Raw genomic sequence first — 288,358 nt, 5'->3', positions numbered from 1 at the left:
GCCACACACCTTTGTGGTGGCAGCTAAAGCGAATGCATTGTCCTCCTGAGCTCAGCGAGACTCTTCCTTCTGTTCCAGCAAGAGCTTGGCAGAGCCCCAAAGAGCAGTGAAAGCGCTAGGGGCGGGGGTGCAGAGGACAGGCCCCCGAGAAAGGAAGCATTTAGGCCAGGACTTTAAAAATGTGTAGGATTGTGACAGCCTGGGGACGGCATTGAGGATGGGAAGGGGTTCCAGGAGGATGGAACAGCCAACAAAGATTTAGAAATGAAAAGGTACAGAGTGGGCTTGGATAAAAGAGTACGGTTCTTGGTCAGATACTCGCTAGAGAGAGAACATTGCCACGGAATCGACCCTGAAAAACAGGGGAGAGTCAAGACCCTGGACGGCCCAAAGACTCAGACCACGGGCTGGCTTCGGTCAGCATGATGTGGTCTGAGCCAAGCACGGGAGCTTTGGAGGCCGTTACGTTGTCCAGGCCGCAGGCGGAAGGTGAGGGTGAGAGCAGTGTAGCCAGGAACAGGGATAGATGGCAGAGCTACAGGATCTATCAGGGGAAGCATCCGGAGTGAGAGCACCCTGAAAGAAACACGTCCAGACCAGGAGTGATATTTGCCAGGGGGTGGTCCCCGGAGTAGAGGACCCGGGTGATGCAGTCTGCTTTCCATCAAAACTTTTATCGGGGGGGCGCCTGGGTGGCTCAGTGGGTTAAGCGACTGACTTCGGCTCAGGTCATGATCTCATGGTTGGTGATTTCGAGCCCCGTGTTGGGCTCTGTGCTGACAGCTCGGGGCCTGGAGCCCGCTTTGGATTCTGTGTCTCCCTCTCTCTCTGCCCCTCTCCAGCTCACATTCTGTCACTCTGTCTCTCTCAAAAATAAATAATAAAAACATTTAAAAAAAAACCCTTTTATTAGCAAGTTAGATGTCACCACTGTGTCTCTCATAATAGCTATAGTCTTGTGCTCAGTAAGGGACGATTGTTATTAACCACATGGAAAGGAACACTGGGTATTGACTTGCTCTGCCCATGGGAAGCATCACAGTGAGGACTTCACGTTTTCTCTCTTGAATTCATATTCTTTCTCTTCAAATCGAACAGGTGTCTACGCACACACACTAAGCTGCTGAGAAATGTTTCATACTGTGGAACATCTTGGTGCTCAAACCACATCTGATCAATACTTCCATTTTATGCAACTTTTTTTTTGGCATATTTTGCAACACCATTTTGCCTGGAAGCAGGGAGATTTGCAAATGAATGTTCCAAACAGTCGTCCAAACTGAGCGTTTGGATCATCTCATGTTTGAATATAAACAAATAACCTGAGTTGAATGAGCTGAATCTCGACGCTCCCAAATATTCAGACATTTGTCACTGTAAGGTCCAGGTGTTCATGTATTTTTACCTGGCGTACGAAACAGATATCTGGTATTATGATGACCCGGGCTCAGAACTGGGTCGCGGTTTAGGTCCTGAGCTGGGTGCTCCCTGCCGCATCCCTTCTCGTGATGCCTGCCTTTCCTGCGCTGTGCTGTTCCAGAAGAGCACACACGCTCTCTCCCAGAGAGGTCTTCATCCGAATGCCAGCAAGGCGGTGAAAACACCTTCCTTCCCCGGGACCACGGGGTCCGCTGCCACGTCTGGGACTGGGAAGGAGAGCTGAAGGACCCAGCCTTATGTTCAAAGCAGAAGATCAACGAGCTCGTTCTCGCAAATTAAGGATAAATGAAAGGAGGGCGAAAACAAAGCAGGGGGAAAGAGGGAAATGAGGAGACAAGGAGAAAAGAAGGAGAGGGGTGCAGAATCTGTCCGCTCTGTGCTGCAAAGAACTGGGGAAACACATACCCTGTCCCGGCTGTTTGCGGGAATAAAGCAATCACGTGTGTATATCACAGTAGTAATTAAAACCTCTCAGTCAGATGCTATAGAGAGATTAGTTGTCACATTGTGTTAAAGGAATCCTTGCCTTATTCCCTAGAAGGGGACGGACTGCCTGCCGTCCTGTCATCTGTTCCTGTGCTAGAGTAACCCTCAGCCAGAATGCCTCCCTGGCAGATTCTGTGTGCAGAGCCTTTGCAGTGGGGAGGGTTCTGTCTGCTAAAGAAGAGAAAAAATGGGCCTCATCTAGGTGCCCAGCGACCCCAACCTTGAGCCCCAACAGCCGTGCAGTTGACTTCGGCTAAGACCCTACAAGCTACTTAGAGACACTCACTTTTCCAGTCTTCCTTTTCAAGAAGGTGAGGCAGAAAGTTCAAGAGGTGACCAGGAAGGACACGCAATGGGGCGACGGGGTGACATCGCAGGAGACACTGCGTCCGGGACTCCGGACCCTGGGCTTCCAGCCCTCCGCTCTGCCAGGCGCTGTGAGACCTCGGCGGAGTCCCTTCACTTCCCGGGCTACAAATGGGACCCAACGGTTCCAAGCCAGCTCTAGTTCCATTCTTCTAACTGAGCAGAATCGATTGTGTGGTCGCTAAGTTGTGAGAAGAGCAGTGAGGTCCTTGGACAGGTGCTCGTTGCCAAATAACCGGTTGCTTCCTTCGATATTCTGTCGGCCCAACAAAAAAGAAAGCCCAGCCAAACCGGCTTTTGGACTGATCTGATTGCTTTTTTGGCTGAATTTATGAGCCAAATAGTTGGTCACTACAGAATGCACACGGACTGCCTGAATCATCTCCCTGGCGCCTGTCCTAATCGTGCACATCTTCCACCTGGGGTGATTCTTTAACATTCATTGCGAGCACATCCTCCGTGTATCGTATTCATACAGTGCCTTTATCGGAAAGCCGACCGGGGGGCAAGAAACTTGCCTGCAGTACCATTAAGAGAGTAAAAAGACAGCTCACACAATGGGAGAACATGTTTGCGAATCATGTATCTGATAAGGGGTTTCTATCTGAAATATAGGTGAGGAACTTGAACAACTCAGCAATCAGAAGGCAAGTAATCTAAGTTTAAAAATGGGCAGAGCGTCTAAATGGAGATTACTCCAAAGACAGACACATGAAAACGTGCCTTAAACATCGGGAGCTGCCAGGGAAATGCACATATCAAAACCACAAGGAATTACCTTTACGTCCCCTCGGATGGCTATAATCAAAAAGACAGACACTAGCAAGACTCGATGAGGACATGGAGAATAAGGACCCGGAGGACTGGAGCCCTTGGACACTGCTGCAGGGGTGGGAAATGCTGTGGTTGCTTTGGAAGATACTCCAGCAACACCCCAAAAGGTCCAACAGGGTTACCCTATGACCCAGTGACTTCTGCTCCTTGCTATATTTCCGTTAGAAATAAGAACATATGTCCACATACAGACAGGTGCAGGCATGTCCACAGCATTATGATTCATAATATGCAAAAAGTGCAAACAGTCCACGTGTGCACCAGTAATGAATGGATAAAGAGAATGGGGCGTATCCATGCAATGGATATTATTCAGTAATAAAAAGGAATAAAGTACTGATACATGCTGCAGCACAGATGATCCTTCAAAGTCCTATGCTGAGCAAAAGGTGCCAGACATAAAAGGGCATATATTGTATGACTCCATATATGTGAAATGTCCAGAACAGGCAAGTTCATAGAGGCAGGGAGTAGACTAGTGGGTGCCTGTGGCTGGGAGGCAGGAACGGGGGACGGAGGAGTGGCTGCTGGAGGGCATGGGTCTTTGAGGAGCAGCGATGAAAATGCTTAAAAATGGATCGTAAGGGCGCCTGGGTGGCTCGGTAGGTTAAGCGTCCGACTTGGGCTCGGGTCACGATCTCATGATTCGTGGATTCGAGCCCCACATCAGGTCCTGTGCCGACAGCACGGAGACTGATTGGGATTCTCCCCCTCCCTCTCTCTCTACCCCTGTCCTGCTTGTGCTCTCTCTCTCTCTCTCTCTCTCTCTCTCAATACAAATCAATAAACTTTAAAGAATAAATAAATACATATCTACAATGGATTGTAGCAATGGTCGTACAACTCTGTGAGTACACTGAAAACCATTGCACTATACATTTTAAATCAGTGAATTGTGTGGTATGTTTATTTCAATAAAGCTGCTTTTTAAAAAAAAAAAAAAGGGGCGCCTGGGTGGCGCAGTCGGTTAAGCGTCCGACTTCAGCCAGGTCACGATCTCGCGGTCCGTGAGTTCGAGCCCCGCGTCAGGCTCTGGGCTGATGGCTCGGAGCCTGGAGCCTGTTTCCGATTCTGTGTCTCCCTCTCTCTCTGCCCTTCCCCCGTTCATGCTCTGTCTCTCTCTGTCCCAAAAATAAATAAAAAACGTTGAAAAAAAAATTTAAAAAAAAAAAAAAAAAAAAAAAAAAAGAAAATTGTTCTCTTTACCTTCTCATGCCTCAGAACCTCACCCAGCACCTTGCCCCTCAAAAATGCTAATCTGTACAAATTGGATTGATGATGACAATAACAATAAAAATCCTACTTCCTTTAGGTTCGAACTTCGCTTCCAGGAAGTGGCTACCCTGTAGGAGAAAAATAAAAAGTTGAGTCCAACCGCTGAGGTGTTAGGGGCACATGACATGAAGAGTCTCCATCTACACAGTTCGGTACAAATCCCACAACCCTGTGGTGATGCAGGCTGGCTCAGCGTGCATACTTCATGGTGGGAAGGTGGACTGTGGTGTCCCTCCAGGATCAGTGGTTTTCTTGACCCTTCACTGTCCTCCTGCCAACTCATCACCTGTAAAACTGACTTCCCCGTAATTCAAGGTGTGATCCTAACACATGTTCAGAAACTAGATCCCATCTGGTGACTAGATGTGATTAGACTCCATAGCTACAAATTATGGCTGGGGGCGGGGGCCGGCGGCGAGGGAAGAGGGCTAATGGTTCCAAACCATCTGGTTTTCCTTTCTTCCTCAGGAATCAAGCTTCAGAGGGCTGCCTAGCAGCTAGGTGTAGCCATAGGATTAAGTTCCGGCCAGTGGAAGGGAAGTGATATATGCCACTTCCGGGGAACCTTAAAAAGATTGGGCATATGCTGTCCTGCCCCTCCTTTTTAAAATTCTGTTTGAGACAGGTGAGCCCTGGAACAAACATCTTTGCCCACAGAGAAATGACAGCTTTTAAGGGGGCATTGCTATCTATCTCATTTCTATCTAATTGAAGCCAGTGGGCTTTTTGGGTCTCTTGGTTGTAACAACTCAGACCGTACTCTAACTAGCAGAATTAGAATAATAAATGTGCACATGACCGATGAGTAAACCGAATGCTAGTTTGTCATTCCCGCTATCGTATGCCTCCCCAAATGGGAATATATAATTCATTCCACCAAGCATCCTCTTCTGATTGAATAGCATGGGAAACTGAATCAGAAGCTCTGTTATCAGACACATTAGGACTGGTAGTTGTTTGTTAATCTAAATGAGTTGGTTAAAGTGGGAGATCATTTTAAATGATACAAACGTGTATTAAACACTGTATTTTAATATATATGGAATACTTCCTGGAAGTCTCCTAAAAAGAAAAGGGTGGGCTCTTCATCATGAGGCTGGAGGGTTGGAGCTCCAGGAGCTATATTGAACCATGAGGATACGGTCACTTTCCAAGGACAGTGGAGCAGAAAACTGAAAGGAGCCTGGATCTCCAGCAATCTCTTGAAATTATCGTTGGAATCTGGACTGCTCGTCCCCAGACTTCTGTTCCATGAATGATACTGTGGGCATCAGTCTACACGTTTTATGGAAGGAATGGAAAGTATTGGTCAACCCCATACGTCGATTAAGGGGTAATCAATTAAGAGCATTTACAAAGTAATCAGAGTCTGGAATGGGCAGAGGTTTAGAACAAAGCTACATAGACATCTTTACAAGACACATCATTTGAGTTAAAGAAAGGCATTAGTGACTTTATCCCATGGCGAGTATATCTCTTTTGTGACTAGAACCACTGGCTGTATCATTTCTTAATTCCTCTGGTGGTACTAAAAATTGTTGACAATTTTTAAATTTCCAATCCCCGTTTTTTAAGGTACTCAAAGTCCAATGTAAACTAGGAGGTAATGTACAATAAAATGGAAGAATTTGAAGTTGAACTAGTTTTTTTAGTCTCAAATAATTCTGGGGACATTTCCCATATACTGGCTATAGCCGTAGCCTTGGTTTCATCAGCCAATACCCAGAACTGGCTGAAATAGAGTTACTGCAAAAGAATATGCCATCGACTCTGCTTGCCCACGGTCATTGCCAAAGTGGAGTGTATGTAGCTTACACAGGGCCACGTTGGAAGGGATCTGAAGTGCATTATCAGACCCCCGCATTACTTTTCAAGGAAAATTCCACCCGAGCTACTCTGGGACATCGTATAGAATCATTTTGAAAGATGTGCCAGGAAAGGTGAGCAAATGATTAAATAGCTAAATGAGTGCTTATCTGTATTATCCTTTAAAATAATTTAAAATAAGAAATGAAACTGAAGTCATGGAAATAATACAATTATTATGAAGTAAAATAGTCTCTATTATTTACTCGTATCCCTTCGTAAACTCAGAAGATCCTTACCAAGGGCTTCTGATTTACTATATTAAGAGCAGGATGTGGCCGTGACCACTACCTGACCACCGGAGGTTGGTGTCCCCTTTCCGTGGTTTACATTTGTTGCCGGGAAGTGGCTCCCAGCCGGGACTCTGTGCCCCAGCTCCCGTGCATCTGATGGACCGGTCCCAGCCCATGCGATGTAAGTGATGTGTTACTTCCAAGCCAAGGTTGTTAATATCCAGAGTGCCTTCTCCATTTCTCTTTCCTTCCACGTTGATTTTGGACACTCACTTGAAGGTGGTGGCATCACAGGATGCAAAGAGCCTGAGTCCCCAGGTCACCACTTGGAAAACCTCCCAACAAGAACTACCCAACCGGGAACACTGGGATGGATTTTTCATGTTGTTACCTCACTGAGTTTTGGGGGTGTTTTGCCACAGCAATTAAACTGCCTTGACTAATAGTGAATACATAGGATTGGGAATTAGAAAATCCTCCTTCATAGAGGCAACCAGTCCCCTTATTATGATCTTATTCTATTGTTATGTAACTTGGTTAGAAGACGTTGGGGATTTGTGAGAACTTCTCATGGGGATTCTTTTTTGCTTTTTAAATAATTTTTTTTTAAGTTTATTATTTATTTTGGAAAGAGAGAGAGAGAGAACATAAAAGGGGGGGGGGGGACAGAAGATCCGAAGCAGGCTCTGCGCTAACAGCACAAAGCTCGATGCAGGGCTTGAACCCACAAACTGTGAGATCATGACCTGAGCCAAAGTCAGACTCTCCGCTGACTGAGCCACCCGGGCGCCCCTCCCTGGAGGTTCTAAGAACCTTTGTCACACAACACACTCTCACCAAAGATGAGAACAACCCCAAATTAAGTGCATTTTGGCAAGCATTTCGTGCATATATTTGCAATGAACGTCTCTTATAGGCAATCGCCTGGTGGACTGAGTGGTATATTGGGAAAGAGAGCCAATGAGACCATGGTGCCCATAACCGTCTTTACTAAGAACGCTCCGCAAGGTCTGGAAAATTTAGTGCCGATGGTTTGGGTATCCAGGCCTTCGGATACGTCTGATCCATAAAAAGCTGCCACCAGGCCGAGTGTGACACGGTTCACAGCCCCAGAAGCAGTGGAGGTCCAGCAGTCAAGGAACGTGGACTGAGAGTTGGGTGCCTGGAATACAGGCGCCACCTGTCATGCCCGCCTCTCTCTGGAATTTCTGACGGTCTTGAACCCCCACAGATTCGTGACCTGGAACAAAAGTTTCACAGAACCTTCACCAAGACCACATGCAACTCAGGAAAGTATTTCCTGTTCTATTTCCTTTTATAAAAGGCTGATGGGAAGCCAATAAACTATTTTCACAACCCACTAAGGAACTGGAACTCTCAGTTTCAAAACTGTCCCGTCTCATCTGTTACCCCTCTGCCTTCAAGCACCCTCTCCCGTTGTGATTTCTCCTTAAAGAAAGCCTGCACTTAAGAAGGTCATATTCATTTCCCTCCTAGTGAGAATTTGCGTCCAATTTTTACTTTCACAGGAAATACTTGAATCTTTAGCCTCAGAGCGGAGAGAAATCCCTGATCTCTCTCTCTCTCTCTCTTTTTAATGGCTGAGTTGACAGATAAGTCCAGAAAGGCTAAGTTCTTGGCAAAGCTGGTTGCAGAGTGGGGATCAGAACCCAGGGTCTCGCGATCTGGGGTCCTTCCTTAGTGATTACTCGGCCGCTTCTCTGAACGACCCACTGTGCCCTCTCGTAATCAGCTTTAAGATTAACAAGATGTGAGGTGAGAATTTGGTGGAGACAGGGTATCGAGTATCTAGAAGACCCTCAAACCGCACGGACGTATGCATGTATGAATGTACGCCTGCCGGCATTTTTGATGATCGAATAAGATATTTCATTTACGAGAATCAATTCCTTCCTATAGTTCTCTGGATTTAGGTTGTGGTGGTGTCAAAATAAAAACAACATAAAATTTACCATCTTAACCATTGTTGAGTGCACGGTTCAGTGCTGTTAGTTATATTTATGCTGCTGTGCAGTCTTCACTACCATATATCTGCAGAACGCTTTGTATCTTACAAAACTGAAACTTTGTACCTGGTAAACGATAACTCTGAATCCCTCCCCCCTCCCCTCAGTCCCAGGCAGCCACCCTCTGCTTTCTGTCTCTACCTCAAATTGCATTTGCAGGTGACTTTCTACATCCAGGCCACCCAGCCACAGCCGTGGAGCCGGCTGGCAGGCTAGCCGAGGTGGGGGGGGGGGGTGTTCCGCGGAGATGCGCACAGCCTTCCCATTAAATGTCACGTCTGAGCTCAGCAGGTGGCGCAGTCCGACGTCAGTTGCCACTGAAGCAGCTTCTGAGATGATGAGAACCGTTAACCTAGGAAAAGCCAGAGCCGGTGTGGAAGGTAGGAGAGGACAGCGAGCAGGCAGACGCTGATGTGACCACGGAAGCCGCGTCTCTGCGGACAGGCAGAGGCAGACACCGTGACTGACAGCAATAAAGACAGAGCAGCTGGCACGCCATTAATAATCACGGGCTCCCGGGAATTCATCCCCCCCCCCCCACCACAGACGAGGACAAACAGTGCAGGCTGTCATCAGCGTGTGCTAGGAACACCCTTCAGTCACCCTGGAGGCGTGACTTCATGCCCCTCACCTTTTCAACTTGCTTTTCTAGGTGCCTGTGACATTTATTTCCTGACCTCAGGGTGACATCTCATAAAAGCAAAATTATCCCAACCCCGCACTTTCTAAGCCATCGGGCTTAATCCATGTAAATCATTACTGTAAATGACAACGGCTGTCATGGGCAGAGCCTGATGTTGTCCCACCTCTCCTATTTGTCCCAAGCAAAATTTGTTTCTTTTCTATCACGCGCTTAATCTCCTTTGTTAATGGTAAACTCACCTGAAGACAATGCAAGGAATCGACAAAGTCATTCTAGGAGCCAGAGAGAGCGGGGACAATGGTGAATACAAAGGGAGAAAAGACAGCCCGGGAAGTGGAATCATCAGCATAATAGTACTTGTAACAAAGGCTACATTTAAGCACTAATAAATGGCCAGGTGGATGTCTCCACCCAAGGAACCAACATGAAATATACAAGAAAAAAAAAAACCCAAAACCCAACAACAACAGGGTATCCTTCTCAGCACGTCTCACCAAGAAGAAACTCTCAAAGTGGCCAGTTCACAGAAGCAACAACCTCTTTCTTGAGGAGCCTCTCGGGGCATGAACTGCCAGTTGCACCAACTAAGCAAGCCCGCTGCTGGATACAAAGAATCTGGAAACAGGAGCGAGGCATTCAGGCGCCTGCTCTCAGGAGCAGTAAACTTTGAAAAAGGCATAAACTGTCTGGCCCTTTTTTTTTTTTTTTTCACTTTGGCAAAAATGTATATAATCCACCAGCCCCGCCCTTCCTCACAGGAGTTGAGGACAAAATGAAACACTGTAAATAACATTGCCTGAAACATAGGTAGTAAAGGCAAAGTATATCTATGTGGGTGCCCATACATGTACGTAGTCACATGTGGCATGCACGCACGTGCACACGCACACACACACACACACACAGGCAAAGCGTTTTTATTAGTTTCGTTATTAAGAATTCTTCCACAGGGCTTATGGGAACCTCCGTCCGCCCTTCTGCCCCAGGGATATTCACTATAATGCTAGGAAATAAATGCAAGTCGCAGCAAGTCCAATGCTGTTTGTAGGACGTCGAGGCCACTGGAGCGAAGGACGATGCATGAGGAAGGTAACCACTTCGCAAGGCATGCATTAGGGTGGGTATTTCTGAATCGGCAAAGTTATACAGAAAGGTTGTTCTGAAACATGCAATGTGTGCTGTAAATTCCCAGAGTCCAGCAGAGGGTCCCGGAATCACGTTTGACACAGCCACAGCGAAAAATGCCTCGTCGCTTGCCTGGGTGGTGGGGGCCAGGCGGTCTCGAGCAGTTGGCTGATTCTTCTGGATTTAAATATTTGAGATTACAAAGTGGGTCTAAGCTTCTGAAGGGATCATGAGCTCCATTTTTCTCTTAGGCTCTTAGCGAAGAAGCCCCCTTCAGAGACTGGAGCAGGTGCTGGGATGGGAGAAAGGAAGATGGTTTTAAAATTTAAGGTTTAAAAAACGATAAACGAGAAATAAGTGGCATAGAAAGAATTTAGAAAAGTAAATACCAGGAATCTCTTATAGTTGCCTGTAGAAGACAAATGGGAAATTTACCATTCGCTTAAATTGTTCTGTACCCTAAGTTTTTCCACTTGAGTCATTTAGGGAACAGGTGTTATGCCCAGAATTTGTGACCCCCAAAGACCACCAGGGAGCCAAAACCAATGCAAAAGCAAAGAGCCTTTATTCAAGCTAGCTCGAGCTCAATCCCCTACCTGCACCGACGCAGCGGTGAGATGCCGGAGAGAGAAAGCGAGTTTCAAAAGCACAAAGGTTTTATAGGGATCTAGGGGCAGTTGGCGGGGTAATGGTCGTGGCCTTAGCCGATTGGCTGGGGAAGGGTCAGGGTCCCGTTGTGCAGGTCATGGCCTTAGCCGATTGGCTGGGGAAGGGTCAGAGTCCCATTGCGCAGGTTGCCGGGCATGGTTTGAACCGGAAGTTTGAACGGGTGAGCGGGAAGTTACTCAAGGGGAGGAGGCGTGGTCTGAGGTTTGAACAGGAATTTCTGTGGTTTTCCCGGAAAGGGGGCCATGTTGGGGACGTAGTCACTCAAGATGGAGGACACAGAACAAAGTGGAGTCGGCCGGCCTAGGTCCGCTCTTTCACAGGGTTATGCAAGATGTCACGAAGGAAGACACAAGGTCATTGAGGAGGAGGGACTCTTAGTTGCAAGCCGAACAGGTGATAAGCCTTCCCAGGGTTCCCAGTAAGCAATGATTTACGGAGGAGAAATAATCTAGAGCAAGAGGTAGATTGGGCCTATATTTGTGCTACAGACCCACCGAATTCAGTAAAATGTAAGTATCCAATTACTCAGTCAATATTTATTGGATAATAAACTTTGTGAAGTTCTCTGCGAGGCAGTTGTGAGACTCAGATATGAATTTAACTCAGTCCTCATGCTCCTGTAACTTACACCCCCCACCCCCCCCATATCAATAACAGAATTTTGTAGGTCTTTAGAGATTACAAAGTTGTTCCTGATCTATTGGACCCCGGACATCTATATCTAACTGCCTATTCTGCATCGACATTAGATATATATTAGGCATCACTGTCTTCACATATCCAAAATTAAACTGCTTACGTTTCCCCCAAAAAGCGTTCCACTTTAGTCTTCCACATCTTCGTTAATGACAACTTTGCCCTTCTGATTGGTCAGGTCAAAACCTTGGAGTCATTCTTGACTCCCTTCTTATTAGCAACATAAGCAATTCCTATTGGGTTTACCTTCAAAATCTATGCAGATTCTGACCTCCATTGTTACCATGTTGGTACAGACCACGATCCTCTCTCACCTGAACAACTACATAGTCTCCATGCTTCACTCTTAAGCTTATGTGATCTATTCTCAACAGCTAGCTTGAGTAGACAGAGTGCTTCCTTTAAAAAGTAAGCCAAATCATGCCCCTCTTCTGCTTGATCCCCTCCAATGGCTTCCATTTTGCTCAGAGTAAAAGCCTAATCCTTTGATTGTCCCCTTTTCTCCTTCCTGTATCCTCATTTACCCTCTTTCCTTTGCTTCCAGGACCATGTCTCTGTTCCAGATACACAGATCTTGCTACTCTTCAAACACACTAGAAATATTCCTGTCCCAGGCCCTTTGCACTCCCTTCTCTCCATGCCTTAAACGTGCTCCCCTAGGTATCTGCACAATTTCCCCTATGGCTTCACGTGCTTCCTCAAATCTCATTCTATTTAAAATTTCAACCTGCAACCCTTACTCTGCTTTGTTTTTTTCCATAGCTCTTATCATCTTCCAACATGGTATGTAATTTACATATTTGTTAAGTTTGCTATTTATTATTTTCTGCTCCCTAGTAGAATGGAAGCACCATGAGTCCTGAGACTTTTTGTCTGTTTTGCTCATTGAGATATCCAGGCACCCGACACATAGGACGGACTCCAAAAATGGTCACAGAATACACTCTGTATGAGTGACCATACTTCATTGAGAGCTTCCTTTCACATGGACATCTTATAATTCTCACTACAAGCTACAAGAAAGGTCATGTTATCATCCATGATTTACAAATAAGAGAACTCAATGTTAGAGAGGCTGAGTCCTCAGCTCTACGCCATTAGACGCTAGGGCCTATCCTCTTGGCCATTATGATAGAGTTGGGTTGGGACACAGGATGCTGGGACAGCATGCTAAAAAGGACTAGATTGTAATCTTGCCTCCATCCTCTCACAGGCCTTTCTTCCCTCTGTGTGTGTGTGTGTGTGTGTCTTCTCTTCTTATAAGGACACCAGTCACTAGATTCAAGGCCCGCCCTCATGCACTATGACCCCCTCTCACCTGGTTGCATCTGCAAAGACCCCATTTTGAGGTTCTGAGTAGACATGAATCTTGGAGGGACGCTATTCAACCCACTCAGAATGCCTTGACACAAAATCCTACGTCTCAGGGTTGGATCAACCTCATAAAAACATTTCATCAACTTCTCATCACGTACTTGAACCTTTCCTACAGCATCGCCATCAAAACTTGGTCTGTTCTCTATTGGATTATTTCTAGGAGCAGGGTGGCAAACTGCCCTGTGTTGGCCATAAAGCTCTATTAGCGATCTGTTTACATAATTCTGTCTATGCCAAATAGACAGAAGAATGGCCCACCAAATATGTGCCCATCCCAATTTCTGGAAATTAGGAATATATATGGCAAAAAGGACTTTGCAGAAGTGATTATGTTTAAAATAAGCTTTAGGAATCATCTCTCTTGGCACAGGGAGATTGTACTTGATTAGGCAGCAGGGCACAGCCTAATAATCACCAAGGTACTTTTCTGTCAGCATCAGGGGGACCACAGAATGGTCAGAGAGATGTAACATTGTTGGCTTTACAGATGGAAGAAGGCAGCCATGAGCCAAGAAATGCAGCTGTCCTCTTGAAGCTGGAAAAGGCAAGGAAATAGATTCTCCCCTGGAGCCTCCAGAAGGAACCCGGGCCTGTCAACACCTCAATTTTAGTCCAGTGGCCGATGAAACTATAAGATAATAAACTTGTATTGCTTAAGCCACTAGGTTCGGGGTAATTTGTTACAGCAGCAATAGAAGACTGATACAGAGGGGGAACCAACATTCCTACAACTTCCTCCGTCGGCTCTAGATGTGCTTCCAGAGGAACCAAAACACCTCTGCTTCTTCCTTCCCTGTGGCAGATATTCAGCTATCTGAAGACACATCTCAAATCCACCCTAAATCTTTAGTTTGCTAGTTGAATAGTGTCCGCGTTTCCTCGTATGACAATTTGCAGACCCCCTCATCGTTGTATCTACTCTATCGTTGTATCTACTCTATATTCTTGCGCTCACCCTCACCCAAAAACAGTTGGTGCCTTGACCACACACTGTATTCCAGCACAGAATACAGCCTCTAAAAATGCTCTACTGAGGGTTGCTGGAGGGGAGGTGGGTGGGGGGATGGGTTAAATGGGCGATGGGTGTTCAGGAGGGCACTTGTTGGGATGAGCACTGCGTGTCATACGTAACAGATGAGTCACCGGGTTCTACTCCTGAAGCCGAGACCACACTGTATGTTAACTGATTTGAATTTAAAAACAATTTTTTTTATGTTTATTTATATTTGAGAGAGAGAGAGAGAAACAGAGCAGGAGTGGGGGAGGGGCAGAGAGAGAGGGAGACACAGAACCGAAGCAGGCTCCAGGCTCCGAGCTCTCAGCACAGAGCCCGACACGGGGCTCGAACCCACGAACCACCGGATGATAACCTGAGCCGAAGTTGGGCGCTTAACCAACTGAGCCACCCAGGCGCCCCGTAACTAATTTGAACTTAAATTTTAAAAAAACCATTAAAATCTTATATAAGACATAAAAATAAATACAAAGAAAAATGTTCTAGAGTACTGAGGGCTCTCCCAGAGCACAGCCCTCACCACCTGGCCCAGCCCCGCACGGTGGTATAAACAGCCCCACATGGTTTGGTGGGAGCCTGACTGTTGGGAGGGTGAGAAGAATGGACCTTTGCAATCAAACTCTACATGCTCCAAATTTCAGACCCGAGTTTGAACTCTGACATTTCCACTTTCTGGCTACATGGTCTCCCAAAAATTAATTAGCTTTTCGGTGTCTTGGTTTTGTAACTCAGGTATAAAAAATAAATATATATATTTTTTTATTAAATAAATAAATAAATAAATAAATACAATGTGAAATAAATAAATAAAAGGAGATAATACGATTGAAAATACTTTGCAGAAGGAAGGCAGTAAAATACGTCGGTTTCCTTTTTTTGCCGAGACCTGAACATTGTATTTCCATCCATGCAGATCAAGTTTGAATTAGCTTTTGGGGTAACAATATCATATTCCAGGCTCATGGTCAAGAAGTTTACAATCCCCTAAAAGCCTTCATTCTTTTTAAGGCTATGCCTGGCGAGCCACCTTTATCCTATGTTATTTTTATCTTGCGAGGTGTGCTTTTTTGGGGATTCGCATTCTCTCACTCAGCATATTAGTTAGCATGCCAAGTTCAAACCATATATGTTTGTTAAATGCATCGTTAAATGCCTGCAGCAGGGCCCTAAGAAGAAAGGAGACGAGCCTGTTTTGTTACCACTAGTCCTTCATACTTTTATACCTGATCTACGGCCTCACTTCTTTCTTGTCCGAGTACCCACAAGCCAGCTTTTCAAAGACCACTGATTCCAGGATTCCTCAAAAATTACTGCGGTCTTGAGGCGCCTGAGTGGCGCAGTCGGTTAAGCGTCCGACTTCAGCCAGGTCACGATCTCGCGGTCCGTGAGTTCGAGCCCCGCGTCAGGCTCTGGGCTGATGGCTCGGAGCCTGGAGCCTGTTTCCGATTCTGTGTCTCCCTCTCTCTCTGTCCCTCCCCCGTTCATGCTCTGTCTCGCTCTGTCCCAAAAATAAATAAAAAACGTTGAAAAAAAAAAATTACTGCGGTCTTTCCAGCCCACGCTCGTGTGCACATTCTCTGCACTCTGAGAACACACGGTTCCTCCCACGAGACTCGCTCGCGTGTAGAGCTTAGTTTCTCCTTTGTCACCTCCAGCGTCTCCAGGGCTAAAATCCTCTCCCATCCATGCTGATGTTGACCTTCAGATCTTCCCCATCGTACAAGTCTTCTTAAAAAAGTATAGAACCGGGGCGCCTGGGTGGCGCAGTCGGTTAAGCGTCCGACTTCAGCCAGGTCACGATCTCGCAGTCCGTGAGTTTGAGCCCCGCGTCAGGCTCTGGGCTGATGGCTCGGAGCCTGGAGCCTGTTTCCGATTCTGTGTCTCCCTCTCTCTCTGCCCCTCCCCCGTTCATGCTCTGTCTCTCTCTGTCCCAAAAAAAAAAAAAAAAAGTTGAAAAAAAAATTAAAAAAAAAAAAAGTATAGAACCTAAATAGGTCTCGAGGAGTTCTGCTTTCTCTGTGACCTGTGACCATTTCAATATTGACCTTCAGCAGAGGAACATCAGCAGAGGAACATCATTTCCTTGCTGGTTTTTCTTGCTCAAAATCTAAATGGAAAAAGCAAAACTCTTTCTAGGGACGCCTGGGTGGCTCAGTCACGCGTCCGACTGCAGCTCAGGTCGTGATCTCACGGTTTGTGGGTGCGAGCCCCGAGTCGGGCTCTGTGCTGACAGCTCAGAGCCTGGAGCCTGCTTCGGATTCTGTGTCTCCGTCTCTCTCTGTCCCTCCCCTGCTCACACTCTCTCTCTCAAAAAAAAAAAAAAAAATTTAAAAAATTAAAAAAATTTTTTTACTTAAAAAATTGTTTTAAATCCATCTTTCATCATCTGATGCCTTTTGCTTTACTTGCAAATTGCCTCTCTTGCCCCCGGGGGCCAATAGCACGGCGTTCTGTCCACCGTGGCTTCTAAGCGCTTATCCCTGGGCCTCATTTATGTCTGAACTTGCAGATACGTTCCCTGAGGACCAGTCAGTGTTTCCTAACATCCTTTTCCTCTTTTCTTCTATCTGAGAATTTTTTTTTTTAAACTTCTGTGTAAATGAATCTTCTGCCTTCTGTCTTAGTCTTTGGAACTTTTTCCTATCTTTTCTCTGAGCTTCTGTGTTCGGGATTCCCCAAGTACAAAGTCTAACTCTTCCCTACTCCCTTGGGTGCCGTGAACAGTTAAGTGCCCACAATTTGGAGCATGTAGAGTCAAGACTGGTCCTAGCTCTTCAGACATGACCTTGGCCTAACACCTCCCCACTCCCCACCACCTAGGTAACAAGGCAACCTGCTCCCTTCCCACAGAAAGGGCTCTCCATCGCTCCAGAGGGAAGACAGACCCTGGGGGGTGGAAAGCCCAAAAGTGATGCTCCCTCGCCCTTTGCTCTTATAGAGTTCTTTCTTTGAAGCTCAGGGGAGAATATTCCCTGGTCAAAAGCCATGGTCCTCTTCTTTCTCCTCTGCACTTCCTTTAGCTCGGATGCCACCTGCAACAAAACTGAGGAGCCACGAAACCACGGCCAAGATGCTTCGTCTGGAAGCAGACAGACACGAGTTCAAATCCCAGCCACTGCAGCCTTAACTTTCTCATCTGTAAAACGCAGTGAATAACAGAACTTGCCACCAAGGAACAGTAGGAGAATTAATTGAGAGAATGCCTGGAAACCACTTAGCTCGGTGTCTAGAAAATAACGCTGGCGATTAATGTGCGCTGTTATCTTTCACTGGGAACACGTCCCTCCCGTGTAAAGACTCCAGCTCGTGTCTGGCAATTCGGCCAACCTCCACGTCAGGTCAAGCCTCCACGAGGCCCCGGGCAGCCCATGAGAAAACGTTCAGCCGTTAACGTGACAACGGAAGGAAACAAAGAAAGGAACAGACCAGAACGTGGTAGATTCTGTGGTCCGTTTACAGACGTGGCCTCCAATGAAAGCTGAGCCTGTAAGACCTGAAGGCCAGAACTCCACTTGGCTTTCTCCATGGAACTCGTAGTTAAGCCATCCAAAACACTCAGCGATTCAGTTATTGACTCAACTGCCCAGGGGCTCCTGGGGTAATATATTGCAGATCCTGGTGGGAAAGGTCCCAGGAGAGCTGGCACGCACGGAGGGGAGGGGACGGCGGGGGGTGTTTTCTGTTTTCTAAATCTCAGCACGCGGGCAGACTCGAGACAAGAGTCCGGTCGAGGAGGACAGCAAACACAGCTTCCCTTTGTCCATCTGTCAGAACTGGCACCAAGTCCTTGGCAACCTTTTGGGACCGTCTGTGCCTGGGGCTGGGTTAACTTGGCCCCGTCCATTTAAGAATGTTTGATTTGATTGCACAGCAAAATGCTTTTGAAAAGCTGCGCTATTATCCCTGAAATAGAAAAATTAAAAAAATTTGAAAAGCACCTTTGAAGTCAGCCGTCCAGATGAAACCTGTGACATCAGAGCGATGGCAGATAAGGAGGGGGTGCAGAACAAGGCAGCCATTGACCGCGGGGCAGGCCAGGCCGATGCCACACTTTACACCCCACCAATATAAGTCAAAGATGAAAGATGTTCTGGGCAGCTCGCCTGACCCCTGTGCCTCTGTTATCTCCAGTTGATTGCACAGTGTTTCACTCTGAACAATTCCTCACTGTCTACCTGGTGCAGGTGAATCTTAGCAGAACGGGGGCTTGGGCGGCTTGGCCGGGTTACGGGCATGCCATGCATAGCACAGGGGGCCAGAGGAGGGCTTGCTCGAATCAAGCACCGTCTTTATTACTCCTCTTATCCTCTGGATGCTGGGGACAGGGCAGCTAAGTGCAAATCGAGGGCAGCAAAGAAAGCCCAGGGCGCGTGTTGGTGACAGACAGGCAGCCCCCTCTCGGCCGATAGGACATCAGAGACTGAGCACGAGCCCCAGCCTCCACCCCCTGCGTGTTTACGCACGACGTCCCAGAACCACGTTAGAGCATGACGGATCTGTACAGACCTGGATGGGGTTCTGGCGTCTCTTAACATATGGCAACTACCCACTGAAAAAGTTCCCCTGCTAAGGACTGTCCGTCAGTTCTCAAACTTGAGCTGCGTCAGACTCAGCTGGGGCACATGTTAAAACACCGATTGCTGGGCCCAGCCCAGAGCATCTGGGTCAGTGAATTTGCGTCCCTAACAAGTTCCCAGGTGCTGCTGGTGCTGTGGATCCAGGGCCCATACCTCGAGGACCGCTGATGTTTGTGGTAAATATCAGCCCGATGTTCAATACGACCATGACGAATGAGAGTCACTTATTAGTACCCTCCAACGGAAGTCAGGTGCTACACTAAGGGCCGGGGGCACCAAAATGAGTAACAGACTGTAGCTGAATAGCTCAGTCCACTCCAAGCTCTCTCTAGAACCACATGGGATCAAAGAAAGCCTGCTGTTAAATACCTCCTACATTGAATCTCCTTTGCCAATAGAGTATTCGGGGAATCAGCAAGGTGGGTTTGCAATGTTAACAAAAGTAAAGGTACCTTGCGGGCGTCATCAAGAAGAGGTGGAACATGCGGTTTAGGAGGACAAGTTGGCAGAAAAATGGCTTACTCTTTAAAAAAAATAGCATCTGGGGACAGAGGAAGCAGGGGGCTGCATACCTAGAAGATATGCTGCAGAAAGAAAACCCGTGAGACTGAGGGCGAGGCCGTGTGGGCAAAGCTGAAAGCACAGAGAGAAAGGAGAGTCCTTGTCAATGACACCGTTAGGCGGGAGAAATGGAGAATTCTGATTCCATCTTCCGCTGGAGTCTGGCTTAGGCACCCACGGAAGAGAAGAGTCTCTGGGACTTGCAGGCCTTCCTCACTGGCGTCATTTTCCCCTTCTCTTACTGTCTCAGATACTCCACACATCCCTAGGGCTGCTCTCAGGTATCTAGGGCAGTTGAGGCAGGAGAGAAAATCCACTCTCAAAGAGCCAGCGACTTGGCTGCTTGCCGTCTTCCTTGCCTGCACTGGCCTCCACTCATTCATCAAGAAACGGCCTTGAGCAGCTCCTGTGTTCCCAGCAATGCGCTGGGCTTGGGGGTTGGGGGCGGTGGGCGAGCTCTGCATTCACACGCGTGGGACATCACGTGAAGTTCTGTCTTCAGGGAACTTAAAGAAGACAAGAGAGCGCTCTTAAGAAGTTATTTGCCACTGAGTGACAACTTCAAAAGAGCTGTAAGAGACACTGCAAGGTATAAATGGCTAAATGTCCTGTGAGAAATTCAGCGATGGACAGTCCAGCTGCAGAAGACAGGACAGTCTTCACAGAAGCAAGAGGGAAACTCAGAGTGAAGCATGAGGAGATATCTATTATACATTGGGGAGGATAAGAAGATGGTGAAGAAAGAAAGAGGGGGAGGAAAGAAATAAGGGAGGGAGGGAAGGAGGGAGAGAGGAAGGAAGGAAGGAAAGAAGGAAGCAAAGAAGGTAGGAAGGAAGGAAAGAAGGAGGAAGGAAGAGAGGGAGGGAGGAAGGAAGGGGGGAGAGGGAGGGAAGAAGAGAGGAAGAGAGGAAGGAAGGAAGGAGAGGGAGAGAGGGAGGAAGAGAGGGAGGGAGGAAGGAAGGAAAGGGAGGGAGGGAGGAAGGAAGGAAGGGGAAGGAGGGAGGAAGGAAGGGGGGAGAGAGGAAAGATGGAAGGAAGGAAGGAAGGATGGAAGGAAGGAGGAGAGGACAGAGGGAGGGAGGAAAGAAGGAAGGAAGAAGAAAGGAAGGAAGGAAGGAGGAGAGGACAGAGGGAGGGAGGAAAGAAGGAAGGAGGAAGGAAAGGAAGGAAGGAAGGAAGGAAGGAAGGAAGGAGGAAGGAAGGAAGAAAGGAAGGAAGGAAGGAAGGAAGGAAGAGAGGACAGAGGGAGGGAGGAAAGAAGGAAGGAAGAAGAAAGGAAGGAGGAAGGAAGGAAGGAAGGAAGGAAGGACAGAGGGAGGAAAGAAGGAAGGAAGAAGAAAGGAACGAAGGAAGGAAGGAGGAGAGGACAGAGGGAGGGAGGAAAGAATGAAGGAAGAAGAAAAGAAGGAGGAAGGAAGGAAGGAAGGAAGGAAGGAAGGAAGGAGGAAGGAAGGAAGAAAGGAAGGAAGGAAGGAAGGAAGGAAGGAAGGAAGGAAGAAGGAAGGAAGAAGGAAGGAAGGAAGGAAGGAAGGAAGGAAGGAAGGAAGAAGGAAGGAAGGAAGAAAGGAAGGAAGGAAGGAAGGAAGGAAGGAAGGAAGGAAGGAGGAAAGAAAGAAGGAAGGAAGGGAGGGGAGGAAGGAGGGAAGGAAGAAGTGATAATGTATGTAGTATATTGGGGCGCAGTACATAGCTGATCTTGGTTGAGTCAGAGGGTCTGAACCGCATAGGACATGATGAGAACACACCGAATAAGCACTGAAGGCTGTCCTAAGGAATTCTGACGATGATTTTCCAGATAACGGGAAATCAATCATGCATTTCATTCATCCATTTCCCTAATCCGCACTCATGGAACGCATACTGTGTGTGGGCCAAGAACAGGGCTCAACCTCAGGCTCAGAGATCAGGAAGACCGATCCTTGCACTTTACGCATTCACTGTCCAGTAGGGAGACTCCGTGGAGTTGGATGGCAACACAAAGCAGCAAATGCGACAAAGGGAGTTTGAACGAGGACAGTGGAGACCAAAGGGGGAAGCAGTGGGCTCTCCTTGGGGACACGTAGAAGAAACGTCACAAAGCTGAACTCCTTGAACTGGGACTTGAAAACGGGTAGACAGCAGGAACAAAGGCAGCGAAAGCCCTGCTCGTTGTTCTCTCTGGTCCCCCAAGGCTGCCTCCCACTTCTCCTCTCTGCCACCGATCACGTGTCACCAGCAAATGACGGAGTAACGAAAGGAGGAAAGGTAGGAGGCAGGAAGGGAGAGAAGGGCAGCCAAGGCTACAGGAGGGGAAGACGGCGGAAGGATATTTAGAAGGGGTGACAGAGGGTCTGCAGAACCTCACGATGTGCACATGATGGTTCTAGAATGAGTGTGCATGCGTGCCCAGCATCGCAGCTCTCAGGTAACATCAGAAAGACATTCTTCCAGAAGACGGTAGATTTCCTTCTTCTTTCCAAGCACACTGTGTGTGACTGAACACCTCCTTGGTTCTCTCTCTACTCAGGGACAGATGTCCCCCAGTCAGAAGAGACACTAGTTGATTGGTCTTTGCTCTGGCTTGAGGGACACCAAAAGTCCCCTCATCCACGCTGCCCTCACCCTCCCAGGCTGGGGTGCTCCCCTCGGGCCTGGCTTCACAATCCCAAACAACAGTCACTCACAGGTCAGGGAAAGATCAGGGCTCGTGGTTTCCACGGGGCCACAGGTAAAAGGCGCATACGTCAGCCCAGAAGCTCTGTCAGCCTTCCTCCTCGGCACATTCGCCAGTGTCCACAAGGCAAAGGGAATGAGCTTTAAAACGCGAGTCCATGAGAAAACGTGTCTTGCTGTGAAAGCCAACTTGGGACCACCCTGCTCGTGAGTAATGAGAAGACTAATTTTTTTCAAAGTCACTAACGTCTCAATGCCCCGCAAACGATCTGTCTGAATAGATCATTTCTCTGAAAAGAAAACTTTCAACGGCCAGAAGATCAAAGGAGTGATTCCAGCTCAGAAGTAGATTTCAACTTTCTTCCCTCGCTGGTGCGTTCCACGAAGCATCACTCGGCAGTCTCTTACCACCCGCTCCCCACCCCCTCGCTTCCCCCAAGTGTATAATTCCACCTAAGAGATGAACTGCCCTGGCCTGGGACTTTGAATGAAGGTGACTCGGGGGTTACGTGGCCGAAGCACCCTCCACAAGCCATTTTTCCCGTCATTCCGTTTCTGCCTATTGGCGAGGAGGACCCCCAACATGGCTGCTCCTGCGGTTCTGTGGTTGGATTCCAGGTCACCGCCGTGCCCTGTGTAATTTAGGAACCCCTTTGATTATGCAGGTGAATAGCCCCACTTGTTTCCCCAGCAGATGTTTGGTTGAAGTTCCTTCCCTGTGATTAGGATTTGCTCGGGTCAAAACCAGAGTAACTTGAGAAAGCTGGTGTGGGACTGAAGGGCAGGATGGAGGCCGCAAGATGAATTTTTGAACCCTCCAGACTGCATTTTTGACTATCCAATCCCTGAACCAACCTTATTATTAAGTGTAATTACCAGCCCCAGGCATGAGCTACAGGTCCCCTACTGCAGGTGCCACCAAGTTTAACGCTACTTTTTAATGCCAGTTGGGGGTTAGGAATCACTGGGTGGTCATTGCATCAGGGAGGCTCCAGATGCCAAAAGACCTACTACGATCCTGAAGAATGTAAAACATCCATTATTAGGACCGTGACAGTAGACCCCGCCCCCACTTCGGAATACTAAAGATGTGCTGAACGCAACACATTCTGTCCAATATTCATTACAGGAAAGTAACGAAGGCTCCCCCTCACCAAACATAAAACCCGTATCGGCTCCAGACTGGGGAATTCCGTGGTCCTCTCTGGAGGTAGAAGCGGGTGTTGGTTTAGGATGAGTAGGCCTCATTGCATATCAACCACACTCGTCGGATAAATTGTTGGCAATAGGCCACTCTTTCAATGGAAGTGTGAAAAGTCTACAAATTTCGGCAGTAGCACATTTTCCCTCAGTAATGCACCTCAGATTTTTCCTTGGAAGCATTCAAAGGGCAGGGGAGAGTGAGAATTTGTGCATGGCGGGGGTGGCGGGGGCGGTTGGGGGTTGGTGGTGAAAAGAATGCAAGGAGCCTGAGAGTGTAGGCTGAGCCAGCACTCCACAAGCAAGACATTTCCTTGAAGATTCATATTTTAGCTTGAACATTCATGGGGCTGTTAGAGCCTACTTCGTATCTGCGTTCCACCTCAAACAATGACTTGTGTCACCGGTAACCCTATAACTGATGCCCTGGAGGGTCTGCTGTGTTTGTCCTGGAGGCAAATGTGTGTCCCCCAGAGGACCGGCATGCCAGCTGAGAAGTATGGTCACAACGGACACAATGTCTTGCTCGGGAGACAGGCCGCCAGCTCCGTTCTTACTCAGTGAGAGAGACCAGCTCAGAAAAGTTTGACGTATGGAGACCACCGTCCCCTAACAGATATCTTAGGTGGTCTTAGGTGTTTTGAGTCTTGGTCACAGATCACCTAGCCCCATTTTGACTGCCCGGAGGTCCAGATGTAAGAAAGTGGTGTTATCCCTTTATCTCGTTATATCAACCAGAGATTCAAAGGTTCCAGAGGGTACTGAGAAGTTCTGAAGTGTGTGTGTGTGTGTGTGTGTGTGTGTGCACGCACCTGCACGTGTATGCACGCATCCTAAATATGAAATCTGTCACAGCCGTGAACTGGTGGACCACATGGTGAGAAATCAGCCCAGCACTTGGAGGAACTATGAACCCTGAGCCGAGCAGGGAAGCAATGAGGCCTGGGTAACCAAGGAGGAATGGAGAGCGCCATCTAGAGGCGGGAAATGGCAGTTGGAACATCAAGCTGGGGAGAATGAGGGGGACGAAAGGAGGGTCAACGATCATCTTCCAGGGGCGCCTGATTGGCTCAGTTGGTTGAGTGTCCCACTCTTGATATCAGCTCAGGTCATGATTTCACAGATCATGGGGTGGAGCCCCGCATGGGGCACTGCACTAGTGGCCCGGAGCCTGCCTGGGATTCTCTGTCTCCCTCTGCCCCTCCCCTGCTCACACTCACTCCCTGCCTCAAAATAAATAAATAAGCATTTGTAAAATATATATGTATTTTTTTTTCCAGACTGTTGCAGAGATTGTGCACAGAGTATAGGCAATGAGGGCGCAACCTCCCAAGGAGAAGTTATAACAAAAGAACGTGGGGAAATTTCGGAAAAATTGTATCTCCCGAGTACGTACGAAGTCCAGCGTTGGACTAAGCACCTGGAGAGCCATTATAGGGCCCAACAACCCTAGGAGGTAGATACGATTCTTAATCCCATTTTTTGAGATAAAGCAACCAAGATTTAAGACAAATTAGCTCATTAGCCAAGATTATCCTCCTTCCTTTTTTCTTCCTTCCTTCCTTTCTTCCTTCTCTCCTTCCTCCTTTTCTTTACCTTTCAGGCATCAGTCACTGTCAGAGGCACAAGACAGAACGAAAGAGACAAAGTCTCCAGCCCCTTTAAAAGCTCACATTCTGGCGGGGGGATACCATAGTTTTGTACAGAATATAATACAAAGAGGATAATGCCGGGTAAGGAGAGCTATGGATAATAAGTAAGCCTGGGACAGGACTCAGAAGCGATGGTGCTGTGCTGGTAAAGGGGTCTCTTTATTACAGGTGCTCAGAGGTGGCCTCTCCGGTGAGTGGAATTTGAGCAGAGACCTGAATGAAGGGCGGGAGGGAGCCATTCAGATGTCTTTGGAAAGAGGTTCCTGGACAAGGAGAACAAAGACAAAAATGTGCTTGTGAGTCTCAGGAAGACGGGGAAGGCTGTTGTCCCTGGAGCGGAGGACAAGAGGGACGCGGATAGGAAGTGAGGTTGGAGAGTAGCCAGGGCACGTATGCATGGGGGTCTCCTATGCCCTGGTAAGGACCTTGGCATTCAAGCGCGATGAGACTGCCTCGGGTTGCTGGGGCAGAGAAGACTGAAAATCATCAAGAGTGGAAGGCAGTGGGGGTGGCTGGTGCTGGTGGGTCAAGTGGAAAGCTGTGCAGTAGTCAAGGCGTGGGCCCCGAGGGGGTCATGATGGAGGTAGTGAGAACTGGCCAGAGGCGGGTTATATCTGAAGGTGAGGCCAATCGGATTGGGCTTTAGGATACGAGGCAATCCAGATTTAAACTGAGGCGGGGTAGCGCCTGCCACCCCCCCCCCCCCCAGCCGCTACCATAGACCGGGTCTGAGGGCATCACCCCCTCAGTTCTGCGTGTGTTCCAAGTACCCCGTGCTCTCTGCTGCCCCCCAGCGGTTACAGGCAGCCCCCGACTCTTTCTGGCCCTTGCCGTGAGCCATGTGCACACCAAGGGCTCATGAAGAAAATGTCACCCTATGGACCTCAGTTCCTTCATCTATTAAATGTCAGGGCTGGGATATTTATCCTCTAAGCTCGCTTTCACTTCTTATTTTCTATGATCTGTGTTATATTTCCCTATAATGTAGGGGGAAAAACCCGGTAAGATTATGGATATCCATGAATTGTTTTTCCTACAGGAGTAGATTTTTTAAGACGTTGCCTAGACAGTTCTTAAGCCCCCCCTTCTATTGCACAGAAAGAATCAAGATGTTCCAGAATTGTTGCATCTTGTGGCAATGTTGGGATTAAAATTACGCATTACTTATTTAATGAAATTGTTCATTACAACCATACAAACCCAGCCCTTTAGAAAACAGTTTGGTGGTTTCTCTGAGAGCTAGACCCAGAATGATCATATGACACAGAGTTCCTCCCTGAGGTATACATGGTGAAGAATTGAAAGCAGGAACCTGAGCAGAACTTTTACACAAATATTCACAGAAGCGCTATTCACAATCGCCAAAAGTTGGAAGAATCCAAATGTCCATCAGGGGATGAATGGATAAACCAAATGGGGCTGAAACATCCAATGGAATATTCCTCGGCCATAAAAAAGGTATCAAGTGCTGATAGGCGCTACAACACGGATAAGCCTCAACGACGTTATGCTAAGTGAAAGAAGGCAGTCACACAAGGTCACACATTGGATGATTCCACTTATGTGGAATATCCCAAATAGATCATCTGTAGACACAGAGAGGAGATTGGTGGTTGCCAAGGACCGAGGGAAGGTGGAAATGGGAAGCCATGCATAATAGATACTTGATTTTCGGAGTGCCTGGGCGGCCCAGTCGGTTCAGAGTCCCAACTCTTTATCTCACCCACCTGGTCGTGGGATTGAGTGCTGCCAGCACAGAGCCTGCTTGCGATTGCCTCTCTCCCTTCTCTCTGCCTCTCCCCTGCTCGTTCTCTCTCTCTCTCTCTCAATAAATGAATAAATAAATAAATAAACTTTAAAGAAAGGGTACTGGATTCTCTTTCCAGGTGATGAAAACGTTTCAGAACTGCACAGAGAGGCTGGTGTGGCCCAGCAGCGTGAACGCACCCGAGGCGGCTGAACTGTGCAATTTAAAAATCATTCATTCTATGTTGCGTGAATTTCACCTCCATAAAAATAAATAAATCAGTGCCTTAGTCTCGGGAGCCCCCTTTCAAGGGCCCGGTCGCGAGCGGCTACCGTGTTGGGCAACACGGCCAGAGAACGTTTCCCCCACGGCAGGAAGTTCTGCGAGACTAATTTAGACACAGCACTAATTTAGACACGGCAAGGTTTCCGAGGCTCTTGCGGGGAGATTCCTTCGCCCCCCGGCTCTTTACAGCAGCTCCAAGCGCATCACCGTGTGTCCAGACGCCCACCAGAGGGCAGTCATGTACCCAGAAAGCCGCGTGTAAGGATGGAAATCTACTTTGAGCCTCCGGAACTGAATCAGTGGTCACACAAGTACCTGAAAACCAAACACTGATAAGACGGGTGCCCTGCGAACTCTTCCACTGTCACTTGTCAAATTGTTCATAACGGGGGGGGGGGGGGATTTTCCTCCTTGATCGTGTGGCGTCTCGGCCCAACGTGAATTTGGTGAGCTTAAGCGGACGCTCTGATGCCCGTGAAAGAAACGAGATGGGCACTACACACTTAAGTGCAGAGGTAACAGGCACACGCGTAAAGCAGAGGGACGCGGACATGTCCAGATATCAGTGGAAAAGCTGAAGTCCTGTGGATAGAAGTTGGCCACCGGTAAATACTCAGGGTAACCAGAACGCTGTCCTTGGGGAGCATTTCAGAGTGATAACCCTCGAACTAAGGCAGCAAGCCATTGGTGAGCAAGTCGTCCGCTTCCAGGGTAGGAACCCGGCGAAGAATACAAGGAAAACATCTTCAAACCATCGTCCCTTCTGGGACCTCGGCCAGTGTGAGCATTTATATTCTGCTGTTTTGCGGGTTCATATGCATCATCCCACAAAGCAGTTGTAATCAGGGAGTCGAGCAGGGTCAGCGCAGGGCTCCGCTGGCTGTCATTTTGCAAATCTAAATGTGGAAAACCCGTTTGGCAACTTTACACGTTACATAGCATACACAGAATAGCAGAGGACGGGGCTCATCGAGTGCGTCTGCCGCGTGGCGCTTTCCTGAATTTGGAAATGTTTGGGGTTAAAAATACAAAGTCTCGGTTTATATTTGCGATCATTACCTGAGATGACATAGAGTTGGACGCTTACCCGACTGAGCCACCCATTCTCCGAGGGGAAGAGCTGTTTCCGTAAGCCCCTCAGGACCGGGGTGTAGATGTTTATAGTGTTGATTGTTGCTCATGTGGTCACAGAGGGCGGGATCTGCTCCTCCCCTTGCTACCCTCTCTCCCTGTATCTGAGATTGATTTATCAAAATCGGAACATTCCCTCCTAATTGTCCACTCTCCTGATAAGGTGGACAAGGCCAGGCTTTGGCCTTGGGTTAATGGCTGCCAGGGGTATTGCAAAGAGAGAAAAAATTACTAGACCTTGTTCAGTGGAATAGTTTTAAGTGAGGTATCTTGAATTTGTCCTTTTATCTAGTGCCTTATAATCTGTATATTTTTATATGTATACAATGTTATATTTACACACTTACGTTGCTGGTATACCTTTTCTTCAGGTCCCTGACACTCAAGGCTGAAACGTCATTTAAATTCCAAAGGGCCGGGGCACCTGGGTGGCTCAGTTGGTTCAGCATCTGCCGTCGGATCAGGTCATGATCTCACAGCTCGTAAGTTTGAGCCCCACTTCAGGCTCTCTGCTGTCATCATGGAGCCTGCTTCAGATGCTCTGCCTCCCTCTCCCTTTGCCCCTCCCCTGCTTGTGCTCTCTCTCTCCCTCCCTCAAAAATAAACATTTTAATTTTTTTTAACATTTATTTATTTTTGAGAGACAGAGCACGAGCAGGGGAGGGGCAAGGAGAGAGGGAGACACAGAATCCGAAGCAGGCTCCAGGCTCTGAGCTGTTAGCACCGAACCCAACGCAGGGCTCGAACCCACAAACCGTGAGATCATGACCTGAGCCAAAGTCGGACGCATAACTGACTGAGCTCCCCAGGTCCCCTCACAACTTTGTTCAAAGAACTGGTGGGTGCCCTGAGAGCCTGAGTTCACATTCTCCTGGAAGGCCACGGCCAGTAATGACTAGGGCAGGAATTTGGAAGCCTAGCCCCTTGCCTTGAGGTGGGACAAATTCTAACAAATAAGTTAATCCCTGGGGCTTCTTAGGGTGGGGGCAGGGGCCGAGGCCTCACCTGAGAGGACACCCTGGCTCAGCTTCTTCCTTCCCTGCCTTATTTCCCGCCCCCTCTCCATCACTCAACCCCCCACCTGCCATCCCGCCTTACTGACTTCTCCAGGGACCACTTCCTTCATAAATCCCCGGCCACAGACCCTCACCTCCGGGTCGGCTTCTGGGGAACCTGACCCGCCACGCTACCAAGAACCCCACTTAACTTTGCTTATGTCAGGATTTCACTTACTTATGCATTCATTCAACCATCCTTTACTGAGTTCCTATTAGGTACCAGCACGTCCTAAACGGACTTGACCATGGATGACTGACCGTTGGCTGGTTTGTCCCACCAAGCGTGAGCAGGAGGGTTTTCTCTCTCATGTCACATCTGTCAGATTTCTGGGAAACTAGAATGCCAAGGAGCCCGCTTCGAGAAGTGCTCACCCTCAGAACTGGATTTTGCACCCATGATTCTCCCCCTCAAACCGCACCGTGGGGCGCATTTCCCTGTGTCCACATTATAACTGCTCCCAGGACACCGCGCCCTAAGTAGGAGCTCACACCGTCGTAGTAGGAGATGCTCTGGACACGGGGTCAGAGGCTCTGAGTTCTCACTCATCCTTATGAAGTGAGGGAGAGCAGGACAGAGCAACCTGGTGCTGAAGATGGGACCTAGGTAAACATGGGTAGGACTAGCGTCAATTTTGTGGGATGACCACAATTTTGGCCATCTGGCCATTCTGGGAAAGATTTTCAAATGAGTGTTGGGCAGGGGCACCTGGGTGGCTCAGTCGGTTAAGCGTCCAACTTCAGCTCAGGTCATGATCTCACTGTTCCTGGGTTCGAGCCCTGCATCGAGATCTGTGCTAACAGCCCAGAGCCCGGAGCCTGCTTCAGATTCTGTGTCTCCCTCTCTCTCTCTCTGTTCCTCCCCAACTTACACACACACTCTCTCTCTCTCTCTCAAAAATACATAAATATTTAAAAAATAAAATAAAATAAAATTTATATTAAAACAAGAGGGTTGGGTACTAAGGTCTCCCAAGAAGCCCATAGTTCATTCCCAGATGCAGTGTAATCTGTCCCCAAACATCCCTGGGAAGCAGAAAGCATTTTAGAAGCTCACAGTGTTATTTGTAAAGGTACATCTGCCCGGTATCGACACATTGGATCGACTCCTATAACTCAGCCATCAGTCCTGACGGTTGGCACCACAGGGAAAAATGACCCAGATGTTTTCAGGTTGGACAGATGGGTTGAAAAGAGTCTGCAAGTGGGAGTTCAGGCAGGTGACGTGCTTTCTGCCCCCACCTTTTATCTGCCCACCGTCCTCAAGCATCCTTCGCAAACACCCAACGTGATGGGATTGTGCGAAGACAGGGTCTGTCGAAAACCAAGCTTGGGCAGCGAGGGGCAGAGGAGAGAGGCCTGCTGGCTGCTTCTAGGGTAGATGCAATGTCCACAGTGCCCCGTGCTGCTTCCAGACATTTGGACTCTGTGTGCTCCATTAAGTAAGATGCTAAACAAAACAAAACAAAAAACACAAAACACCTGTTTCTAATTCTCCTAATCGAGAGGACTAAGAAGAAGGAGGTGATTGGAGTCATAGGAATAGTGATGTATGTGTGCGTATCCACATTCTGGTCACATCCTCAAAGGTAAGAAGGTAAATGGAGGAGAATGAAGACGGGGAACAGGTCTTTGGATGTGGTCACGGGCCCCCGGTGGATAGCAGCTTCAGCAAAGTCGAAACCTAACTTCTGGGTCCAGGAGTGTAGGATGATTGTGTGTAAGGCCCCAAAGGATGCCAAATGGGGCAAAAAGTGATCAGCATCAAACGAAGTGTGCAGACGATCAGAGCCTCAGGGATCCAGGACAGGAAGAGGGCGGGAGCAGGAACAGGTATAGGAAGGGCAGGTCTGTGGCTGTCTATGCAGAAAAATCAAGGCTTGCGGTGGGCCCGCGATTAAGTTGGAGTTTGGTTGCAGGTTTAAAAAACCTTATCCCAGAATGTTGCCTGCCTCACTCATCCGTGAGATCAAACCCTCCAAAATTCTAGCCTTGACTCTTTTTAGCGACAGAGCCTGGAACTGTCCTGTAGACACTTTCGAGACCTGCACCGCAACCCATCAGAAGGGCCTGTTGCTAACTCTCCGATGGCCTCATCTCCTGTCCATCCCATAATGCCTTGCACTCGCCTATGACCCTTCCTCAAAGGTAGTTTTATTTCTTGGGATTAAACTTGAAAGAAAGGAGCTGTAGAATTGAAGATGCTGAATGTATCTTTCACTTCATCAACAGCCCAAAGGCGTGGGTACGTGTGAGGGGAAAGGGCCTGAATCTGTGTCATTAGTAACGTCGGGCCCTGACACTGGCATGACCATCTACCACAGGACAATTAGGAAATAGCACAACGCATACGACGCTTGGCTAGACGAACAATCCATCGTGGGAAGCCTAATCCACGGCAGGCAGAGATGCAGGACAGGCACCGAGTATCCAAATATCTTCACAAGCTAATCAACGTCCACCCCACTTGAGGGGTAGGGAGCCCACGTGCTGCAGAGGTCAAAGGTGTGACCTTAGTGCAGTGAGGAGGCTTCGTACCAAAAGTTGGAATGTCCGGGGCCAAGTCCTGACCTTAGCACGTTTTACTTCTGTGGCTTTGAGAAACACAGGGCGTCTGACTTTGGGTTTCCCGTAAGATCAGGGCAGTGAAATACCTGCCTTGCTTCTGACAAAAGGCCGTTTGAGAATTAAATGAGATAAAAATGTGAAAGCAGGTTGGCCTATACTAGTATACAGGCGGAATATTTTTAAAAATATAATTGGATTTTAATTTTCCGCCGAACAGCGCAAGAGGGGGCAAGAATAATCCTTATCAACAGTTTCCGTTTGTCTCTTCTACCTTGTAAACTTTGCATTTGGTACAATTTCAAACTGCAGACAAGTTCTGAGAAACCACAAAGAACACCCATATGTCATTAACCAAGGTACAGCAGAAGTAGCAACTGGTGGGGCGTCTGGGTGGCTCAGTAAGTTAAGCATCTGACTCTTGGTTGCAGCTCAGATCATGATCTCAGGGTTGTGAGATCAAGACCCCCATCAGGCTCCACGCTGGGCATGGGGTCCACTTAAGATTCTCTTTCTCCCTCTGCCCCTTTCTCCCCTGCTCTGTCTCTCTCTCTCTCTCTCTCTCTCTCTCAAATTAAAAAAAAAAAAAATAGAAGTAGCCACTGGTAATAATTTGCCCTATTTGCTTTATCATTCTCTGTGTCTCCCTCGTCACAACATATTTCTTTAATCCTAAATACTTTAGTGCACATTTCCCAAGAACCTTCTCTTACATCATCGTGGTACAATCACCAAAATCAGCAAATTTAACACTTATATAGTGCTATAATTGGACCCACAGTCCCTATTGAAATATTGTCAAATGTTTCGATGCCGTCCTTTTTAGCTCTTTTTCCTAATTCCACAATCCAGTCCCGGATGAAGCATTGCATTTATTGTCATGATACCTGACCCTCCTTTAATCTGAAAACGCTCATCGGCTCTCCTTTTTCCTTCATGATTTTGATATTTCTAAGGAGTACAGGCCAGTTATTTTGTAGAAGGTTCTTCATTTTGAATTTGTCTGATGCTTCCTCAGGCTTCGATTCAAGTTGTGCAATTTTGAAAGAAATACCACAGAAGAAATGTCGCATCCTTCTCAGCGCATCATACCGGGAGGCCCATGAGGTGGGTTTGTCTTGATATTGGACATGAAATATTATTCAGCCGTGAGAAACGAAGGGATTCCTGCATTTGCAACCATATGGATGGGGCTTGAGGGCATTATGCTAAGTGAAATAAGCCAGAGAAAGACCCTTACTGCATTGCATCACTTATATGTGCAATCTTAAAGAAGGAGGAGGAAGAGGGGAAGGTGGAGGAAGAGGAGGAAGGGGTCATCAAACTCACGGAAGCAGAGAGTAGAGAAGTCATTGCCACAGACTTATTTCCTTATTTCCTTTCTACTATAAGATGTATAAGGTCTGGGATCTAGGGCATAACATGCTGACTATAGCTCATAACACTGCAAGGTGTAATTGAAATTTGTTAAGAGAATAAAACTTAAATGTTCTCACCAAAAAATAAGCAAATCAGTCAATTGATCAGTCAATCAAACAATCAATCAATCAGTGAGGTGTTGGGTGTGTTCATTAACTAGACGGGGTGATCCTTTCACAATGGAAAAATAAAAGGTTCAGCAATAATGATTGATGGCTATAGAGATACGTTCATTGTCCTAATACAGTTCATATATATGCATATATGTACACATATACATATATGTGTATATATGTATATATGTACATATATACATTGTGTGTATATATACAAATATATATATACGTATATAATATATATATACATATATATATGTAATATATATATATGTATATATATATATATAAAACACGAAGTACATATAAAGAAAACTTGAGTTCCATTCAGACCAGTCGCATTCAGTCCCATCTGACCAGGGCTACCAGTCCATTCCAGCCCTCCCCCTTCCCATATTTGCATCTCCTTTTTCTGTCAGTGAGGTAGCTGGCTCCCACATACAAAATAGTCACGAATTTATGACTACAACACCCACACAGTAGTTTCACAATTGCTAATTCATGCCCCCGTGAACAACAAATCTACTAAGCAAACCTCAACATTTGTTTATAGTTGTTTGGCGTTAGATTGAAGGCGTATCGTGAAAATCCTGAGGTCCAAAATTCCTTGGGCTAGTTTTATTTCCTCCTTCGGTGTGAGTGTGTTTTTCATAAGAAATGTAAATAGACCCATTCGTTCCATGTTATGCTCTTTCCCCGTCCTTACCAATCTGGCTTTTCAGAGTAACAAAATACTAACAGGGTTCCAAAAGTTAAGGTTGTTCCAAAAAGGTATTTTCTAAAAAAGGGTCACTTCCTGCACCCCATTCCCACCAGCCTCGGTAAATAACCAGTCTTGCTAGTTTTTGGTCTCTCCTTCCTGTGTTTCTTTCGGCAAAAATGCAGATGCGTGTTTATTTCCTTATCAGGGTTAGTATTCGAATCATTGCTGGCTTACAGAAAAGACACAGTCTATACACAGCAGTCCATCCCACCAGGCTGCTTTTCCTACTGACTCCGAGGAGCCTGTAGGGGTCAGCAGGGGACACAGAGCCAGCTCTCCTGAGCTGAGTGGATATTACAAGTTCACTGCCGTCTGAACCCACATCCATCAACCGGCTGCTAATCCCTCTTGACAGACATCCCAGAAGAAACTTGATGTGCTAACTAGTTCCAGCGTTTAACGAGTATGAAAGCCAAGGTTTGAATTTTAGAGGCTGGAAGGAACGTGATTCATTTCTTCCTTTGACCGATCACGAGAATTCACCAAGAAGGTGGCCAGACTCAGTTGCCGGAATGTTCTTCCCCACCCCACTCCCAGAGGAAAAGCCCACATTTTTATGGTGTCTTCGTCTCTTCCCTGCTAAGGCTGTATTTCGGAGACTCAAGAGCCTCAAGCCCCAAGCCCTTCTTAAGATGCATTCGATATGCCACCCTGCGCAGGTGACAATGGCAGGTCTGTCTGCTCGCCCGTCAGTGGGGCCTCTCAGCCCTGCAGGTGAAGAAAAAGGACGCTGGCCCCACCTGAGTGCACCTGCGCTCACCTGAGCAGAGTCAAGAATGTGAACAATTCGAGTATTCTCCAGCCGAGAATCTCAGCTGCGCGGACCGAGAGAAGCTGGATGCACTTTGCTCCTTGGGTATTTCTCCTTTGTCTCGGCTGTTTTTCTTGGCAGAAGGGCAAGTCCGTGCTGGATGGCAGGCGGAGAGCCTCAGATGGCTGCTTTGGCTCAGGCCCGCAGGGCTACAGCAAAGGAGCCTGCTTCAGCTGTTCCGTAGAGCCAGGAGCAGTGGGAGCCCACCCGGGGAACAGGGAAACCCTCAGGCTCTGCCAAGTGGGCAGAAGTGAGCAAAGCTTTCTTCCCCATCCCCAAATCTCTGTGTTTTCTCATTAAGTCGGTCTTACCTTCCCCTTTGGGGACACTCGGTGGAGAAGTGTAGAGAGATATGTACCCTCAGGGCAAAGAAAAGATAAATTCCTCCCTTTCTTGATCCCAACTTAAACCCTCTTTGGTTTGACAGCAGCTTTCCTCCGCCCCGGGAGGCAGAGAATCGGACATAACGTGTTGAAAGACGGTAACATATACACTGGTACAATAATGTCCCTCTACTGTGGCTCTTTCACAAAATCTTGGGTTCGGAAGGACTTGAGAGGTCGCCCAGGCCAGTCTCCCACCTCCCCAACAATCCCTCTGCAACTCTTCTGACAGGTGGCCATTGAGTCTCCGTCCGAACACTTCTAGTGATAAGGAACTCCGCACTGCTGAATGGCAGACTCCTACTCATCCTTCAAGACCCCGATCAAATGTCATCTGCTCAGTAAGGCTCCCCCCAACCTACCCAGGCAGATTAGTTACTCCTTAATTTGTGATCCCTCAGCACCTTTCCCCTACACCACTATGGCATATGGCACTGGAGTGTATCTGTTTTCGTCCATATCTGTCTCTCCTAGGGGTCTCTCAGCTTTCCCAGGGAACAAGCTCTATATTGTTCACCTTTGTGTCCTGAACTCAGTCCAACACCTGACACTTAGACAATGTTCCGATCGTGATTGAACATTTAGATGAACGCGTTCTCCTACGACAGCTCAGACCATGTTTAAATAGCTGTAATTATTTAAAACTCCACCCCGACGTTGTTGACTTCAGGTCTCCTTTTCTGCGTGTTCCACACAATCATCTTTATTCTGCCTCCCAAGCAAAGTGACGAAAGGAGAGTAGAACTTATCAAAGGTCCGCTATTTGCTGGACGAGCTTACACAAAGTCCATTTATTCCTCCATTAACTGTCCCCAAGGGTTGTGGTCCTCAGGACCCCCATAATCTTCTTCTCCCCAGGCTAACTCTCCTGGTCCCTTCCATACTTCCTCAGTGGAGATGGCTGTAGGACCTCAGCTCTCCCTTCACCCTGTTCCAAGTGGGTCTACCTTGGAGAAGCCAAGGAAACCCAGGACCATGCATTTACTTCCATGTCTGCCCTTGGGAGATCCCCTTGGGATGCAATGTCGCACAAGACAGTATGTGACAGTTGTTCAGTCGGGAAAGAGCAGACATGAAGGCTTAGGATACAAAGGGAGCACTTCCCTGAGTGCCAGCCATAGCCCTTCAGTAGGACACTATCTCCTGATTTTCCTTCAAGTCAATCGCAAGGGAAGTCCCCGCTAATGAAACAGGAACCCGATCCCAAAAGTCATCTACGCTCAGGAGACTACTGTCGCGCCCTCAGGCCTAAGCTGTTTTGATTTGTGGGTCAATGAATAGCATTTATGTCTGGTCTTGCCTGGATCTATGATCTATTATGATTTTAGTTATTTTCAAGCAGGAAATTTCTCTGCAAAATGCTTCTAGAACATGAATACATCTGTGTACTTAGCGTAGTGGGTCTCATTTTTCTGGAGAACACCAAGAGTAGGTGGGGGGACGTGGGTGGGAAAAGGAAATGACACAGAAAACAAAGGCAAGGGTCCGCAAGTCAAACTTGATTGCCTGGACGCAGTCGTCTCTCTCCAACTCCACCGAAATGCACCCAGACAGTATAGACACCCTTTTGTTCCTATCTCCAAAGACTAATCTCTGAAGATGATATAATTTAGTCTCTGCCTCTTCACAGCTGAAACTATACTGCCCAACCACCCCTTAATCAGGTAACCTGCTTTTCACCAAACCCCAGGATTCCCTCCTCATCAAGTTCTTGTTACTGACATTGGCTTTCAACACATACCCTGCTCACCTCTGTGTTAATAGCCCCTATGCCTTTCTATACCCCCCAAGTGACCCCTTCTGCCCTGGGGCGTGTGCTGAATCCTGTAGAAGCCTCCATTCCAACACTTGATCAAAATGAACCATGTCTGCAAATGTCTCCCCCAATAGTCGTCTCCAAGGATCTTGAGAGCAGGAACTTTATTGGTCCATCTTTGTATTTTCAGGATCCAGCATAACCTTTGACATGTAGAAAACATTCAAAATCAACACTGATGAGCTTCCAGAAAACATTCAATCAGCACTGATGAACTTCTTTCGTAACAGACCCAAAACTGCTGAGGCAAGTTTGTGACGTTCCCCACTCTCACACCAGTTTCCATATATGTAAGACTCACTAGAGAGTTTGCTAGAAATACAAACCACAGATCTATTGGCTTTATTGGATTGGTACGACCTAGACACTTGCATTTTGAGACAAGCACCCCAGAGGGTTCTGATGCTGGGGTTCTTCACAGCGCACTCTGTTAAGCAGTGACCAACCTAGAGCCTTCTTTCCCACCATGCTCTGGGTTTGGAGTAACTTGCCATCGTGCACTCAGATAATTATTGGTTTGGTAGATCAGTGACAAATTGTAAAGATAGCTGGTATGTAGCAAGGCAAATGTCTTTTTATGAGATCAGCACAATTAAGTAAATTAATAGCTGGTTAGACGCTATCAGTCAGTATGAGACAGGGTAGGCTACAGTAACAACCACAAAATCCTTGTGACTTAGTGTTACAAAAGTGTACTTTTCACTCAATGGACTTGTCAGGGGACTTGGTTCATTTGTAGAACAAGAAGGAAGGGCCACATCAGGGGCGCCTGGGTGGCTCAGTCGGTTAAGCATCTGACTTTGGCTCAGGTCATGGTCTCGTAATTTGTGGGTTTGTGCCCCGCGTCGGGCTCTGTACTGACAGCTCAGAGCCTGGAGCCTGCTTTGGATTCTCTCTCTCTCTCTCTCTCTCTCTCTGCCCCTCTCCACTCACGCTCTGTGTCTCTCTCTCAAAAATAAATAAACATTAAAAAAATTACAAAAAAAAAAAAAAAAGAAACGCCATATCAACATGTACTTCCGGGGTGTCACAGCAGGAAAAAGAAGATGGAAAATCTTGCACCCAAGGCTTCTGCCTGAGACTGATACGTGATCACATTTAATCAGCCAAAACAAGTCCTGTGACCCCACCCAAACTCCATGGGGAGCTATGATCCTGCCACGTGTCTGGAAGGAAAGGCAGAACTGGAACATTAATGAATGGCAGTCATGACTACCCAGATATTCACATCCAATATAAAACTGGACGGAGGGTGTCAGAGAGGTGGGCACAAAGTAGACGCTTAATAAATAATTTATTTATCTGATAAAATAATAATAAATAATTTATTTATCCGATAAATAAAATGTGGCACCTGTGTGGGGAATCCAGCGTCATTATCCCTCTGCTTGCAAAGCCAGTTGTATTCTATTTTAACATATATTAAAATGCATGCTGTATGTTATTGAGTGGGGGAGAAATAGATTACAGAACATCTGCTCGGTATGATTATGATCTCATTTAGGCAAAGTTATGGATGTAATATACAAACAAGGCGTAGTTACATGTTACACAAAGAGAAATCAATGCCTGGGAGGGTATTCCGCCAAAATTACTCGTGGGTTATTTCAGTCTGGCGGGTTTTATGTGACTTTTCAGAAGTTATTTTCCTGTTTTGCGTGATAAATTTTCAGGGAGCGTGACAATCAGAAACAAACGATAAAGCAACTTTTATTTTGAGAAAAGAATACACGGGTTCTTGTCATAAGGAAACGAGGCAGACAATACTAATAAAAACATGCATGGGAGAAAGTTAAAAGAAAATAATCTATGTTCTGAAATACGAGCAAATTTCAAAAGTGACCTTAGATGATCTAAAGATGTCTGTCCAAGGATGTTCAGGGGAGCACTTATGAGAGTAAAAAATTTGAAACGCCCGTTGGAAAATAAGTACACGAAGCGTGTTGTAGAAAGGACGTGGGGACCGGTTGGAAGGGGCTTCCAATGGCCAAATCTGGGACACTAGGAACATTAAAATGAGTCATGATAGTAATGGGTTATCACCCAGTGAATAAAACAGAGAATCTTCTGAGTTGTATTCATGTCAATATTATCGCATATCACATACTAACACTGGTGGTCACTCCCTCCGCCTTTACTTACACTTGTCTTCTGACCTTCCGGAACACAACCCTCTCCTGGCATTTCTCCGCCTTCATTGGTTCCCCCTCAGGCTTCTTCGCTTTGTTTTCTGCCTCAAACTCTTCACATTGGAGTCTCCAGGTCTCGGTCCTTCATCCGCTTCCCTACTCACATGCTCTGGTCGGGGGAATCTCAAAAAGCCTCACGCTCTAAATCCCATCTGTGTTACTAGCTCCCAAATCTGTATCACCAGAGCCTCACTCTCACTCCCAGACTGGAGGCTGTATATTCAGCACCTTCAGCAGGACTTCAATGGACAGCTCAAGTCCAGGATGCCCAAAACTGATCATTGATCTTTGCCCCAAAACTCATTCCACCCTTGACCTTCGCCCGTTTCAGTTATGTCTTCTGAGTCCCCATGGGTGGCATACACCCAAACCCCGGAGTCCTCCGTGATTCCTCTGCCCCCATCCAGTCTGCCAGAAAATCCCTTTCGTGTTGCTTTCTGACACACCCAGAAACCAGTCGCTTTCTGTCTTTCTTCATGCTGCCACGGGCTGTTTCCTCTGCCTGGAATGCTCAGAGCACCGCAGGACTGAGCCGCTCAACTTCAAGTCCTTGCTCAAACGCCTTTTTCTCAGTGGATTCGTTGGTTACAAATGCAACCCAAACCTTATGCTTTATTCTTTGGTGGCACATAGCCCCTTCTTAGGTCCCGTATGATTTTCTTCTTGTGGACTGCCTGGCACAACACTGTGTGAGAAATGGGATGTTAGGGACACCCGGGTGGCTCAGTCGGTTGGGCGTCTGACTTCGGCTCAGGTCACGATCTCACAGCTCGTGAGTTCGAGCCCCACGTCGGGCTCTGTGCTGACGGCTCAGAGCCCGGAGCCTGCTTCTCATTCTGTGTCTCCCTCTCTCTCTGTGCCCCTGCCCCGCTCACACTCTGTCTCTCTCTGTCTCTCAAAAATGAATAAATGTTAGGGGCGCCTGGGTGGCGCAGTCGGTTAAGCGTCCGACTTCAGCCAGGTCACGATCTCGCGGTCCGTGAGTTCAAACCCCGCATCAGGCTCTGGGCTGATGGCTCGGAGCCTGGAGCCTGTTTCCGATTCTGTGTCTCCCTCTCTCTCTGCCCCTCCCTCGTTCATGCTCTGTCTCTCTCTGTCCCAAAAATAAATAAAAAACGTTGAAAAAAAAATGAATAAATGTTAAAAAAATATTTTTAAATGAAGGAAGAAATGGGATTTTAATTTGTTTAGTCCCTGATTTATTACAAGTGGCACAAAGTAGACATTCAAGAAAATTTGCTGCATGAAAAGCTGACATTAAAAGTTATCCATAATATATCATTCTGGAGCAAGGCCAGCTACAAAACTGTAAAAGCAAAGTGATATTATTTTAGGCAAAAAAACAAAAACAAAAAACAAAAACCAGCGTGTATGCATTAACAGAATATATGTAACTGTATAGAAAAACATATGGCCAAGTGTTTCCAATGGCTTTTCGATCTTATTCTTTTGACCTTTCAGGTTTGCCTTTTAAAAATGTATGCTTATGATAAACTCCTAATGGGAAGGAGATTAGTCGGGGTGAAGTGGTGCTGTTGGGGTTTGGATCCAAACAGACCCAGGCACACCTTCCCGGTCCTACCGGTCGGTCTACCTTAAATGGTTCCCTCACCCGTATTTATAACTCACAGGTTAAATGAGAAACTCATGAAGAGCTTTTCGCCCAGCCCCTTAGTACTAGCTGTTAGCAGACATCTTATTTAATCCTCCCTAGGAGCTCACTAAGCAGGCGGCAGCATCATTCCCATTTTCCAGAGGAAAAGGCAAGTCCAAGGGAGTCAGGCTCGTGTTCCCAATAACAGGTAAATCCTAGATTTTCACCGGACTCTGCCTGATACGAGAGCCCATGCTCACGACGTCACGCCACACTTGATCTCAAACTCTGTACAAACTCTGCGACTGTCATGATTTGTTTCTTGGGCACGGAAGGGCGAATAAAAATAAGGGCATCTCCTCCCGGCTTTTATCTGTAAGAGTAATGAAGGCGGTGTCTAGAATCATCAAGGACATCGAGGTCCAGGGATGGCGATGAACGTTGCTAACGTGGGTGGCTGGAGTTAGGGCGGACAGCCCCTCCCCGCCTCGCCCACCTGAGGCCAGACCTCACCAAGCGCGTCCCCGCTGCCTGTGCGGTGGGTAGGATCGCGTCCCTCGGCTCCTCTGTCCCCAGGTCAAAGAGCACCGCTTCTAACAGTGTCTTCTAGGACCCTTACCTAAGCCTTCCATCATTTCCGCAGGAGTCCCTCTATTTCTTATTTAATCTTTAGCCTCCGAAGCCCAAGTAAGGAGCAGTTTCATATAAAGAGTAACTCTCGAATCAGGAAAGAAAGACAAGCGCACCTGCTCATAGGCAGCTGTGGTGGGATAAGAGGGAGGTGCCTGCCAGCCGCCTCCCCGAAGGCCCTCTCTCCTGGGGAGGGTCGGTGGGCACCAGCCGGCCGGCCAGGGGGAGTGGGAGAAGAAACGAAATCTTAACTCCCAAAGAGCCTGGGGACTAAAGCTGCTGGGAAAAAATGTGATCCTTGCAAAGATAAGACAGGCAGAGAAGGTTCAGTAAAACTGCTAGCTTATCATGAAAACATTTGACTGTGTACTCTGCTTTCTATAACAGCTCGTCCCAACACACGTACACGTTCAAGTTCGTTCTCCCTCTCTCTCTCCTCTCTCTGTCTCTCTCTCCCGTCTCTGTCTCTGTATCCCTCTCTTTCTCACTCTCTGTCTCTCTCTCCCCCCCGTCTCTCTCCCCTCTCTGTCTCTCTTTCCTGTCTCTCTGTGTCTGTCTCCCTCTCTCTCTCCTCTCTCTGTCTCTTTGTCTGTCTCTCTCTTCTCTCTGTCTCTTTCCTCTCTCCCTCTCTTTCTCTGTCTCTCTGTATCTATCTCTCTCTGCCTCTGACTCTCTCTCCTCTCTTTCTCTGTCTCCTCTCTCTCTGTTTCCCCTCTCTCGATCTCTCTCCCCTCTCTGTCTCTGTCTCTCTCTCTCTGTCACACACGCACACACACACACACACACACACAAATACACACAAACATATACAATCAGCTGCTATTAATGTCATTGTAACAACACGTTCGACTCAAGGTATTGGAGAGCTGTCTTCCATGCTCTTGGTTCAGCTGAGTACCCATCATGCCTGAGGAACTCTTCATCCACATTTCCCACTACCAGCCCCCACTGCTCCTGCCCCCCGTGGAAAACCACTTGATAATGAAGGCAGAGAGCCAGGTTGAAACCAAATAGAAATCGAGGTGACAGGTCAATGGCTGGTACAAAGCTCCCTGAACTAGAAATCACAGACTCCGGCTCCTCATCTAGAGTGTTGTCCTCTCTCCGGGCCTCCCCGGTCTCTACCCTAAAATAAGGACGACCGTGAAGCTTTGCCAGCCTGAAGGCAGGTGGCTACATCAAGTGGGTGGTTTTGTGAATCCCTTCCGGTTTTACGGTTCATGTATCTGGTAAAAAATCTTTACCAAGGTCCTGTTCTTCAGACAGATGGTGAGTTCTGGAAGGAAAAAAAACGGGGTCAACAAATAAGATAAAGGGTATTAGGGGATGCTCTTCTTGATAGGGTGGTCCGGGAAACCTACCCTGATATAAGGTCCCTCTTGAGCCACGGAGATCCTGGATGGGAGACATTCCAGGAAGCAGAACAAATACCTCCCCTGAGTTTATGAACTCCCGTCGGCACACGTTTCCAGAGGGGCCAGAGGTCCTCCCAAAGTCAGGAGAGTTTCTCTTAGAAACTCTAGAAGCATGAAGCCCTGGCCAGCTCGGTCGTGGAGAGGCCAAGCGTTGAGAACCGGAGAAAGGGAACCCCTCCTGTTCCTCCTCGCTCCTTCCAGGACCAGCTGGAAGGTAGCCACCTGTCTGTGGGCAGGGATTTTCCCAGAGTCAGCTTGAGAGGGGCCCCCTGGTTGCCTCACGTCTCTCACGCACCGAGCCGTGGGACCCGGCCCACCGCCCCCTTCCAGCTCTTCAGGGAACCAGCGCTCCTTCCAACGCAACTCGGGAAGGAGACCTCTGCGCTGGTGACTCACCACCTGCTTCAGGGACCACATTCTCGTACCTGTGGGGGACCGTGAAGCTTGTCTCCCTCAGGGGCACTTAAAAGACCCCTTGGTGCGATCGGAAGGGAATAGACGAGCCAAAACTCGTGCTCCAAAATGCTGCACAGGACTTGCCTAAAGGCACGCCCCGAATTTCTACTAGGTTCTTTTGAATCAGGAAACGGGGAAGTTCCACGTTTAAAAATGCAAATATAGCACAGTGTTGATAACACATTCGAGTGTTCTCTGCTTTTAACACCCGCAGTGGGTGGGTGGAATCATGCCCCCCCTCCAAAAATATGTCTATAGCTGAACTCCAGAATTGGTAAATGAACCAAGTGCCTTTTTAAAATTTATTTTGAGAGCGATAGAAACGGCGCTAATGAGGAGGGGCAGAGAGAGAGGGATTCAGAGAGTCCCAAGCAAGCCCTGAGCTGCCAGGACAGAACCCACGAAACCATGAGATCATGACCTGAACCAACCAAGAGTCGGACGCTTCACTGACTGAGCCCCCCAGGCGCCCCAAAGCAAGTGTCTTTATCAGAAGAGAAGACGACACACAGGAGAGGGCCGTGGTTCACAAGGGCAGAGATACAGTAAAGTGACCACAAACCAATGACGGCTGGAGCCACCAGGAGCCACCAGGGGCACAGAGATGTCCTCCCCTAGCGCCCTCAGAATGTCAGCCCCCGCCAGCGCCTGGATTTGGGGCTTCTGCCCCCCCAGAGCTGAGAGAGGATCGATTTTGTTTTAAGCGGCCGAACTTGTGGTGATTTGTTTCGGCAATCCCAGGGAACTGGTATCAGGCCTTAGAATTCCTCGATTATATTAGCGTCTGCTGCTTTCCTGGACCTCAGGGTTGTGGGACCCGGGACACTTCAGGTTCCATCTGGAAGGGAAAGGATCAGCCGGAAGCTTTGGTGAAGGGGTGAGACAAGCATACCCAGGCAGGGCGCTTGACGTGGCGGAGAGGTCACAGCAGAATATATGGAGGACAGGCGGAGGTGGCTGCCCCGGGACTAGGTGGGGCCACCGAGAGGGCACTTGAGGTGATGGCACCCAAGCCCGTTGCCTACGCTTGATGTTTTAAGCCACCAGCTTCCAGCCCAAGGCTCAAAGGATCAGACTCATCCCCAGAAAGGCACCCGGCTCCCCGCCAGAGAGCACTCATCCCCCCCAGCCTCTTTGGAAAAGGCTCTGGGCCGCGCAGGGTGATTTATGAGACGCCTTCTCAGGCTGCACTTCTCCGAAGCGAAAACCTGAAGAACCATCTGACTTGCGCCCAAAGGCAAACCAGGGCTGTTGGCCTCAGATGAAGAAGTCGCCGGCGACCCTACCCCGGATCAGAAGACAGTTGGCCTGTGATTTGTCGTGGCGAAAAGGCTCCGGGGACTCCGGAGAAGTGTCTGTGCTAGTGAGCTGGCACGCGTCCCGCTCTGAGGGGGAAACAGCACACGCGAGAACCCGGGGCAACCGTCTCGCCCGAATCCCTTTTCTGCGCTGCCCTCGACGGCAGTGATCAAGCAGCCTCCTTGGGAAGCACCTTGAGGACGCAGCGGGCAAGAACGCTTCCTTTGGGGTTTCCGAAACACTCCCCTTTCGTGCTTGTTTTTACCCAGTCATTGCCTCCCTCTTGGCCTCCGGCACCGGAGCCCGCCTCCCGCCCGAGCCAGGTAACCAGAGCCCTGGGTGTGCACAAAGCGCCACTATGCCCGAGCGATGTTATCAGGCGGGCCTGGCCTGCTCCACGCGGGGAGACAGCGGCCGGGCCAGGGTGGCCGGGCCGGCGGCTGAAACAGGACTCCCGCGCTGCCGACCGAGGACAGAGCGGCCTTTGTGAGGGACAAATCACATTTAGGCTTGCTCCTGATTAACGTTGCGGTCATCGGAGCATTCTCTTTCCTGACTTCCAGCACCGAAAGCCTCTATCGGCTTCTGTAGGACGTGGATCGACCCTGGAGTTGACGCTGGCCAGAAAGGATGGGGTGGCTTTATTCGGCTTCGGTCGCAGGGCCGTCAGAACGCTGAGCACACCCGATGCGTGATGCAGAGCAAACCTGGTGGCCCAACCGTAAGACTTGATAGGAAGCTTGATAGAGCAGGGTCAGACCAGACGAGGCTTGGTCATCAGAGAGGGAAAGAGTGCCTTTTACAGGAGACGCTGCGGATTGGGAACGTGATAACCTCGGACATATATTTGCACCCTTCCAAAGTCAGCTGTGTGGCTTTGGACAAGTGTCTTGACCTGTCCGAACCTCAGTTTTTCTCATCTGTAAAATGGAGATCATCGTGCCGACTTGGTAGAGTTCCCGTGAAGATGACAGACAGAGAACCAGACAAGCTGGTACATACTCAAACCGTAGTAGCTTCGGTACTAAAAGGATTCCTGCCCCCCAGCTTCCAGAACTGTGAGAGTCAGTCTCGGTAGCCCTATCACATGGATGCACGCACATCTTAAGTTCCTAACAACGCACAGCATAGAATTTGGCACAAATTAGGAGAAGATTAGCAAACAGCCAACAAGGGTATTAAAAGCCAGGCGTTGGATTATCATCACCTTTTTAATTACACTAACCCACCCCCATGTCTCATGAGCAGGTCCAAGGTTAGGTCAACACTGCCACTTGCTTTTACATAGCAAGGGGACCGGTCTCTGAGCTTTCCAGTCTCCTGCCTCCAGCTCAGCCGATGAGCCACACTGGCTCCACACCTCCTCGGCCAGGCCCTCCTGGGGAGGATACGGGGACGCACATGTCACGCCCTCCTCGGGCCATCAGAGATCTCACTTTGTCTTGCAATGAAGACAGGGCAGGACAGCACCATGGGGAAGTGCTCAGCCTGGGGAGACAGTCCTGTTTCAACCCTGGTTCCCCTCCCTGGCTGTGTGACTTGGACCAAATTGGGCCACCTCTATCAACTGGAGTCCCCATCAGTTAAATGACGATAGCAAAGGTACCCACCTCATGAGCAGCTGTGACAACGCAAAGAGCCAGGTGCATAGAGCTCAACAAATGGTTGCTAGATACATGACTTCGGAGGCGGTACTTTAGGCTAGGAAGAAGAGAAAGGTCAAAGAAGGACATAAGTGGGGGGCAAGAAACGTTTTGGGGAAGAGTGCTCCCCTAAACCAAACTTCTGCACATTCGGGGAGGAAGACAAGGCTACCTAGAAGCTTGACGAAGTAGCGAAAGCTTCATTATGTTGGAGAAGAGGAAATAGGAATGACATTTACTCAGTGACTCCGTACACAGGCGAGTCCTAGGGGCTTTCCCTCCACTTTAGTGCCTCATGTTCACAGCAACCCTGTTAAATCCATTTGAAAGACAGGAAAACCAAGTTGCAAAGATCCTAAGTAACAATAACAAATAATCGTTGAGCATAAAATGGATGCCAAGTGGGGATGTCATCACAAAGCCGGGGTTTTTGACATGGCGCCTGGGAGAGCCTGTTATCAGAGAACATGAAGCTCAGCGGTGGTTTGGGGTTGGGGTTCATCGCAGGTGAGTCTAAGGCCACCTCTCCCACCTAAGTCAGAACGGACGCTCCCACAGCTTTAGCTTCAATTCTCCTGGTGAGGAAAGTGCCAACGTTCACCGCGCGTGTGGACAGGAAACCCACGATCTACTGATGGCTGGGTTGGATCCTTATGGCTATGAGGACCCCCTTCTTGCAGCAGGATCCATTTGTGACTCTAGGAAATGTTCTCCTGGCTAAAGCTCACTGGTAGATAACGGGTCAGGACTCTGAAGGGAAAATGTCATCCCTCATCAAAGCCCAGCTCAAACAGCACCTCCTCCTTCCAACCTTCAGCTCTCCCAGACCACGATAGCCCAGCGTGGCCAGAGCAGATCAGGGTATCTGAGAGGAAGTATACACCACCAAGGAGAGGTCGAGGAGAGGGAGGGCCTTTTTTAAAAGAAAGAACTGGGGCACCTGGGTGACTCAGTTAAGCGTCCGACTTCGGTCAAGGTCATGATCTGGCTGTCCGTGAGTTCGAGCCCCACATCGGGCTCTGTGCTGACGGCCCGGAGCCTGGAGCCTGCTTCCGATTCTGTGTCTCCCTCTCTCTCTGCCCCTCCCCTGCTCATGCTCTCTTTCTCTCTCTCTCTCTCCCTCAAAAATAAATAAATATTTTTAAAAAATTTTTAAAAAGAAGGAACAAAACTTATTCAAGTCTGATTGGAAAGTGAATATTGATTTAAAATGATTTGGAAGCAAATTATAAAATTTGAAAAGCCGGCAAGTATAACAACACAAAATCCAGGAATAAAACCACATTTTTAATGAATTAACTGCCAGATACATCTTTATATCTCCCCTACTTTTTAGCTGCATGCTATTTTGCGTGCATCCGTATTTCGCAGGTGTCCATCCACACATACTATTTTATATGCTTACGTCCATCCGCACTATTTTCTACCAGAAAGAATGAAAAGATGACTTAGTCTTCCTTCTAGCATGGTTAATTAAAATGTGTTTGTTGCTACTGATGGTTGGGACGCATAAAGCCTTACAAACACACACGGATGGACTTGTGTAGTACAGCCACAGATTTGTCCCCTACCAACACAGGAACTGGAATTCCGTAAGTCTTGCCTCGTGTAATTCCGTGACACAACATTCTGTGTATAGTGTTTGTGGGAGTCGGTTCGTAACTGCATACATTCCATCATTAAGTACATCTATGACCTGAGAAAAGTTCAGATCAGTCATTCTGATCAGCCATCTACAAATGCCAAATCCTCCACTTACGGTATAATATCGGAAGAATTTTCCAAAGACTAACTTCTGGCTCCATACATGTCAAACCTTCTTTCTCTCCCATGATCTACGTGCTTCTGGTGCCAAGCATCAGGTGACCCCTGGCCCTGCATCTTTGTTTAACCAATGGATTTGAAGGGGGGTGGTAGGCGTGCTCCTGGGAGCCATTTCTATACCAACTTGGCTAGTAACAGATTAACTCTGCACAGAAGTGACTATGAAAAGCATTAATCCCCCCAAATTTTAACCCCAGCTCAACAGCCCTTTAGCCAAATCTCAAAATTGCTCACAGCCTTTGTGGCCCTACCCCATCCCAGGGGAAGGAGGATGGAGATAAAGGCAGAATGGAAGAGAAGGTCTTAACCGATTGCTTCTGAAGTATCTTATGCAAGTCTCACAAAAGCCCACGACTGCACGCACACGTTGCTAGGACCTCTCCAAGGGTCTTTCAAGGCGGCCATGGAAGTGGGTGGTCCTGGGAGCTAAGATCAGTTTCTGCTTCTTTCTGTGACCTTTTCTGATGCACCTATCCTATAGTCACTTACCATTTTCCTGCACCTGTGTCCCATCTTTGCCTCTTACTCTCGATGTGATTTCAGTCAAGTCTATTAATCTAGCTGAGCTTCGATTTGAAAATCCGTGAAACGGGTCAAATAGAGAATGGCTTATCTATTCCTGGGGCTCTTGGGAGGATGGTGTGAGGCACTGCATAGGAAGGTTCTCGAAAGTCAGCCAACAGTTCCTGTGCCCATGGGAGATTTGGTGACAGAAGTGGTGATGGAGGGGTCCTTTATACTCGTTGGTTAGGACAAAGGGGACAAACAATCCAGTGAGTCCTTGAAATGACCTTGGATTGCCTTCAGAAGAATAATCCAGCTTCAACCAAGCTTACGTATTCTGGTTCTGCTTACATCTCCCACGTTGAACACTCCCTCCTGCCCCCCACACCCTTCCATTCTTGCTGCTGGACTGCTAGGGAGTTCTCCGTCATGCGATCTTTCTCTGGCCTCTGGGTCTCATGCTGTCCCTGTGTCTGGGAGATTCATCCTCACACCCCCACCCTTCACTTCCCCAACTTCTGATAGTCCTTCAGGGTGTCGCTTAGCTGACACTCCCTCCAGAACATGGTCTCTGAAGCCCTAGTCTGGACAAGGTCCAACCCTATCGTCATGTGTCCCCGCAGCATCCTGCCTCTGTCTCCATACTTACACTGGATTCTAATGTACCTGTCTCCTCCACCAGCCTTTGGGCTCCTGAAGACTCACAGCACTTAGCTCAGTGACTGGCAAACATAGGTGCTCAATAGCTATTTGTCAGTGAATACGTCCGTGAAAATGGGGGAAAGAGCAGACCCTTCAATCCCTTAGTGGCTTCTGGAAGAGGCAGTGCAAAATCGCAGGGAGGATGGGAGCTTTCTGGGGTTGGTCTCTGGGCAGTTGGCTGGCTCAAGAGCAAAGCAAACTTTCTCCTATCAGATGACAGAGGGTGAAAGAAAGCCTCGCCCCCTGAAGGCACGTCTTCCAGGAGCTTGGGCAGCATTTACTAGAGCCATTGACCCCAGACCCCAAAGGGTTTGCAGAGGTTGTTGGACTAAATGGAGGCATCTCATACAGGTCAGGGACAGCTGCTCTGATAACACAGGACTCTCGAGTGCTGGGTGGCCGCACATAAGGGAGTTGCAGGTGGCTGTAAAGGTGTGTTGTTCACTCAATGGCCTGTCCTGGGGCTACTCTGACCAGGAAGGACTCTTTCTGCTCTGTTAGCACAAGGATGGACATAGAGGGAAGAAATGGATCATTAATCAGAAGACCGTGGCCTGAGGCTAGTCTTCTTTCAGCCTCAAAATACATCTTTAAGATTCAGGATGTAGCCCACGAATCAACTTTTTTTCTGGAAGTCTAACCTGTGCTTGAATAATGTCCCGCTCTCCTCTGTAGCCAGAAACAGAGCAGGGGGTCTCTTCTATTATGGATTTGTTTTTTTTTTAATTTTTTGTTTTGTTTTGTTTTCTTAGATACCATGGGGAGGCCACTTTACTCCTAACCGTCAATTGTAGTCTGAAATTCCACATGCATTCCTTTAACTTAATTTTCCCTCCCTGTTAAAATACAAACATCCCTGGCAACCTGTGCTCTGAGTCGTATCAGTCACTTACACTTTATATCAGTTGATATAATCTGTTCCTGACCTTATGATTTGCCACCTGAATCAGAAGAGTTGGGAGTACTCTAAAGATGATTTCAAACCCTAAAGTCATCATCCACTCCATCTTGACTTTTCCAAGTGTTTTTACCCCTGCCCCAAACCCTACCTATATTAAATATTACTCATCCTGTGATACTTCTCAGCATGGATACTATTTTTTTTTCTCTACATTTTCTACCTCCTTATTTCTCTTCTTTCATTCAATGTCTTCTCTGTTTTTCTCTCTAGTCCATCTATTCCAAGCCTGATGAAACGTCCTTTAACACAGGAGCAGTGTGGTGTATGGTAAACAGCACAAATGCTTTGAAGCTAGAAGGTCTGGCTTAAAATCGAGCTCCTGTTGCCTAGTAGCTACGTGACTTTGGACAGGTCATTAGTCTTTTTTTGCCCTCCTTTGGAAAATAATGTTATATCAACCTAGAAGGGAGTTGTGAAAATTCAGTGTGGTCTCACCAATATGGTTGGATTGTACCAACACCTTTCTCCTTCCCCCCACCCCCCATCTCCTTCCGGACCCATGGGCATTGCTTAAATATTCAGACTGGAAACATTAACCTGTTTTATGAGCCAATCTTATTTTTTTTCATCTTCATTTTCCTTGGCTTTAATCTTCTTCTACTAATGTTGTTCTCAATTAAGTTGTAATAAGACTGCAACATGGCATCCTGGTCTTGAACATACAGATGCTTTTTCTGATCAATTTGCCAAAGTTGAATGGAAATCCCATAATTTCAGAGCAATGTTTCCAAGAACGGTGTGTTCGGTCTGGCTGTATGCATCAGAATCTCCAGGAATGTATGTTACAACTGCAGATTCTTGGGCCCTCTCCCAGACTCCTAAATAGGGATCTCTGGGAGTGTGGCCCGAAATTCAATGTCTGCCAAAGCACTCCAGGTGCTTCTCACGTCCTCCAAGGTTTGAGAGCAATTGTCCTATGGGGTAAGCTTAGCATATAGACTGACTATTGCAACAAAAAATAGGAAAGCACTCATCAGCCCTTATTAACTATTCACATCAGGAAGGCAACCTTTTTCCACCAACCATTGAGACCCAAGGAAATGACTTGCCTCTTTCCACTGCGCATGCTGTCTGACCCTCCAACAGTCTTCATTCCTTCCAAAAAGTTCTCACCACCTAATAATGGACCCACAAAAGTCCCAGAATCTACAGGCAAAAGGAGTAAAACAATTGTGTGTCTGGGTATGTTATGAGAGAAAAAGAGTCAGAAACAGACAGAGCCAGAGACACAAACAGAAAGAGAGAGGGTTCTCTCTCATTTCCTTCCGGCCCTCAGTATATTTTCTCCTATTTTCAAATTCATCTAGATGTTAGATGTCTGATATGTTCTTTTCAAATTCCTGAAAATATAACTTCAAGAGATGATCATCATAATTAAATTCCATTATGGGGAAGGAATTTAGATGACTAATGGCATTTTTTTTAGCACTGAGATTTGATCTATATGTCCATTTAAGTATCTTGTGTGCTTTCTTATAGTTGGGAACTGTTCTATCAAGTTTCAGGCTTCTACCTGATAAAAGATTGTTGGACCAAGGTAATCATTTAAAACTTTAGCTATTATGTGGCAGAGAAATGAATTTAATGATGCCTCAGGAAGTATTCAGTTGAAAGAGCAATGGTCTGAATGTCAGCAGATTTGAGGTTCCAGCCCAAAGAATGAGCTATGGAATCCTGGCTGAGTCAGTCACCCCCTTGGGTCTCAGGATCTTCACTGAAAAAATAAGATAGAAAATTTGAGTGCTTCATGCACTGTGCCCTGCAGAGCAGTGTTCTTTGATCTGTTGGTCATTATGCAGGAGAAATGCTGCAGGATAGCACGTCTCATCTTGGAGGATCTTGACATACACTCTTACAATAACGGCCACGAGAGATTCTAAAGGGAAGAATCCAACTGAACATCTCTCAACCCAGCTTTCCCCGAACCCATTTCATTCACCATTGAGAAGGTATTTATGCAGCACCAACTTTGTCCCAGGCACTGCTCCAGCAGCTGGGGATTTGACAGGGAACAACATGCAGAGAAACGTCTTCTCACGGGGAGCCTACATCCTAATGGGGGAGACACTGCAAGCAAAATGAAAAATTAAACTATATGGTATATTAGATGATGAAAAGAATTATGGAATATAATAAATCAGTGAAGACAGTTGGGGTAGAAGGAAAGTGTGCATGACCAATATTCTTTAAGAAACATTATTATCAAAATCTCCGGACCTGACATTGCACAAGAACATAACCCGGACAACCCTATTTGGGAAGGTGACTGAGGGGTTATCTGCTGTTAAACCCATCTGCTTCCTTATGAATGATCACAGTGGGCATCATGCTTGTAAGTAGGGAGGGGCAGAGATAACCTTCGGCACCATAGCTGTTTGTGTAGTCGATGGCCTGCATGATGTTGCATAGAGTATAATATAATCCCCCCACACTTTGTGTGCCCAGCACCACCACTCTGGCACCACCAAGAGAAACTCCCTAGAAACCATTGCCCTTGCCCTGAGACAGCTGGATAAAACAACTGAGAAGATAGTTCCAGGTCACTGTCTGCAGCACAGTGGAATACAGTGAGAGATTAGACAGAGACTCTGGGGGTCTGTAATCTGGTGGCCATTCTGTCTCTAGCTGGTGATCTTTGTCGTCATTCCCCCAATCTGGGTCTCCACTTTGTTAAAAATGTGGACGTGGGACTCGAGGACCTCCAAAGCTGCTTATTTGGGTGAAATGTTATTTTATATATCTGTATGGGATAGATTTATGCATTCACTTAACAAACATCTATTGAGTTCCCAGTGATTCTTGGCTCTGGAGCCAAGGTAAATAATCCAAGAACGCTTTTTTGGAAAAAAAAAAAAAAACCCTCTCATTTAGTAATGTTTTTGGCTAACGTTTGCTGAGCACTTACTATGTGCCAAGAACTGTTTTGAATGCTTTTCGTATAGAACTTACAAACTTTCGAGGTCAATGCTGTTATTAGCCCCTCTGTGGGAAACAGAACTCCAAGGCAATCCCCAGTGACTCTTGCCTTGTGTGTTACCTTTGGGTCAAATGTGGGTGGGAACCTGAATATGATGAGATGTCACTTCCGTGATTACATTATATGATGAAGGGATTTTTGCTGAGGGAGTCAAAGTCCCTAATCAGGAGGAGTGATGTCAGCAAGATGGAGATATAGGGATTTCCAGTACTTGTCTCTTCATAGAAACATCAATTTGAGCACCATCCATACAGGAAAATCCCTTCACAAGAGCTGAGGATTCCAGGTGAGAGATTACAGCACCTGAGTGGAGCACAGGAATGAGAAAAGACACATTCAAGAGATTAGGAAGACAGTATAGAATTACCTCCATCACTCCTCCCCCAAACCCTGAGAGACAGAGAGACACTCACAGAGAGAGACCCTCCTCGTGGGGGAAGGAGAGCGAAATGATCATGCAACTTCACTGTGGTCCATGGGGTCAACTAGGAAACAGTGACCACTGGGTGGGTCTTGTGACTGGGTCATGGAGGCTCTAGGTTGGTCCTGAAACCAGGCAGGCTCCCCGGCCCCAGGCTCCTGACCCACCCCAGCGCTAGACCTGTCTGTCCCTGCAGCCACCAGTTTCAGACCAGCCTTGGGCTCCAGAGGAATCGTGGTCCAGTACTGCCCACGTATACCTTGAGGCCAGGCTGGCTCCCACAGACTCTGGCTCCAGGACTGTTCCAGCCCCAGGCCAACCCTTCCAGACTCAGGCTCAAGTTTCCCTCAAGCCCAGGTTGGCTCCTGTGCTTTCAGACTCAGGCCAGCTCACATAAACTTAGGATCCAGGATCCAGGCCTTGCCTCTATGATCCAGTTGCCAGGCCCACCCCAGTGGTCACTGGTACCCAATTGGCCTCACGGACCCAGGAACCAGAATGGCCCATTCGAGAGCTCCATCAGGAAGCCTGCCTATATGTGCAAGTATAAAATTCACTCTAAAGGTAAGAATATAACAAAATTCAGAATACTCCAATACTTAAATCATGGTATATAAGGCACTTTTAATACTGGTATAAAAGTTAAAGACAAAAACATTAAAAATAACTCTAGATCCAAACATTTGTTAACAGATACAACATGTATAAAACATTTACATCGTACAGCATCTTTCACAGAACTAGAAAAAATAATCTGAAAATGTGTATGGAACCACAAAAGATCCTGAATAACCAAAGCAATCCTGAAAAAGAAAAACAAAACGGGTGGTATCACAATTCTAGTTTTTGAGTTATATTACAAAGTGGTAGTAATTAAAACTGTATGGTACTGGTACAAAGCTAGACACATAGATCAATAGAAAAGAACAGAAAAGCCAAAAATAAGCCCACAACTACACGATTAATTAATCTTCAACACAGCAGGAAAAAATATGCAATGGGAGATAGACAATCTCTTCGATAAATGGTGTTGGGAAAACTGGACAGCAGCAGCACGTAAAAGAATGAAACTGGACCAGTTTCTTACACCATACACACACACACGCGCGCGCACACACACACACACACACACACACACAAATTCAAAATGGATCAAAGATATAAATGTGACGCCTGAAACCATAAAAATGCTAGAAGAGACCACAGGCAGTAATTTCTCTGACATCGGCTATGGCGACATTTTTCTAGATATGTCTCCTGAGGCAAGGGAAACAAAAACAAAAATAAACCATTGGGACTATGTCAAAATAAAAAGCTTTGGCACAGCAAAGGCAACAATCAACAAAACAAAAAGACAACCTACTGAATGGGAGAAGATATTTGCCAATGACGCAGCCAATAAGGGGTTAGTATCCCAAATATATAAAGAACTTATACAACTCAACACACACACACACAAAAGCCAAATAATCCAATTAAAAAATGGGCAGAAGACATGAACAGGAATCTCTCAAAGAAGACATCCAGATGGCCAACAGACACATGAAAAGATGCTCAACATCACTCATCATCAGGGAAATGCAAATCAAAACTACAATGATATATTACTTCACACCTGTCCAAATGGCTAAAATCAAAAACACAAGAAACAACAAGTGTTGGCAAAGATGTGGGAAGGAGGAACTTTTGTGCATTGTTGGTGGGAAGTCAAACTGATGTGGCCACTGTGGAAAACAGTATAGGGATTCCTTAAAAACTTAAAAACAGAATTTCCATATGATCCAGCAATTCCCCTCCCAGGTATTTACCCAGGGAATACAAAAATATCTTAAATCAAAAGGATGTATGCACCCCTCTCTGTTACAGAATTAATTATAATAGCCAAATTGCGGAAGCAGTCCAAGTGTCCATCAATAGATGAATGAATAAAAAAAGAAGTGGGGTGTGTGTATATATATATATACACAATGGAATATCATTCAGCCACAAAAAAAAGAATGAAATCTTGTCATTTGCAACAACATGGATGGACCTATAGGGTATCATGTTAAGTGAAATAAGCCAATCAAAGAAAGACAAATGCCAGATGATTTCAGTCCCATGTGGAATTTAAGAAACAAAACAAATGAGCAAAGAAGGAAAGAAGAGAGAGAGAGAAACCAAGAAACAGAATCTTACCCATAGAGAACAAACTGAGGGTTACCAGAGGGGGGTGTGTGTGGAGGATGGGCGAAAGGGGGGGGGGGAATGAAGAATGCACTTGTGAGGAGCACTGGGTGACATACGGAAGTCCTGAAATACCCTGTTGTCCACCTGAAACTAACATTACACTGTACGTTAACCAACGGGAATTAAATTTTTTTTAAAGCACACCTATCATGAGGAACACTGAGCAATGCATAGACCTGTCGAATCACTATATTGTACACCTGAAAGTAACATAACATTGTACATTAATTATACTGGAATTTCAAAAAAAATTAAAAATAAACATCTAAACTGTGACATTAGTAACAAAATATACAGGGAGGAGAAGTTAAAGTGTAGAGTGTTTGTATGCAGTTGAAGTGAAGTTATCAACTTAAAATTGACTATTATAACTATAGCATGTTTTATGTAAAACTCATGGTAACTGCAAATCAAATACCTATAGAATATACACAAAAGATAGAGAAAGGAATCAAAGGAAGACAACAAAAGTTGAGGAAAGGAACAAAGGAACTACGAAACAGGCAGAAAAAAATTTTAACAAAATGGCAAGAGGGAATCCTTCCCCATTGATAATGACTTCAAATGTTAATGGATTAAATTCTCCAGCCAAAAGAACAGAGTGGCTGAATGGATTAAAAATAAATAAATAAAACCAAAGCCCAGCCATCACTGCCTACAAAAAGGCTCACTTCAGCAGTAAGGACGCTCACAGGCTGAAAGTGAAGGGATAGAAAAAGATTCCATGCAAATCGCAGTTAAAAGAGAACAGTGGTAAATATCCTTGTAACAGACAAAATGGACGTAAAGTCAAAGCTGGGACAAGAGACAAAAAAAGTCACAAATAACAATAAAGGGGTCAACTCATCAAGAGAGCATGTGTGGACCCAACATCAGAGTATCTAAATATATGAAGGAAATATTAACAGAACTGAAGGAAGAAATAGATACACTAGGGACCGAATGGACCTAACAGACATATACATAGGATCTTTAAATCAATCAATCAATCAATCAATCAAACTTACAGAAGCAGAGAGTAGAACAGGAGATACCAGGGACAGGGAGGAGGGGGAATTGAGCAGATGTTGGTCAAAGAATGCAGAGTTGGAATTATATAGGATGCATAAGTCTGAAGATCTAAGGTACAGCCATGACCATAGTTAATAATACTTAGGGAACACTGGAAACACACTGAGGGTAGATTTCAGGTGCTCTCATCACACACTTGTAAAATGGTAAGTATGTGAGGAGATGATCTATTAATTAGCTTGACAGAAGTAATCATTTATATTTACATTACGTACTTATATTACGCAATTATGTACATGTATATCAAATCACCATGCTGCATACCTCAAACACAGGCGTGTTTTATTTAAAGGTCATTACTTCAGAAAAAATGCTCTGAAAAGTGTGCAATAGACCATCTTCCAACATGCATGTTTGTTGTGTCAAGGGACAGGAAGGGTCCAGTGCCAGCAACTTCCCACCATGTGAAACTTAGCTATTGTTTAGCTTAGCTATTGTCATTTTTGCATGACTGAACAGGCATCTGAAACCACAGAATAAAACCATTTTATTCTGCCTCGCTCAACTACATTTAGTGAAATTTTGAACACAATTGTTCTCAGACTAAAATAAACTTATGTCAAATATCAAACAAAACAAAACAAGGTCCCTAATCAGTTGACCTTAAGAAAGAGAGATTATACTGGATGAGTTGACCCAGTCAGGTGGGACCTTAAAAGAGACAAGGTACCTCCTGAGGAGATACAAAGCATCGAAGATTTGACGACAGGGAGGTTCTCCATTTCTGCCTTTATGGGTGGACAAGACTCCTTGGTGAGGAATGGTGAGCAGCATCTAGAAACTGAGAATAATTTCTGATCAGCAGCCAGTAGGAAGGCAAAGATCTCAGCCCCACAGCCTCAAGAATTTGGATTCTTCCCACAACCTGAATGAGTCTGGAAGCAGATTTGCCCCTAGGCAAGCCTCCAGATGAGAACACAGCCCAGCCAACCCTTGATTTCAGCCTTATGCGACCATGAGCAGAGAAGACAGTCGTACTGTGTTTGGGCTTCTGACCTATAGGACTATGAGCTAATAGATTGGTGTTGTTTTAAGCTGCTGAGTTTGTGCTGACCTGTTGTGCAGCAATGGAAAATGAATATACCCACTTACAGATTGGAACACTGAGACAGAAATGTAAAGGTCAGGGATCATAGAGCCAGCAAGTACCAGGGCCAGGATTATGAACCACAGCTACCTGGCTCCAGACCCTGTGCTCTTCCTTTACACTCTGGCGTTCAGCAGGGAACTATGCCAGTAATCAAGTGCCGACAGCACAGTTTACTAAGTACAATAACTGGAATGGACGGTTAAAAAAATAGTAGCGTTCGGCTCTATCAGAGGCATACATCAGCGATGTCCTCTGTGGAGAGCCCGTGGTGAGATAGTCATGAATTTTGCTAGCTGGTGGCTAGACTGTTAGCGGCTTGAAATAGGCCATGATGGGAGTAATTTACCGCGTGGAAATTGGCAAACACTACAGATCAGGAATGGGTCAGCACGTTAACCAGCACACCACCGGATCGGTGACTCCTCAGATGAAGTATAAATGAAGACGGAACATATATCGGGTGCTGCTAGAATCCAGAGGCAAGGAAGAACCGTCGTGTGATGGGTCGGCGTAGGACTGCATCGTGACAAGCAAGAGTGTGTGGCTGGTTCATGAAATGCAGCCGAGAGTATGGGCAGAGCGTCTCAGACCAAGGGCAGCGCCGTTTGTAGAGTGGCGCAGAGGTGGGAAGGCACGTCCTGTGTGTAAGCTCCCGGAGCAGAGGCCGTGCTGGGCACATCATTCTCCATCATGAGAGGCTGGCATAGCACGGTGTCGTGAGAGCAGAGTGTGCTCTGCGTGGGGGGGGTCTGGATGGATCCCAGCAACCTACCAGATGGGGCGGGGGGTGGGGGGGGGTGGCGCACTCACAACTGTCCATCAAGCGTGACCCAGAGGCCCAGGGCACAGTCTACTGGAATGGGAAGGGGGAGATCAGGGCCCCTTCAAAAAAGAGAGTGCTAATATGAACCCAGCTGGGCGCAAAGCTGAAATCAGCTGGTGCTGGGCGAGATATAGCTACTTAATATAACAGGCGTATTTACTGGACAATGGAGGCAAGAACCGCCTTAAGGAGTTTGGTTGAATTTCAGCATTTAGGCCACTAGTAAAAAAAAAAAAAAAAATGCACAAATTTATCAACATTCACTTGCATACCTTTTCTCAGAGTCCTATATGGTGTCCAAACAACTGTTTGAAAAGAAAGTATCTCTGCCTTTTCACACAGGCATATCGTGTCCTGGGTACAATACAAACGTTTATTGGCATGTGTGTTCCGTGTCCTCTTTGGACCCCACTTTTGTGTCTCTTTGGGGATGTCACATGGCTATGAATGGACCATCCGTCACCTGGGACCTTCACCCTCACCTCCCACCTCTGGCCTTCTCTGTTGACACTGACCACAGAAATCCACCTGGAGTTCTAACCCACCCAGCCCAGAGACACGAGAGAGTTGATACACCGCGAGCCGGGCTTTGGCCAATGGAGAGAATACGGTGGGGCCACGTTTCCCTTTACTCCCCGCACCCCTCACGGACGGTCTTGAGGGGCACCTCATAAAGCTCCTCAGGGACTGCCCGGTGGGGTCAAGCAAGCTGTCACCTGCAGGGGCGACCCGCTCACACCTCCTGGGCTTTGCTCTGCCCGTGCTTCACCCCTGCACCCCGGGCCCTTCTCCTCTGTTAAATCTTTGACTCACCTCTGCTTTGAGATGTGTACTAACCGAATGGGCTGTTATCTTGTGCGTGTAAAGAAAGACACCAACCAGGAACAGACTGTTGAGAAGACTAGGAACCTTTCGTAGTGAAAAGTTTTCTTCTGACCCTCGGACGTCCCAGTTCCCCTAACCCACATAATTGCTAAAGTTTAGCTAGCACGTAATACACTCCCCATGGTCCGGAAGAGGTAAAATTTCAGAGTTTGTTCAATCTGGATTTGTCTTTTGTTTTAGTGGGTATAAGACATACTTCGTACGGGAGCTGAGGCACCAATACCAGTGGGAAAAGAGTTACATCACCAATAATAACGCCCGGAAATCTCTAATATAACCAATCTAAGTGAGTCTAAGAATTAGCTATTTTCTTTCGACTGTTGTGGATAACTCACTTTTCTCACTGCCTCAGAAGTATACGCGTTTAACGTTAACGAGCTTTCCTGGTGGGCATTTTTTCTTTCTTTACGTTCCCTGCACCGTTTGCAGCGCTCTATGTGGATTGTCACTTTTAACATTCACAAAAACTCTGAGGTGAGCACCGTAGTGTCGTCATTACCCGTTTTACACACAAGAAAACTGGGACCCAGAGACATAGAGTAACTCCCTCAAGGCCACACGGCCCATTAACACTACAGGATAGAGGTGGGATTTGGACCCAGCAGAGACTGTCTATAACACCTGTACCCTTAACCCAGTCAGTGCCTGTGCCCCTCTCTGCCCGGTCACGTTCGGATGGAAAGTGAAAGACTGTACAAATATCTGGTGAGTCGGGGATGTGGTAAAATACCCGTGAATAGAGCTCAGAGCCTTGCTACGGTTGTGCCACGTGACACCAAATTAGCGGATGAAAGTGGGAAATGAAACCAGAGCGGTGCTGCTTGGTACCCAGATGTTTGATGGTCTTCCTACTGAGTTCATGGAAATCAGTTTGACTTCGTTTTGTTTCTTATTGGCTGCAACAATCAACCCGTTGTCTGCGGCTGCATCAGTACCAATCAAGCCAATTTGAAAAGGCACTAACTGATACGATAAGCCCATTTAGGAATGCTCCTGACCAACCTTTTGGCATTTCAGCCAACTATTTGGCTCAAATAGGATGCAGACAGAGACCAATTACTGTGTATAATCTACTCCAGCTTCTGGTCTAACCTGCTCTCGGGCGATTACTGGAGGGCATAAGTTACACAGAACTGAGAAAGGAATCCATCATGTTATGTGGGAATTTGTAAGTCACACAAATCCGAGCATGCCTACTCTGGGAAATCGTGGTTTTCTTTCTTGAGAAACAATAGCCTTTAGAAAATTGATTTCCAGAGCAAATCATGTTCTACTTGTGCAACTAAACTCCCTCTACCCAGGACCATGTACATGTGGGAAGGTCAAAGATCAGATCTTGAGGACATTGGGGAAAATGGACTCTCTCCTATGTGCCAGAGGAAGAGAAGTAAGCCGTCTTACAATCACTTGTTCTTAATCTTTCCAAAGACCTGAGATCCAAGGACCCGGGACTTCTCTTAGTTCTGAGAATCCCCAATATTTGATCGCTGAGCCCATCACACCACGGATCTAGCGTGAGAGAGGGCCTCGGCTATAAACCTATTTGCTCACTAAAGTATAAAGGAAAGAGTCTAGACTCAGCTACAGGATTCCTGGCTTAGTCATGTGACAATGAGCAAGCCATGTATGAGCCAGCTTCTTCTCCGCACATATGAAGTGACAGGAGTGGCAATGAGATAATACATGTGGACTCTGTGCCCAGAAGATGACACACCAAGGTAGGTGGCACTTTGGAGGGTATGGTAGCCTGAAGAGTGACCCCCAAAGACACCCATATCCCAATACCCAGAACCTGTGAACATTACCGTATATGACAAAAGGGACCTTGATGAAGCTTAGGATATTGAGCCGGGGACGTTATCCTGTGTAACCAGGTGGGTCCTCAACGTAATTGCAAGTGTCCTTACAAGGGGGGAGCAAAGAGAAGTTTGATTATCAACGCCGATGTGATGACCAAAGCCAGGGACGGCAGTGATGTGATAAGCCAAGAAATGCCAAGGAATTCTGGCAGCTTTTAGAAGGTGGGTTGAGGCAAGGGTCAGATTGTCTCCTGGAGCCTCCAGAAGAAACCCTCCCTGCCGACCCCTTGATTTTAGCCCCATAAGACTCATTTCAGACTTCTGACATCCGGAACTGTCACAGAATAAGCTTTTCCTAAGCCACTACATTTGTGGGAATTTGTTACAGCAGCAACAGGAAACAAACACGGAGCGCTTGTGATCTGGTTGTCTGTTCAAATAAAGGAATTCACAACGAGAGTTAAGGGGAGAGAAAGTTAAGAAAAGCCCTAAGTGCTGCCTGTAATACAGGTGGCCAGACCAACCAACCAACCAGTTATTCATCCGTTGGCCAGTGTGTTTGAGTTGTACGTGTAGACAGTCACTGCATGAGCGGACAGAAGGACGCATGACTTCTAAAGAAGGAACCGGTGTGGGTGGGTGTGAGTGAACAGTAACAACAACATAGGAAACGAAATCTGGCTTCTGACCCATCCCATGGCTTTGGGCGAGTCATGACCTCTTAGGATCCTGGTTGCATCTTCTTTTAAAAGTAAGGGCTGCACTGTAGAGGATGTTTGTATTTTTAAATGTCTGGCTTGCTACGGGGACTTGGCTGAACACTCATGAGAACACTGTGTGTGTTATTTCCACTTCGGAAGCGAGGAGCCACGTCCTAAGTCCACCACACCTGCCGGCACAGGTGCTGGTCTGACGGCAGCTGCCCGGCCCGTGCCACTGCTCTGCAGGGCACCGCGTACTCAGTCCCCACACCCCCCTCACCTTGAACGTCCCATAGCTCTCCCGGCTTTTGCCCAAACTGTTGGTTCCTCTGCCCAAAATGCACTTCCCCAACCTCTGCTTGCTGAAGTCTATCATTTAAAACCCAGTTGAGGGGCACCTGGGTGGCTCAGTTGGTTAAGCGGCCGACTCTTAATTCCCGCGCAGGTCATGATCTCACAGTCTGTGAGTTCACGCCCCGCACCAGGCTCTGCGCCCACAGCGCGAACCCTGCTTCGGACCCTCTGTCTCCTTTTCTCTGCCCCTCCCCGACTGGTGCTGTCACTCTCTTTCTCAAAAATAAATAAATGTTAAAAATAAATAAATAAATAAATAAAACCCAGTCGAGATGCCATGCTCTCGATCGGGATTAATTCTCCCCATCGCGTCTCATAACAACTTGCTTAAATCTCTTTTACAGAACTTACTTAAGTCTGTTTTGTGGAGAAACATTACGTAGGATGCTTGACCACACTACGAGGTCAGAGGGCGAGTCGCCTTGTACCCTCCCGGCACCAAGCGTGGTAGTCCCCGCAGCCCGTGTTCATCACCTCTTGAATTACACGAGCAGCCGTCAGGACCGGGAATCAGGGCGCCTAACGTCTAGACCACCAAATCGCACGACTTCTTCTTTGGATCTTATGCTGCTCAGTGTATTCATGGTCTTTGCCAATCCCTCCCCTGATCCCAAGGCCCATGTGTTATTGATTTCCTTTGGAGGGGTGTGTGTGTGTGTGTGTGTGTGTGTGTGTGATGACTAGGTCAGGGGAGAGTCAAGGGCAGCTTATGGTAAACGGGACTAGAATATATTTATGGGAATGTAAGGGGATAGCCAAAGACTTATTTTTATACCATTCCAGTTGTGAAACCAAGAACCAGTTCTGCTCCAATGCAGAAGGAATACGGACTCACTAGAAATGCATGAAATAAGAGCACGCGTTACAATTTCCCACCTCTCCCGTCAGAGTACTGTATACACAGACAGTGGAAAGGGGTGGAGAGGGAGGCGTGTGTCCTTCCAGTAGCCAGAGCATCCCAGGCAACTATCTCCTCCAGTCGGACGAGGAAGAAAATCCCACAGGGGATTCCAGGTGGTAAAATCCTAAGGATTGGGCACAGGTCCTGGGGGCGCCAGGGAGTTCCTTCTTTCATGGGGATCACTAAGACTTCTACTACAGAGGGTGCAGGACACCTCCATCTCTGATCGCACGTACTAAACACCTGGACCTCCCTTCTCATGGAAAATAACCAAAAACTGGCAGGTTATTTTTTAAACATCTTGAAATCCACTCAAGAACGTACAGTAGGGATGTCTCTGAGGTGGAAATCCACGGGGACAACGCAAAGAAAGACCGGCAGAGCCCCGAAGCTGATTTCTCTCTGGAAACATCTACCTCACGAGACAGGGAGAAGAGCAGATGACCTTACAGTCCACGGGTTGGTAAGACTAACAGAAGACCCTGAGTGAAGCTGGAAACCCAGACGGTCGTAGCCTCAACGAAGAGTAAATGAGAAATCCCCCCACCTGGGAAGAGGAAGGAAAATTAATGGTCTCAACCCAGGGATGTGGGTAAAGGGAAAATTCTCCCCTGAAAATGTGCAACCATTAGCCAACCCTCGTGAGTGTTTGAAGTCCAGAGCCATATTACCAGAATTGTCTGAAAAATCTTAAAGCAAAAATTGATTTAGAAAATAAGCCCAGGATGGGATTGTACCCTATCCCCCAGCAAAATATTTATATCCTCTCTGAAGTTACTCATCTCCAACCCAGGTCTCAAATAACCCCCACATACATTCTTTATGCTCTAAAAAATATAAGCTCAGAGTTTAAAAAAAAAATACGCAAAACAAAGTACTGTGAGTGAGAGCCCGTAAGAACAATAATAGGTCAATCAAACCTGTCAAGATTTCAGTGGCAGGAATTATCAGGCACGGATTATAAAATAAGTATGCTGAATGTGTTTAAAGACATAAAGTAGGAACTGTGAATGTGAACAAAGCATAAGAAACGCTTAAAATTACCAAGCAGACCGGAAAAGGAATAAAATTGAATTTCTGGACATAAAATATAATAACTGAGCATTTTAAATGGCTTTCATTTCCAACAGCATGCTGGGTTACATACCTGAACCAATGCTCCCATTAAATACAACCAATAATGCTAAAAAAAATATTTTTAATCCTCTTAAATTGATCCATGAAATGGTAAAAATGTAAGGCATAGTCCAGTCAATATCTCAGTGAAGGAATTAGCCCAGATCAGCGAGCGGAGGCCAAGCCAGTCTCGGGAATTTGAACATCAGTCTTCTCCGCTCTTTTAGGGACTGAGAAAAGTTGAATTTCAAGGCCTTCCCAAGTCAGGTAATCTAACAGAAGATGTCTGAATAAAGTGGGGACCCCAGAGAGCTACACATCAATAAAATATAAACTCAACGGCCTCAAACTCTGGATTTGAATAAAGGTGGGGGGAATTATTGCTATGAGCCATCAGAGCTCAAGCTGGCCCTCCTACAACCAAGATGGTTCAAAAAACCTCAGGCTCCAAACTCAAAATGGTTCCAGAGTGACATAGGCAAATGCAAATCCACTCCAAAGAGACCCACCTCTATCTCAGGCATCGAACTTTCAAACACACAGTACCGAAGAAGAGAAAGAGCTTTTACATAAAAATTATTAAACCGGGGAGCCTGGGTGGCTTAGTCGGTTAAGCGTCCGACTTCAGCTCAGGTCATGGTCTCAAGGTTCGTGAGTTCGAGCCCCGCGTCGGGCTCTGTGCTGACAGCTCGGAGCCCGGAGCCTGCTTTGGATTCTGTGTCTCCCCCTCTCTCTGCCCCTCACCTGCTCATGCTCTGTCTCTGTCTCAAAAAAAAAAAAAAAAAAAAAAAAAAAGCAGCAGCAAAAAACAGAATGGTGGTTATCAGGGAATCAGGGGAAGGAGAAGTGAATTCTTGTTCAATGGGCATAAAATCACAGTTACGTGAAATGAATAAGTTCTAGAGATCTGCGGTATACCATAGCGCCTCTAGTTAACAATACAGTGGCGTGCACATAAAAACGTGTTAAAAGGATAGATCTCACGTTAAATTGTTCTGACCACACACGTGTGCATGTGTACACGCGCACCCACAGAGACAAGGAAACTCCTGAAGGTGATAGATACACTTACCACTTTGATTGTGGTGACGATGCGATAGTGTTTATGTGTATCCAAAGTCATCAGACTCATATACACGAAATACGTGCCGCTTTTTGGATAGCGGTTATGGCTCAATAAAGCTGTAAAATAATTCAGAGTTTCTGTTCACTGATTGATTTGAAAAAGCGAAAGAAAATCACAAGCTGAGAGAAGATATTTGAAACTAACACAAACAAAAGATTATATCCAGATTAGTAACAGTGCTCTTTAAATCAATAGAAAACAATAACACAATGACTCAACACCCTGCCCAGACGCTTCGCAGAACGAGAAATGGCGGACGAACCCATGAAAATGATGTTTATTATATCAGTAATCAGAGAAATGCCAATTAAAATCACAAGAAGCTTTTTCACCGATCGCCAGTTGTAAAAGGATAAAATAAAATAGCACTCTGAATGAGATCAATGTAAATTATAAAATGTAAATGGCATGCGTAACCGCGTTGGAATGTAAGTTTGCATTAGGAAAACTGAAGCTACGTATTCCCCATATCTTAAAGCTTTCGAGATCTTTGAGTTTCAACCATCGTAAAAAAAATCCACAGTGCGTTGGGACTCAGCAGGTGTGCACATTCACACATATGCACTCATGCACACCCATTTGAATACAACCCACTGTCAAGCCATGCCATTAAAGGAGACGCCGCTCATATCACAGTAACAACCCTGAAACATAAGTAACATTCAGAGTGGGGTGTGTTCGCCCATGGGTGTGTCCAGACAGGTAAAGATAACTCAACAAGTTTGTGTAAACAAGTGTCTCAGAAAACAAAAACTTGCACTTAAAAAGAAACACCATACTCATCTTTCCTAGGCAGGGTATGTTCTAGGACCGTCAACTTTATTTTATCCCAGACGCCGATCAGGAAGTGAGCCACCATCGCCGTTGGCCAAACACTCTTGCACACGCGCACCAAGAAACACACAAAAATGTTCGTGGTAGCGTTGCTTTGTAAGAGCCCCAAACAGACACCAGCTAAACGTGCCTCAAGAGAACGGATGAAAATATCGTGCTGTGTTTTTCCAGCACAGTCTTCTTCGGTGGCAATGGGTAAGCTACGGCTACATGTGACAACAGGGACGACTCCCAGGAGGACGGATGTTGAGGGGCAAAGTCTTAGAAGAAAGCACGCGGACCGTGTCGTCTCTCACTGCCTACGCTGAAGTATCTCCGAGTAAGCTGTCAATGTCGTCATATCGCCTGTGTTCAATTTAAAGCTCATTGGCCTCAACTACCTTAGATAGTTGAGTTACCGGGAGGTCACTAACCGCAGACAGTGCTACTTACAAAGCAGTAGATGCAGGAGGAGCTAAGGTCCCCGGATGCAGTTCTCAAGGAGTTCCCTGCCAACACAGAGAGCCTCTGCGGCTCCAATCCTTGCGAGCAGTGGTCTTCCTCCCCACTATATCCTCAGCGCCCGTGGTGCCTGGCCCTTAGCATAGGCTCATCAAATATTCGGTGGAAGAGAGAAAGAAAGGACAGGAGGAAAGAAGGAAAGACAGACAGTACAGATCTGTCCCAGCCTTTTGTATATTTAGGGCCTTAAATCTCTATGCAAAGTCTACAGGGATGCAAATCCCGAGACTGAGTCCAGGCTCCAAGCTTCAGAATCAGGCAAATCAATCGACCCAGCGCTGGGAGTCGACTTTCTCCGCTGTAAAGGAGAACAGGCCAGGTCAGGGGGTGGTGGTGGGGACCAGGCGCCTCAATGCTTGGCAAGTGGCTGGTCACCAACTAAAGCTTCGTGTAAATGCTAGTTGGTCCCCCTCATGCCTTGGCCCCGAGGTCTCAGACCTCCCTGTAAACATGTTTCTGGATCATTTGCCCCCGGAGGCCTCTAGGGCCATAAACCTCACCCCCTTCTGCCGGCTGCTGGCTGGACCCCTTGAATGGCAGACAAGTCTTTCTCCTACGATCAGAGATAAGGATACAGAAAGGGTGTTGACAATAAGCTTCACCTGCCTCACGGGAGCAGGCAGGGCTAACTTGCTGAATGAGTGTGAATGAAGACGGTGATGAGGTGTAGACACTTCCTTACCCAGGGGGCAGAGCCAGGTCACTAGGGGGTCCAGGTCACGAAATTGAGAGGGCCCTGGGGGCTGGGGCTGGGCTGGAATCCAAAGCCATTCTTCTCTTTGGGAGAAAGGCCTTTCACCTGGGCTATTCACTACCGCTTTCCTCTCCCTCCACGCCCCCCAGTCTAAACATTTGGAGGTTCAGGAATGTCACCCAGGCCGAGCCTAGCTGCAGTCGGCAGGCAGCTGGGCCCCGGGGGACTCCCGTCTTTCCATCCACAGAGCAGAGTCCGTGTCAGAAGAATCGGGGTGCCTGCAGGAGACGCCCCCGTGCCCTCAGGCGGCCCACCTGAGACAAAGACCCTAGCCTTGCCTCTCTAGAGTGGTGACAGGGACAGTAGCCCTGCCACTAGTCCCCTCCGCCAGCCAGCTCTGGTCCCAGGTCAGCATAGATGCTTCAGACCTAAAGGGCCAGGAGTGGCAACATGGTTAAGAGGCTTCTAGACCCGAGGGGACGCAGGCTGCAGGGTGGGTGGCACCGGGGGCAACAGCTGTAGCCAGGAGACCCCAGGACTGGGGGATATAGAGCCGCTTGGCAGGTGCAGTGAGCATCGACCACACTGACGGGCCAAAGGGGGGGATAGCGGCGACGGGTGACAATAGGAAGAGAGATCAACCGCGAAAGGCCGCGTGTTCTTGGATGATCACGGTGTGCCCGCTGCTTCATGTGCAGGCCTCCTTTCATTCTTGCAACGCTGCAGGTGTGGGCACTAGGATTATCCGCCCGTTCTACTGAGGTACGGGAAGTTTCACGAAGCCACGTGGTCGCAGGGCACACAGAGCCGGTCTTAGGGGCCCAGCGTGTCCGACTCCAAAGTCCACTCCCCTCATCACACTGCTCTCCCGCCCACCGGTGACAGCAGTCCGTCTCTGTGGAGGGTGGTTCTCTGAGCCGAGACTGCAGGGTACCAGGCCCGGAGCTCGTATGGAGCCAAGGGCAGGGCCGCCCCAGAGTAGAGACAGGCTAAGCCCCCTCCTACCGACGGAGGGTAGCGCTTGGAAGCGCCTGGCGCGGGCTGGGAGCCGGCATGCCGATGCGAACGGGACAGGGCACGGTCTCTGAGAGCCCACGACCCGGCCCAACGGGGGCCCCGAGGGCCCATCAGGACAGCAGAGGCCTCGGACGCAGGAAGCAGGGTCGCAAACGTCCTGGAGGATGCGCTATCTCATCTGAAACTTGGAGGAAGAGTAAGAGAGCCCGGTGCGCAGGGCTGTGCGTGTGTGCGCACACGTGGAACGGGTGGTGTCGGAGAAATAACCTGTGCAAACACCTGCCGGTGGAGAGAGTGTGGCAGACTGGAGGAAGCGGGCGGTCTGGGGACAAGGGGAAGGGGGGAAGACGAGGCTGTAGATCTTTCGGAACGGCAGCAATGATGTCTACTTTGCCTGCAGAAAGATCACTCTGGCTTTAGGGTACACGTGGGAGAAGGACAGCCTTCCCTCCGCCCCCCGCCGCCAATGGGGAGAACAGCACTGTTATTAGGGGTGCAGGGGCGGGGCTCTGGAGAAGGGTTGGGGGAAGGCTAGGACAGCCTCCCTCCACTGCACTGACTCCCGAAGGCCCTAGAAGCATGCCATCTGGGGAAAGACGGACCAGGCCCTTTGGCTAGCGGCTCATGGGGCAAGAACCCACAACTCGCTTAACGCCGACCCATGTGCCCCTTGACAGAGGTATCCACAGTGGCACCCAGGCAGGGCCCACCCAGGGCCGGCAGGTGCAGAGAACAATCCCAGAGCAGGTAGGAGCAGAGCACGTGCCGGTCAGTGGGGACAACGCGTGGCTCTGTCTCGTGTGTCTTCTCCTCCAACCCATCCTTCCCACTGCTGCCAGAAGCATCGGGTAGAAAACGTTCATGTCTCTGCTCTGCTTAATACTCTTTAACGCAATGGTCGGTAGACTGCTGGGACCGTGGTACCGATCAAGACGGGACAGTCCCTCCAAACTGTGCCTATAAGCGGTTAGCACATTCTTCGCTCCTAACACTCCCATTTCAAAAAAAAAAAAAGCCACTTTCACTCAAGAATGTAATAGATGAACCAGTAAAAATGATGAACATTATTAAATTCCAACCCTTGAGTACCCATCTTTTTGAGTCTGGCGTGATGCTCGGGGAAGTGTGCACACGGCATTTCCGCTTCCCAGAGCGTGCTTACGTCACGGGCAGCACCTGTGTCAGTGCTCAAGCTGTGAACTGAGCAATCGCTCTTTTTGCAGAATATCAGCGTTACCTGACAAAAATGGCAAACCGTGGTTAGGCAGATTTCGAACTGGTTAGGCGGTTTCTCAAAAATGAGCAAATCCCACCTGTCACTCTACGGGGAAAATACCTGACAGTTTTGTTGCCAATGACCCAATACTGACATTCAAAAGAACGTTCGAATTTTGAAAACTCCCATGCGCTTGTGAGCTCGCCAGATCCCCACTGCTTCGAACCTTTTCCGGTGAGATCAGTGGTGATATTAGCAAATACGATTTATTTGATACGGTGCAATGAAATGTGTCGACATTGGGAGGGACTGCCCAGCTCAGAGAATTCATATTTCCCCAAAGGCCAACGAATGATGTCACGCAACTGAGTATGGATTAAAAAGATCTATTCAAAGTGCAAGACTGGCCACTGGTTTTTTTTTTATTTTTTAATCTTTTATATAATTCACTGTCAAGTTAGCTAACATACAGTGCACTCGGTGTGCTCTTGGCTTCAGGAGTAGATTCCCGGGATTCATCACCTACATCCAACACCCAGCGCGCATCCCAGCAAGTGCCCTCCTCAGTGCCCATCACCCATTTTCCTCACCACCCCTGACTCCTTCCACCCTCAGTTTGTTCTCTGTATTTACTTATTTGTTTGTTTTTTAATGTTCATTTATTTTTGAGACAGAGAGAGACGAGTTCAAGCAGGGGAGGGGCAGAGAGAGAGGGAGACACAGAATCCGAAGCAGGCTCCAGGCTCTGAGCTGTCAGCCGAGACCAACGAAGGGCTCAAACCCACAAACCGTGAGATCGTGACCTGAGCCAAAGTCAGACGCTTAACCAACAAGCTACCCAGGCGTCCCTGTTCTCTGTATTTAAAAGTCTCTTGTGGTTTGCTTCCCTTTCTGTTGGTAACTGTTTATATATATTTTTTTCTCTCCCTTCCCCTATCTGACCACTGGATTTTTTAAAATAAACTTTTTTTTTTTTGCAACAGTTTTAGATTTAGAGAAGCATTCTATAGTTCAGGGAATTCTATAACCCGTGCCTCGTTTTTCCCTATGATCAACTCTCGCCTTAGCTTGGTACCTTTTTGATGATGAATGAACCCATGTTGATACACTATTGTCAACCGAAGTCCCTACTTTATGGGGTTCCTTAGTTTTTACCTAGCGTCCTTTTTCCCACCCGGGATACCACATTGTGTTTAATGCTGGGTCTCCTTCCGCTTCTCTTGCTCCGAGAGTTTTCCAGACTCACTTTGTTTTTGGTGACCTTGGCGGTTTTGAAGAGTGTTCCTCAACTAGCATTTGTCTGATGTTTTTGTCCTGATGAGACGGGGGTTATGGTTTTGGGGACAAGAGCACAGAGGTGAAGTGCTGTTTTCATCACATCACATCAAAGGGACGTACTATGGATCTGACGCAGGACTGTTGATGTCGCTTCAGTCACCTGGCTGAGGGAGTGTTGGCCAAGTGCCTCCGCTATGAAGTCACTTTTTCCTCCCTCCTCGTGCTGTTTCCTGGGAGTCGACCACGATCGGCAGCCCACACTTCACGAGTGGGGAGTTGGGCTTCTCCTGCTTGAGGGCACGGTATAAATTAGTTGGAATTCTTCACACAGGGGATTTATCCTTTCTTCATTTATTTATTCAATCATTCCTCTTTATCATGGTATCTATTTTACACTTTGGGTTATAACCCAATACTTCTTTATGAATTTTTTTGCTTCGGTCTTTCTAGCCTTGGCCAAGTCTTTCAGTTCACTCCTGTGTCCCTTTGATATACCCCCGTGTGTGTGTGTGTGTGTGTGTGTGTGTTGAGGCCCGTTATGTATATTTCCTGCCCCAATCCTTCTAGAATCAGCCATTTCTCCCAGCAGCCTTTTGATGACCGAATGGTATTAGCAACCAAGATCTAGGTGCTACTTACCGATGGAATTTAACATAACAGAGGACATGATTTTAGAATCAAGCAGCCTTTAAGAAACTACAGCTTATGGGGGTGCTTGGGTGGCTCAGCTGGTTAAGCATCCGACCTCAGCACAGGTCATGATCTCTCAGTCTGTGGGTTCGAGCCTCGCGTCGGGCTCTGTGCTGACAGCTCGGAGCCTGGAGCCTGTTTCTGATTCTGTGTCTCCCTCTCTCTCTGCCCCTCCCCTGTTCATGCTCTGTCTCTCTCTCTGTCAAAAGTGAATAGATGTTTAAAATAATTTTTTTCAAAAAGAAACTACAGCTTGCAGAGTTTTGGTGTAATATGAAAGAAAAATAATCACGTAATAAAAAAAACTATTAAAATACTCCTCCCTGCATGTACTTATTGATGCATCTGCATGAAGCCAGATTTCACACACTGCCACAGACAAGTACCAAAGCAGGTGTGAGAACCCAGCTGTCCTCTGTGAAGTGAGACGTTAAAGAGATGTGCCAGCATGTAAAACAAATACAATGCTAAGTTGTTTTTCTTCTGGAAAATATAGTTATTTCTTTTAAAATGTGATGTTTATGTTAACATGCAATGAGTCTATTATTATTTTAAATGAGTAATAAGGAAATATTTTTAAATTTTCTTTAATTTCCATACAGGAAATCCTAACAGGGAGAACTCAGATAAACCAAAGTTCATGGGGATCCTCAATAACTGTTAAAAGCGGAATGGGTCTCGGGGCGCCCGGTGGCTCAGTAGGTTAAACGTCGACTCTTGATTTCGGTTCAGGTCATGATCTCATGGTTCGCGGGTTGGAGCCCCATATCGGGCTCTGCGCTGACGGCATGGAGCCTGCTTCGGATTCTCTCTCTCTCCCTCTCTGTCTCTTTCCCATTCATGCTTGCATGTCTGCTTTCTCTCTCTCTCTCTCTCTCTCTCAAAATAAATAAACGTCAAAAATTAAAAAAAAAAAAAAGCATAATGAGTCTTGAGAGGAAAGGTTCGAAAGCCGCTGGCTGAGCCACAGGGCACGGCTGCCCTCTCCCTGCAGCCCCTCGCCTCCCCGCACCCTTGTCCATCTCAGGTCCACCCGTCTCGTGCTCAAGTTCACAGCATCCACCTTTTCCTTCTCTCCAAGCCAACTCCTCTCACGTCCCAAGACCAAATGTCCTTCACGAGTCATTCCTTGATTCCCCGAGTGGATTTAAATTTGTCCTCTCCTAGGAGCGCCTGGGTGGCTCACTGAGTTGAGCATCCGACTTTGGCTCAGGTCACGATCTTGCAGTCCATGAGTTCAAGCCCCATGCTGGGCTGTACGCGGACAGCTCGGAGCCTGGGGCCTATTTCAGATTCTGAGTCTCCCTCTGTCTCGGTCTCTCTCTCTCTCTTCAAAAATAAGTAAACATTTAAAAATTAAAATAAATAAATCCCCCCCCCGCCGCCCCAATTCTCACTGGGCACAAATTTCTAGTTTGACATGTCTCATGTAGTGATCACGATTGTATCCGCTTCTCTCTAGAAGGAGGGCGGGGCTTATCTGATTCGTCATCCTAACCAGGTGCAGATATAATGCCAGGCACAGATTTGGTGCTCAGGGTGTGTTTGTTGAAAGAATACATGAACAGCTCATCGGTGACACCCACCTCTTCCAGTGACTGACCAGGCCACCCTGCTGGCTTCGTGTCTGAACGACATACATTTGCTTCTCCGTTTTCACAGGGGCTAGGTGTTCACCTCTTGGATAATTCACTTAACTCAGCATTTTTCCCTCAATGTCTGTTATACACCAGCCACAGTACTAGGAACTGGGGGTAAGATATGCACATGTGCAGATCACGTCTAGCAGGAAGTAAGAGTCACCTTTACGTCTCCCCTTAATCTGCTGCCATCGTTAAGGGCAATCCGGGGTCAGTTCACACAGAACAGTCAGCTCCATCCAAAATGTAGTCCTAATACCAGAGCATAAACAGGCCCAGGAGGAAGAAAGTACCCAGTGAGTTCAAAACTTGCAGACAGCTACTCGGCAAGGAAGTGTAGAAAATATGTTGCGCAGGCTGCTGGGCAGATTTGCCCAGAGTCAACTATTTGCCATCATTCCTCCTGAATAATGTTGTACAAACTTGGCTAAGTCCTGGTTTTCTCATTCTCCTGGTGTTTTGTTTCTACCAAGCATTGGGGTCAAAGGAGGTAGAGAGAGGAAGAGAAAGATGATGTAAGAAATTTTAGAGAACTTGGCGTATACAGGCCCCGGCAAGTAAAATGCAGGTAAATGCTAATAAACCTCGGTTGCCGTGGAACCTCTTGTTCAGACATTTCAAGCTACAACTACAAACGCCTTCTTGCCACTGATTCAGTGTTTGAGGTTCTGTTTTGACCCATATTGTGTAGATATGTGCAGTCCAATGCGATAGCTACACCCCACACGTGGCTGTCGAGCACTTGAAATGTGGCTAACGGGGAGGGGTGCCTGGGTGGCTCAGTCGGTTAAGGGTCCAACTCTTGATTTCGGCTCAGGTCATGATCTCACGGTTCGTGGGGTCGAGCCCCGTGTCGGGCTCTGTGCTGGCAGTGGGGAGCCTGCCTGGGATTCTCTCTCCCTCCCTCTCTCTGCCCTTCCCTTACTCGAGTGATGGCTCTCTCTCAAAATTAAATAAACTTATATAGCTAGTGGGCCATGTTGAAAAACAGTTGGGATATACTGGGTTTCATAAAATATATTTTTAAAATTAATATCGCTCATTATTTCTTGCCTGTTTAAACACGGCTAATGGGAAATTTAAAATGACACGCGTGGCTCCCATTGTATTCCTGGTGGGCAGCATGGATCTACGTGGCAGACTCAGTTTACCTTCTGACACTCAAGTTAGCAGGGGACCCGGTGGAGTCATCTCTCTGCCCCACACTGTTCTGTGGTGAGAAACCCCTCCATTGAACTCCAAGTCACTGCCTTTTGCAAAGCGAGGTAATTAGCATAAGATCATTCAGGGTAAGCTCTTGCCCCCTCCTGATAACAATCACGGGGACCTCCCCACCTGAAAGGTGATCTCCCAGCAAATCTCGGGCTGGCCATCAGGCAAGATCTGAGGACAAAGGAGGGGTTGTTGATGGAATGTCCCGATCCCTACAGGAAGGTCAATCCTGAATCCCTCCTTTCTCCTCTCTTCACCCTCCTGCACCTGAGGGGACCTCCATTGTCCCTGCCAAGTTTCCCCCAAAGACCCCTCATCGCCGAGCACGCCCCCACACCCAGCCTCCTGCTACGCCAGCATTCTCGTCTGCAGCCCTGGAGGAAGGACAGGCCCCCGAGGGGCCGCCCTGGAAAACCCCCCTTTGAGTGGCTCTGACACGGACCTGACATCTCACAACAGCTGCTTCAAACCCACTTCTGAGTCCCGTGTTTCTATTTGTCGTAGGTGATCTCCCTGGGCCGAGGAGGGCAGGACGAGGCAGGATTTTCTCCGCGTGGCTATTTTTAAAAGGCATCGCTCTGTTTCCAGTTTCCTTGGGTTCAAAATGTTTGTCACTCCTCCTCCTGCCTGTGGCCAAGTCCTGTTACTTTCACCACCAAGTGATTCCCCCCGGCTCGTCCTCTTTTCTCTCTCTTCCTGTTCCTACCCCCACCGCCCCAGGCCATTTACGTTGCCTCTAGAGCGACTATGATAATTGTCACCATGTCCCATGAAGCTACTGATCTTGCAATTCTACTCCCATACCCGTCTGGCAAGCAGGCATCTTTATCCCCATTTGTTGATGAGGAAACGGAGATGGGGGGAGGGAGTGCGTGGCAGTAAGTGGCAGAATGGTAACTGAGGCGCGTCTGAGTCCAAAGCTTGTGCTCCGTCCCTGCTGGTTTCCCCTTCTCTCTGTGTCCCGCGAGAAGAAAGAACTGAAGCCCTTTCTGTCTTGGCTGTATCTGTTTCTCCAACGGTCGACGTCTACGTGGAGAGGAAAATGTTCAATCCGTAAGATGTTTCAAACATCTAACAGTTGGCGGTGGTAGGACCCAGTTTGCTGATATGTCAGAGTCCTGATTTGTTGGGATCTGTGCTTAGGTCTCTGTTACACTCCCGTCCTTTGTAGACTTATTTGTCTTATGTAGATTTATCATTGTCATATATTTCGTTAAATATACTAAAAGTATCTAATGCTATGCCTTATCACCTTGCTAACCTTTAAACTTCATAAGGAGAGTGTCTCCAGCGTTACAGGATTCCCATAGCAATGCCCCTTTCTAGTAGCTGCTCAGGAAATGATTGCGGAGTAATAACTTCTGATGCCCAGTGGGTAAAGTCCAATCTGTTAAGGAGGCGTCTGAGGTCCTTCCCAGTCAAGAGGGCCCTAATTTAGTGCCCCAACCATTTCCCAGCCCCACCTCCCCATGCCTCTGCTGCTCTAACCACAATGGCTGTCTTGCCCTCAACAGGGTGTTCCGCTCATGCTCGAATTTTTCCCTTTCTGGATCGTTCTTCCCCAGCCTGTATTCCTGGAATTATCTCTCAAGGCCCAGATCACACATCACCTCCATCATGGCATCATTCCTAACCCTCCTTCTCCACTCTGCCTCTATGGAACTCTGCATGTGCACCTTCGTTAAAAGCCCAATTGTATCGTAACGATCTATTTACAAACCTTTTCTCACCAGCTAGAATTATACTCTGTGGGGAAATATTATTTCCAGAACCTAGTGTGGGAGAAAAACACACATCTCTAAAATATCATTTTATTTTGTCGTCAGAGAATTAAAGGCAAAAGAGTAAAGATCCGAGATGTAGACTAAGTGTCTCGACCAGAAACATAAGGAAGAAAAGCTTTCCCCGTATTAAAAAGGGGGTTCCCAGGGGCGCTTGGGCGGCTCAGTTGGTGAAGCATCCAACTCTTGATTTTGGCTCAGGTCATGATCTCAGGGTTCGTGGGATCGAGGCCGACGTCAGGCTCTGCACTGTCAGCATGGAGCCTGCTTGGGAGGCTCTCTCTCTCCCCATCTCTCTCCGTCCCTCCCCTACTCTATGAATTCTCTCTCTCTCTGTCTCTCTGTCTCTCTGTCTCAAAATAAACAAATAAGCATTTAAAAGGGGTGGGTCCTGACCTGATTAGGAGAAGGAGTAAGGGCAGGCTTCCTAGTGATGCGATCAGAAGGCCTGAGAGACAGTACTGCAAGGTGAGTCAGGACCATGACAGCTGTGAAGAGCGAGCCATGGTGTTGACCATGGCTACAAGCACCGTGGGGGAAGGGCAGAGGGCCAACATGTAATGGGCTCCTTCCTCCAATCCCTCTGCCACTTTGGCCCTGCCCAAGACCCTATGCTATAACATGGTCATGGGGTTGAGAGGGAAAGCCAGCCTGGCGGGAGAAGGACCAAAAGTCAACCTTTTTTAATGCTTATTTATTCAGGGGAGAGTGAGAGCAAGGAAGGGCAGAGAGAGAGAGAGGGAGAGAGAGAAGTCCCAGGCAGGCTCCACACTCAGCACAGAGCTCGATATGGGACTCAATCCCATGAGCCGTGAGATCGTGACCTGAGTCCAAATGGACACTTAACCAACTGAGCCACTCAGGCGCCCCCAAAATTAGACTTTAGGCTGTCATATAGAATACAAAGAGAGACACGTTTCTTACAAAGCTCTGCTTTCAAACTTAAATTCATACTCACTTCCTTCGTTCACCAATTGGCATAAAGATTGTTCTTAAAAAGTTTGTCTTAAGGGCCCCTGGGTGGCTCATTCAGTCAAGTGTCTGACTTCGGCTCAGGTCATGATATCATAGTTTGTGAGTCTGAGCTCCTCACTGGGCTCTGGGCTGACAGCACGGAGCCTGCTGTAGATCCTCTGTCTTCCTCTCTCTCTGCCCCTCCCCAGCTTGCGCTCTCTCTCTCTCTCAAAAATAAACATTAAAAAAAGTTTGTCTTAAATGTTGAGTAGATGAACAAATAAACAATGTATTTAAAGTTTTTTTTTAACATTTATTTATTATTGAGAGAGAGAGACAGAGCATGAGCATGGGAGGGACAGAGAGAGGAGGAGACACAGAATCCGAAGCAGGCTCCAGGCTCCGAGCTGTCAGCACAGTGCCTGACGCGGGGCTCGAACTCACAAACCGCGAGATCATGACCTGAGCCGAAGTCGGACGCTCAACCCACTGAGCCCGCCCAGGCGCCCCTAAACACTTTATTTAGATTCACCATACAATTGCTGGACTTCTTGTGATACGCCTAGTGGGTTTTTAATTTTGGATTTTTAGGGGAACAAAAAAGAACATCACTTCCTAAGTTTGCTTTCACTTCCGTTGCTTGCTAAGTTTTGTGCCTAACCAGCAAATATTATAAAGGAACCAGTCAAATGGAGATTTCTGTTTTTTTTTTAAAGAAACTCAGCTTTATTGGCAAATCTAATTAAAAATGGAAGCTTAGATCTGTAGCCACAGTCAGAGGATCCCCCTAAGCACAATTTCTTGAATGGAACCGTCTACCAAACTCCACTTCTGTCCCCGTTACCCTCCACGTAGATAGACCAAGAACACTGAAGGCTGCGTCCAGACCACTGAGAGACACTACAGACCCACAGACCCAGCAGAGCTGAGTCCGCATTCTGAGCTCCTTTCCCCGACCCACCAATCCGGCACTTTCTCATTTCCTTTAAGGAGAAGCAAGTCAAGGCTGAGAGAAGAAGCCAGGAGCATCTCTCTAGCGGGAATCTCTTCACAGAAACACGAGGCCAGGGGACGAAGGTTCTCTCTGAAATCCCTGAGTAGCTCGTTCTCGGCGCGGCACGGGATTCGTGATGAATCCGCTCCACTCGGCCTCCCAAATGCCTTAGTCTTCTCCCAGCCCCAGAGAACTGGTCCCCCACTCACACCTGTCTGTTCGAGATGGAAGAGGTGGGCCTGGATCTTCCGGTGTCTTGACGTCCTCTTTCCTCTTCAGGGTACGAGAGAGCTTCCTCGGAGTTCTGCTTCAACCTCCGGTCTTCTGCTGTCGTCCCGCAAAACAGCAGATGGCTGGAAGAAGCAGTCTTCAGATCACAGGACACGCAAAGAGCTGCTCGATGCCCTCCAGCCCCCGCCTCTGCGGCATCCCCAACGCACACATATGACCATTCTCAGGCTCCGTCCACACCGCAGCTTAGAGCTCGAATCAAGAGTAAGTACCTGGGGAGCTAGGGCGGTGACTTCTGGCCAAACCTCCTCGTAAAGGTGTGTGTGTGCATATGTGCGTGTGTGCACGTCCATACTATGCACATATATATGTGTGTGAATAATGTAAATATATATGCGTGTACATACTCCATACTCAGTATGTATATACTACAGTGTGCATATGCTATCTACGGGGTATGTCGGAGAGACTGTAGTGTACTTCTGGAGGCTGGGTAACTGATCAAATTCCACCGAAATAGGGGCTCCTGGGTGGCTCAGTCAGTTGAGTGTCTGACTCTTGATTTCAGCTCAGGTTATGATCCCAGGGTCATGGGATTGAGCCCTGTGTCAGGCTCATAGAGCCTGCTTGGGATTCTCTCTCTCCTTCTCTCCCTCTGCCTCTCCCCCCACCACCCCGCACCTCTCATACACATGCTCGCTCTCTCTCTCTCTCTAATAAAATTAAAATTAAAACTTAAGAAAATGGACACCCAAATATATAAAATATATAGAGGGATAGTCAAAGAAGTGTGTTGAGATCAAGCAGGCAAATCAACAAACCACCTTTATTCACTTCCTTTTTCTTTAAGGGATCAGAGGACACAGCTCTAAAGTGAGTGCTTTTCAGATCACCTATCCATGAATTCCAGAGTCACAGGACAATCATTCCACCTTCTTTCCACCGGGCCTCAGTTGACTCCCACCACCTGGGAGTATACGGCCTGGTCCTTTCCCTCTTTATTTTAGCAGCAGGAGGGGAACAAAATGGGCTTAGATTTCTTCCTAACTGGGATTGTATCAGTGAGGATCCGATTTGGCTGTGAGTCAAAGAAACGCAAAACAACAGTAACTTAAAAAAGAAAGAAGTTTATTTCTGTATTTGTATAGGTAGAGAGAAATTAGGATGTAGATCCTTCAGGGCTAGAATGGCAGCTGGGCTCCCAGAAGTCCTCAGGAATCCAGACTCCTTCCACCTGTCACACCATGTGTCGCCTCCACTCCCTGGTCTATCCTCATGACCTAAGATGGTTGCTCCAGCTCCAGCCATCGCATCCGCATTACAGCCACAGGGAAGAAAGTGACGGAGAAGAGGGAAAGGGCGCATGCCAGTTGTCTTTTAGGGAAGGTTACCTCAAAGATGCCATAGGACACTACTATTTACCTTGCTGGGCAGAACTTGGTCGAATGAACAAACTTAGTTGCACGGGAGTTGAGAGATACAAGCTTTATTCCAAGCAACCTTGTAGCAGCTACAAATGGAAGGTTCATTTTAGGAGAGAATAAATCATGGGAACAACGAGCAGCCACAATTGCACCTTGAGATAGGGAGCCTTTGATCTGTATTAGTGACTTACTGGCAACACGCTCCTGTCGCCGACACCTTTTACCATCAAGTTCATCCAATCTCTCTAATCCCACCATTAGTCACTTCGTGCACTGACACCTGAACATGCCTCGTGTCCTTTCATCGGCACTTTTATCCACCCTGATGCTTTTGTTTAGAATGCCCTCCCTTCTCCTCTCAGCACATATATCAAATCATCTATATAGAAAGTCATTGTCTATGGCCTCAAAGCCCATCTTCGAAGGTTCAACTCAAGCCCCATTTTCTTGGTAGAGCCTCTTCTTCCCCTCCTTTGTCCCAAGGGCCTCTTTTCTGAATGCCCTCCACACATCACCCATGCCAGCCATGTGATACTGGGCATCTACAGGCATCTGTGTTGAGTTCAAGGGCATGCTCTTTACTTTCAACGAGGTCGTAAGCTCCTGGCAGGCAGGAAAAGTGTTGTGACTTCTTTGTACCTCTCCCAGTCCCTGGCCGCGCATGTGCTCTGGACCTCCGTGTACCTTGCCACTTAGAAGTCAGGGTAGGGGAAACAAGCAAAAACTGAGAGCCAAGAGAAATGAATTGGAAAGTCAACTCTGAGCCTAACTAGCCCTGCAACCTTGAGCTTCCTTTCTCTGAGCTACAGGTTTCTAATCTATAAAATGAAGGAAGTAACAACTATCCAATTTAAACCAGAGGACCCACCCACCCCCCATACACACACACTCTTCCTACAGTGTAAAACACCACAACATTTGTAGTTATATAGCTCCTGCCAGGATTTTTTGACTTTAGTCAAAGACTAAAAGGATTTAGTAAGCAACTAAAACCAAAGCAGGCTAACTTGAGCAAACAAGGGCCTCTACTGGATGAGCAGAGAAGATGGCTCACAGAGCCAGAGAGCGTGTGGAGACCAGTCTGGGCAACAAGTGGGGAGTGGGCAGCTCGGGGGCCAGGCGGCGGGCAGTGCGGTCACCTTGGCAGGTGCCCCTGCAGAAGTGGACTAGCTCTAAACAAGTTTACAGCTTTGCGCCCCTCCCTCAGATTCAAGTCCTGGAAAGGGATATTGGCTTAGCTTTGGTTATGCACCCCTGCTCCGTGCATATAGCAGCCCAAGTCACCTGGTTTGCAGTCCCATAAAATCTGCACGTGATAAAGGAAGATCGAGTCCTCAAAGGGAATCAGGGTGACATGATCAGTGTCATGAACACGTGCTGGGTGGCCAGAAAACAGCAAGTGTCCACCACTGTGCTCAATAGACAAGTGTCAGTTCAATTCTGAAGGCGTTTTGCACGACAAGATACTTGAGGCAACTTCTCAAGACCTTATCAACGGACACCTTGGAGGCCATTGGTTGATCATGTTCTTTCCGGACACGGCAGTTAGAACAAAACCTTACAGAGACGAGAAACGAGTTACTCCTTGACCAGGGAGGGCGTTAGGAGAGATGAATAAAGTCAGCTGTGCCCTCACTTGCTCAGAGAAACCTCCTCTGACCTTCCGCACGACGTCACACGGGGCTACGCTCTGCTGTCCCAGCCCTAAGTCTTTGTGGCTCTTGACAAAATGCTAGCTCAGTTCGTTCCCGTTTTTGATTAATGGCTCTCCCCCCCCCACCCCCCACTAAACTGTAATCTCCATGAGAGCGGGGTCAACATCTCTTCCTGCCTCTACTTCTGTGACCCACAGCATGGCATATTCTAGGTGCTCAGCAAATGCTTGAATGAATTCAGGAACAAGGTGCCGAAAGAGGCAAGTTGGGATTGGTCAGCTGCACAGTTGTTGGGGGGGGCCCCTCCCCCCACCCCAGATCAGGGGCGGGCTCCACATTTCCCTTCCCGAACACATGGGGGGCCAGGGCTTGCAGCACAGGTAGAGACGGGTTAGCGAACACACAGGCCACTAGGGGCTGGGCCACCCTAGAGTGCTTTGTTCCCCACCCCCAGAATCGTCCTCTGGAGGAGACAAGGCCCATCAGGCCGTGGCGGCAGTAACCCGCCGCTGCTGGGGGAGCAAACCAGTGATCTCACTCCGACCTGGAGTATCCCGTCCCCGCTGTGGTCATCCGCCCAGGCGGGAGCACCGCACGTGAAGCCAGGCTCTGCGGGCCGCCCGTCTACGTGCACCTCCTGGGACAAGATGCTGAGACACTCAGCAGCTCACGGCCTACAGAGACCTTTCCTAATTGTTCCCTTTGATGCTCACGGCGACCAACCTATAAGACAGGCAGGTGTCGCTGGCCCCATTTTATAAGGAATGGAGAGCCAGCGCCTTGCCCCAGGTTGCACATCTAGGGAACTTCAAATACGACATTAAGGCCAGGGACCTCCCATCCGGCACGTGCCCCGCCCACAGGGCCTGTACTTCCAGGATAAATACCTCAAGGAGGCCTTCTTTTGAGCTCACCCCTCCATGTCATTGAACATTATGTCACAATGTGCTAAACAAAGGGACTCAAGGCAACAATGTATTGTTGGCTTTTATTCCAGTTGAGTTAGCATCCGGTTTGAACTGAATTTATTTGCGTGTGTGTGTTTGTATTGGGAAGGCAGGGAGGGAGAGAGGAATTCTTAGGATTTCATTAGCGCAGTTAAAAATGATGTCTTTGGGTTTGGAATTGACAAATTCATTCCGATTTCTTCTTATTTTTTGATTCATGTCAGGTCAGCTCAAAATTCCGCCATTCAGAAAAGGCTCAGATCCTGGGGCCTCCCTCTCATCTCAGTCCTGAGGTGACGACAGATGGCTGGACAAATCGCCTATGACCTGATGGCTTCTCCTTAGGGTACAGGGTTCATGCTGTGTCCTTGGAATCGGAATTTTATCTGAATGCCTTTCAAACAAACAGGGGCGCCTGGGTGGCTCAGTCGATTGAGCGTCCAACTCCAGCTCAGGTCATGATCTCACGATTTATGGGTTCGAGCCCCGCATGGGGCTCGCTCCTCTCAGCACAGAGCCCGCTTTGGATCCTCTGTCTCCCAATTTCTCTCTGCCCCTTCCCCACTCACTCTCTCTCTCTCTCTCCCTCTCTCTCAAAATAAATAAACTTTATGAAAGCAAGAAAATAAAAAAACAAAAAACAAAAAACCTGACCCTCCACAACTCTGAGTCAGGCCATATGGAGACCCACACCGAGGTTTAAAGAAGTTAGGGGAAGAAGTGATTATGCTGACCCCAGGGGTGAAAGGGGTAAACCAGGGTGCTTTCTCCTTTTTCCTCAAACATGGTGGGAGACTCCCTTAGCTTTCCATCAACACCCCGGCCTCTGGCGAGGTAGCCGCCACACATCGGGCGCTCGCTGTGAGCCCCACGCGAGGCTCTGTGCTTGACCTGTGCGACCTCACTTGTCCTCGTCACCTCTGCGAGGGACAAGAACCACGTCTGTGCTGCGGACGAGGAGTCGGGATCTTGGCAGAGTCAAGGAACCTGCCCCGGTCAGGCCGTGCAGCTAGTAGGTGGAGGCCCTGGGATTCAGACCTGGACGGGCCCACTTTTAGCCCGAAGTCGTAAAGAGAAAAGAAGAGAAAACCAATCGGCAGGGCCATCTTGGAAGCCACGAGCCCAGCCTTCATTACACGTGGAAGAGAGGGGCCCTCCGGACCCAGACTCCCTCCCGGGGAGCCAAGTAGAAACTCCTATTGTGTTGGAATGATTATAAAATGGGGGGGGGGGCATTTATTGCAGCAGGTGCCCTTGCCGGGCTCCCCGCACAGACACCCCACCCAGCTCTGCAGGCTTCCTGAGAAGGCCGAGCACAGACCGATGCTGGAGGATAAGCAGATGTCAAGAAGGCAAACCGTGCCGGGGACCGTCTCGGGCCTGGGCTCGCTCTCTCGGGAAGCTGGAGGTGGAAGCAGGGGCGGCTGGGGGAGGGCACAGTGAGACCGCCTTCCCTGGTGGGCTCCCCCTGCCCACCTTCCAGACCTTCGGCAAGAGGCAGAGCCAGCTTCTCACACGGGGTTGAGTGAGCCGGAGGTGGGGGGGAGAGGGTCTTGCCAGGCGAGCAAGAGAACATGGGGAGAATAATGCCGCACACGCATTCACAGGGTTGCCTCACCTCTTTTCTCTATGGTCGTAAACCCCACCCATAGATCACACCGAAAACCACCGAGAACTTTTGGGGGAAGCTCCTGTCTGCTTGCTCGGCTCCCCCATCCCGGCCAGGCATCTCCCTTCAGTCCCGTGGGAGATTCTCCCGCCCCATGACACCGCTCTGATTTCCCAGCGAACGTTCTCCCCACGCACAACGCAAACCATTCTGCCTCGGGTGAACTTGCCGATGCCGTCGGAACGCGCCCGGGACCTCCTTCCGCAGCTGTTTGTAAAGACCGAGGTCTCGGCGTCCGTCCCGGAGGGAGGGCGAAGGCTCCCTTCTCCTTAGCTTTGCCGGAGCCCCTTTCCCTGCGTGTTAAGCTGTGCGGTATCACCGTATGCTCTTCCCCAGGCCCCTGTGGACAAAACACCCGCGTCCCCCTGGTTCCCTGCCCTCCGCCCCTGCCCCTGAATCAACGACAGCTCATTGGTAAGAGGTTTTTAATTTCATCTCGGTATGCCATTACGAGCGGAGGAAGGATCTCTAATTGTCTCACTCACATAGGATCTGCTACGTTCTCCGACGGATCTCTACAGAAGCCTGCGGAGTGGTAGGCACCTGCAAGACTTCTACTCGCCAGACTGGTTTGGGGTTCTTGGTGGTTTGCATAAATTACAAACAAGAGCACACACAAAAAAATCACACAACACAGACTCTACCGTAAGGGAGCGTGTTCCCTCTGGCCTTGCAGACAATGAAGGGGACAAGTCTCTGTGGCCGAGGCTCTGAAGACCTAGAACGTCCTCTGGAGCGAGGCCAAGCCCGAACGGCCCCCTCAGAGGAGCCCAGGCTGATCCCCACCCCCCAGCCCCCCCGTCTTCCCCATCATCTTGTCTGCTTTCTCAGGAGGCATCCCTGCACAGAAGTAGCGGACCCCTAGCACCGCACCTGGAGAACAGGCTGTGAAGTGTCCCTGTGTACAATGGCAGCTGGGGCTTCTGTGCTCCGAGTCAGAAAAGCGAGACAGAGGGAGGAACCCTGCGTCCTCGCTGGATCCCCGCTGCCTCTAAGAGCTCCAGAAGGCTGATTAAGAAATAGACTCTCTAGAACAGAGGCCAGCAAAGATTTTATGAAAAGAGGTGGACAGAATAGGTAGTAAATATTTTCAGGCTTTCTGGGCCACATACAGTCTGCCACATATTTTCTTTCTTTTTTTAAAGAATCCTTTAAAGATGTAAAAGCCATTCTTAGCTGGCAGGCCATAAAACACAGGCCTGCAGGCCGTAGTCGGCCCAATCCCGACTAGAACACCCTAGAACACTCTAGAACACCCTAGAACACCCTAGAACACTCTAGAACACCACAATGCCCTCTTCCATCTGCTCAGCAGTAGCCTCCTCCCCATGGAAGGACCCTGGCATCCCCCTGAGCTGCCCTGACCTGGTATCTCCAGCCGAGGCTTTGCAGAAGGGACCACAGCAGGGAGAGTCACCCTTGGGGTTCGGGCTACGGGCGGCCCCACGGAGCCCCCTTTGCCCAGTGACCGGTCTGGTATTTTAAACAAATATGGGATATTGGTTTCAGCCCTGCTCATGTGTCCTGGGGGTGAATTAAGCCTCAGTGTCCCCCAGTGAGGTAGGTACATACTGTCAGTCTCATCCCACACCCACAGATGCTGAAGTTCAAGAGCAGAACTGACCTTCCTACTGCCTCCCACAGCTACGCGTCAGAATTTAAAAGAAAGCTGAAGAGTCTCGGCTTTACGTTTTCTAAGAACGTGATCAAGGAGTTTTCGGTCCCACCCGAGCCCTGTGATTCGGCCCCAAAGAGAGCAAGAATCCGTGAGAGAATACGGTCAGCCGCACAGAGCTGCTTTCCAGACCCCGTGACGCTCTCGAAAACAGAACTCTGTCGAGCACTCAAAGCTCAGCCGAGCACTCAAAGCTACGGGCCCAGGTGGAGCAGGCCTCTGGCCTCTCTGCCCTGCCGACAAGTCTCTTCGAACTAAAAATAAAGTTTATAAAAGTAAATTATCTCATTTTTATAACTTAAGTGCATCAAGCATTTCCTTAAATATAGTTCACACGGAAAATAAAGTTACTTTTTCTGTACAGTTGGTGCCTGTCATAATTAGGAATAAACTTTGATGATAAAGTATGGAAGGTTACACACTCACACACACATCTATCTGTCCGTCTGTCTGTCTATGGGTATATGGATGGGTAGACGTACGCACCTCTTGACAAGAGCTTCCCCAAAACGGCGGGAAGTTGTTAGGAGTCTCTAGGTACCTAGTTTGCATGAGAATGTCTATATTAAAGTCCCTGTCCTTAATGAGAAACACGTCTTCATACCTAAGCTAAGACTCTTATTGGAAACATGAAGCTACGCGATCATTGTATATTCAGTCTTTGGAAATGCCGAGCTACATCAGATCGTCATACAACAGCATCCCCGACAGAACTCCCTCCCCACCCCACCTCTTCCCTGGCCTCCCCCTCTCTACAGCCAGCCAACCCCTCACATAGTAGGGTTGGTCCGTGTGGGAGCCCAGCCACAGAACTCGAGGGGAAGACTCAAGAGGTAAAGTAAGAATTCTGCATCGAGTACAGGTGGTCAATGGGGTTTCCCACTCTGGACTGCAGGGGCCCAGCTTCTGAGGTTGCTAGGAAACAGTCACCCAGGTTACTGAGGGAGGTGTCGTCACTATCCAGGTCGTGGAAAAGGGGCTCCGCACCTGAAATGAAGATGAGACGGTCATGAGGGTCCAGAAGCAGGGACTCCCTTCGGCGCTGGGAAGTGTAGCGGAGTGCGGCGAGTATGAGCTGAGCACAGCCGCCCCCCCCCCCGCCCCCGTGAGGTTTTCTAGTGGATTCTGAGAACAGGGTGGAGGGAGAGCTATGTGGGAGAGTAGGAGGGAGGTAGTCCCCGTCCACAGAAGATCTCCCGTGTCCTTAGGGGGCTCGGGTGGAAAGCATGACGACCGAAAACAGTGTAAACGAGGATGTGACAAAGTGAAAACTGGGTGCAGCATGAGCAAACGCCAGAATGTCTACACAGCAAGGCTGGGGAGCGGGCAGGACATAGCATCGCCAGCCAGAGGGGCTGGGGCAGGGCTCCTAGAGGACTCGGCCCCCAAAATGGTTCTTGGAGGACGACTGGTAAGAAGATAAATGTCAGCGTTGTGGATAAGGCTCAAGAGAACTTGGTGGAAATACAAGTCCCCTCAGACATACCGAGGGCCTGCTGCTTCCCCGAATGTGTCCTGCAGAAGAGACAAGGTTAGGGGCCCGCCCTGGACTAATTGACACCCTGGACAGAAAAGACAGTAGGGCAAACTGTGGAACAGCTCGGAGATCTTTGTGACAAGGACCTAGAGGTACATCTGTCGGACCCTCCACACGTTTTACCTGCACAGATAGATCTATGTATGTGCAAATGAGCGGCGTTGGTCAGGGAGGTCCCTACAGAGGGCCAGGTCTTAATCAGCATCTGCTATATGCAGCACGTGGGAAGACAGAATTTTTCTTTGATGAAAGCAGTTGTTTGACAAAATCTGTGGGCTGAGGCACGCCGCTCTCACCCTGTTTTGAAGGCCTGCTGAATAAAACTTTAATTGTAGCTCTCAGTGTAACGGATCACAGATTACACAGGACAGACGCATTCCATAGGCCACTGACCACCTCTGTCTAAAAGTGTATTTGGCCCTGAGATTGAACTTCAGACCTCCGCTCCAGAGCTCGCCCACTCCATCAGAGTGCCCAGGCCCCAGCTGCTGTCCGCCCAGCAAGCTTGACAGTTGGGGAGGCTAAGCCATCTCAACACCTGGCATTTAAAGCAACCCCAGTTTTGGTGGAGTGGAAGTTGCGGGGGCGGGGGGGGAGGGCGGATACTTTTCACTTCCCAAGTCAGGTTATGTTTCAGGAGTTAATTGAGAGCACCTAAGTAGTACCAGTTGCATTAGAAAATTTGCTCTCTGCGCTTTTCTGTATTTTCTTTCTTTGTCTAAACATTTGCTTAATTAAGGCCTTCGCCCTACATCACGGCCGGCAGTGCTGGCAAACATGTGGTACCTGGTGTGAAAGGAAAGAAGGGAAATTCGATCACAGCGAACAGGTTTACAATCAAAGTACAACCTCCTACTTTAACAAGAATCTTTGAAAAGGAGAATAAGTGGGAACATCACTGATGACCGTGGGTACTGGTCTTTCTTCTGTAGCCACTGGTTAGACGATCCAGCGGCATCTTCCGGGCACGTATTCTGCTTGTAGCTTCGTTGGGCATCCGGGAACTGCACATGTGTGTTTGGGAGGGAAGGAGAGACCCACGCCAGCGAGCCGTGAGCGGTCCCTGTGGGGCCGGGGCCCATCTTACCGTATGGGTGCATGTGGTCTCCCGGCATCTGAGGGGGGGTGAGGCCCTGTCGGAAGGGGTCGGAGCTGTAGACGCTCTGCTCGATGGCCAGGAGCTGCTGTGGGGTGGGCAGAGCCGTGTAGGGGTTCATGATCCCTTCCATCCCAGCATTCCCACTGCCATTTGTTTGAGCTGGGGGACAAAGAAGAAGGCAGATCATGCTTCATGTGCAGCCCAGGACCCCAGGCTGGGCGAGAAAGCCGAGCACATCTTCTGAACTTCATACCCCTCACTGCCCAGCGTTCCCGTCCAGCACTGGCCTTTGCTGCAGCTTCATAAGGAGAAGAGGGTGAGAGGGGCTGGTGCACGTGATACAGGGAGCCCCAGACTTGGAGGGCGACACGCCGTATCTGCCATCCCGTTATCGCCCCATTACACCATCTTCTCCACCTGCTTGAGCATCCTCACAACATGGCGGCCGGCTTCCTCAGAGCCAGGGATCCAGCAGAGCGCAAAGCAGAAACCGCCACATTTTTTGTGACCTAGCCTCAGAAGCCACACCCTCGGTCACCCTTCATCAGTGTCTGAGGGGGACCACACAGGGTGTGAACACCGGGTGGTGACACTCATGGAGGGTCATCTTGGCTAGATCTAGCCATGGCAAGATCATTATACGTCCTGAGTCTTGGCTTCCTCATTAATGAAATGGTCAGGAATGAGGTGACATCAGCAGTTTCCAGCCTGTGCCCTACCAAGGGCTATCAGGACCAACCTTGGAGAGTAAGGGCAGGGAAGTGCAGTTGAACTTGGAGAGCTTCCTTGAAAGAGATCACAAAACAAACGCGTCTGATGGTATGCACAGGTTTGGCAGCCACTGGAGGTGATGGATCTAAAGATCGTTCCAGAATCACTATACTTGGGGCCCATCAGTTACGTGAGGTTCATGACACTGGCCCGGCTGACCTCAAGGAGCTGACAGGCAGACTCCATGAGACCGCGTGAATGTGTTTTGGAACAACTTGCTACATTGGTGTATAAAGTTTCAGAGAATAGGGGCCTCACTTCCTGCCTCTACCCTGTGGTCCTCTGAACATGGTTCCATTAACTCTCAGAGACTATTTTCCGCCAGCATCTGCCTACTTAAGTCTGGCCTAGGAGCTGCCCTTTGAATTCTTCCAAGTCCCAAGCACTCTGAGTTTGTGTTCTCATAATGCCTCCGTGCATTCTTCCCCCTTCGAGGGTGTTGGCCTATATGGAGCCAACGTGTGTGGCTCTTCCCAAAGCCCTCTCCTATCTGTGACCCTCTCTGAACTTCCCAGGGGCCCAGGGCAACGCTGCTGACAGGTGCGATTATCCCACCCTGGGGACAGGTGGCCTGAGGCTCCAGGAGACAGAAAGGCTGGTCCGAGATCAAACAGCTTTGGGGGTGGAGCTGGGGCAGTATTCAGGTCTCCTGACCAACTCGCCCCTCCAACCTTCCCCAGTGCCCATGTCCTTGTTTTCCCTCCCTCTCTCTGAATATCTATCTTGCCATGAAGACACTGTTTGGCCTAGAAGAGAAGAAGCCAAGAGAACTCTGTGCTGCAAGAGCCCGAGTGTAGACTGAGCCTAGCCCAGGTATTAAGCACGAGGCAAGTCCACGCAAGGACAGGGGGCCCTGTCTGGGGGCCTGAGAACAATCTCACAGTCCACGGCCCATTGACTGCGGTCCACGGGCCAGCACGGTGGGAGTTTGTTAAAAATGCAGAATCTCAGCCCCTACCCAGACTTTAAGAATCAGAATCTGAATTTTATCAAATTTCGAGTGACTTCTGTGCACGTCGGAGGCTGACAATTCCTGTTCTGGGCACAAACAGACCCCTCAGGGAATCCCACCGGGTGGCCTTTGGGGGCGTATCCCTTTAAGAATGACACAGGTGTAAGAGTAGTTTTTTATTATTATTTTTTTTAATTCCCTTGAAGGGTGCCACAGCCTGTCGCTCTTGACTCCCTGCCCAGTCCTCACAACCACCCCATTAAAAACAACAGCAACAAACGAAGGGGCACACAGGCCGGGGGAGGCGGGGCAGCGTGGCCTAGATGAGCTCAGAATCAGAGAAACATACTCCGGTCCCGACCCCCCGCCTGTTCTTCTAGGACCACGTTCAGCCCTGCAGCGCCCTTGTTTGCTCATCAGTGAGATGGGGAGAAAGTACTTCTCTGCCCCCCCGGGTGGGGGTGCTGTCAGACTCAGGTCAGCACGAGAGCACTCTGTGATCTACACACGTGCCCGACGAGGCAGGGGGTTCCTGTTTTTACTATTTCATATTATTCTGGGATGGGGTCAACCACACGGGTGTCCTCTGTCAGCTGATTTGCCAGGAAGGAGAAAGATCTGGGTGCATCCTGGGCTCTGTGGGGAGTCCGGCCACAGTCCTGGGGGCTCTGCACACAGTCAGCATCACGGGCCTCAGCCGGGTGCCCTCAACCCTCTCCCAGATCCCCCGGGCTCAGTCCCCAGCGGAAGAGCCACTCTCTTTGGTGTGGACAGGGCTTCGCGGAGCCCAGAAGTGGCATTCAAAGAGCCAGGCAGTGGGCAAGGCCTGGATCCTGGAAGGCCCAGCTAGGGGCCCCTCCCACCCGCTCCCCCACCGCTTACCGGAACTCAGCCTCTGGGTGTTCTGCTGGTCCTGCTGTTGCTGCTGCTGTCGCCTGGCCAGCTTCTTCATCTGATGAGGAGAGGGGCGCAGGGTTAGAGTCAGGGGACGGGCAGCAGGCCAGCCTTGTGTGCAAAGCAGAGGGACCATGGGACGTCCCGCGCTCTGACTCAGGAAGGGAGCCGAGCTGGAGGAGCCCCAAGTTTGCCCGGGGCCGCTGCGGGCTCTGCACCTGCAGCCCTGGGAAGACAGCGGGCTGGGAAGCTGGTCTTCCAGGCACAGGGACTTCCTCTGAGCTGATAAACCTTGCTGCTCATGCCGTGACAGTTTCACGTGCGGTTTAAGCGTGGGGATGCGGGACGCAGCCCGGCTTAGATGTGCGGCAAGCGGCTGCTGACTCACAGGGTGTGACCTGGGATGTGCCCCCAGGCGGTTCCCACCCACTCCCCCACCTGCTGGCCCCCGTGTCTGAGATGCCTCCCAGGAGATCCGTGCCTCCAGGTAAGGAGCTGGTCTCCCAAAGCACCCTGTTAATACTAAGACTTCCCAGAAGGAACGTTTTAACCCAACGCTTCCCAAACTGTGTTCTGGGGGAAGTCAGGGCTCCATGAGACCCTAAGAAAAACAAGCAAACAAAAAGGTCTCTCCTGCAACATTTCTCAAGGCTTCAAACTCCTCTGCTTCACGAACACATTAGGCTATGGGGTCTCTTAATCCTATTGAAACGTGGAGTCCTTTCAGGATTGAATACACATCAAGTGCCCTATTCTAAAGAATTCAGTTAGGGCAGTGCTATCTTAACCAATCACAATCAGATAATGAGATATTAACGGATCACCTACTAGGGATTAGGACCCCAGACATATGGGCCATGGGCCACATGCATTTTTAGGGGCAGAAAACCAATAAATGATCGAGGCAGGGCAGTACAGACCTTGGTAGGATCCAGAGGACAATATGATGGTTGGGGTGTATTTGGGGGGCACTGGGAGAGGTAAGTAAAGGCATTCATCCTACTGTACCAGGGTATCACCTTAGACTTGTGTGCTATGTAGGTTTCTCTTCGCAATTTTAAAAGAACTTCGGTATCTGGGTTAAATAAAGGTGAATGAAAGAATCTGCTTTTGTATTCTGGCAGACGGCTAGCCAGATTCATAGTCATGGCCACCAGGAAAATCAAAACCATTTCACCAGAACAAACGCCCTCTCCTTCCCCTTCTGCAGGGCTGCTGTGGCTGACGTGACTGTGGTCAACAGAATTCATTTAAATTTTTAACTTTATTTTATTTTAGACAAAACATGAGTGGGCGAGAAGGGCAGGGGGTAGGGGCGAGAGAAAGAGAGAGAGAGAGAGAGAGAGAGAGAGAGAGAGAGAATCTCGAGCAGGCTCCACACTCAGCACGGAGCCCGACGTGGGGCTCGATCCCACAACCTTGGGATCATGACCTGAGTCAAAATCCAAAGTCAGACGCTCCACCGACTGGGACACCCAGGGGACCCTCAACAGAATTTCTGAATCAGGAGACCTATGAGTTCTGTTTAGAAAATCTGTCCAACAAGCTCTGGTTGGAAAACCCATATGCAAGTACGAAGTCCTATTGTATTATTTCAGGAAATGAGCCACACAGAGATAGACAGCGGTAAGAAGCAGATTACCTTAGCTCTCTGGTTCTGGAACCACACCTGGACGACACGGACGCTCAGCCCTGTCTCTGCGGCCAGGGTCTCCCTCACCTTGAACGTCAGAAATACAGAAACATTGGCATCTCAGAGGAGGAGCTGAACATTCCCTACACGGTGCATAGGGAGGCCGGCCAGCTGCATCTTACATGGTTGCCGGCTAGTGTTTAAGGTCCAGCCTGATCCCAAACGCAAGACCATTGCTTCCCTTCAAGTGGAGAGAGGTCTTTCACCAGGCGAACAAAGAGAGGAATAAATAATTTAGATGTGCATTCCAAGAGGCGTTTCTCAGTTTCTCTTACTCTGGAAATCAGGCCTTCGGACGGTTCTGGAACATTAGCGAAGTTCCATGTGGACTAACCTACTTAAGGATGGAGGGTGAGAATCACTTTATGTAACAAATGGCTCTCTCTTGTTCTCCTCTGATGGAATTCATCAACCTGAATATTTAGTTTGGTCTCTCATAGCTCTAGGGGGGTTTGGGCGTTTCATGGCCATTCATACTCCCGTACCCTGAGTGAGTCAAGAGCCTTCTGGAATCTGGCAGAGCGAAGCAGTCGGCTCTGGCACAGCACACGCGCCATGGCCTCGCAGAAACAGGACGGTCAGGGTCCCTCTAATGACGAGATGGGTTTAAAAGCCGCCCTCCGTGCAGGCACGTGGTGAGATGCGGGCCGGGAGGGAAGAGGCCAAGAGCACAGCCTTCCCAAGAAGGAGTCCGAGAGCCGCTGCCCTGTGGCTTACGTCCTGGGGCGGAGAGGAGACTGAAGGCACAGCCGTGAGCACAGCTCTCTGGGGACCTTGGGAAGGGCTCCCCCTTTCATCACACCACTTGGGCCGAGGCTTAGGAGAAGGGAGATGATGAGACGGGATCTTTAAAGCACATCCTTCTGCTAAGCCAACTAAGAGAGCAGTGGGCCCCAGCCCCACCTCCACCTGCTGAAACCCCATCCGTGTTGCAGAGGCCCGGCTCAAAAAGCCACCTGCTCCACAAAGCCTTGCCTGATTCCCCCGACAGAAGAGACCTTTCCCTTCCCCGGGCTCCCACGGCTCCCGGCTGCCCCTCCGGTATGGTCCTCACCGCTTCCTCCCCGGTGTTAGTTATGTGCACGTGCGTCTCCTCCCCGCCGGCGGCCTACAGCCTGCCCGGGGACAAGCACTGGGCACAGGGGCCACACAGAGGCTGGGAGTCTAGTACATGGAGGATAAGTAATAAACGAGGGAGGTGATCATTTGTCCTCGGGCAAGCCTACTTTGGGGCTATTTCACTTCCTGCCAGCACCGCCCCTGAAGCCCAGGGAGCCACAAGGACACAGAAGGAAAGAGGTCTGCAGGGACACTTGTCAGAGGTCACATGTCATGGCAGACGATATTACTGTTTCGCAAAGAGCCACCCTCCCTCCGCTGCTCCAGTTGGTGGGCCTTCCCCACGCCTCACACGGAGTTAGCCACGTGACTTGCTCTGGCCCACGGGATGTGCGAGGAAGTGGCACGTGTGATCCAAGGGGGTGGGCTTGCCTGGTGGGACGTGGCTCCCGCCATCCTCATGAGAACAGCCTGGTCCCTCAGCCTGGAGCCCCAGAGAGACAGGTGGAGAAGGCCTGACCCTGAGCCCAGCTGGGCCACAGCCAAGCCACCGTCCCGGGGCAGGAAAGCCAGGTCTGCTGGAGCCACTGAGATTTTGTTTGTTATTACAGCAAAAGCTGACTAAGAGGGACACAGGAGAAACAGTGCTAGATTTTCAAAAAATGTATTTCCTCCACGAATTTCAGTAAAACAGTTTTCCTATTTGTACTGCGTACGTAACATAACTGAGCATACAGAAGGCAGTCATTAAATGGTGGGTGCTTAATAAATGGGTGTGGCTCTTTGTGGGAGAGACTGCTTATTGTCTCCAATATCCAATCCCCCCTCCCTCCTATTAGCAGGTGGATCCCAAGCTGCGGCAGGGCACGTGCTCACCCAGATAGACTCATCTCCCAGTCCCACTTGCGGGAGGCGCGGTCACGGGATTCAATTTTGGCCGCCACGGATGAGAGAAAGTGATACAGGGGATCTCGGGGCACGCCTTCAATAGGCAAATGCTTGCCCTCTACACCCTCCTTCTCCACCATGGTGGCTGGAAACGATGGTGACAGCTAACGCGGCCCCTGGGAACCAATGATGGATAATACAGCTCCCTGCCAGTCTCAGACTGCTCACCTCTGGACTGTGACAGACGATGGAAGTGAACTCCCACCTCCTTAAACCACAGACATTCACGGCAGCCCCATCTGTAACGGCCCCAAACTGGAAACAACTCAAACATCCATCAACAGATGACCGGACAAACCAACCGTGGTACGTCCAGCCACGCAGTGGGATGCCGTTCAGCAGCGAAAATGAACGAACTGAGACGTGGATGAACCCCCAAACCACCACTCCAAGTGGAACATACTAGACCAAAAATAGGTAAATAAATACATTCCGCAAACCACTGTGTTTTTACTGCCTTTGTTATAGCCTCTGGGTCTATACCCCCAACTGGTACCTGTTCCTATCCTTCCTGCTGCTCTCCGTGTATTGAGCAAGCAGCCAAGCGAAATGGGTACACGTGCACACAAGTACAGGGAGGTTCCATCATGGCCCTGGCCACAGCATCAGGGATCTAGAATCTCCAGGAGGGCCGCAGGCTACCTGCACAGGCTCGATCTGAACCGCCTCCCCCACCGCCCTGACCCCCAAGTGCACCCATCAACACCCCAGAGGAGTGAAGGGTACACACAGACCAGGGGGGCCCGGCCCCCTTTCCTCCCTTCTTCCCGCCCCCCACCCCCACCCCCACCCCCGTACCTTCCTGCACGGCTTGGAGGAAACTTCAAATGAGGCTTTGAATGCTCTCCTCTGTTGGGTGGTCAAGATGGTCCTAGGACGTTTGGGGCGCTTATGGTCCTTGCCGTCTTCAGCGGCTCCTTTCCCTGCGCCATGGACTGACTTGCAGAGACTTTCTTCATCATCACTTTTGCCTAAAAGCAGCAGAGAACAATGTGTTAAGTTCTTCGAGGCCGCTTCCTGGAGCTGTATGTTATTCTATAACAAGGTGCTTGGGTCCACGTTCCCAGGATGGCTTTATATGTGAGTGCGATAACCTGCGTGGGGTTGACTCGAAAGGCAGGGGCTAAGGAAAATACTTCTAAAATCCAAAGACAGAAACCACAAAGCCCACCATTTCAGCTCAGAACTTTCTCCCGGAATGGCTCTCCTAGCTCCACACTTCCTAACTGTGCGACTTTGGGCAAGTTACTTAACACTCTCTGACTCAGTTTCCTTATCTACAAAATTGGGATTGAAGAGAACCTACTGCATCGGGGTTGGAAGGTCTAAATGGGGTCACCCACAAAACACGCAAAATGCTACTTGGGGGCACCTGGCTGGCTCGCTCAGTAGAGCCTGCGACTCTTAATCTCAGGGTTGTGAGTTTGAGCCCCATGTTGGGCATGGAGGCTACTTTAAAAAAAAATACTGCTTGGCATATAATAAATGTCCAATAAGCACTGTTTATTATTTCTTAGATGTCTTTTTTTTTTTTTTTAAGTCCGGACCTGGAGAAATTTTGGATAACTTCCTGGACACTGTGTCTGAAATTCGAGCCACTGTCAGGAGACAGAAAATACTACTGTTCCAAAGGCCGTAAGAGGACCAGCGTTCGATTACCTGCGGAATGCACGCAACACGGGTAGATAGAACTGCTCCGGTATAGAATAAGTAATTACCAAAGGAACTATTTATATTTATGTGGATTCCTTGATGAGCAGTGACCAATACAAAGAGAACTTCAGAAGCAAGTGAAGCCTTCAGCGCGTGTCACGTTCTCTCCCAGGCTACCTCCTGCAGCCCACAGACCTCACACTCCAGAGAAGATGCTTCAGGGTCCGGGAAGTCCCCGTGTGAAGGAGGCGTTTTCCTTCTTTCAGCATTAAAAGCCACTGGCAGCTATGTGCTCACGTCACGCAAACAAGAACCTCGTTTCTGTCCGGGTCCTCACACCGCTCAGCTGTCTCCTTTCCTCCAGCAGAGAGCCTTGTCCCAAGGGCTCCGGTCTCCTGACGCTGCTCCCCTTCGGGACCACCCCCCCCGCCGCCCCACCCCCTGTGGGAGCTGCACATGCTTGTTCATCCCACCGTCCTCCGTAAAGGATACTCATCTGCACGTGCCATCCCAGTTTCGACTTTTGTGGAATGTTCCAGGACAACGGCCTTTTCCGTCTACGAACATTTAAGCGTACACGAAGGAGCATTAAGCTTTGAGCACCTTGAGGGCATGGCCCTTTCAATGTCATTGCACGGGTCTGATGTAGGCACACCTGGGGCTCCAACCAGCTCGGCCCCCCAGTGTAAGCACACGGCGCTATGGGAGTGCCATCACGCACTGTGCCTCGGTTTCCCCACCTGCACCCCTGCGGCGATAGTGCCCAGTCGTGGGCGACTCAGGGGCAGTGCTGCTGTGGGCAAAGCAACTAACATGGTCCTGGTGCATAGGAAGCTCGACATTGAGTGGAAGGAACGCCCTTTCCTTTCTGCCTCACTCCCCTGGAGAGTACAGGGGAAAGGCCCAGAAAGACTGAAGAAGAAGAAGAAACCGCATGACAAGGAGTGGCTACTCTGGCATCTTCCCCTCGGAGGTGGCTCTTCCCAGGGCAAATCCAGTCAGCGGACCTCAGCCATCCCTCCATAGCAAGGGGTTTGAGGATCTTTCGAGAAGGAGATTTTCAGAATGGCAAGGAAAAACCAAGCACAGAAGAACTAAAAGCCACAGGCAAATAAAAAGACCCCACAAGAAGAGAGACCATAGGAAAAAAAGAAGCCGCCGACTCCCCACCTTCACCCTTGATGGACCCAACATCCACTGCTCGGAGGCCCCGCAGAGGCCAGTTCCTTCCACGAGGCCAATAATTCTGTCTGCTGGTGGATTCCTCAGGGTCAAGAGGGTGCTCCTCTGGTAACAGGGAGGACTTCAGTGAGTTTTCTTTGCAAATGGGCTGACACCCCCACCCCCACCCCCAGGATCATACAGATCTCCTCTAAGTCCAGAGACTAAAAGGGGTTAAGTCTGGAACAAACGACTGGCAGATCCAGAGTGTGATTGTACAATTCACTACATAGTACACCGGAAACTCCTAGAACACTGTACGTTAACTATACTGGAATCAAAAAGAGAAGCTTAATTTTTTAAAAAAAGGGAGTTGGAAAATATAAACCATTTTATCCCAGATTAAAAAAACATCAAATCCAATTTTATAATTTAGAAACCTCCTATCTTATTCCAGTTTTGTCCATAAAGCGGTATTTGCAAACGTCTTCTGGAGCCAGGCTGATTCTCCTGAAGCCATTCCTCACGCAGCCTGACGCAAATGTTTGTTGATAACTGGGAAAACATAACTACTGAACGTGTAAAGTCTAAAGTCATGCTAGATTCCTTGATGATGGCTCATGTCCGCGGCCATCATTTGGGAAAGCAATGCGGTATAGGTAACACATGGGCTCGAGAGTCCCAAAACTCAGGCTTAAACTTGGGTTCTACCAGTTAGGATGTGTGATTTGGCTCAAATTTCTCAAGGCTCCATTTTCTCATCAGGGGAAATGACAGCGTCACTGGAGTTCCGTGAGATGATACGTGTGTAAAAGGTTTAGCGCGGTGTAGAAGGTAACAGGTGCTTGGTAAATCATCATCGCCATCATCATGACCACTACTCCAACATAAGAGAAGTATTCTTGATCGAGACACATGTTTTCTGTTAATAATAGCTGCCTGTTTTCGGGAGTCTGAGTTAAGGGTTTACGAAGCCAGCGTTCACTTCTCTCTTGGCAGACGTGACCCCAGCCAACGCTGCGAGTCGAGTTTTGCAGAATGTGAGTGTGTGCTTGTGAGAAGGAAGGTGAAGGGAGGGAGAGCGGTTGGGCTGGTTCCAGAAGGAAGACGTTAACCGATGAGGTCTGTTCGGAGCCCCAGAGGCAGGGCGGCGGAGGCCCCCCCGCCCCGTGTCGCTGAATCTGTATCTCCGCTTGTCTGGGATACGGGCACCTTCCCCAGGAGCGCTATTCTATCCTGAACAATGGGGAGGGGGGAACAGAACTACCCCCCAGGATAACCCCGGCTGCCCACTTCTGGAGGATGTGGAGAGCACCGATGCTCTCATTCATCCTCCCCACACCCCTGTGAGAGGAGAGACGAAAACATCTGTCTTCAGAAGAGGAAGGAGAGGGGGGCCAGGGGTGAGGGAGGACGAGCAGGAGGGGGAGGACAGAAAGGAGATTAAGATTTGTCTCTGGGGTTTCTATTGCTTTTGTGGGTACACTTTCTCCCTATTTTATTCCTCCTTTCTGCTACTAATTTCTCTCTCTCTCTCTCTCTCTCTCTCTGTTCCCTCAGGTCCCACATTTTGCCTTCCGAGAGGCCTACATGCTCTAGGCCAGGGGCCTACAAACTTTTTTTTTTTTTTTTGGTAAAAGACCAGAGAGTAAATATTTCACTCTTCGAAAGCCTTAAAGTCTCAACTGCAATGACTCAACCTTGCCATGGTAGTGCAAAAGCCACACTACAACAGGTGTGGCTGTGTTCCAATAAAACAGTATTCCAAAAAACAGGCACCAGGCCAGATTAGGCCTGCATGCCACAGTTTGCTGGCCCCTCGTCCAGACCTCTCTTGACCTCCTCCTATTTTCCATCAAAACTGACATATCCTACGTCCCAGTCTTTCGGGTTCTGACTCTGGAAGCACCCAGGTGACACGGAGGAGTCCATGATTAGCAGAGCTTGATGTGTTTGTTCTCTCCCACCGTCAAAAACGTAGATGCACTGAACACAAAATGCCTCCAACCAAACAGTCACCGCTGTGGAATTTCAGGTGTCCTGGCAGATCCGAGCGAGGGAGATTATGAAGACCGAGCACGGAGGGGCCTTTTGGCACTTCTCAAAGTGCCGACAGGTGCCACGACCCAGCTGCCAAGGGGAACTCAGGCCATCGCTAACCACCTCCCCGCTTTTATCTGCTGTGTTGTAAATATTGCGGGCATAACGGTGCCCTCTAACTGTCTTGGGGAATTTCCAGGTTGTTCCTGGGATGTTCACGGAGGCTCCCTGCCTCCTCCTGCAGCAAGGCCAGGCCTGTCTGACTCTGACCCCAACTTCTCCATAAAAATACACAATGCCTGGGGCACCTGGGTGGCTCAGTCGGTTAAATGTCTGACTTCGGCTCAGGTCATGATCTCATGGTCTGTGAGTTCGAGCCCCGCGCTGGGCTCTGCGCTGACAACTCAGAGCCTGGAGCCTGCTTCGGATTCTGTGTCTCCCTCTCTCTCTGCCCCTCCCCCGCTCACGCTCTGTCTCTATCAAAAATAAAATGTAAAAAAAAAATTTTTTAAAAACACACAACGCCTGAAATACACCCTTAATCGATTTGTCCGAGAGAAAGAAAAAGTTCTAAGAGAGCTAGGAAATTCCTCCCAGGACCCGCAGGAGCACTGGGGAGTAGAAGATGGAGAGGAACCTTCAAACAGCAAAGCCGTGGGAGGAGAGGCAGGAGGGCCCCTCTCTGTTGCCAGAGGCTCCCACACCCAGATGCAGGCCAGAGCGATCCCTCATAATTTAAGCTGACACCCCTCAGTGGAGATGAAAGGAACACTACTCGCTGTCTCCGACAACAAATGTCAGCATCCCTGGAGGCCATTTAGACACAAACACAGCATAAATCTGACTCCTAGTGGGGAAGGCCAGAGATTAAGTCTCCTCGCACAGCCTAACAGAGTGAAATGAACTTGCTTGGCATAAAGTTTGAACATGTTTCTCAGGGTCTTTCTTTCCCTTTTCTCATAAAAAAAAAAAATCTGGAATGGTTCAGGGCTGTTGCTTCCCCCTTGCCTGGCCCTCCCACTCGTTTATGACATAAGCAATCACAGATGAAAGCACCAGCCATGGTTTATGGCCCCGAGACGGGCTGCCCTACCTGTGGGGCCTCGGAGATTCATTTCAGGTTGTTGGAAAAATCCCAACGGCCCATAAACAGGGAAAGAGATATCTGAGCTTGGCCCGGGAGGTGAGGGTGAGGGAGGGGGGCAGAGACCCTCATGGTAGGGAAGGGAGAGGCAGGAACGGGCCTTAGATGCCTCCCCAGCGATGAGCCTCATAAATGTCCTTCAAGCCGGGGGAGGAGAGGAAGGGTCTGGGACTCGCTGGGGGGGGAGGGAAGGAAGGAAGGGCGGAATTTATGAAGACAGGGTGTATGAAGACAGGAAGCTATCTCGGTCACTGCCCTGCACTACAGGATTGGAACTGCATTCTCCCCGAACACGGCAACAGTTAACTCCAGATGCCGCAGCATCTAAAATCCAACAGGCAAGAAGGAAAGTCCTCTAGAAAAGTAAAGTCCCTCCAGCTACTGTTTGAAACCGCCTTACACGTGGCTCTTCGAGGAGATCTCGACTCAGACCCAACTCAGGTTCCTATGAAAGATCTGACTTGGAACTGGTTCATTTCGTCAGGCACTGTAGGGGGACCATTCTGGGACACGCAGATGATGAAGATTCAGCCTCTGTCTCCCACGGACACTGAAAGGTCAGGTGCATCAGGTGAATATACAAAATATAGTAAGATGTAACTGTGGCCATGAAATAGGACAGCTGGATGCTAGCCTTAATTTCGCTCCTCAGCTGTATCCCCTTGGATGAAATTCCCTACATCTCTAAGACCAAATTTCTTCATCCACAAGATAACATAAGAATCCTTTCCTTGGCATGCAGTCATTTTACAATTGCATTGGTTGATTGTCCCTATCACAACACTATGAGGCAGGAAACGTATACGTATGTGTGTGTGTGTGTGTGTGTGTGTGTGTGTGTGTGTGTGTGTGTATACATATATATATACATATATATATATATACACGTATATATATACGTGTGTATATATATATATACATATTATAGATGAGTAAACTGAGGCCCCAGGCAGAGCATAGCGTTGCCCGAGGGCACACAGTGGGGATGCTCTGTCTGGTGCCCCCACGCCCCCTCTCCCTGCCTAAGCTGCCTCATGGGATTGTGACAAAGATCCAAGGGTGCCTGGTATTTGCAAAATATCAGGTACTGCCCAACCGCAGCCGGCGTCCCTGTTATTAAAGAGCGAGGAAAGAAAGGCTCACGGGCAAGGCTTTCTCTGGGGTGGGTCATCCACCTGGAGCTCCTGCTGGAAAGCCATTCTCTTCAGTCCAAGAGGGACGGAGCCTCCCCTCCCTCCCCACACGTGCCCCACCACTGCGATCCCCACAAAGATCTCCAGTCTTAAGGCGCTAAGCCCTTCCAGAGCAGAGCACACAGAAGCCAAGAGCCCTCCTGAGTCAGGCCGGAGGTAACGTGTCCCAGAAAGGCACCTTTGTTCAGCAATGCCCACGACGGGTGGGGGGCTTCTGTGCCAGGCAGAGGGAGGGGCCAGCCAGGACCCCGGAGGGAGGGACATCTCCACTCCTGGGAATTACCATAGATTTGCATCAGTTTGGGGTCTTTTTACATCTGAATAGGCTTTATGCTAATACCTACCCTGCCTCTTCACACACACACACACACACACACACACACACACACACTGCATCCTTTCCTCTGAGTTCCTCCATTGCTTTCCCCATTTTAATAAAAGCACATTTACATGCCATCCAAACTGTTAAGCACTGGTGCAAACGTTCTCACTGCCTCTATGCATAGATTTGTCGTATATGGAGAGACGAATAACCAGGATATCAGAAGACTCCTCGATACCGACATCACTAAACAAAAGCCATAACTTGTGTAGTTTTGATGTGGCTAGTACCAGAGAGGGGGACTGGAAGCTTCTAACAAGTCAAATCAGGTATTGGGGGCTCAGCGCTCAGCCTCAATAAAAGCTCATTAATCCAGCTGCCCAGTGATTCACTAGGCAGGGATGTGATACGCATAACACTGTCCTAGGTTAATATTAATAAGGTTGGAGTGCATTTGCTCTGGTTTAGGAACAGACTTAGGTGGATCGAATACTAGATCTCTTTGAAGTAGTCTAATTTTGCTGCATTAATTATCTTCAGGAGGATAAAGTTATCTGAGAAAATGAAATTGTTTAAGTCAGGGTCGGGAGATAAAGGGTTCTCTCTCCAAATTAAAAAGAGAACCAGACAACAATCCTCGAGGCGACTGGGGAGTTGAGTGAGTTGGATGACACTGTAAATGGCCTCATTGTGGCAGGGAATCCTTTCTGGACAAGTTCATTGTGGACTTCATCATACACAGAAGTTGCCTGGATGACCACAGCTGATCTGACTGCCTGTGTGCCCTTGGCAGAGACATCCCGGTGGTGATTAGGCCCTCTGCTGGTTTGAAGAGGCAGGCTGAGGCCAGTGCCCACCCAGGTCTGTGCCTTCAGACTCCAGTCCATTCCACAAACCAATGAGAGACTCAAAAGAGCAAAGTGAGGTCAGACACACAGTGTCTACTGACCTCCACCACTCACTGGCTACGTGATCTAAGGTAAAGGACCTAACCCCTCGGAGCCCTACCTTCCTAAGTTGTAAAATCAGGGGAAGAAAGACCTGCCATGCCTCCCTAACAGGGTTGTAAGAACTCAAAAGCAGAAGTAGGTAAAAGCCCTTAAAAGATTGTAAAATGCTATAAAAATGCAAGATATTTTCAATATTTTCATTTTTACTATGTCTCTTGACTGCTTATGAACCTACTGCATATCCCCACTGTGAAACCCACACTCCCCATATGGGATGTCCCATCATTCCACAACTACATCTGGGTGTGTGCCTACCACGCCCGGGCTTTTTTCCAGACACGGGGTGAGGAGGAGTGGACAACAGCAATAAAGTCTCTGCCTTCCTACCTCTATTGGGAGAAGACAGACAATGAATAAAGAAAGAAAACCATAAATCAGTCCACGACCATGTTAAATATGCCAGGAATAAAACAAAATAGAGCAACAGGCTGGAGAATGACTGGGGAGGGGAGGGAATACTTCTTTTAGTGCCAGAATTCTGTACCAAAAGACCCGAATCTCCTGAGGACACCCTCACCTGTCTTCCATGACAGTTCTTTTCTTTTCCAAAAACCCTGAGCCCGTGTTTGTCTGCCTCAAACGTTTTAGATACCCAAGAATGTTCAAATTATATATTGCTTTACATTCTCTAACCACTGGAGCTGAAAAGAATAATATAAACTCTTAAGTGCGGATTTTTTGAAACAAGTGCTGCCCTGGGCTAGTAGGAGAATCCTGTCAGGCCATACTTCTGGAAGTAGTATAGCAAAGGGGTGAAAAGCATTGCTTTACATTCGAATATTTTACTCCATCATTTTATCATTTAGCTGGTGCCCTTGACCAAGATGCCGGCATTAAGTGTTGGTCTTCCCATCTATAAAATAGGGTTAAATGCACCTGCCCAAGAGGCTAGGAATAATAAATTAGACCACTGATGTATAGTATTTATGTACTAAGCTTATGGTAAGAACTTGATGCTCGCTAAATAAATATTATCATTAGAATTTTGTGTATCTTCCATAGAGCTAGAATAAGCTTCTAGAAAACAGACACATTGAAATAATCTTCCGATCCTCTGTGACAGGCTGAGCACTCAGGAGATTAACAATTAGTTGTTAAATAGCTCACATCTGATTAATACAGAGCGGACAGAACGAAGCCAAAAGTCACAGTCGCGATGCATGGCACACCGCACAGTCCTGTCTTCCCATTTTTCACAAATCCATTCACCAATGCCAACCAACTTCCTGTGGCTATAGAAATTACTGGAGAATTATTAGTTACCTCCGTACTTAAGGGCTCAGCGGGGATGAAAAGTCCGCCCCTTAAACTACGATCTGAATTTCTCTTTCACACTGATATTGACCCCACAGATGGCCCTCTGTTCCATCAGTACCCACCCAGTATGTTTTCATGAGAAGAGAACAGGCCATTAAAAAAAGAGAAACCCAAAATTATGATAATTAGGGATAAAGGCCGGAAGAAGGGAAACCAAAGAAAAGAAAATGGAAATGTGGACAGAGAGGGGCCAACATTGCAGAGCAGGGACCACAGTATGATTTGTCCTCCAGCCAGTCATCCGGTGACTGGAACATATGGTCCCCAAGGACAGCTGTGGGGAGAAACGGGCACTCGGCCAGGAGGCCCTCAGCCCTCTCGGGTGGGGCTGCCCTTCCTAAGTGAGAGATCTTCAACATTCTCATGGCCACGGTTCTTCGCCGGTGAAAACATAAGATTGGGTGAGGAAACCATATCTTTTGCAGAAAGAGCTTGCCCTAAATTAACTATAAATACTACAACTGTGTGCAGTGAACTCCACTATAGCCATTTAGAGAGGATTTATGGTTGTCACCCTTAAGTGAAACTGGGTGTCCGGAGTTGATCTTGATGTTGAGGAAATCACTGCTAATAGCACCGTCATAAACACTTCGCGTAATGAGCTAGCTTTGACTTTCTTAACATTTTTTAACGTTTGTCTATTTTAGAGAGAGAGAGACATAGAGCATGAGTGGGGGAGGGGCAGAGGGAGAGGGAGACCCAGAATCCGGAGCAGGCTCCAGGCTCTGAGCTGTCCGCACAGAGCCCGACGCGGGGCTCGAACTCAGGAACCGCGAGATCATGACCCGAGCCGAAGTCGGACGCTCAACCAACTGAGTTACCCACGTGCCCGGCTGGGTTTGAGTTTCTAAGGGTAAAAAGTCTTCTGGATACTGTCACTACTGGTAAATTATAAAGTTTATTGTTGAAATAAGGTAAGAGGAAGAATACCGGTGCTCTGAACATAAGACCACCATAATTAAGCTACTTAAGCACAGATTGCTGGGCCTTTCTCTCTGGGACGAGGGGCCTTCTCCCCAGTAGGTCTGGAAGGGGTCTGAGACTTTGCAATTCTAATGATCTCCCAGGTGATGCTGATGTTACTGGTCCAGAAACCACGCTTTGAGAATTACTGACCTAGAACATTCCTCCCTCTCTTTCCCTACCCCTACCCCTGCATGTATAATACACAGGGAGGACCAGCAATCATAGTACATTTCTTCCCAGTTTTTATCAGGAAAAAATTGACATCCATTGTCGTATAACTTTAAGGCGTACACACGATGATTTAATTTATATATATTGTGAAATTATCACCTCGATAGGTTCTTCTAACATCTACCTTCTCTATAGATGCAACAAAAGGAAAGGAAAATACTTTCTCCTTGTGATGAGAACTCTCAGGACTTACTCTCTTAACAACTTCCCATGTACCACACAGCAGTGTTAGCTGTTGTCATCATATGGTTCATTCCAGAAGTTTGTACCATTTGATCACTTGCCTTTCAATTCTACTGACCCCCCCAACTCTCCCCTCTGGTATCCACCAGTCTGACCTTCTTTTCTATAAGCTTGTGTTTTTGTTTTGTTTTTATTTTTTTTTTAGATCCACCTATGAGATCATACAGTATTTGTCTTTGTCTGACCCATTTCACTTTGCATAATGCCTTCAGGGTCGAAAACCATGTTGTCACAAATGATAGGACTGCCTGGTTTCTAAGGGCTGAATCATATTCTATTGTGTATATATAGCTCAACCTCTTGTCCATTCACCCATCAATGGACACTTAGGTTTCCATGTCTTAGCTACTACAAATAATGCTGCTGTGAACACAGAAGTCCAGAGAGCTTTTCAAGATCCTGATTTCAATTCTTTTGGATAAACACCCAGAGGCAGAATAACTGGATCATAGGATAGTTCTGTGTTTAATTTTTTGAGGAACCTCCAGTCTGCTTTCCATCGCGTCTGCACCAATTTACATTCCCGCCGACAGTGCACAAGGGTTCCCTTTTCTCTACATCCTCACCAGCATTTGCTATCTTTTGCCCTTTTGATCATGGCCATTGTTACAGAGGTGAGGTGACATCTCACTGTACTTCTGATTTGCATTTCCTCAGTGCTTGGCAATATTGAGCAACATTTCACGTGCCTGCTGGTCTTTCACAGATCTTCCTTGGAGAAATGTCTATTCAGATCATTTGCCCATTTTTAAATCGGGTTATTTGGGGATTTTTGCTATTGAGTTGTAAGAATTCTTTATATATCTTGAATATTAACTCCTTATCAGAGATATGGTTTGCAAATACCTCCTCCCATTCCGTAGCTTGCCTTTTCATTTTGTTGATGGTCCCTTTTGGGGGGTGCAGCAGCTTTTTAGTTTGAAGTAGTTCCCTTGTCTATTTTTTATTTCATCACTTGTGCTGTGGTGTTCTATCCGAAAAATCATTACCAAGACCCATGTCAAAAAGATTTGCTCCCATTTTCTTCTAGGAGTTTCATGGCTTCAGGTCATGCATTTAAGTCCTCCAATCTATTTTGACTTAATTTTTGTGCGTGGAGTAAAATCTGAGTCCAGTTTGATTCTTACAAATGTGAATATCTAATTATCCCAGCACCACTTACTGAAGAGACTTATCTTTTCTCCGTTAAGTATTCTTGACTTCCTTGTCAAATATTAGTTGACTGGATATGTTTGGGTTTATTTCTGGGTTCTTGATTCTGTTCCATTGGTCTATTTGCCTCAAGCACGATAAACAATCCCAAGCAAAAGCCTGCTTGGCATTCTCTCTCTGCCCCTCCCCTGCCTGCTCTTTTGCTCGCTCTCTCTCTCTCTCTCAAAATAAATAAACTTAAAAAAAAAAAGATTTTCTAGATATAAAATCATGTCTTCTGCATATGGAGACAATTGTATGTCTTCCTTTTCAACTGATACATTTTATTTCGTTTTCTTGCCTGACTGCTCTAGCTAGGACTTCCGGTACTATGTTGAATAGGAATGGTGAGAGTGGGAATCCCTATCTTGTTCCTAATCATAGAGGAAAACTCTCAACTTTTCACCACTGAGTATTATGGTAGCTATGGATTTGTCATATATGGCCTTTACTGTGTTGAGATATGTTTTTATGCCTGATTTGTTAAGAGTTTTTATCATGAATGGATGCTGAATTTTGTTGACTGCTTTTTAAGCATCTACTGAGATGATCCTATCATTTTTTTCATTATATTAATATGGTGTAGCACACTGATTTGCATTTGTGTAACGATCCTTGCATCTCAGGGATAAATCCCATGTAATTATGGTGAATGATCCTTCTAATGTGCTAGTGAATTTGGTTTGCTAGTATTTTACTGAGAATTTCTGCATCTATCTTCATCAGGAACATTGACCTGTGGTCTTTATGTAGTATCCTTTTCTGGTTTTTTTGGTATGAGGATAATGCTGGCCTTGTAAAATGAGTCTGGGAATGTTCCCTTCTTGTCAATTTTTTGGAAGAGTGAGAAGGACTGATGTTAATTCCTAAAATGTTTGGCAAAATTCACCAGGGAAGCCATTTGGTCCTGAGGGGTTTTTTTGTTTGTTTGTTTGTTTGTTTTTTGGAAGATTTCTGTTACTGATTCAATCTCCTCACTAGTCATCGGTCTAGTCAGATCTATTTCTTCCTGACTCAATCTTGGTAAGTTACATGTTTCTAAGAATTTTTCCTTTTCTTCTTGATTGTCCAGTTTGTTGGCATAGAGTTTTTCACAGTAGTCTCATCATCCTTTGAATTTCTGTACTATTGCTTGTAATGCCTCCATTTTCATTTATAATTTTGTTCATTTGGATTTTTTCTTTTTTCCCTGATTAGTTTAGTTAAGGGGTTGTCAATTTTGTTTGTCTTTTCAAAGAATCAACTGTTAGCGTGGTTTATCTTTTCTGGTGTTTTATTTTTCGTTCTCTATTAATTCTGCTTTAAGCTTTATTATTTCCTTTTTCTGCAAACATTGGACTCAGTCTGTTGTTTTTCTATTTCCTTGAGGCATAGAGTTAGACTGTTTATTTGGGATCTTTCTTACGTAATAGAGGGGTTTATTGCTATGAACTTCCCTCTTGGAGTTGCTTTTGTTGCACCCCATAAGTTCTGAGGTATTTTTTCCATTTTCCTTTTCTTCAAAAAAAATATTTCCCCATTAATTTTTTCTTTGACTCATTGGATCTGGATGTCCATTTCTCAGGTCTGGAAAAATCCAGCCATTATTGCTTTAAGCATGCTTCCTGTCCCTTTCTCTTTCTCTTCTCCTTCTGGAATTCCCATAATGAAAACATTGTTTTTTTTCATTGTGTTCTATAATTCCCACAGGGTTTCTTCACTTTTTTTCATTTTTTCTTTTTGCTCCTCTGACTGGGTAATTTCTTTTTTTTTTTTTTAATGTTTATTTATTTTTGAGAAAGAGAGACAGAGCATGAGCACGGGAGGGGAAGACAGAGAGAGAGACACAGAATATGAAGCAGGCTCCAGGCTCTGAGCTGTCAGCACAGAACCCGATGCAGGGCTTGAACTCATAAACCTCAAGATCATGACCTGAGCCAAAGTCGGATGCTTAACTGACTGAGCCACCCAGGAGCCCCTGACTGGGTAATTTCTAATGTCCTATCCTCCAGATCACTAATTCTTTCTTCTGCATGGTTGAGTCTACTTTTGAAACTTTCTATTGAATTCTTCAGTTCAGCTATTGTATTTTTCAACTCTAGAAGTATTATTTGGGTTTTTTGATGGTTGCTATTTCCTTGTCAAACTTCTGGTTCTGTTCATGCATTGTTTTCCTAATTTTGTCACATTGTCTCTGTTTTCCTTTTTTTTTTTTTAAGTTTAATTATTTTGAGAGAGAGAATCCCAAGCAGGCTCTGTGCTATCAGCATGGATCCCAACGCAGGGCTTAATCCCACAAATGAACCATGAGATCATGACCTGACCTGAAATCAAGAGTCAGATGCCCAACTGACTGAACCACCCAGGGGCCCCTAGTTGTCTGTGTTTTCTTGTAGTTTGCCAAACTTCCTTAAGAGGTTTATTTTGAATTCTTAGTCTGACAGTTTGTAGATCTCTGTTTCCTGAGGGTGTTTGCAGCTTTATAATTTTCATTTGGTGGTGTCATATTTACTTGTGTGTGTGTGATCATTGATTCCTTACATCAATACCTTGTGCATTTGAGAAATGAGGCTCCTCTTCAAGACTTTACAAGTTTGCTCTGGCAGAGACAGTTTTTCACCAGTTAGCTCAGTTTCAGTTTCTGTGTGTATCTAATGGTAATGTCTTTGGACAATTGGAACCCGCTACTATGGTCTATTCTGGGGTGAGGCAATTGTTTGAACTCCAAAAATGGGGGTGTGGGGTGCCACCAGCTGAGAATAGTCGACTGGGACTGCTCATTTGTTTCCCTGCCCACATGAGACTGTAGGCTGGACTTTGCAGTTTCCTGAATTTTCTGGTCAGGCTTATTAAAGTGTTGGGACTGGGTACTATATTCAGCAATAAGTAGAATGATTAATTGGCTTCCCTGCCCTTGTAGGGGAGTGTGAACCTCATTGTTTGCAGGGTCAAATCAATCCTGAGTGTGCACTGAATTACCTGGACAGGCGAGGCCACTGGTTTTGCTGTGAAGATGGGGGAAGCTGCAGGCTATGCTGTTCAAATGCCCCTATGCAGTGCTCTTGGATGATCTATGCAGGTTCCTGTGTTCTCTGGTTGGGTCCCCTGACATGGCCAAACGTGCTGAAGGCTGTACTGAGCAATGAGTGGGATTGTGAATTATATTCCCTGCCTCGGCACAGCAAGAAAAGCAGCTCTAAAACCAGAAAAGCTCTTTGATTGTTGTCCTAACTCAAGCCGGCCCACACCCCAAGTTCCCTAGCCGAAGAGGGCCACGAGTTTTGCCCTGCAAACGATTTGCTCTGTCTGCCCTTCTCCTGGCTTGAATGTCACTGGGCTGAACAGTTTCCAAGAGTTGTCTCCAAGTCTTCTGGTCACATGGGGCCAGAAGATCTTCTCCACAATGCATGGAACTACGTCTCAACCTCCTTGCATGGGTGGGAAGGGGAAGGACCACTCCACAATACTCTCAGTTTCCCAAACATGCTCTCTGGGAGGAGTCAGGAGATACCCTCAGCCTTGGCCATGAATTAATCCCTCCACCTGTGCATAGCCTCCATTCCCAGTAGTGACTTTTGCTCCGGATGTGAGCAGCTCCACCTGCCCACCTGCTGTCTTGAGCACCACTATGCTTCACAGCTTCCAGGAGTAGTCACCTGCCCTTCTGGTCAGATGGGGCTGTGATTCAGCACCTTGCCTGAGTGTGGGCAAACTAGGCTCTAGGGAAAACAAGCTATTCATTTGAGGATCCCAATCAGGAGTACCTACATCCCACCAAGTTCTCTGGTCAGAGTGTGCTCCCAACTTGGTTCTGCAGATGAACAAAACTGATGCCTGGGATTACTACCTGGGCACAGTAGGTATGAACTGTGAGTTATGAACTCCAGAGTAGGAGGCTGGTTGTCCCATCCTGGGTTCTCTTTTCCCACTTGAGGACCCAGTGGCTCAGGGTAGAACTCTCTTCGTGGTGCTGTGCTGTTCAGGGACAGAAGCAATGTGGTCAACATTTAGCCCCTGCTCTTACCCTTCTAATGCAGTCTCGGAAGTGTGCGTGGGGGTGGGGGGGATGGTTTCAGCCTCACTCTGTGTTCTAGAATTCTCCCAGTGGTGTGTTGTCCTTGAATAGATGTTAGTTGTTCTGGTGAGAGGAAGTGAAGTCAGGAACGACCTATGTTGCCATCTTGGGTTGTCACCCTCTCCATAATGCATTCTTACTTTCAGTCAACAGAGGTCTTCATACGTTTTCAACTAATCTACATCTTCAGAGTGATTCCTTCTAGTTTTGATAATTAGGGGAGAGTAAAATTATATTTAAAAAATAATGGTGTGACTGGATGAAAAGTATACAGTGACCTAAGACTGGCACGAACAGGACAGCCATTGGCATTCATCATCTCCAAGTACCCTACCAAGCACGAGGGCCAGTTCCCTGTCCTCTCTGTCAAGTGTAATGGCTACTAAACACCCAAGCCATGGATACCTAGGCTGGTAAGAGAATGGCGGGCCTCTGAAAGGACTCTGCAGCATGATTCACCTTTCTTTTACCCTCACATCAGTTTGCTCTCTACTCCTCCGTTCGTTATCACCCCTTGGGATTGAGGCAAAGTGCTGAGCAGTGCTTCTGCCTGCAAAACCCAAACGACTCAAACTAACGTCTCTCACAAAACACAAATGTTAGCAAGTGGGCCCATTTCGCGTATTGTCTTAGATCGAGTCTTAAATGAGCCCTCCCTTGCACTAGCTGTTTCCTCTTCACTGACACCAGTGAGAACCAGAGCAAGAGGCTCTCAAGAAGCTTGACAATGGGAAATACCTTACCATTATAGGTACGGCTGAGCTTTGGGGACACGTAGGTGGCGAATGTGCTATCTCAGTGGCTGCAGCTTAACCTTGCTATCAGGTTCTAGGTTAATGTAGCTTCTCTTTATATCATGTGGGTTATTCTACATGATGGATGTGCACCAGAGAAGTTATGCATGGGTCCAATTTCTGTAAAGCTGAATTTTATTCTCCCAATGAAGGCGCTTTTAGACTTATAGGTGCTTTACCTTCAAGGATAAATACTTATTCTTCAATATAGAGAGGAGTCCTAATACTTCCATCATTTATGTGTTTACAGGCACTCACAAGGAAGTCAGAAGAAAGGGAAAAAAACCAAAGTATTTCCTCAACCCCCCTCTACTTGGGTCGTGCCTCCAACAGCTGTTATACCTCCTCCATGGCTCTGAGTCACACGTGAAAATCCCACCGCGGTGGCAGCTTCCACCAGATGTCCACAGAAGCTTTATCACCTGTCACTCTGCAGCTTTCCTCTGCTGCAAAGTTGTAGACTTTTTCACCATCCTGATCTGTTCGCATCTCAACGATCCCATCACTGTGTGACGAACGCTCTGTATTAAACCCCATTTTAAATAATGACAGTTGTTTCTACTCTCCTCGTCGGCCCCTGTCTAACACAGTTCTCCAGACTGACAAGGGATGTTACAGGTCTGGCAACTGTGCCTTCATTTGCCAGGTGAGCATCTCCAGACACCCCATTTCACTAGCCATACTGAAACCAAAGTTAGCTCAAATCACCTTCTCACTTCCTTTGTTATTTTTCTTTGACTAGTTTTGAAGGCTTATGCCACAATAGCAGTTAGGTAATGAGACATGACAATTATCACTCCAGGATTTAGACTTTGGGCACCAGATTTGCTGGAAATCAGTACTAACGGTCTATGAACAGTCAGCACCATGGCCAGATCCTAAAGGCCACAGACAAAACTGGAGGCCAGCAAAGACTTTACCGGAAATTTATTCCAGGGATGGGACACAGAAATTGGACAGCTCGTCAGTTTTGCTTAGAGCACCTCTCTTCAATTTGTCTCCAATATCTGTACTGCTTTGTCATACGCACACCAACCAACTAAGAAGACAGGTGTTGCCACACGCGGCAAACCTCTGGGAATTGTTCAAATTGAAATGATCTTTACAACCTGTCCTGGCAATCAGTTACCATAATCCATCAAATATAAGATACTTTAATTATAGAACATGTCATTTTATGGGCCACCAAGAAAAAAAAAAAAGGTGACAAATTAAACTTTGATACAGCGCTTTCTCACCACATCTCAACTTTGTGAGTCACACCCCAATTTTGCATATGTTAAGATGCAGCCAATAAACATGAACATGAAATGTGGCCTTTGCTCTGTTTTAGGCTCCTAAGCCTTCCTGAACCGGATAAACCGTTTAAGGGTCTGGTCATTCTAGAAAACCCCAAGGCTCAGGACCTCGGGGAGGGCCATCCACCAATGAAAGTTACAGCCATTTCCATTATTAGTCCCAAATACGTCTTTGGTATTTGGGGGAGCTCTCTCTGAAGTGGGCGCAAGACAGCCTAACACTACATGTGCCTTCCCCAGTAACTATAACGTGGTCTTGGACGAGGCACTTTACTTCAATTCCCTCAACTATGGAGTAAGGGAGTTGTGATAAATGACGCCTTAGATTCCTTTCAATGTGGTCTTCTGAATGAACGGGGAAAATACTAACAAATATGCTGTCTGGTTATGATCACTAAATTAACCAGTGGTTCTCAATAAGAAATCTTTTGTCCCCAGGGTCCTCTGCGAATGTATTAAGGCTCTTTGGTTGGTACAATGACCGATGACCTTCCTGGCATTTAGCAGAAAGAGGCCATAGATGCAAAATACCAAACTGTCTCACCCAAAATGTCAGTAGGGCTCACATTAAAGTATCCTGACTATGACCTTCTGAGAAAGCATTTACGATGGTGAACAGAAACCTCTGAGCTTATGCTCCGTTTCCATAATGATTCTCCTAATCTTACTATAATTATTTAATGTCAACAGCATAGAAGGCAGACAGCAAGAATGTCACTTGAGGCAATGCCTTAAGGAACACCCCCGCCCCTCCACCATTTGCTATCTAGATGATGATCTGAATCTTAACATTCTCCCGTGAACTTCTCAAGTTTCATTTTTCCTGGTGCTGGAACCGGTCCTATGCACAAGGCAATAACTCCCCGCATGGGCTGACATAAAAGGAACCAACAGGTTTCCTGTTACCCTGTTACATTACTTACAAATCAGCACATAGGGCTCTGACAACTTCCAGCTGCCTCTTGGTAGAGAACATGCTGAGAAGAAGGTAGCTCCAAAGAAATAAAGAAGCCTGATGAACCTTTAGACTGACGACCTCGCATTACAGGTGAGGAAACTGAGTTCCAGACAGGTGAAGGAGCTTGTCCAAAAACATACACCTGGCATTAGCAGCTCCCAATCCAGGCTGCCAGCTTGTTGGCCCAGACTCCAGCGCCACACCAAGTGTCTGTCATAGGTGATGAGAGGGAAGAAATCCTCGACAGTGCCGATCAGACAGGTGAACATCTCACTGCATGTAAAACTTTACTGACCCACTGTGGCCCAGAGAAGGAGCTATGCTTTTTCCCCACCTCTACCTACTTCGGTATTTCCTACGAACAACATCCTTACACAACCACAGTACAACTGTCAACATTAAGAAGTGATATCGTTACAGTACAAATTTGGGTCTTTATTTTGCTACCTGTCCCTAGGGTATGCTTCTTGTGATCCAAGATCCAACCCAAAAACTCACACTGCAACCAGTTGTCGGGTCTCCATCTCCTCCAATCTGGCCAGTTCAACCTTTTCTTTTCACGGGCCCTCATGTTTGAAAAACACAGGCCAATTAGCTTGTACAACACCTACCAATTTGGGCTTGTCTGGGGTTTCCTCGTTATTAGTTTTAAGTTCAACATTCGAGGCAGGAACCACAGCTGTGAACAGGGGAAATTCTTGCTAACTCTATACATTCCATCTATGGGGTTAAATACCAAACTTCAATATTTGTTGATAAAACATTTTTTTCTAAAGCAAATTGTTCCATCTTTCTGGGTCACTAAGTAGAGTTTGTAGACACAGGTTTTTTTTTTTTTTATTTGTTTGGTTGGGGGTTTTTTTTGGTATGTTTCTTCATCTTCTAGTAAATCCTGAAGGTACTGTTTTAAACATAAGCAATTGCTTTATACAGCCACTCTGCAAAACACTTTAAGGATCCTGCAGAAAATAAATCTTTAACATCAGCTTATTTTCTGATTAATTCCTTCTTTATACTAAAGGAGGACTTCAAATGACATACTCTGCTTCATTGAGAGTTCTGGTTAGTTGGGTTCCATGAGCCTACATTTGATGCAAAATTAGAGATACTCTATCTGAATAATCTCTGTTCTCCTACTGAAACTAATCTAATAGCCATTTTCACCTGTTTTGAAAATTATAGATCCTAAAGCTTATATCTTGAGAATTCTAGCCGTCAAGATACTCTAATACAAGCTTCTCCCACTACTGGAAATTTGCCGACACAGACCATCCAGATGCGTTGAGGGCATCACGCTGACCGAGGCCAATATGTCATATGCATAGGACAAACACTCTCAAGAGGGATCTCACAGACAAGGAGAAAGAAAAACCTCCTTCTTCTGTCCTGCTGATCCTTGGGCACATCCAAGGTCAAAGAAAATGAACAGGGTAGTGGAAGGCTCTGTAAAGCCTGCCTCCCTGGACCACGGTGGAGGGAAGGGTGGGGATAGACTCCTGTGCCAGAGCAGCGAAGGGTCTCAGATGAGGGTGTAGAGAGGCCCACGGGAGCCTTGACATTCTGACAAAATGTGCTGCCCCGCCCTGAGACCTCCCCATTGGGAGTGACTGTATCCGGGCTCAAAGACTCAGAGTTCATCAGACAGAAGGAGGCATTTCCATGTGTTTTGTCAACCTAGGAAGAGCACCAGAAAAGGCCAGTGCACAGTTCTTCAGCCTCGTGAAGGGAAAACCAGGTCTCCACGGGTCTCTCTTACGTAGAACACAGACTAGGCTTATGGCAGCCCACAGAACCAGGAGACGCTAGCAAAGGAAGGAGGGGTGGAGGGTGAACACTTCTCTGTGCTTTTTTTTTCAGGGGAGGAGGTGGCTGGTGTCATTACCTCATCTCCTTTTGAGGAAGCCCTTCCTTCTGCCAAGGTGAGGAGCTTCCTAAGTTGCAGTTCGTTGTTTACAAAGACAATAAGCACAATTCAAATAAACGGACTGTCCCCCGCACATAATTCTAGACAAATTCTCCAGGAAAGTGCTAGAACCAATGTCACCTTCCCTTTGGCACGTTCCACCGTGCAGCGATTGTGTCTGGCGTCCTTTGTCCCTCCTTCAAGAACCTGAATTCCCTCTCGTCACACCCCAGCTGTCAGGTTAGGTAACACCAGCTGTGGTTCCCTACACCACTGTCAAGTGGCCCAACACACAGCTTCGCATCCATACGAAAAGGGCACTGTAGCGAGTCAGGAAGGTGTCCTTCGAGTGTCACGATGTCTTGGGCTTCCTCATTCTCCTTTGCCGGTGTACGAATCAGATGTCAGAAAGGACCAGCAGAAGCCCCTGGGGCTTATGTGCAATGAAAAACCCTCTTTATTGAGCACTTACTTTGCGCCATGAACCACGATAAAGACTTTACATGTATTAGCCCATTACAAGCATCGCAACAGGCCATTTTGCAAGTGAGGGAAGGAAGGTCCAAATGCTTGCCCGAGGTCACCAGCCATCAGGTGGAAGAACAAGAAATTAAACGCACTGCCCATAACCCCCAAAGCCTGCGTTTTAAAACAACATATTAACCGAATCACTGACTACTCCTGTCCTCATCAATTTCTCTCTTCCCTAAAATCATTTCAACACTTAACATGTACACCCATTCACTGTCGATTTATCCAAATAACGTATTGCCCACTGATAGATTCAAAATTGTGTCAAAGTCCATCTGACTCCAGAGACAGTGTCTTTTGTATCATTGTGCTCTCTGGGTGAGCAGTCTGAGGCTGAGCACAGAGGACAGGCTCAAGTGTTGCCTGAATGAATGCCTTTGGAGGTGATGGTAATAAAGAGGGACTTGTAGAATAGGGGTGTCTGTATGTGTGTCCATTGGTTATTCCACAGAATCTGAGTTGAAAGGAATTATTTCAGAAACAGTTTTGTCCAAGACATATCTGATGCCGATGTCCTTTCATATCGAGCCACTCATAGTGTGGTTAGAGATACAGCAAAAGTATGGACAGACGAAAGTCTAATCTAAGGCAATGGAATGGGGTAAAAGCCACACAATATCATAGGATTATTCTAGAATGAAAAAAAAAAAGTTGGGAATCACTACATAAACACTTCAGGGCTTAATTAGGGCCTGGGTCCACACATTCCCTGGTGGAATCAGAACACTCGACAGCTGTCCCAGTATGGGATTTAGATCCGTTTCTGCAGACCATGGTCATTAACAAAGGCAGATGCCCACTGCCCATGCGTGGGCTATAGTCATTATGACTTGTATCTGATGAGCTCTATGGGCTGTTCATAGTTCTCAAACTTTACAGATTTCTTTTTTTTTTTTTAATGTTTATTCATTTTTGAGAGAAAGAGAGAGACAGAGCGTGAACGGGAGAGGGGCAGAGAGAGAGAGGAAGACAGAATCCAAAGCAGACTCCAGGCTCTGAGCTGTCAGCACAGAGCCCAACATGGGGCTCGAACCCATGAACTGTGAGATCATGACCTGAGCCACGCAGGCGCCCCTCAAACTTTACAGATTTCTGCCTCCTATCCTCAGAGGGTCTGATCGAATAGGTCTGAATAGGACCTAGGAATTCACATTTCTAACACATTTCCAGGAGACACTGATGCTGCTGATCCTGGGATACTCTTAGAGAGTCACTGCCCTACTTGATGTTTGTTATTCTTGTTTCATTTATTTGCTTTCCCATAACCACGTGAACTCTGATGACTACATCAGTGAAGACATTGGGGAGAAACCACCTAGTATTAAACCCTCTGTTTTTCTGTGATTCTCAAGTCCCTGTCTGACCTCCCTGTCGAACCCAAGACCGATGGGTTCAACTTCCCACCAGACATCCACATTGTCCACCAAAAACTCCAAATTCAACATGTCCCCTCCCCGCCCACCGCATCCGTTATCTAGATCTTTCTTTTCTGAGCCTCTATCTCTGCTTGTGCTATATCACCATTCATACAGGTTAGAAAGCCCCAAGTCACCTTGACTTCTACTTTTCTTCCTGTATGCAACATCATTTAATTCTAGAACTTAAGCCCCCCAGCGGCAGATGCCTGGCATATTTTGTTCACCACTGTAACCCCAGCACTTAGAACGATGCTGGGAATGATGTAGGAATGGAGACAGTAAATGAAGGAACGAATTCTCCGAAGCCCCTCCTTAATCTGTGCCTGAGTTCAACCTTCATGTCTCCACGGAACACCGCAGCAGCCCCCTGCCCAGCCGCCCCCATCTGCAAGGTCACCCCGACTCTGATCTACCCGCATTCCTTCTCTGTCAGAAGCCCAAATTGAGAAGCTTCACGACTGTGTTTACAAACGTCTGGTCAGACTCCCCTTAACCATCAGAATACATCCAAGTAAGACATGCCAAACCCTTTACACACTGGCATCAATCTTGCCATTTGCACCAGCACCGGGATCTCAGGCCCCCAGAGGAACCATACATCCCAGCCCCTCGTCCCACGCAGAGATACAACCCTACACCTGTATCCCTGCACCCACAAAGCTGTGCCATTCTTCCTAACAACCTACTCATCTGCCTTTCATCGTCTGAAAATGACCTCTTCGGCCAAGACCCAGCAGCAATGTCACATTCATTGTGAAGTACTTTCCCATCTAGTCCCCTGACTCCTCTGCCCCCATATACAGACACACACCCCAAAGGGAATTACTGATCCCATAGCTGGGATCCTAGCACCTTGTCGTCCCTGAAACATACGTGCAGATTATATTTTGCTGTAATTATTTTGTTACAGGAGATTCTTCTCCACCGAGGGACCCGAGTGTTTGTAACCCAGAGGTCTGTTTCCCGTCCTGCCGTACTCACTGGTATCTAACCCAGTGTGACAGGCCCCCAAACGTCTGAGCTCGCCTCGGTTTAATTCAGTTAGCATCAATCAGACAGTAAGGAATAAACCAACAGCCGCGGCCTTAGCGGGACTAATTCTCTGAGGTCTTCGCCAGCCAGGCCAAACTAAAAACTAAAGTAATTACTTGGGCAGATAATTCATGAAAGAAGGAAGAGCATTTGCATTTGAATGATCTGGCCAGGATTTTCTGCTTGTTGATGTTTCTGGAATTTTTCACATAATGCCTTCAATTCTTTGATTCTTTCATGGTGTGGAGAGTAGGCCAGAAAGTTAATCTGTCAATCACTCTCCCATCTGAAACCGGGCAACCTTCAACCAGTTTTGCCGAAAAAGAAAAAAAAAAAAAAATTCAATAGGAACCAAGTTTTAGAATGCCTCATGCAGAGTTTGCAGGGTTTCAGACTCCGCACCCTGGAGAACTCCTGAACACTGGGCTCGGAGCTCCTGAAGGTCTCTTCCCGCCGTTTAAATAGCCTCACATCTGGCTACTATGTATTCGTGCCCTTAGAATCCTCACCGGTGGGGCAAGACAGACAGACAGACAGACAGACAGGCAGACAGGCAGGCAGGCAGGCAGGCAGGCAGGCAGGCAGGCAGGCGGGAGAATGCAGCGATCGCCGGCGCACAGCGTGCCCAGAGTGTCTCAAGCAAAACCCTAACGGGACTCAGGGGCACCAAGAGCCAGAAGGAAAGCACAGTGCAGGTGGCACGCATGTCTGTGTGTCTGTCTGTGAGCGCAGGTGCAGAGCTGCAGGAACGGGAGCGAGGAGACGGTAATCTCAGCCCTCCCCCAATCAACAACATGGCCCTCCCTTTTAAAACACACACGAGGGAGCGCGCAGGCACACGCGCACGCACACACGCACACACATGCACAAGCACACAAATCCCCAGCACCTGCTTCGGAAGCCCTGTCTCCGCGGCTGGCCCGGAGGCGCGGCTCCACCAGAAACGACGGGCGGATTTACCGTGGCATTACTTTTAATTAAGTCCGCGGCGCGGGCAGGGGGGGCGGGGCGGGGGCGCGGGGTGGGCCCTAATCCCGGGGCCCCGCCTGACGTCACCTGGGAACGGGCGGCGCGGGCGGCGGGGACCGCGGCGACCTCGCCGCGACCCGGGCCGCGCCTCCGCCCGCGCGGGGCTTTGCTCCGCGGGAATTAAGGGAAGGAGAAATGTTAGTACACTTTTAATTGGAAACCGAGTTCTTCTTTCAGGGCGGCTTGTTTACTCAGGATCGGGCATTAGAACTCAGGGGAGGCTCTAATTGAAGTGACGGCTTTGGAGATTATGGGGAACATATGGCCCCACCGCCGGGCTCTTTAGCTGCATTTTCTCATCAAACTGCCCGGCCGGGTGTGCGGCGGCGCCCGCCCTCGTCCATCTCCAAAGGGCCTTTGATGAGCGGGCGGGCTGCGCGGGGACTGCGGCCCAGGCTGCGCCCAGGGCTCCTGGCACCGAGTGCCCAACGCGGGCTCCCGCGCGCCCCCGGAACAAAAGCAGTCGGACTGCTGGGCACCTCGCTGGGCTGTAATTCAGGCTGTTGGGAGCTAAGGGCGGGAGGGAGTCGCCAGGGCAACAGGGCGGATTCGACTCCTGCCTCCCTGGCCTGGCGGAACCCATGCACCGAAGGGAAAGGGGAGGAAACTCGGGGGTCGTGGGGCAGAATTCCATTTCTCCCCATCTACCAATCATCAACCCACCCACCCACCCAGCCACCATCTTTCTATGCACCTCGGCAGGCTCCATCCAGCACAGACCACCATCAGGTGATCCCACCCCCACCCCCCACCAGATTCTCTCCTATGTAGAGCTGCGCTTAACTGAATACAATACGCATAGTTAAGTTGGGATTTCCGTTAAGCAATAATTTCATGTTGCATGGTTTATCTAAAATTCAAATTCAGCTGGCTTTTGGCTTGCTAAATCTCACAGCCCTGCTCACTCTAAGGGAACAGCTGCCTTTCGTTTTAATTCCAGAGCCTCTCTGCTTCCGCCATGGGGGGAAAAAACCCTGATTGAGTTGCCCCAACCAACTCTGTCCCCCTGAGCTTCACCTTCTGCAAAGGCGAAAGTAGAATTAAGTCTCGCGGGGTGACTACTTTGAAGAGTAACTCTCAACTGAGCATAGAATGTGATCGATCTATTTGGTTATTGACTGTCTCCCTCCCCCAGGATAGAAGATTCATGAGAGCAGAGCTCATCCCTGCACCTAGAGCAGGCCTGGCTCCAAAGATAGTCCACGCTCCAAAGATTCACCCATTAGCCAGATCTCATACACTTCTATATGACCCCCCTGTACCCCAAACCCAATCCTTACCCAATGCAGATGCTGACCAAATGCCTATGCATGGAACAGATGGTGAGTTGGTTCAAGCCACTATTTACCACCCTTACAGATTCCTAAGAAATTCCTGGACACTTACCTTGAATACCAGCAGGGTCCACTGACCCCATCTCGTAATGCATGCACATGAACTCGAATTCCTGCTCGGAATCACCAAGAAAAAGCCAGCATGCCCCTGGGTCCCGGCATGCAAACCTGGGCGTGGACCACCAGGAATCCAAATGGTTCTCAAATCACATGGTTTTCCATACACTTTTACAGCACCGAATACCAAAGTGCTCAGAAGAAGCTATAGCCTGGTTTGCCACCAAACCTTAGTCAACTAGGGTTTCTCTTAGGGCTGATGCCATGGCACACTTGGTTCCTTCTTCTGCTTGTTACATGGTCTAAAACATCTTCAGATCCATCGTGAAATCTCTGGGTTGGAAATCTAAACGTTGATGGGCTTGGCTGGAATGTCATTGCAAGAAAACCAGTATCTTCCCTGCATTTGCCTCCTCCCCCACCCCCATCTTTACTACACAATAGTAAAGGACATGGAGTTTCTGGTCATTTAGCTCAGGTAGGAGAAGGTCAAAGTCTTAGGCTGAGTCTCCAGGGCCAGAGACTTCACTCCTAACTTTCACCAGGCACACTGCAAAGTCTTGCCATTGTACTCCAAAAGGATCCAATAGAAGGATGGATAGATAGAGGCACAATGTCAACACTATCACTGGAAAAACAAATCTGAGTGCATTTCTCCTGAGAGCGGGGTCATAACAGATGGCAGGACATGGCAGATCAGCGAAGCCGATTAGAAGTTTTGATATTTACTGATTTACTCCCCTGTTGTACTTTTATTCATTGAATTAATGAGGACTGTGGGTGGCACAGCTGATACCTCTCATCTGGACCAAAAGGTCAATTTGTTTTCCTAGAACCATCAGATAGCTGCAGAGCAGAAGAGAAGTTTGATGAACAATTGTAAAAACCAAAACAAAACCAATCGTGTGTGTGTGTGTGTGTGTGCGCACATTTTAAGGTATTTCCGTATTTACATGCCATGCTGTCTTTGGATCCTTCAAAGCCTACATCCTTATAGGAGATGCCCATGAGAAGTATAGTGATCGTGATTAACTATTAAGGAGGGTCCAGAGTTAGAACAGAAGGTGAACTGTTGACTGATTTGAAAGGGAGTGTAAACTTAGTTCGAATCACCTTGTTTTCATTGCTTTAATTATACGTGAAAAGGTTCTTCAGTTGGGGTCTATCAGGTAGTAAGTCCCACCAAGTACCTGGAGCATTGCCACAGGCAGCCAGGGAGAGCTGTCAGTGACACATGAGAACAAAACGTGAGGTCTCTTAAAATAGACCTCACATTTTTATCAAGTGGACAGCACAGCATAGTGCTTAATGATGCAGGTTCTGGAGCTGGACTGCCCTAGTGTGAATTCTGTCTCGTTCCGTTACTAGCTATAGGACCTTAAGCAAATTACTAATTTTTCCATGGTCACCTTCCTCAGCTGTACCGTGGGAATAATCATAACATGGCCTCCCACATCAGCTTGATTTGAGGTTATTTCATTTATGTAAAGTGCCTAAAGCAATGCTTTGTGCAGAGCAAGGGCTCAATAATTATTAACATCATCGTCATGCAAAAATCACAACGGTCGATTGTCCATTTGATATTTTTTTCTTACAGGGGTTGTGTAAGAGAAATAAATGCACACAGCACACTATGGTAGCTGAAATATACTCTGAAGCAATTGCACTCATTTTAAATTATGATTTCTACCAAAATAAGGACCCCAAATTAAATTACAGTTGATGGAAAAGAGATAATGCATTGTCTGAGTTTGTACATTGCCTGTAACTTTTCAAGCATGAAAGATAAACTCTACTCAACTCACAATTATAGCAGAGGCTGAGTATCAAGTGTCCTGACTTGGTAATTGGTAGAATTAAGTTCTTATTCTGGCTTATCCCTGACTCAAGTATCCTGTGTCCTTATTTCTCCATCTATAATATGAAGACAAAACAAATACACTGGAAGACAAAGGTTCAGAAAAGAAAAGAAGCACTGAGCCCCAGACTGAAGGCAACAAATAATTCTGATAGTCAATTTCATGGCTGTGATACTAACAAGAGACAAAATTTGATTCTAAAAACAACTTAAAGGGCTCAGGCAATTACAACTTTCTCTTGTCTGCTATCCAGAGATGCCAGATTAAGAAATCAGAAAATGTCCACGAAGACTTTTGTGCTAGTCATGATCCAGGTTTTTCACGTCCCCTTCATAATGCTAACAACAATGAAAGCAGGTAATAGTTACTTCATGTTTACTCTGTGCAGGGCACTGTGCCAAGTCTTTGGGGCCAGATGATCTCCTCAGTGTCTAGTCTTATTCTCAGCACCTAACACAGATGAGTAGATATAGAAGATTAAAACAGAGGGGCGCCTGGGTGGCTCAGTCAGTTAAGAGTCCAACTTTGGCTCAGGTCATGATCTCGCAGTTTGCGAGTTTCAGCCCCGCATCGGGCTCTGTGCTGACAGTTCGGAGCCTGGAGCCTGCTTCGGATTCTGTGTCTCCCTCTCTCTCTGCCCCACCCCCACTGGTGCTCTGTCTCTCTGTCTCTCAAACATGAATAAATGTAAAAAAACAAGCAAACAAACAAAACAAGATTAAAACAGAGCTATTGGCTTGAAATTTGAAGAATTCATACCAATTCTAAAACCTGGGGACAGGTTTCTAAGTAATTGCCCTTAGAAGCAGTATTTTTTGAACTTTGGGCCATGATCCAATGGTGGGTTATGACATTAATAAAGATAAGACTATAATTAAAAAATAAAGAGAATAGAAAATATCATCACGCCAATGTGTTGAAACGTGATTTCATACACACACGCACAAAATGTGTATAACAGGTCATGATATAAAAATACGTATATATTTTACCAATCTGTAGCTAGAATTTTCTGGAAAATGCTATTTAGAGGAGTCTTCTGAAAACACTGCTTTTAGGGGCGCCTGGGTGGCGCAGTCGGTTAAGCGTCTGACTTCAGCCAGGTCACGATCTCGCGGTCCGTGAGTTCGAGCCCCGCGTCAGGCTCTGGGCTGATGGCTCGGAGCCTGGAGCCTGTTTCGGATTCTGTGTCTCCCTCTCTCTCTGCCCCTGCCCCGTTCATGCTCTGTCTCTCTCTGTCCCAAAAATAAATAAAAAACGTTGAAAAAAAAATTTTTTTTTAAAATAAAACAAACAAACAAAAAAACACTGCTTTAGAGGAAAACATAAAATATGATTGAAATATTTTTTTAACAACTATACTATTTATCAGAGTATTTTAATACCTGAGTAAGGTTCTTCTTGCTGTTTTTTACAGGCTCGCCCCTTTGTTTCTTAAAGGAAAGAATAACAAAACCAATCTCCAGGCTGTCCCTTTCCCAGCTCTCAGCCTCCTTATATCACTTTATATCTGGGCCTCCCTGCTCCCCAGGCGTTAGGAGGTTGGCTTTGGGACATTTCCCTGACTTGCGTTGTTCTGTGTTCTCGAACTCCTCTGCCCTTCTTTTCCTGCAACTAAAACACAGCATTTAGCAGAGATCCTGAGACAGTGTAGGCATCTGTAAGAAATATCTGTTGGATTAAAGGTTGATAAGGTGACTGCCTGGAAGGACACAAACAGATGACGGTGTCTCACAGAGCAACCACAGCAGGCCTATTCACCAACAGGTAACTGTCAGGTTCAAAGGTCCTTCGTGGAGTCCAAGACTAGCGCTGCAGATGCGAAGAACAATCCATCCCCAAAGCAATTCATTTGAAGACAGGAGACATGCCACCACCCTCGGACCAAGAGGCATGGAGAGAGCCACCCCCCAGGATAGCCACATTCCAGAATACGTCCCGTTCAGGAATAAGCAGATACTTGGGCGCCCAAAAAAGCTCAGAGCAGAATCACTCTAAACCTCAGTTCCCCAGTCTATAAAAGAACAGTAGCTGAGTTCAACACATGCTTCCTATTCTTGCTTGAAATCCCTATGAAATCCCAGAGGTGACTGCAAGATGGTTTCCTCCTGGCCTGCACTGACTTTCCAAGATGCAGAACTACCTATAATTTTCAGAGACTGGGGAGCACCTCTGAGACCTGCAGGCCAATGGTGTAACTCAGTCCATCTCTAGCCCATACATCCTAGCCATGCAAAATGACAGACAGACTCTCTGTATGCCCTGACATGGCCCCAGGTCAGCTCTCCAGAAGCATCCAAAACAGAACAGCAAAGACAGAAGACGAGACTTTTGTAAATGATGGATCTTTGATGAAAAATAAGCATATGAGCCATGAGCTACCAAACCCTTGAGCCAGGAGACAACAATGCCTGCCATTTACTAAACATGGACCAAGTTTCAGGCCCTTGACCACTTTTCACTGATTCAGAAGGAGAATCCCGGACAGGGGAAGTAATTTTCCCAAGGTCGCACTGCTGTGAGTATGGGACAAGACTCAAATGCAGACCTAACTTTAGACCCAAGCCCTCTGCACTACTATAAGGAAAATGACACTCCCTCATACCTCCTGCTCACTTTTTCTTTCAATCTTGCATCCTGAAATTCATGACTATGAACCGACAGGGATAATCCTATAGGACAGTCAGGCATTTTTCCAAACTTGTCAGGTAACCACTGCCTCTCTACGTCCCAAGATACGTTGGAACCAAGATAGGCTCATTAGTTCTGTAACGATTTTTTTTTTTACAGTTTATTTATTTATTTTGAGAGAGAGAGAGAGAAAGTTGGGGAGGGACAAAGAGAAGGGGAGAAAGAGAACCCCAAGCAGGCTCCACACTGGCAGCACAGAGACCTATACGGGGCTCAAACTCACAAACCTTGAGATCATGACCTAAGCTGAAACCAAGAGTGAGACGCTTAACCGACTGCACCACCCAGGCCCCCCATAATGAATTTAAAAAAAAATTCCAAGGTTGTGGAAGGAAACTAAAACAAATATCTAAACCTGACTCAGAAAGGAAGGAAAAAGAGATGTATTGCACAATTAGAGTAACAAGAGAAGCATCTAGACTTCCTAAAGTGGCAATAACCCACATCCTAAGGAAAATTGAGAGAGAAGGACCCCCAAACTTCAGTATGTATTAGGAATCTGCATTCCAGATCCTAGTAAGAGTCATATTGGAGACTGGTGCTTCTCTGCTAAGGACCTCAGAGGCTAGTAAGAACAGGACAAAGTTCATTTATTCACACAATAAGCAAACATTTACTGAGCACCTGTTGCATGCTGGGCACTGTGCTGGGGCCAGGGGAGTGTAGACCATGAGGTGAGAAGGGGTAGAAGCCTTCCCAAGCAGTGTGTACTACTGGGTAAACAGAGGCCATGGAATTGCTGTATTTATTTGAAACCTAAAACCTCCTTTGCAGAAAGCCATCCTCATGACGGGGATCTTGGCCCAGGCTTCCTTTGGGAAAATCCCTCTACAAAAGCAGAGCATGGAAAAGAGCCCTGCCTTACCCTGCTGATGGTTGCAACTCTCAGAAAAGGAGGAATGCAGGGCCAGCTACTCTTGGACTTTAGTTCTGATCGAGGAAGTGTTGGTAAGCCAAGAGGAATTAATAATGGTTTGAACTCTGGAAGAACCTAACAGCCAAGGAATCAATTCTGGGCATAATCTAAGATGCATGCTTAGGGGTGCCTGGGTGGCTCCGTCGGTTAAGTGACTTTGGCTCAGGTCACGATCTCGCAGTTCCTGAGTTCGAGCCCCGCATCAGGCTCTGTGCTGACAGCTCAGAGCCTGGAGCCTGCTTCGGATTCTGTATCTCCCTCCCTCTCTGCCCCTCCCCTGCTCACACCCTGTCTCTCTCTCTCAAAAATAAATAAATATTTTAAAAATGTTAATGCACGCTGCTCTTCAGGAAAGAAAGCCTTAAAATGGTAAACAAGTCACAGAACGGACAAGCAAAAAACACAGTTTGAGTCGATGGTGAGGGCTCATAAAAAAAAATGTAACATAAAGATATTGTCAGAGGGAGGGGCAAGAAATGAAATTCTGACTAGACATCAGTGATCCCAAAAATGGGGGAAAAAAGAAAGGCAATATAACGTAAAAATGACATAAAACGAAACACAACCTGGTAACCTGGATTGAATATGGAATGAAATGGATAAAGACATTAGTAGAAAATCTAGTGAAATCAAATAATAGCTTTAGTTTATATAGTTGAGTTAATAGTACTATACCTAGGTTAATTTCTTAGTTCACATGATATATGTATCAAAATGTACACATAAATGTGAAATGTTAACATTCAGGGAAACCATATGAAGGCTATATGGGAACTTCTGTCTTATTTTGCAATTGTTCTATAAATCTAAAATTTTATTGCAAAATTAAGAAAAAATAATGTTTATTTATTTTGAGAGAGAGAGAGATCAAGTTGGGGGGAGGGGCAAAGAGAGAGGGAGAGAAGAGAGAATCCCAAGCAGGCTCCAGCATGGAGCTTAGCGTGTCAGCTCAGAACCGGACGCAGGGTTCGAACTCCTGAACCATGAGATCATGACCTGAGCTGAAATTAAGAGTCAGATGCTTAACCAACGGAGCCACCCAGGAGCCCCATCAAAATAAAAAGGTTTTAAAAACTGCTGCACAAGTCACTCTCAGATGACCTCTGATGCTGAAACATGAAGGTAAGAGGGGTAGATAACTAAGAAATGCAACATGGACCAGCCAGGAGCCACGGTTGCCTACAGGCAGCCCCGAAGCCCCCACCACGGTCAAAAAAAGCCAATGAAACCACGGGGCCACATCAATAGAACGAATGTGACACCCATGACAAATAGTAATAACAACACTGTGCTACTTCAGACCACATGTGGAAGATTTCATCCCCTTCTGGGTGGTACATTCTAGAAAGACTGCATATTTTTAGAGAGAACAGTCTCTTCTAAGTGAGAGTTGGAAGAATGGGAAAGAACGAGACAGAGAAAAGAGATCTCGGACCCTGGGAGTGTGAGGCTCTCCATATGCAACTCAAAGGACTGTCCCATGTCAGGGAGACTGGCTGATTTTGTTCCTACAAATTCCATTTTTCTTCTTGGGAGCTTGCTTCCAGGCCCCTGGCACAGCTGGACCAGGATAAAAGAAGCTTTTCCGGCCACACTAGAAAAGAGATCCAGCAGCTAAGTATCTCCAAATTTGGTGTTCCTTTTGGCTGTAAATATGTCGCATGCTCTTGTGTAAGTCAGAACAGTCAGCATCATAAAACCATAGATTCTAGAACGCTAGATTTAAATAGCCCTAGAGGTCACTGGCCTCGTCTTCCGCCCACTGCAATTAAAATGTTGAGACACAAGTCTTTTTCACTTCTCATAAAGGGTCTGGTCGGTACCCCTGCTGGACACCAGAATCTGTCATTTCACCCCCACGTAATGGGCAGAACTCTCCTGTTATCCCTTAGCCTTACTTTCCCAAAACGAAATGCACTGAGTTTCTTCAGCCACCTATTGTTTAACAAGCTCATCGCTGTCCTCCAGACCCTCACTGGGTTGTCAGTGACGTCCTAAAACGCATCACTTAAAATTAGACCAAATACGCTAAATGTGCCCTAAGGAATGCAGAGCTGGAGCTGCTATTACGTTAGGGACATGGTAGGTCCATTAAGACAGCCTCCTTGGGGGCTCCCGTCCACTTTACGGCCAAGTAAACCCCATGTGGGATTCCATCAAAACAGGCGCCATGCCATACGACTACCAGTGCATTGTGGAACCCAATAGTTAAATTTCATCTTGCCCACTTTGTGCTATTCTGTGAGCGCGTCAAAATCTTTTTGACCGTTGAGAGTGTCAGCTGCCACACCAGCCTTCCTGGCCAGCTTTGTGTCATCTGCAGATCGAATAAACCTGCCCTCTGCGTCTTCATCCAAGTCACTGATAAAAACGTTAAAGACGACAGCCCATTTGATCATTCCCTCGACAAATATTTACCAGGCACCTACAGTATGTGGAGCGCTCGGGACAGAAATGAGAGGAGGAATTGTATTTGGACCGTGACACCTCCTAAAAATGGCTTGGTCTCTCTAAACCCCCTAATGCGAGGAGGACTTCTTTCCCTGAAATGTAATTCAGCTCCTTAGGGACTTACTGATCACTCACTCTTCCGTTGGCCTCACCCTACACTTTGGGGAACAAAGGAAGTTATACGTACCATCCTGTTGCTCAGAAGCTTGTCCTGTTAGCGAGGCAGGATTTGGCACACAAAACACTTTGTTTTTAATTTTTTTTTAACGTCTACTTATTTTTGAGAGGCAGAGAGAGATAGGGCACAAGCAAGGGAGAAGCAGAGAGAGAGGGAGACACAGAATCCGAAGCGGGCTCCAGGCTCCAAGCTGTCAGCACAGAGCCCGACGCGGGGCTCGAACCGACGGACCGTGAGATCATGACTTGAGTCGAAGTCGGACGCTCAACTGACTGAGCCACCCAGGCACTCCGGCACACAAAACACTTTGTGACGTAAGACAGGTAATGTTTATATAACTGACAAGATGAATGCTACAGAAAATACAGAAACTGGATTCCGACTGCGACTTTGTCATTTTGCTTATAGCAGCAAAACAATGATTTTTCAAGTTGAAAGGGACGGAAGTCCTCTAAAACCACTCTCCTCCCCCACCACACGGATACTCTATACTCGATACTCCTTTCAACAAGTGGGAGTCCTTGAGTAGCCCTGCTCTTTGTTAGCTCTAATAATTACAATGACACCCTAACAGTCCCAACGTGGAGTCCAAATCCCTTGCCTTTACCTTTGCATCTATAACGTGAGTGCTCAATGCTTTTGTTAAATAATTAACAAAGTTAATTCTCTGCTCTCTGAAGTTAGAAATGGGTCTGATCCACCCATTTGAAGGCAGCAGCTATGCCTTTATGTAGTCTTTACTTTTCTAATTTCTTCACCTGACGTGGTTTTGAGATCACCCCACCCCCACATCATTCTTACCATTCACATTAGGACTCCTTCCCCAGCATAAGGCAAACACTCAGCCTACATCTACTGAATGAATCTGTACACAGATCAACCAGAAAGCTCTACTTTGTCATTATCAGCCTCAAAAGAAAATGCTCAGAACTGAACATATGGCTGAGAGTGGGGTCAGAAAAGTGGGTGTCTTGTAGTTCCCATGCTCTGGAAGTTATACTTCTTTTTTTTTTTTTATTTTTTTTAATGTTTATTTATTTTTGACAGAGAGAGACAGAGCGTGAGCAGGAGAGTGGCAGAGAGAGAGGGAGACACAGAATCTGAAACAGGCTCCAGGCTCCGAGCTGTCAGCACCAGAGCCCGACGCGGGGCTCGAACTCACGGACCGCGAGATCATGACCTGCGCCGAAGTCAGACGCTCAACCGACTGAGCCACCCAGGCGCCCCTGGAAGTTATACTTCTATTAACGCTGCTCAGACCCAGCTTCTTTTTTTTGTCTTCGCGTGGGGAGTGGGGTGGGGACACGATACCTTAATGCCTCGTACTAAGTCTGGAGCCAATTAAAATCTGTGAGTCTTTAACACAGGGGCCAACTGGATAAATTCATGGTCAAGCCCCACGTACCAAGAAAGGCTCGACCACAGCATTTCTTTCCATGTGAGAAAGAATGGTATGTCCCTTTGGATGTGCCTATCTTTATGAAGTCATGCTGGCATTCTGATCACCATGGCACCTAAGCCCTTTGGGAATTTGAAGATTTTGCAATATTCCGGGAAGGAGGCCTAAGTGGGTGGGCCACAGCAAGACTCCTAAGGGGTAATACCGGGTGAGCTGACCTTTGTATACCGAGTGGAGGCCACGAAGCTTGGTTTAGAATGGGCCCAATTAGCCCAGAGGAGATACTCATTATGTCAGTGGCAGTGTTCCTGAGAAGGAATTGCTTTCAAATGAAAACAAATCCAGGAAAACTTAAGACTGGCAAGCCCAGTAGGAGTGGGGATGTCCTAGTGTTGGCTTACTTAAGGCTGCAAGCAGAGCCAGGCAAGAAGAACCAACTGGAAGGTGCAGGAAGCAAACACACTGCTATGAAGAGCCCAGGCCGGCAGGCTTTCGCTAAGGACCAGCATTTACCGCACAGCAGGCTTTTAGTGTGCATGAACTGTCAGTTAGCCATGATTATCACTTTACGGCTGTGGAAACTGAGGCTTAGAGAGGTTCAGAAAGTTGCCCCAAGTCACATCGCTATCCGTGGTGCAGCCAGGGTGAGGCCCCCACCCGTCCCCACACCCCGTGGACTCAAGCGTCTTGCCGCAGTGCTTTTGCTTCATGAGTTTGTTCCTTCCCTCACAAAGATCTCGATCGAGCACCCTCAGTGTTCCGGGCCTGTGCTAAGCCCTGGGGACACGGTGGTAAAAAGAGACACATGCTGTCCCTCCCGGGGCTTAGCACTTGGCAAGAACAACAAACAGCCAGACAGGCAACTGCAATAAAGTGGGATCCGTGGCCCCGTAGGAGAAGTTAAGGGTAAACTCACCCGCACGAGGGATTAAGAGTCTTCCTTGGTGAAAGAGCCCCGAGACAGAAGCTGAAAGAATGTGCCAGCAAGACCCCAAAGTGCGGGAGAGAGGCAGAGAGGGAATGAAAATTCAAGGTGTGGGGGTGAGTGCTGGAGACACTGATGTGCTGGAATCCAGCAAAGTCCAGACGAAGAGTGGGAGGTCTCAGAGGCCCCCTGACAGCCTGAAGAGGTGCATGATGTGAGGTCACAGCCATGCTGAGGGGACTGGAATTGCGCTGGGATCAGCGATAGCAATACGGCAAGAATTTAGTAAGGCCATGCGGCTCTCGTAGATTTGGAGGGGTCGGGGCGGGGCAAGCCCGACAAATGCTGCCCTGGGGGAACACGTGCTCAGCCTCGACACTTTTAGTTCAACTTCTCTGGCTTCCCGAAACCTGCTGTATACAATCTCGGGACCTCTCCAACCCTCCCTCTAACCCCCGCAACACACACACACACACACACACACACACACACACACACACACACACCCTTCCAAGGCAGGAAGGGTGGGGGTTGGGTCGTGGTACAGATATTTTCTAGTTCCTTTCTCTGCGCGACCCACGGAGCCTCAGACAGATTCCAGCTTTCCCACTTGACAGATGAGGAAACAGAGGCTTAGAGCAGCTCAGTGATTATGGTAGACTGAATTACTGCTTCCAACTCATCACACCCTGGAACAGTATCATATAACTACACCTGCGGAGGGATCTGAGGTGCATGTAGTGTACTTCTCCCCTGGACTTCGGGCTTGAGCCTTTTATTTTTAAGTTTTTAAAAGTGTTTTATTTATTTGAGAGAGACACAGACAGCATGAGCAGGGGAGGGGCAGAGAGAGAGAATCCCAAGCAGGCTACACACTGCCAGCTGCAGAGCCCGATGCGGGATTCAAACCCACACACCTCGAGATCGTGACCTCAGCTGAAACGAAGGGTCAGATGCTTAACCGGCTGAGCCACCCGGGCGCCCTTGGGCTTAAGCTTTTAATTTGCTTTAGCCGGTGAACCATTAGCAGATATGCTATGAACGGAGGCCAGAAAGGCACAGGTAGGGTCGGGCGTGCCCCCTGGCACTTTTGTCATTGGCAAGAGAAGACCACGCCCTGGACCTGCCGCTTCTCAAGCCTGGAGCCTGGCGTGAATCACGCAGAGCGGACTCGAGCCTGGTCTGCGGCCTAGAGCTGAGCTCAGCAGATCCCAGGTGAGCTGCAGACCCTCAGCCTGAAGCGGAGTCACTGCCGTTAACCGAGAGGCTTGGGAACGCATGAGTAAGCGTTTACAGCTGTGATGCGTGGAATCTGGGGGTAATTTGTTACACGGCATCGCCATGGCAATTCCTGACCAGTAAGAGATCACGCCAACCTTACAAAGGTACTGCCTGTGATGCACAGAGCTGCTTTGCCGTGGAGCTGGGCTGCCCCGGTGGCTGGTCCTCTAGGGCAAAAGCAACGCAGACCAGACCGTCAGCCCACCCCGCTGCCCCCCGCGTCCCGCCGCGTCCCGCATCCCCGCCCACCGCCCGCGCCGCACTCACCTGAGTCTGACGCCGCTGGGCTCACCAGGCTCAGTAGCTCCCGCTCCTTCTCATAGTCCCCTTTGCAGAGCAGCTGCCCCTCCTTCAGGACAAACTCATCGCCCTTCTGGAGCTGCCGCTCACAGACACAGCAGCAGAAGCAGCTCAGGTGGTACACGCTCTTCTGGGCCCGCATGACGAACTCATTGGGCGCGATGGCCTCGAAGCAGCCCCCACATTTGACAGCAAACAGCCTGGCAGCAGGGGAGAAAGGGAAGCAGGGTCTTTGAGAAAGGTCGGATGGGGGCCAGCTGGCCTCAGGTCGACAGCACCCGAGACTCCAAGCCCCAGGGTGAGGATGTTTGGGAACGAAATACACTTGAAATCCAGATGCTGGGTTCCCGGAGGAGGCCGAACCAAGGGATTCGGGTGAGTGACGCACAGAGGCTTACAAAACGCAGGGGCAGAGGCGCTGGGAACAGTCTGAGCTAATGCCCAGGGTGTAACTGGGGTCATCTAGGACATGGTCCTCCCAGAGGGTGGTCTACACACACAGCGCCAGGCAGCTGCCCAGAATCCCTGGGGAGTAACCCAAATGTCCGGGCCCGCTCCCATCAGTGTGCAAAAGGGGGAGCCCCAGAACGTGAATCTGTAGCAAGCCGGCCAGGGCATGCTGACGCGTCATCTGGTTTCGGAGGGATAAATGGCACCCCAGCTTCCCAGCGTGGCGTTGGGTGAATGCAGCTCTCTCTCAGGCCTTCGTTCTTATTTCATTTCAGTTAATTTCAACAAGCCACAGAAGGGGGTGTCTGTCTATGCCGAACCAAAGCAGTAGGGACTAGTGACGTGAGATGAATAAAAGAAAATCCCTTTCAGAAATGAGCGCAGGCTAACGGAAGAGACAGGACACATCTAAATGACGGCGGCGGGACCCGGAGGAGGAAACAAGAACGATCCGATCGGGGGCGCCTAGAGTCAGCTGCCTTTTATCATGAGGTCAGTGCATCTTGGTGAAAGGAAAGACAGGAAGGCTGGCAGGCTGACGGCCTAAAGGGGTGGGGAGGAGGGGACCCCCTGTGTGAAGGTCTGAAGTCGCAACAGTGCCCGGGTGTGCTCCAGCAGGCTGGAGGTGGGGCGCCTCAAGAGTGGGGGGGCAGGTGAGGCCAGTCGTGACCGCTCACACGCTCAGGCTGAACTGCGTTTGGCAAGCAGTGGAGAGTCCCTGAGCAATTTTTAACACGGTAAGAGCCCTGTTTAGGAAAAGCAACTCTTTGTAGTATGAAGGGTAGAGCAGAGACAAGGGTCACTGATACGACAGCAGCAGGGAACCAGAGAGGAGGAGATCAGAACCCCCAATCTGGAGACGGGGAAGCTCCCGGGCTCCTGGTGGGCAGAGCTGGAGGAGGATGATGATGACGATGATGTCTCCACTCCTGCAAACACACCGTGCCTGATTCGCTTCTGGGCGTATTTACGCCATTTACACCAATCCACCCTCCCGCAAAGCCCGCCCTTCTCCGTTTGGTCTAACTGAATCCAACCCGCCCTCAGGACAAGGCACCAACCACCGTCTTGGGTCCAGCCAGCCTCCCCTGCCTCAATGTGAAGGAACTGCCTCTCCTTTGAACACCCTGCCATGAACAGTCTGAGTGGCTCACTCGGTTGTTTCCTGGAGATGTTTCAAGACACAAAAAGCTGCAAGATCCACCGGGCTGGATCTACCAGCTACGCTTACAACCGTCAGCACAACTATGGGCAGGCCATTCCCCCCACCTTTGCACTCTTTTCCTGGCTGTCCTTAAGGAGTTAGGCCAATTCCTTCCAGCTCCAAAAGTCTTCCGGGGATTGCTTCCTACTGCTAACTTGAAACATCTTAATCTTGCCTTATCATTGAGATTTTCCTATGTTTATAACTTCTCCTGCCAACAGCCTGTACTTGAAGAACAAGGCCTGTGGAATATAGCCCACAACCTCTTGCACATGGTGGAGACTCCATAAGAGCGATTTGACCCATGGATCTAACTTGTTCTCCTAAAACGACCTGTGCAAAGAGCCTCACGTAGGGACTGCCACACGGCGGGTCCCAATAAAAGCCACTTGTTTCTTCGTCCCCCCACCCCAGGCCAGTAACAGTTCAGGGCAGTCTGGGACAGACTGAAATTTACAGCAGATCTGTTTCTTCTTCTCTTTTTTTAAAATTGCCTCATGATGACGTAATTGCCTTCATCGACGCCTTTGGCATAAGCGCAGAGATGATATGCCCTGAAAACATCTCAGGGATTGATGCATTATACCACTCACTTTTGTATCTCCAAAACAAAGTTGTTTTGTTTTTTAAGTACTAGCACAACAGGGAGAAAAGAATCTCTCTCCGAACCGATCTCTCTGTCCTCACATCCAGCGAGGTCAACGGACACCGACAGTTCAGATGGCGTAGGGCGGGGATGGTGGCAGGAAGACGAAATGGCCAGAGGGCATTAAAACTCCAAGACCCCCCCCCCCAAGAAGACAAGACACAATGGACTCAGAGCACGTCCAGGTAGCCGAGGCCACCGTGTTCTGCTAACAGGCCTCGTGCCGGCAGCAGCTAAGGAAGCAGAAGTAACTGAAGGGCATTTTTCTATAGACAGGCTGACCACCAAAATGGCTTCAGTGTGGCCAATCCCAACACAAAAGCTCTTTCCCACATTCACTTAGTCATCCAGTCTTCTTTTTTTCCCATTCATTCCAAAAGTTCATTCAGATATTCATTTACAGTCTACTCTTCTTTTCACTCCCTCATTCAGAAGTACCTACCGTGCACTAACACCATCCACTGTCTGTCTTAACTGGGAGGGGAAGAAACCACCACCCGGGCAGCACTCGTGTGTGTAAACAAGTCTACACGGAGTGTCTGTTAGGTGTGGGTCACCGTTGTCGGCACAAAATTATACAAGGTCCTCAACCCCGTGGAGCACAGCAAACAAACAAACAAGAATCAAATAATGTCTACCCATAGAGGATTACCTGTGGGAAACAGAAAACACAAACAGTACAAGGCAATGTCCAGTGAACAGAAAACAGAATGGCATAAAGCCATAGTTTGTTGGTAATACAATCAATCGCTTCCCAGCTCTGAAGCCATACTGGTTTATGGCGTGAAGTCTGCATGTTTGTCTTAGAAGCTTCCTGGAAGAAGGGAATCGTTTTGAGGGTGGAGAGGAAGTGAAGGAGGGGTTCCCAAAGAGGCATTGCACATGGATTGGCGAAAGAAAAACGGAGGCCATTCAGATTCTTCGGGCGAAGGAAGCCAAGGCTTGGGGAAGAGAATGAGGCTGCCTCTGGTGAATCCATGACGGAGCAGCCTCCCAGGACAGAGGCCAGGCGGTAGCTGATTCCAGCACAGCACAGGATCAGGAAGGCATGAGCTCGCTGTCTCTCAGCCCAGGCCCTGGGTCACCACATCGGCCCCTACGCCCACCCTTGGCCATCAAGAGCACCTTAGAAACACCCATCCTGATATGCCTGCCCTCTGCCTCTCAACTTCCAAGGGGCTGACGTGGCTCCTTTACCCCTGACGACAGCCCAAAACCAGAATTCCAGATGCCAGCAGCCCCGCCTTTTCCTTCTCCACACCAGTCCCTTAAACATTTGCTTTTGCTTCCCTGCCTCCATGCTGGATTGCCATGCCCCCGGGCAGAAAATCACCCAGTTCATCCCTGGCCCCGAGTCCCGAGTCACTGTTTGCCAACCTGAGCAAACTAATCAATGCTTTTCCAGGACCCGGTCAAAGGCCCTTTGTCCCCAAAGCCCTCCTTCTCCTCCCCTTCCCCTGGAATGAACTGTTAAACAGACCCAAGGCAAACGCTCCCAGGGAGTCAACAAGCACTTGAGAATCTGCGGCCGCAGGTGGTAGCATCTGTGCTTGTCTAACTTCCACCCTGTTAATCTCCTCCCCTTTCTCCGCCCTTCTTAATTTCAGCCCCCGCTCCAAAAATCTCCTCCACGTTGGAGACGGGAGGGTCAGGGTGAGCTCAACAAAGAAAGCCCGCCATGTTGACTCAGGAGTGGCTGGGGTTGTCTGGGCTCAAATGGTCACGGTCAGCGGGGGATTACAGACCAGGAAGAGGGGGGCAGCCCTGTTTTTCTCCCTTCTCTCCACCCAACTCTCCCCCTCCGGGCAAAGACCAGGTCAAGCTCACCTCACCACCTTGACTCTTGTGCCCACCCCTCCCCCCCCCACTCACCCCCAGAGCAATTCAAGGAGAAGAGGCACATGCAGTCCACCACCTGTGTGCCAGATGTATACACAGCTGTACAGGCACCAGTGTGGACCCAGCTGCCGACTACACACCTCCCACAAGTTGTTTTCTCTAAGGCTCAGACAAGCAGAGAAAAGGATTTGTTCAGAAGTCCAGGTCGTAATTAAAACACAGCCTGTCTCTTCCCAATGCCCTGGATGGCGTCCCCCACGGTCACTTCCCCCTCTGAATGCTAATGAGACCTCACTCTGGGTTCAGAGCCTGGCAGGCTGGCTGTGCCCTTGGAAAGCTAGACAAGGTTTCCCAAAACGTCCAGCTCTTCTGGGCAGACATAATAACTCCCAACTTTTCCTACCATTATGAATTCTCCTACCCGTGAAAACCCTCCGAATGATTCCTTATCTCCTCTTTGCGTCTAACTCCCTCACCTGTGAAATGGGAACAATACCCTCCAGCTCACGGAAAAGCCCCCAGAGTAGTGCCCATCCCAGAGACTAAGTCTCGTTCAGCGTTCTTCCCCGGCTGGTGAACGCCCTTGGCATGGAGACACTGGGGATGTGGCGGTCCGTGGGGCCACCCTGGCCTCGGGGAGCTCCCGGTCTCCAGCAGGAAGCAGGCTCTAGACCAAGACCACACTACCGTGTATCCGGGGTATACAGGAGGGCAAGAGCCAGAGTGGCACAGAGGAGAGACCCACCCACTTGGCTTAGGGGGGCACAGAATCTTTGGTCTTGCCCTCCCCCTCTGCCCTTTCTCTTCCTCCTGCTAGCACTTTCCCCTGCCCTCTACCAGGCAGGCAAATGGCCTGGCTGCAATCCCATTCTGTGTCCCGCTCACACCTTTTCTTGGGGGAGCCCCAAGCTGGGAGACGGGCAGCCCTCAGCTTTAGTGAGAGAGCCTGTGTGGGCAGCTTCTGCTGCTGCCAAGCAGTGAGGAGGACTGGGGGCCCATCGCTTAATCTTTTGCGGCTCCCGTTTGCTCAGATACAAAAGGCAATCATGATGCCGACACGTTGCTGGATCAGTGAGGACCGTATGAGCACGTGGATGTGCAGTGTTTTGCGACCCGTCAGGGATAGCACCAGTTTTAGTCGTTCATACTCACTCTGCCTCTCCGGCTTTTGCTCATTGGGGATATTTTTTGCCCCAAGGGGGCAACGTATGCTTAGGAGTTTCCGGAGTCCTGTCCTGGGAGAGTGCTTCTTCCTTAGCTGCGTGAGCTGCCCTGATGTGGGCACGACTTTGTCTCTTAAGAGTGCGGTGCGGCCCGGGGGGTGGGGGTGGGGGGGTGAACCCAGGGGGCTCACTGCTCACAGAGCTGCGGGACAGAGCACAGGCCTGGGACTGTCCCACTGCCGCGGGCCAGGACCCGGGAGAGAAGCCCAACCCAGCTCCCGCCTCCCTGCCCTGTGCTGGCTGCCTGCGATGATAGCAGACAAGAAGAGAGGTGGGTGATGGGAGCAGCGAGACCAGGCCCCGAGGGTTCTTCCTCTACCAACGGGCCTCAGGAAAGCCACTGTCCTTCCCCTTTCTTGGCTGCAGAGGGGCATGTCTATTCCTCGTGTCTCCTCATGAGGAGGCCACACCTGGGCACCAACACAGCCCTCTCTCCAGAAGGTATTCCCGGTCTCCAGAAGGTGTTCTGGCATGACACGGCCATGCTCTGGTAATTCTCCAAACAAAATATTTTCCAGAACCATATCGGTCACATCCACAGGTTTATATAGATGTAATATACGTGCATATATTACATACATTATCAATGTGTACATAAACTAAGGCCAAAAGAGATTGTGTAGGGACTCACAAACACATACCTGTGTGCACACTCCAGCTAAAACCAACAGCTCACTTGAATGCTCTCCTATCTTTCTACATTTTTACATACAGATTTCTAGAATATATTTCTAGAAAAGATTTTGCGTGACGAAAACAATTTGCCCCAAAGGCATGTCTGAAAGCCATTAGGGCTGGGTCATTTCTTAATTCATTCCCATTTTTCTAATTCATGCTTTTTTTCTTTTTTTTTTTTTTTTTTTTTTTTTACAGGGTTGGGATTCCCTACTCAGCAGCTCAGGAGACAAGGGCGTTTCAAAAGCCCATATGAAGGCGTGACACCTGAGAATGTCCTCGAGAACAAGTCTAAGGCCACCAGGAAAGAGGCACAGGATGTATATTTCAGCCTCCAAGTTATTTTACTTCAACGGGAGAGAAGCCCGTGGAAGAGACAAAAGAGGGAATGAGTCTTTCTCCAATACTCACTGGGTGCCAGCAACCACCATATTCCTTCTATCTAGCACCTCGATGAACTTGTGAGGCACTCTAGTTCTAGAGGACGTAGAACAAGTTTGTGAACTCAAAGGCTGTCTCACCATGTTTCAGTTCAGCCTCGTTCATGATGCTTCTCTTCCCCAGGAGAGAGACTCTGAGGTGTGTGGTTCATAGGCTCCTTCTCCCATTTTTCTCTGATAACCTCTCTAGCACTGTTTTCACAGGAGAAACAAATAAAAAGATCAGGCAGCTGAGATGGCTATGTCACGGGACCCATGACTGGGTCCTGAGAGGCTGCCAGGGGATGTAGAAGAAAGGCAGGGGTTAGGCACCAAGTTGGTTCCTTCAGGCTACTCAGCCCTTGGGCCCCAATGTACCTGAAGGGATCCCCGAAAGGGGTCTGTCCTCCACAGATTTAGGTTAAGAACAAGCAATGTCTGGGAGACCCTCTCTGACCCAACAGCAGCATGCAAGGTCTACGCTGATTCCGAGATGAGATCATTCCTGCTGGAACCCCATTTGCTAGGAAACCTGGCGGGGGGGGGGGGGTCGCTATTTTCAGGGTATAGACAAAAATGTAGGCCAATGGGGTTGGACCCAGGAAGACCCAAGGAAGCCCAGCCACAGACTGCATTGTGGAAACAGGGTAAGGAGGCAAAACGATGTAACCAAATAAACTTAGGTCCCAGTCCCTACTTCCCCACTTATTAGCCATGGGATCTTGGCCAGGCGATGGTGGCATTGGGTTTTGTTTTTTTTTTTTACTATCTAATAAAGTGGGAATAATAAAAGCACCTGTCTCACAGAGTCCCAAGCAGAATGAATTGAACGAATGCACTGAAACTGCTTAGCATAGTGCTTCACACTATAGTAAATCCTCAATAAAAGGGTAACTATTACAATGGTGTAATGATGATGATGGAGAAAAAGAGTGGAATATGGATAGGAGAGAGAAATCCGTTTTTAGAAAAAAATGAGGAATCACAGTGTTAGAGACCAGGAGAATCAGGATCAGAGAAAGGAGTGTGGAGAGAGAAGGATTAGACAAGTAGTTGAGGACCAAGGCCGCGAACAATGCGAGAATGTCAGAGGATCGGCTTTCTGGCGGTGCTGGCTGTGGACGTGGGGGTCAGCCCTGACAATCCAGCGGAGCCAGGGACTGAACTCCTACCTGCTGAAGGGGCCTCGGGCCAGGGTTTGCACGCAGCCTGTCCACACGGGATTTGTCCGGATTCACCTAACAGCCCTGGCATGTGGTTAGATGAAATGCCTTCTTGCTCTTTCTATCAAGGTAAAAAACCGGAGGCTGACTGAGGCTTCATTTTCTTCCCAGTATACCTGACTTTTTCACCCATGAATGCCCATGGCTTCCTCCAATCTCTCTCACCCATCCCCCCTGCCCACTGCTCTATCATCCTCTAGACCCCAGACACTAGATGCTGTGTCGTCCCCACATCAACCCTGAGGCTGATGGTACAACTTCCCATGTACAGCAATACCGTGAAATATGGCAGCCTCACGCAAACCGAGAGCTATCCCTGGCCCTGAGGTCCATGAGGATTGAGCAAGAATACAAGGAGAAGCCCCCATTATGACACTCCAGAAGGTTCCTGAACAAAGGGTGTGTTTGGAAAGACCGAGATCTTCATCAGCCTTGACCCAGAGGTCTGCACACCTCACAGGGAACTTCTCAAAGCTTCCACACCATAGACAATTAAGTGGAAGGAGGGCAGAGAAAATAAATATACGGAAAACCCCCGGTTCTCACTAGAGGCCAACTGGTTGTGTACTTCTTTGGCGACATAAGAAAGCAGAGCTGATTTTCACCTTGGACAGCTGGCAACTACCGACCATGCTGCCTTTCCACGGGCACTACCAAATCTAGTTTTAATCAGGTACGCGAACCTTCGGTTGAGAGAGCAGGAGAGGGTCTTTGCGTGGCTCCTGAACAAGAAGGCCGTCATCTGTGCGTCACTGTTTCCACCCTCTCCACCAGGGGGCAGCATAGCAGCACTCATTAAGTGCCATGTTGACTTGGTAACTGAGGTCATCCAGGCACAGAGACAGGGATTGGCCATAAGCCAAAACTGTCTGTCGGGGAAATCTGCTGCTGGGAGTCTGGGAGACCATGTGGCTAAACTGAAGGAGAAGTGGTGAGAGAAGAGAATTCAAAAGTATTGGGAAGCAAAAGCATGGCTTGTGGCCTTAGAAGTAGTGACAGAAGCAACCTTGTCGGCTGGCTCAAGGTCTCTGTCCTTGAGGCTGAGCCAACACCACCACAATGAGCAACTGAGCCTGTGGTCCTGGGGCGGTGGGAAAGTCTGCGAGGACAATAGAAGTGGCAGGATCTTCTATAGGAGACAGTCTCAAGGCTCTGCAGTGGGGAGAAAATGGAAAACAATAAGTGGCGGGCAGAGCCAATCAGAGTCTCTGTCTCCTTGGGGCTCCTGGGGAGCAGTGAGGAGGACCATACAATGGGATGAGAACCGCTAAGTACGACGTCTGCACGTCCTGGAGGCGCTGGGCTCACCGAGAAGCACAGGGTAACATACGTGGCTCGTCGCCTATCGAAACTACTGCTGGCAATGGGCAGCTTCCATCTCGAAATGGTGGCCTAAGTACTTTCCTGGTCCTTACAAAGCGTCCATTCCAGAGTCAGGAAGACCAAATGACCACAGCATGGCGTCTGAAGTCTGATAGACCCTAGATTCAAATCCTGGTTCTGCCTTTGAGAATTTGAGTGAGTTGTAGACTCTCTTGGGGCCTCCGCTTCCTTATCTATAAACGAGATCATAACTATCTTACAAGATGTTCTGGAAATGACACAAGACAACGTATTTGAGGTATCGGACAATACTAGCCGCTCTCAATAAGTAGAAACTGTGACCTCCCCTTATTGAAAGCAAATTCACCAAATCTGCCCATGTAAATATCTGGATAAGATCATTTATTTCAAGACAGCTGACTGAGCCAAAAATAGAACTTCATGTGTATCTCAAGGCTTTGTTCTTTGTTAGTATGACAAAGTAAATCAAAATTTAACAAGTCTTTCATATGCTATTGGAGAATGGACCAGCAGACAAATATGAAAGGGCAAATACTCGAGAGGAAACTGTGAATTTCATTCAGGCAACTATGGCTATGGTCAACCCTAACTCAAGGTAAATATTGACATCAGCCAACCAGTGTTGACCAACACCCACTTTCATTGCCTAACACCCAGCATATGTTCAGGAAGTCGGCAGCTCCGTGTTTAACCAACCACAGCCAACAGTTGCTATTTAATTAATGCTGACATTATCTCGCAAATATTTGGGACAGACCCTTGCCCCGTTATCATTTTAGCTCTCAGATGACTGCTTCTTACTGAGGCTGCTGATCACTGTGTGGACCCGCATTGAGACATCCTTATTTTTGCCTTGCTCCCCTAACTGTGAAATCCCCCCCCCCAAAAGATCAGTCAACCCCTCCCTCCCTTTATAAATGGAAAGCAACCAACGCCAAGGAAGGATCAATGACCTACCACAAATCACAGAGAAAGCTGAGATTACTGAGAAAACCATCCAGAGCTTGAGGCTCGGTCAGTGATCAAGAAATAGAAGAGGTTACGTATGGCCCAACTAGGGATGGAAATGTGTTCCTCCAGCCCTTAACCAGTACCCTAACCAGCTGAACGTGTGGAAAATGTGTGTGAGACAGTGGTCTGCTGCTTAGGAGCTCTTTCTTTTCCTTCCCCTCTTCTTTACCAAACCCTGGAATGCAGTCTACGAGTCAGACCATAAAGCAAAAGACTGTGGTAAAAGCACGGATTCCAATAATCCAAGCCAAGGTGGCACAACTCATATTACAGACTTTCCACATTGTCACACAGGCATGTAAAAATGGCAACAAACAGAAAACAGACCTACAGAAAATATATGTTTCCCTTTTAGGGAGTTAAAGGTTCGGTTTCCTTTGAAATTGTCAGTTTTCCTTTCCCTTCATCCTCATCAGCCTCCTGGGACACTCTTAAACATACGCAGGAAACAACAGAGCAGAGGGAATGGGGTATTTTTAGCTGATAGTCCGGGCACAGATTCCTATTGTTCCATAATTTTTGGCTTGTCTGGATGGCACGTGGCCAATACAATGTATACTCTTACAAAGACTGTGTGCTTCCTGGGCTCTATGAGAGAGGGAGCGAGCGAGCGAGAGAAAAGTATGAAGGACAAGGGCATTATTGATGATGTTTTGACGGGAAAGATTCTGAGATCCCAGCAGGGGGCAACACGGAGCTCTCTATGGATTCCGTTCGCTTTTGTCACCATCACTTTTCATTATTACCGCTGTGTTATACATCCAAAAAAAAAAAAAAAAAGACATCCTGTCACAACCCAAGAGCTCCTTACTGAATCAACGGAGTCCAATGTTGAACACTCCAGTATTCTGAAGACCAATGATGATGTCCCTCAATCATCCTCTGGTACAGCGACTAGCACAAGACAGCGTTCAAAACATTGACAGTTGTTACTGTGCTCTTTCTTCTCATGTTCAACACCTGTTCTCAGGGATCATCCCGTCTTCCAGGGCAGACAGGAAAAGACACACGTTGACTAACAATCGGAAGAAAACATGCCCCACCATGGCACAGAAGCCACAAAGAGCTGCCATGTGGGACTTTCCCTTTCCATATCAGGGACGGAAATTATCTCTGGATAGTCTAAAGTTCCAGAATGCCTTCGGTTCACAGATCTCAAAGCATGTGCGATCTTGTGTGATATCTCAGCTCTGACAGAAGTGAGAAGGGAGTTGGATTTTATTATCCTCCTCACAGAGAAGGTAAAACTGGTAAACAGCATGCTGTGTATACTCCCCAAACCCAGCGGGGGTGGGGGCTCGAGTAAAAAACAGTCAGGTGTCCTGAACTTCCAATACAACCTCTTTGTCATTAAATTGTGTTGCCTTCCCCTTCCTGTTAGGGCCGGGGTGTACTGAGAGCCCCAGAAAGGTTTGTGATGTCTGACCCAGCGGAAATGAGACTGTTCTGATCTCTTATTCGTATTTTTACCCTTTTCCACTCTCCCCATCCATTTCAAGTCTCTTGCCATCCCTTGAAAACCAGAAGACACCCCAACCAATTAGGACAGCTACTATCAAAACGAACAAAAAAATAAAACAAAAAAAAATAAACAACAACAAAAAAACAACAGAAAATAACAAGTTTGGCAAAAATGTAGAGAGACTGGAACGCTTACGCACTGTTGGCTATAGAAAACAGTATGGGAGTTCCTCAACAAATTAAAAATAGAATTACCATATAATCCAGCAAATCAACTTCTAGGTATATACCCCAAAGAATTGAAGGTAAGTACTCAAAGGGATGTCTGTATACTCACGTTCACAGCTGCATTACTGACAACAGCCAAAAAATAAAGGAAAGTCCAGTGCCCATCAACAGATGACTGGATAAATGTAATGTGGCATCTACACTGGAATATATTGGAATGGAATATTATTCAGTCTCAAAAAGGAAGGAAATTCTGGCTCATGCTACACCACAATAAAAATAAGCCTCTTATAAAAGGGCAAATACCATAGGATTCCACTTATAGGAGGTAACTTGAAAAGCCAAATTCCTGGAGACAGAAAGCAGAACGGTGGTTGCCAAGGGTTGGGGGAAGAAGGGAACTGGGAGCTGTTAACTAGCGGGTAGAGTTTCGGTTTTGCAGCATAAAAAGTTCTGTGGACACATGGTGGTAAATAATGGGAATGTACTTAATGCCACTGAAATGTGCCCTTAAAAATGGTTAAGAAGGCGGGGTCCCTGGGTGGCTCAATCAATTGAGTGTCCAACTTCCATTCAGGTCATGATCTCATGATTCATGAGTTCGAGCCCCGTGTCGGGCTCTGTGCTGACAGCTCAGAGCCTGGAGCCTGCTTCCGATTCTGTGTCTGTCTCTCTGTCTCTGTCTCTCTCTCTGTCTCTCTCTGCCCCTCCCCTGCTCACTCTCTGTATCTCTCTCAAAAATAAACATTAAAAAAAATTTTTTTTTAATGGTCAAGACAGTGGGGTGCCTGGGTGGCTCATTCAGTCAAGCGTTCAACTCTTGATTTCAGCTAAGGTCATGATCCCAGGGTCATGGGATCAAGTACCGTGTCGAGCTCCATGCTGAGTGTGGAGCCTGCTTAAGATTCTCTCTCTCTTTCCCTCTGCCCCTCTCCCCTGCTCATGCTCTCTCTCTAAAAATTAAAAAAAAAAAAAGGTTAAGATGGTAAATTTTCATACTTTTTTTACTACATTCTTAAAAAATAAAAAAATCAGTTAGAAAAACTTCTTACACTGAAAGAAACAATGACCTTCCGTGTTCTGCCTCCTATAACCAAAATTTAGACGGCTGGGCTCCCAGTTGAAAATCTCACCTGCCAGATTCCCTTGCAGCTAAGAGTGGCCAGAGGGGGGCAGCACATGGGATTCCACTAAGGGTAGGGACGGGAGCAGGAAGTTTGGGATAAAATGACACAGACTCGGCAGGTACATACATTTTGTTGCTCTTTACCTTTTCCCTTCTTTCTACCAGGAATTAAAATGTAACACCTGGAGGTGAAACAGTCATCTCGGTATTAAGAAAGTGAAAGTCACCTGTTAAGGATGCATCGCAGAAGGAGAAAAGCCTGAATCTTGAAAACCTTCTTGAGCGGTTGCACTTGGCCTTTTTGACTTCTCATAGGCGACAAAAATGAAAGTCTTTATTTAACGCGCTGTAGTCAGGATGCAGTTATATGAAGGACTTTCCCTTGCCATCAAGGTCTAGTGCCTCCTGTACTCCTACCCGGGGCAACTTCTCCATTCAGGCTCTAGACTTCAGTCAGCACTTACCGCTTACTCAAAAGCAACATCATTTATTCTTCCTCTTATAAATTTTTTTACATGACTTTTCCTTATTTCTCCCATACGGAGAAAAAAAAAATACCCTTCTTTTTGATCCCACTTTCTCTACCAAGTACTTTTCCATTTATTTGATAGCCTTTGTAAAAAATCCAAAAAGAAATCAGTTCTGTTTTCTATCTCCAGTTCCTCTCCTGCTCTCCTTTGAGGCCAATGGAGTCAGGCACTTGCCCAACTCCTTCCCACAAAACTTTCTCGGGAAGGCCACTCATGACCTCCATGTCGCTCAGTCCCCATCAGCCTGTGCCCATCAGCAGCATCTGACCTCGTGACCACTGGGTTTCCAGGATCCCTCGCTCTCCTGGTTTTCTTCCTTTCTCACTAGTCACCCCTCCTTGGTCTCCTCTCCCTCACCTTGAAGCGTTTCATGTTCTCTAGTCTCACTACTCTTGGAGAGCTTATCCAGTCTCAATACTTGAAATACCATGTATGTGCTAAATGACTTTGAAGTTTCTATCTCTTCAGGAGATCCCAGATCTCCTTCCCAAATCTAACTTGCATATCCAACTACCTACTTGATATCTTCACTTGGCTGTCTAATCAAAATCTCAAACTTAATAAAACCAAGACAGAGTTCTTGACCTTCACTCCCTGACACCTCGTGCTGGTTCAGATCTGCTCCAATCACAATCTCCCCTTTTCTGTTGATGGATGGCACCCCTACCTTTCTTGTTGCTCCCAGCAGACATCTCAGAATCATAACCGTCAACAAGACATTTCTGCTCCATCCTCAAAATAGAACCAGAATCTGATCACGTCTTGGGAGCACCTGGGCGGCTCCACTGGTTAAGCATCCAACTCTTGATTTCAGCGCAGGTCATGATCTCACGGTCTGGTTCGTGAGATTGAGCCCCACATCGGGCTCTGCATTGACAGTGTGGAGCCTACCTGGGATTCCCTCTTTCCTTTCTCTCTCTGCCCCTCCCCTGCTCACACTCTCTCTCAAAATAAATAAATTAACATTTGTTAAAAATTCTGGTCGTGTCTCATTACCTCCACTTCTTCCGCTGTGGGCCATGCTCCTACCATATCTTCCCGGGATCACCTTAACAGCCTCCCAATGGACCACCGGCTTCCTCTTGCCACCTGCAAAGTTCGTCTTCCATACAGCTTCAGTGCAGGGTGATCTAAGAACTACATTAGATTGTGTCACTCATCTGTCAAAACTTACTCCCATTTTACAGATGAGAAAACAGAGGCTCGTGAAGGTCTAAGTAGTGCGTTCAACTTTACACAGCTAGTAACTGGGAAAGCCAGGATTCAAATCAAGTCTGTCTGTGCCCAAACCCACCAAAGATCCACTATATCACTGCCTAAGCTAACTCTGAGGGCTGTCCTAATCGAAGGGTAGGCGAGTACTGTTTTTTGCAAATTAAAAGTTCTATATGACTACAAGGCAATACCACCACGATTGTCAACCCAAGCTCCTGGTAAGTTAGAACAGGACGACTGAATTTATCAACTATATTGAAATATTTTACCTAGGAAGCAAAGGCCAGAAATTGCCCACCACTTATTATTTTTTTTAATGTTTATTTATTTTTGAGAGAGAGAGAGAGAGAGAGAGCGCATGGGTGGGGAAGGTTCAGAGAGAGAGAGAGGCACAGGATCCGAAGCAGATTCCAGGCTCCAAGCTGTCAGCGCAGAGCCCGGCGCGGGGCTCGAACCCACAAACCGTGAGACCATGACGTGAGCCGAAGTCGGACGCTTCACTGACTGAGCCACCCCACCCACCACCACTTCTTTAAGGAGAGCCAAGGCTCTGAAATCAGTGTCCCAGGCTGGCTCTAAACCAGGAGAGCATCAACCTTGGAATTTGCATGCAAACAAGCAAATGGGAGCTGGGTAGAAGTGGAAAATGCTGGAGGAATGATGGCAAGTGTGTAACGCCAGCCAGCAGACACCCCCACCTCAACCACAACATTCATGTGCAAGCCTAGGATAGAACTTTCACCTTGGATGCCTTTCATATGCCTCTGCTCCCCACATCCAGCTCCACTCAGGGGATTAGAGAGCAGGGACAGACCTGAGGAGCTAGAGAGCCACAAAAATCTCTGTGAAACAGGATTCCTGGTTTGGAATCACGGTGACGAGTTATGTGTACAGATGTGAGTGTCTGCCCCCCCCCCCCGAGGACACATGCACGCCCCCATGCACATGCACACACACACGCACCCTTAGGTTGGAGGTGAAGTTTGGTTTCATCGCACACTACAGCCAGAAGTTAAAAAAAATAATAGTAATTTACAACAACCTCTCCCCACCATGGGAATGGGGAATAAATGATGACAGACCAGGGTGACCCCAAGCCAGTGTCTTGAAGACAGCATGAGCTTTTAGGAACGTCTGTTCCGCCCAGGAAGGTGAGCTCTCCGATAAGGCGGGACCAGCGGGAGAGTGATCTCACCCTGCTTCTCGGAGACGTCCAGGTGCCCAGTTACACTTTTAAGAACAATTGGGAAGTTAAAGACCTGTTCCTTTCACCAGATCTAAGAGAAATGTCTGCCTTCGTCCCGGGGTGTCAGGCAGATTACTTACAGCTAGGCACAAAGGCAGGGGCTGGTTGTGATCTTTTGGCAAAGGAGCTTTCGTGAAGCTACCTCTCAAGAGGCTTGCAGACCCTGCCCCTGTCTGCCAGGAAGAAGAGACTTCTCCGGCAAAGGCACTGAAACCTGAGTGGCTCTCTGAGCCCTGCACACTCCCTCACCGTGAAGAACCACATGCACCAGCATCAATCTCCATCCAACCTCACCAAGAGAGCCACGCTGAAAGACAGCGCGGTAACTGTTACCCTCCCTGAAACGTACCGCTATCTCAGCCACAGTCAGGCACCGAATTCCTTCCAGAATAGGTCAGTACTTCCATGAAGAAAAACGTTCTTCCTCCCCCACCCCCAAACTGCAGTCATGAGACAGACAAAATGAAGGTAGACACAGACCACACTGCATTTTCACCAACTAGCAAGCAACTTAAAGGTCATGACCAACTAACTTGGGGGGAAAGGTTATGAATTTCGCAGCATCCCTCACAAAGAGGCAGAGGGTCCTTATAACTAGCACATAATGGAAAGAAAGCGGGGAAACCCGGATTATAGATTGTTTAAGGAACGGGTTTTATTCATACAGAACCAATGACAATCATTTGTTAAGTGACTACTCTTCTACCCGCCACTATCGAGGCTCAGTTCCACGTGCTAGGAATGTAACAGTGACTATCCCAGGCGAAATCCCAGCTCCTGGAGTTTCCCCTGATGGAAAACAAACGGCACCAAATAAAATGTCAGATGAGTGCAAGGAGTAAAAATGCAGGCGTAAAAGAGGATGGGAGGGGCTAGGGGTGGGGACTTGTAATTTTCACTGAGCAAAGATCTGAAGGAGCCGGGAAGGAGTGAGCCTTGCCACTGGGTGTTGGAATAGCATTCCAGGTAGAAAGAACAGCAGGTGCAGAGGCCCTGGGGTAAGAAGCACAGCTAGCATGCTGGGAAACAGCACAGAGGCCAGTGCAGCTGGGCAGAGGGGGCAAAGGGAAAAGCGGTAAGGGTTGCAATTGGGGAAGTCGTGGGGAGAGGCCGGATCGACCAGAGAAGTCCTTGCACATGATAGCGGGGACTTTGACTTTTCCTCTAGAAGCCAGTGGAGCAGGGACCTGGACTTTTCCTCTAGAAGCCAGTGGACGGTGTTTGCAGACAAGTGACATGCTGGATGAGGGGTTTTTTGGCTTTTACATTGAGGTAAAATGAGCAGTACATATTTCAAAGGGAACAATTCAGGGGTATTCAATATATCCGCAATGTTGTATAACCACCACCTCTCTCTGGTTCTGAAACATTTCCATCACTCCAAGATAAAACCCCTACACATTAAGCAGTTTCTCCTCCATTCTCCCCACCCCCCCCCAACCCCGCAAATGTGGGTAAACACCAACCTGTTTTCAGTGTCTATTGATATACTTATTCTGGGTATTACACGTAAATGAAATCATTATACTATGAGATCTCTCGTGTCTGGCTTCTTTTACTTAGCATAATGTTTTTTTTTTAAGTTTATTTATTTTTAGAGAGAGGGAGAGCATGTGAGAGGGAAAGGGGCAGAGACGGGGGGAGAGAGAATCCCAAGCAGGCTCCACCCTGTCAGTGCTGAGCCTGACACAGGAGTTGAACTCCCAGACTGTGAGATCATGACCTGAGCTGAAATCAAGAGTCAGATGCTTAACCGACTGGGCCACCCAGGTGCCCCAGCATCATGTTTTCTAGACCACCCACATTGTGGCAAGCATCAGTACTCCATTCCTTTCTGTGGCTAAGTAATAGCCCACTGCATGGATATACCACATTTTATTTATCCATTCATCTACTAATGGATGGTTGGGCTGTATCTGCCCTTTGGCTATTGGCTATTGGCAACACACTATGAACATGTGTGTCCATGAACTTATCAGTTCCTGTTTCCAATCCCTTTGGGTATATTCCTAGGGTGAAGTTGTAATGGGATTGCTATCACTGCTGGGTTGAGAGCTACCTGTGGGGAGAAAAAGGGCAGGATAAAAGCCAGTTAGGAAGTTACTGAAACACTCCAGGTAAGACAGAGAGTGAGAAGTGACCAGGGAGAGAGGAGAACAAACAGGAACACAGAAGGGAAGCCAAGGGAAGCCAAGGGAAGCGACATTTGATGCTTGATGAAATCCAACAAACAAGATCCAGCAAGATGAGGACAGAGCCCTGCCCACTAGCCTCGGCCGTGCAGATGTACACAAGGGTGGATGGCTGGAAAAGCCGTGGTAAAGTGGAAGGACGTGGGTGGAGACACAAGAGTAAACAGCTCTTTCTAAGAGCTTTGTGAAAAGCACAGGCCGATGCAATGCTAGGCAGAGGGGGTTAGCAGGTCAAAGGACTGTTTTAACGGGAGTAATTCTGGAATGGGTGCGGATACAAACGATGTGGCGGGAGAGGAATCATTAGGACGCAGGTGAGATGTGGGTAGAAGTGCTGGGGGTTGGAGCGACCCAACAAGAACATGAGCGGGGAGCCCACGGCATCCGGGGCACACGCGGAGCGGTCCTGGGCCTTAATCAAGGGGAGGATAAGCCTCCCCGATCCGGTAGGGAAAATTCTCAGGAAGGCGTACAAGAAGGAGCCTACGTCTGGACCACTGTGGATTATCTGATCTAGTGATGAGAAGCCACACTCAAGTCAAGACATCGCAAAACCACAGCACTGATATTCGATCCAAATAATTTTCCTCTGGCTCCCATTTATCCTTCTTGTGATGTTCCTGGGCTACCATCAAAGCTACCATCATCGAGTAGGAGAGCAGCTGGTTCAGGAGTGAGCAGAGTTACTGGTTGAGCTCTGCCCCTTGCACAACATGCAAAAATACTGAGGCCTTGGGTATGGTGCTGAGACAGGTGGTTAGTGTCTTGGTAGGAAGGCTAGTAAATGTTCCCACATGTGCCACCAGGTACAAATAGGAAGCAAGCTGGAAGGTATGTGAAAACGTCTTTTTATAATATCATTTAAGGGGCGATGACACTGCAGTGGAGACAGCATGGTAAGGCCTGAATTCAAGACCCTAATCTACTGTTTATTAGCCGTGGGACCTCAGCCACCCTAATTAACCTCTGTGAGCCTGAAAAATGGGGTAATACCCACATCAACCAGTCATCAACAGCAAGTGAGGGGATATCTCTAAAAGTAGTTTGTAAAACAGTCCATGGTTACCCACACAACCTGGCTTTGCTTGTCTCGACATGCTTCACATTTTTACGAGTTTCTGCACGCGCCTGCAAAGACCATATAACAGGCAACAGTAATCCCCATAAGAAGAGCTGTACTTTCTATGTACTAGACCCAGAGTCGAGGAACAGGACAGAGAGAAATCCCAACAGCTTGAGCATGTGCCTTCTTCAAGAGTCTGGGCTCATTACCTCATCTTCGGCTAAGCCACCAGAGGCTCACCAAGAGCTACCCAGAGGTCACAATTTCCTGTTTCATCATTTATTCCCATTATCTCGCTAAGCACACTTCAGCCCTTTGGAGGGCTCAAGACAACAGAGGCCAAGATACTGAGTCTAGACTCCTTACTGGGGGATTGCCTCCAGAGGGCTTTAGCTATCCCAGTGCTGAGAGCAGGTCGACCTGGAAGCATCCTGCTGAGCACCAGTTCCTAAAAGGCCTGTTTTATACGGCTCTGAATTTCCATCCCCACACTAGAAACTTCCAGCTCAGAGTTCAGCAAATTAATGGGATAGATGCGGGAACTGCCCCTGTGCCCATGTACCTCAGGATTTCAGCCCCACGAGAGACATCCCCTGGTCTAGGTCAGTGCTGTCCAACAGAACTTCTGCAAGTGACCTATATCTGTGCTGTCCAATATGGTAACCATGCACCAATTTTACTTACTCCTGGAGAAAGAGTGTTAAGATGCTGGAAGGCGAGACCAAAGTGGGAAAGTGAACACCCTGGTGCATTCTTTTTTTTTTTTTAATTTTTTTTAATGTTTATTTTTGAGAGAGACAGAGGCAGAATGCGAGTGGGTTAGGGGCAGAGAGAGAGGGAGACACAGAATCCAAAGCAGGCTCCAGGCTCTGAGCTGTCAGCACAGAGCCCCACGCGGGGCTGGAACTCACAAGCTGTGAGATCATGACCTGAGCCGAAGTCGGACGCTCAACCGACTGAGCCACCCAGGCGCCCTGACCCTGGTGCATTCTTAATAGATGGTCTCATCCTGTGCCCCAACTACCTGGCATGACATCTGTCCTCTTAGCCAACCCACGTCTTCCCCAGCCTTCAAGGGTCAGCGCAAACCTTACACCCTGCTCTAAGATCACCTATGCCCACCCAGCACTCTCTGTGGCTCGTGTGGGTTCACCAACCACAAGGGCTGCAGACATTCATAGGACACTCAGGAGATTTCCTGTTGGCGCCATCAAGGAGGTATTTTCCAAAGAAATGAGGACTTTCATGAGAACGTCACACAAGAAGCAGAATCACAACAGGCTGAGTTACAGAGTCAGATATGCCAAATGGAGACTCTAGAAGGACAAGGTTTTGGAGAACAACAACAACAACAAAAAAAACCCAAGGTGAGTTACACAGGCAGAAAGTAAACCAGTTTGACTGCTGCCTGCTTTGCACAAAGAAACACCAAGAGATAAAACAGGAAATGTGTGTTTTCTGCCAGATGTGAGGCTGTTTTGAGCCGGATAGAGAGGGCCTTGAATGCTAAGCTGAGTTTGACCTCTATTTCATAGGAAATGGGGAGTCTTGGTGCATTTTTGAACAGAGGCATAACTTGAGGAAAGCGGGACTACAGGAGGATTGGAGCTAGGGCCCGCACACAGGATAGACATACAAGAACCCTGGAGAGGCATGGGCCACCGTACTCTCGTATCCCATGGTCTTGAGTCCCCGGGAGTAACTTCTCCCCTCCCACCACTTTCAAGCATCCCAATGACCATTGCTTTTTATGACAGTGGGGGATCACCACACCATACCAACGGCCACTTACACCTTGTGAGAAGAAGCCCGGACTTGATTGGTCAGCCACAGGCCCCATTCCAGGGATGAGTCACAAGTTCTCTAAGCCAGGCAGACTGATCTCTTTCCCATTTGCCAGTGACTACCCTGAGGGGTGGGCATGTGGCCCAGTTATGGTCAAAGAAATACAAGGGGAAGTCTACTAGGGAGTCCTGAGAAAGACTTTCCTCTGCATAAGAAGCAAGCAATGAAGAAAGCTCTGATCCCAGCCCTCTCCTTCTCACTTCAGACCCCGTCGCATGAGGACGGGAAACTATCTTGCAGGCACTGGCTGACGAGCTGGTCGATGAGGCCAGCACACTATAGACAGTGGGAATCTAGAGAGAGACGGGATCCCTGATGGCATTGTTGAACTGCCAAACCAACCCGGTAACTCATACCCCCCATTTCCGGTCAAGCGAAGATCACTCTCCTATTGGCTTAAGTGCCGGTTCGTTCGGTGTTGTGTTACTTGCAGCCCAATGGGAACTAAGACATCAAACTCACCTGGGATTTGGTCGCTGGACTGCTCTATGATCCCTACTGCTATGGCCGATCGAAGCATGTGGATTCTGCAGGACATCTCTCAGTAGAAGGCATGTGTACCAAGAGAACAAGAACTAGGCAGGGGCCACAAGGCCAGAGGCTGCTGGGCCCCATCAGACAAGGAAGGGAACCACACCCTACCCTGTTGCCGGGCAGGTAGCAACATCTGGCAGGAAGAGGATGTGGCAAGCCGGAGAGAGGGCTCAGGGCCCCAGCTGACCCATCAATGACCGCTTAGTTCACCGAGTGGCTCGTGCTCCAAACTGAGTGGAAAGATCCCGCCCACAAGCTAGGCCCAGGGCGTGACAAGCTGGGCGCATTCCCTGCCAGATCTTCACTGCCTATCATGCTTTACGGACACAAAAACAAATTCCACCATATGTTAAAGTTAATTGCAAACATTTGCTGCTGAAGAGAGCTCCATTTTTCAAGAGCCCACAGAGATCTGGTTACACTGGTGGCTGAAGCATCAACCAGCCTCCATCACTCTTTGGAAGTAGCAATCAAATGGTGGATGGACCCTTACCCAGTGCCCTCTCCCCTCCCATCCCATCTGTCCCCTACCTCCACCGGGCTCAAACAAGTGCACACCCCAGGTCCAAGACTGTGCAGCCCCTCCACGAACACAGGCTGAAAGCCACTGTCGGGAAGCTGGAAGGACCGGTGGTGGGAGCCGGGAGAGATGATAGGAAGGGGCAGAAGGACGGGGACGGACTAAGAAGTCTGCTGGCTGTGTTCCATTGTCCAGTGAGTGCTGAAATGGGAGGCAGGGAGAACCCCAGAAGCCCCGAGGAGGCCCAGAGCAGTCAGGCTGGTTTGCTAAGGGTCTGCATGGGGCCTATGAGCAATCGTTATTGATGGTGTGGTTTAGGAAGAGGCCAGGGAGGGTAAATCTGGGGCCGACAGGCCCTCAGCCGAGAATGCAGCCAAGGAAGTCCCCAAACAGCATGGCTGGCTGGGAAGAAAGCAAGACTCAGATCTTCCTTGAACACTCTTCCATGGGCCATAGAGAGGCGTTCGTAAGCACATCCCCGGCAGCACCAAGAGGAAAGGGAGGACTTTCTGCGGCTCAGCCCATGCATTGCACCCACATTCCAACTGGTCCCAAGCGAAGCATTTTGTGGTTTGGATTTGCACCAACACAGCTGGAGACACGAGCTGGGAGGAGCCGCAGCCCTAAGTGCTCCGGCCCAGGTGAGAGCACCACTGAGGGTGTGTCCGGGGCAGTTCTTTGCACTTGCCATTTAGGCAAATTCAAGTGTGCTGTGTCTGGCTGACAGAGAATTCTTTCTGAGCGAGCTCTTAATGCAGCCATGGTGAGGCCATCACGATCACCGAGTGGCCTCTCATGCCCAGGGACTCATTCCCAGGCCTTTCTAGAGGGTGAGTATGATGAGTGGCCTACAGAGGGGAGCCCACCTGGCCAGCTTCACAGGTAACGTAACACCACCCAGGGGGCACCTCCTAAGAGAACGGTCCCAAGACACTCAAGTATGTGTATACACATTAACCCGGCAGATGCAAGTATACGATCAACTCGAAGGGAAGAAATCTGTCCAGACAGTCAAGTCAACCGATCAGGGATCCCCTGGACCCTGTCCACGGAGGCAGACTTCACCTTCCTGTCTGGGCGCCTGTACGAGGAGTACTTAGCCAAGCTCCCTACGTCCCTGGTTTGTCTCTTTTGATATGAATGGTGCTTCACCGAACACACTGAAGCAGTTCGTTATATACTGTTTTATTTGTAATAAACAAATATTTATTAAGTGCCCACTGTACTGAGTCACCCGTGCTATGAGTATCACAAAAATATACATTGTCCCTTGCGAAGAGAAGTCTGACATCTAGTTTGAGGTTCAGAGCACGTACGCGAGAAAAGCTAAGTGGCTCTACGGGAGTTAAGAGTTCCAGATGAGGGTGCAACAGGGCACTGAGTGCCGACCAAAAGTGCGGCACCACTGGGAGGGCGCACGGGGTCACGGAGACACATGCCAAGGGAGCACCAAATGAAGACAAAAGACAACAAACACCAGCATCATCATGCTCGCTTACCTGCCCGAGGCCCCCCTCAAGGTGCGACTGCCGCTGATCCTTCATGACCACCCAAGGCAGACACGATGGTAATTCTCATTTTACAGATTAGGCAGTTGGGACCAGAGAGGCTAAATGACCATATAACGTCATCCGAGCTTGACGGGTCCTGGGCAGTGCACACCGGCCCGGTTCCTGGAAGGACCTTTTTTCTCTTCTCTACCTTTCAGTCCAATGATGCCCCCCTCCCCCTGGCCAGCCTCCATTCCTGTCCTCAGCACCCCTGCACACACATGCATTTGTACTTCCAACTTGATGTTCTAAGAGCAGTTTCACACATCTCCTTTGGTTTATGTCGCTACGTTTATAAACACTGGTTTATACTGGTCTCCCTCACTATTCTGTGTCCCTAGAGACACAACATTCGTTTTTGTATCACCAGCTACCTTGCGTACAGTAGGTGCAGAATCACTCTTGGTCAGGCTGAATTAAACTGAAGTACGCTCAAGTAATTTGGGGGGTCAGGTTTGGGGACGGAGAACATTCAGGGCTTATTTGCTGATTCTAAGAACCGGGGAAGAGCCAAACCGCCCTTAGGCAGCCTACCTTCCCAGTGCTGGACTCCAGGGGTGAGTATTTACTGCGGACACCAGAAGTGGCAGCGGGACTGATGGATGGCCACCACCCTCATAAAGACCTGTGGGATGTAGTCTCCAGCCACAGCCCCAGGGCTGCTAAGTCCCTGGAAACTTTATGGCATTGTTACCATGGCGGTCACGGATGTAACGCGCCATGGAGGCAAAAAAATGAAATTCCCCTAGAGGTGAAACATCGGTGGGAACTCATTCACAGGCAGGAGTGAGTGATTTCACCTCTCCGAGCCTCAGTTTCCCCATGTGTAACGCGGGGATGCCAATGCCTCGTGAGGTTGTCGGAAGGATTAAAGGCAGTCATCTACGGGAAGCTCAGGGCCTGGAGCACACAGGCCCTGGATGAAAACACGGCCAGGCTGACATCTGAAATTGCCAAGGCAGAGCTACAGAACTCACGGCTCCCAACTTCACGTGGCCGGACGGCCCTGAGTCCACGAGGGAGCCTCTACCAGGCAAGTCATTTGCTTCTGGGACCCTGCAGTCATTGGGTTGGCTTTCTTCGTTAATGCATTAATGGCAGTTATTCATTAGCAAGTGTGAATAAAACCCCGGACAAGCAGCCGGCTGGGCTTTGCTAGAGAGCCCGGGGCAACCGCTCATTAGTGTTTGTGAGGGACGCCCCAATAAAAACACCCAAGGACGTCACACTAAACCCGAGGAGGGACGACTTCCAGTCACCTCACAAACACCCCGGGCCGGGCCCCCCTCCACCACCCTCTGTATCTTCCCCCTGCCTCCGGTCCAGCCCCTCAGCCAAACCCCCTCCTTTCCTTTCTAGAATAAATCCAGGTGCAAACACCAAGCTGGGAAAGAAGATGGTCCATGTGGCCGCTGAGCCAAACATTCTCAGGATGGGGAGTGGGGTGGGGGCAGGGAAAGGAGCAGGGATGAGAAAGTGCAGCATCCAGGGAAGACAACTGGGAGAACTGTGCTCCCCTCCCCCTGGCTTCTAGAACATTCACAGTGCGAGACTGTGTGTGTGTCTTCCTCCCTGCGAGTCTGAACGCTAGCCAACTCCGAGGAGGAGAACAGGCTGGGGCTAAGCAGGAGATAACCACACTGCGTTGGGAACATCCCTGAGGTTTCACAAAGGGGAGCCCGGCCGGAGGAACGCCCTCACCAGAGGCTGGGGGTGAAGTGGGGAGGGGCACAAGAGATGTCGGGAAGGGCAGAGGAAAAAACAAAACGGCACCCGCCCCCTCAGAGGAGTCGCCCCCACCCACCACAGTCCTGAGAGTGCATTTTCTGGTTCTCCCTGCCAAGCAAACTCCCCAGGTCACAGCATATTCTAGAAAACCCTCTGCCTTTCCTGCCCATCAAGAGATCTTTAATGCTAAAACACGCCTCTCCTCTTCTGATAACGAGTGTGCTGAGATTTTAAAATCAGACCCCTGCCAACTAAGGGCTCTTTAAACACAAAAAGATTGCAGCCAGACAGCTCTGCCCCCAAAGCAACCAGCCCTCCAACCTCACCCTTGCAATCCCAAGCCCCTGTTCCTGCAGGTCCCAGGGAGCATCAGCCCGTGTCACCCACGAGGGTGAATGGCCAGCAGCCCTACGCTCTCATGCTCTAGCCCAGGGTGAACACGGCACTCAAGACATGAGGTTATAATCACCCTTGTGACTTGGCTACCGAAATCGGCTCAGACCACATTATTCTCTATCACTCAGTGTTTGTAAAGCAAAGCAAGAAAACTTTTTTAAGTGTCATCAAAGGCAACCTTCACGGACTGCAACAAATTCCTCAGCTCTTAGGAGAATGGCTGGAAAAGAGAAAACGCTCGCGAAGAGGGTAAACTAACCCCCGTGAGCATACTTTATAAAGGACGCAGGAACCCTGCACAGGAAATCGGACGTTGCTACCTTTCTTGTATCAACTTACAGGGGGAGAAACCGGGCACTGAGCAAGCACACCGATGCAGGGAAGTGTGGGTCCGCCCGGCTCAAGGTGTGGGCTACGGATCCCGGAATCCGTCAAATCCGAGGCACGCCACGACCGCGCTAAGGATTCGCCACGGACGGTGAGGGTTGGAAGGGACCCTGGGGGCTCTGGCAGGGGGTGCAACAGCGTAGCAGCCCCGGGGGCCCAGGTCTGACTGCCTGGCACAAGCACACGAGGGCCCGAGGATGGGATCTGTCTGGGCTCACTGGTGAAAGCCACGTGTGGGGAAGACGCGGGGACTTGGACGGGCCTGGAGGGATCTCAAAAGCAGGGCAGGCCAGAGCCGGGGAAAACGCCCGTGACAGCAGGAGGTAGGGGCCAGAAGGGCTCTGTGGGTGGCACGTCGAGGCGATGAAGTTGTCTTGGCATGTGCCCACCTCACTACTCTCCGCCAGGGCTCGCCAGCAAGAGCGCCAGCCTCAAGAGGACTTCTCTGCCAAATCCTCCACTCAGGCAGGGGCATTCCAGGGCCACGCCTGGGTCGGGGAGACTGTTCGGGGACCAGAGGCAGGGTATGCAGCCCTGGGATAGAGTCTCGCAGGGGGTCCGCCTTCCTCTCCCAGTCCCTCTCCCCACGGGTGAAACGTATGCTCACGGCAGAGACAGATTAGCCCAGGTTGTCGCTACCCCCTGTGAGTCCTGCAAAGCACCTGGCCGTGGGGCAACCAAGTCATCCTTTGCTCCACTAGCCACCCCTGGGCTTCAGACCCCTTGTATCCCCTATTCTGTCCACTGGGACCACAGGCAGGTCTGATTCTCTGGTGGATGCACCCCATGCCCCCCCCACCCCACAGACAGTACCCAATAGCACCTATGATACTTCCTACTAAAAGAGCGGAGACAGTCGGGGGGTGGGGGGGGCTTTTGTCTTATGGGGCAAGAATCCAGCTTCTTCTGATTGGCTGGTTGATGTAAATAAAGAAAAAAAGTGGGGGGCACCTGGGTGGCTCAGTTGCTTAAGCGTCTGACTCTGGCTCAGGTCATGATCTCACAGTTCATGAGTTCGATCCCCGCGTCGGGCTCTGTGCTGACAGCTCAGAGCCTGGAGCCTGCTTTGAATTCTGTGTCTCCCTCTCTCTCTGTCCCTCCCCTGCTCATGTTCTGTTTCTCTCTCTCAAAAATAAACAAGGAATGAAGGGAGGGAGGGAGGGAGGGAGGGAGGAAGGAAGGAAGGAAGGAAGGAAGACGGATTCTTATCCAAGAGTCTTCGATTGAGCATCAGGAGGTCTATCACCCCCCAGAAATCATATGGTTTTGTGTATAAGTGCTTATGTAAATTTCTGGGAATAAGTACAATAGCTAATAATGTCAGTATCATGTGCCAAGCCGCTATTCTAAGGGCTTAACATATATCAGCTCATTTAATCCTTAAATAGGAGATATAAACTGTTTAACTCTCCATTTAAAGATGAAGAAACAGGGGCACCTGGTGGCTCAGGTGGTTAAGCATCCAACTCTTGGTTTTGGCTCAGGTCATGATTTCACAGTCGTGAGATTGAGCCCCACATCAGGCTCTCTGCTGAGCCTGCTTGAGATTCTCTCTCCCTCTCTCTCTCTCTCTGCCCCTCTCCCCTGTTATTCTCTCTCTCGCTCTCAAAGTAAATAAAAACATTTAAAGACGGAGAAACAGTGGTACCAGGAGGCTAACGCACTTGCCCAAGGTCATACAGCCAACAGGTGGGGGGGGGCCAGGCTTCAAACCCAGGCCATGTGACCCCAGAGCCCCCGCTCATCAAACCACCTTGACTTACTGTCCCAGTTTACCTGTCTTCTCAGAGAGGTCAGCACTCAACTTACCTGCCTTGAAGGCATCCAGCTACCAACGTCCAGCACGTGGCTAGGACCTGCTCATCTTTGTTCACCAACAATCCCGAACTGTGCCTGGCCCCCAGGAGCCACTCACCAGCTATTCTCGGAAAGAACAGGGATGCTAACCATCTCTCTCTTCGGCAGCGACCTCCCTTTCGAGTACCCTCCTTCTCACATTCTTTCACTTCTTCTTGGTGCCTAACGCCAAGTCCTCTAGCAAACACTGGATTCTTGCGGCCACAGATACTTCTGTCTCCACCTTCCCTGTCTGCCCCATCCTCCCTCCTCACGTATGATGTCCCCGAACCTCCCTGGCCTCAGAAACCCCACAGGGCAGTCCACACTGGCTGCTTTGGAACTACCTCCTGCTGTGACCGGCAGCTGGATGGGAGGCGGCAAGACTGTAAGAAATTCAGCACGCCTTGGGCGGGAGCAACACCTCAAGGGCTGGGTTACAAAAGCCAGGTTCTCACCCAGAGAAAACTCACCTGCCAGGCAGCTGCACAGAGGCCCGAAAGGCGGTCCCGGTGCGTGAACCCTGCACCCGGCTGGCGCCGAGGGCAGGAGCGTCGCTGAGGGCTGCACCTGTTACATGGCGCCCCAGGGAACCTCAGCCCCAGAGGGCCCCACGCAGCTGTATGCCCTGTGGGCACTCCATGCATATCCATTTGTCAATGAGTTCCAGACCAGAATTGCGAGCCTCGTCTGTGGGTTGCAGACTTCACCAAACTCACCCAATAGAGGCCAAACTCAGTTATTCCCTGGTAAGTACTCTGGTCTGTGAGAAGGGCGCGGATGGAGGCTGTGGCCAGTGTGGGGGAAGAGGCCCGGTCCCTGAAAATCACCGCTGCGGTCAGCAAGCACTGGCCTGAGTCTGCTTCCCGCTCCAGCGTGCCCAGCTCAGTGCCCGGTGCACAATAACCGTCACCGTTAAGTACTTCCAGGACGGAAGTACACGTTAGCTCTTGCGCACGCAGGCTGCTTCTCCTACCAGGGGACGGTGAGGGAAGAGCTAAGCCAGCAGCTGGCACTAACTCCATCTGCAGGGTCCCTTGAGAGGGAGCCGGGGGGTGCGGGTGCTTGCCAACAACTCAGTGCTTCCCGCCTCAGTCTCCCCTTCAGTTAAATGGGGTCAATGCCGCCTGTCCAGAACAGCAGTCAAACACGTAACACCCCCCTCCCCGAGTGGCACAGGGCAAACACCTTCCTGTTAGCATCTCGAGAATGACAAACATCATTTGTATTATTAGTTCCAACAAGTGGCCACAGTTCGGGCCTACGCGGCCATGCCTCTCCACATCAATAAACATATCAACTGGCCCAAAGACTCTCCAAGTGGAGATTCGGGGGGGGGGGGGGGGAGGGCTCGAGCAGTCATTTACATGACCCCTTTCCATCTCGCAGTCCCCCTCTCCCCGGGGCGGGCAAGTGCTCGTTTTACTGCCTGGCAACGAGACTGGGACTAAGCTTGCTAAAATATGAGTGTTTTTTTGGCCAGAGTACCAGAGAGCCTGCAGCCCTATGGAGAGAGAAAAATTGAACACACCAGGCCGTGGCTCCAGAAAGGGGAAGAATTAGGCTTCACACCGAGCAGGCTGAACCATGGCATTCTTTAGATAATGCTTAACAAACCCCCAAACAAAGGCAGCCAACTTCGCTGCATGTTCGTAAAATGTATTCTCAGCAGATTCGGGCTTATTGAAGCCCCGAGCTGTGCTCTGCAACCAGGGTCCCCGTCCTAAGCCTCCCGTTTTTCCGTGCTGCTCCCCTTGTGTAAGATCCTACCGACCCTGCCAATCAGAATTCCTCACCTCGGGCTCAGGGGGGCTTAGCAACCAAGGTGAATGGTGGTGCTTTTAAATTTGATCCTAACCCTTAAAACACAGCCCCCCCCCCCACCCCACCCCAAAGTACCCTTTCCTGATGAGCCATCACCCAGGGCCGGTCCTCAGTGGTTGGAGGGCTGACTTCTTGGAGATGAAGAAGGTGTGGGGTTGTGGGGCTCACCTCCACCAACTCGAGTGACGCTGTTCATGTTTAGTCACTGCTCCCCGGACCACTTATTACCATGGTCCCAGATGTTCAACCTTGAGGTTACTTTCTTTCTTCCTGTTTTTCCCCCTCTTTGGCTACGCCAACTATCACCGTTAGTTTGTAAACCGTGGTTATCATTAGCATCATTAAGTATGTGTGCACCACAAGGAAAGCCAGCTTGATAAACAGGTAGGCATGCTTTTGTGGTTCAGACTGTCCTTCTGAAGGACATAGAGGGCTGGGTGGAAACGGCAAAGGGACAGAAGCAGGCTGATGTATGGGAGAGTAAACACAAACATTCTTGAACTCCCTTATTACTAAATGCAGCTTTCACTTCTTTTCACCCTCCTGTGGTGTCCCACTGACCCTTTACCCAAATTCCCCAGGATCTGTGCGTTGGATGGGCCCTTTGTAACACTTACGAGAGAACAGGCATTTAAGGTCTGCAGCAAGATTGGGGTCCTTACACACGTACCGCCTGCAAATTTAATGAGCCCAATGCTTTTCCTGCAGAAGAAGGCCCCTCTCCTCTCCAGGATGTAGAGAACCGGACCGAGGGCCCCACCAACGGCCCTTGCTAATAACTCCATGACCTCAGGCAGGATTCTCTGTTAAGGGCCTTCTCCTCCATAAAACAAGAATGACAATTCCTACCCCTCACTGAACTCCCAGGGCTTTGGGGGTGAAAGGGATAAAAAGTAGAAAACGCTTTAAGTGCCTCTGAGAATGAAAAGGCAGACACGCAAGATATTGAGCTTTCTAAAAAAAAAAAAAATTAAAAATTAAAAAAAAAATAAAAATAAATCTCCAGGATTATCTAGTTCTTGAAGATCTTTGCATATAGCTGCTCTGAACCCTCATCTTCATGGAAAAGCGGCCCCAGAGGAGGAAGGCCCAAAGCACAGACCAGGGCCTCGGCCAGGGCTGGGAGCCACAGTCGTCTCGCACTTGTGGCCGATACGTTCATGGATTCTGATCTGGCAGATTTAAGCGGTGGCCCCAGCAAACATGGGAGCCAAGAAGCATGCCAAACACAGCGCTTGATGACAGAGTCCAGATCCATCCCCCAAAGACCGAAGACTCCAGGACTGCTGGAGGGGAGAATGGGGGAATGTGCGTTAGCTAAAGAGCAAGGTTTCAGGCTGACCGCAGAGCAGAAAGCAGGCTTCGCAATGATGGCTACGAATGCCCATGAAAGATGTGTATGGCAAAGGACCGCCCACTCAGCCAACCCCACCCACAGGTAATCGTGTCCACCTACATTCGTGTGTGCATGTGTGCACACGCCTCTGATGCCACAAGGCACTGTCCCCTGAAAACAAGGCTGGACTGCCCAGAATAGTGCCTAACGGACACTGCACCCTGAGTAAGTTACCTGTTGACTGATCAGAGTTCTACCGACTTCTGCTTTTTAATTTTTTTGCCATTTAGTCATTTTTGAGAAACAGAGCGTGAGTGGGGGAAGGGCAGAGAGAGAGAGAGGGAGATGCAGAATTCGAAGCAGGATCCAGGGTCTGAGCTGTCAGCACAGAGCCTGACGCAGGGCCCAAACTCACGGACCGCAAGATCATGACCTGAGCCAAACTTGGATGCTTAACTGACTGAGCCACCCAGGCGCCCTGAGTTCTACCAACTTTTAGATCATCCATAGAACTTAAGGGATTTTTTTTCCCCTCCAGAGATGGCAATGAGTTTTCACTGATAAATCAACCTCCCATTCAGCTCCCTTGTGATCAATGGCCCACAGATGTGAAGAGCTGACTGGGGTTAGGAGCACAGACACCTCACGCATTGGACAGACAGAAGCACGTGACGTGCCCAGCCCCCAGCCTCCACACTTCTGCTTCCTGCTGGTCCCCTAAGCCCGGGTCCCAGCCTCTGCTTCTCCCCTCGACACACTGTCCAGGCCATCCATCCGACCCCATGCTTTTCAATACCATCTACAGCTGAGGACCCCTAAGTCCTGTCCTCAGCTCTCCCTCCAAACCCACACCCAGCCAGACAGAACTCTTGGCCATGCCCCCCATCTGCTCGCCAAATCGTCCCCACAGCAGCCAGAGTGACCTTTTGAAAAGGTAAGTCAGATCTCACTCCGCTGCGCGGAGCCCTCCAGTGGCTCCTCCAATGGACTGAGAATAAAATCTGAAATCCCTACTTGGATTTACTAAACTTCCAGTCTGATCCTTGCCACCTTTTCGAACCCCAGGTCATGCCACTCCCTTCCTTCATTCAGCCACGGCTACACTGACTTCTTTTTGTGCCTCAGATAGGTCTTCCCCAAGCTCTTCCCCAGCGCAGGGCATTTCCACTGGCCTATTTCCTGCCTGGAACAACTTCCTCCTCCCCCCTCTTTACATGGACAGTTCCTCCTGGCAGTCAGATCTCAGCTCAAAGAGCCCCCCAGTCACCCACCCTAAGTACCCATCTGGCCACCTGATTCATCACCCAACACAGCATGATGTTTTCATATTGGCATCTTCATTCTGGATTTGTCTCCTCTGATTCTAATGTAACTCCACGGGCAGAGACTCGTGTCTGAGTGGCTAGAACAGAGCCTGGCACATAGCAGATTTTAAAGAACATTTTTCAAATGCATCACTCTTCTAATGAATAAAATACAAACGCTCACCTCAGTCACAAACGTTTAGGTGGGATTTTCCTCATCATCGTCCATGAGACATCACGAACCACAAGGCTATGCTTACTTTATATTTGATATCCCTTTGTTGGCAGGAGAGAGAAGAAATTGCTGAAGAATCATCACCTCCATCGGCAGGAAGTAAAGAAAAGATCCAAATTCACTCCCCCCCCCCCCCACCTACAACTTCACAAACCATCTCTGGTCCATAAGAATACCTGTACTGGGGGCGCCTGGCTGGTTCATTCAGTTAAGCGTCTGACTTCAGCCCAGGTTATGATCGTATGTTTCGTGGGTTCGAGCCCCGTGTTGGGCTCTGTGCTGACAGCTCAGAGCCTGGAGCCTGCTTCAGATTCTGTGTCTCCCTCTCTCTCTGCCCCTCCCCCGCTCATATTCATTCATTCTCTCTCTCTCTCTCTCAAAAATAAACATTAAAAAAAAAAAAAAAGAACACCTGTATTTGAGAAAAAGTGTTGAGAGCAAAAGACCTAGGTCTGAATCCCACTTACAGCCACTTCCAACACAGGGAGGCCAAGCAAGCCGCTGCCCCCGCCCCAGCCCCCAGCTTGGTTTTTTTCTCATCTGATAGATGAGTACACTACCAGCTTCGCCACCGACGGGGTTGTACTGAGGAGCAAGTGTGTGTGCAAAAGCACTTTTCACACTGTGAAGCGTGAGCTCCACATGCAGAGATGGCTAGCGTTCTCGAGATAAAGGGAATTTTTAACGACTACAAAAATCCGCCTGGTGATTCATTCCATTCGATATCATCTGATCACCTTGGCTCCCTGTGTGGGTGGGGGAGGGGGTTGGAATCGAAGCTACAAAAAGGCTGCTGAAGAAGTTTGAAGAACCCATCCCAACAACAGGCACTGAAGGCTCGTTCTGGGAGTCCAAGCGAATATTAAGAGCGCGCGCGCAGGCGGGGAGGTCAGAGTTAATTACAGCCAGCGGCATTTTACACGGTGCCTACCCAGGCCCTCTCCGCTGGGAGCACCGCACTCTAAATCCGAGCTGGCTGATATTAGCCAGCAGTGATTAGAATATGCCCACAGGGCCTTTTAAACTTTCCTTCTCTAGTTAAAGCATTTGTTTTCAGCAAGATTTATGGACTTGTCTGCTGAGCGCAAGTGGGTTTGCCAACACGGAAGTCCTTCCGTTTACAAAGCCTCGGCCGCTGAGCACCCGCCTGGCACCCGTGCGGGAAGAAAGGCGGCCTCCATCTGGGTGTTCTTTCCCACAGGAAACGGCGGCGTGTGGAGAGATGGCAGGAAGTTTTCAGATTTCTGACCAGCCTTCAAAGGCCCCCATTACCAGGAGCCACAGATACGGGAAAACACCCTGACCGGCCCCTTCAGGAGAGCCACAGTGCCTCAGTCTCTCTAACTGCGAAGTGGGTGGCAGGAAAAATGCAAGTTGGCCTTGCCAAGCTCTGACACACAGGAAGTGCTTGATGTCTGGCAGAATACCATTTATACCTTAACCACACATCCTCAGTGCTATTCTGAAAGGGGAGAAATGGGTGTCCTTCGGTTCAATGTTAATATGAAAACAGGCTGTGGGGTCTCTGGTCTGGATGCAGGAATTTATTAAGAGAATAAAGGAATTCTTGCCTCCACAGATATGGCCCATCACAGACTTGGAAGAAAACTCTCAGAGGGAGAAAGTTCTGCGGGAACTCTAGATCTCTAGTATCTACTTACTGACCACCCATGCTGGGGGAGTGTGGACACTGTGGGACAGTTTCATTGCAACACGACACAGTCGGATGAGACTGCATTTCATATCCCTTCCAGTTCTAAACTCTGTGATCCCATCGTTCGGCTTGTCCTTTACCACAACAGCTCAGAGGTGCTGCAAATCTTTTCCGGTCTAAGACCCACTGTCTCAGGGCTGCCTGGGCACACGGTCCTCTTGCCCAGAAGAGGAAAAAAGGCTCAAACGTCTGGTGCTTCCTCATGAAGGGTTAGGACAGACCCTGTGAGACCAGCTGCTCGCCATCCCTACTGAGGACCAAATGACAAGGAATGGGTTCTGCCTGAGGACCGCGGCTCAGGCTGGAAGTGGAGAAGCGATCGTAACCAGGGCAGGCTGTTAAACACAGCAACTAAGAGAAGCAGTGTGAGATTCTTTTCCAAATGCCTTCATTAGCCTGACAGGCCCACATCTACCTGGAAGGGCTCAGTTGTCTGGGGATGGGAATGGGGTGGAAGGCAAGGGTGAGGAGACATCCCAGCTCGTGTCAGTCTCGTGACCCAGCTCACTGGTGTTGGTCAGAATAGGGACTCGCTCATTAGAAAAGTACACCTCCTCTCCTTGGCCAGTAGAGAAAACACAGCGCAGGACCGGTCCAGACCTGAAGGCTGAAATCCAAGAGGAGGCAGGACCCTGAGCAGTCACTGTATGGGGAGGTGGGGGACGCACAAAGGCCGGGAGCTAGAGTCCAGGGGGCTATGTTGTCCCCTACCTTCATGGCTTTCGTCATCTCTGTGACTGTGGACAAACTACTTCCAACACCTGAACCTCAATTTTCTCATCTGTAAAAGAGGGTCAATAATTCCAACCTTGAAAGGCCCTGGTATTAGATAACCTATGCAAAAGCACCCAATAAAGCAAAGTCCTTCTTTTCTTCCTGGAAGGCCCAGGACTCTGTGCAGGAACTTGCCTGATAGACTGTGTAAATCTCACCTACTGAAGACAGGAGCCAGGGAAGAGCCAGCATGGCCCAGTGTTCCTTGACTTCATGCTGGACCAACCGGTCTAAGTTTCTGAACTTCTATACACCTGGACAGTGAAAGCACATGGCTTCAAAAACCAGAATCCGAGACGGCTACAATTAACAACTCAGACAACAACAGATGTTGGCAAGGATGTGGAGAAAGAGGATCTCTTTTGTGCTGCTGGTGGGAATGCAAACTGGTGCAGTCACTCTGGAAAACAGCATGGAGGTTCCTCAAAAAATTAAAAATAGAACTACTCTACGACCCAGCAATTGCACTATTAGGTATTTATCCAAAGGAAACAGGAGTGCCAACTGAAAAGGGCACATGCATCCCAATGTTTACAAGCAGCGCTATCGACAATAGCCAAAGTATGGAAAGAGCCCAAATGTCCATCGATGGACGAATGGGTTAAGAAAATGTGGCATATGTATATATATATATATGTATACACACACACACACACACACACACACACACACACTGGAATGCACATATATACAGCGTGTGTGTATGTATATACATGTACACGATGGGATATTACTCAGTGATCAAAAAGAATGAAATATTGCTATTTGCAACAAAGTGGATGAAACTAGATTGTATCATGCTAAGCAAAAGAAATCCGAGAAAGACATAAATAATGTCATTCATATGCAGAATTTAGGAAACACAACAGATGCACATCGGGGAAATGAAGGAAAAATAATATAAAAACAGAGAGGGAGACAAACCATAAGAGACTCTTACATACAGAGAACAAAATGAGGGTTGCTGGCGGGGTGTTGGGTGGGGATGGGCTAAATGGGGGGAGGGGCATTGAGGAGGGCACTTGTTGGGATGAGCACTGGGTGTTATATGTAAGTAGTGAATCACTAAATTCTATTCCTGAAATCATTACGCTGTATGTTAACTAACTTGGATTTAAATAAATAAATAACACAATCTGAGGATTCCACGTCAGTTTGGCCTTGATCAAGTTACTTTACCCGCTCTGTGCCTCCGTTTCCCCTGATTCAGTAGAAATGGAATAAGAACACCCAGGGTGGAGGGGAGAGTGCCCACCATGCACGAGCCACCTAACTTTCTATACGTTCTCTCCTTCAATCATCACAAGAATCTTGCAAGGTTATTACTATTGAGTCATTTTACAGATGAGGAAATGAAGGGTCGGGGAAAGTAAGTTGCCTGAGACCAACCACACAGATCGCGTGTGTGAACGTCTGTCTAAGAGGTGTTCTGAGGGCGCCTGGGTGGCTCAGTCAGTTTAAGCGTCCGACTTCGGCTCAGGTCATGATCTCACAGTTTGTGAGTTCGAGCCCTGCATCGAGCTCTCTGTTGTCTCTGTCCCACTGCCAGCCCCCCCCCTCCACTCACTCTCTCTCAAAAATAAATAAAAATATGTATCTTTTAAAAAAGAGGTGTTCTGAGCACTTGTAAAATTGTGTCTAGAAACAGAGAAAAGTCAATGATAACACCACACTATAAAGAATGTCTGGTGCCAGAAGGGAGCTGACAATTCTTAGATCCTGCAGGGTCCAAGGTACATCCACCTTAAGTCACACCTCTCTGCCCCACCCAGTGCCCATCTAGGTTACAATCCAGGAGGCAATTATGATGGGAATCACTATTAAGATTAGCTTAATATGAAAAATAAATCAAGGCAGTCCCGTCATATTTGTCTTGATAATAGGAAGCATATGAGCTTTAGAAACGCAAACTGCCAATTGCCTGAATGACCTCCTCGTCCACTGTCTAGCCAGCTGCCTCGAGGTGGGGTGGACTTCCTCCGCAAGAATCCACCTGGCCCGGCCCAATTCATTACACCCTAAAGATGGTTCTCTGGGCAGAATATGATCGGTCTTCTCACATGAGAGAATCCATTTCTCTAAGGGGCTCAAAGCACGACTCTTTCCCACTCCGTTCCTAATAGGTAAATTCCTCTTAACAAAGGAAGCCCAAATGCAGAAAGCAATTTGCCTAGAAGGAGGCAGTGACAAGACGTGGCTGGAACCGGGCCCTCCGAGCGGGTCACATCTGTGAACTGTTTTGTTCACTTGTGTTCCAGCACACTGGTGTTCTTTGTCCAGGAAGGATGAGGACAGGTCCCTTTGCTCCGACAGTCTGACGTCTCCCGGTATTGCTTCTCTCAACTCCCAGGCAACGGCTCCCACAAGGGCCACGGACCTGCCCCCTGAGCCACCGTCCCCACGCTTCCGACCAAGCCTTGCCGAGGAATACTCTATTCCCAGCAAATCCATAAAAAGTCAATTAGAGAAAGTCAGCCATGATCCAAAATGCATCTTGGCTTTGTTTAGAAACAGAAACACACACACACACACACACACACACACACACACGTGCGCACGCGCGCAAACAAAAACCCTCAAAAACAATAAGCCCACTCACTGCTGTATTCCTCTCAAGACTCTTATTTCACAAATCTGATGCAGAGACAATTTCCCAAGGCTTCTGCTATTGTGTAAATCGAGGCATGCCTGTCCTGAGAATGAACTCCCAGCCAGGGTCCCTTGTTTGCTTGTATAGCTATAGAGCCGCCCTGAGTTATTCATTAACTTCCTGTATGAAAACCAAATAATAAAACTGAAGTGTGTTAAACAAATCCAGATGAGGGGGTTTAAATCACCTCCAAGTCACTAGGCTTAAAACCGCTGTCACTTCCCCTGGAACAAATACGCTCTACCTAGCTCCAGCACCGCGTTATTACATGGAGATAACAATATTTATGCCCATCCCAGGGGGTGACTGGATGGACAGCTCCCCGGGGCCGGGCCGGCACGAAGGAAGAACTGACAGGCGGTGGCAGGGGGAACGGGTAGGTGGCCCCCCGAGTCCCCTTCCGGCCCCGTGATTCCAAAACACGCGCAGAGATTCGGGGCGGAAAGGTGTCCGGGGAGGAGACGTGTCGTGTGGAAGGCAGAAACGCTTCTGTGACTAGCTGCGAGAGCCAGAGTCTTCACCCCCTCCCCGTAACAACCACTTAGCCCTTATTTCTCCCCAGGGACTGGTGTGCGAGCAAACAGCAGGCAGCTGTCTGGGCCGCCGCTGGGGACCACGAGGCGATGTCAAGTCCACACCAGCAAAGGCCCTCCCGGGCCCGGCCTGCGAGTAGCCAACATGTGGTTAAAGAGCCCAATTCTGCGGGGACCCCGCGTCTCCTAGGTTACCGCCGAGGACTGTGTTTTCCTTTATTACAACAGAAAACGTGTGTTCTCCGGGGACCGTTCAAACATCCGTACGGGGTCCACCCGCGAGTGTGCATCTACACTCGCACACACACTCCGCCCGAGTGGCAACGGCGACCCGGCTCTTCAGACGACCCTCTCCAGATATTTAAAAGTCACGGGGCCTCGCTGCGGTCCCGGCAGCCTGCCTGCGGCGGGCGGTGCCCTCGGGCAGACGCATCGGGCAAACAGTCTCAGCCCTCTAATTAGAAGGGAGGAAGTGATCGCATCCTCGAATTTCCTTTAGGTTGGACGCCATAAAAATCACGAGGTAATATCCGATCGGCCGAGCGAGGCGCACCTGAGTGAGCAGCTGGGCGCGTGGACACGGCAAACAGACCCGTGGCCCCCGCTGGGGCGACCCGCACACCAGGCAGGAGGGCCAGGCCTGCACCTGCATGCCCCGTGCCTTCGACCCCTCTTTTGCGGTCACATGACGAAGTCACGGAGAGGGCACGGGAAGGGGTCCTGCTGATGTAACTTAAAAACCGCCGACCCAAACCGGTACTCACACAAGCAATATGGCGCCGCAGGCCTGCTTCTTTCCAGGGGGTTCCCTGTGCTAGTGGGCATTGTAACAGGCGTTCGGGGCCATCTGTCTCCCCAGCCCGGCCCAGCGGTCAGATGCAAAGTCCCCCAGGAACAGACGTGGGGTGGGACATGAAATTCTTCCGGAGAAATGTCGCTAAGCTCCCTGGCCTTGAATCTCACCTACCTCTCCCCCGACCACACATCTCAGATGATTCAACGTATAAAAGTGTTCACGTTTCCAGCGTCCCAAATCCCAGGACTGACAACCCATGTGACTGGCATTAGGCGCACGCCATCGCACACGACTGTGTCCACTGGCACAAAAGATGCTTAGTGTGGGACCAACTTCTAGGCCCCATCACGCAGCCAGAAAAAGAGAACAGTGACCAGCCTGCCTTCCCCAGGCGGCCATGCAGGGGTAAATTGGAGAGGAGAGCTTTTGCAAAGTCTCAAGCCTTTGAGACTCACATATGTAAGGTCTTAGCTGTCACCACAGGGTCAGCCGGCATCCCTGCCGAATTTGGTCTGGGTCCAGCCCCCGCTGCATACCAGAAGCACCTGACAAGCTTTTTTCTTTTTTTTTTTTTTTAAATAACAAAGCATAGGCAAAGGGTTATGGGGTTCCAGTTCAGTTGTTCTAATGTGTGGGGATGGGAGACCATGGGGCTAGTATAAAAACAGAGGGAGGCGACAGTCCTGGGCCTCCCTTTCAGTAAACGTGTATGTACAACTGGCCCTGATCCGTCAAGCCCTCAGTTTATGCATCAATTAAATGGACATCGTAATACCACCATCTAAGCCCCCCTATTCATCTCACTGTTTACCGAATACCTACTGTGCTCATTGCTTCTGGCCACAGTGAAAACTTACCACAAACTTGATAGCTTCAAACAACAGATACCTCTTCTTCACAGTTCTGGGGGTCAGAACTGTGTCACTAGGGTGATATGTAGGGATCAGCAGGGCCACGTGCCCTCCGGAGGCTTTGGGGGCAAATCTGTTCCTTGCCTCTTACGGTTTCTGGTGGCTACTGACATCCCTTGGCTTGTGACCACATCACTCCAGCATCTACCTGTATCTTTACATGGGCTCTGTGTGTGTGTGTGTGTGTGTGTGTGTGTGTGTGTGTGATTTCCTCCTGCCTCTCCTTGGGACTCACCTGGATTCCTCCAGGAGAATCTCATCTGAAGATCTTTATTCACATCTGCAAAGGTCCTTTTTCCAAATAAAGTCACATTTACAGGCTGCAGGGGTCAGGAACTGACATCTTCGTGGGGACATCTTCAGCCTGCCACATGCAGACACTGTGCTATGTGCTGGGAGCACAGCCAAGGAGAAGATACTAATGACTCACGAGGAGTGGTAGGGATTACAGGCCCCCAGACTTGAAAGAGGTTAGAGCAGTGGTTCTCCAAGCATGCTTTGGACCAGCAGCAGTGCCTGGGAACTTATTAGAAAACCAAATTCGGGGTGCCTGGGTGGCTCAGTTGGTTGAGCATCCGACTTCGGCTCAGGTAATGATCTCACAGTTGGTGGGTTCGAGCCCCGTGTCAGACTCTGTGCTGACAGCTCAGAGCCTGGACCCTGCTTTGGATTCTGTGTCTCCCTGTCTCTCTGCCCCTCCCCCACTTGTGCTCTGTCTCTGCCTCTTGAAAATAAATAATTGTTAAAAAAATTTCTTTGAAAAGCAAATTCTTGGCCCTCCTCTCCACCTTCTGAATCAGAAACTCAGCAATCTTTAGTTATCAAGCCTGTTTTACCAAGGTGATTCTGATGCACATTAATGTTTGAGAACCACTGGACTAGAGTAGATGGAATTTCTTTATTCTAGTCTTCTTTCCCCAGTACCTCTGAATTCAGATCCGGTTTCTACTTAAACATCACCACGTTAGCCACCTGTCCGCTCCACTGCTCACAGTCAAGATGGAGAGAAATGGCTTGGGACACCTGGGTGGCTCAGTCGGTTAAGCGTTCGACTCCAGCTCAGGTCACGATCTCGCGGTTCGTGGGTTCGAGTCCCACGTCGGGCTCTGTGCTGACAGCTCAGAGCCTGGATCCTGCTTCAGATGCTGTGTCTCCCTCTCTCTCTGCCCCTCCCCTGCTCATACTCTCTCTCTCTCAAAAATAAACATTAAAAAGTTTTTTTAAAAAAAAGATGGAGAGAAATGGCTTAAAGTTACTAATGTAAGATCTAAGGATCTTTATGAGTGACCTTGAAAACTCCAGACATCGCCAACACTCCCCACCTTCCCAATAGTTCCAATCAGCAGCTGATGACTGAATGCCAACTTCTGGTGTATGGCACTACCCCGGGCACCGAAGGGGACACACAGGGATAAGACACACAGGTGCCAGTGTTGAGGATATGACCATCAGAATGGAGGAACCGATCCAAGGGCCCTAAAACAGTGATTAACTTGCAGCAGGTATATGTCCCCGGCTTAGAAGTGAAGGGGTGGTTCGAGGCTGGGTCTGTCCCTTTCCATCTGCATGACGTAGCAGCTGGGTGAATTTGGGCCCCTCACTTTACCTCTCCGGGCCTCGGTTCCCTCATCTAGAAAACGAGGCAGTTGAATGGGACCATGTCTAATCATCTGTGACTCTTCCTGGGGCCAAAAGTGCTATCTGAATTCAGAATGAGGACAGCTAATCTTGAGTGCTTACTGTAGCACGAGCTGCCTTAAACATTTTGATACGTTTGGTCCTTATTCCAACCCCAGGAGGCCGGTTCTGTCATCTGAGGAGCAGGTCAGGGATACATCTGCTATCACACAAGTAGTCAATGGCGGGGCTGGGATTTAAGCCTGTCTTCGGAACCACTATACTACACGGCTGTTTGCAGCGGACGAAGCCAGGCAGGGATGGCTGGCAGGGGCAGACACACTTGCTTCTGGCTTTGAAAGACAGCCAACAGAAACCAGCTATAAAAAGCAGAATTTGGCATCGTGTTTCTATAGGATTCTTAGGGTTTTTTTTTTTTTTCCTTTAACAAGTAGGGGGGGAAAGAGCACAGCTCCTGGGGAACCTCATTTCCGTAACAGCTCTGGACTCATAGCTGCCCATTCTGGAAACATTGTTTTCATTTTCAAAGGTCTGAGAACCTCACAGAGAGGTCTGCCCCCCAAACAAGGCTCAGAAGGTAAGCCAGCGGCAGGAGTAGTTGTTACATAGTAAAAGGCAGAGGGGAAGGGAAAAGCCAGTTTAGACCCTTGAGATGGTTCTAAGGTCCATTCAGACCAGAGAAGCCTGGCCTCCCCCCTGGAGAGCCACCTTTGTAGCAGAGTGCTGGGCCGTGACATCCACCTGTACAGCCTCCAGCTAAGAGGCCTGACTTACACTTTAAAATGCCTGACAGGCGCCTGGGTGGCTAGGTCGGTCAAGCGGCCCACTTTTGGTCTTGGCTCAGGTCATGATCTCACAGTGTGTGAGTTCGAGCCCCAAGTCAGGCTCTGTGCTGTCAGCACAGAGCCTGCCTGGGATTCTCTCTCTCCCCCTCTCTCTACCCCTCCCGCACGGGCGCGTGCGCTCTCTCTCTCAAAAATAAATACATTTAAATAAAGAAAAATAAAACTCCTGATGATGAAACTTAGTCTCCTTTATGTCTTCCAGGTAGGCATCATTCTTTTGCTCATTCCCTCAAAATGTGTGCAAGGTGTTGGGTCTCAGACATGAACAAGATCAAGGGGGCGGAAACCAACACACCCAGGGCTGGTGGCGATCCTCTCAGCCTGGGGCACTTGCCACATTCCCTGTCAACATCGAAAACACTTACTGGAGCCGAGCTGTATGCAAGACGCGGGACTAGATGCCCTCAGGGAAAGAAAGGGCTTAGGAAGAGTCCAGTAAGCCAAGGATTCCAGATAGCCAATTTCTACTTGAGTTTTACTTCCAATGGGCCATGTGGACCTCGTACAATTATTTAACCTGGGATCTGGGCGCCGGGGTGGCTCAGTTAAGTGTCTGACTTCGGCTCAGGTCATGATCTCACAGTGTGTGATGTCAAGCCCCGCACAGGGCTCTCAGCACAGAGCCCACTTCGAGTCCTCTGTCTCCCTCTCTTTCTGCCCCTCCCCAGCTCAAGCGTGCTCTCTCTCTCTCTCTCTCTCTCAAAAAGCAAACAAACAACATCAATTAACATAGGATCAAGGTGTGCAAGTTTCAAAGAACTTCCCCAGTTGAGTGTAGGCAATGTGTCTCTACCAACCTCACTCGCCTCACCCACAGAATGAGAGACCTGGGCTGAAAGATCATTAGGACCTTTTCCAGCTCTACAAGTTGTGATAAGGAGAATCACAACCTAAGACTCGGAGGGAGGGAGGGAGGGAGGGAGGAGGCGACCTGGGGAGTGGTACGCGTGTAACCGTGACAGCCAATGATGGCGAGCACGCGCCGTGTGCTGGACAGCCACGCAAGGGTGTTTGCTCTGGTCTTCACCAGAGCCCTCGTCTATGAAGGAGGGCACGGAGCCACAGGGCTCGCGCACCTGTGCAAGGTGACACAGCTAGGGGCGCACAGGGGCCAACGTGCAAACACAAGCAGGTCTGAGCCTGGTGGCTGAGCTGCTGACCACCACCCCGTCTGGTGAGCCCAGCGAGGGAGGTAGCTGTGCTCTCAGATCCTCTATTTATAAACCCTTTCAGCCGGACCTCGGCAACCCCCGCAGGTTTTGGGGTGCCCAGGACCCTGAGAGCAGCGCTGACTCTACAATGCTTTAGGGTGAATTGCAACGAAGAGTCAGTAATAACTGGCTGGTAAGTTTCTAAAGGCACCATGCCTAGGGCTGGGGGTGGTTGGCTGGGGTACAGGGACCCAGGCACCGTGGCTCCTGCCGGGGGCAGGATAAACCGCCAAGGGCTTCCCCGAGAGGGCAACCTGGCAAGTTCATCAAAACCCTTACAAATGTGCACCGTACTCAGACTCAGAAATTCCTCTTCTAGGGATTTAACTGGAGTTCATTTATTCATTTTTGACCCTTCAGCAGTTAAACTTTTGAGTACCTAATAAGAGCAGAGGTACTTCTCCCCATAAAAATTAAATGCACGTGAATGTTGGCATGTGGTTACAGAGGATGTGTGGATGCCAGTCTGAAACCTACCTGAGTTCCAGCTTTGAATCCCTAAGGGGCGGCGGGAGGGGGATCAAGGATGCCCAACACCTGGATAACATGGTACATAAATCCAATTTAATATCCCGCAGCCATTTAAACTGATATTGGAAATGTGAAAGAACTCTTAATGCAGTGGGAAAGTGTTCGTGACAGATGGCTGACTGCAAAAGGAGTTTATAAGATATTATGTACAATATGATCCCTACAAAAATACATAGGCAATGGTTGGGGGGGGGGGGACAAACACAAGGCCTAGATAACAAAACATTAATGGTGATTATTTATAGATCTTGTGAGGACGCATTATTTTCATTTCTTTTCTATGTACTCCAAATTCTCTATAATGAATATGTATTCCTTTCATCATCAGATATAATTATTTTTTAGTGTTTATTTTTGAGACAGAGAGGGAGAGAGAGACTCCAAGAGAGTCTCCAAGAGAGAGACAGGCTCCAAGCTGTCTCAACACAGAGCCTGACGTGGGGCTCAAACTCATGAACCATGAGATCATGACCTAAGCCGAAGCAGACCCTTAACCGACTGAGCCACCCAGGCACCCCAGACATAATTAATTATTTGTTACAGAGAAATCACCTAATGACAGTGCCTCAAGAAACCTGAAGTTTTCTTTCTTTCTTTTTTTTTTTTTCCTTCTCCAATATAAGCTCCCAGCCCTCCTCCTAAAGACAAAGATATCAGGGTCAAATCTGAAATCGAAGTGTGTTATCAATGGATACATTCTACCTACTTGTGTATAAACATGGAGATACTTTTCTCCTTGCGAGACAGAAACAGGAATGTCAGGCCTATCATTAGAAAGGTAAGAGGTCCTGGCCCTTTAAGGAGAACAGCCACAATAAACACAAAGTTCAGGTCGCTGGTAGAGGCAAGTCGAACAGATGGGCCTGGAATCTGAACACCACGTCTGGGGCCCCATCCCGAACAACCAGAGAGGATATTGCACGTTTACTCTTCTCTCCTTCTCAGTATTTCTTTGGCCACAAAAGGTTGGTTGGAAACAGTTGTAACCTTTTGAGAACTGATTAAAGGTCCACTTTTAAAATCCCATCCAAATTATATACATAAATAGAAACCGATAAATCCAACTTGCTTGTGAGTTCTTTACAACGCTTAAATATACACACACACAACCACATAATTGATAAGGGACATACATTTGAAAGCCTCTTAGAAGTTAACCCCCAAATTTCTTCCCCATCTATGGGGATGTGTTGAGGCAACGAGATGTTCCACATTGCCATCAAAAGTGCTTGTTTTTCCTTCTAAAACAGATTCGGGGAGCCTGGGTGGCTCAATCGGTTGAGCATCTGACTTCGGCTCAGGTCAGGATATCACAGTTCATGAGTTCAAGCCCCGCGTCGAGCTTTGCACTCGCAGCATGGAGCCTGCTGGGAATTCTGTGTCCCCCTTGCTCTCTGCCCCCTCCCCTGCTGGCGCCCACACGTTCTCTCTCTCTCTCTCTCTCTCTCAAAAATAAACAAACATTTAAAACAGATTTGATCACACTCCAGTACTGTTGAAAACCCCACACCGGAGCCCCACATCCAAACTTAGCCTACGAGACCCATCCCGGCCTCAAATGCCACCCAGACCAAACCCCGTGCCCTGAGGCCTGCCGGAGCTTGCTGGTCCTTGAGGCCAGGCTTTCCTGTGCTGCTTACACTCCTCCCTTTGCTGAATGCTACTTTCTAACTTCCCTCACCTGCCTCTGTCAAAGTCTATCCGTCCTTAGACACCTTCCCCAAAATAGGGTGAAACAGCATTGAACTTATATAGTTTGTTTTATATATTTTATATATAGTTCTCACCAATCGCAGCATCTTCCTGAGAAGGAAGGGGTCTGCGCTGGGTTTGAACAACAAATAGGAATCCATCAGCTGAGGGAGAGGGGGAAGGGCATTACAGACGGGGGGGGGAAAGCACGTGCAAGGCACAGAGACCATACCAGGGCATGAAGGGTAAGGCGCGAAACGGCAAGAGAGGAGACCAGGAAGGTCCCACTGGAGGTTACCATCTCAGAAGAGAGGTACCAGCATCCCCGGCAAAATGCACCCATGGCGTGAGAGCTCCGTAAAGGAGGTGTGTGGCCCAAAGGAGGAGGGCCAGTTCCAAACATCACCTCCACTGCGAAACCCTCTTCACGGTCTCCACTCAGAATGACCCGTTCCTTCCCTGATCCCCGAGAGCATTGTCTCCGTCCCTCTAGAGTGGCGTCGCCGGCGGATCCCCGGACCCCGCCACAGCTACTAGGTCAGATCTGGTACGCTGAGGTCCAGGCCTGTGCCATTCTTCCCTCTCACACGCCCTTTTTTTCTGATATGAACCAGGAGACACTGCAAAGAGCAGGGCCTCCTGAACTGGCTGGAGTTGCAAGCAATGTCACTTTGTATGTTTTTGTTTTTTTCCAAAGAATGTGCGTTTACTCTCCATTATGGGGGGGGGGGCGGTTACAGGAAAGGCTGCGAGCTTTGACTTTGCTTGGTTCAGCAGGAAGAGCAAATCCACATTTAGCAAGTGTGTTGGCCAAAAGGGCTTCCGCGTTTCTAATAAGCTGCTTGGGTGTTGTGGATACCCAAGGAGGTTTGCAAACCAACACTTTGTGCCCTGGTCTGGGCTGACTCAGTTAATTCCCTCCCTGTGTGTCTCTTCCCCATCGGACTATGAAGAGGGTGTCTTTGAAATCTCTAGTGCCCCAAGCACGATGCTTAGAATATGAAGCCCTGAATAAAAGAACATGCAAACTCCCATCTACCCCCTGCTCAGTCAGACCCTTACCCCTTCTGCCCTGGGTCCCCTCAGGTACTGGAAATCTCCTTCCTTCAAAGGCTAAAACAAAGGTTTTCTAGAACTTAGAGAATTACCAGGGAGGTTTAAAAACTCAGAAACTCAAGCCATACCCCCGCCAGTCCCAGTATAAGTGGTCTGGGCAGGACCCAGGGATCAGAATTTCCTAGAGCTTCTCAAAAAGGACTGCCGTGTCCTTTGTCTCAGCAGGCAAAGCCACTGACAAAGCCAGGCTAAAAGCAAACCTGGAAGTCTCAGCTCCCCATGAGGCTGAGATGGTCTAACATAAAGTCTCTGGAGGTCCCCAGCTTGCACTTGAGCAAAACACTCAACAAGGAAAATCAACATGGTGGGCAATGATCTTAAGGCCTCTACATTCTGGATGGAGACAGTGGTGTCAGGGAGGACTGGTGGCCGGACATTCGTAGAAACAGAATGGGGCTCCCAGGAGACTCCAGCCCAATGTCAGACTCCTATTGTGACCTCCAAGACTAAATGCCAAATGACTCCAAGACCTTGCCGGCCTCTTTGCCAGGAAGAAGCCTCGCCTTGCTCCACCCCTGCCCCAGCCTTGGGGTCCATGGAGCTGCGTCCCGCTGTCGGCAACCCATTCAAGCTTTCAAAGCCTGATTCCCCATCTGTAAAATGGGGATAATAAAACCCAGCCCGCTGCACCCTGCTGTGTGAAGCTTCAGTGTGGCGAAGTCGATCAATGTCACGTGTCTATGCCATTAAAAACCAGTTTCCATTTCCTAAACCAGGAAAGCTAGGCCATAGGACATAAAGACAATTCCAAGGAAGAAGCAGCCTCACACAGCTTGCGGGAGTTAAACCTGAAATAAAGACTGAAACGCAGAATGTCCCAGCGAGGCATCTCCACGGTGCAGGTACTAGGGCCCCTGAGCTGACCTTTCCTTTCATCAGAGCATGCACGCGTCTCGGCGTGGGGGTGCTGTTCTCCGGCCCGGCTGGCTTCTACGCGGCCACTTGGGGAGACGAGAGCTCCTTTATTGCCAGCAAGGACCTCTGTCACTTGAAGACTAACGGACTCTGCGGGCTCCAATGCCACTTGTAGCTAAAAGGCGTGTGGCCCAGACAGTGTTCCCACCGAGGAACAGTGGGAACAGCACGGCTGGGGCGGAGGCCACGGTCAGCAGGGCCAAAGGGAGGAATTTCCGCGTGACCGGCCAAAGGGTTCTAAACAGAGAGAGCATCACGTCCGTGGTGCTGCAGCCGAGAGGCCCAGTTCTAAGAACAGATCGATTAACACGGGGCCCAGAGGGCTGGCAGTGACACTCTAAGTGCCATTCTGCACTTTGGCGGCTGACCTCTGGCCACAGCCGAGGTGGCTGGTCCGTGTGAAATGCTACCATGCCATCTGAGATCACCTCTCATTTCAACGTTCCAGAAGGAACAGAGGCAGCATGTTCCTTAGACGAGAGTCTCTAGGGCCTGTGGCAGCCGCTTTGGGAAACAACCAAATAGCCACAAGCGTAAGTGTAGCAAATTACCACACGTCCTACTGGGCAGCCAGTAACAACGAAGAGGAACTCACTGAGGGCGACACTATGACCTCAGTGGTGTGAAGGGTGCCTGCACGCGGAGGGGAACTTCTAAGCATCCGTTGTACGCTGGGCTCATCACAAGAATAACTTTACTTAACCCTTACAACACCAAGAGGTATTTTTATTTTTCCCATTTTGCGGATGACTAAATGAGACGCACAGAGGCTGGAATCACTTGTCCAAGGGGTAGCCGGGTTCAGACTCGTGGCTTTCACAAAGCCAGTGTCCTTCTGGTAGATCTCAGCCCCAGACACCCCATCCTTCCTCTTCCCTTCTGTATCTGCTCTCTGACAAGAACGTGGTGATCGACCTCTACACATCATTACGAACTTAAGCCATTGCTTCTCTCGGGGTGTCTTCTGACTAAAATGAAAAGGCGAATTCCCTTGTTAATGGATCCAAGGTTCCAAAAAGCTGCCAGAGGAGGCATTTGCCAACCCAGGAGTCCAGTACCTACCCATCCTCAGAGCCAGTCCCAGCTCTACGGCCATCAGGGGATCAGGCAGAGGAGGGCACCAAAGTCCTCTGATTTCCTGCCTCGCTGCCGGCCATGGGGCCATGCTCTCTATCATGGAAAGCCCTTAATACCACAGGATGGAAGGTATTCTCTGCCTGAAAGATATCATTATTGAATAAAAGGGGAGGGAAAACAGAAAAAGGGCATCAAAGCCTAAACAAATAACATCAGCATGAAATCTTTAATGAATGGCTCATCCAATGCGATCTACTGAAATCCAGAAGGTTTAGCGAAAGATGCCTTAAACCCAGTTTATACTGCAAATCAGCCATGAAGAAAAGTCAACACCAAGTTAATCCCCATTTAATAATTCAGTTTCAGGATGTTAAAACATATTTCTGTTGGAGCTCCTGCATGTAGGAGTGATAACAGGGCAACCAAGAAACACGCTACGAAAAAAAAGAAGGCGGAGGAGAAGGAGAAGAAGGAGAAGGGGAAGAAGAAGAAGGAAGAAAGAAGTATTCTTGCAGGAACTCTGCTATTAAAGGTGGCAGTCACCTCTTCCTGACTCCTGACTTCACCTCCCAAATCCTTTCTTTTTCCCCTCAGACCTTCTCCCAGGCAGATTTTAAGCCCTGTTTTGGGGCCTGGCCTTGACCAGTGTGACTGTCAGGTCATTGGTTCAGGTACCTAAGACTGACGGCCCAAGAGCTTCTGTGGGACAATAGCCATCGGACCCGAAAATTCTTCCCTCGGTGCCCTTTGGGAAGAGTCAGTTACGTGGTGACTGACTCATCAGAACCACGGCTAAGCATAACACCAACAGGCGGTGGCTGGCCATCCCCTCACGGATCCATCTTCAGAGCCCATCCCATGCTCAGCGGACATCCACAGCTGCCGCCAATTCAGAGCTGACCAGAACCTGTCATCGACGGAAACGTGCGCACAGCCTTAGACCTGCACACTTAATTCTCCCCCTCGGCTTTCTGGAAAGGGCTTCCTCGTCGCTAAGGGACTGGGGGCGACGTCCAGGACCTTCCTCCACAGAGTTCCCCAGACACACCGGCAAGTGCCCAACACGTCCTTCTCCCCCATCAGAACCCTGACCTGACCCCAGCTAAGCCCTCTTCTTCCTTCTCCCAAGGTTCCCTCGCTTCTAAGTGCAGAGAAAGCGGTTTCTCCTCAGCTCTCCTCAGAAGAACAGCATTTTGGGGGTGCCTGGGTGGCTCAGTCGGTTGAGCGTCCGACTTCAGCTCAGGTCATGATCTTGGAGTCCGTGAGTTCGAGCCCTGCATCGGGCTCTGTGCTGACAGCTCGGGGCCTGGAGCCTGCTTCGGATTCTGTGTCTCCCTTTCTGTCCCTCCCTCCCCGCCCCCACAAAAAAAAAATTAAAAAAAAAAAAAGAACCGCATTTTATGCATACATCAAATGGGAAGACCCACATTCCAGTCCATCCCTGGCCGCAGCCAGGGAGCTGTCTCCCCACTGTTCCCCGCTCCCACAGCAGCTCCCTGGATGCCCCTGTGGTGCCCACCGACTGCTCAGAAATTAAAAGCGAATTTGCATCACCTTTGCTCAGCGCTCAGTTTTCATTTGCATTTTATTTGCACAGCACTTGCATATAATATCGTAGAAATGCCCAGAACTCTCCCTGCCCCCTTCCCACTCTGCCTGCTCCTCCTTACCCATGGATCCCAGGGTGCCTGTGAACCCAGGAAAATTACAGGCAGACCCTGGCACCCTGAGGAACCAAACCAGCGAAGCTCTCCAGTGGCATCTCAGGGGCAGGCGTTTGATGGCAGTAGGTTCTGATCGAGAGTGACTTAGAGCCCCGGTATCTGCTTCCCTTATATATGTAATCGGAGTAAAATTCTCCCCGGTGTGCAAAAGTGAGGAGACGGAGGAGGCGACCTGGGGAACGATACACACACAACGGTGACAGCCGACGATGGCTGAGCATGTGCCGTGTGCTGGACACTAAGCTGAGCGCCCGATGGGGACCCAAAACCACCAACTCTCAGGACCGGCTTAACACAATCCCACGCCTGGGGGGAAGTGTAGGGCAGCTACCTTGAGCCATCTGTGGAAACCCCAATGATGCATCCCATTTAATAGCCCTTCCTCCTTAACAAGGGAACTTTCTGCAGCTCGGCTCTGGTGGGTGTTCCACCCACCTGCCTGTCATCCCACCTGGCACCTGTATGTTTGCACACCGCGACCCCAGGGCCCCCCACCCTGACATGTACACAGCATCTGGCTCACCCCAAACCAGCATGCGTCTAAGACATATGCCCCCTGAATACACCCTTCTGCCAGTGCGATACCAGAAGGCACCGGGATTTCTCGAAGACCTGAAATTTATCTAAAACACGCACACACAGAGCAGGGGGAGGAGCAAAACAATACCCTGCATGCAGCACGCCACCCGAGCCAGCCTCTGCTCGCTCAGTACCCATTCGAACAAGTACCCTCCTCCCTGTTTACACAGACAAGCGGCTTCCAACCTGGTGGAATTCGGTGTCAAAAAAAAAAAAAGTCGAGAACACTTTGCTAAATACGCTCCCCCAGTGTCAAAAATGACAGCCGGGTTCCAAGATGCACTTTAAGGAGAAAACAAAATCAGGTGCCGAGAGCACTGGGACCGTGAAGACAGAAAGGACAGACAAAATGAACACAGACTGAATGGGTTCTGGTCTTTTCCCTTTGTTTTCAACTGTTGCCAAGTTATTTATCCCTAGAAAGCCACTGACTTATTCAAGGTGAAGTGTTTCTTTGTGAGAGGACTTATTTCGCTTGGTTTTACTTAAGTATCTGGCTTTCAGGGACGGAGGGTGGGGGTGGTGAGGGGGAAATAACCAAATCACAGAAACGTGGGCGAGAGACCTTCAAAACATGATTCGCCTTCTTCTTCTACAGTGGAGGAAACCACAGGGCCCACGTGTCACACACCCACAGTCAGGTGACTTTCCCAAAGTCGTGCAGACAGATGCACCAGCAGCAGGGACCACAGGCAACCCCTGGCCCCCACTTCCCGCTTCCCCTCACTCACTTTTCTCCGGAAAGAAGAGAAGGTTCTGAGATGCTGGTGACGTCGACCCAGGCTGTCCTCCTAACTACCCTTGACAATGATGTTCCAAGGTCCTGCCTTCGGTGTCCCCAGCTGTGCATCGAAAATACCTGTGCCCAGGGCACCTGGGTGGCCCAGTCAGTTACATGTCTGACTTCAGCTCAGGTCTTGATCTCGCGGTTCGTGGGTTCGAGCCCCACGTGGGGCTCTGTGCTGACAGCTCGGAGCCTGGAGCCTGCTTCCGATTCTGCGTCTCCCTCTCCCTCTCTCTCTCTCTCTCTCTCTGCCCCTCCCCTGCTCATGCGCTCTCTCTCTCTCTCTCTCTCTCTCTCTCTCTCTCAAAACTAAACAAACATAAAAAAAAAGAAAATATCGTGCTCACTTTTTACCTCACCCGGGTACCGTGAAGGTGAGAGACCAGTATGACTGAATGCTTGGCCATCATCTTGTACAAAATCACTGCCCACAAAGTTGTCTAGTGACCCTAAGATGACCATTCCCATGATTCTCTTTAGAGAGAGGTACCAGGGGAGCCTCTCTCTCCAGGTGCGTGGGGAGGCTGCCAGGGTGCTAGCAGTGGAGACCCCGGGAACTCAGAATTTTGTTGCCTTCCCCCCCTCCCCCAGCTCCGTGGAAGCTCAGAACAGTTTCACACGTTCTCCCAAAGGACGCTCTAAGCCTGGGTTTTTTTCGAACACCTCCTGCTCCACACTATCCCCTTCATTACTTTGCTCCCGCGTTCTCGTTTCAACCACTTTATTATACCTTTGTTGTCTCAGCTCAGGCTCCTACAATGAACACCCCAGACCGAGGGGCTTAAATCACAAGCATTTATTTCTTAGGGCTCTAGAGGCTGGGAGGTCCAAGATCAAGGTGCTGGCCGATTCGGTTCCTGGTGAGAGCCTGCTTCCCGATCTGTAGATGGCATCGTCTTTTTGCATCCTCGCATGACAGAGAACTCAGTTCTCCTCCTCGTCTTATAAGGGCACTAATCCCATCGTGAGCTCCCTCCCTTCATGACCTCATCGAACCCTAATTACGTCCCAAAGGCCCCATCCCCAAACACCACCACACTGGAGAACGGACTGCAACGTGTGGATGGGGGGAGGGGCACAGACCTCCCGTCCGTAACATTTGTCGTTACTGTAAATTGCCTTAAACCTTCTTTGGAAGGGTGTAGTATAAATAACAATAATGAAATTCTCAAGCTTTGAAAAGAAAGATAACGTATAATTTTTATACCTCTTGGGCCCAAACCAGGAATGCGGAGCTAGTGAGAACACTTGTTTCCGTGCCAAGATTACAACACCAAGCAGAGACCTCCAAGAGGCTCCCACGTGCGCAGGTAAATCTAGGATGGGCCGCCTCTGCCTCCGCCTTTCCACAGCCCACAGCGTCCCCGCTGTGCTTGTCCGCGGACTCATCGTCTCCTTTATGGCTCACAAGTGGCATCTGACAGATGTCGCATGTGCTGGGGGCTGGGAATGCTTTGTGGCTGGCTGACCTTGTACCCACTCTGGTGCTCTGGGTTGTTCATGGATCCTCGTCAAAACTTACAAAAGCACAAGACATATGAGAAGGGGGAAGCACATTCCTCAGCTGGAAGAGTGGCCAAGTAACCACAAGCTGCTGGCCCTCCTGGGATCGTACCGGTCACGGACTTGGCTTCGGCGGCCCAATGACTTGTTCCTCCAGACAGCGCCTACGCCCACGCCTTCTGCACACCGACCACCGGCCCTCTGGGTCCCAGGGAGGCAAAGCATCATGGGGAGTAGGTGGGTACCCACGGGGCTAAGGAAGGACTGAGAAGGAAGCCACGTCCTCATACTCAGTACCCCACGGGGTTCCAGGACTCCTCTGCCCTAACAGTAGTCTTGCTAAATGGCCTCGGTGCAAACTATGGCGCTCAGGGTGTATTTCAAAGGCAGCAGCAACAGAGCATGAAACTTTCCATGTTTGCAACACAGGATGTTCCGTCCGCTGTGCGTGCGAGTTAGCCCAGACCAGATGCTGTTGTTTGCTTTAAATGCAGAGCTTATCACCACTTTCTTCCAAAGCGTTCAGATCCTGGGTCTGGGGGGACGAGTCGGGTAGACACTGGGCCAGACGCCTGCTTAAAGCTCAGTTCTAGAAGCGGTCAGAAGCAAGGTGGGCCAGCCAAGTTCCACTCTACTAACTAGCTCACTCTGGGAAAGTTACTTAACCTCTCTGGGCCTCAGTATCCTCATCTAAACTAAATCATAATAATAATAATGGTGCCCACCTAATGGTATTTGGGAGAATCGTAGTATGCCATATAAACTTGGCCTCTCCCTCCCAAATTAAGCCTCGTTCTTCAAGACTACAGCCTGGTCTTAGAAAGAAAAAGGAACTCAGTGACCATGAGGGTAGTTCAGCCTTCTTTCAACTACTACATTTCCTGTTTGGGATCCTGTCACCCAGGACATGCCTCCTCTAAACCTGGTCATCGGGGGCAGGCAGAACTGGTTTGGACAAGCAGTGGGGGGAAAAAAAAAAAAGGAAATTATTTGCTGTGCATCTGTGCTTTTTTCTACTCCCTCAACCCCAATAATTAAGAATTAACTGCACACAGTTGTAAGCGCCATTGCAAATCTCACCGTGTCACTTGCCTGCTTCAAATGGGACTTTCAATGTGTCCCCAAACTCAAGCTCCTTATGTGACCCCCAGGGATCTCCATTATCTGACCCTGGTCAACCTTCCCTCCCTGATCACCTGCCACTCCCCATCTTGATATCTGTAATCTCGCAGCACTGACCTGCTTCTTCCTCCCCTGAACACCTTGCCTGGTGCCTCTACTTATCCCGTCCCACCAGCCTGCAAACTTTCTCCTCTCCATTTCTGCCAACTCTTCTCAGGCATCACCTCCTGCTGGACACCTTCCATGCACCACTACCAACCTCTGACCCCACCAGCAGGCTCGGGGGCATCTAGTCACGTTCTAGTTATAACTTGTATACTCTTTCACTGCTAAACGTACCAGCTTGCATTATATTGATCTCTATTCTTTGTCTCTTAGGCACTCCAGAGTGTGGGCCCCTGACAGCAAAGAATGTGCCTTTATTTCTTTTGTGTGTGTGTGTGTGTGTGTGTGTGTGTGTGTGTGTGTGTGTGTGTGTGTCAGGTGCCCAGCACATAGTAGGTGTTTGTGGAAGGAAGGAAGGAGACAGGAAAGTATAGGCAGACGGGTCTACAGGTAGGGGTGACTTAGCTGAACAGCACACTGACCAAGTAAGGGGGTCCCACTGACACATATTGCCACCCAGCAGGGACAGGACCCTGTAGAAAGCGTCCTTCTCCTAGAAACACATGAGCAAGGGGAAGAGGAGGAGGAAAGAAGGGAGAAAACTCCTGACGTATGACATTATCTGTACTGGAATGTTCTCAAACACTAGCACAAGGGGAAAAAGACATCAAGAGGAAAACCTTAAACCTTAAGTTTTGAAGGACCTAGTAGGCTCAATATTGCACCTAAAAATCAACCTCTCCACTCGGGACTGAGGCAAGAACAGGGAGCTGTGCAAGTGTCGCAAAAAAGAGAAGTCCCTACAACCACTCTTCCACTCTTACCACTCTTCTCCAACCACGGCTCCTGGGTGGAGCTGGGCAACTGCACATTCCACAGCAGAAAAGTCAAAACGACTTTTCCCGGTCGCTCCAAAGAAATATAGGCATACAGAAATCTAACCTAGGTATTGGCAACATCCAACTCAAACCTGGTTCTTCTCTCTTCATCACTGGTCTCAGGGACAGACATAAGCCCATAGTCACAGATCCCTGAAAACCACAGCAGGACAGACGGAGTCCAGAGTCAGGACCTAATGAAGTGTGGAGGGCAGGACGAGGACTGAGCATGGGAACCAGCATAGCCCTCTCACCCAGAGAGGCCAACCTTCTCACTGCCCAACCCCCTCCCGGACCTGGACCGCCCCCAACCCCCCAGCTAGACCAACCCACTCATCAGACACCTGTCACTCCTGAGGCTTCCTCCTCTCTTCCTCTAATTCTCAATCTTCAGAACCTGAGTCAATGGAATTTGTAGGTGCATGAATTTGCGATACTTGAGCTCGTAAGTTACTAAATGTTCACTCTCCTCCTCCTACTTCCACTTGAGAGTGAATTTCCCTCCCCCATTGACTTTGGGCTGCACCATGGGACTTGTCTGGCCGATGGAATGTGGGTCCATGTGTCTGTGTGGTCTGGCTTTTGTTCTCCCCCACAAGAACATGACTTCATGGCTGCTGATCCGAAGGCAACACAGAGAAGACCTGAACCCAACCTGAAGCCCAGCACGAAGTCCAGGTGACCCACAGCTTAAAAGAGTAAGCATGAGTAAGCTTACTCATGAGTAACATGAGTAAGACAAAGAAATGCTTGGGTTTTTTTAAATCCCGAGTTTCAAGATGCTTTGTTACGCAGCGCTCCCGTGACTACAGCTAACCAACACACCCTATAAACGCCTGACTTGTCAGCCTGTACCTTCTCCATTTATATGTATCACATGGTGACAGCTCCTTCCCCAACACGGTCAGTGCAAAAGGTCCCTGAATCTCACCATTAGCCTGTTGGTGGCTCTCACACCATCACACGTCCAGGAAATGGCTCTTGATGCTTCCTGGAGACAAGAGGGCCGGTGGTTTTGCAGCCTCTGCCTGGCTTCCCACCGTCCGCAGGATTTTTGCTCCAGTCCTTATTGGAAACAGTGTGTGCCATACCGCCCTCCTCCTCCTCCCCGTCCAGGCAGCAGACAGAGGGAGCTGGTCAGCAGGAGACAGGCTAAGCCCTGAGCTTCTGGCAGCGTCTCTCCCTGTGTCCTCCTGGGCAGAAGACAGATGCTGTGTCTGTGCATATGGGCTGTGGTAATGAGAACTCCCTGGGGCTTCGTGCAAGGGAATCGGGCGTTGTAGGCAAGGCAGGCCAAACTTTCCTTCTTGTTCCAGAAAATCGCAGTGAAACAAATGGCAGGAAATGCATTCTGCTGACCAACACGGGAAGCAATGCCAGGGCCCCGCTCTGGAAGTGGAGGGAAGGCAAGAGGAAAGATAACAGGCGGCAAGAGACAAAGAGAGACGAACTCCAAATCAGCGTATATTGCATGACCGGCCCTCACAACTCCGTCCATCCAAACCTTCCCAAATCCAGTTCCAAAAAGGCTTAAATCTTACAGATAACCCGCTACCTGGAAAATGTGATTCCACGAGAATTCTGGATAGCCAAGATACCAGATAGAGAGAAGACAGGTTGGGAGGGCTGGTTCGAGCAAGGCCAAAACCATGATACAACTTGAGACGGTTATTAAGCACAAATGTGCCCGTGCCGTGGACAGAGTAAGGAAAACCACCAGGACCTCCATCCCCAAGATCACACTGGGCCCAGAAGGAATGCTGGGTGCTGTGCAGTTTGCACATAGTGAAGATGCTGTTAGACGCTGGTCGATTCACCTGTAACTTCCGGACCTCAGCGATACTCTTATAACAGACCCATCTGAGTTTCCAGGGAAGCAGCCACCTTGACCTAGATCAGCTGGTCCTGCACACATCTTGAGGGAATCTGCATCCATAGGAGCCTGGCCCCCCGGTGGGAGGACTAAGAAGGAATGTGAGGAGTTATCAGTGCAAACCTCACTCGGCCATCTGTATTTGAACTAACAGTTGGACTCAGGTCTTAACTAGAAGGTAGTGGCCTGAGTACCAGCACATTTTAACTTTTAAGAAAAGACTACGAAGGCCACCAACCATGGTTACGAGTGCTACTCCCCACGACCTCCTTGGTTTGTTCCTTAAAAGTTGAGACATAGAACCATTTCGAGAGGTCAGATAGCCAGAGAAGGGCTTCTGGCGCCTGCTTACCGATACAGGGAAAAAAGAAGGCATCACCTATGGAAGAAATAGTTCTGGGGAAGAACCAGCAGCATAATCATAAGGAAACGATTAATCCAAGTCTGAAATAGACGTATCAAATGCTATGGTGTTCAATGCATCCCCAGTGCCGGAAGGCAGTCCAGTGGCCACCGGTGGGCTCTCCCTGGACCCCATGGTGAGCCCAGGAAGAGAGCCCGGAACAGTCAGGACACCCTACGTACGAGCCATGTGGCCAAATCACTTCAGCCCAGGTCTCAGATCCCCAGCTGCAAATGGACACAGTAAGAGGTGCTATAAGAAACAGATGAAATCATTGTGAATGCAATAAAGCGCTCTATAAATTTTAGACACGATGTTTTTGCGTAATGCTGCAAGGTCCCTGGTAGGAACCGAATGAAGACAGCAAGACTTCTAAGGTAAAACAGTAGGAAAGACACTGAATCTCATCAACAGAACTTTAATACAATTTTACAGAGTACCTATTTGCTGATTCACATTTTCGCAAAAGTCAGATCACCCAGTCTTCACAATCCTGTACAAGAGACATGATAACCCCCATTGTACAGGTAAGAAAAATCGAGGCTCAGAAAGGGTAACTGACTTAATGGAAATCACCTGGCCAGTAAGTGGCAACGTGACTGGCGGTTTGGAGTCCCTTCCACTAGGTTCTGCGGCTCGGGTCTGTGTAGGTAACGAGCGACTTCTCCTGTGCCTGTCCGTCCGTTTAGAGCCAGAATGGGTGCCCACACACACTCTTACGATCGTTCCGCAGAAGACGCTGGAGAGGGAATGTGTCATTTCTGGAGGAATGAGCACCTCGTCCTGAAAGCACCTCCCAGGTCAGACGATGGGACGCGCCATTATCCTGGATTATTGTTCCCTCCCCCTCTGTTGGGTTGACACGGCTATTATAATGGATGATGCTCAGAGAGGCTCATGGGCGTCTCATATTCTACAGTTGGTCCCCTTTGGAAAGAGGAGCCGCTTATGGAAAACCTCCTCTTCCGTCCCGAGTCAAGACATTCCTTGGGTGATGGGGGGGGAACCCCTCCTCACCCCGCCGCCATTTGGAAGTGATTACCACCGTGCTACCCTGACAGAGTGAATGATGTGGAGGGCTCGCTCCTGGATGCTGAGCGAAGAGCCCGCCGCACGTCCCCACCCCCAGCCCTTGGCACACACTGCTACAGAGAGCCTCGAATCCCCACTTGGACGTGGATTTCCAAGGCTTGCTTTCCACCCTCTGATACATGGGATCAACGTTAATAACAAAAACCTGGCAGGGAAGAAGGGCCCTCTGCCTAGCAAGGGCCCCCGGTGGCAAAACCGAGGAAGTCCTGGTGGGGGGCTGGAGGGCAGACTGTCAGCTCATTTGTTCCCTCTCGCCCCAGATGCAAGGGAACCCCGTGACCCGCTCCCAGACCTGCCGCCTTCTCTCTACTGAGAGCAGCAACCCCCTGCGTGGTGGCTTCTTCCTCCCCTGCTTTGGAAGAACCTCCCTCACCACCTCCAGCCGAGTTCCACCCCATCCTTCCTGTAGGTTCAGCTCATGCCACAGACTGTCTGGGGTCATCTGCATCCCCGCGTGGCTCTCAGCAGCTCCCCCAGGGAGGAACTCAACCACAGGGCACCTCACATCACCAGGCGCTCAAGAAGTGAACCATCCACCTTTCCCACTAACCCCAAGAACCATCACCTCCTGGTATCTGGACGAATGAGAAAAAAAATGCTTGCCGCCTACCCTGAGCGGTCATGTCCTCGAAGCTGTGCCGTGCAATATGCACAAAAATCTCCCGGAACAAATATCCTCCCCGAGTTGCAGATGAGCAGAAGCTTCAGGAATACGAAACTCTACTACCAGTAAGCGGCGGTCACCGTGTGAACCCAGGTTTGGTGACTAAAGGCCACTGCCCTCTGCATTCAGAGTCTCAGGCTTACAGTGGCCCGACAGGATAGTTCTTTGAAGGCAGGGACCGTGGACACCCCACCAGTGCATCCTCGTTTTTTGCAGTATGAATTCGAATTCTTCCTCAGGGACAGGTGAATACGATACTTGCTCTCCGACCCAGACTGGGTCTCCTGCCGCCTTCCTGACTCTCTACCCCCCTCTGCCCAAACTCTCTCTCGGGATGAGAAGATCCGACCTGCTTCAGATGATAAAACACAAGAGTCGGGTGAGGGGTTAAAAAAGCACCTCTTCTGCCTGCCCCTTGGATTCTTACTCAATAGAAAGTCAGCAGACGGAGCACTGCAAACTCAAAGCTGTCGCTCTCAAACTCGACAGGGGACCCGAGGCAGAGCCGGGAGTAAAAGTGAGTTTCTGGGCATAGCCAGACATCACCACACCCACCGAGGGACCTGGAGACAAAGCAGATCAGTCTCCGTGCAGGACAAGCAGGTGACACAGGGGTCCTGTACCCGGCAGGGCAAAGACGCAATGTGGCCCACGTGCTTTCCTTCTCCCCCTTTCCCTCACTGCGCTCCCACGTTTCTCGGCTGCTTTTATCCTAGCAGATGATTTGGGGAGGTCTGCAGACACTGGAGTCACAAGTCCCCAGGACATGTGAAGGGGGCATCATAAAGATCCATCAGGAAGCAATCACAGCTGAATGACAGAACCCCCTTGCTCACATTCAGGTACCTGCAAATCGGGGGTGATGCCGACAGAGCAGGACCTGGGAAGGATACTGTATTTGATGAGGAGTTCTAGAATAATCTTGGGCGAGTCTGATCATCCACAGGACGATGAAAGAATTTTTTATACGAAAGCTGTTATTGTGCCAGTACGTGCTATAATGTCCCCAAATCTGAAGGTCTATTTCCAGTCCGACTTTCCCACTTCTTTCCCACATTCAAGGAGGTTTAGACTTATTTGGAATCTCATCCGCGGATGTAATGGAATCCCAAGAACTAAGCATTTCAGTCAACAGGATTCACATTTTTTCTTCCCCCGGGGCCCCTCACTCTTCCCCAGGAATGCCTGACTGGAATCAGAGTAGGCAGAATAAACTTCATCTACTCATCGGCGTTTTTCAAGACGACAGGCACACGGGCCTGAAGTGATACATACTTTGTCGGAGGTTCGGAATCACGTGGAAAACAATCCCCCGGGTGTGAAAACAATCTTGGGCCCGGTTCTCACACACACCCAGCTTCATATGGGTTTGCGTGGCAAGAAATCTCCACTCACCTGGGTCCTGAAACCACTGAGAGTCCCCAAACCCATTCTGTTTCCACCTAAGAGGCCGCATGCCAGGAGTGACCCTACCCCTCACGACCCTGGGGACAGCAACTGACAGATACCCCAAACACTGGCTGGCTCTTAACCGCCTCATGTCCCCGCAGAGGCACGCCTGAAGACAGAAACGGGTCCCAGGTACCACACCGGAGGCCTGCGCACTCCAAACTCTGAGGACCATCCGCTTTTGTCCCAGAATTGTCATCAAAGGGTCAGGGCTATCACCCTGGGTGGACCAAGTTCTAATCTGTAGACCCCGCATTCCAGGGAAGGGAAGGGTATGCGTACCCCAGAGGCTCCGGGGAGAGTGGCTCTTTCTCTTCCAGCTCCCTCTGCACGCGGGCATCCAAGCTCTTTGCAAGATGGGGACAGGTGTCGGTGGAAGGGGTCCAGTCCGCCTAGGTGCTTCTCTGGGGGCCCTGGTGAGGGGCACGTCGTGCATGATGGCTGAGCGCTGTGCAAAAGCCTTCAGTCTTAACTCTGCCTCAAAGTGACCCAGAGGAGCACTCCTAACACCATGACGGCCACGCAGGCAAGTGGTCCTGAGCTACCCACTCTTCCTCTAGAACAAGAGGCCACCACGTGCTGTTCTATCCCCACACCCCCCTATCAACCGAGACAACGGAGAATTGCTTCCGTTTTTATGGTGTGGATGCCAACCTCAGTTTTCTAAATAAACAGACTCTTTCAGTAGGTTTGTTTTGTTTTGTTTTTTTTTTAAGTACTGGAATAACTCCCTTATTACTATTCCAGTGTTGCGTTGAGGTTGAAAACTGAGGCCATGAGGACAGAGAAGAATTACTTCTGTTTATTAGATTATGCAAAATAGCAGTATGGTATGCTAGACGGAGCACAGTCTGGGAAATCCGGAGCTTACCGACCGAGCCCAGCTCTGCCCCATATTTGCTGTTGCGCTGCGATTTCAGTCCATGTTGCCTTTGATTTTTTTCATATATAAAAATGGTAGGCGTATCGTGGCAGATTAGATAGCTGATCATAAAGTCCTCGACTTCCCATCGACGGTGGGATTATGTCCCCTCACCACAAATCTGAGTGGGTGCTGGGACAGTGGAAGGGACAAAGGAAGATGTGCTGTGCCAGTTTCTGGGCCCAGGTTTTAAGACTGGCAGCTTCCATTTCCTGTCTCTTGGATCATTCACTCTTGGAAGCCAGCCACCGTGCTGAAAGGACACTCGAGCAACCCTGTGCAGAGGCCCGCGTGGAGAGGAAGCAGGACCCCCAGGCAACAGCCCAGCTGAGCCCCCAGGGCAAGACCAGGACCGGCCTGCCAGCTACAGGTGTGGGCCCTCATGGAGACAGGGCCACTGTCCCCGGCCGAGCCACCCCAGCTGACGCTGGGGACATCCTACAGCGACAAGCCGCCCTCGCGGAGCCCTACCCAGACTGCAGAGCCGGCGGCAAAATAAATGGCTGTTGTCGTTTCGAGCCACTAACTTTGGGGTTGGTCTGTCACGTGCCGAGAAATGATGGAAACTTATTCCAGAGAAAATGGAGCCGCATACAGAGGCATTATCTCTCAACAACTGCTCTCTGGCTCATGCAAAGAGGCTGCACACCAGGAAAGAAAAAGAGGCCCCCAAAGAAGCAGCCCTCTAATCTATGGCCTTCTAGCCCCAGGGTGGGCAGAGGGTTAGTCCTAGTCAGGCTCCACTTGCAACAGTGGAAACAAAGCAGAGTCTACACCAAGTTGCTACCAGCAGGCCCAGCGTAAGTTAGGGGGTCCAGTGGCAAAGTGAAAATACAGGGCCCTTTGTTGGAAAGTTAAGAATTACAATTTTATAATATATATTAGTACCTTATGGTGTGTCATATGCATATATTCTTATATAAGTGTATATTCTTATATGTGTATATTCTTATATGTGTATATTCTTATATGTGTATATTCTTATATGTGTATATTCTTATATGTATATATTCTTATATAACCACTCATACCTTATGGGTATGTAAGAATATATGTTATATTCTAATTATAATTATTAAGAATTAAGAATTTGGGGGCACCTGGGTGACTCAGCTGGTTAAGCGTCCAACTCTTGATATTGCCTCAGGTCACAATCTCACGGTTCCTGAGTTCGAGCCCCGCGTCTGGTTCTGTGCTGACAGTGCGGAGCCTGCTTGGGATTCTCTCCCTCCCTCCCTCCCTCCCTCCCTCCCTCTCTCTCTCTCTCTCTCTCTCTCTCTCTCTCTCTCATAAAAGAACTAAGAATTTAAATTTTTAAATTATTAAGAATTATTAAGATGGGACAGCAGAGGATTCATCCAAGCCTGGGACCCTTCTGAGTGCAGGCCTCTGTGTGACTGTATGCGTCACACGCCCATGAAGCCACCCTGTTTCCCAGCTTCATGGCCTGGCCAATTCACATCACAGGCACACGTATCCTAAACCCTAAAAACCTGTCTCCCCCGTTCCTTACCCCAACCCATTCTGGTAACTTCACTTAGAGCAAGCCGCCCCATGCTCTATGACCATGGTTCATGGTCATGAACCATGTCAGAAAGGACAGAGCAACTTTATCCTTAGTCACAGACCCCTATCCTCTCCTGGTCGCTGTTGCTCATGGGCCAGGTAATAGAGAGGAGTTTTTAAAAGATATTCTTTATCTTTAGGGGCGCCTGGGGGGCTCAGTCTGCTAAGCGTCCAACTTCGGCTCAGGTCATGGTCTCACGGTTCGTGGGTTCGAGCCCCACGTCAGGCTCTGTGCTGACAGCTCAGGGCCTGGAGCCTGCTTTGGATTCTGTGTCTCCCTCTCTCTCTGCCCCTCCCCTGCTCAAGCCCTGTGTGTGTGCTTCTCTCTCAAAAATAAACGTTAAAAAAAATTTTTTTAATAAAATATTGTTTACCTTTTTTAATTTTTTTAATGTTTATTTATTTTTGAGAGAGAGAGAGAGAGACAGAGTGTGAGTGGGAGGGGGAGGGGGAAGCAGAGATTGGGAGACCCAGAATCCAAAGCAGGTTCCAGGCCCTGAGCTGTCAGCACAGAGCCCGACGCAGGGCTTGAACTCACAGACCGCAAGATCATGACCTGAGCTGAAGTTGGACGCTTAACCGACTGAGCCACCCAGGCACCCCTAAAATATTATTTACCTTTTAAAATTCAAAGGGCTTAGGGAAAGCAACCAAGAATGGCTCAGTACCCTGGGCTGGGAGCTTCAAGGAGCCACCCATCCTGAGGCCTGTGGGGAGGGTTGGGAAACAGATACAGACCCAACAGTCGTGTGGAAAGAGGCACCTGGGCAGCTGAGTCTCTTGGCGAAAGGACACCGCCAACACAGCGGGGCTCCCCAGGGAAGGAGCCAGGGGACCAGACATCCGGCCTGGTTGCCCTTCTGCCCCCAGTTCCCCTTCCAGCGCCTCTTGCTGGTCAAGCCCAAGAGAAGCCAGAGGCCAAGTGTGAGTTTACTGCAGCAGAGCCTAGAAGTCAGTCTCATGGAGCATATGCGAAAGCTAAGCTTATTTATAAGGAAACTGGAAACGCTCTCTTTACAAAATCTCAACATTTTCCCCCTTTTGCATCTGACAGCAAACGCCCAGTGTCACAGGAGGGAGCCCTTGGGGCCATTTCCCCAGCTACCTTCAGAAACCAGGGTTGGACCTGGGGGCCGAGGGGGAGAAGGTGGCTGGGGGCTACACCAGGACTGGCCGGAGCCAGCCCGCACCGCCACAGCCACCAGAAGAAGGGGTGACACCCAACAGAGGCCCCAAAGCCAGCCACCTGGGCGAGGCAGCAAACACGTCCACAAGCGGACACCTTCTTGAACAAGAACTCCTGTCTCGGCCATCTGTGGGGGGTCTGCCTGGGGGTAGGGGGGACAGTCACCACATGGGAATTTTCTGAGCTGCTTGTCAGCTTTCTTAGCTTGTCCCCTGGAGGCCAAAGCAGTGACTGTGGCAAAAGTGAATCAGCCTCTAAGAATCAAACTTCGCAGGACACCTCCACATGGACTCCAGCAACTCTGGTTCCATGCGTGCATTTTTTTATATATATATATATAATTTTTTAATTTTTATTTATTTTTTTGAAAGAGACAGAGCATGAACAGGGGAGGAGCAGAGAAAGAGGGAGACAGAGAATCCGAAGCAGGCTCCAGGCTCCGAGCTGTCAGCACAGAGCCCGACGCGGGGCTCGAACTCATGGACCGTGAGATCACGACCTGAGCCGAAGTCGGCCGCTTCACCGACGGAGCCCCCCAGGCGCCCCTCTGTGAGTGCATTCTAAGTGCTGGGGCCTCCGGGTCCACGGTAGCGTTTTCACGAGTCGCTCCCTCCTGATTCTAAGATCTGACAAAAGACAGGGTGCAGTGCCCGAATGCTGAGACCGGCCCCCTTTCTAGCTGGTCCTGCCTGCCTTTCATTTTCCTTCCTCATATCTTGGCTCCTCTTTTCCTTCATGTTATTCTTCTAGTCTCTCCTCTACATTTAAAGATGTTTTATTCCAGCTCTCACTCCAAAAATTCTCTCCCTGTTCTCTTTAAGTCTCTCAGTGCTCGGGGCGCCTGGGTGGCTCAGTTGGTTAAGCATCCAACTCTTGATTTAGGCTCATGATCTCAGGGTTCATGAGTTCGAGCCCCACATGGGGCTCTGCGCTCACCGCGTGGAGCCCACTTCGGATGCTCTGTCTCTTCCTTTCGGGCCCTCTCCCATTCACGCATGCCCTCTCCCACCCTCTCTCTTAAAAATAAATAAATGGTGGGGCGCCTGGGTGGCTCAGTCAGTTGAGCGTCCGGCTTCAGCTCAGGTCATGATCTCACAGTTTGTGGGTTCGAGCCCCTCATCGGGCTCTGTGCTGACAGCTTAGAGCCTGGAGACTGCTTCTAATTCTGTGTCTCCCTCTCTCTGCTCCTCCCCCCGCTCATGCTCTGTCTCTCTCTCTCCTTCAAAAATAAATAAAAACATTAAGAAGAATTTTTAAAAATTAAAATAAATAAATAAATAAATAAATGGTTTAAAAAAAAAAAGTCAGTGCTTGAACAGACAGCACAGATGTCCAGGATCTCCAGACTCACAAGACTTCTAGAATCTTCTCTCTCAATGCAAAACTGGAAGTTTCCCTTTTCTCTAGCAGCTGAGCATGTTGCCTTTCCCTGGAAGACGCACCCAACATTTATGGGATTTACTGGACTGACACACAGCCGCAGGGAGCACTCGTGGTGATCTGTTCACATTGGTTAGGAGCACGGTGGCCACAGGCAGCCCCGCGCCCTCCCAGGCCAAAGCGCTGGACAGCGCCACCCCGGAGGCTCCTGGCGAACTGGCTACATCACTCCTTCGTCTTGCGTCACCCACCCCACAGACTGAGGCCTGACCAGATACCCATACAAGAAAGGACAGTCTCCAATTCTACCGTCTGTCCCTCTTGACATGTACAACAAGACATATCTATCGATTATTTCTCTTACCAGGCCTGTGCTCTCCATCTTTCCCCCCTCATTCTATTCGCTACCCCTCCCCAGTGAAAATCAGGGTTCTAGTAAGCCACAGCCTTGATGTTTACGATGTCACCACGGGCCACGTCCACAGCTCCCGACGGGTCCTCCCTCCGGCCATGCCCCTCTGTGGGCTGGCTCCTTCCACCTTCCCTAAGCTCCCCCAGCATCCACACTAACCCAAGCGCACTCCGGAAAAGCCCCACTGCCTTTCATCCCCACCAACTCCAACCTTGGTTTAAAGCCTTCTGGGACACCAGCACGGGAAACTCTAACCATGGCTTTGAAGTATGTGCTAACAGCTGTAATTGGCATTATGGAAGGAGGTTAGAATAAATTACTCGTAGCTAAGGAGCCGGCAAAGAGAAAATTATCCAAGTCCTCTCGTATTTGGTCCTTAATCCAACACTGTACAACTAAATCCTTGTCACCCTGACTCCGTGTTCGTCTGTAAGACAGCATAGGGCTTCACCACCCTGCGCTCGGTCTGACGGCCTTGAGATGTGGCCCCTCAGGCAGGCAGGGCCCTTGGCAGAATCTCAAAACCATTGAACAGACACAAGAGGCTCTGGAGAGCCCCATACAGCTCTGACACATCCACAGACACATGTGACCCCCACACACACTTCTGCCCCTCTCCTGGGAGCCCACCTCCACCAGCCCAGAGCTCATCCCCACCAAAGTCCTGCCACCAGAACCCTCGAGGAGCGCCCCTCTTGATAGCACACGTATAAATCAAGGTCCTGAAAGTCTTAGAGGCCTTACCTCCCCTCTCGAGAGGCAGATGAGAGCTGTTCAAGCAAAGACCTAGCATCCATCTCCGGCCCCCGTATCAGAGGCACCCGGATCAGAGCAGGGCTGTTGGCGAAAAGACACCCCCTTGCCCCGTCTGTCTGCGTGACATGGTGGCATGAGGCATTCCATTTTTTATAAATTTTTTTATGCTTATTTATTTTGAGACACAGGGAGAGAGAGAGAGAGAGAGACACAGAGTGTGAGCAGGGGAGGAGCAGAGAGAGAGGGAGACACCGAATCCGAAGCAGGCTCCGGGCTCTGAGCTGTCAGCACAGAGCCCAACGCGGGGCTCGAACTCACGAATGTGAGATCATGACCTGAGCCGAAGTCAGATGCTTAACCGACTAAGCCCCCCAGGCACCCCGAGGCATTGCATTTTTTGATAGGAGGAGGAAGGTTTTCCTCTTTCAGTCAAGCGGCTCAGTCAGTTACGGTGGGTTTATCTTTTGCATGTACATGAGTGTGTGCAAAAGTGAAAGAGACCCGGAGAGACAGGTAAACACTAGGCACTGGAGGGGGTCACACAGTGCCTGTCCCCTCCCCAGTCCCACAAACTCGTCCTGAGAACTGACGGGGAGATGGGGGAGGGTGGGGCCGGGAGGCCTGGGGACCTCGTGTCACCCGAGGCTGGGCAGTCTGGGGACACTGGCCTGTGCCTCACCCTCAAGCTGCTTACCCGCGTAGACAGCACCGCAGAGAGGAGCTGGAACGGGAGAGAAGGGCTGGAGGAATCTGCCGGGATATCAGGGCTGACAGGCTGCTGCAGAACCACATACAGAAATGTTTGGGGGATGGGGAAAAGGGAGGCGGGGTTTGCAGGGTCCTAAAGGTCCCACACAGGTGACAGAACAGACCAGGGAATCTTTTTTTTTTTTTAATGTTTATTTATTTTTGAGAGAGAGAGAATAAGCTGGGGAGGGGCAGAGACAGAGGGAGACACAAACCAGAAGCCGGTTCCAGGCTCTGAGGCGTCAGCACAGAGCCCGGCGCGGGGCTCGAACCCATGAACAGTGAGATCGTGACCTGAGCTGCAGTTGGATGCTTAACTGACTGAGCCACCCGGGTGCCCCGAGGAATCTTTAATGTTAACATGCTCTTGCTGGCAGGCACATGCAGGGGGAGCCCCAGGGACACACACCTGAGCTACACATGAAGCCAGCAGTGGAGACAGGTGTAGTTGCCCCTTGACAGCACAAAAGATGGAACAGAAGAGAAGGAGCCCAGGGCGCCTGGGTGGCTCAGTCGCTTGAGCGACCGACTTCGGCTCAGGTCGAGATATCACAGTTGTGAGTTCAAGCCCCGCGTTGGGCTCTGTGCTGACAGCTCAGAGCCTAGAGCCTGCTTCCGATTCCGTGTCTCCTTCTCTCTCTGCAACCCCCCTCTCAAAAATAAATATTAAAAATTTTTTTAATAAAAAAAAAAAAAAAACCTTACCCTGTAGACTCATTTACGGAACTGACCACTTGATAAATGCCAAGAAAGTGAACTCTCCTGCATTTCTGAGCCCCGCCCTGTTCTCATGTTCTCCACAAATGAGAACAGAGAAATGCTGTTCTCCACAAATACACTTAACGCCTGCACCCCAACTCTCCCAACTGTGGGACACCCAGGGAGGGACACCTTGGATATTCCTAAAGGGGAAAATCACAAATACGGCGGCAGGATTCATGGACTGACGTATTGAACTCACCCTTCTCCTGCTATGTTAAAATCTCAGGCTTCGGAATAAGGCAAAAGTGGAATTTACTTATTAATACAAAATCACCACAAAAAGCAGGGAATGCCCGCACACCACGACATTTCCCATGTGTCGGCTCGGGCTCACACCATGCTGGGGAAAAATAAAGCCATTCTGGGAACGACTGGGACACAGGTATCACCCTACAAAGGAAAGCATGATAACACTACACGATAAAATCCCTCTGAGTGGGGCTCCAAGCCCAGAAGATTTCTGCAAACTATTATCTAATTTGATTCCCCTCATTGCGTTACAGGGGGATTTAAAACACATCACCTCCAGCTGAAATGGGTTCTGGTAAATTTCTCGAACGCTCTCGCGGATCTAACGTCATCCTCTGGGTTCAGGGTCAACACTGCATTAATGACCCACCATTTATCCACTGGGTAATTCACTCCCTGGCAACCTACTTTATTTATGCTACATAAATTCAGGAAGCAATTAATAGTTGCCACAAAAGCAACATGATTGAGGGTGCTTTTCCCAATCGAACTGTGAAGGCAGGCATTTCTCTCGCCTCAAGGCAGAGAAGGGAGAGGAAAACCTACTGGGGAAAAGTCCTAAATCGCAGCGTTACACATTCTGTCTTCCTGCTTCCCCTTGTTGGGGAGAAGCCGCGATGACTTTCTGGCTCCATTTTTTTTTTTAAGTTTACTTATTTTGAGAGAGAGAGAGAGAGAGAGAGAGAGCGCTTGCGAGTGAGGGGGAGAGAAAGGATCCCAAGCAGGCTCCACGCTGTCAGCACAGAGCCCAGAGCCCAACGCGGGGCTCGAACTCACGAACCAGGAGATTTTTTTTTTAATATAATTTATTATCAAATTGGCTAATATACAGTGTGTACAGTGTGCTCTTGGGTTTGGGGGTAGATTCCCATGACAAACTGTGAGATTACGACCTGAGCCAAAATCAAGAGTCAGATGCTTAACTGACTGAGCCACCCAGGCGCCCCTGGCTTTTTCTCTCAGCACCTGATTTCCACGCCTTTTCAAAGAAGGCATTCCTGTCGCTAACAGCTGTCCGTGCTACCCTTTTTGACATCCTGTTCACCTTTTGGTTCTGTTCAGGCAAAAGTAATTTCATAATAACACCATAAAAATCAGGGAGAAAGGGCAGTGTACTCATTAACCAAAGAACAAACAAACGCAAAAATTATCCCAACACACACAAAAAAGGCACGACAGGAGCTCTTTCAGGATTTGACTTTATCCGTACTTTATACCATGCTTCTAGATAGCCAAAGCAACATGGCGCCCTGGACGGAGCGGTTAGGGGCCTTACTCACGCCAGCGCAGAGGGTCAGAAGAGAAGTTCGGCTGGCTCCCTGTTCAGAGCCCTGGCCAAGGTATCACTGTTTCTCTTCTCCCATGGTTCTGAGTCACTTGCCTCCAAGCTGGGGCAGCGGCTGTTGGTTGGCCCATGGGCCAGGACGCTCAGGCCTCTTCTCCCCATCAACTTCCGCTTTTAGGAACCGCCCATCGGGCTTAATGAGATGCCGGTAGTAGAACCTGAGCGGCTCCTCGGAGAGCTTGTTAAAGGAGAAAAGACTCAGCTGGTGTGATCCTTTGGCCTTTTCCCTCTCACCTTGAGGCCCTGCCCTCTTCTTCCTGCCTAGAATCTACTTTCCAGGCTGGGGCTACAGTCTTTCGGTGGCCAAGAGGACAAAGGCCTACGTGTTAAGGATGGAAAGAAGAAATGCAGGGAGAGCTTGACTGCTGATGGCATTGGCCTCACCTCACCTCTGCACTGCCTACCCCCAGACTTCTTGTAACGCGGAAAAACCAACTCCCCTTCTGTTTCAGCCAGGGTTACTTGGGTGTGCTGTCAGCTGAAGGTGAATGTAATTCAGCTAAGATTGATCTCTCTCTCTCTCTCTCTCTCTCTCTCTCTCTCTCCCCACACACACAGGCACCAATGCACACCAACCTTGTAGTTGGGAACAGAGCTATTCCTTAAGACTGTTGACTTAAACCTACAGCCAACATCATACTTAAGAAATCAAAAGGCATTCATTCCCCCCTTGAAATCCAGAGAAAAGACAAGAAAGTTCCCTACTACACCTCCACTATTTAAATACTTAAAAAGTTCTGTCTAAAGAAACAGGCAAAACAGACACATACGTTTTGAAAGCGAATCAAACCCAGAAAGCAATGAAAAACAAAATTAAAAGACTGGGTAAAATAGAGAGACAAGACAATACATGCAAAGTAATTTTTCTATCTGTAAACATTTAACTTTTCAAACAAAATGTGTGACAAAAATTCATGCACACAATCTCTAGAAATAACTACAGAGGAATATGTGGGACCATCACAATGAACATACAACCTCCCTGGGGTACCTGGGTGACTCAGTTAAGCGTCTGACTTCGGCTCAGGTCATGATCTCATGGTTCCTGAGTTCAAGCCCCACATCGGGCTCACCGCTGTCGGTGCAAAGCCCACTTCAGATCCTCTGTCTCCCTCTCTCTGAGACTGCCCTTCCCCTGCTTGCTCTCTCTCAAGAATAAATAAACATTAAAAAAAAAAGAAGAAGAAAGAAAGAAAATGCAACTTCCCAGAGGCATCGAAAAGATTTGAATAAATGCAGAGACGCATCCTGTTCCTTAATGAGGAGACTGGTTTACCAAGGCAATCCTTTCCCAAAGTTTAAGACAATTCCAATCCTAATCATATTTTTTTCTCTAACTTGACAAAATTAATGTAAAGTACAGCATAAAGAACAAATTGAAAACAGAGAAAGTCTTTTTAAAAAAAAAAAAAAAAGAAAAACTATGGGGCGCCTGAGTGGCTCTGTCGGTTGGGTGTCTGACTTCAGCTCAGGTCACGATCTCATGGTCCGTGGGTTCAAGCCCCACATTGGGCTCTGTGCTGGCAGCTCAGAGCCTGTAACCCGCTTCAGATTCTGTGTCCCCCTCTCCCTCTGGCCCTCCCCTGCCTGTGTTCTCTCTCTCACAAAAATAAACATCAAAAAAATATATAAAAAATAAAAAATATGGTGACAAGGGGGCACCGTACTCCACTGAGGATATTAAAACAAATTATAAAGCTACAAAAGTTAAAATAGCATGGCTCTGGCAGCCTTCGACTTGGCAGAAAGTCAATGAAATAATTTAAGCTCCCCTGAAAAACCCTCTGAGGTACAAGAAGTCAGCATGTAACAAAATATAAATAACGGGGAAGACATAAGCTCTTCTACAAAAGATGTCAAAAAAATTGGATATTGGGAAAAAAAAAAGAGAGATATCACCTCACTTGGCAATACATGGTAGCGTAATTCCAGATGGGCAGAAGAATTCAATGTTAAAGAATAAAAGCAAGAATAAAGTGTCGACGATCTCAGAAATCCCAAGTTCCATGAAGAAGGAGCCATGCCTGCCTTTCACAATTATTTCACAACACTTGCCGCAGTTCCTGGCACAGACATGGAAGAAATCACAAAAGGAAAAGGAGCCTTTCATTATAAAAGAAAACGTATGTATGGAATAAAAAAAATTATAAGGCCAGTGACACGCTAGGAAAAATATATCCAATAAAGACGACGAGGTGTTAATTCATATATACACAGGAAGGAGAAGAAGAAATATGCTATAAAAGATACAAAGCATTGGGGCGCCTGGGTGGCTCAGTCGGTTGAGCATCCAACTTCGGCTCAGGTCGTGATCTCGCGGCCGTGAGTTTGAGCCCCGCCGTCGGGCTCTGTGCTGACAGCTCGGAGACCGGAGCCTGCTTTGGATTCTGTGTGTGTCTCTCTCTCTCTGCCCCTCCCCCACTCATGTGCGCGCGCGCGCGCTCTCTGTCAAAAATAAACATTAAAGAAATTTTTAAAAAAGATACAAAGCAGAAAAAAATATATCCATTAAACCTTCGAAAAATTATTCAAATTCACACATAATCTAATATCTGATTTAACACTTTGAGTCAGCAAATGTTTGTAAGTAAAACGTGGTCAATGACAAACAAGATACCACTGCACAGTTATCAGAAAAGCCAAAATCCAGTCACCGACACCACCAAATGCTGGCAGGGATGTGGAGCAAAAGGAACGCTCCCTCGTTGCTGGCGGGAACGCAACACGGTGCCACCACTGTGGAAGGCAGTTTAGTGGTTTCTTACAAGACGACACGTACTCTTACCACACGATCCAGTAACTGGTATTACCCAAAGGAGGTGAAAACTTAGGTCCACGCAAAAACTGACAACATGGACATTTATAGGAGCTTATCCATAACTGCCAAAGCTCTGGGGTACCTAGATTTCCTCTGGTCGGTGGAAGAATAAATGAAACTGTAGTACATCCAGCAACAGAATATTATTCAATATTAAAAAGAAACGGGCTATCAAGTCGTGAAAAGCCACAGAGGAATTTGAAGAGCATATTACTGAGTGAAAGAAGCCAACCCGAAGAGACTGCGTACTGTTTGGTTCCACCTACGGGACATTCTGGGAAAGGCAAAGTATGGAGACAATAAAGAGATCAGTGGTTACCAGGGGTCATTGGAGGGAAAGGGATGGATAGGTGGAGCACAGATGTTTTTAGGACAGTGAAGCTATCCTGTGTGATACTATCACGGTGAATACGTATCATTATAAATTTGCCCAAACCCATAGGATTTACACCAAGAGGGAACCCTAATATAAACTATGGGCTTTGGGGAATAATGATTTGCCTACGTAGGCTCATCAACTATCACAAATGGACCACCACTCTGGCAGGGGATTTGATAATGAGAGGGGCTGTGCACACGGGTACAGGGAGCATAAAGGAACACTCTGTACCTTCCACTCAATTTCTCTCTGGACCTGAAATTGCTCTAAAAGACCAAATCTATGGGTGCCTTGAGTGGCTCGGTCGGTTGGGCATCTGACTCTTGACGTGGGCTCAGGTCACGATCTCACGGTTGTGAGATCAAGCCCTGCGTCGGGCTCTGTGCCGAGTGTGGAGCCTGCTTGGGATTCTCTCTCTCTCTCTCTCTCTCTCTCTCTCTCTCAAAATAAATAAACATCTAAAAAAAAATAAAAGCTAAAAGTCATTTTTTAAACACTGGTCAGCGAAGGAAAGATGAAAAGAGCCTGACGCCTCCACATACTGTTAACAGGAATACAGGCTGGTAGAACCTTCCTGGAAAGTGACTTAGATGCAGACAACTGTCTCAAAAGCGAAACAAAAAAGCCTGCCCCTTCATCACTTCTCCTTGAAAAGGCTGCATTAAGTTGATAGGGTAACGTAATATTCATGGCATCCTAACATTGGAAAACTATAGCACAGAAGCTTTCCCTAAAGTCCCAACAGAAACCAGACTGTGAATACCTGTTTATGAGCTGGGGACTCCATCTGGAAAGTAATGGAGAGGCCGTACAGGTATTTTAAGCAAGGAAGCAAGTAGACTGGATTGGTTTTACTACAGTAACTAGTCAAAACTGGTAGAGAGAAAGCACCAGAGAGAGCAACAGGAGGCAATGAGCAAGGTCAACAATTACATAGGTGTGTCTGGCCAGTGCAACATTTTTCCAGATGAGGAAAGGGAAGCAAAAGCAAAAATAAACTATGGGGATGACACCAAAATAAAAAGCTTTAGCACAGCAAAGGAAACAATCACCAAAGTGAAAAGGCAACCTACTGAATGGGAGAAGGTATTTGCAAATGATGTATCTGATAAGGGATTAATATCCAAAATACATAAAGAACTAATACAACTCAACACCAAGACCAGAAATAATCCAATTAAAACAGGCAAAGAGGGGCACCTGGGTGGCTCAGTCAGTTGGGCGTATGACTTCGGCTCAGGTCATGATCTCATAGTTCATAGGTTCAAGCCCCGAGTCGGGCTCTGTGTTGACAGCTCAGAGCCTGGAGCCTGCTTCGGATTCTGTGTCTCCCTCTCCCCCTGCACCTCTCCCGCTTGCACTCTGTCTCTCTCTCTCAAAAATAAATAAACATTAAAATTTCACATTTAAAAAAAAAATTTTTAATTTTAAAATTTAAAAAAAAAAATTTTAATTTTAAAATTTAAAAAAAATGGGCAAAGAGCTGAATAGATATTTTTCCAAAGAAGATATACATATGTCCAACAGATACACGAAAAGATATTCACCACTAATCGTTAGAGAAATGCAAATCAAAACCACAATGAGATATTACCTCACACCTGTCCGAATGGCTAGGATCAAAAAGACAAAAAACAACAAGTGCTGGCGAGGATGTGGAGAAGGAATTCTCGTGCACAGTTGGTGGGAATGCACACTGGTGCAGCCACTGTAAAAACAGTACGGAGGTTCCTCAAGAAATTAAAAATAGAAACACTACATGATCCAGTAATTCCACTACCGGGTATTTACCCAAAGAAAACAAAGACACTAATTTGAAAATATATATGCGTCCTCATGTTTACTGCAGCATTATTTATAGTAGCCAAGATATGGCAGCAATCCAAGTGTCCATCAATGGATGAGTGGATAAAGAAGTGGGGTGTATATATATATACATATATATATATATACGTATATATATATGAATGATGGAATATTACTCAGCCATAAAAAGATGAGATCTTGCCATATACAACAACATGGATAGACCTAGAGAGTATTACGCTAAGTGAAATAAGACAGAAAAAGACAAATACCATAAGATTTCACTCATATGGGAATCTAAAAAACTAAACAACTGAATAAACAAAAGAAATATTTGAAACAGATTCAAATACAGAGAACAAACTGGTGGCTGCCAGAGGGGAGGGGTGGGGGACGGGCAAAATGGGTGAAGGGGAGTGGGAGGTACAGGCTTCCAGTTATGGGATGACCAAGTCACAAGGATAAAAGGTACAGCCAGCATAGAGATTACAATCGACAGTATTGTAACAGTGATGTATGGTGACAGACGGCAGCTACACTTTTGGGGAGCACAGCCTAACGTACCTTGTCGAATCACTATGTTGTGCACCTGAAATTAATGTAACATCGTGTGTCAGCTATGCTTCAGTTAAATAAATAAACAGCTGTTTCTATGGGACCCAAAAAGTCAGAGCAAATCCAAGGGACATTTCAGCAACAGAACATACGATATGCACTTGGCATTTTACTATATGGCTGACAGGAAAGGGACAGGCAGGTGAGAAAACCACACTGATCCTATGATTCAAACCTAGAACCAGAAGGGAGAAAAATGATTGGGCTTCACAAGCAAATTCTCCAAAGTAGCTCGTATTCAAAAGCAGGTACACTGCAGTAAAGAGAAAAGAAAGCAATGTCACTGAAACATGACGTGATCACACCTGGATTCAGGTTGACATGGCACGGCCCCTTTTACTGCTCTTGACCCCTGACCAGCAGCAAATGCCCAGACCCTACCCCAGCTTACCACCAAAATGGATTTTCACTGCTATCTCAACCTGCCCCTTTCAAGGCAAAGGAAGGGAAGGGAAGGGAAGGGAAGGGAAGAGAAGGGAAGGGAAGGGAAGGGAAGGGAAGGGAAGGGAAGGGAAGGGAAGGGAAGGGAAGGAAATGAGGGAAGGAAGGAAGGAAGGAAGGAAGGAGGGAAGGAGGCAAGGAGGCAAGGAAGGAAGGAGGGAGGGAGGGAGAGAAGGAAGGAAGGAAGGAAGGAAGGAAAGAAGTAAAGGAAGGAAGGAGGGAAGTAAGGAAGGAGGCAAGGGGGGAGGGAGGGAAGGAAGGAAGGAGGGAAGGAGGGAAGGAAGGAAGGAAGGAAGGAGGCAAGGAAGGAGGCAAGGAGGGAAGGAAGGAAGGAGGGAGGCAAGGAGGGAAGGAAGGAGGCAAGGAAGGAGGGAAGGAGGGAGGGAGGAAACAAAGGAAGGAAGGAAGGAAGGAAGGAAGGAAGGAAGGAAGGAAGGAAGGAAAAAAGTAAAGGAAGGAAGGAGGGAAGTAAGGAAGGAGGCAAGGGGGGAGGGAGGGAAGGAGGGAAGGAGGGAAGGAGGGAAGGAGGGAAGGAGGGAAGGAAGGAAGGAAGGAAGGAGGCAAGGAAGGAGAGAAGGAAGGAGGGAGGAAGGAAGGAGGGAGGCAAGGAGGCAAGGAAGGAGGGAGGGAGGGAGGGAGGAAAGAAAGGAAGGAAGGAAGGAAGGAAGGAAGGAAGGAAAGGAAGGAAGGAAGGAAGCAAACAAAAGATCTCAAGAACCTTATGGGGTGCCTAGTTGGCTCAGTCGGTTGAGTGTCCAACTCTTGATTTCTGATTTCGGCTCAGGTCATGATCCCAGGGTCATGGGATCGAGGCCCGCATCGGGCTCTGGGCTGAGCATAAAGTCTGCTTAAGATTCTCTTTTGGGGCGCCTCGGTGGCTCAGTCAGTTGAGCATGCAACTTCGGCTCAGGTCTGATCTCACAGTTTGTGAGTTCAAGCCCCACATCGGGCTCGCTGCTGTCAGTGCAAAGCCTGCTTCAGATCCTCTGTCACCCTCTCTCTGCCCCTGCCCCATTGTGCTCTCCCAAAAATAAATAAAACATTTAAAAAATGTTTTTAACAAATAAATGATCCTCTCTTTCTCTCTCCCTCTATCCTTTCCCAGCTCACGCTCTCCCTCAAGATAAAATTAAACAGAAAAAAAAAAAAAGATCTCAAGAACCTTAAAAAATGTTAATATATTTTATGCTATAATCCCCCCTTCAGCAATCTAAGGAAATAATCTAAGATATAATAAAATATGTATTATCAGGAAGGTCAACTAAATGTTAATTATAATAACATAAATGTTTAAACAAATTACGCTATAATTAAGTTTCATAACCAGTGAAACCATACTTTCAAAGACTAATGATATGGGAAACCGTTCACCACATAGCGTCACATGAAGATAGCTGATTCTAAGAATGTACGAACAGTATGAATAAACAGGCAAAAGGCAATCAAACAGGCAGACACGCATTAGCACCCATGAAAAAAGGGAGGAAAAGAAATGGAAAGAAAGACACCAAAATACTAAGGCAGTGTTCTATGAATAGCGATATCATAGGTGATTTTCATTGTCTTTATGTTTTTTAATATTTTCCAAATGTTCCCTGATAAGCATTGAATTACCTCATAATTCAGAGTCTTTGACCATTACAACCTTGTAACACTCAACCACATGGACCCCTTGTTTTCCAGTTAAAACAAAAGAAAGACTAGATCACTGGACTGCAATACAATTTAAAAGTTTTGTGTATCAGAGGACATGATCAAGACAATGAAAAGACAACCCACAGAATGAGAGAAAATATCTGCAAATCACATATTGACAAGGATCTACTTCCGGATTATAGAAAGTGTCTTCCAATTCAACAACAAAAAGACGAAAAAACACAATTTGAAAAAAAAAAAACACAAAGGACTTGCGCCCAGACATCTCTGCCAAGAAAATTTGCAAACGGCTAATAAGCACATGAAAAGATGCTCAACATGATTAGTCATCAGGACAATACAAATCAAAACCGCAATAAGATACCACTACACATCTACGAGGGCGGCTATAATCAAAAGAAAATGGGAAAATAACAAGTGTTAGTGAGAATATGGAGAAGTTGCAACGCCCATGCATTGCCGGCAGGAATGAAAAACGGTGTGGATGCTGTGGAAAATGGCTTGATGATTTCTCAAAAAATTAACTACAAAATCACCACGTGGCCCAGCAACTGCATGTCTAGCTATATAGCCAAGAGAATTGAAAACAGGTGTTCAAGCAAAACTCGTGTATGAATATTCACAGCAATATTACTCATTATAGTCAAAAACTAGAAACGACCCAAATGTCTATTAACGGATGAATGATAAGCGGAGTGTGCTCTATCCATGCAATGGAATGTTATTCCTCCACAAAAAGGAATGAGGTATTGGTATTTACCACAGCATAGACGAACCTTGAAATATTACGCAAAGCGAAAGAAGCCAGACATAAAGGCCCTCGATTGCATGTTTCAGTTTCTCTGAAATACCCAGAATGGGCAAGTCCATAGGAACAGATAGCAAAGTAGTGTTTGCCAGAGGCTGGGGGAAGAAGGTAGGAAGGGGGTGTTGGTCTAGGGGGTACGGGGTTGATACGGATGATGGCAACGATCTGGAATTAGATAGTGGGGATGATCGCACATGTGAATGGACTGAACCCCACTGAATTGTATACTTTAAAATGGTCAGTTTCATCTTAACGTGACTTTTACACTTCTACTACTACTGGTAATAATAAAGAACGCAACATGTTTCCTTAACACCTAGACTTTGAAAACCCTCTTTCATTATTCCCACCCTTGCCTCTCCTGATTCTTCAACTCACACGTAATCATCCTCTAATTCAGTTCACCAGCTCCTGGCTGCGTCCCTTAGATTAAGACACAGTTTGCCAGATAGAACTCTATTTCTTCAAATCGCATTGCCTCTACCCAGAATACCCCCTTCCTCCTCTACAATGGAATAATGGTCTCAGAATTAAAAGACCCAGGATAGGGGCACCTGGGTGGCTCACTCAGTTGGGTGTCCAACTCCTGATCTGGGCTCAGGTCATGATCTCACAGCTTGTGAGATCAAGCCCCACATAGGGCTCTGCTTTGAGAGCACAGAGCCTGTTGGGATTTTCTCTCTCCCTCCCTCTCTCAAAAATAAATAAACTTTAAAAGAAAAAAAGAAAAGGCCCGGGATCCAACCCCAGTCCATGACTCGCTAGTTGCCTCACCTTGGGTAAGATAACTTCTCCGAGCCTCATTTCCTTATACATAAAAATAAGGAGTCAAAATTCACTTAGCAGAAAAACATCAGAATTCTAATTTGCGCCAGGGTGACGGTGTGCCAGTCCAGCCTCTGGAGCAGTGATGACGACAGACCCCATAAGGTAGATGAAACCACATCAAGTTTTAAACTCGAAAGCACCAAACCGAGGTAAAGTGGTAACATCACCCCTGCCAGTATTTCCTAAGCTTCAGGAATTTTCATGTCACAGACATGGCTGATGCCAAGTGTCCCACCCCCTGCATAATTGTAACGTACCATCCACAACGAATTCACTTGTTTTCCTTAAATAGATCTGTCTGATATCTATTTGATATCACTTTTAGAACACCATTGGTCTGATCCCATCATTTTTCTGTACACGTTAGAAGACACTATTGCCACGATTAAAAAATGTGCACGATGTGCCGGGTAGAGTCACCATCTGTACCAATGCTGGCACCACACCCAGGGAACACTGATCTCTGCCAACCATCTTCTTGAAGACCTGAATCAAGACTTACGTCCCCAGAAAACCTTCTCTGATGTACCTTCTACCGTGTTTTAGAGACTCGTTCGTGATAAGCCCTTGCACGTTTAATTTAGACCTTTGCACTTGTTGATGTCAGTATTCTCGGTTCACTCCCATCTGTGCTTTCAACTCCAGCATCAGGTCACAAGACACCTTAAAAGGCAAAGATCTTGTTTCTTGTTTTCCCTTCCATTCGCCCAACTACAGTACACCGAACATTTGCTGAATGGATAAGGTTTAAGTGAATGGAAGGTGCCCACCAAATGCTCCCAGTTATCTGTTTGTCATCGGTGTTCTAAATAGAGCAAAGTTCACCCACATCATCTCCCAGTCTCCGGTGTGGCCACATCAGCAGCCTAATTCAGATGTCAATTGGTGAGAAGGGTGGTTTGTTAAAATAAGGCCAGTGCCTGGCACATAGCAGGCATCCGGCAGATCTGGGGGAATGAGTGGTCAGTGGGGCCGTTACTCAGAAGGCCCCGCCTCCTTGGACAGACCACCTGCAGAAGGTGACAGGCGTGAGCACAGATGAGTGAGCATGAGAACACTGAGGCCCACCTGGGGCTGAAAGCTGGGGTTTTGTCGGGCCCCGGACCACACAGTCCACCCAGGGCTCCAAGCTAAGCCTCCTTCCACCAGCCCAAGAGTGGCTCTACCCTGATGAGGGGACCGGCTCTCAACTTGATACTCTCCTAATTAGAAGTAAATCCCCGTAATACAGGGGAGCCTCTGCGTGTCCACAGTGCATTTTGGCCAGGAGTCTCAGCACACGGACAAAAGAAGCTGCAAGTGAAATTACTGATTGAATACATCCAGACACAGAGAAATCCCTGTGTCAATGTTGACAGAGTAGCTCTTTATCGTCCAGCACCAAGAGGGCGAACAGTACAGCAAACCCACCAGAGAGGCTGGGAGAAAAAGAATGTCTGGCTACTACAAAACTGTGGAGGCTCGTACGCCTAAAACAATGATAAATATTCATAATAACAATAATCACTCTTAACCTTAAAGGTATAGAACTCTTCACAGTATACAAAGCAGGACTCAGATTTGCTCATCTCATACAATCCTTCTACTAACCCCGTCACACATCATCTGCCCCATTTTTACACGTGAAGAAACACAGGTTCAAAGGATGTCTTAAACCTGGTTTCCCGCTTCCAGATCCAATGCTCTTTTGATCTCCAAGTCATCGAGTTAGGCCAGCTGAAAGACAGCAGACAGAAAATATTTTTTGAACTCAAGGATTTGGGATGCGTTCTATGCCTCCATTAGAATAAGGGACTCACTCTCTCCACGTTCAAAAGCAGTGTTAGGAAGTCTTCCTTAAGTTGAGCTGAGTGCCTCTGCAAGGCGCCCGTCCCAGCCCTGAGCCCCCAGATGGCCCCCACAGATGGTTTTCACTTCTAAAACCCTCCAAAGGTAACTGCACCGCCCCCCCCCCAGAGGGAACCCAAGGAAACCCAGTCTACCAGGTTCCTAAGCCCAGTGCCATCATGTGAGTTTCAAAATAGTGAAATTTCTCCCCCAAATCATCCTCCTCACCACAATCCTCATCAACAGCTTTCTACCTGACCTCTCCAGGCCTGCCTAATCAGTTTCTTCCCTTATTTAGTGGATCTTGGATTAATCTGTACTAGTGAATTACTTCAGAGACAGAAGGTGAATTTCCAATCAAACCATTCTATCTTTTTCATTTGATTTTGTTCCTTTTTTTGTATTTTGCACCAGTGGTAACTAGGGGGAAAAAAAGGTACGCTGCCTTCCTACCTTGTTCAGTTGAGATCTCTATTTTTAAATAAAAACGCTCCTTCCAACACAGCCTTCCACAAGCTATCCAGTGGCCCCAAGATGAGGCTAATCTCTGACAGCCCCACGGTCCTTGGATGAGAGAGAACAGAGCATTCTCCTCTCTCAGTTAATTACCATTCCTTGCCCGGGCATTTGATTTCAATAAAGTCTAATTACTTCAAATATCACCGCTCCTGCCCCTCCCCTCTCTCCCGTGCCCCTCTTCCTCTTAGAGAGCCTGAGACTGATGAACTCAAACACACCCGCAAGCCTCAGGCAGATGCTATGACGAGCAAAGACTTCGCAAAGTTAATAAGCCAGGAGAGTTAATAAACCAGACTTCCCAAAGTTAATAAACCTGGAAAGCACAATTATTACTATTTTTACTATTATGAAAATATCGCCATTATTATTGTTGTTGTTATTCTGGGCCTCGTAGGCAGCTAGCCTAAGACCCTCCCCCTCGCCTGCCGCCCCCACCTCACCGGTGGCAGCAATAATGTGTGAGTAATCCCAGAGGGGCTCCCCGGCACTGCCCTGCTAGAGGAAGCAATATTGGAGCTCGTGCAGCCCCCGGTCCCTGCAGGCTCAGCTCTGCCCTTTTATATTACACACTGTTCAGTCAAATCCATCACCAGCCTCCCAGATCTTTCCAGTAGGCTGGCTGGAAATGGTGATTAAAGGGGCTGGAGACGGGGAGGAAGGAAAGCGGGCAGATGAGCTGGGAGGGAAGGCACTTGGGTTTTGGATGTGCCTGAGCCGACAGTGAGCCCCATTTCCATACGACGGCTTCCGAGGCTCAGTCTTTCCCCGCACCCTCTGGGTGATGTGTGGTTCTCTGAGGATCAGCTAGGAAGACCTGAAGACGGGGACGATATCCGCTACGACTGTCCCCAGACCCCCAGCCAGTCTGTTCTCCCTTTAACCTGCTTTCTGCCCCTGTGAAGGGACAGCTCCATTCATAAGGGCAGCCTTTTCCAATTGGTCAGTGGTGTGAAACCAGTGCGGAAAGAGCCACAGGCAGGAGAGCCTTGCAGTTCACCTGGGCCAGCTTCTCCTCTGGGGGCCCACCTAAGTCACGTGACTGGGGCAGGCATTCAGAGGAGACCCTCCACCGCCCGGCCTCCTGATCCCCCTCGCGTCCTTCCACGGTGATTGCATCCTTTTCCTCCCCGGCCCTTCCCAGGCCCTCCTCGTGCTGTTTTCTGCCAACACGCCCAGTATCGAATCTCGAACACCTAAGTCCTCTATTTCCCCGAACTTGCTCAGTGCCCTGTGGTTCCTGGTTTAGTGGCCAGGATCGCCACACCCCAGTGGTTCTCACGTGGGGGAGATTTTGTCCCCGGGGGAAGATCCGGCAACGTGGCGTTGTTAAGAGATGGCCCTGACTGCCGTGACTGAGATCGGATCCGTCTAGTGGGCAGAGGTCAGGGAAGTTGTTAAACACCCTCCAATGCCCAGGGTGGGCCCCCTCCCATGACAAACAGGCCGAGATGCACTACCCCAACGGTAACCTCTGTGGCCCAACAACTCAGCTTCAAATCCCCTTGCTAGGGGGCGCCTGGGTGGCTCAGGAGGTTAAGCATCCCACTTCAGGTCAGCCTACAGATTCACGGTTCGAGAGTTCAAGCACCACATCGGGCTCTGTGCTGACAGCTCAGAGCCTGAGCCTGCTGGGGATTCTCTCTCCCTCTCCCTCTGCTCCTCCCCAGCTCGTGAGTGTGCTCACTCTCTCTCAAAAATGAATAAACACCTATTTTTTTAAAAACCTCCTTACTAGGCCATTGAAAACACAGCTCTAGAGGCTAGCGTAGAGGTGGCCTTGGGAGCTTTCTGAGTCAAAAGTCACTCTCCTCGGGGGGCACCTGGGTGGCTCGTCGGTTAAGCGTCTGACTTCGGCTCAGGTCATGATCTCACGGTCCGTGAGTTCGAGCCCCGCATCAGGCTCTGTGCTGACAGCTCAGAGCCTGGAGCCTGTTTCAGATTCTGTGTCTCCCTCTCTCTCTGCTCCTCTCCTGTTCATGCTCTGTCTCTCTCTGTCTCAAAAATAAATAAACGTTTAAAAAAATTAAAAAAAAAAAAAAAAGTCACTCTCCTCGGGACACCAGCTGAAATTAGGGGAGTGGATGAATTCACTGGTGGCGAGAAGGTAGGTACAAGAGACACAAGGATTACGGGAGAGACCGCAGAAGGGCCAGAAGGAAGAAGAGGCAGCACCCCAAGGAGAGAAGAGATCCCGACCCAAATCACGGGCTCACGCTCGCTACCTTTGCATATCATCCCGAACAACTACGGGCACCAGCCATGGCTCAAGGAGCTGCTGCGATGTGGACACCCCGAAAAAGCTCCGGGTCATCCTCTCCTCAACAGAGGCAAGCCTGACTTGAGAGAGAGAGAGAGAGAGAGAGAGACAGATGCCGAATTGTCGTGCCAGCCCTCCGGGTGTGCAGGACACCCAGGAGGCGGGAGCAGAGCCGTGGCTATGTCCTGGAGCGGAGCGCTGCCCTCAAATCCTGTCCCAGCGCCCGCTCGAGGAGACACCAGACGCGAGGGCGGCCATCCTGTGTTGCCGCAAACACTGCACTTGGCAGTGACTGCCCACGGGCCGGCTCAGGTTTCCTTTGGGCAGCACTCCTCGGCCAGGGAGGGGACCTCGGACCCTGGGCCACGCAAGGTCTGCACACACACACACCGCCCGCCCGGAGCCTCCCTCACGGCGCTCAGCCCAGATCCCGTCCCTTTTCAGCAAGGTAGCTCCTGCCAGCGGGAGGCTTTGGAAGGAGTCAAGTGTGATTAAAAGCTGTGAAAGCAGCATTGTCTCAATTGTAAATCCTTCTCACTCAGAGGCCTTTACTGGGGATTTCTCAAAGGTGGGGAGAGGCCAGAGCTGCCTCAGCAGCCACCTACTCTGCTTAGAGGGCCCAACAAGGAACTTTAATGGAAAATATTTCCACCGGCTACGGAGGCCTGGAAATTGCGGGGCTTCGTGTGCTCTGGCTCCCGGGTCCAGAGGAGGGGAAGGAAAAGCAATAAGAGTGGCCAGGAGAGCAGAAAGAGCATTGGACACAAACTGGTGGGGGGGAGACCCCATAACAAAAACACCAAGCTGTGCCCTTGTTTGGCACTTTCTCACAATTTCACACAGAAACCTCTGGATTTTGATCAGTTGCCCACGGGGCCAAGTATCTGCTCCTGCGATGAGTGCTGGGGAGAGGGTGGTGATTGTTAGTCCCAGCCCCAGCCACGACCTGTCAGCCTGTGACAGCAGCAGGGCGCAGAGCTAGGAAGGTCTCCCCTTCTGTCGCGGGGCACAAAGGCAGCCCCGTCATGCCACCTCCCGAGAGCGGACAGTTAACACATGAGTCTGATACAAGCCCCACAGCTCCGGAAACGCGAGCTCCCCATTGTACCTCTGGAGTGTCCCCACCCGGATACAAATCTGTCCCGACACCTGGCCGGGAAGCCGGCAAAGACTGAGAACAGGTGATTCGGCTGGCGGGGCCACCTTCAGGGTGTGTGCACCTGTGCCCGCGCTGGCCAGCAGCCCGAGGGAGGTGCCGCCACGCGGGGGAACCTCAGGGAAGGGGGCCAGCAGAAATATTCGCCTTGTGCCCTTCTGTCACATTCCCAGAGACAGCCAAGGCAGACCTGAATCTTCCAATGAGTTCTAGGCTTCCTGTTGAATAATGAAGAGAGACGCATGCCATATTACCTCACTCTCGTGGGCCTCCTGTCTTATCTCAAACCCCCACAGAAAGAATACAGCTCCCCCAGACAATCTTGGCTCACGTTGCAACTGTCAGGGGAGAAGAAGCAATCTGTCTCTCTGGGGCAGAAATCTCACAAAACAAAATGATGCTCATGGCCATATCAGTATGCATCAAGCATACACCTGGCCCCATGGTGAGAGACAGTCCTGTTGGGGTGACCCACCCACACCTCTGCAGCCAGATTGGGCCTCTCTGTCCCCAAAACATGTCACCAACCACTCAGTGAAGGGCAATTAGCACAACGTGGGTCTGGAAAGGCTAATTCATGAATGAAGGAAAGGGAGTGAAACTAGACAGTCCCGTGAAATGGGACAAGAGGACAGAGCAATGTAGTTGAAGGTAGTATGTGGCCACAGGCCAAAGTAACTCCCCACCCCCCAAAGAGCCTTACAGTGATGCAGGTGAATGAAAGGTAATAAAATGGGGGGGAAGAAAAATTCTAGTGGCACTTGACAGAAAAGGCTGTTAGTAAAATCTGTCAGACTGCCCTCTTACCTCCCCAAAAATCAGATCCCATGGAAACAGAATAATTTATAAAGAGTTAACTCTTTATAAATTCCAGTAAACTGAGTAGCTCTTCCTGACCAACCACCCGCCCCTAGACATCACTAGAAACTCTAGACAAAATATAAAAAATAACTATGTGAAGATGCCAGATAATGACCAAAAGCAGACACTGAAGGGAAGTCGGCACATGGAAGAAAGGACTACAGCTGGGTGATGTTCCTGTTTTGACAGCTTTTAGTCACACAGAGTGACTAAAAACCTCGGATGGAAGAACCCCCGTCTTACTGACAGAAAGGACCAGAAGACAGAATCTGGGGCAACCACAGCAGCTAAAAGTAGGAAAGAAAACCTGGAGAGACCCACAGGGGGAACCCCAAATTCTAACATATAAGCTCTGCCTAAACCTCTAGGTAGCCCCTGGATCCCAGGGGCACTGGATAGACTCCAAGCAGCCCAATTAAGGATCAAAATGCTGAACTGAGATCCTAGCTGTAGCTCACCATAGAACAGTCGGAGTTTACAGCTGGAGTTCAACCAAGCTAGCTGCCCATCGGAAACTTCCTAAAATACAACTACTCTTTGAAGGAGCGTAAGAATTCGGGTTACCTATAATGTGCCATTTTCGGGGCACAACCTAAAATCATTAACATGACCCGTACTTAAGAGAAAAGAGAATCAACAGAGATTAACCCCAAATGACCCAGATATTAGTATTATCTGACAAGGATTTTAAAGCATCTATTGTAACTATGCTCAAGTATATACAAAAACAAACAAACAAAAAAAAAGCTTAAAAAGAGGGAAAAGACAGGAAATATCAAAAAAATTCAAACTATAAAAAAGAATCAAATAGAGATTCTATAATAAAACTGTTCGATACAATTTTCTGCAATTATAGCAATTTTTTACATTTCTGTTGCCCAATATAATGCCCCCAGCCACATGTGACCATTGAGTACTTACCATGGGGCTAGTACAACTGAGGAACTGAATTTTTCACTGTACTCAATTGTATTTCATTTAGATTTAAATAGCTATATGTTGCTAATGGCTACTGTTATTGGACACATGAGCTCCAGAACTGAAAAGTACCATATCTGAAATTTAAAAATTTACTGGATTGGCTTAACAGCAGCTTGAAGATGACAAAGAAAGTGCTGACGAACTTACATACAGATCAATAGAAATTACACAATCTAAAGAATAGAGAAAAGAAATCTGACAACTATAGCAAACAGAATAGAAGGAGAGAGTAAATGGGCATACACAGTTGCAAGGTCCTTAAGTATTATGTGCAATGGTATAATATCAATGGTTAGGGATGCATATTATAATCCTGGGAACAGCCATTTAAAAAATCAATAACCTAAAGAAATATAGTTAAAAAGTCAATAAGTAAATTAAGATAAAATTCTTTTAGGGGCGCCTGGGTGGCTTGGTCGGTTAAGCGTCCGACTTCGGCTCAGGTCATGATCTCACGGTCCATGAGTTCGAGCCCCGCGTCGGGCTCTGTGCTGACAGCTCAGAGCCTGGAGCCTGCTTCCGATTCTGTGTCTCCCTCTCTCTCTGACCCTCCCCCATTCATGCTCTGTCTCTCTCTGTCTCAAAAATAAATAAACGTTAAAAAAAATTAAAAAAAAAAAAAAAAGATAAAATTCTTTTAAAAATCCATTAAATGAAAGATGGCATGAAAGGAGAAATGAATTAAAAAAAAAAACAATAGAGTGCATAAATAGAAAGCAAAAACAAAGCAGAAAATAAAATAGCATAAAAATAGCAAAACAGTAGACTGAAATCCAACTATATCAATAATTACAATAAATACTAATGGACAAAACACTTCAACTAAAAGAAAGAGATTGTCAGAATGGATAAAAAAAAAAGAAAGACTCAGCTCTATGCCATCTATAGAAGATTACTTTAAAAATAAAGATTAGAGGGGTGCCTGGGTAGCTCAGTCAGTTAAGTGTCTGACTTCAGCTCAGGTCATGATCTCATGGTCCAGTCCATGGGTTCGAGCCCCATGTTGGGCTCTGTGCTGACAGCTCAGAGCCTGGAGCCTGCTTCGGATTCTGTGTCTCCCTCTGTCTCTGTCTCTCTCTCTGCTCCTTCCCCACTTACACTCTCTCTGTCTCTGACTCTCTCTCTCTCAAAAATAAATAAACATTAAAAAAAATTGTAATGAAGATGAGAAATCAGGCAATCTTGTCTCCTGTTTTTCACCATTATACCATCCGTAATCTATGAAGTATCTTCCATCACTAAAATCTAATTTTTCCACATGTTTATATGTTTATACATACATATCACATATACATATACATAATATACAAATATTTCTTATGCTCAAGGTAAATTACAGTAATTAATGGTCAGATTTATGTATGCAAACCCAGACAAAATGATACAAGGAACCACTTACCAAGTCAACACATTCATCCCTGCTGATTTTGTTTCTCCATCACTGTTCTGTCAGCTTTGTGCAACTGTATCCAGGCTAACCATTTAACATATTCTTAGGGTGACTTAAACCCCAGAACTGTCCCAGAACTGCTTGAATTTAAATTTCCACAGAAGGGACTGGCATGACCTTTCCACACAACCTGGCAATGAGAACACACAGCATCTTCAGGGCTTTGCCACACAGACAAAGCATCTGTGACATGTGCAGAGAGCTCTGGAAAGCCTGAGCCTGATTCCCTTAGAATCTACACCCTTTAGAAACCGGGTGATACCGGGGCCACTGCGCAACCTCTGTGAGCCTCAATTTCCTCATCTTAAATGAGACTGGGATGGTGACTATATGCCATAGTGTCTGTTATCATAGGCTCTCCAGACTTTTCTCTCTTTTATGCTCTTAGTGTCCATTGCCAGCAGTTTTCATGGTGCCTTCAGGGTAAGTATTAGGAGAGTTGAGAGAAACTGTGACTTTAAAAATAAAATACAGGGGCGCCTGGGTGGTTCAGTCGGTTAAGCATCCGACTTCGGCTCAGGTCCCTGTCTCACAGTTCATGAGATAGAGCCCCGCATTGGGCTCCATGCTGCCAGCATGGGGCTGCTTGGGATTCTCACTCTCCGTCTCTCTCTCAAAATAAATAAAGATTTTTTTTAAATAAGGGATAATCAGGGGCGCCTGGGCGGCTCAGTCGGTTGGGCGGCTGACTACAGCTCAGGTCATGATCTCGCGGTCTGTGAGTTCCAGCCCTGCGTCAGGCTCTGTCCTGAGCACTCAGAGCCTGGAGCCTGCTTCCAATTCTGTGTCTCTCTCTCTCTCTGCCCCTTCCCTGCTTTCTCTCTGTCTCTGTCTCTGTCTCTCTCTCTCTAAAATAATAATAAAAATTTTTTTTAAAAAAGGGATAGTCAATAACTTAATAAGTCTCATCATTATGGGTACCTTCTGAAAGAGACTAAGCCTCTGTTAAATATGAGACCTAGAAAGTTCACACGTTTGTGAAATTCAACTGTATTATTTCCTCCTGACAGCTGTAATCAAGTCAGAAGGACTCAGTTCAACCTTCAGTCGCCAACAGATGATCATAATTGTTGGCAAGAAGGGCAAACATAAGCCTACTTAACAAATTTGCTAATTATCTTTCAGTTTAGGATTAATGTAACAAATAAATACTGGATGCCTGCAGCTTAAGTTTATCAGTTTATATAAACCAACAATGGGAAATAGGTTTTATCTCTCTGAAAGCTCCTGTTCTCAAACCAAGTATTTTTTGCTCTTGATTTTTCTTTCTTGCATCTGATGTGTTTTTACTTTACAAGGCAATCTGTCTGCCTTTATGTCCTTTTAAAATATTAGGTATATCCACTGAGAATTCTTAGAAAAGTGATGCTGAGGTTTAAAAGTAATGAAAGAAACAAACCACTGGTAGGAGAAGAAAATTGCCCATATGGGCATAACCTACAATTGGCTGGCAGTGCTGAACATTAGTGAGTAAATTATTAGTATAATTAGCTGCCATCTACTGAGAATCTTTACTAGATGCTGTATAAACACACATAATCTTTAGTCCCTGAAACATAGATAAAGAGATAGTTTCTGCCTTTTAGAAATAAGGAGGCAGATTCCTCAGAGGTTGATTTGCCAGGTAACAGAGCTGACATTGGAACCCTTGTCCATGTGGGGAGATGGGGGTGTGTCTGACTTTCTGCCCTCCACTCTCATAACCTCCATGTGAGAATGTGCCTCACACTTTCCTTTCTCCCATGTCACTAACTCTCATCCATTCGGGGATCACAGGCAGCTTCTAGGATCTGACAAAATCTACGGACCCAGAAAAGCACACGTGCACATATGCGCGTGCACACACACACACACACACACACACACACTTCTGGGAAAATAATTCAAGGGACTCATGGATATCCTGAAACAAAACCCAGGTTTAAAACCTCTACTCCAGAGTCTCCAAGTATCAACACTCTTAGATTTTTCACTCACTTGTCCCCTCGGCACTTTCCCCTCTTTTCTGGCTTCTATGGAATAAAATAATGGAGCTTAGGAGCCAATACGTTATCTTGTCCACATCCAAGGAAAGTCTTGCTGCTCCCACGGCCCCCTCTGCCCCCTCTCCCCTCGCGTCTTTGCCAATTCAGTGAAGTACTCGGCTCAGGGGAATGTCCTGGAATCTCCTCCTGTCTGCTCCTCTGTTTAGCGCTGGTATGAGGCAGCTTTATCAACGACTCACTCTGAGCCTTCTACTGTGAGCACACGGTACCTATTATGTCCCAGGCACTGGACTAGTAAACAAAACTATGTGCCAGGCTCTGTTCTCATGAGCCTCACATTCCAATGGGGGAGATGATATACTGACATAATAAAAACGTAAATTACAGCATATGCTGGAAGGTGGTTAGTGGCTGGCAAAAGAGAAGATACAGACACGTTATGCGGTAGTGGTGATTGTAGGGGTGGGTTTCAGCATTAAACGGACAGGTATTTGGGCAAGAGGAAAAGTCAAATTTGTGGACATTAGGGGGAAGGTGTTTTTTGTTTATTTACTATCTTCTTTCCTCTCTAGAACGTAAGCTCTGTTAAGTCAGGGGCTCTCTCTTCGTTGTTCACAATTCTCTCCCAAGGGCCTGTACCAACGCCTAGCATAGAGTAGGTCTGCAATAAATATGCTGAATAGGTAAATAAGTGAATGAGGTAAAATTTACTTTTCAGGCTGGCCAAAACTGAGGGATAGGACCACAGTTCTAGATGCTGCCCTCACTATAACAATATTCTTAATTAAATGGAAAATTCAGAGCAGAGATAACAGAAACTGAATCAAGGCAGATGTACCTCTTAGAAGGGAAAATTGAAAACTATACCTAAAAAATGATGATGTCCTGAATCCCAACTTTAAGGGGGCTTTTCTTGGTTTTTTGTTTTGTTTTCTTTTGTTTTGTTATTTTAGAGAGAGAGTATGTGAGCGGGGGAGAGGGGCAGAGGGGGAGAGAGAGAATCTTAAGCAGGCTCCATGCTGAGCAGGGCCTGATCCCACAACCCTGGGATCATGACCTGAACCAAAATCAAGAGTCAACCGACTGAGCCACCCAGGGGCCCCTGAACTCCAATGGTAGAGTAACCAAATAAGGAATGGGATTTAAAAACAAGAAAGAAAGAAAGAAAGAAAGAAAGAAAGAAAGAAAGAAAGAAAGAAAGAAAGAAAGAAAGAAAGAAAGAAAGAAAGAAAGAAAGAAAGAAAGAAAGAAAAGGAGGAAGGAAGGAAGGAAGGAAGGAAGGAAGGAAGGAAGGAAGGAAGGAAAAAAGAAAACAGGAGATCCTATACGAAATAGGGCTTTAAAATTAGAAATAACCCTTGAGATAGAGGCTTCTAAATGCTGGTTCATCAACTAGGCTGTCAGTGAGGTACATGGAGACATGGCACTTAAGACAGGTGCCACCAACCTGAAAAGTGCCAGCCACTCACCCCTCACTGCATCCCCAATGCAGACCCGACCCGCACATCCAGAACACTCACTGTGCACTGATGTCCACGGATTTGAAGCTTCCTCGTGGCTGTCAGCTCACTATTTATCCACTGATGCTGATGAGTCTGAGGACATGGGTTGGGTCCCCACAGAAACTAAAAAGGGGTGACTCTGTTCTCCCGCCACAGGTTACACCTGACTTGGTCCAGTGATCTCGCATATGCATATCCCCAGATATACAAGGGGACAGTGTGTCACACACGTTCGTGTGTATTACTACCCCCCCCCCCCGGAACAAGGGCAACTCAAGGGGCGCCTGGGTGGCTCAGTCAGTTAAGCGGCCAACTTGAGTTCAGGTCATGATGTCACGGTTCGTGAGTTCGAGCCCCACGTCGGACTCTGTGCTGACAGCTCAGAGCCTGGATCCTGCTTCAGATTCTGTGTCTCTCTCTCTCTGTACCCCTCCCCCACTCGTGTTCTGTCTCTCTCTGTCTCTGAAGAATGAATAAACCTTAACAAAAAGAAAACAAAAGCAGAAGGGCAACGCAAAGCCCATGCTTCATGTTCAAGAAGGCCAAAAGTGACCACTGAGAACAAAATGACCCCTTAAATACATATCTCTCCATTAGCTTCTCCTAAAAACACTATTCAAACCTGGGAAAGAGTAAGTCCTCTCTGGACGGAAGACCACAGGCAGGACGTATTCTCCCTCCATCCTGTCCACAGAAATTGGCTCAATCTGGCAAAAAGTCAGGGATATGAGCTGCCTAGACGCCACAGCATGTGACTTTACTGCTGGTGGGTCTTACCATATTACAGGTAGTGTGAGCTTTGGAACCTTCTCTTCTCTCTGATTCACCGGCAGTATCAGGACAAAGCTGAATCACTGCATCGTAACAGTTCGACCCCTGCAACACTGTACATCATTAAATTTTTAAGGGAGCTCATTGGGGAAGTCCTGTAATCCTTTAATAATTGAGTTGAGGGAAAGGGGCCAGTGAGGAAGAGCATTCACCTGAGCTGATATCAACTAGGCTTGGCTACTAATGGCTTTCCAACAATCCCACGGTGTCCATTAAAAGAATGCAGTCCATTTGGCCCCTGCTCTTTAACTGTCAACAGGGAAATTGAAAAAATGATACATCATGAAGCGTCGAAATTTGTATTGCAGCTCTCCACACCGTGTTCCCTTCTAGCAGTGAGGAGCTCGGTCTAAACCAAGCGCGGCAACCGGCTGACAAGCAGAAAAATTCATTCTATGAATCAGCTGAGTAGCTATGATACCAAATGACCTGTCACTGACTTTTCCCACCGAATTGACTGGCCACAGAGGCAGAGCCGTTGAAAAATACTCAGCTTCCTTGGTAGCATCAGTTTTAGTTTAGTCCTCTACTAAGTTGAGGGGTCTAGCCCCTCATGACCCTCACCTTTTCGTCCCTAAGGTCATAGGGGTGTGACAGCCCGAGACCCAAGGAACGATTTGTACCGAACCTTATACATTGCTCTCTCTCAAAAACGTTACCCCTCCCTCACTGCACACCTCAGACAGTTTGTGACCATGCTCCACGCGTCAGGGAGCTCAAAGTCAAGGCACTGGGGCAAACCGTAAAATTTCAAAGAGATCAAGTGATTTGCCCAGGCCCACCCAGCCAAAGGTAGGATTATGGCTGAAGGATTCTGGGGGAAAAAACCCACCGCTGTCTTCCAGCTCACTCTAGTCTCCAGTCTAAGTTAACACACCAACCAATCATGTGAATGAGACCATGATCAGCGATGGCCAGGTGGAGAGACCGGGCCGCCATGGCCAACAAGGAGGACAGCGTCCCCATCCTGGATGCTCTTCTCTTCGGGTTTCTCCTGAGTATCAGCAAGCAAAGGCCCTTCAACTGCCAGGCATGTGGAGGGCCTAGGTGCCAAGCACAGATGCCCAGCTCCAGGCCTGGGGAGGCTTGCACACCTGTCCCGGGGAGCCAACCGCACGGAGCAGACCTTGGACCACACTGTAACCAAATGGAGTTCTGACTGATGAGGAGCGGAGACAGAGAAATGATAGATGAGGGCGGTTCACACTAAGACAACTCGTGTCTGAAAAAGAAGGACACAGGCTGAAGCCTTACTCGGCTCCCACCTCAAGCCCATGAACCAGAGTGGCCTTGGGAAGGAAGCAAGGTGGGAAGCGACGGTGGCTACCTGAGGAGTGACAGAAAACAGACCCACCTTCTGTCGGCCTCTGTTCTGGGGTGTCACTTCCAGCTAATTCACAGAGAAGGGCACAAAAGGACAAAGGGAATCAACGGTTGGAAAAGAGGAGAGTGGGGCCAGACACCATGCCCCACATGCATCCCTGCCCCTTTCCCAAGCTTCTCCTTTGTCAACTGGATGCCCCTCACTCTCCTGGATCCCCAACCTCCTCCTTTTCCCAGCTAACCTCATCTTAGTCATCAAGGAGGCTCAGAACTAGCCCATCCTACAACACCTTCCCCTCATTCTCGCTCCACCCCAGGTACTGCCTTTTTTTCCTTCTGATCCTTCTTCTGCTGTCCACCTTCTCAGAAGAACTGGCCATATCACTCCCTTCAACTACTGTTTACTCTACAGCCCATTAAAATGTTGTCCCATCCCTTCTATGCCTCTGATGAAACTACTCTTTTTTTCCGAGAGAGAGAGAGAGCATGAGTGAGCAGGGGAGAGGCAGAGAGAGAGACAGACAGACAGAGAGAGAGAGAATCTCAAGCAGGCTCCACGCTCAGTGCAGAGCCTGGCACAAGGTTTGATCCCACCACCCTGGGATCATGACCTGAGCCAAAATCAAGAGTCGGACGACACTCAACCAACTGAGCCACCCAGGCGCCCCGAGAAACTACCCTTGATAAGGTTATCAATGACTGCCAATTCCAAGAGCAAACAGGCAGCCCTACTTTTGGAAAGTCCCCACCACTGCCCTGTCTTCTAAAACCCCACTCATTCTAGCATTCTTTCTTGCCTCTGCCATCCCACCACAGATAGGCTCCTTGAAACGCCAGTGGTCTTCTCTTTCTGTGTGGCCTCCCCTTGGGCACTCCCCTCTTCCTGTGACTTATAGGATACTATATCCACAAGCCTGGTGTCCCTTGGTTCTGTATTACTATCTACCGGTCATCACCTCCTTGGTGCTGACCACAACTTGAAATATGCCCGTTATTTATTGGTTTCTTGTCTGTCACCTCTTCCATGAAGCTCTTACAACACCCCCAAGGAAGTCACCCACTGATTAACTTCTCCATGCAAACAACACATATTTGTCTAATGCCTACTCTGTGTCAAATACTGTGCAAGATGCTGGAGACATGGGAATTGAGAAACAAAACACGAAACAAAAACAGGAAGGTCCCTGCCCTCACAGAGTTTAAGACCCAGTGACATAGACAATAAAGCAACAAATAATATACTTCATATTGTGATAAGCTCTACGAAGATAATGAATAGCACAGAGTAATGGAACCAAGGGGCTTAAGTTAGTTCTCTGGCCTACGGGCCACGCCTCTTTCAAAACAATCTTATTCTTCTCTTATGCATCTGTTTAATTTATGTCTCCAAACGGTCTCTGCTAGATTGTTAATACATCGGTGCTTCATTTTCTCACTTTTTACATACCTGGCACATAGAGAACTTTAGTAAGCCTGTTTGATTAAGTGAATGAGTGATTTATTTAATTAATGAACCAACTGCTTATAACATTTCGTTTAATTTTCAATTTGAGAAATTCACATACAACTCGGTAAAATGCATGCAGTTACTCATGTAGTACCTGAGCCCTCTAGTCTCATCGAATGCCAGTTTACAGAGATTAAATTCAGACATACATTCCATCCCTCTAAAAATCCTGGAACTAGTTTTAAATGAACCCAGTGTCCGCCCTGGCAAGTGAAATAATACCATACAGGAATATTTAATTTCCTTAAAGAGATTCCATGATCCCTGTTTTAATCCGGCCAGGCCAAGTAATAAACAAGACGCAGTCAACAATTCTGAAAATCAGTCTCCTACCAGGACACAGCGGGATCTTTTCTAGCTGAGGCCGGGGCTTGCTTGGAAATACAACACAGTTCAGGAGAAACCTTGGAAGAGGGTTATCCAAGGAATGGATGGACAGCTGTTGGCTAGTCCCAATGGAAGTTATGTTTGGAAGGCTCCAGATCTGATATTTAACAGTTCTGCTGCCAAATGTGCAGACAGGCTCCCAGAACAAGCCACCAATAGCAAACTCTGGGAGCGGGAGAGAAGGAAAATGGATGCTTGTCTGCCTTTTTGTCATTCTTCCGGTGGGGAAGAAGAGCTAAGCTTAGAGAAAAATGGCAACCAATGCAGATGGGCCAGGCCAGGAAAGGATGGGGGCAGGACAGCTCTGTGTGTGTGGAGTTTGATAAACAGGAGTGATGGGTGTACCCTAGCAGCTTTCTCACTCACACACACACACACACACACACACACACAGGCCATCCCCAAATCCAGAAAACTTCCTTTAAAGCCAGGGAATCTATAAACAGCTGACCGTCAGAAGGCTGCCTGAAAGCTTCAGTATCTAGCAGGTGGGGACTTGTTTTCCAAGAGCTGGTTCAACAGGACAAACTGAGAACTGTGATCTCACTGGGGTGTGCACACCAGAATTCAAGCAGCAGATGGTGTGATTTAGAGGAAAGGCCATTGGACCAGGAGTCAGCGGCTGGGGACAGCATCCCAGCTTCCCTCTTTACCAACGGTGTGACCTTAGGCAAGCTCTTAAACCCTCTGAGCCTCAGTTTCCTCGGCTATAAAATGCAGGGGGAGGAAAAAAAAAAAAAAACACCTCTTCTTATCTAACTTTTAAAATTGTTGTGAGGTCCAGTACAGATAATACACGTGAAGGCTCTTCCAAAATGTCAAAGAAGGGGTTGTGCTCCTGGCCGGCTCAGTCAGTGGAGCGTACGGTTCTAGATCTCAGGGTTGTGAGTTTGAGCCCTACGTTAGGTGTAGAGATTGCTTAAACATGAAAAAAATCTTAAAAAGAAACAGAAAAGGATACACTTTTCGTAACACATCCCTTTATGGCAGTTCCTATGAGAAAAACACTGACCTGCACGCTTTATAAATAATCCTAAATGACCCCAAGAGGTTGGTACTAGCATTATCCCCATTTTAGAGAGAGAAAACAGGAACAGAGAAAGTTAAGACCTTCGCACAAGGAAGGGGCTAGTGAGTTAACAGAGCAAGGATTTGATCCCAGATACCCTGTGTCCACAATCTATGCTCTTAGCCACTAATCCACACAGGGCTGTCCTGCACAGCTCCTGAGAATCTGTATTAATTGACTCATATAAAAAAAAAAAAAATCAACAGTAATACCCAACTTGTATAGCTCTCTTTATTTTACCAAAAAGCTTTTCCTATTCTTTTCCTGATTTAATTATCACAATAACACTATGAGGTTGTTAGCATCTTCCTTCATACAGATAAGGACGTTGTGGCTTAGACATCTCTTGCCAGTAGGACATGTGTGCCCAATTATTCTTCCAGTAATGGAGGGAGCTGTGCAGTGGCCAAACCATCCATAGCCACCTGTCCAACCCCTTCCATCTATGGATATGGACTTCTGAAATGGAGGACCCCAACCAACAGCAGAGCATGGAGAAAACAAAACCCAGAAGAAAAGGAGTGGGTGTGTAATCACAGCCCAGCCTTACATACAGACAAACAGGACGGCGCCCTACAAAGTGTTACAGTATTTGCTTTCTGCCCAAAATTATCTCCATATACTGGTCCCGTTCTATGACCTAAAATTCTACTGAAAGATAGTCATTCCTTTTTGAACGAACACCCTTCGAGTTAAAAAAGTATCTTTGAAAGAATATCACATTCTCATGTACATCCCAACGTGCATTATTTTATAATATCCTGCCCACTTTGACAGCCAAGACCAGGCTCTAGCCTGTACACAGGATAATATGAAATTTAAAAGGTCACAAGATGGGTTCACAGCACAAGATAGGCAAGAAGGAAAGACTGAGCTGAGATCCTGAAAATGGGCTTGTGTCACTAGTGCTCTGGTTGAATCTAGGGAGGCCAGGTGCACAGAGTCCCAAGGGAAAGAGAGACACAGGGACCAAGCAACACTCCTGCCAAAGAAATGCAAGGGAGGGTCTTCTGGAATGTTCTTCCCCTCTGGGTTTCCAAAGTATACCTCATGGCACTGCCGACTGGTTTTCATCTCTGAGGAGCTGTGCCCGTATCCCTGTGAAGATGGCGGCCATGACTGTCTGTGTGTACAAAGGAATCCCTGCTACAATGTGAGGAGGGGCAGGAGGAGAAGGGGTGAGAGGAGCCAGCAGCAGGGGAGGAAACTCTCGATGGTTATGTTAAAAAGGATTTGTTCCACTGTCAAAACCAGAAAGCTCTCCCCAAGAGCCAGCTTTAGGGAAGGAAGCCTGAAATGACAGAGAGGGGGTGGGTGTATTATGGAGGCTTGTTGGAAAAGAGGCTGAAGTAAAGGGGAGAGCATCGAGCAAAAGGCAGGTAGGGCCCTAAAAACCCACCTCTGAACTGTGACGGTCCAGAAACTGGGCTCTGGCGTTTCTCCTGGGTCCCAGAAAGAGGGCTCCCAAAGCCAGCCTCGTTCTCCAGGACGAGGGAAGTCCTTTCAATCTGGGCCATCGGAGCACTCATCCATCCCGGTTCTCCCCAGTGACTGGGAGAGGGGCCCAGTGGCTACCAAGCTCCTGAAAACTGTACAAGCCACGTCTTCTCCATTCACCTGCCCATTCCCCTCGTGGGGCCCCATCTTATCCCCAAAGACACCAACCTCCTCTCCAGCGTGGAGATGGGGGCCCCAGGCCAAGCTGGCATCGGCTCATACTTAGTTAGGTTCAGGCTATTCGAGTACTCAGACAAAGACATATTTGGACCCTCCTGCAGAGAGAGAGGGGACCGTTTCTGGGCCCAGAGGGAGCTGCCCTTGATCTGCTGCACAGTGAATGACAACAATGTGAAGAATGAAAATATGGTTTGGGGGGATAGTCCCCAGGAGCCCAACATTTTGGTATTTAAAGGAACTTTAATGAGCTTAAGAGGCTAATCTGGAGTTCAGGAGGGGGTGTTTTGTTTTGTTTTGTTTTCAAAAATCCTTTTAAAGGTTCCTGAGGCTCCATAGGGAGGAGGCACCACAACTGTGAGTCAAGGCGTGGCTGTGGTGTAGCTGAAGGGCCATAGATCTGGAGAGGGGGCTGCGGGAAAGATCCGTCCACACAGCAGCAGCAGCAGCAGAACCTGGTGCTCAAGAGATAAAGGATGCTTCCTTCCAGGCTGGAGAAGCGCCACGTGCAGAGAAGCAGAAAGAAGCAGACGAGGGGCGGTGCTTGTACATCCCATCACAATCCTAACCGGCTTCTCTCTGACCCGCCAAAAACATCCATTTAGAGTGCCAGGGCATAAGGCGGCATCCACGGAGGCACCAGGCACACTCAGCAGATGGTCAGGGGCCCCTAAATGGTCACCCAAAGAGCAGTGGTCATGGGATCATGCAAACCTGAGGGTTACGCCCCTTGCCAACTACTGAGCTGAGCCCTGGTCCGTAACTGGGTGGCCGTGTGACAGGACTAGGACTTTTATGTCCAGAAGACTGATTACTTTCCTCCAAGTGAGCAAATCAAAAGAGGACTAATGGTCCATAAGGGTGGCCTGGGGGTTGGGGGGGGGGGAGAGAGAAAAAAATGAGGCAGTTGATGAGATGGTATTTAAGTAATATCTGATGCTGGCAAGAGTCAAGTTACTAGAATTCCACAGGGCATAGGGGAGTGAGGGGGAGGCAGGATGGGACGGGGCCAGATGTGAACGCTAGATAGAGCATGCGGCCCAATCCCAGCAATGCTGGATGCTACAGATATGTGTTACATGCACAGAGTTTAATTGGGCCTGTCAGGCAAGGTAGGCCGATCCATAGTGGCCAGGCATCTATCAGGGCTGGTCCGTGATAGGATAATAATGATAAAACGCAAACCTAACAGGGTGGGGAGACACTGGAGTCACAAAAGCCAGACATATTTGCTGTTATCCAAAAATAGGATCCCCCAAACTAGAATCTCAAAAGGCTGGGAGAGACCAGACTAACTCCTTCGCGGAGCTTTAGCTCAAGGACTAGGAAAAGCACGGTCCGTTTTGTATTTTTAGTTGTTACGACATGATGGTGCGCTCATGGGGAATCTGGCAATGGTTTCCTTCTCTTCTGGCTAATCCAAGCAGGCCAGCCGGGCTCCACAGGTGACTCAGCTGCCCTGGTTCACCACCGAGGAGAACAGCACAGAGGTAGGTTTTCAAAATCTTTTCTAACTACCCAGATGGGGTTATTTGTGATGGGACTAAGCAGACACACAAGGTGGGAAGCCGATGCAGGGCCCCAGTTTGATTCCTTCCATAATGTCCTCACTAATACTTCAGTGTTTCTGCCGCATTCCAATTGAATCTGCTGTCTAATGCCAAAAGAAACTTAATCCCTACCCTAAGTCTCATTTTATTTATTTTCAGGAGTGTGAAAACAAACATGTAGCAAGATTACGGTGTTTACACCTCCTTTTTAGCCGATACAGATCTAATCCTCCTGCTAATTAATGCCAGGGCCACAGCAATTTTATTAATTTTGTCTTGGTTAAAAATATAGAGACAGATAATTGTGCTTGACTAAAATAACAATTTGACATTTGGAAGGTGTTCGCTTCATTTCAGCAAGACAGTTGGCTGAGTGTCATTTAATATATGACAAAGAGACACAAAACGGCAGCCGACACTGGGCAGCAGTAACGTAACTAATTCTAATTGTGATAAACTGATGAAAGCGTCCCACCTCATGCTAGTCAAAAAGACTAAGGAGGTGGGGCGCCTGGGTGGCTCAGTTGGTTCAGCGACAGACTTCGGCTCAGATCACGATCTCACAGTTTGTGAGTTCGAGCCCCGCGTCAGGCTCTGTGCTGACAGCTCAGAGCCTAGAGCCTGCTTCCGATTCTGTGTCTCCCCCTCTCTCTGCCCCTTCCCTGCTCATACTCTGTGTCTCTCTGTCTGTCAATAATAAATAAATGTTAAAAAAGAAAATTAAAAAAAAAAAAAAAAGACTAAGGAGGCACTGTAAATCCTAAGGTGCACCAAGCCAGTTTTCCTGTAGGTTCCAGCAAAACAGGCACACAGGAGGTAAGGGCCTCTTTTCTCTGCCCTCCAATGAGATCAGAACCGTTTCTACATTTTGCTCCTGAAATCACCAACTTTCCCAAACCAGATCTGAAAGGGCTGCAGCCAATAGTGCTGTCCTACACGTCACTAAGAGACTTACAGAAAAACCCAGGTATTCCTAGGGGGGAGAAAAAGAGGAGCCCCTTGCTCTGTGCAGAGAGTGAGAGGGGCACTTCCAGCCCAGAAGCCCCCAGTCCTCTCATCCCAGCCCACAAGTGTCTTCCTAAGAACCTCCCTCTGAAGACGCAGAAGGGCACTGCAAAATCCACATTGGAAAAATATTAAAAAAAAAAAAAAGAAAAGAAAAGAAAAGAAAAGCACTAAAATAGGGCTGATTTCATAGTTATGGCAGAAATTATTTTTTTTGTTTCTTTTTTTAATGTTTATTTTTGAGAGAGAGAGAGACAGAGCACAAGGGAGAAAGGGCAGAGAGAGAGGGAGACACAAAATCCGAAGCAGGCTCCAGGCTGTGAGCTGTCAGCACAGAGCCCGATGTGGGGCACAAACTCAAGAACCGTGAGATCATGACCCGAGCCGAAGTCAGATGCTCAACCGACTGAGCCACCCCGACACCACCCCCAGATATTATTTTTAATATTGTTTAAGTTTATTTCTTTATTTCGAAAGAGACAGAGACAGCATGAGTCGGGGAGGGGCAGAGAGAGAGGGAGAGAGAGGATCCCAAGCAGGTTCCATGCTGCCAGCCCAGAGCCTGAAGAGGGGTGGGGGAGGGCCCAAACTCACGAACCCGTGAGATCATGACCTGAGCCAAAACCAAGAGGCAGATGCTTAACTGACTGAGCCACCCAGGCGCCCCACAGCAGAAATTATTTTCAAATCTTTCCATGTGATTGCACATTTTTTTCCTAGTGTTGTACAAGCGTACCTAACAATCAAGTTAACGGGATTCAGTATGGGTGTTATTTTGCACTTGATATGATCCAACAATGGCATTTTGCACATGCATTTACTCTAAGAAGCTTCAACAAAGTTCTGAAAACATAACGAGCATTTTAAATCCTCATCTCTTTGCTCACTTGTAAACACTGTGACCCAAATAATTTCTTTGACCGTAAAAAATCATAGGCTGATAATCTAAGAAATGGAATCGTTCTCGTTAGAGAAACAGGCACCTGCTCATTATCTCCAAAGCAATTTTTCCCGAATTAAAAAGCAACGATGACGAGGCTCCTCCAAAATCAGTCATGGGATCTTGGTTAATACAAAGGTTGGAAATAAGAAAAATGAAACCGAAAAGCAAGGCAAGCAATGAACTTTCAGGAAAGCTCTTGTCCCTAAAATCTGAAAGCAAAAGCAATCCCTTGCCCAGGTGGATGACAAAAGTCCCAGGACTCCAGAGTGAGTAGAACTGGATCGGATACATAACTTTTTATAATGTGCTCCACGCACTTAAGGATCAAAAGAATCCCATAACCTACTCTGAAAAGCAATGTTCATATCTAATTCCCAGAATACTATTAATATCTACTTGTGCTGTCTAATTTTATTTCAAAATGTTAGGTCTTAGATTCCAAGGAAGTCCTACCCAGGGACCAATACATATAAAAAGAGAAAGCACCTCTAAGCAAGGACTGTTTCCAATCACCCTTGAAATAAAAAAAAAGAGATTACGCGGCCTGTACCAACACATACCACAGCCCATGGACGGTGCTTATCCCGAGCTAAAACCGCCCTGCAATTTAATGCAGACATCAATTTATTACCTCGCTGTGTTTGATTTTTATATTCCTTATATTTTATTATGCCAGGAGTGGGGCCAACAAAAGATAAAGTGCGGAGAGAAAAAAAAAAAAACAACCCTAACAATTGCCTCTGTAATTTCATCAGTAGGCTCCTTTTATGAGGAACTGCATGCCCAATTTTGATCTCCAAGTCATGTCCCAGTCATAAAACCACACTAATTCTCCTCCCTACACACACACACATCCTACGCTACCTTGATAAAATGCAGAATTAGTTCATTACTGGTCCTAATAGAGCTCATTACCTCAGCCATTTTTTTTTTCCTGAGGACCTGCCAATCAGCAGGTCGAAGGCAAGGTACGGGGAAAGCTCTAAACGTGATATCCACTTTGTCCCATTTCAGTCCCTGTCTTCAGAAAATTGGTCCGCTCCACAAGAAAGGGGAGAAAACATGGCGCGGCCCTCTGAGGAAAGGTCTCCCGAGGCCTGGGATTTGCTGACATGCGAGGAGTTGCGATGTTATGAGAACAGCTCTGATGACAGCAGCTATCCCACACTGCTCCTAGGATGTCCAGAACAATCTAAGGGATAATGATAAACTTCATATGTGAGAGGAGAGGGCCCCGGCTGACGCACCGAGCTGCCAGGCACATGAAAGAAACAATATAAACTTGATTTAAATGTGGGATCCCTTCCAGAAGGCTTAATTATCTATTGTATTACCACATTCCCGTGATTCAGCAGCCTCTTCTGTCTCCAGCTAAAGTCCGACTACACTATTTGTTTGGAACAAATTCAGGGAAAACTCCAAACTACCCAGATCATAGAGGACTCAGTTAAATAGGGAACAACAGTTATATAAATAGAAGTCCCCTAGGCTGGAAAATATTTTGGTTGTCTGCTAACTTTCAGGAACGCTGAAAACAGTTGAATTCAGTTTTTAAACGTCCACACCTATAGAGTACCCTTGTGTTTTATATTGCTTAGTACAGCTCCACCAATTCTCTAAATGTATTTGTTTTGGATGATCAGAAGATAAATGATTCCTAAGGGTGTCATAATGTATGAGACAAATATTTAGCAAAACATCCCGAGGTTTTAAATGAATGGCTGTGTCTAAGGTTGCCATTGTCAATTCCATTTTTTTTTTAATTAGACAAATTTGGTGTTTGACACCAAGAAGGTGTAACAGCTAGTTGACAGGGTAGAATTTCCACTTTCTAGCTGGCCACCTGACATCGAGAAGAGGGGGGGCTCACAATTCAAATGCAAAACTGCCCCACAGCCAGAAATGCACAAATGGCCAAAATAAATATAATAAACTCGCTTTAATATTATGTTTGTGACCTTCACTGAAGACTGCACGTGAGCTATACGTACACGCTTTCATTTTAAGGTGTAGGAAAAGCACTCAAACTTGTGGATTTGGAGAGCAGGGCACTGCCCGATCTGTGTTTTTATGACATGCTTCCTCGCTGACCCCCATGCTGTCCCACCACCTCTCTCCCATCTCATTTTCCTCCCCGTTGGCCCAAAAGGGCAAAACTGTTTTTAAGTATCTATTTATTAAAGAGGAAAAGTGCTCTCTGTGACTGTCTCGCGAGGAGCATCTGAAACGGAATGGTCCCTCTGGAGGATAAAGATCTGGTCGTGCCAGAGAGCTTCTAGGCAACACCTAGTCTGCACTTAGGAGAGGCTTCTGGGAAAGTTGATAGAATACAGAAGGCCAAAGGGCTGGGCTGCAAGCCCCCTGAAGGCAGCTCTGAGATCCAATCTCAGAGCCTCTCACCACCGAGGCAGCCGGGGGACTTACCTAGGGAAGCCTGAAAACAGCTTGCTGAATAAAGGACTTTGTCTTGAGCCACATTCTGAAACAAATACACCAACCTCTTTCCTCTCCTACAGCAACTACCCTGCGTGCGAATGCCATTCAGATCATCAGACATGTTAAAACCCCATTTTGTTGGAAGAAGAATGGGATTGGGATGGAGAACAGAGGAGAAACAATCCTCATCCTAAAAAAAAGAAAAGAAAAGAAAAGAAAAGAAAAGAAAAGAAAAGAAAAGAAAAGAAAAGAAAAGAAAAGAAAAAAGCGAAAGAAAGAAAAGAAATTGAGGGGTAGGCACAGACCAGTGCTGACAGCGTGCCGTGAGTTAAAGAGTACAAGCAACCCCACTCTGACGTCTGTGTTTCCGGAAAATATGTTAAAATTAAAATTAAAATCCCTCATCGTAACACCAACGTCTCTCCCAACAATGCAGCTCGCACCCCTTTACAAAATCGCCTTGGTTCTGGCCAACAGCTGGCAAGCTGATCCCTGCAATTTTCCCTTTGCAGAAATAGCTGTGAGGGGAGAACTGACCCTAGTGGGCTAATAAGCCCAAACGGAGGCCAAACCTGGGGGCTGAAATGGAAGGGACATTGTTGTGTTAAGTACTTTACAACAACTGTTTCTTCCCCTCTTGACACAGCCTGACTTCCTTAAAGAAGATCTGACTGGCCAGACAGCTGTGTTGACCCTCAGGCCTTCTTTGATTCGTGATTTTTTTTTTTAACAAACAGAATAGAAATTCACAACCCAAATCCTTTCCTAAGCTCCAATACTTTTGAGTTCGCTAGTGTTGTGCCTGAAGGATGTGGACATTTCAGTAATCTATAAGCAGAAAGATAAAGATTGGGTCTACACAATCCCAAAACCTTTAGATGAAAAGCAAGATGCGGGGGCGGGGCGGGGGGAATCCAGCAATGCACCAGAAGCTTTATCCAAAGGTGATACTTGAAGTTCTGTGGGCAAAATCTGCTTAATTCCCCAAAAATTGCACTTTTCACTCAGACACCCTGGCAGCAAACAGACAACCAAGAACAGATACAGGCATGTCTTCTTTAAAAAATGTTAACCATAATTACCACTTTGTAAAGTGGTCCGTGTGTTTTCATTTCTTTATACGTTTCTGGATTGTCCAACTCGCCCCACATCGAACATGTCTTCTTTTTAGGGCTAACAAATGTAAAGTTATCTTTCCAAGCATGAATGCCCAGTACCCTTTCCACGTGAGGGTGAAATTCAAATGTACTATGGCAAAGGAGCACCGGGAGGCAGAAAAAACACTGTGTGTGTGTGGTCACTGGGTATAAACGCGTTGCCAGTTTTTGGTAAACCTCATAGCCCAGGAAACACTGGGGGAAAAAAAAAAGATCTGTGTTCGTTCTCAACGTTTTGTCGTTCTTGCGTGGAGATTTCTGCACAGCCCCCCCTCACTGCGTTTTTAACAACACGATAGACACTGCACTTCATGCACACTGTCCCTCCCTTGATTATCCTCAGTAGTGCGGGCCCCTTTTATGCACCAGTAACGAATGCGGAATTTTCCGCGCGCACGCGCATCCGCTCACTCACAGATACCAATCCTAGTGTGCAAAAACAGAGGCCTGCGTTTCTGCGGCTTTGCGTTCCTCCGATGCCGCCCTGAGCAGCTTTGAGAAGTCGGTGTCCCTATGAACTAGCCATTGTGACAAGGCCAAGTAGTTCCCTCTCCACGGACCCACTCAGCAACTCCGGGCCTGCCTGGTGAGAACCAGGAAATCCTTCTAACTCCCTCTTCCCTGCCGCATCCAGGCTTTAGGCATTACAGAAATCTAGGTTCAAAATAATCTACTTTCTTAAATACCTGCCGCCTAATTCTCCTCAAAACACACTAGAACGTTCCCGTGGGCAGGAGAGAACTGAATCCGCTGCAAGGCTGCAATCCACACCCACAAGGGAATTAGTGGGGGGAGGGTGGTGGAGATGCGGGACCTAGGAGGGCGCCTCAAATCAGGCCCCGCTTCTGGCCTAACTGCCCCTGCGCCCCAGAGTTTTTGAGAACCGGGGCCGGGAGGGTCGGGGACAGTGAGAGAAAAGGCACACAGGGTGTGCGCGGAGCTCAGAGGGACGGCAGTGCCCTGAGCCCAATCTGTCGGGACCGCCAGTGGACAAAGCCGAGCGGGTAACGCGCGCCGCGCGGGGCACGGAAGCCGCGGGAGCACCCGGGGAGCACCGCATGAACACCGCTCTCCCGAATCTCGTGCGCGGCGCGGACACGCGGGTGAGGCGGCGTGGGAACCCGCGCGGAGACCTGAGCTCCTGGCAGCCCCGGGGGCACCCCCGTGAAGGGGAGAGACGGGAACAGGCTTCGTGGGGGTGGGAGCCCCCACGCAGGTGCGTCAAGTCGGAGTCGGAGCCCGCGAGGCCTGCAAACCCGGCCAGCACACGGTGGAGGGAGCCGTCGCTCGCGCCCCCGCCGCCCGGGCGGTGCCTGGGCGCCCGGCGCGCTGCCCCGCGGCCGCGGGGAGTGTACAACAAGCTGGGGGTGGATGGGATTTCTGCGCCTCCGGGTGTGCGGGCGCCTCTCGAGCCTCCGGGAAGCGGATGGGGGTAAAGGAGGCCCGAGGCTCCCGTGCTGGCTGGTGACTGTCTGGGGGGCGCGCTCCGGCGGCGCGGACACTTACTTCTCGTAGTCATACTTGCAGTAGAGCTTCTTGTCCCGGTAGAAGCAGGTGGTCTCCAGGGGCTCTTTGCAGGAGGCGCACTGCACGCACTGCTCATGCCAGAAGCTGTCGTTGAGCCGCAGCAGAAACCTGTCCGAGATGACCCGTTGACAGCCCTCGCAGACAGACTTGGGGCTCACCGCTCTGCCTACAGCAGCAATAGACGTTGGCGGGTCAACCGCGCCGGCCCAGCATCCCGGCCAAAGGCGGCCGGGACGGGCTCCCATCACTGATCACTCCACACCCGCCGATTTCCCCCGCGTCCCCCACCCTGCGAAGCCCCCTGCTAAACCACTAAACCGAGTTTTGGAGAACAGAGGAAAATCAAACCGAGTGTTGTATCTAATAAACAGCGACTACATGGGAAGGTTCCAATTCTCCGGGGTTGGGGGCGCGAATCAGTAAGCGGCCTCAAAGATCAAACCTGCCCAGGTAGTCGGGGAAATGTGCGTGCATCCAGTAAAATTAGACCGCAAATACCTTTGCGCTCCCAGGTTTATCAGGTAAGTATTAAGTCACTCACTGTGCTGGTCTCTTTCGACAGTGATTAAAACTGGGAGTCTCTAAAAAAGAATTGGGGGGACTGGTTTTGTCTTCTGCTAAAACGCAATTCTCTCCTATGTTTTGGGGGAAAGTTTTAAGATTGTTTATTTTCTTCCTAAAAAGTATCATTCGTGGAGAAAAATGCGATCTCCCTCCAGGCAAACTCAGTATTGTTCAAAGCAATGAACCCCAGACTTCTGCCTCTTGGCTGAAACACAAACTTCAGAGGGGTTTATATATATAATTGTATATATGTGTGTATATGTATATGTATATATATGTATATTACATATATGTACACATACACACACATATGTAATTAAGAAGCATCAAAATAGTAGGGAAAAGGGAGGAAGGACGCAGGGCGCGGAGATGCCAGGGGAGTTCCGGGGATGGGGGTGCTGGGCTGCGGCTGGAGCGGGCAACACCCACCCCAAACCCACTCCGCGTGCACGGGGAATCCTCTCTACCCTACCCCCTTGGACTTTTGCCTGTTTGGTTCCTTTCTTTTGCTGGGTAGGGAGTGCACTTCTTTAGGATGGAGAAACGCTTACCGCCTTTGTCGGCACATTTCACAGCTATTTAAAGAAGGCCTTGTCCCCTGGTAACAATACTCCTGCGCGTGGTGTCCCAAAGGGCCTGACCCTTCCCCATTTCCTTGCTACACTCCTGTCGCTTTTCCCTTGGGGGATCCTGCCACCAGTTCCTGAGTCGAGCCAGTCGCGTTGGGGCACGGCAGGGAGGGCTAAGAAAAGTAGCCAGATAGTTCTCAACTGTAAAATGGTCTATTCTTTCTGCCCTGTCTCGGCATTCAGGGCCAGGACCCGGACGTTGGGAGCCGCCGTGAACCGGGAGGGGCGAATCCCTCCCCTGCGAGCCGCGACGCCCGCTGTAGGTACAAAGTCGCCCGCGCTAGGTGCCAGGGCAATGCCAGCTCTGCAACCCGCCCCCCCCCCAATCCCCGCACTCTTCCGACGCTGTACGGAGCCGAGAAGTTTCCGCAAGCGCGGTTGAAAGAGGGGAGCGCAGCGCGCGTGATTTCGTTTCATCTGGGGAGTAGGGATTTGGATTTGGTTTCTCCAGGCGAACTGCCTCCTCGCCTTCACCCCGCTGTAGCGGTTCCGAGTGAGGGAAAGAGGCAAGAGCTTTAAATGACAGAACGAAAATCTCTCCCGCTGAAAGATTAAAACACCCGCGACCCACACCTGAAAAACACCAAGGTCTGGGTGAGAGGCGGGGTTGAGAATCCTTGGCCTCAGATCAGCCAGACCCTCGCGTGCAGACACCCTTTTGAGGCCCTTGGCTCGCAGCTCCTCCGCGGTCTCAGCGAAGGGATTGGGGAGGCGGGGGGGTGGGGGGGGCCGAGAGGGGGAACCCGCCGGCCTCGAGGTCCGGCTCCAGTTAATTAAAACCGAGGCGAGGGTCCTGTGGCGCGGGCTAATCCCCGCGCTGCGCTGCCCACCGGCCTGGAAAAGCCTTTGGGCCGTGCCGGAGGCTGAGGACTGGGGCTGGAGTCGGTGGGGACCAGAAGCCGCCTCGAACTTGGGCGCTCCGAGCCTCGGGTTTCCTTTGCTCGCCCTTAGGCCTCGGAGAAGCGCACGGCGTTTATGAGATGTCGATCAGCTCCGTGATTAAAAATCCATCCCCGGGTATCTTTAATCACTTGCCACTCACGCCCGCGAGCAATCTCGCCCGCCCCTCGCGGCTTTGGGGAATTCGGTGGCCCGCGCGTGAGGCCTGGGGCGGCTCGTCGGTTTGGGGTGGGAAGGACCCAAAGGGACAGACGGACGGACGGACGGACGGAGCGTGGGCGCAACTGAGCGCCGAACGCCGGGCGCTGGCTCCCGGTTCCGGAAAGCTGGGCTGCAGAGCCAGGGCCCGGTGGAAAGAGGGTGCACCCGGGGCACACGGCCTGAACACTCACCCAGCAGCGAGGAAAAGGACGCCGAAGTCTCGATGGCGCTTTGGAAGTTCTCCTCCATCTTCAGGCCGTCCAGCATGTTCGGGCCGGGCCGGGAGGACCTGTAGAGGAGAGGAAACGGTGCTCCTGGGGTCCGCGCCCTCTGGGACCGGGAGCCCGCAGCAGCGGCACTCCTGGGAAAGGACGCAGGGAGTGTCCAGGGTCACCAGAATGAGCCGGGAGGGTAGAGTCCAGCCAAGAGAAACGTGGGGAGGGAGGAGAGAGACGAGTCACCGCGAACTGCTCTGACTGATCTGATTTCACTTGAAGTCAACGCGTTTTGTACTTAGACCTCCGCCCCCCGACTGCGCTTCTCCTTCCCTTGCCTCCCCCCCCCCCCCACACACCCACCCCGTCCCCAGCCCCAGGTTTCCCATCCCGAGTCCGACTCCGCCCCAACCTATACGAATGCGGGCCCCAGGGACAGCTCTGCGGGAACCCGGCGACGTGGGGAGACGGGGAATAAAAGGGGTGGGTGTTCCCCTCGCGGGGCCGGGCCCAGGCACGCGGGACTGCGAGGTGAACCGCCCGCGCCCGGCCCGGCCCGGGGCGTCCCTCACCTGCCCCGGCCCAGGAGGGGCCGAGAGAGCGAGCCGGAGCGCGCCCGCCTGCTCGCCGACCCCGGGCGCGGAGAGCCGCTGGGGGCGCGCGGGGCGGTCCTCCCGCCGGTCGGCTGGTGCCGGGAACGTCTGCAGGAGCGAAGAAGTCGCCTCGGGGAGGAGCCGCGGCTGGCCCTGCTCACTCTTGGATGCATTTCAAATCAACTTTCCGAAACACGCCCGCCCGAGCCGGGAGCCCAGGAACGCGCAGCCCTCCTTACCTGGTGGGCGAGCTCGCTCCCCGCCGCAGGGGCGGGAGGAAGCGGCCGGGCGCCGCGGGGAGCTCCGGCCGGGGGAGGCGTAGGCCCTCGACGCTGCGGCCGGCGCGGCCGGGAGGGAGCCCGAGCGAGCGCCGGCCCCTGGCTCCGCTCCTCGGCGCGCCCGGGCCGGGCCGGGACGTGGCCGCGGGCGGCCGGCCTTCTCGGGACGTCCTGGCCGCCCGCGTCGCTCCTCAGGGTGCGGGGGGGTGGGGGGGAGCGGGGGAGGGCCGGGGCCGCCCCGAGGCCAGGAGGGAGGGCGGAGGCCCCCGGGGTCGTGGGTGCGAGTCGGGCCCCGCCGCGCCGGGGCGGATCCGGCCGCCGCTGACAGGGGCCGTTCGGCGCGGCGCGCGGCGGAGGGAAGGGGTGGGGTGCGCGGGGAGGCGGGCTGCGAGCGCGCCCCCGGAGCGGCCGCCGAGCTCCCTTCCCCGGCCGGGCCGCGCGGCCCAGCTCGCCGCGGCCGCCCCGCAGGCACGCCAAGGTTCCTCCCCTCCACGTGCAGGGGCTCCCTCCCGGCCCCCGCGCCCCCCGGCTCCGCGGCGCTCGCGCGCGGCGTCCCCGGCCGCCCTCCACCTCCGCCGGCCACCGCGGCACCGCGGCCCTCCCCGCGCCGTCGGAAGCGCGGGCAAGCTGCGGCGCGAGGTTGCTCGCGGGGGAGGTGGGGGGGCGGCCCCTGCGGCGCCGAGCTCCTCCGTCCCCTTCCCCGTCGGCGGGGGCTCCCGCAAAGTTCCCGACTTCCGCTGGGCTCCCACCCCGTTGACCGTTTCAGATGGAAACCCATTCGCGGAGGGGAGGTGGGGGGGGGTTGCAGATGCCATAGGACCCACGCACGGTCCGGGCTTGAATCGGGCTCCTGGTAGAGACGAGGTGGGGTCCCCCCCACCCCCACCCCAGGCGCTGAGCAGGAAGCCGGCTAAGGGGGCATTCTTCGGGGCGAGGAGTGCTGGGGGGCGATGTCAAGTCACTACACCCCCTCAGCTTAGCTTCCAGCGGTAGACCTCTGGCCCCTCCGGGAGCAGCAACGGGGTCTTAACCGTGTGTGGAGTCCAGGAGGTCAGCACGGGGCCCGGCCCCAAGTGGATACTCCACAAATACATCATAACGCAGGCTAACATTTATCGAACATTTTATTTCGTGCCGGGTTTGGTCGCACAGTTAACTCGTTGAATCTTTACAGCAGCCCCTATGGGGGGGGGGGGGGGGAGACAATGGTTATCCCAATATCACAGGTGAGGAAAATAGCACAGAGTAAGTCCCCCCACGCACGGTCAGTTCCGCGGGATTCTCTGGGGGCCTCCTCAATCCCTGGGCCGAAGGGAACTAGATTGGACTTGCCAGGCGCTTTGGCACAGTGAACTGGGAGCAGGCGGGATGCCACATTGCGAGCGCTCCCTATTCCCTTCTCCAAGGACAGGACCACTTCCTCATTTTTAAAGAAATAGTGTTGGCAGCTCTTGTTCGGATGTGCTCGGAAGCCTTGACCCCATTCGCCATTGTAAGTGCTTTCTGCCAGCAGACCCAAGCCAAACACTGAATGTGACTTCAGGGAAACAAGGGAAAAGGGCAGAGAGTTTAATACTTTACATCTGAATGCTGCTTTAGACTTTCCAGGATACTTTCACCCTACACGATTTTGCTTGCTCTTTACAACAAACCTGTGGGGTACGCAGAACACAGTTTTAGCCACTGTTTCTGACGAATCTTTGGGGCTTAGTAGGGCTGGGAGATTTCTCTGATGTTGCCCAGATGGCTAGTGGCATGCCCCCGACACCTGTCCTTTGTCCCCTCTGCCACCCCCGGGCAGACTGTGGGAAAATAATATGGATTACAAGTATCCTTAGGATAATGTATAAAATAGAAGTCAGGCAAGGAAAAAAAATGGAGTCGGGCAAATACAATCATAGGGAATAGTTTTAAATGCCCGACCGAATTTTGCTTTCGCTAAAGGTCTTGAGTGCATGAAATATGTTTAACTAGTGGTAAGAATATTCCTTTTAGAGAATATCCTGAAAGTGTGTGGGGTCCCACCTGACCCGGGACCCAAATCCCTCAAATGGTCTTTGCATCTCTGGAAGGCAGGCAGCGTGATGGGTACAGATCACTCACAAATGTTCGGTAGGAACATCTTTCCCCAGCTCTTGGGCTCCTGGGTACCTTCACAATGGAGACTGTGTCTTATAATCACATTACAAGCTGTAGCGCAAAGCCCGGCACATACATGTGATTAACAGATGCCATTTACTTCACTGATGGATGAGTGCCGTGCTCGCTGTGTGGGGGGAGCGAGGAAAGGTGAAGGCACACGGGGGTCAGGAATCCAGGGACCTCACTTCCATTTCCCAGCTCAGCTGGGCCACGTTCACCTCCCTGTGCGACTGTATTTCCTCTCTGTGACGAAGGCGCCATATGCAATGGTCTGAGAGGCCTTCGCCGTCTGAAGTCTGTGCGACCAGACTGACAGTGGACAATGGGGTGGGCTGTAGAACAGCTCCTCATCACATGTTTTGCAGAATGTGTCCAGGTGTAGACGCTGAGGTAGCTAAGTGTCCAAAGCATTAAAGATATACCTTGTTTATTTGGGGTTTTCTCTTTTATGCTTTATTTTACCTCGCTCAATGAATCCCGCCCCAGACCCATTATCATTTCACTCTGGCCTGGGCCAGCTCAGTGACATGGTGGGGAGGTAGACAGGCAGCTTTCCCCCTGACAGGTTCTCCTGACCATGCCACATGGTTTTTCATTTTCAACTCAAATGCTATCATTTCACCTTTCGGATGACAGAAGATGCCACAAAGCCACTGTCCAGAAGCTCTTTATGAAGAACCAGACATATTGTCCCTCTCATCAGAAATATTGTGTTCTGAGCGGTTGTGGAAAGGACGTAATCGGGCTTTAGGAGAGACACCCCAAACTACGGACTTTTAAAGGTGGAAGTGACCTTCAAGCTCATCTGGTCCAAGTGTTAAGTTTATATCGGGTCCAAATTCATTTCCCTAGCCAGCCACATCTGGTCCATTGACTGCTTGGGGCTTGGCCCTTCGTGATGTCAAATTCTACCTCGAAGAGCTGCCTGCTCTGTCCTGTTCACTTTGTTTCTGAACCTACTCCAGTCTCTCTCTCTCCAGACCTGTTGCAGCTTTGCAGTGACCGTGGCTTCAGGGCCTCCTCTCCTTCCTGTGGCCATAAAATACCCGTTGACGCGGCCTGATTTGGCGTTAGCCTTTTCAGTGGCCGCCGTTGACTCAGACCGCGTACGTTATTAACAAAACCTCCTCAGTCCTCTTCCACACAAGCTGCTGGTAGGCCACATCTCCCCCGAACTGCAAATTGTACAATTGGTGTTTGGCCCCAAGTGTGGAAACTTAACATTTATCCCCGTTGAGAGATAGGCAGCTGTTCCAAACATCAGGGATCTTGCAACTTCAAGCAGATTCCAAGAGATCCAGGGACTGTGTCTTAAGCCTAGTACTTTGCTTTGAGCGGGGGAAATGCAGGGCCCTGGCCAGTCTGGTCTGGAAGCTGCCGTCGTTGGAGGAAGGCGCACCATGGGCAATGAATAAAAAGCAACAGTGAATAAGGGGCCCCAAGAGGGTACACAGGATCCCTGTAACCTGGGGGTGCTTCACGGAGGAGGTGCCCCTGGGCCTGTCCCAATTCTCTGCCCTCACCTGTCCTCAGCCAAGTAGCAATGTGTAGAAGATGGGGTGAGACAGGCAGACTGACCTTCCTTCGGCCGGAAACACAGAAGCACCACCCCCGGACTCATGAACCGCTCGTGGCTGGGGTTTGGGGAGAGGAATGAGGACAGGGGAGGCGGGGGCTACCTCGGGCGCAGTGGGAGGGAGACAGCGCGGGAGGAAGGACGTCCTGGTGCAGAGTGGAGATGACAGGAACACGTTTTTTTACTTTCCTTTTCTTGCTCTCATTCCTGTGTCTTATTAAGGGAAACACAAAGGGAAAATTGTGTTATTTGTTAAAAAATGTCAAAGTGTGTTTCCAGCGAGAGGAAGAAAAGCAGACACATTGCTGCCTAGACAGAGAAGGCCGTCTTCTGGCGGGGGCGGCCAGAGACCAGGGCGGTGGGGGGCACTGGGGCTGCGAACTCTGCTGACCCCTGGACTCTTTCTCCAGGACTCCCCCTGGTCCCGCACTCACGTTCAGGAACCGGGGCACCGGGTGCCTCAGAACTTTCTGGGGCAAAGGAGGCCATCCCAAACCAGCTGCTGGAATGGGAGGGGAGTCAGCTAACAAAGGCACCATTTACGGCCCCGCATTCTTTGGATCTTGTCTAGAATCCTTTACGTGGCCCAGTCCGTCTCCCTGTTGGGACTGTGTGGTCCTTCAGAGAAGGACCCAGGTCAGACCCATCTGTGTTTCTCAACTGTGCCCAGCACCATGCATTCCATGAGCCAGAGCCCCAGCGAATGTTTGTCGACTAAACAGACAGTGCTCTTAAGTTTTAGTCCACCCCATGGCATAACTGGGTGTGCTAGAAAGAACATGCCGGGCTTGAGAAACACCAAGGTGTGAGTTCAAATCCCAGCTGTGACATTTGTTTCTTTTTTTTTTTTTAAGCTTATTTATTTTGAGAGAGGGAGAGGGAGGGAGAAAGCAAGCGCAAGTAGGGGAGGGGCAGAGAGAGAGGGAGAGAGAGAGAAAATCCCAAGCAGGCTCCGAGCTGTCAGTGCAGAGCCGGATATGGGGCTCGAACCCATGAACGGTGAAATCATGACCTGAGCTGAAACCAGGGATGCTTAACCAACAGCCACCCTGGCGCCCCCTAGCTGTGACATTTGTAAACTGTTAAAGCTTAGGTCCATCAACTCCTCCCTCATGTTCCAGAGTCCTTATCTGTACAAGGAAAAGAATAATATTCTTCAACAGTTAATAGAAGGGACGGATGCGAAACACCTAATAATCTGTCTGGTTTACTTAATGTTCAAATATCCTTTACGGCCCCAGCTAGCCTCCCCATGAATGAGCATAGTTCCTCAAGGAAAATCTTCCGGGCTTTGCCGTCATCTCATGAGCTAACAGGAGTCAGGCCAGCATTCGGATGGAGTTCACATGTCTAGTGATGGCACCTAGACCTAGACATGTGCACCTAGACCTAGATGGCACAGGTCTAGACCTAGACATGTCTAGTCGCTGGGTAGTTGAGGTGTCTCGGTGCCCCGGTTAGGCTGTGCCCTGTGACTGGGAGGGTGGCATTGCTGAGCAGTGAGAAGATGGGGCCCTGGGGCCTCACAGACCTGGGACTGATCAGTGACTCCGCCACTTATGGTGGCCTTGGGTACGTCCCGCCATCCCTTCAAGCCTCGGTTTCCTCATTTAATGGATCAAGGGAATAACTGGGGGCGGCATTTGTGCATGTTAACTGAAATAACACGACATACCTAGCATGGGAACAGGCACCCAGTAGGAGGTCTAGGAGCTGTTATCACCACCCTCGTCACCGCCAACCTCACCATCAGACAACAGGCACCTGTAGAACCACGTTGTACTTTGCTGAGTGGCCCCAGTACCTCACGTTTGGGCGCAAGTGTCCAGAGAACGTGCCTTGAATTAAATGGAGCTGAACTGGATCGAAGACCACCTTTGGCGCTGAGTGAGGTTCAGGGGGAATCTGGCTCGTGATTCAACCTCCAACCTGAGGAGGGATGTCTCTCGGAAAAAAAAAAAACCCCACGTGCTCGGTAACAAGTCCCCAGATGGCAGGCTTCCTGCACAAGCTTCTCACCTGTGGGCCCTGACAAGCCCCATCTTTGACATCTACACGTGATACTTCGCACCGAATACCGGGAGCCTGGCAACAATGGGAAGGGGGAGCGGTCGTGGTCACGGTCACGGTCACGAGGAGTGAACTCCCCAGGCACCAGCACAGAGAGAGATCTGGAAGACGTGAGGTCTGCTAAAATCCTGAGCCTGCTTCACTGACTCCTATGCCCCCCACACCGCAGTTGCTATGCAGCGAATGTGTCAGTGGATTTAGGCAGAAGTCCCTGAACACAACGTCTGGTGGAGCCGTTGGAGGCCTGGCTACAGCTCCCTGCAGCACTGGGGCGCCCAGCGCTGGGGTTCAGCAGCTCGGAACGTGGCCCACGGGCAGACACCTCACAGCACAGAGAGCCGCCTCTGTGCTGAGCAGGTGCAGGGACGGCTTCTACCAACCCAGTAGCAAAGACCCCAGCTACTTCCGGGCGTTTTCGGGAAGGAAGGGGCCTCGTGCGTCTCCACCCACCAAGTACATTAAACCAGAGTGGCTGCTGAGAGGACAGCCCTCATCCCTGCCCCACACTCCCATCTCTTCCGATGGCTAGGCCACGTTTATCAAATGCCAATTTATTTACATAATATGCCCCACCTAGTTTCTAAAAAGGATTTGAGGTGACATACGAGAATTATCAGTATTGTAATAGGGTTTTTCTTTTAATTTTTTTAGTGTTTATTTTTAAGAGACAGAGACAAAGAGAGACAGCGTGCAAGTGGGGGAGGGGCAGAGAGAGAGAGGGAGACACAGAGTTAGAAGCAGGCTCCAGGCTCTGAGCTGTCAGCACAGAGCCTGACATGGGACTTGAACCCACGAACCTCGAGATCATGACCTTGAGCCGAAGTCAGACACTTAACCGACTGAGCCACCCAGGTGCCCTGTAATATGTTTTTTTTTCTTTTAATTAAAATTATACACTGGGAACAGAAGAGGAAATCATCCCCCAAAATAACTTGGGGACAATATTTTAATTGTGATAGAATGTTAAGTGTCACCCCGAGTTTACAAGAGGAGACAGAAGAGCGAGGCCCTACAAGATTGCTATGATCACATCAAACTTTGTGTCAGTTATATTGACATGACCAGCTGGCCTGTGGAGAGACCCCACAATAAAAGAACAAACATCGAATCCACGAAGGCAGAGATCAAATCAGAGAGCTCGTTCACAGCGTTGGAACAGTTTTACTTTTATATACTGACTGTATTTCTCCTCTTCCAAAAATAATTTCAGCTCACATGAAACTAAAGAGAGATTCAACAAACTGCAAAATCAGGAGGAGAGGAAACAGAGATGAAGATGTGCTAACTGTAAGAATGAATAGTGGCCTCCTGGGGGCAGAAATTATGTGTATTGCCTTGCTCCCCGTAGTTGGATCTAACATAGCTCTGAATACCTACTTGGCACCTGTTATGTGTGAATTTTTGAATAAGCCAATGAATACTGTGATTGGATCTAACATAGCTCTGAATACCTACTTGGCACCTGTTATGTGTGAATTTTTGCATAAGCCAATGAATACTGTGATTGGGAGTGAAATTTGCCTTTTGGGCTTCCTAGTAGCCAGAGCAAAAAGGGATACCGCCACCCCACAGATATTTTTGCACGAGTGCTGGAGTTGCAACCGTGGCTTTGTCTGAGGAAGCAAAAGAGAAAGTGTATCCTTAGTCCTCATAGCTCTAGATGCCTTTGCCCAAGTGCATACACGGTGAACCTTTCCACCCCCATCCACAGCACAGTGTCCTGCACAAAATGAATCCATTAATGAGATCAGTAAAAAAAAAAAAAAAAAAAAATTCTTCGATGCATCTAAAGTATAATCATTCCCACCTTTCTTATCCCGTACATGATTTATCTACCACCCTCTTTGCACCTTGAATAATGGAGGGGAAAAAAAAAAAAAAAAAACTTGTCAGGAGGCTTTTGAAAGTGATGGCGTTCCAGGCAGATTGCAGGGCTTGGGTGAAAGCATGAACGGCGAAAAGCTGGACGATCTCTACGGACGTAGGGAAGTAGGCCAGCCAGGAGGTTTGAATACTGGACCTCAGAGTTTATCACTCTGTAGGCCACTAGCCGCCTTTGAACGTTTTGGACGAGAGTAAAATAATCAGGAATATGGTCTGAGTTGACAAGATGGTCTGGTAGCAGCGGGGCTGATAATTCAAAAGGAGAAAGAGGACGTAGAACAGATAAACTTTATCACTCTAGTATAAGCAAGAAATCCAGGGCCTGGACCAGGGCAGGGACAGCAGAAATGACATCGAGGGGGATGAATGTGAACGACCTCTCAGAAATCGAGCCAACAAAGTTCCACATTGTGAGGTGAGGGCAACAGAAGGAGAAGAGGAATCAAAGAAGCTTGAGGGAATGGTGGCCCCAGAACAGAAGAGGGAACAGCAGCAGGATGGGGTACCAGAAGTTTGGTGGCTTTTCACAGTGTTTTCACATTCATTATCTCATTGATTTCATCTGCCAGTAGAGAGATCCGCCCTGAACATCAGCCTGAAAAATACTCTGCCCCAGCCCTGGAGCTGCCAAGTTTCAGTGACTAAATCTTTGCCTCGGATCCTGCCGGTGACAGCAGGGCACCCGCTTGAGGTGTCTTGCCCGTTCCGGGCAGCGTGGAGTCCTCGCAAGGACTGAGCCATCCTGTCCTGGTTCTGTGCCAGCAGCAGCTAAGAGCCAGGTAGCGAAGCACTCCAGCCTGCGACTCTTGCCAGGAACATGATGGGTGTGCCCCAGTGGGTGTGCCCCAGGGTTCAGCCAGAGTCTCCTGGAACATCTGGGCAGGGCGGGGAGGCAGGAACACATCCATCACTTTCTTTAGCGACTCATCTTTCTTCCCACTGGGTAGCGGGCTTTGGCTTCGCCACTGACTCACTCCCAGGCCCAGGCAGTGGCTTCTCCCCCGGACAACAGGGCAGAGCACTGCTCACCTCCTGGAGGCAGGACCTCCAGGAGAGGCCTCCACGTGTACCTGGCTGAGCCTCAGGGGGATGGGTCCACCGATTTCATAAAGAGAACAAACACTGATCTAGTTGCTAAAACGTCAGCCCTGCAAGGGACTCTGGGCACGCCTAGTCCAGCCCCCATTTCCCAGCCAAGGTGCCTCCAGTCTGTAGCCTCCACTGTCCCCATGCTGTCCTTGCCCCCCTCCTCACACACCGTCCCCAACTGACTTTCCAGGCCTCATCTCCCCCACTCCCCTTCTCTTCTCTGTCCTCGCCCACTCCACACCACACACGACCCCTGCCCCTAGAAGTCACCCTGACCTTGCCCAGATCCTGCAAGCGCGCCCCTGTGCTTGGGCACAGACTGTGTCCTCAGCCAGGAGTCCCCTTCCCTTCCTCCTCTGGCCCATTGAATACCTACCTCTTCTGCTCCTAGACAGGTAATTAGCACTTCCTCTGGGTCCCTTCACGGGCTGTTTAGCATTTATCACTTGATATCACCAGTTTTCCTTTCGATGCCTGCCTCCTTCACTGGAAACACACACATCTGTGTCTTATGGAGCGTTGTGTCCTCAAAGGCTGGCAGAGCTGGGTCCTGCTGACAGGTGGGGAGGGAAGAAGGAAAAGGCAGATGCTGCTAAGGCTCACAGTCCAGGGAACAAGGACAGGGGCAGTCAGGTGTCTCCCCCCACCCCCCAATTCTCCCCAACATCTACTAGGTATTCAGTTCTTGCTTTCCTTCCAGAACCTCCTTCCGTACATCAAAGAAAACACAACTGTAGATCCACTCCCCACTTTGTAACCCAAAAGGTAACACTGCTCTAAACTTTTTTTTCCCACAAAGCCCTTTAAAACCCTTCCGAGTTTCTCATATGTATCCTGTCTCCATTTGAGTCTCCAACTTAAATATCCAAGAGACAAAAGAAACCACACATTGAATGTAAGTTAAAGCACACCGCCTCTTGCTTTTGAAAAAGACTGAGTTTCTGGGGAAACCATGTAAGAATCACATTGTCATTAAACCCATCATATTTTCAGTGCATTGAGGGAGGGGTGTTGCTTAAAGATATCTGGAGTGATTCCTTTTATCAGTGATGGAATGATCAGTGAATGCTACACTACTGTTCAAACTATGTATTAGGTTCAGATCAACACCCCAGTTTGTCGGAACCCAGCACCACACACGTAAGCGAGAACAAGTTTCCCCGTCTCGCTAGAAAAAGAGGTAGAATTTACAGCCAGAGTTTCTCCCACAGAAACCTGGCTGGCCCCACGGCCTGTGGGATCCCAGGGGCCGGATCCTGCAGGTACACGGGTACTTTCTGGGAATTGTAATAAGGTGAGCAGAAGCCGCTTCAATGATTTGAGCTCACAATGGCACCACCTAAGGACCTAAACTGTTGAAGACTGTATATCAAGGGTCAATCAGTTTTAGCCACGGGCCCAGTCCAACCCACTGCCTGTTTTTGGAAGGCTTGCAACCTAAGAATGATTTTCGCATTTTTAAACGATCTCATAAAATCAAAAGGAGAATAACATTTCACGAGAGGCGACCGTCATGTGAAATTTAAATGTCAGTGTCACTAATAAAGTTGTATCTGAACACAGTCTGCTCTTCTGTTCCGTTACCATCCACGGCTACGATGGCAGAGTGGATCATTGAGACAGAGGCAGTAAGGTTGCAAACCTCAAGGGTCTACTCCCTGGGTCCCTTACAGAAAAAGTCTGTCCCCAGCCCTGCTTGAAAGGACACGGCAAGACCCAGAGCAGATGTCTAGATGAGATGGGCTTCTCTTTTAGGGTGTTGGGGTGTCTATAGCTGGCCAGGGAGGCCATGAGGTTCTTTTGAGCAGTGGATCAGATCAGATTGAAAGCGGTTGAGACTTTCATCCCTTTTGAAGAAAGGCATCGTCATCATGAACCAGTGCTGACAGCTCCCTCATGGACATCAGAGGATCAAACTGACTTTTCCTAGCCAATTCCCATGTCATTCCTGGAGTTCAAGGTGAGCAGGTGAAGTCCAGCCAACTGCAAGGTCACATTACCCTCCTGCAGAACCACAGGTGTCCACAAGGGGGCGGCAGCTCTCCTGTTTGCAGTTAGTCTGATGGCCTTCTCAAGTTAGGGGAGCAGCCCCAGAGACCTCTGTGCCTCGCTAGCCTCCACAGAACCTTCTCTCTAGACCGGTAGTCAAGAATGGGGCCTTCTTACCATGCAGGAACCACATAAGCCTCCTACCCCAGGCAGCCAGTCTGACATCTTGGTGGTTGATCATCAAACCTATTAGTCTTGAATATCAGCAATAAAAAAGAAAGAAAGAAAGAAAACAAAACAAAACAAAACAAACAAACAAAAAAAAACTGGTTGGGTGTCTCTCACTTGTCCTTGTCTGCTCCTGACTCCCTCTGCCATTCCAGTCAAGCACTCTGTGCCAGATTTTAGCCTATGGTCTCTCAGCTCTCAAATCGCCTTTGCGATGCTGGGGCTAGGGTTTCACGCACCGGAGTTGTGTTTTTTTCCAGATGATTCCATGTGAGGCTCTGCTAGGTGAAGATGGTGGAAGAAGGGATTTACCTCCTGCAAGTTTGCCTCATTGGGCTCCCCCTCTGTCTGTGGCTCTGACGGAGACCCCAGCAATGTTTCCTCACCCTGGTAATAGCAGTCCCTTCCCCCGATAGCAAGTGCAGCCCGCCCACGTCCTCCCCAACACCACACAGCGATCTTCCCAGTGTCTGCTTCAGAGACACTAACACCAGCTGGTCATGTCCTATCCTCAGAGCTCTGAGCCCCAGGTCGACCAGGCCAATCCTCCAAGGTCCTAATTTTTATAAATTCCATCTTCTGCCCTTGGTCCCCCTAAGTCCTATGGGTGGTAGGGTCTCCTGTGATTGCTACATGTATTTATTTATTTATCTATCTATTTATTTAATTTTATTTTGAGAGAACACACACACATGCACAAGCAGAGGAGGGGCAGAGAGAGAGGGAGAGAGAGGATCCCAAGCAGGCTCTGCACTGTCAGCACAGAGCCCGATGCGGGGCTCGATCTCACAAACGGGGAGATCATGACCTGAGCCAGAAACAAGTGTCCGAGGCTCAACCAACTGGGCCACCCAGGCGCCCCTTACTACGTTTATGAAAACCTAGTGTTCTCCTCCTGCCTTTTCAGCGACCTAATTGACAATGCTATGCCTGGTTAACTATTCTTTATGTTAGATTCTCACTGTTTAAAGTAACTAGGGCGGCTTCTGTTCCCCAACTGGACTCTAACTGATACCCAACTTTTCTCAGGTCTAAAACTAACAAGAGATTCTTGGATTACGGATGCTCCTAGAGCCGACCTGGAAAATTAAGTCTATAAACGCCTCATGCACACGTACAGGTAAAGACACTGGGCCACTCTGCACTTGTGCCTGCTGGGGGGGGGGGGGGGGAGGCGGACTCTCACCCAGTCCCTCAACCCCATAGTCCAGACAAAGGAACCGGGAAAATGAAAGTACCCAGTGCCCCACAGTGGCCTGGTGAGAGAGAGCCAGACCCTTCGCAGATCTTCTCAATTGTGTCTGGTCTGGCAGAGAACAATCCTCAGACACAAATTCTTTCCAGACAGCAAGATGCCTGGGAAAAGAGAAGCCACGTGGAGCACAAGAGAAGGGAGCACAGCACGCCCTACCTGCTCAGAGCTGTTTAAAGATGCTTGAGGGCTCCCACTCAAGAAAGTCCACCCTGCGAAGAAAGAAGCCGCCTTCATGTTGGGAGCTGATTGTGCAGCCGATGGGATCCCAGTACAGATGATCTTCTAGTGGGAAAAACTCACCTTAAAAATTAAAATGCCTGGCGGCAGATTTGGACCCGTGCAGGGGGCCGAGCGGGACGAGAAGCGGGCGGGCACGTTGGAGGGAGAAAGAAGGTTGATGGTCCAACGTGTCTCTCTCTGCTCAACACGGAGCTGGACCCTGGGCGGACCAACAGCGCCTCCTCAGGACCCCCTGAATGACACAGAGCGCTGGCCACGGCGTTTAGAAAACAGAACCTCGTCCCCGCCGTCACCGGGAAGCACAGATTCGGCCCAGTTACTTTACTGGGATTCCCTTTAACAAAGTGTCTGCCCTCCTTTCCCAGAATGCCACGGACCCAGACCCGGCAGGCCCTGGCCGTTGCCGTGAACTCGGGCGCCCCCTGGCGGCCAGAGCCTGAAAGGCACGAGGGTCGTGTTCGCCGCCTCCACGCCCACCTGCGTGCACAGCCGTGTTGGAGACTTACTTTACCTACATCTTTCTGTCCTCTTTCCACATTCCTATGGGGCTAAGCCAAGGTCAGCACCCTCGTCCCCCTCTCTGATTTTTATATCCAGCTCTTTCTTCATGTGGCCGCTGCCCGGCTTGACCCGCCTCAGTCCCCTTTGAGTCGGAAGGCTGCCTGCTTAACCCAGTGAAACCTTGGTTCCTCAAACTACCAGGCGTAGCTCTTGGCGGAAGTGACTGTGAGTATTGGAGGGGAGGGTGGGCCTGGGGAAGGGGGGGGGGGTCTCTTCCAACTCTCAGACCACCTGGGTGTAGAGGCCCGGAGGAAGAAAACCAGTCCTAGGAACGAGGGCACGGAAACGAACTACTTTGGACAGATCGTTGCCGGCCACTCCTCCAGCTGACCTCAGGCTGCCGGATGCCAGGACCCCAGAAGCGAACTGGTCAACCGCGCTCACCTCTTCTGGGGACCGCAGACCAGAGTTCGGAAGACGTGTGTGTCTGAGCAAACACAATTCATGTCTAGCAGACGTAGATACGGATTCCTGCTTTCAAGAATTCACCTCATTTCCTAATGAACTATAAGAACTCAGCTTCCTTGCTTTGGTCTCCTCCCCCCCAAGAAACTTTGCAGGGGATGCAAATAGTTTTTGAGAACCTCTCTGCCCTTCCTCTGTCTACCCTCTTTTCCCTACCTGTCAACACCCAGGGTGCAAGCGTGAGGGGAGGTCAGATCAAGGCGGGGCGGGCATGGTCAGGACTGAAAGGGCAGGAATTACTAGGGGTGCATCTCCCAGCTCTCGTGCCAGGGTCCGCTGACAAGGAGATCTCTTGGAAACCGGGAGGCACATTCTCCTGAAGCCACCCGACTTCCCGGATGGCAAAGAGGAGGCCTCCACACCATCCCACCCGACCCCCCCCCCCCCCCCCACATACACTTGCTCCCATGGACGACACAGCTAACTGATCACCTCGGTCAGCTGAGACGCCATTCCAATTCCTGCTCCACAGCGAGCTCCAAACAGCCACTTCAAATCAATCGGGTTTGACAAAGGAGACAAAACCTTCTTCTGGTCCTGTGTATTTTAAAACATAAACATAAATATGCGATTTATTGTCATCTGGAACATTCATTCTTCCCCAGCTGCTTAACTCCGACCGTGTAAGTATTTCATAGCCCTCCCCGCCTTTTGAAAATTTGAGCCTCTTAGTCCCTTCAGTATGTTCTTGAACATGATCTCTCACCTCAGGGCCTTTGCACTTACTTCCCTTCTGCCCGTCTTGCTCATTTCCTGGACACCTTCCTGCCTCATGTCTCCACTTCTTTAGGTTTCTGTTCAGTCACTGCTTTATCAGAGAAGGTGTCCCTGGCCCCTCTCTAGATAAACAAACACCCTCTGCTTCCAGCCTCACTCGGCGTCTGCTGCCCCAGTTCTCCTTCATGGCATTTATCACCATCAGACTGATCACTCAGTTATTCGTGAGTTGATTTTTTTGTTTCCACTACCAGAACGTAAGGACCATAGATCAGGGGCTGTTTTGCTTCTTGCTGTGTCTACAGCGCCAGAGGGAGCCATCAATAAACACTTGCTTCGTGAATGAAGGAATGCGTCCATAAATAAACAAATAAAGAATTTGCGATGGAAAACTTCTGAAAGGGAACCACCTGTTCTCTGCCCAGAGAGGCTTGCAACAAAGACAAGGTGTCGAAAGTAGACAACCTCTGAATAGGTGCTCCCCACGCAAAGCTCATAGGAGGAAGTTGATCGGAAATGGAAACACTCCTGTTCCCTTTTACTGATATAAACACCATGTTGGACAGTATATGCCAAGATACAGAGAATATCCCCTCCGCACATATAAAATGCCTCACCAACTCAGACTCATTGGAAATAAGGCAAAAGTGAACTACTGGAAAGTTCAGACTATTAAAGTTGTTAATGAAATACACTTTTATTATTTTCAAATCCGGGGGCACTTTCCTTATTCAACATTTGGACACTTAATAGCTCAATTGAATCTAATTCATCTCAACTGCCCCCCCCCAAAGCCACAAACCCAGAAGTAATCAAAGAGTCCTTCAGGCATCAGCAGCAATGGGGCTGAGGCTGAAAATATCCAAAAATAGCCCAAAGCAGGAAATTTGCTGAGATTCAGTTATTCTGCTAACCAAAAGAAAGTGGGACTCTCACTGACAATCGATGCCTATAGAAGTGAAACTCTGCCAACATCCAAGTCGAGAAGAACGGGAGGAAACAGATATAATAATAATCATATCAAACAACATCAACAGCCAATATTTATTGAGCACTTACTACATGACAGGCCTGACTCCAATTGCTGTACATGTATTACTTATCTAATCCGTACAACCACCAACTCAGGTAGGTATAATCATGTCCTCATTTCACAGATGAGGACACGGACACAGACAATACAATAATGAAGGGGAAAAAAAACAGAGTACAAGGAACCAAATTTTAGGCAGTTATGACCCTGGAGAGCAGAGGAGACCGGGTGGGAAGAGAAATGAAACACACCAACGACAGAGAGCTCAGAGCCGGACATTGGGTGCGGGCATGCCTCAGTAACTCAGGGCACCTCTGTCCTGTGAGACAGGTCGGTGATGAGGCTGTAGGTCAGCCCCGCTCCCATAAAACCTCCAGCGCGATTACCAAGGAGGGAGGGGACTCCATTTGAATCTTCATGAGCCAATTGCCCAGAAAACTCGCTGGTCTAGAATTTCTCATCTAGATGTATTGACAACTCACGTTATCGCAGAAGCTGCTTTAAATTTTTGAATCATCGGAACCAACACATGTTGTTTTGTGCAAATACCTTGGAGAGGCCTCCAACGTTACCTGTGCTCAAGGAGTTTAAGCAATCCCCGCAATAAATCTGTTCTCACCATCCACCTGCATTTTCTTTCCTTTTTTCCCTGTGGATGGGGTTTCACATTGGCACACTTGGGCAGGATCGCGGGTTCGGAGTCAGGAGACCCCGTGCAGGTGCGTGCATTTCTCCCTCAAACCCCGGCCGTCCGCCATCCTCCAGGAGCTGATACCTGGTCTGCACCCGGGAACCACACGCACAAGTGAGTCTCCCCCCACCCCCCCAGCTCTGGAGAGAGCGCGGGCAGGGGCGGGGTGGTAACTCGGGGTTTACGACCTTTTCCACTCACACATAAAATCTGTCAGCGCTCAGCCTGGAATCGTAAGCAAGACAAGTGAAACTTTCTAGGTTGCCATGGTTCTTTCCAAGGGGTGCGTTCGCAGCCAATGGGATACTCGGGCTACAGTTCCTGGAAAATGTCTTAAACAACCCCTAAAAGAAGCCCGCTTGCCTCGTGCGTTGTATCAACTCTCCCACTGTATGAGTGGAAATTGAGACTTTATGGAGTTTTTATATGCTGTAATATTTTTTTTCAAATAAATCTCTCCTATAAATCCAAAATAAACCCAAGACAACTCACCCCCCGGCCCCCCCGGCCCCAACACCCTTATGTCTGGCCCGTGGCCTGCTGAACATTCTTGCCCAGGCCTGATTTTTTTTCCTCCAGGTTTCATTGAGTAACTCGTGAGACGGCTCTCCGTGATTCTTGCCATTCACAAGTCGGTCTCAGTTGTTCCTCTGATGTAAAGTGTGGCCCCAACGGACCCCACCTAAGCCCAGCCTCTCACTGCCACAGGCCCCAAGCACTCCGACCTCAGAGCAGACCCCAACCTAAAATATTTCCGCTTGCTCTCAGGACACAGTAAGCGCAGACAGGTCTGCCGTGCGACGGGGTCTCTGGTGGCTACAGGAGCCCAGCAGGGCCTCAATCTTCCTGGTGGAGATGCCAGACGGAGTCCCTCTCCAGCCACCAGCCAGGATTTGGGATTTGCCCTCCCACTGCGCCCACCGGTGCAGCTGAGTCGGCTCATGGGTATCCCAGGTGGTTGCCCCATGGTACCCAGATGCACAGACGTTTTCCCAGAGGTCTGTGTTTCTTTTTCAGATCCTATGAGCTTGGGGTGTCACTGCCCACTGCCCCTTCCAGTGGCACATGGCCTTTGCCCTGCAGTCTGTCTTCTGGCAGGCGGCCTGGCAGAGGCCAAGAGAGCCTCGTGCGCTCCCCAGAGCCCCGCGAGCCCCGCTGTGGACCCCCAAACTCGCGCAACCTCCAAAAGACAAAGCCAAATGAAGTCCTGCGTTCGGGCTTCCCGTGGACCCCACATCGGTGACGTTTTGCATCAGTGCAAACCTCTGCACGGGATGTCAGTCACCTCAGGTTAACAATGGTTCGACGGTTAAGAGCAGCGCGGTCTAGGACGGATTGTTTTTCCTCCCATCTACCTTCTCTGTGAGCACCAGTTTTTCGCAGAGCCGCATGGCCCTCAGAAAGAAAAACATGGTTCCTTGATAAAAAGCAAGAGAGTTTAGATGTGATATGAACGGATCTCCCGTATTTTTTTAAAGTTTAAAACAATGCGTAATGGTTTGCTCCAAGCGTGTGTTGTTTAAGAGTGATACTTAATATTTAGCAAATTGACCCGGAACAAATTGAGTGGGAAGGTCCACAGTCCAGCTCTGTGCACGTCTGTCATCGACTTGCTCCCCTCCATCCACAGGAGGGGGAGGCCGGCACAGCCTCCCCTTTTGCTGACCGGCTGTCAGTCCCCAGAGCGCAAAGCACCAGGCCTCAGACTTGGCATGTTCCCTCAGGAAAGCTCCCAGCGGGAAATTTTAGAAGTTCATATTTTCCCTCACCCTGGGAGATGCGCAAAGGCCAGACACAGCAGTTTCGGTCTTTCAGGTGAGAAAACTCAGCTCCCGGGAGTGAAATCCCCTTGGAGTTTCCAGCTACCCTAAGGCCTGAACGCGGGGTTGCGCGTTCTGTCTGTGAAAACCAGTCCTCTGGGCGCGATCGTCTGATAGATTTCTCAGACTCCCTTTAGAGGCATCAGGGGTGACCATCAGCCCCACAGGAGAGGGGTCACCGACATATTTCAAGAATTCTCACAAGTTAATTGGAAGAGGAAGTCACCCAAACTGATCACAAGATAAGCCTGACAACAATTAGATATTGTTTCCTTTTAAGTCAGCCGCACCAGCAGAAACCTCACCTTGCTGGGAGGTATCAGCCCTGCTGCGCCCCGTGGAAAGCAGAGAAGGAGAGGAGAGGGGATGGTTTAGGCAAAGGAGCCCTTGATCCCATCCACCTCCGCGGTGCGCCCCACCCCCACCGTAGTAGCTGGCCACGCCCACCCACCTGTTCGGTAAGTACAGGCAGGGTCTGTGGCTTCCGGTGAGACGACCCAGGGGGCTCCGAGGATGTCTCCCGCCAGCCCCCGCCCTCAAGCAGCCTACAGACCGCTGGGTGAGCCGGCCAAGGCAAGCGGAGGTTTCTGGAAGGTGCCTTGCCGGCTTGGAGATAAGCACAGGTGTGGTGGAAAACCCCCGGGGCAGTGACGACAGATAAGACCGAGTCACAAAGTGTGCCACTGAGTCATTCCCAAGTGGCATATAATGACGCTCTCGGAGAAAATGGTCAAAAGTTTTTTTAAAAATGGGGCGCCTGGGGGCGCCTGGGGGGCTTGGTCCATTAAGCTTCCGGCTTCAGCTCAGCTCATGATCCCACGGTCCGTGGGTTCGAGCCCCGCGTCGGGCTCTGTGCTGACAGCTCAAGAGCCTGGAGCCTGTTTCGGATTCTGTGTTTCCCTCTCTCTCTGCTCCTCCCCCGCTCATGTTCAGTCTCTCTCTCTCTCTCTCTCTAAAAATAAATAAATATTTTTAAAAAGAAGAAGGAAGAAGAAGAAGAAGAAGAAGAAGAAGAAGAAAGAAAGAAAGAAAGAAAGAAGAAAGAAAATGGTCAAGGAATCCCTGAAACGTGGCTGTATCTTCTATAGAGCACTTTTGCACTAAAATTTCTTCCCTGGTATTATGTCTCCGCTTTTCAACTGTCCTATCTATCCACTTGAATTTTACAAGCCTATTAGGCAAGGCTTTCTGCTTTTGTGGGTTTTATTGTGCTTTGTTTGTTGCTGCTTTTGAAAACATGAAAAGAGTTTTATTTTTGTTGGCCTCTAACACTGCGCAGAGTCAGTGGAAAACAGTGTCACAGACGGTTCTAAACTATGGCAACATGCAAACCCCTGGTCGGGACAAGCCAGCGCGGGGTTGCAAGAATGTTTGAGAAGGCAATCGCCTGTTGCCTCCCTCCAAACCCCTAACGCAGGGCTGGAGCACACTCTTACTCCTAATTAATAACGTTAAATGCTAGTATCGTATAATGCACATTGCAAGCGCCTATCCTGCATCCGACAGCAAACCAGTAAGGAGGGGGGGTGCTCTGACTCCCGTTTTACAGAGCAGGAAACTGAGGCTTAGGTAAATTGTGGCTGGTGGCCCATGTGCTCGCCCCCGCCCCTGCGCCCCGCGCGCGCGCACAGGCACCGGCTCCGGGGGCTCCCGCTGCGGGGACGGGGACGGGGACCGGGCGGCGGAGGGCGCTGGCGGGACCCTGCTCCCCCCTCCCCGGGGGCGCGCGGGCCCGCCCGGACCGCTGGTCCCTTAGCACGCGGCGTTAGATAATCTCCGGGACAGCCAAGGCGCAATCCCTGCCAAACCGCAGGGAGGGGCGAGGCCGGTGGAGGGAGGGGGCTGGGAACTGTTTGCTGTTGCTTTTTTCTGAATTAAAAGAAAACTGGGGAACGGAGCAAGCGAGGGAGCAAAGTTCAAGGGAGAATCTGGCAACTCACCTTGGGCAGACCCCTGGCCTGCTTCCAGAACTCTCTCTTGGAATGGGTGAGGCCGCCGAGTGTGTGATGAGTGCTTAGTGAGTATTCATTGTGGATGATGGATGACTGGCCTGGAATTCGTCCACACCACAAATTTGTTCCTCTGTACACCCAGGCAACCAAGAAGCCAAAAGAGGTGGGGGGGATCGGGTGCCGCTTTAATGGCAGTCTCCCTAGGCTGCTGGCACCCGGGCCTCCCAAGCCCTGGACCCCGCCCTCCCGCATTGTCTCTGCCTCTACTCTTTCCTTTCCTGGGCCCTAGAAGCACAGCCCCCAGTGACCCTTTCCTCTCCAAGTGCCAGCGCGCGCTCCTAGAACAGTCCCAACCCCCTTCCTTCCCGGGGGCGGAGATCGGCGCTAAACTAGGAAGTTCTCTAGGAAGTTTCCAGGGCAGCCTCTGGCCTCCCTGCCTCCAACCCCTTCCCTCTGCTGCTCCCCTCCACCCTCAAAGCTGCCAGAATCACGTTTCCGTTCCCTGGTTTTGATCATGTAACATCCCTACTTGCAAGGCCAGAGTGAGTCCCAGTGGCCTTATATGTCAAATCTCAATTTCTAACCATGAGCGTTAAGATCCTCCCCTGTGGCCCCCCATCTTGCCTGCCCCACCTCAGGGACTGTCCCTCCTAACTCCGGCAAAGCAGAACTTCTGCTCAGATGATGCAAAACTCAAGAGCCACTCCCACCGCAACCCCCACCACTTAGTCATTCAGCAAGCATTTATTGAGCATCTATAAAGTGCCAGGAGCTGGGCTGCGAATACAATAAAGAACATGAAAATAAACGTCTCTGCCCTCGCAAACTGTACAGTCAAGTAAGAAAGACAGTTAAAAAAGAAATGACATTTTCTTGCTCCCAATTGCCACCGAAATAGCGTGGCTCGTATTTAAACCTGAGCACGACTATGTAAAATAAACCAATAAACGGACCGTGCACAGAAAGGAAATACAGCAAAATAGTTGTCCCTGGACAGCTAAGTAGGGAGATTAGAATAACTATTTCCTTCCTTCTACTGTTAGTTTCCAAAATTTCAGTACTGATCGGGTATTAATTTTATAATAAAAAGCAAACTGTTTTGTGGTATCTCTTACCTTTTTCTTTTCTTTTAAGAAAAGGTGGAGATTAGGGGCCCCTGGGTGGCTCAGTCGGTTAAGCGTCCGACTTCGGCTCAGGTCATGATTTCATGGCCCGGGTCGGGCTCTGTGCTGACAGCTCAGAGCCTGGAGCCTGCTTCGGATTCTGTGTCTCCCTCTCTCTGCCCCTCCCCTGCTCACACTCTGTCTCTCTCTCTCTCTCTCTCTCTCTCAAAAAGAAATAAACGTTAAAAACATTTTTAAAAAATATTTTAAAAAAAAGAAAATGTGGACACTATAGAAAGCATAAACAAGGAAGTAAAAATCACTGACAATTCCATGTTAATACATAATGAGAATCAACGTTTTATTTCATTAGCACCCAACCGCGGTCATATTTTTTCACAAAATCAGGGCTCACGCTGTACAGTGTTCCATAACCTATTTTTTTACTTAACATGACATATTATGAAGAGCCCTCCATGGCGAACTGTCGCACATCAGTCTTCATGACCTCCTCATACGTATATGATGTATGAGCCGTAATTAGTTTAATCACTATACATAAACCACGCATGTGTTCCTAAAAAGGGAGAAAACTGCGGAGGTTGGAAATAGGCTCTGGAATCACTCAGATGTGGATTCAAATCCTGGTTTCACTGTTTACTCACCCTGACTTTACTCAATTGACTGAATTTATAAATCGACTAAATTTTCCTAGGTCTCATTTTTCTCATACCACATGGTAATTATAATGTCTTCTGTACAGGTGACTGTGGAGAACAAAAGAAACTAATATATTGAAGTTGTTTGGGCCACACCGGGCACACAGAACTCAATGAGTGGTGGTCACTAGCCCTGATTCTTTCTTTGTGGGTACAGTTTGTGGGCGACGGGGTTCAACCGTTTTGCAGTTTTTCGACACAGACTGCCAGGCTGCACTATAAAGAAGTACATAAGTTTCATTTAAAGGAAGGCAGAGACAGAAATTTTTTTAAAATCACGGTTGTATTAAGCCCTGTGTGCCTATGTTGTAACGGGCTCACCCAGGGACACAGACATGAGCAAAACCCTCCAAACCCTCCACATGTGATAACTCAGATGTTCACCAGCCTTCTTTCCACCAGTGCTAACCCCTCCCTCTCCTAGGAGTCTTCCTAGATGAACCCCCTACACCCTCTACGGCTTACTCCCGGGAACCCCTCCCGAAGAATGAAATCACTTTTGGGATACCTGCGCGGCTCAGTCGGTTGAGCCTCCGACTTCGGCTCGGGTCACGATCTCATGGTTCACAAGTTCGAGCCCCGTGTGGGGCTCTGTGCGGACAGCTCGAAGCCTGGAGCCTGCTTCGGATTCTGTGTCTCCCTCTCTCTCTGCCCCTCCCCTGCTTGCCCTCAGTCTCTCTCTCTCTCTCTCTCTCTGTCTCTCAAAAATAAATAAAAACATTAAAAAAAAAAAAAAAAAAGAATGAAATCGCTTTTAGTTCTTGCCATTTCAGAAGAGGAAAAGTTGTCCCCGGGTCAGAAGTGTCTAAGAAGGTCTGAGACGTGGAATGCCATGCTTAAAGATGCCACATCACAGGTGACAAAACTGGGGCTTCAGCAGAGGCCGCGCCCCCTCCCCCGCCCCCAGAGGTCACGTGTAAGCAATGAGCCCTCTCCTTGGACATTCCTGGTCACTCTGTACACCTCCCGCCACGAGGCCACCCCCGACCAGTTTGCGTGTTTTATGCTCAGTCTCAGCCCTGAGTTGTCCGCCATGCTATGTCAATTTGAAAAATCTTGCCCTTGACTCTTGCTTTCATGCAGCCCGCTGCCCTGCTATCTGTCCGGATCATGTCTGCTCTCGGATACCACACTCCCACCCACCGCCCTTCCTTGAACCGGGGAGATAACGGAATCTGTGCCCACCCCAGCATTCCTGCACATCCCAGACATGAAAGCAGTTGAGAAACATGCAGAATCCTCCCCGATCTATTTCTTGTTTTACCTGGCATCCCCTTCCACTTTGATGTCAGGAGGCGACTTGAAAGAAAAGAAGCTAACGTGACCTCCTAGCCTGGAATGCCAAGAAAAACAATTACCAGGGCAGTGGAACGCCGGGAGCGGAATGTGGACACGGATGAGCTGGGCGAGAAGGGGTGGGTTTCCGGAACCCGGTTCCGCCGCAGGCCCGACCAGCGGGACCTCGTGCTGGAAGTCCCCGGAGCGCCCCACTTCCAGAGAGGGAGGGGCTCCCGTCTTTCCCTTTCCCTCCGACGCTTCAGGCTCTTAGCAGAGCTCCGGAAGAGCCCTGGAAACTTCCTGGGAGTCAAATAGACTCCCAGCCCTGAGCACTGTAAGAATGGGGAGTGGAGCCTGGTGGGTAAAAGCAAGTAGGGGTGGGAAGGAGGCTGTCTACCTGCCTCCCGGGCCCGCTGCTGAGTGATGCTAACCGCCCCCCCCCCCCGACCCCCAGGACACAGTGAGGCTCATCACAGAGCCCAGACCACTGACCGGGAGCCTGTGATGCCCAGTGTCTCCCCAGGTGCAGTAATTATGGCCCTGTGCCCCTTTCTGCAGCGGGGCCGCCCTGCGGGCCGTGAAAGGCCGTGGGGGCCTTGAAAGAGGCTGCTTTGAGGCAGCAGAATTTCACCCTTACTGTGGACAACAAGGGCTGTCTTGTTGTGGCCCTTTATCCCTGCCCTCTCCTCCCCTTGCTTACCAGGTCACAGTTACCGTTGTTCTTCAAACAAGCCAAACTACTACCTGCCGCAGGGCCTTTGCACGTGCTGTTGCCCCGATCCGTATTGCATGCGGCACTCAGCGCCCCATGTGTGTACCGACCTGCACAAAACATGAAGGCCTATAGCCTGTCCTGCCTTCGCGCGCACACACGCACACACACACGTGCACACACTCCTCCTCTCAATGGAACACCCGTGTGTTGTAACATTGCTGGCACTTTCTCCGCGTTCACTGCTCTGATCAGCTGCCCGCTCTTCAGAAAAGTCCTCCGCAGCCCCTCGAAGGTAGCAGCGTCTCCTCCCCAGCCCAGATCATCCTTTCCTCCTGCGCCGTGCACGCTTTTCTTTCTCCCGTGCTCCGCCTGAAAGAGAACTTCTTATCTGTGGGCTTCACTGTTTCTCTATTCCTCCCGCAGAAGGTAAACTGCGCGAAAGCAGGGGACTTTTTCACTCGCTGCCGAGTCCTGAAATCCAGAACAAAAGCTGACTGGGGCAGGAGCTGAGGGCAACATGCATCTATAACCAGTCACGAAAAGACCTTCAGATGTGCTTCTAGGAAGACACTCTCTGTAAGCCGGGAGAGGGAGGCTTGCTTGCACACCCCCCCCCTCCCCCTACTGTTCTGATTTTACGTGAATGGATCAGCGTTTCAGCGGACCTGCCCCCAAATCCAGGGCTGTACCAGTGAGAACAGTAAGGATTCTTCTGAAGGAGGTAGGCTGAAAGAGGAGGTCCTTGCAAACGACTGCTCGGGGACCCAGAATGTAAACTTACACCCCCGCGTCAAAAGCACGCATTGAAGACGGATACGTCTTTTCTAAGTCATACCTCAAATTCCACCGTTTACAGAGGAAGTATGATTGCTGACAAGCATAAGCCACTCAGAAATACGACAGGAATTATGAAGCCCGGTGGAAGGAGCCATCCTTGAGCTGGAAGGCTTGACAGTGGAATCTCGTTCTGTTTGCTCCCATAGTTTTGTAACCATTGGAAATGTTTCTTTTCGGCCTTGACTAGAGGAGTGAGTCAGTGTGTGAGTCAGCCGGGAAAAGAGCTCATGCAACAGAAGAGAGTCCATTGGCAGAGAAGGAGATTCAGCCCCGGAGGGGAGCCCAGGAACCTGGGCTCTAGTCTCCCGAGTGGCGATGGCTCCCTGCACCGCCCAGGCCTCTACAAGCCCTCCCGTCCGGTGAGGGACATTACTCGCGCTCCCCGAGGCCTCTGACTCCCTGACCTTTCTGAGCACAGGTCGCTCAGAGCTAGATGTGTTCTAGCAAACTCGGCCGGCCGATGCAATGGGAATGGAATGATGTGCTTCTGGAGGCGAAGGTTTGAGAGCCGGCCTGGGATCCCCCACGGGAGCCCGCGAAGCCTCGCGTTGAGATGGTGGGGGAGACGCTCAGTTCGGGTCCCAGAGTATCTGCCTGCATCCACAGGCTCCCGCCTTCCACCGTCCCTCCCTTGAGCCCGTGGCGGGTGGGAGAAATACAGCCTTGAGGTGCGTATAGGTTTATAAGAGCACACCCGGCCTTTCCGGAAATCCTACAGCTAATGAGGCGGGTGTACAAACGTAGATGTCACGTCATCCCGTGGGGCTTGTTGTGCACTCGGGGGCACCGAAGTCCGTCCGGCAAGGCCGGGATCCAAAGGCTGATTCCAGAGCTGCCCTGCCTGATGCCCTCTCCGCCACGATGCTATGACGTCTCCCCCTCTGGAAGAGACCCGGCTCGTATGTTTCCCCCAGCCCCGTGGGGCCCGCAGCCCTTATTCTGGACCGTGACTTTGAGTTCGATTTGTTGAGATAAATAAACATGTGTTTTGTTTTTTCCTAAAAAGCAGCCTAAAGTGCAGACGCATGTGAACGAGTGAGAAAACAGCACTGCGTGGCTGAGCGCGGTCAGGAAGGCCCCGAAGGCGCCATGGGGCTGGGTGTGCAGGCCTCGGCCGGGCAGCGTGACAGCCAGGGGCTGACGTAAGACTGGACCGGGTGCTGGAAGACGTGGGTCCCAGGCCCGGCCCGGCCAGCCTTGGTGAGTCACTTTCCTGGGCCCGCCGCCCAGATGCGGAGTAAGCATCTTGGATCTGACCCGGCCCGCACGTGACCATCACCTGGGGACCTTTAAGAAGACAAATATCCAGCTGCCCTCAGAGACTGTGATTCCACGGATCAGGGACAGGGCACGGGCCTCCACGGTTTTCGGAGGCTTTTAAAAGGGCTTCACCGCACAGGCAGATCTGGGTGTCACCAGCCTAGATTCCAGGACACCTTTCTGCTATTTCAGGGGCCACCAAGCGAGCACTGCCGTGTCCTTTTTGTCATGGGTGTTTTCGCCTCGTGCACAGTTCACGTCAGACCTCTGGGGGAGACGCGTCTGCGGCCTCTGCCAGAAGTCACAGGCCCTGGAGGGGCTGGGCGATTCCTAGGGGCCCCAACCCACTTCTCAGGTGATGCTATTGTGAATAAGGCCTCCCTTTCTGGGGACAAAGAGTCGGTGGGGCTGGGAAGGTTAGCAAGCAGACGGTGTCTAACCACGCATGGAAGGTTTAGCTCGCGGGCCCGAGAGGCCTCATCCCGAACAGGGTCCCTGGGCTCGGCCTCGGACGCCGCTCTCGCTCTGAATCCCATACACCAGGCAATGCTGTCCTGGCCACACAGGACGAGCCAGCCAACCTCCAAAGCTTCCTCGGGTCTGGCTCTCAGTAGAGCCCTGTTCCAGGTCCCCCACCCCCTTTCGCTTTGCCCCGAGGACACCGGTGGCATTGGCGTGGCCGGACTGGAGGAGAGGTGGCGGCAAGGCCAGACGGCCGGCAGAGGAGACCTCGTGCCCCCTTTGCCTGCCCCGTGCTGCACGACGCCGGGGAGGCTCGGGTCTGGTGCACAGTTCCGGTGCCCCGAGCCACACCTGGATCTTGCCCTGGCCTCTGTGGTGTGCGTTATGAGGAGCCTGGAGGACGCCCGTGGCCCCAGATAACCCAACCATCTGCCCATGATGGCAGCAAAGTCTCCCTTCACCATCCTATCTTGCCAACCTCCAAAAAAGGATCCGGAAACACACGCGATAAGAGGCATCGGACCGTGAAGAAGAAGGAAGGAGGCCAGGGGACAGTGGAGAAGGCTGTGGTGAACCAAGGTGAGCAGTAAGAATGATGGTACCAGAAAACCAAACATGAGGTGCTCCTGCAACCTGCTGTGACACTCGGTCCTAACATCCAGACAGCCAGCACAGAACCCGGGGCTAGGTCCTGTGACGACGCGTCCCGACAGCCAGCACAGAACCCGGGGCTAGGTTCTGCGATGACACCCTTTGTTGTCTATGAGAGAAAACCCACCAGATGGTACAGAGGGACAAACGCTTTTCAGCTCTGAAAGGAAAAGAACATTCTATTTTAAAGAGCCTGGTATAAACACCCGCGAACGGTAAGACAGTATCTCCAAAAGTCATTTCACCAAAACGGCCCTGTCTAGAAAGGATGATGGTAAATGAGCATTTTGCGGTGATATTTCTATGGGAACCTCGAGGGATACGTTCTAGGACTGTCGTCTGTAGTGGTCGGGCTGGATTTTTATCACTCTGAATATATATTTATGGCTTCAACGGGGGCTAGAATGGCTTCTGTGGGGTGTCACTGAGGTTGGTCATCCGGGTTTCCAACTGCAAAAGCCCCCAGGAGCTTGCGGCATGGGCTGGTGGGGCAGAGGAGAGAGGGGATGAGGAGTGGAGGTCAGGAGCCTGGTGCCACTCCAGCCGGGGGCGTGAATCTGTGTTCTACTTGGGAAGAATCGCTAACACGCCAGCAATACAGAAACGCACCCACGGCCTCTGGGTCGTCGCTGTAGCATCCGATGCCCTCTCCCACTCAGCTTTCACCTTGAGCTCCCCTGGCTGGACGCGCTCTCCTTCACTGCGTATTTCTGCCCAAGCTTCCTTCCTGAGCCTCCTCTCCCCTCCTGGGGAGCACTCCCACTGTGGCTGCCTCTCTTCTCGCCGTCCATGTGCCCGGAGGCCCCACCAGCATCCCAGATTCCCTGCCCCACATCCGTAGCATCCACGCTTCCGTCCTGCCCCGCATGCCCGTGTCGCAGGCCTCAGACCTGCACGGCCACCCCACAGCCTCTACCCAGTTAAGTTTCTCTCCGGCCGATCCCACCTCTGATTCTCCCCTCTGTTGTCTCCTTTTTCCTGCCAGCATCCTACGTCGGGCCCTGCTTCCTCTGAGGGGACCCCAGATGGTTTTCCTGCCTCTGTTCTCTCCTCCTCCAATGACTCAGACATGTCCAGATGATCTCCCCATGTCCCACCTCTCACCTGCCACCCCTCCATTTAAAAACAAAACAAGGAGCGCCTGGGTGGCTCAGTCGGTTGAGTGTCTGACTTCGGCTCAGGTCATGATCTCACCGTTCGTGGATTCGAGCCCCGCGTCGGGCTCCGTGCTGACAGCTCGGAGCCTGGAGTCTGCTTCAGATTCTGTGCCTTCCTCTCTCTCTCTGCCCCTCCTCCATGTGCACTCTCTCTCTCTCTCTCTCACAAATAAAAAACAATGTTAAAAATTAATTAAAAAATGATTTAAAGACAAAATAAAATTCCCAGGTGATCCTAGTATGGGTCGGGTCCTCTGGAAACTTTTAAATGGGGGAGAACCACACACAGAAGGTTGACTGGTGAGACAGACCTGTAAGGAAACAAGGAACTCCTTTTTGTCTCCTCTCCTCTGAGTTCTTTCCATCTCTGCTGGGCAGGAAACACGTCTCCCAAAAATACCTTCCCCTCCTAATCCCCAGAACCTGTGGATATTACCTTCTAGGCAAAAGGAAGTGATTGGGAATCTTAAGAAAAAAAACCATCTTATCTTGGATTCTCGAGGTGGACACTGGGTGCAACGATGAGCTTCCTTATCAGAGAGGCCGAGGTAGAGGAGGCCGACACACGCAGAGGAGACGGTGATGTGAAAACAGAGGCCGAGACCCAAGTGACGCAGCCACAAGCCAAGGGACTCCGGGGATCCAGGGGTTGGCAGGCAGCTACCAGAGCTAGAAGAAGCAAGAGACAGGTTCTCCTCTGGAGCCCCCAGAGGAAGCAAAGTCCCACCAGCACCTTGATTTGGGACTCCCAGCCTCCAGAACTGTCAGAAAATGAACGTCTGTTGTTTCAAGCCCCAAGGTTGCCATGACAAGTTATGGCAGCCCCGGGAAACTATTATATCACCTTTCAAAATCTTTCTCAGATCTCACCTTCTCCGTGAAGCCTGCCCTGATTGCCTCTGATAGAAACTGTAGCTTTCTTTACTGACCCCCTTCACTCTTTGCTTTTACCTCTTTAGGAGACTTTGCATAATCTGTTTTGTAACATGATTATAAGTGTGTCGGGACTTTAAAATCTTGGGGCGCCTGGGTGGCTCAGTCAGTTGAGCATCTGTTGATTTCGCTCAGGTCACGGTCCCAGGGTCGTGGGGTCGAGCCCCGCGTCTCACTCCACACTGAACGTGGAGCCTGCTTGAGATTCTCTGTCTCTCTTCCTGTTCCTCTCCCCTGCTTGTGTGGTCTCTCTCTCTCTCTCTCAAATAAAAAAAAAATATCCTTAAACAAAATAAATAAAAATAAAATCTCTAGGAGCAGGCACCAAGCTTCACATACCAAAGTATTTAATTAACTCACATATTAAGTACTTAGCATAAGGCAGGCTCTGTTCCAGAAACTTAAATCCTCTATTTGGAATACATACAGTTTTGCAATTTTTTTAATTTTTATTTTTAAAAATATTTTTTTAAACGTTTATTTATTTTTGAGACAGAGAGAGACAGAGCATGAACGGGGGAGGGTCAGAGAGAGGGAGACACAGAATCTGAAACAGGCTCCAGGCTCTGAGCTGTCAGCACAGAGCCCAACGCGGGGCTCGAACTCATGGACTGCAAGATCATGACTTGAGCCGAAGTCAGCTGCTGAACCGACTGAGCCACCCAGGCACCCCGCAATTTTTTATTTTGGAAAGAATTCTTTCATTTAATAGACAAATACACACTGAACTCTTCCTCTGTGTCAGACACTGTTTTAGACTCTAAGGATACAAAAGGAAACAAAATAGAGGCCCCTAGTCTATGACATCCCCAAATCATCCCTGTCCTCATGAGAGGTAGGAAATAAATTCATGGGCATTTATATCTATTTAGTATCCAGAAATGACAAAAATTTTGAAGAATTTCAGGAGTGATGTATGAATGCATATGAACGCTCGTTTTGAAAAGAAATACAGAAGTCAAATAAGAAATAAAGCACACAGGGGGCGCCTGGGTGGCTCAGTCGGTTAAGCATCCGACTCAGGTCAAGCATCCGACTCGGCTCAGGTCATAATCTCACGGCTTGGGAGTTCGAGCCCCGCGTCGGGTTCTGTGCTGACAGCTCGGAGGCTGGAGCCTGCTTCGGATTCTGTGTCTCCCTCTCCCTCTGCCCCTCCCCCACGCACGCGCGCGCTCTCTCTCTCTCTCTCAAAATAAATAAGCATTTAAAAAAATTAAGAAATGGGGTGCCTGGGTGGCTCAGTCGGTTGAGCGTCCAACTTCGGCTCAGATCATGATCTCAGGCCATGGGTTTGAGCCCCGCTGACAGCTCAGAGCCTGGAGCCTGCTTCGGATTCTGGGTCTCCCTCTCTCTCTGCCCCTCCCCTGCTCATGCTGTCTCTCTCTGTCTCAAAAATAAATAAAAACATTTAAAAATTTTTTTTAATTAAGAAAAAAAAGGAGCACATTTCACATCACTTCCAGCCCCATTGTGCTCCAAGAGGCCACCCGTACTAAAGTGGGTCCCTCCTGTCTTTCTGCTATGGGTTCACATACACCATGTAAAGCCATACACGGTCATTTTGCCTAAGTGGAAAAGTACCTCATGAATATTGTTACTTGGCGTAGAATTTCACATACCGTAAATGTTCTGCAGACAGTATGTGTCTGATGAGCAAACCTCTCGAAAGGACTAACGCTATGCATCACAGCCATCAGGGTCCTTCTGCCCCCTGTCAATGGGCCTGTGCTTTGGTGAGCCCCTCTCCCCCGCCCCGGGTACAAAGAAGAGGTCTGTCAGCCACGTGGGTGGCTCCTCTCAGGCCCCAGGAGTTCAATGTCCTTTTGCCCCCTGCTTTGCACTCCATCCACCGATACTCCCCGGAGAAGCGGGAGGCCCCTTACTGCTCAGACCCTGCCTCGAAGATGTGCGACTGGCTCGGGCCGGAGCCCTTCACCTGGTCTGAGAGGTGTCATTACCGCAACAGACGTGGACAGAGTGGGTTACGTGCCAGACGGCGTGCGAGGCCCCAGCTGTAGCTGCTCGCCGAATCATCCCGGGAAGGGAGCAGAGGGGCTTGTGAAGTGCCTGCCTCCTGCTTGGAGCTGGCCTCATCTGTCCTGGACGGACCCAGGACACAAAGGGGCTGTGCTGTCGGTGGCTGCTGTGAGCGACGCCCTCACTCGTCAGTGAGTGGGGACTCCTCCTCGGGCACCACATCCCTCCCTGCTCCAGGCCGTGAGATTTTCTTATTTCCACCTACCTCTTCTCTCTTTTCTTGTGCATCCCACGCAGGCTCGCTGCCGAAACGATCACACTGTGCGTGTGTGTGTGAGTGTGGGGTGGGGGGGGCTCAGACTCTGCACGTGCTCCTTGTTTCCCCAACACCCTAAGATGGAAAGGCTCTGAGAAATCTCGGAGCTGGAAGGGACCCTCCAAAAAGCACTTCTCTCCCTCCGGGAAGCCCTGTGTCTAAGTCACGGACAATAGCTGGGTGTTTTCCAGCTTTTAAAGCTGTTCGAGGAAATTGGAACACGTCTGGTCCCATCCTGGACCAAATTTAAAAATACATTTTTGCAGACAGACTAACTTCCTAGCTGCGTCACCTGACTCACTGCTAAACCACACTGTCTCCTTCCGTTGACTGCATGCCCCCCCCCCCCCGCCGGTAAGAGATTTTGGCTTCTCGTCATTACCGAAAAATGTCCCTCTTTCCTTCCAGCGCATTCCTCTTAGAGAAACTTCTTTGTGTTAGACATCTGACATCGCAGGTTTGAAGGGAGAAATACAAGTCACACTTAAAATATATATGAAATATTTGCTAGTTTTTGTTCGATTTTTATCTTCACACGTTTCCAGCAAATGAGCCTCTTTTTCTCGTGTGCACTGGTGCTTGGCCCCCCCGACTGATAGGCTCCCGAGTCAGCGTCACTGTTTCTAATTACTGAACATCGAGAAGTAGTCTCAGACAACCGCTCGGCATTACGTTTCTACCACCAAAATCGGAGCGACAGAATTCCTGGCTACGAATGCCGGCGTTAAGGGGTGAGAGACAACATCCATTACAACCTCCTGTTTTCACTCACTCGTAATTGTCCAAAAATTGTCCTTTTGCTCCAAATCATTCCACGCTCGTTCCCACCCCAGGGATGAAATTGTTCAGGGGAAGTTTGAACACAAGTGGTTTAGTCGGTTTGGAACCGGGCGACTTGGGGGAGCATATATCCTCCTTCGGCTGGAAACAAGTCAAGTATCTCTCTGGCTGTGGACAATCCCGAAACAGCTGTCCCCGTATAGCACCAGCCCTCTCGTGTGGGTGGTCAGCTTTTGCCAAGGCCGGAAGTGTCTCCGAGGGGAGCGGAAATCCAGAGTTTCTACAAAGAAATCATAGGCTGTGGAAATATGGATTTGTGCCTTCTGTTCTACAACTGGGGGGAGAGGAGGTGGGGAAGGGGGGAGGAGGGGAGATTTATGTTCTATTATCTGCAGACTGCAGGAAGTCCTTTTTCCCTGGGAAGAGCTGTGGGATTTGCAGGAAATGCAGTGGTGAATTTCACGTCAATTAAGTCAAGGCGTTCCTGAGTTTGCCTTTGGGTTCTGTCCCTTACTATCAGTGTGACTTTGAATTAGCTACAGAACTTCGCTGAGCTTTGATATCCCCATCATTAAAACTGGGATCCCGCCACAAAAGTGCCCTGGGAACGAAGGGAGGTGATGTATACTTGGCCCGGTGTCTGGCACCCCACTTGTGTGCAGGACTGGTCTCCCCCCCCGGGGGGGGGGGAGCAGAGTGGAGGCAGCTAGTAATAGTCAACTGCACACGAGCGGCTGCATGTTGAATCTGCCAGCTGTGTGGACACTTGGCTTGTCTTGCCTCCCAGCATACATCACCTCTTCGGGGGACCACGCCTCGTTTTTCATTGCGTTCTAGGAGATCGTCACCTCACATGCTCAGCCCGTGTGATTCCGGTGTTGCTGTCCCTGCCATCGTCCCCACAGATGTATCCGGAACTCGGTTCCAACAGATTAGAGCCCGTGAACACCAGGGTTTCTGCTGGGACACAGCGGGGAGAGAAACTCTTCTCTTTCAGCTGCGGGCACTGGTGGGCGAGGATGCCCAATGGAGAGACCCCCGCCCCCGCCCCCGCCCCCGTAGTCATCTTCGGTCAAGCTGGCCAGGAATGTTCCAACGAGGAGAAAAGCAGGCCCCAGAGACGCCCTGGGGAATCCAGAGGGCACCGTCCGGGTGCCTGGGTCCTGCCTTCAGATTTCTCCATTTTGTGAGACAATACATTCCCCTCTGTGCTTAAGTTCGTCGTGTTGGGTCTGTGCTACGTGCATCGATCCTCTTTGGAGCAGGAGCTCAGGGCTAAAAGCATCCAGGAATGAGACAGTTCTCTTCACGAGGTGCTTGGAAGACGCCCACGTTCTGCCCCAATTTCACTGGCAGCTCTGGACAAGCCCTTTTGCTCGCGGGGTTCTCAGCAATACGACCAGGTCACTCTGACAGGTGGCCACTGGAGTTCCGATACCCTGGGCATCTACGATTTGAGGGAGACAGAGCACGAAAGAGGTCAGAGTCCATCCTGCAGTTTGGGGTAAAGGGGGGAGACACTAAGAGCTTATCTCCAGAGTCAGGCAGACTGGAGGGAGTGGTTTTGAATTCTGGCTGCAGTGCTTGCTGGGCGACCGTGGGTGAGTCACTCAACCTTTCTGAGCCTCATTCTCTTCAACTATACTATGAAGCTGTTCAGATTGCCTCGTGAACGGAATTTTCACTCTCTGCCTAATCTCACATTTCCAGCTCAATCCAAAGATGAAAGACTTCTGCTACTTTGCCAGAAACACCCATACTGGAAGAGACCACTCGGCCTCCCTTGCCGCTGGCTCCTCCTGGAAAGGAAGTGACTGGCCTGACTGGGGAGAATGGGGAGAACAGACACTGAGCCACGCTTCCCCCTCGAGAGGAGGGGGGAGTCCAAAAGGTGGATCGGTGAAGTCCTGAATGGCTGCCTGGGCCTGAGTTCAAGTACAGGGAGCCATGTTCTCCGGGGACCCACAGGACAGACCCGTGAGCAAGGCCACTCTGGCCATAGAAGGTGCCCGTTCTCCAGCTTCTCCCCCTGCGTGGTGGCTGTGGACACCTTTCATTTGGGAAGAGAGGCCGGCCGCCTTCTCCAGTCCAGATCTATCCTTACAGAGCAGGCACTTTGCGCCTCGAGTCTCTTGTTAGGTTGATTCCGTGCGTGCTTGAGAACGAGAAAGTGTCTCTGAAACCCTGGGATGAAGGGGGTTTCTCCAACAAGCCTCCAGAATTGCAAACCTTAGTGTAGGGGTTTGACGACTTCTTCAAAAGTAAAAATCTGTTCAGGTGAATAAACAGTTTTAGCTTGGGAGAAGCTACTTGTAACATCTCTAGCTTTCAAAGGTGTACTATATAGAATACGTAAGAAACTCCTGCCAAAAGGAAACAGGAAGCCAAGCGATCCAATAGAAAGAAAGACAAAAAAGGACATATATATTAGGCATTTGCCTAAAAAAAGGGCCACAAACCGGGGCACCTGGGTGGCTCAGTAGGTTAAGAGGCCGACTTCCGCTCAGGTCGTGATCTCGCGGTTCGTGGGTTCAAGCCCCGCATCAGGCTCTGCACTGACAGCTCAGAGCTTGGAGCCTGCTTCGGATTCTGTGTCTCCCTCTCTCTCTCTGGCCCTCCCCTACTTGCGCTCTCTCTCTCTCTCTCTCAAAAATAAATAAACATTAAAAAAAAATGGGCAACAACCCCCTCTAGGAAAGCCTAATTTTTAATTAAGATAAGCAACACAATGGAAACTTCAGCATACTTCCGAATTGTAATCCGGTGCCCTGGATTACATTGTTATTCTCTACTCAACACATGAACCCACAACATTCAGATCTACGTGCGTTTCAGTGCTCTCTTCTTGCGATTTCTGTTCTCCTATATCCAAGCAAAACTGGACCTTGTCCCCAGTCTTCAGGGGACTTTGCCTGTGTCTGTGCGTCTGCTTCAGAATGTGAGAGATGGGTATTCCAACACCCCTCTTGGCGTAGATGTGACTGACAGTGACAACAATCAGAATCCTACTGGTCATTGGAGGCTCGTCAAACCAGCAGACTCCGCTGTGTTTTCCGGCAGCTGTGCTAAACGGCAAGCCAGTCCAAGTTTTGACCCAAAACGACTCGTACGACCCATGCACGCATGACTCATTCCGTATTCCAATGGTTGCCAAGATGTGAAATGTATCTTTCTGAGGAAGTTGCATACAAATGGTGTTGTGATTTATTTGAGTGAAGAGAGAACACGAACAATGTGCTGAGCCCATTGGTTTCCTATAAAAAAAGAAAAAAAAATCAATTTGGGGAACGTCGGGGGACCTGGGGTCACTGAGGAATTTGGTCGAGTCCCTTAAAAAGCTATAAATAGGTAACTCACAGAATAGGAAATCTGGAAGGTTACTAAGGACAGTGGGAGGAGCCCAGTGTTTCTCCCGATCGGAGAAAGGTCTCACTGGATGTGCAGCACAGAGTTAATCACTTGAATATACCGAATGCCGGGAAGGGCAGGTAGAAGTGGGCTCCTCGAGCATATGGCTGGGACATATCACTGCAAACCTCTCAGGGAGCAGCGTGGACACGTCAGTGACATGGGCATGTGACTACAGTCTAGGCAAACCCTCTACCCTGGAGACGCCCCAGGAAAACTCCTGCACGTGTAAGCAAGGAGACTCGGGCACGAGTGCCTATCCTGGTAAAGAACCAGAGGCCGCCGAGGAGGGTGCAGAAATGCCAGGCGGCAGTCAGGAGGAGTTAGCTAGAGTCACCGAGAGCATCACCGATGGACCTCAAAGCAGAGCACAGAGTAAACCAAAGAAGGGTGAGTCAAGGGGACATTGATGGCGAAAAAAACTACTCACGTACGTTTTTAAAACACAGAAAAGAGCACCATGTAATTCTCACGGCTGTCATCTGTGGGAATCAACAAACGGAAGGTGGATTCTCAAGGACCTACTAGAAATACCTGAGAAGTGGGTACTTTGGGGGAGATTTTGACCTGAGAGAGAAGATAAAGGGGAAAAAATAAGCCAAAGAGGCGCCTTGGGGGGTCGGCTTCACAAGAGAAGCTAACGGGGTCTCCCCCGCACTGGAAAGCACCTTCTCGCCTCTGTCATTTAACAGAACGCTAAACCCAAAGCAAGTGCTCACTTGAAACTCCGACAGTGTTTAACCTGTTTCATCCTTCAGATTCTGAGCTTCCTGAGGACTAGGATCTTTCGGGGTTTTCTCTGGAATCGGTACTGCGAGGTCAGGGTGCTCCTGTGCCTGGAAAGTCACGGAATGGGGTATCGGTCAATTTCTAAGAGACACGACTGACTCAGGGAGGTGGAGGGGAACTCAGAGATCACGCAGTCAGCGCCTTTGACTTTGCTGACAGGGATGCGGAGCCCTGCGGGGTCCAGTGACCTGCGCGGGGTCAGACGAGGAGCCTCTGCGTAACCAGCAGAGGACCCCAGGCCCCTGACTCCTCGCCCTCTGCTCTTTCCACCGGGTCGCCACGTTGCCACCCGGCCTGAGAAACAAGTCTAAGGGGAAGCATCACCAAGGGAGAATCTGCTGTCACACCTAGTGGGGACCGCTTGGAGCCAGCCCTGCTGTGCCGTGACCCTCCGGCCTCCTGTCTCCTGTGTGATGTCGGTGATGTGGCAGTCGCAGCTCTGTGTGTCGCTAGTGTTTAGCAGCTCCAAGGAAGGTGGTCCTTCCCAGCTTAGACCTGCTCCTGCGCTCAGCATCCCCCCTGGAGACGCTCCCCTATTTCCTCGTTGAGACTCCTCTTGTGAGCCCGTATCTCCAGAAACGAAGACGCCACTGACTATCCGGCTGGCAGGGGGGAAGGGGCATATTTGAGTCTCATTCTTCAAACTCTTCTTCCTTTTTTTTTCTTTTTTCTTTTCCCATTTTGGAAATTCCAGCCCTCCCAGACTCCCTGGCCGCTGCGTTCCCAGGAAGGTGAGCGTGATGCCCCGAGCTAGCAGCAGAGGGCGCCCGTGCCCCACAATCTTGGCACCAAGCGTCCCGCCAGGGCTGGGCGGGTCGTACGCTTGCCTGCAGCCGCAGGGACCTCGAGGGGCTGCCCCTGGGGGGGGCTGGCCCGGGGCCAGTTCAGTGTGGTCGGAGATGGCTGTGGGCGCCAACGCTGTCACGGGAGACATTTCCGTGGAGTCTTCCATGGAACGGGGTGAGGGCTGCTCTTCCCTGGCTGGGAAGGAGTTTGCTTCCCCAGTCGTCTGCTTCAAGGGAGGGAGACCCACGGCACAGGCCGGCCTCAGCGGCAAGGGGCGGGGGGGGGGGGGGGGGGCGAGCTTTCCAGGGCACCGCCCACTCAGCCCCTCCCGGTAAACTCATCCCACATCAGGGGCCCCCAGTCACCCTCCTAGAGGGAAAGACGTTACTGCTTTGTGGCCTGAAGCCTTGAGATCATTGGGGGGGAAGGATCCTTCAGAGCCTGAACCCCAATATTTTGGATTACATCGGTGGTGGCAAATTCTCACTCTGGGAGCGTAGATTTGATGTTTGGAAACAGCCAAGACTCATTCAGAGCTTGATCAATTAAATAGATGAGGTGGGTATGAAAGTTCCGAGCCCGGGGCCTGATGTAGGGTGGGGTTTATCTGGGTCACGCAGGAGTTCTTGTCCTTGTTATTGGACGAGTTTTTTAAGGTAGAACCATGAGATCATTGTTCTTAGGGGGCCTCTAAAGCAGCTCTGGAGATAAATGTAAAAGAGGACTTTCCAAAAAAAAAAAAAAAAAAAAAAAAAAAAAAATATATATATATATATATATATATATATATATATATATAATTGTAGCAAAAGTCTTAAAGAAGGTTTCAAAGCTAAATGCGATTCCTTTGCCCAGGTTCCGTATTTATTTAAAAACACCCTTCATATTATTTTTCTGTTTGTTCATTGTTTATGCCAGTCCCCCCATGTACAGATATTTCTTGGGCACGGAATATACAGTTAGCCGAGGAGACAGGTGCAAAGATGTTGGAGGCGGGGTCGTGCTTGATACGTATGGGCAGTGACAGGCTGAGTTCCACGGACTGCCCACCATGCGTTTCCTGGCTCAGGTCTCTGAATTTCTAGTGCCTTACTTTCTTCCTCCTTAAAATGAAGATAACAGGGGCGCCTGGGTGGCTCCGTTGGTCTTCGGCTCAGGTCATGATCTCGTGGCTCACGAATTCAAGCCCCATATCGGGCTCTCTGCTGTCGGTGCAGAGCCCGCTTCTGATTCTTGCCGCCTCCCCCCGCCCCCCGCCCTCTGCTCCACTCGTTCTCTCTCCCTCTCTCTCTGTCACACAAAATAAACTTTTAAAACAAATGAAGATAACAAAAGTTCTCTTGCCCACTTCTCCCAGGCTAAATTACAGTCACAGATCTTTTTGTGCTGTGTAAGCTGTCAAGTGCTACACAACGTATCATTGTAGCCCTTGATCCTTGTGCCTTGTACATTTCTCGGCCGTAAGTTCCCTGAAGGCCAAGAACATGCCTCAACGTCTTGGGCCACGGCCCACTGTGCCCGTGAAGAGTAACTTGACAGACAGCGGAGACCTTACACCTGCTGGTAACAATCCACCGGAAGCTGGTTTTCCGGCTGAGGCTCCAGCGGGGAGGCTCCTGGGCTCGCTGCTGGACCGTGCTACTCGCAACAGGCTTCCACTGAACATTTATTGAGTGCCAAGCCCCGGCTGGGCGCTCTGCTCAGAGCTGTCGTGGATACACAGTTGAGTCCGGCATGATCTCTGTTCTCGAGGCGTTTACAAGTAAAATTGATTGTTTATACCGCCAGTCAAGAATGTAAAACACAGTGTAGACGTGTGCAGAATCCGGGCACAAAAAAAGATGAAATTAGAAGGATGGAGAGATCGGGAAACGGGCCAGAGGCATGTGGCACCTGCACTGGACTGGAGCAGGAAGGGCAGGTGCCTCCGTGGTGCAGGGGGAGGACGGCTCAGCGAAGACAGTCACCAGGGGCCGGAGGAAGAGCTGGACCGGCCGGAGCTGGGTGCGCCGTGGGATGTGCAAGAAAGGGAAGGCTGGCAGGTTTTTCTTTGGGGCCTCGCCCTGGAGAGCCTTGACGGCCCTGCTAAAGAGCCTCGGCCGGTCTCAGAGGTGAAACGAAAACTTTGTGGCTGAGGCACTGGGCCGCGGAGCTCCGACTCCCGGGCTCAGTCCGAGGGGACAGCCAAGGCTGAGGGCCGAGTGACCCAGGAAGGCAAAGCCAAGGTGGTGCCTGCCCCCCAGCGCCACTTCTGGGTAACGCAGCCGGTACTGGGAAGCAACAGAAGTCACTGGGATGCATGCAGGGAAAGCCTTTCTTTCCTTCCAGCCACGGCCTCCACGCCTGCTCGGTGAGGCCTCCACTGCTTGCCTGAGTGCAGAGACCTTTCCAGATGCCAACCGCACATCGCATCCAAAGCCTCGTCCTGTCGGGCCTGACCGCTGGCCTGGGGACCTGCATGGGGGGGGGGGTGGGAGAGGAGGGCAATTCTCTGACAGCTCCTTCCCCTCCCTCCCCCTCCCTGGGGTCCTCCCCTCTGTAACCGGGGAACTGGGCCTGGGAGGAAGGATGGCAAGAAGGGGAAGCTCTTAAGGATGGAGTGTTGTCAGTGGCCTCCACGTGGCAAACACCCAGCAGGGGGCTCTCTCCAGGGCCACACGGGAGTTCCTCACGAGGCCCGTGGGGGACGCTACCCCGCCCAGTAACCAGGTATGGGCAGCACTTGCTCTGCTGACTCACGTCTGATGCGATAGCTTCCCCCGTTTGACCCCTAAGTCACTGCCCCCGATAGCTCAACCTCTTACTGCTCCCCACCCCCCCAGCCTTGCTTGACAGGCGTTCTCTTGAGCTCGGTACCTTTCGGATATTCTAAGCGCAACTACCTTGTGGAGTATTAATTTGGCTCATAGAAAATGCCACGTCCCCACCAGACCAAGCACAGAGGACGGGGGAACGCGCACCGCCGCCCCCTCCCTTGTCCTGCGTCACCCTCGAGATGGATTCCTGTCTTCAGAGCTCTCTAGTCAAGAGAAAGGCTTCGGTCTCTGTGTTCACGAGGATCCCCGAGCCCCTCACTCCCATCAGGGCAACGCGGGGTTTCTGGCACTGAGCAAGCAGCCAGCCAGGAGGAGGGGACAGCCTCCCTTCCTATCAGTACCCCCTTCTTATAGGTCCAGTCCCAGGGAGGGGTCTTTTGTGCTCCTCGTTCGGCTTGGGTATGGGGGGTGGCTCCCTCCGCCTGGAGGAGTGGGGCAAAGCCACAGCACTGCCCCCCAAGCACCCCTCCTTCTTAGGATCTTCCTGCTTAAATTTCAATCTTCTCTGAATACAGGCTCAAGAAGAAATCTAAGGTTAAAGTTACAGAATCAGTTCTTCTATCTTAATAAGTTCATGTGGGTGCATCTAGTAATTCCTCTAGAACATGTGGGAGCCTCCTGGCCTCACCTTGGGGCTTTAGCCAAAATTCTGAAACCCAGGAAAGAGCCATTTGACTTTCTGTTCGTTAGTGATGCTTTACAGCAGTTTCTTAGTCTTGGCCCTGTTGACCTTTGGGGCCAGACGCCTCTTTGTTGCAGGGGCCCGGCCGGAGACCCACGAGGTCTCCCCAGTTGTGACAATCTCTTCGGACATCGCTAAACCTTCCTCGGGGGCAGAACTGCCCCCTGGTGACCACCGCTGCTTAACAGACAAGAGGAAGTCACTGCAAGTTTTTGTGCAAAGAAGTAACATAAACCAATAATCACATGCCATTTGGCTGGTTTCGCTGAACGATATGAACGGGCGTGGTCAAGGCCAAGAAGCGTTAGCTGTGCAGAGGACAGCTTTTCAGTCCTCCCTGCGCGTGTATGCAGGAATGTCACGAGATGCTGTCGCTGATGTGACACGGACCATCCGAGGAAGGCGGGGGCAGGGGGCGACGGTGCCACAGATGCAGGGTAGGCGGGGGGGGGGGGCTGCCGTGGGGGGTGGCTATGGGGCTAAGGCGTGGAGGCATGGGGGAGAGGGGTCAGGCGTGAGGGGGAAGCTTGTCCCTAGAGTCTAGGACCTTCTTTTCAGAGCAGGAATCTCGTAGAAATATTTGGATCGATAATCGTGTAAGTGAAGCTAACTGAGAGCTCATCGCATCACCCCGCTTGGTTCTCTCCACGAGCCTGGTGCCATTATCTGTCTCAGTTCCCAAAGTCAGAAACTAAGGTTAAGCCACCTGCCCGAGTCGCTGAGACCAGAGGTGAAATTCTGATGGCGGCTGGCAGGACACCCACACCCTCGCGGGGAGCCCCGGCAGCTTCCTTGGAACCCGGTCCTCCCGGCTCCCACAAGGCTCGCCCTGCAGTCCACACTGTCAGCCGTGCTGGGGGACGGGGGCGGGGAGGGGGACGTACTGCCATTGCACTCAGGAAGGTACAAACGAGAAGAAAAGTGTTAACCCAGACTAGAAACCAGAACTTTCTGGTTCCTTGTGTACAAACACGTTGGGCGTTCCTGACCAGGTTGTGGAAGAGGACGTTCCAGTCATCCCCGAAACCCGGGATGCCAGTTTTGACTACGGTCTCGCCCTCCAGAAGGAAATTAATTGAAAGCTTTGCTTTACCCTTCTATGCCAGGTAATGTGATAAAAGCTTCACACGCGTTTTCTTACACATGATCCTCACAAAAACCCCAGAGCAAACAGAATTGTCCCATTTTACGGATCAGCTCATTGAGGCTTAGTGAGATTTAAGTCCATCACGAAAGGCACAGTCAGGACCCACCCGACCGTGTCTTGTGGCAAATCACGTGCCCTCACGCTGGACTCTGTGCCTCCTTTTATCTTTTTACCCTTATGAGGTGCGTATTATTACTGACGTTTACAAATAAAGGCAACAGGCGCCAGAGAGGTTGAGCAACTGCCCCACAAACACAGGAGGACCAGCCTGTAGTTCCGGGAGCAGACTCTAGCCGGCTGCATCCAGCATCCAACCTCCGGCCACCTTGGCCCCGTCTCTGCGAAAACCCCGAGCAACACAAGGCTGAGTCCCTCCATTTTGTTACCTGTGTCAGCAGCCTGGGTTGTGGCACTCAGGCAACACTAGTCGGCACCGATGGGACGACGTGCTGTCTCCACGGCCGACTCCCCCGGTGACCAGGCGAGTGGAAGGAGGCGAGGTTTCTCCCTGGGGAGGCTTCTCATGGCTGCGGCGGAGTTGAGCCTGAAGGAAGATCGAACATGCACTCAGTCGCTCGTCTTGGAGTGTGAGGGGGAAGGGGTCAGGAAGGAGGTGGCCTTTGGGGCCCCGGATGTCACGGAGCCGGCCCGGGAAGAGACACCTGCCCGTCTCTGGCCAAGCTCGGTGTCTGTGGGTGGCAGCTCAGGGGACACCGCCTGGCGGGGGCACAGACACCCCCCCGCTGGGCCCCCCTCAGGCTGAACTCAGCTCCGGCAACAGCCACGGTTCTTTGCGGGAGGGATCAAAGACGAGGACAGGACCCGGCTTACCACGAATGTTACCATGAATGGCGGGCCACGTTGAGTTCCCCTGGAAGCCACGTGCAGCTGAACGTTTCCAGTGAGCTACGCTGGCCGCAGGGGGAGGTCAATTAAATCTGCAATTAAATCTTAGTCACCCCACAACCCCAGTCGCTTGCATCACGGTTCACAGAAAATGTAGATAAAAAAGAAAAGGAAAAAAAAGAGAGACAGCATAATTAAGATTTTAATTCCATTGCTTAATGTCCAAGGATAAAGGATCCCTACGCTTTCCCCAGGAATAAAACAATTTTAATTTCTCAAAATTGTGTGCCCACTGACGGATGTGTTTGGACTGGAGAGTTAGCCCTAGGGTGTTCTGAGAGGACAAGGTGTTTGATGGGGAATAAAGCAACTGTCATCCACAGTGCCCTTTAGGAAATTCTTTCCAGTTACATGGACCCCAATTCAACAACACACATTTGCTATGTGTCTGCTGTGTGCAAGACCCTGGGTCAGGTTCTGGTGTACAGAGAAGGTAAGTAGGCCTGACACGTGCAGTTGTTCGTGTTGTACACTGCACAGCCCTAGCAGGTGTCATGTAAAGCACAGCACAGATTTGTGTATCCATTAAGTCCTGTTCCTGTGGATGGCCAGACAGTAGGACTCTAGGACCACAAGGAAATCACTCCGAGGCTAAATGCTGGGAGAGGTTTCCTCTTTCCCTTTTAAGAATAGGCTATGTAGGGCCAGATAATGATGGAAAACAAATTAGATGTTCTCTGGTCTTTTTGCTAATGTTGCCAATTAACAACAGAAAATTCCTTTCCTTTGTTACTACCCCCTATCAACTCTCCTGATCCCAGAATCTTCCTCCATCCAGATAGCATCTTCTCGTGGCCTTATGCTCAACTGCTCTCAAACAGGACAAGGCTGTTTGTACTCGTTATTCTTAGGAGGAAGGAGGAAAGAAAAAACAAAGCGAGCTCATTCTGAAAGACAATGTGTCTTACCACTCTCGCCAGGGGCTAAGCTGGCTGGGGACAGCTTAGACTCAGGCTGCCGAACTGTGGGACTGATTTACCGTTTCAGGGCCACACCCCCATTCCCCAGCCCCC

General features: G+C 49.2%; 1 protein-coding gene and 3 long non-coding RNA genes across 12 annotated transcripts; 2 read left to right on the top strand and 2 right to left on the bottom strand.

The window, feature by feature from the left end:
• Nucleotides 1-85,056: 85,056 nt before the first annotated feature.
• Nucleotides 85,057-244,951, bottom strand: LMX1A (LIM homeobox transcription factor 1 alpha). The gene is made up of 9 exons (XM_042976531.1): nucleotides 244,873-244,951; nucleotides 244,017-244,114; nucleotides 241,511-241,697; nucleotides 133,707-133,939; nucleotides 95,659-95,831; nucleotides 92,803-92,880; nucleotides 91,149-91,218; nucleotides 88,532-88,702; nucleotides 85,057-86,894 (listed from the first exon to the last, which is right to left on the bottom strand). The coding sequence occupies exons 2-9, from the start codon at nucleotides 244,090-244,092 to the stop codon at nucleotides 86,734-86,736; spliced, it is 1,149 nt and encodes a 382-aa protein (XP_042832465.1). The 5' UTR covers nucleotides 244,093-244,114; nucleotides 244,873-244,951; the 3' UTR covers nucleotides 85,057-86,733.
• Nucleotides 100,767-112,725, top strand: LOC122235932. Of its 2 annotated transcripts, XR_006214071.1 has the most exons (3): nucleotides 100,767-100,834; nucleotides 101,126-101,429; nucleotides 112,430-112,725. It is a non-coding gene; the product is annotated as an uncharacterized LOC122235932 (long non-coding RNA). The 2 variants fall into 2 exon arrangements; XR_006214070.1 differs by lacking the exon at nucleotides 100,767-100,834 and having other exon boundaries at nucleotides 100,844-101,429.
• LOC122235933 lies at nucleotides 133,883-140,733 on the top strand. The gene is made up of 3 exons (XR_006214072.1): nucleotides 133,883-134,114; nucleotides 134,465-134,681; nucleotides 139,975-140,733. It is a non-coding gene; the product is annotated as an uncharacterized LOC122235933 (long non-coding RNA).
• Nucleotides 244,952-246,130: 1,179 nt separating the features above from the next.
• Nucleotides 246,131-263,283, bottom strand: LOC122235978. Of its 8 annotated transcripts, none has more exons than XR_006214160.1 (9): nucleotides 263,123-263,283; nucleotides 258,843-258,947; nucleotides 257,445-257,616; nucleotides 257,301-257,353; nucleotides 254,049-254,222; nucleotides 250,649-250,800; nucleotides 250,305-250,393; nucleotides 248,733-248,842; nucleotides 246,131-248,427 (listed from the first exon to the last, which is right to left on the bottom strand). It is a non-coding gene; the product is annotated as an uncharacterized LOC122235978 (long non-coding RNA). The 8 variants fall into 8 exon arrangements; XR_006214165.1 differs by lacking the exons at nucleotides 250,649-250,800; nucleotides 257,301-257,353 and adding exons at nucleotides 254,888-255,024; nucleotides 255,839-255,915 and having other exon boundaries at nucleotides 250,305-250,572; XR_006214163.1 differs by lacking the exon at nucleotides 250,649-250,800 and having other exon boundaries at nucleotides 250,305-250,572; nucleotides 257,301-257,372.
• Nucleotides 263,284-288,358: the final 25,075 nt, after the last annotated feature.

Source organism: Panthera tigris, chromosome F3, assembly GCF_018350195.1.
Source record: "Panthera tigris isolate Pti1 chromosome F3, P.tigris_Pti1_mat1.1, whole genome shotgun sequence".
NCBI classification, from domain to species: Eukaryota; Metazoa; Chordata; class Mammalia; order Carnivora; family Felidae; genus Panthera; species Panthera tigris.
This window is presented reverse-complemented; position numbering and strand designations above follow the sequence as displayed.

What these genes read in the sequence shown, in the direction of transcription:
- LMX1A (XM_042976531.1), bottom strand. Translation starts at nt 244,092, where the DNA reads ATGCTGGACGGCCTGAAGATGGAGGAGAACTTCCAAAGCGCCATCGAG. An exon ending in CCTCCAAGCCGTGCAGGAAG is followed by an intron (nt 92,881 to 95,658) that starts GTACGGGGGTGG and finishes CTGACGTTCAAG; the next exon opens with GTGAGGGAGACCCTGGCCGC. An exon ending in CACCCAGAGGCTGAGTTCCG is followed by an intron (nt 88,703 to 91,148) that starts GTAAGCGGTGGG and finishes TTTGTCCCCCAG; the next exon opens with CTCAAACAAATGGCAGTGGG.